The sequence below is a fragment of the Aulonocara sp. 'chitande type north' Nkhata Bay genome, linkage group LG19 (assembly GCF_057382095.1).
Source record: "Aulonocara sp. 'chitande type north' Nkhata Bay isolate Kocher_YH1m ecotype deep benthic linkage group LG19, A_spYH_male_GT1.1, whole genome shotgun sequence".
Lineage (NCBI taxonomy): Eukaryota > Metazoa > Chordata > Actinopteri > Cichliformes > Cichlidae > Aulonocara > Aulonocara sp. 'chitande type north' Nkhata Bay.
Window position 1 is genome coordinate 19,308,738 of NC_141362.1, and position 288,358 is coordinate 19,597,095.

At 39.3% G+C, this 288,358-nt stretch overlaps 16 protein-coding genes, 1 long non-coding RNA gene and 1 gene segment (V, D, J or C); 12 read left to right on the plus strand and 6 right to left on the minus strand.

The window, feature by feature from the left end:
* Positions 1 to 1,117: 1,117 nt before the first annotated feature.
* LOC147306836 (uncharacterized) lies at positions 1,118 to 10,822 on the minus strand. Its single transcript, XM_086275948.1, has 2 exons — positions 10,745 to 10,822; positions 1,118 to 5,155 (listed from the first exon to the last, which is right to left on the minus strand). Exons 1-2 carry the CDS (start codon positions 10,752 to 10,754, stop codon positions 3,690 to 3,692), a joined length of 1,476 nt encoding a protein of 491 aa, XP_086132074.1. The 5' UTR covers positions 10,755 to 10,822; the 3' UTR covers positions 1,118 to 3,689.
* A 1,972-nt stretch (positions 10,823 to 12,794) lies between these two features.
* plek2 (pleckstrin 2) lies at positions 12,795 to 16,199 on the plus strand. Its single transcript, XM_086275952.1, has 9 exons — positions 12,795 to 12,904; positions 12,987 to 13,151; positions 13,718 to 13,902; positions 13,995 to 14,086; positions 14,207 to 14,394; positions 14,543 to 14,644; positions 14,945 to 15,028; positions 15,253 to 15,331; positions 15,709 to 16,199. Exons 1-9 carry the CDS (start codon positions 12,851 to 12,853, stop codon positions 15,834 to 15,836), a joined length of 1,077 nt encoding a protein of 358 aa, XP_086132078.1. The 5' UTR covers positions 12,795 to 12,850; the 3' UTR covers positions 15,837 to 16,199.
* Positions 16,200 to 17,629: 1,430 nt separating this feature from the next.
* On the minus strand, positions 17,630 to 23,536 carry LOC147306838 (galectin-related protein B). The gene is made up of 4 exons (XM_086274807.1): positions 23,431 to 23,536; positions 22,984 to 23,069; positions 21,585 to 21,765; positions 17,630 to 19,027 (listed from the first exon to the last, which is right to left on the minus strand). The coding sequence occupies exons 1-4, from the start codon at positions 23,455 to 23,457 to the stop codon at positions 18,884 to 18,886; spliced, it is 438 nt and encodes a 145-aa protein (XP_086130933.1). The 5' UTR covers positions 23,458 to 23,536; the 3' UTR covers positions 17,630 to 18,883.
* Positions 23,537 to 24,693: 1,157 nt separating this feature from the next.
* zfyve26 (zinc finger, FYVE domain containing 26) lies at positions 24,694 to 46,996 on the plus strand. 2 transcript variants are annotated; one of them, XM_086274457.1, is made up of 43 exons: positions 24,694 to 24,843; positions 26,137 to 26,423; positions 26,522 to 26,597; positions 26,835 to 26,921; positions 27,019 to 27,168; positions 27,285 to 27,606; positions 28,933 to 29,057; positions 29,252 to 29,416; positions 29,539 to 29,627; positions 29,725 to 29,876; positions 29,990 to 30,196; positions 30,532 to 31,128; positions 31,293 to 31,457; positions 31,611 to 31,762; positions 32,278 to 32,521; positions 32,720 to 32,983; positions 33,083 to 33,202; positions 33,280 to 33,450; positions 33,584 to 33,817; positions 33,999 to 34,104; positions 34,273 to 35,117; positions 35,398 to 35,597; positions 35,873 to 35,977; positions 36,115 to 36,237; positions 36,653 to 36,829; positions 37,606 to 37,855; positions 38,138 to 38,233; positions 38,322 to 38,509; positions 38,771 to 38,907; positions 39,023 to 39,051; positions 39,225 to 39,367; positions 39,611 to 39,831; positions 40,558 to 40,705; positions 40,813 to 41,022; positions 41,962 to 42,177; positions 42,674 to 42,871; positions 43,266 to 43,346; positions 43,456 to 43,583; positions 43,735 to 43,894; positions 44,184 to 44,243; positions 44,522 to 44,704; positions 44,822 to 44,872; positions 45,129 to 46,996. In XM_086274457.1, the coding sequence occupies exons 2-43, from the start codon at positions 26,233 to 26,235 to the stop codon at positions 45,330 to 45,332; spliced, it is 7,770 nt and encodes a 2,589-aa protein (XP_086130583.1). In that variant the 5' UTR covers positions 24,694 to 24,843; positions 26,137 to 26,232; the 3' UTR covers positions 45,333 to 46,996. The 2 variants fall into 2 exon arrangements, with proteins under 2 accessions (XP_086130583.1, XP_086130584.1); XM_086274458.1 differs by having other exon boundaries at positions 33,283 to 33,450.
* Positions 46,997 to 48,654: 1,658 nt separating this feature from the next.
* Positions 48,655 to 59,445, minus strand: rdh12 (retinol dehydrogenase 12). The gene is made up of 7 exons (XM_086274133.1): positions 59,288 to 59,445; positions 58,565 to 58,683; positions 56,921 to 57,076; positions 56,719 to 56,823; positions 56,385 to 56,594; positions 55,901 to 56,090; positions 48,655 to 49,680 (listed from the first exon to the last, which is right to left on the minus strand). Exons 1-7 carry the CDS (start codon positions 59,362 to 59,364, stop codon positions 49,578 to 49,580), a joined length of 960 nt encoding a protein of 319 aa, XP_086130259.1. The 5' UTR covers positions 59,365 to 59,445; the 3' UTR covers positions 48,655 to 49,577.
* Positions 59,446 to 61,707: 2,262 nt separating this feature from the next.
* On the plus strand, positions 61,708 to 65,364 carry vti1b (vesicle transport through interaction with t-SNAREs 1B). Its single transcript, XM_086274571.1, has 6 exons — positions 61,708 to 61,950; positions 62,047 to 62,105; positions 62,958 to 63,152; positions 63,596 to 63,769; positions 64,352 to 64,413; positions 64,573 to 65,364. Exons 1-6 carry the CDS (start codon positions 61,842 to 61,844, stop codon positions 64,664 to 64,666), a joined length of 693 nt encoding a protein of 230 aa, XP_086130697.1. The 5' UTR covers positions 61,708 to 61,841; the 3' UTR covers positions 64,667 to 65,364.
* A 986-nt stretch (positions 65,365 to 66,350) lies between these two features.
* On the minus strand, positions 66,351 to 71,731 carry arg2 (arginase 2). Its single transcript, XM_086275102.1, has 8 exons — positions 71,335 to 71,731; positions 71,164 to 71,236; positions 68,477 to 68,651; positions 68,193 to 68,352; positions 67,962 to 68,056; positions 67,765 to 67,869; positions 67,484 to 67,620; positions 66,351 to 67,372 (listed from the first exon to the last, which is right to left on the minus strand). The coding sequence occupies exons 1-8, from the start codon at positions 71,452 to 71,454 to the stop codon at positions 67,185 to 67,187; spliced, it is 1,053 nt and encodes a 350-aa protein (XP_086131228.1). The 5' UTR covers positions 71,455 to 71,731; the 3' UTR covers positions 66,351 to 67,184.
* Positions 71,732 to 76,609: 4,878 nt separating this feature from the next.
* rbm25a (RNA binding motif protein 25a) lies at positions 76,610 to 86,569 on the plus strand. Of its 2 annotated transcripts, none has more exons than XM_086274011.1 (18): positions 76,610 to 76,800; positions 77,072 to 77,199; positions 77,624 to 77,673; positions 77,920 to 78,090; positions 78,501 to 78,558; positions 78,922 to 79,082; positions 79,339 to 79,533; positions 79,661 to 79,744; positions 82,839 to 83,101; positions 83,689 to 83,800; positions 83,926 to 84,015; positions 84,135 to 84,208; positions 84,307 to 84,457; positions 84,651 to 85,053; positions 85,160 to 85,464; positions 85,563 to 85,661; positions 85,764 to 85,811; positions 86,091 to 86,569. In XM_086274011.1, the coding sequence occupies exons 2-18, from the start codon at positions 77,094 to 77,096 to the stop codon at positions 86,181 to 86,183; spliced, it is 2,463 nt and encodes an 820-aa protein (XP_086130137.1). In that variant the 5' UTR covers positions 76,610 to 76,800; positions 77,072 to 77,093; the 3' UTR covers positions 86,184 to 86,569. The 2 variants fall into 2 exon arrangements, with proteins under 2 accessions (XP_086130137.1, XP_086130138.1); XM_086274012.1 differs by having other exon boundaries at positions 79,664 to 79,744.
* Positions 86,570 to 89,651: 3,082 nt separating this feature from the next.
* LOC147306844 (uncharacterized) lies at positions 89,652 to 91,524 on the plus strand. Its single transcript, XM_086274016.1, has one exon. It carries the CDS (start codon positions 89,869 to 89,871, stop codon positions 91,261 to 91,263), a length of 1,395 nt encoding a protein of 464 aa, XP_086130142.1. The 5' UTR covers positions 89,652 to 89,868; the 3' UTR covers positions 91,264 to 91,524.
* An 8-nt stretch (positions 91,525 to 91,532) lies between these two features.
* LOC147306845 (uncharacterized) lies at positions 91,533 to 95,287 on the minus strand. The gene is made up of 3 exons (XR_015126329.1): positions 95,046 to 95,287; positions 93,602 to 93,717; positions 91,533 to 92,593 (listed from the first exon to the last, which is right to left on the minus strand). It is a non-coding gene; the product is annotated as an uncharacterized LOC147306845 (long non-coding RNA).
* An 82-nt stretch (positions 95,288 to 95,369) lies between these two features.
* Positions 95,370 to 97,559, plus strand: LOC147306846 (uncharacterized). Its single transcript, XM_086274013.1, has one exon. The coding sequence runs from the start codon at positions 95,510 to 95,512 to the stop codon at positions 96,977 to 96,979; it is 1,470 nt and encodes a 489-aa protein (XP_086130139.1). The 5' UTR covers positions 95,370 to 95,509; the 3' UTR covers positions 96,980 to 97,559.
* Positions 97,560 to 101,082: 3,523 nt separating this feature from the next.
* LOC147306847 (uncharacterized) lies at positions 101,083 to 103,291 on the plus strand. The gene has a single exon (XM_086274015.1). The coding sequence runs from the start codon at positions 101,228 to 101,230 to the stop codon at positions 102,620 to 102,622; it is 1,395 nt and encodes a 464-aa protein (XP_086130141.1). The 5' UTR covers positions 101,083 to 101,227; the 3' UTR covers positions 102,623 to 103,291.
* Positions 103,292 to 106,689: 3,398 nt separating this feature from the next.
* Positions 106,690 to 114,251, plus strand: slc39a9 (solute carrier family 39 member 9). 2 transcript variants are annotated; one of them, XM_086274018.1, is made up of 7 exons: positions 106,690 to 107,267; positions 107,391 to 107,499; positions 108,887 to 109,090; positions 109,457 to 109,525; positions 109,921 to 110,006; positions 111,243 to 111,377; positions 111,620 to 114,251. In XM_086274018.1, the coding sequence occupies exons 1-7, from the start codon at positions 107,172 to 107,174 to the stop codon at positions 111,851 to 111,853; spliced, it is 933 nt and encodes a 310-aa protein (XP_086130144.1). In that variant the 5' UTR covers positions 106,690 to 107,171; the 3' UTR covers positions 111,854 to 114,251. The 2 variants fall into 2 exon arrangements, with proteins under 2 accessions (XP_086130144.1, XP_086130143.1); XM_086274017.1 differs by having other exon boundaries at positions 106,694 to 107,267; positions 108,884 to 109,090.
* A 555-nt stretch (positions 114,252 to 114,806) lies between these two features.
* Positions 114,807 to 126,959, plus strand: plekhd1 (pleckstrin homology and coiled-coil domain containing D1). 2 transcript variants are annotated; one of them, XM_086275072.1, is made up of 14 exons: positions 114,807 to 114,913; positions 115,038 to 115,212; positions 117,875 to 117,968; positions 118,111 to 118,200; positions 118,642 to 118,718; positions 118,885 to 118,976; positions 119,071 to 119,123; positions 119,291 to 119,385; positions 119,533 to 119,626; positions 120,262 to 120,452; positions 121,539 to 121,671; positions 122,904 to 123,048; positions 123,499 to 123,642; positions 124,072 to 126,959. In XM_086275072.1, exons 2-14 carry the CDS (start codon positions 115,058 to 115,060, stop codon positions 124,224 to 124,226), a joined length of 1,518 nt encoding a protein of 505 aa, XP_086131198.1. In that variant the 5' UTR covers positions 114,807 to 114,913; positions 115,038 to 115,057; the 3' UTR covers positions 124,227 to 126,959. The 2 variants fall into 2 exon arrangements, with proteins under 2 accessions (XP_086131198.1, XP_086131199.1); XM_086275073.1 differs by lacking the exon at positions 114,807 to 114,913 and having other exon boundaries at positions 114,928 to 115,212.
* ccdc177 (coiled-coil domain containing 177) lies at positions 126,001 to 133,436 on the minus strand. The gene is made up of 3 exons (XM_086275061.1): positions 132,751 to 133,436; positions 128,619 to 131,997; positions 126,001 to 126,565 (listed from the first exon to the last, which is right to left on the minus strand). The coding sequence occupies exon 2, from the start codon at positions 131,989 to 131,991 to the stop codon at positions 129,445 to 129,447; it is 2,547 nt and encodes an 848-aa protein (XP_086131187.1). The 5' UTR covers positions 131,992 to 131,997; positions 132,751 to 133,436; the 3' UTR covers positions 126,001 to 126,565; positions 128,619 to 129,444.
* An 8,343-nt stretch (positions 133,437 to 141,779) lies between these two features.
* smoc1 (SPARC related modular calcium binding 1) lies at positions 141,780 to 199,907 on the plus strand. Of its 9 annotated transcripts, none has more exons than XM_086275063.1 (15): positions 141,780 to 142,169; positions 162,542 to 162,704; positions 163,470 to 163,541; positions 165,433 to 165,551; positions 165,757 to 165,856; positions 168,717 to 168,767; positions 169,284 to 169,331; positions 172,084 to 172,176; positions 172,564 to 172,644; positions 183,299 to 183,491; positions 185,230 to 185,312; positions 187,808 to 187,913; positions 188,721 to 188,965; positions 189,681 to 189,734; positions 195,446 to 199,907. In XM_086275063.1, exons 1-15 carry the CDS (start codon positions 142,068 to 142,070, stop codon positions 195,460 to 195,462), a joined length of 1,527 nt encoding a protein of 508 aa, XP_086131189.1. In that variant the 5' UTR covers positions 141,780 to 142,067; the 3' UTR covers positions 195,463 to 199,907. The 9 variants fall into 9 exon arrangements, with proteins under 9 accessions (XP_086131189.1, XP_086131193.1, XP_086131188.1 ...); XM_086275067.1 differs by having other exon boundaries at positions 195,449 to 199,907; XM_086275062.1 differs by having other exon boundaries at positions 189,681 to 189,714.
* Positions 199,908 to 205,005: 5,098 nt separating this feature from the next.
* Positions 205,006 to 212,730, plus strand: slc2a1c (solute carrier family 2 member 1c). Its single transcript, XM_086275917.1, has 9 exons — positions 205,006 to 205,137; positions 205,849 to 206,009; positions 206,098 to 206,338; positions 208,386 to 208,548; positions 208,790 to 208,974; positions 209,498 to 209,599; positions 209,849 to 209,950; positions 210,231 to 210,434; positions 210,915 to 212,730. Exons 1-9 carry the CDS (start codon positions 205,006 to 205,008, stop codon positions 211,092 to 211,094), a joined length of 1,470 nt encoding a protein of 489 aa, XP_086132043.1. The 3' UTR covers positions 211,095 to 212,730.
* Positions 212,731 to 287,519: 74,789 nt separating this feature from the next.
* LOC147306853 (T-cell receptor beta-1 chain C region-like) overlaps positions 287,520 to 288,358 on the plus strand; it is a 17,352-nt gene continuing 16,513 nt past the window's right edge. Inside the window, 2 exon segments of the C gene segment in view lie at positions 287,520 to 287,629; positions 287,781 to 288,080. Of these exon segments, the coding sequence occupies positions 287,581 to 287,629; positions 287,781 to 288,080 (349 nt within the window).

The window sequence follows — 288,358 nt, forward strand, 5'->3', positions numbered from 1 at the left end:
ACTGTTGACCTCCCTCGGCTTTTATTACCGCTAATCATTTATTTAAGCTCAGTTTTTAAAACCTTAGGATGTAACTACAGCCCAGCCCATACAGCAGTATATGAATGACTAACCTCGTATTGTGGATGGATTATTTCAGTTGTTCTCCTGGCTGAAGTTTTGTCCTTTTACAGCATCCTGCCATGCGATTACATTTGTTCCTGACCACCGACAACACTCACGTTAACTTTTATCGAGTGGAAAAAAAGTTAGTTTGTTCATATTATGCTAACATAGCTGTGTCGCTAGTGGTCACGTAGCACATCATTATATACCAGCTAGCCAAACTTCAGTAACCCTACAAACGTCACTACTGTTTCGTTTTCTGTCTTCATTTATGTTGGAAGTGATAACAGAGATGTACGTTTTAATTTGTTTCCAAAACCCCGCAGTCAGGACATGCTATATTGTATTTAGATAGAAGCTAGCGAGCTAACTGCACTCCACACTGTATATAAATGCCACTTGTTTTGCACATATTCAACTCTGTATATTTTATATATTTTATTATTATTATTATTATTATTTTATTTTATTTTTTTACTATTTAATTTGTAAAAATGTGTATACACACACACACACACACACGTAGGAAAATATTTAGTATACACATCCAGAAATGCATACACTATTATATATTGTACATATATTTATTAGTTTCAGGTTGGCCATTCTTGTATTTTGCTCGTTTGTGTTGTTGTGTTTGCACATCTCTGTTGCTTGTGGGGCTCGCACACAAGAATTTCACTCGCATGTGCTGTGCCAGTGTGCCTGCACATGTGATGTGACAATAAAAAGTGATTTGTGATTTGATTTGATAACTTCCTGCTAACTTCTAACTCCGTTAAATGTCATAAATTCCGTTTTCATGGATGCCTGGATGTTAAACTCAATTGTTACACCTGGTAGAGCAGAACGCTGATCATTTTATTAAAGATGAAGACTTTAGACAGTTTTTCAACTCTCAGTAATGCCACAGTGATCGTTTGATATATGGACCTGCAGCGGAGTTTAGACCCAGACACGGCTAGTGACGTCAAACTGAACAACCGGATTAAATTATCTGTATTTTAAACAATCTGGATATATTATCCATTATCTGAAGATACAGGCTAGACCAAAAGGATTGAAGCTTTGTCTCTGCAGTTTCATGTTTGTACTTAAGCAGAAGTAATAGAGTACCAGACTGATTGTTTACCAAAGCAACACTCTCATGAAGAAGAAGTTTGTTAAAGCAATTTACAGATATTTCTGGGATTAAAAAATAATAACAAATATTCCTGTGAAAAAACTACAGATTTTTTTTACGTTGTGAACATCATCCAGCATGAGGTACAACAGAGCCATTTATTTATGTTTTGTTAAAAAAATGAAGAAAAAAATTCTATTATGAAAACTGTAATAAATATTAAGTTATATTTAATGACTTCCCACCTAAAATGATTTAAACTGAGAAATTATAATGAGCAGATTTCCTCAACATGTATTAAAGACATGTTGTCATTTTAATCAAAGATTTAACAAAACACATGTGCAAATGCACACCCACAGAACACTAAAGAAAGATTGCTGACGCAAACAAAAAGAACATACACCATATGTATTCATATAACTCTACCATATGAATAATTAATAAATATTATTTAATCATTCATACCTCATACGAATAATATTAACAGGTGTTAGGTATGAGAAATAAATGAGTAATAGTAATGTGCCATAACTTTTTCCTAATATCCCAGCTGTCGGGTAAGTGTAGTGAGGTAAAGAGCGCATTATTTCACTCCAAAATCTGGTGAGTAATATCTGTAAGTATCAACATCTCACAGTGAAATATAAATATTTTAATGGATTTGGAGCACTGACTATTTTTTACACTCGTCACCTCATTTGCCTCTGTCTTAATCTTAAACAGTGAGTTTTTTTTCAGATGGCTATGGACATGATAACCAATCAGAGAAGACCAGGTCTCCCAGGTGATGCACATGCAGTTTGCTGGTGTGCAATTTCCAGGTTGACTCTCAAAACATAATATACAAATATTAACTTTAAAAATACACATTTCAAATTCAGTAAAAAAAAATACTCTAAATATTACACAGGACACATTAAAATGGCAACACTGTGGTTTGAAACTAACACATTATTTACTGTTCAGTGTAACATCGCCACTGATCTCATTATTGACACTTCACCTACTACCACATCTCTCCTTTTATTATCAGCATTTAACTTTACTTCATGTAAAATGAATACAACCCAATTCAAGCAAAATGTCTCATAAATGTACAAAATAGTGACATGCTGTATATACATATGAACAACATATGAGTTATTTATGCGCTACAAACAACAAAATACCTACAAATTATGACTGAAAGATACTTGAAATCATTCCATTAAGATAAAAGGCTGTTACAAAAAGTATTGATACCCTCTAGACCCTCAATCCTATACAGATTGGAGAGAACTTTATCATCTGAAGTTGCTTTAATAATCTGGTGTCACACACTCATAAAAACATAAGGTTAAAAATGTTGAAGGAGTTTCTCAAAATATGCTACAGAACCAAATGGCTTCATATATATATTACTCTATATAATTTATGAATGTCTCCATAGTGTAGTGGTTTTCAGATTTGATCCTGGGAAGAGACACACAGAGCACCTGAAAAGCATTCAGTGGTTTTCTTGCTCCTTGTTGTTATGTTACAAATTCATTTTCACCTCTTAACTCGACAAACACTGCCGCATAATGACAAGGTGAAAAATGTTTGCTCAAAATTCTTGCAAATAAAAAATGAAAAACATAGGCTGTGAATACTTATGTACATTTTTTTCTTCAATACCTTGAAGCACTTCTGGCAACAATTAGAGCCTCAAGTCTTTTTGGATTGCTGTCCAGTTGGAAGATCAATCTTCACCTCATTTCAAGGTATCTCTAAACACTGCTGCATTCATATTTCCCTTGACCGTGACTAGTTTCAGTTCCTGCCGCTGAAAACATCCCCACATCATGATGTTGCCCCCACTAGCAGCTTTAATGTAGGGATGGTATGGGCCAGTTGATGATTGGTGGCTGGTTTCCTCCACACATGACCTTCAGGCTAAAGAGTTCAATCTTTGTTCCATCAGACCGGAGAATTTTGTTTCTCATGGTCTGAGAGTTCTTCAGGTCCCTTTTGACAAATTCCAGGTGGACAGTCACTTGCTTTTTACTAAGGAGTGGCTTCTGACTGGTCACTATATCATAAAGGCCTGATTGGTGGAGTACTGCAGAAATGGTTGTCCTTCTGGAAGGTTCTTCTCTCTCTACAGAATGATACTAGAGCTCTCTCAGAGTGACCATTGGGGTCTTGGTCACCTCCCTGACTAAAGCCTTTTTGCCATAATCTCTCAGCTGCCTGAGCTTCCTTTTGATTGTCACGGCACAGGGTGTGAGTATTTTTGTACATTTTATATTTTGCTTTTTGATTTTAAATTATTGTTTGTAGAATTTTGAGGTGAAAAATAAATGTAATACATTTTGAAGTAAAACTGTAACATGAATAAAATGTGGAACAACTGCGTAAGCAAGGGTATGTGTAAAAACTGTGGCAACCCCTAGCGAATAAAGGAACAGCTGAAATTCAATTTGTATCTATTACTAAACTATTCTGTGTGACCTTTCATGTGTATCTTTAGATTACACTGGTGTCTAAATCTTTTGCCACAAAACTCACAGTCAAAAGGTTTCTCACCTGTGTGAACTCTGATGTGCGTCTCAAGATGTATCTTTTGGTTAAACCTTTTACCACAAGTGTCACAGCCAAATGGTTTCTCTCCTGTGTGGACTCTCATGTGTATCTTTAAATTCCCCTCTCTGTTAAAGCTGTTACCACAAACCCCACAAGTAAAATGTTTCTCTCCTTTGTGAAGTGCCATGTGTCTCTTCAGATTACACTGATAACTAAATTTTTTACCACAATCGCCACAGACATACGGTTTCTCTTCTGTGTGAACTCTCATGTGTCTCCTAAGATCTCTGTTTTGGTTAAATTTTTGTCCACAATCGTCACAACTAAAAGGTTTCTCTCCTGTGTGCACTCTTATGTGCATGTTAAGATTTCTTTTATAGTTAAATCTTTGTCCACAAATGTGACAGCTAAACGGTTTCTCTTCAGTGTGGGATCTTAAGTGTCTGTTAAGATTTGTCTTGAGGTTAAACCTTTTACCGCATTTATTACAAGAAAATGGTTTCTCTCCACCATGGAGTCTCATGTGTACATACAAACTTCCTTGATATCTAAATCTTTTGCCACACTCACTGCAATCAAATGGTCTTTCTCCTGTGTGGACCCGTGTGTGTATTTTAAGATCTCTCATTTGATTAAATCTTTTACCACAATCGTCACAGCTAACTGATTTCTCTCCTGTGTGGACGGTCATATGAGAATCACAGTTTTGATCCACTCTACAATGTTTCTCATTAACCAAACTGTTGGAAGACCTTTTTTCTGAGTGACATGTCACATGCTTCCGAAGAGACTGCTTGCAGACAAACTGTTTACCACACTCAGAGCAACCTAAAGACTGTTTTGCAATCTTAAATCCCACATCCTTATTTACACTTGACCCTCTGCTGTTGTTTAACCCGCTGTCGTTGTCATCAGTTTCTGGTCCAAAATCTGACAAAGGTTCCTGCCAATCATCGTCCTCACTGACTTCCGTCTTAGAAGACTCTGAAGTCTCTCCATCAGTATTAGATTGTAAATGACAGTTTGCATGTGGTTCTGATTCTGGTGGTCCACTGTCTTCTTCATTGATTTCTGTTTTTATCTGTTCAGCTGAGCTGCTAGCTGGAGGCTCTCTGCTGTTTTCAGTTTGGCTTTGATGAAGCGTTGAGAACTGAGGTTTCTCATCATCATCTTCACTCTTCACATGAACAGCAGTGAATGGGAACCCAGAGATATTGTCCTCCAGCCCACTGAGCTGTTCTCCCTCTTGACTTTTCCAGAGTTCCTCCTGTTCCTCCTTTATGTGAAGAAGCTCTGAGTCATGATGGTCCAGATTAGGGCTGCATTCATAGGGAATCTCTTCTTTTATCACCAACAGCTGCTGGACATCTGCAGGAAACACTGAAACACACACACACTCATAATGAACAATGGCAACTTTGTAATCATGCTGGTATTATTACCTTATGTTATGGAGTTCAATGACTACTGCAAACACACAGTACTGTTTAATTTGATCAAATTAAATAAAACTGCTTGTAGAAACCAATAAAGCAAAAACTATTAAAATGCCAAAATGAAATCCACCAATAACGTAACAATGTTTCCTAAGTAACTATGATTTGAAGGCAACTTGACCACTTAAGGTTTTCCACCAGTGAATTATAAGATTAGCACAGGCCTTATAAATGTTGTGACACAGGTTAATTTTACTCTACTGATGGAGTTTTTATGCAATAGTAATCCTGCTCACTTACATGGTGGATTAAGGTGGATTTAGTGTTGGACTGAAGGAGGAAATTAAGTGTTACAGTTAATTCTGTGAGGTGCCAGAAGCTTTCTTAATAATATGATTACCCTAATATTCAAACTAAAATATTAGTAGTATTATTGCTAAAAATTAACTTGCTGTTTGGTAGCCTAAGAATGAACACAACATAGTTGTTGCCTTTCATTTGATGCCATCTAGCTCCCTTTGGCCTACACTCTCACCCACAGTAGAAAATATTTGGGCCGTACTGGCTGCCTTTTATATATTTCCTTAGTCAGGGCTCTAGAGTGCGACCAATTTGGTCGCAAATGCGACCAAATTTTTCAGTGGTGCGACTAAAAAAAAATATTTGGTTGCACCTGTGCGACCAAATGTTCGGGTAGCAAAAAAAAACAAAAAAAACAAACTGCAACCTTCCCTGTGGTCAACAACAGACACACATTTTGCCCCTATCGTGGACTAAACCAATCAGAGCTAGTAAGGGGCGGGACCTCTCTGATTGGCCGTGGTCCAGTTGAAAGTGTAGGTGGAAGTGGGAGGTGAGTAGCTTGAATAAAGCGATATCAATTCATTAAATCCTGAATCGACTTTTAAATATAACTGTGTTTTGCCAGAAACGTCAGATTCTAAGATTAACCCTTTACAGCCGATCGGAGCGGGCACACTCCATTTTTAAATCCCGGTAGCACTGCAACCACGTAAGCTAGCGCAATAATTTTTTTTGCATATGAAACCGGAGGAGTTGTACTTACATCTTATGCCATCAGCTTGTCCTAGGTCACAGTTTCCTTCCACATAAAGCTTTGCAAAAACTGCATAAAAATCACTTGCAGCAACAAAAACATGATATTCCAGAAACACGCTTCGCCGATCCGATCAGCTGTTTGTAACACTTCCTATGTCCATCAGCGCGAACTATCACATGACCTGCCCAAAACCGGAAGTGACGTCATTTTGCGGAAATGTAGTTTTTTTTACGATCGGGGCCTTATGAGCCTATACTTGTGTTTTAAAAAGTTATGTTTGACTTTATGCCTTTCTGTGTCGTTTCTGGGATGCTTAGGACTCATATTGCACTGCTGGAAATAGTTTATTTTGATGCATATACTGTTATTTTGCAAATTTGCACTATAATATTTATTTTCGTTTTTCCTGCAGTATATAAAAATTGGTGTATTTCAAAAATAAAACTATGAAGACACTCAAAAGAAATTTCCTGTGGTGGGAAACTAGTTTGTGCAACTTTTTTGTATTTACAGTTTTGAGGGATGAGCCTCTTAAATTTCTCTAACTAGAAATATATGTTAAAAAAACAAAAACGATTTTCAATTTTTTTGTAGTTTATTGCACTTTTTTGCAATTTATGTAATTACTATGCACCTAATGCAGACATATTATTAAAGTTTGGGCTATAATGGTTGTATTGATGTATAGCAACTTGAAATGCTCCCAAAAATGGCTCCACAGCATGTAAAAATATAATATAAGCTCTGGCGGACTTGGTTCTATGATAGGTCTTAAAGGGTTAAAGCTCACAAAACCATTTCAACAACAACCAAACAGCAAATGAGAGCAGGTACACGGATTCCACACAAAGACGTAAACATCTGCTGTGATGTTCACAATTCTGATGAAGTCAGTACTGATAAATGATCAGAATTATAATATTTCTGACTGTCTGAGGCTAAGTTGAATCGAATCGGGACTTTGAAAACCGGAATCGAATGGATTATAGAAATCAGTGATGATACCCAGCCCTAGTGAGCAGCCTAGGCACGACAAAAGTGGATGTAGCTGTAATAGGAAAAGAACTATTGCTAACTTTTCTGTTAAGTTAAGGCCTGATCCTTCTGAAATTCATAGCCAGTGCTCTGACACGGTGTCATCAATCTTTGAATGCTTTGAAACACATTATATTATATAAATTATTATAAAATTTGTGTGCGCCTAACTTTTGTGCCGGTACGCCTAACTTTTTAAAGTTAGGCGTACCGGTACGCCCATGGCAAAAAGTTAGTCTAGAGCCCTGTTAGTTCAAAATCGCTAAACAATTTAATTTCAAAAAATTGTATTTTCATCTCAACTAAAGAAAAGTGCACAAATACAGCTGGAATTGATCTCTAGAAATAAAAATTCACCCCTAGCCAATATGAAATAAAATGTTATGATGTACCTGATGTTTAATTTACTCAGCGATATATGCACTCTTCTTCTTCTTGCTAAATGATCAAAAAGTAACCTGAACTAACAGCAAACAATGCAGATTTCTGTTGAAGATACTGTTCTGAGCTAAAGAAGTTAATAAACATTCTAGTGGACACAGTTAAACTTTCATGAACACTGACTGTAGCTTGGTTACACTACAGTCAGATTAGGGAAAGCAGAGGTTGGAGACACCAAAATTATTGTGGCGTGTGCAGTGAACTTGTGATCTTGTTGTCTTTGAAATGGTTGCTTCAGGTCCACGACCACTCACAATCAGGTGCTGTGTTCACAGAGACTTTGGTGCAAAGTGCCGATGAAATGCGAGTCTGTAACCATTCGACTCATTCAAAAACTGCAAAAAAATCCTCAATGCAAATTCTTTGCTTCGATGCTTTTTTTTTAAATCTACGACTCTGCATCGCACAGCTGTCACCATGTAAGTATTTCACCCACATTTACAACTAAATATCAACCTGCTATAGAAACCGAGGTGTGTGTGTGTGTGTGTATAACACAATAGCAGTAGTAACCTGTCATAGTTTAACGTGGAGCCAGAGACCGTCTACAACGATGTGGTGCAGTGCAAAGAGAGGAGCCTTTAACGAGACTCTGAGCTCAGGTGGACTTGATGCTGTAATTTGCAACCTTAATTTAAACCACCTGTTCAACAAACTACAACAGCTGCTGTTTGTTTTACATGACAGAAATCAACAGTAATGCTGCAGAAGTGTAAATAAAAAGTTTGCAAATTGTTGTGTTTTTAAAAAGAGGATTTATTTAACTTTCTATCGCAGTGACACCTGAAGCAAGCAGGGGTGAGTTTAAAGTGGGGGCATCACGTTCTGCTAACATATTTATTTTAAGGCTTTCATAACATTATTTTGCAGATTAAGATTAATATAAAATATCCATCCATCTTCTTCCGCTTATCTGGGGCTGGGTAACGGGGACAGCAGCCCACGCAGAGAAGCCCAGACCTCCCTCTTCCCAGTCACCTCCTCCAGCTCATCCGGGGGAACACCAAGGCGTTCCCTTGTCACATGCCAAACTGGCGACTCTGAGCCCCTCCCGAATGGCCGAACTTATCACCCTATCTCTAAGGGAGAGGCCAGCCACCCTTCAGAGGAAGCCCTTTTCTGCCGCTTTTATCCGCGATCTCGTTCTTTCGGTCACTACCCGCAGCTCATGACCATAGGTGAGGGTAGGGACGTAGATCAACCGGTAAATTGAGAGCTTCGCTTTCACGCTCAACTCTCTCTTCACCACAACAGACCAGTACAGCATCCGAATCACTGCAGCCGCAGCACCAATCCGTCTGTTGTTCTCCCGCACCCTTCTCCAGTCACGCTTCCACTTGGGGCAAGAACTCATCCCTGACCCGGAGTGGGCACTCCACCCTTTTTCCAGCTGAGGACCATAGCACCGCAACATTGTAGAGGCGTGTCAACCAAGACAGCCCAACAAAATATAATATAATATGATATGAACATATAAAATATAAAAATAAAATATCAATAAATTATATTGATTAAAGCATATTTTTATTTCAAAATAGGACATCTCTGCTGCAGTAAAACTGTGAGCTACTGACCTGGGGCTGTGATGCTGGACTCTAAGTTATTATTAATATTAATTATTAACATGTACACCATCAGAACGTTGCACAGGGAAAACCTCAGTTCTGAGAAAGTTAATATGCTCACTTTTCTTTACTGCAGCCACTACATGACCCTTTAAAGGTTTACAGACACATACAGGCTCATTTATTAGCACATCTAAACAGAAAAACATATATTATAAGTTTCCCCCCCCTAATAATATAAGAAAGCCTTCCAACAAGACAGAGTAAAAACTACTTTAATTTATTAGTTAATTTAGGCTGTATGTATGTCTTACGTTTTTAAAATTTCTGATATACTGACATAACTATAACTGATATTATAAGTTATTTACTTTTGCAATTAAGAAAATGTTTTCTTGTTTTGATTTAAATATGTCACATTTATTTGATGCAATAATCTGCTTGATCACTCAAACAATCAATAACTGCAGCCCTGATAAAAAAGACAGTTTGATGGACTCAGTTTACTATCGAATGAGGTCAGTCTGTTTGTGAAAATATGAAAATTAGCTGTGATAAATAAGCATAAATTGCAAATCTGTAGCAGTCTATATACACAGAAATTAACGATAACTATCTGTATTCAGAGTAAAGCTAGATATCATAGATCTGACACAGAAATTCATAAAATTCCTCCACACACAGAGTCGTACTCTTCACTGTAGAGTGACTCAAACTGATTGCAACATGTTTCTAATGTTTCTGTGGTTACAGATTAGATGGCAATTCATGGGCAGACCTTCATTAATCTCTCTGGGAGGAATTGCAAAAAGTCTGAGACAATAAGCCAAACACTTTCCAATCGAAATTGGTCGACCACCATGAATGTAATTTAATAATAATAATAATAATAATAATAATAATAATAATAATAATAATGCAATCATCATTGTCCATTCTTACTGCAATGTGGCAGAGCCATTAATGATTCATGGTGAATTCCAAGAATTATACTGGAGGGAAATTTCAAGTTTTGTATATAAAACCCTGCAACACTTTCTGCACTAGAGTTTTTGGGGTTAGAGCCAAATTTGAAAATACTCATCAGCATTATGATAAATATGAAAGTCATTCCAAATGCTATGCACACTTATCTTAAACTTTGGATTCGTCCTTGTTGTTTTTTTCAATTTGTTCTAGGTAGAAACCTGATCTTTTTCACAATAAAATAATTATGCTTCAACCAAAGTTGTGCTTCTCCGAGCTGCATCTCTGCTAAAGTCGCCTCCCTTTGCAGCCAATTTCGTGTAGCTGATTATATATTAGCATAGCACAACCGGTCAATGCTGCCCGACGTAATTATTACGAAGCGTATGCTGTGATTTTTATTAACAACACACGCACCAACTAGGTAATTAGTAGTCAGCTATTTCAACATCTTTAAAAGACTCACCTGGAGCCATCACACAGCGTCAACAACACATCTGGAGGCTAGAGCCTGCATCTATACCGGAAACATGACGGTCCGTCGATAAGAGAACATGTTTCCTGCCCCTACCTTTCATAATAAAAGCCCTGGACACGCACTATGGATGTGATACGAATGTGCAAAATCTGTAGGCAAGGATCATGATTTCTGGTATCTGAAGTTTTCTTCTATTGACCAATTTAAGCAAGAAAGACAGTAGATTACGTAATTTACGTTGGGTGTTTTTTATTAGTTTTACAAAAACGTTGTAATAAATATTAGGAAGATACAAGGTAGTGAAAGTTGACTTAAAACCTCGGATCTAACTTTCAAAAGCAACAGACAGTGCATAAGAGAGGTACAGAACATAGTTAAAGCGTGACAGAGTGGGTGGAGATGGCTGCACTGACAAAAAGAAGGGAGGTAGCGTTGAAGATGTGAAAATTGGACAAACGAAATGGACAAGGTTAGACACGAGATCATCAGTGGGACAGCTCAGGTTGAGCATTTTGGTAACAAAGTTAGCGAGTCAACGCTGAGATGGTTAGTGGGTAGTGAATACATGGGACAAAGATGTTGACTATGTTGCTGCCAGGCAGAAGGAAAAGCACAGAGAAGATTCATTGGGGTGAAGGACGAGATGCAGAGAGTCAACGTGACAGAGGTGAATGGCAGGGATAGGAAAAGATGAAGGCAGATGATGATGAACCCTAAAGTGAGCAGCTGAAAGGGTTACAAAAAGCTTTATCCAAGCCACAAGAGATCTAGGGCAGTTTTCTATTAGTCCTTTTAGTTTATGTGGTGACATGGTGGCATGGTAGTTAGCACTGTTGGCTCGCAAGAAGAAGTTTGAGCTCAATTCCACTGCGCCAGGGTCTTTCTGTGTGGAGTTTGCATCTTCTCTCCAGGTACCCTGGCTTCCTCCCTCAGTCCAAAGGCATGGGGTCAGGTTAATTGGCCATTCTAAATTGGCCATTGGTGTGAATGGATGGCGATTATTTAACTTTTGATTCCTTTAAAATACTGTAAGTGTTATAAATATTTGCATTTTACAGGTTTCATACTGCTTGAGTTCAATAGTAAAATATAACAAAACATTTTCAAAGAATGATCAGAAGTTCAACTAAATGTTTAATATTGCACATCAATGCATCTAATACAAAATGCAAAATTACAACAAATACAATTCAAAACCAAATTTTCTGTTCATAAAGTCCCCACTTGTGTAGAACAAGCTTGAGTAGTCACAATGAAAAAAACCCCAGGTCTATATTTAGCTTAAATCTTTCCTAAAACATCTTCACCAGTTTAATGTGAAAAGGGCCCTTTGTTCACTTATTAATACAATATTAAATAAATCATTTTTGAAAAGTAATTTTCTGGAATTTCATGCCTATTATATTGTGTGTATATATAGCATTTTGATTCATTAGAGAACTACAACAGCCATAATACATCTAAGTCTAAATAAATAAACACAAACTATATTATCATTTTAATGTATGTATTCCAAAGCGCCACAAAGGTTATCAGTTTTGTTACAACCAGGAATCAGGAAAGGAAAATGAAGCAGACAGTGCCACAGATGGTTGTGAAAGCAGGGGTCTGAGTAAAATGCTTGTTTCTTGGAGTCTCATTAACTGGGCAGATGTGCTCTGTGCAGTAATAAACATCTGTAGGAGACTTGAATGAAACTCTATTCCTATCGGGCACAGCTGCTCCTAAGGGCTGTGGTGGACCACCAGCTGGTGTTTTTAAAATCATAATAGGATAAAATTTTCTGGTCTGTTAGGAGGATGTTCCCTACAGTCACATGTCTTAAATCTGAATTTTTCACATACTATAACTGATGGAAAACTAAATCTGTGGATACCATTAGAAAACATTGTCTCTCAGTTTCTAAGTGAGTCAGAGTACCCTCATGTGGTAATGCGTAGAAATTGCAGAATATATGATTATTCACACTGTTTAGCAAGCTCAGTGTGTGGGTGTGAATGTGGGTGTAGACCGGGTGACACATTTACCGTCTGCATTAAAAGCCTGAGCTTACATGTACAGGCAAGCTCAGTTGTTGAGATCCCACTGAAGAGCATGGATACAGACAAGCAAGTCAATATTCTTCGAGAAGGATTTCTGGTGAAAAGGGTAAGACAGATTTCATTGAGTTGCTCTCTGGCACATAAGACATGATTAATAACTTTAACTCCAACTTTGGATCTCTTCACAGGGTCATGTTGTACAAAACTGGAAGGCACGCTGGTTTGTGCTGACCCCAGACAAGTTGTTGTATTACAAATATGAAGGAAGTAAAAGGGACTCATGCCAGCGAGGGAAAATCCTGCTGAAGGACTGTGTGATTACATGTCCTTTCCTGGAGTATGAAAATCGGCCGGTAGGTTACTGTAAACTGCGTTCTGCAAATAAAATGAGAGAGTTGCAAAAAATTCAAAAGATTACAAAATAGATAAAATAAAAATTGATTTTAAGGGAACATTTCATTTAAAGATTGAAAAAATATGTTCTCTGACATAATATGTGTGTGGATTGATCAAATAAAGTTCCAAACTTTAACGTAATAATAAAATTGCCATAAGAATTATTAAAAACATAGGAGTTAACTAGTAAATGTAAGTCTGCTTTAAGTGCAGATAGAGGACTAATATGCAACAAAGAGTTTAATGTTCATTCATATAATATTGTACTTTTTAAATCATAGTTCCCAGTACTGTTTCTTTAATTTTCTAGTCAGTCCTTTGTTCATTTCCTTATAGCTAGAAGCCACTTTGAAGGTGTGTTTCTCCAGGTGAGGCTTATACCCTACTCAGAGAGATAATTTATTGCCCCAGGTTTCTTTTTTGCCTGGACTTGATTTCCATCCTCTGCTGAGAACAGTTTGTTTTCGTTTCTTTTTTGGCACCAATTAAAGCAAACATCTGTCTCTTTTTGTTGTTGTAATAGTTGGTGATGAAGCTCCAGACAAAGCATGGGGTGGATCACTATTTGGAGGCTTGTTCCAGGGAGGCGAGAGATGAGTGGGCAGCTGATATCAATGCTGCAGTCAACAATCTGCAAACAACTAATGGCAAGTCCAAGACAGACAAGCCAGACCCGGCTGAATCCCAGTTGAACAACATTAGCTTGAGGTAAAAAACAAGTTTTCACTGTCTCCTGATTGAATTTATTTAGTATATTTTGTTCCAAATGTCTCAATCTTGTTTTGTCTTCTTTCAAAAAGCAAGGTGTTGGACTCAATGTATGACGTGCACAGTGGCATCAAGCTGAGCAACCATGTGGAGCAGGGCAGCACTTATAGTAACTGCTTCTCAGGTGAGCATTTGAAACAAGGCACACCTTTGACCTTCTGCAATGTTTTTCAGCCTCATACTAATTGCAAAGCTCTTTTGATCTTATACTATGGATGTGCTATCATGTGTGATCCTCCCACAGGTTCAGCAGTGGTGGACTGGCTGGTGTTCATGCAGCTGGTTCTTACCCGTGTGGAGGCTGTGACGCTGGCCTCGGCCCTGTTGGAGGAGGGTTTCCTGCGAACTGTTGGTCAGAAGAGTGTGGAGGCACTTCGCACTGCCGGCCTCAGCGCGCAATTCATGGATGACTCCACTGCTCTGTACAGCTTTGTATGTAGCACTGGATAATGGCAAACTAGCAGGCTCTAAACACTGAGTGTGGCTTTTTAGTGTTAATTAATTAATCACATTGATCTGAGAGAGTAAATGAAAACTTGGCGTTTTCTTGGTTTAGAATATATTTTGTGATTTATTACAGTCTGACAGCTTAAAGAAGAGAGGCAGTGTGAAAGCAGAGACATCGTTGTCTGCAGTGGAGCTAAGTGGGAAGGTGATAAAAAGAGGATATCTGCTTAAACAGGTAAAACTACTGTATTGAAGATGTGTTAAGATGCTATAAATAATAATATTTATGAACTTTGAGTTGTCAGGTTGTGAAAACACCGCTGGGTGACTGGACCTTTTAATAATTCCTAAGAAAGAGGGCACAGAGTAGGCTGAAGAAACTAAATATATCAACCATTCACTAATATTATTAACACTGTCGTAGCAGCTCAAAAATTAGCATTGCACCATGTGCATGTACTTTGACTTAAAGGTGGTCATTTGTTTGCACTGTGTTTGAATGAATTAGTCAAACTTTATTCATCTTTAAACGCAGGGACACAGAAGAAAGAACTGGAAAGTGAGACTGTTTGTTTTGCGATCAGAACCTGCTTTCCTTCACTATTATGATCCAACCAAGGTGAGTGCAAAGTCAATGCTAATGAGAAAAATACCTGTTAGAAAATTAAAATCAGCTAAACAATGAAAGACATAAAATTCTAATATGTTTGATAAGAGAAACCGAACTGCCCAAACTGTTGTGTTTTCATGTGTTGGAAACTATGTAACTACTCATAATTAGCAATAATTCTTCTACATGAGTGACTCAGTCTGATCTACTTCCTGTCTTATGTCATTTGGCAGGATGACATCAGCCCTGTTGGTGGTTTCTCACTGCGAGGGTGCCTTGTGTCATCTTTAGAGGATAACGGCGTTCCCTCAGGTGAGTTACCCTCTAATATCTAGTTTCATTTTGTCAAACAATTACAAAATAGGACCAACAACTATCAGAAATGCAGTTTAAATAAGACTGTTTAAGTTTTTGTCATTTTTTGAGATGAAGACTAAAAAGGTGAGTGTGCTAACATGCTCCTACTCCTCCTGTGTATCAATGCTAAGTTTCTGTGTAATCCAATTACAGACCTGTTCTCCTAATAAAATTTATCTTATCTTTTATATTATTTAAGATCAAAAAGCTCAGCGAAATAAAAAAGCATTTTAAGCTTTTGTCTGTTTTATTTGCCAGTCTCTCCATCCAAATCAGGTTTGATATTTCCATGCAGATGCACTTCACCAACCTTATTTTCTCTTCCCATGCAGGTGTTAAAGGCAACGTTCAAGGCAACTTGTTTAAAATTATAACTCAGACAGACACACATTACTTCATCCAGGCGCCAACTCACCAGGAGAAAATGGACTGGTTAGATGCAATGAGATCACAGTGCTGATTCATGTTAAAAACATGTTTCAGCAGGTGAAGACGATTCAAGTTAAATATTCAGAGAATGTGTAGCAGTGTCAGAGCTACTGGTTCCATAACATTTCTGTACATTTGTGCCTATAATACAATTTTTGGTTTGATTGTTTTCTTTGTGAGTATACGAATGGATATGAATGTTTTGAAAGTTGTAGCAGTGTATCTTGTAAACAGTTTAAGTTAAACCTTTTTTTACGTGTTAATAAAATGCAAATGATTAAACATAAGCATATGAACATTGTGTCTCTTGCTGAATTTTATACAACATAGTAGTGAAAAGTACATTTACAAAAAATTTTACTGTACATTTCCTTTACTTTTTTTCTCAGTTCCATTTTCTGCCACATAAATAAAATCAGAATGCAATATTTTGCATTGTGTTTCTAATAAACCGCATTTTATTCACAATAAATGAAACCATATCAGATGTTGAAACTGAGGCATTCTACAATTTCATGACAAATATTAGCTTATTTTGTGTTAAATGGCAGCATTTGTGTCTCAAAAAAGTTTGGACAGGAGCGACAAAAGGCTGGAAAAGTAAGTGGTACTAAAAAGAAGCGGCAACTAATCAGCAAAAATCAAGTAAAGAAGAAACCGTATGTAAATATGATCCAGAAATCCCGTCGTCTTTTCCTTGCCAAAGCTCATTTAAAATGACTGAGGAAAAACTGGAAAACAACAACTGGTCTCCTCAGTTACCAGACATTTACGAAGTGTTGTTAACTGAAGAAGGGATACTACACGGATGTAAACATGGCCTTGTCCAAAGTTTTTTGAGACTTGTTCCTGCAATGAAATTGAAAATAAGCCAACATTTTTATTGAGTTGGTACATTTTGATTTGATTCGACTCGATTTGTTTTCTCCGTTCTATTGTGAATAAAATGGGTTTATGAGATTTGCTCATTTTTACATTTGTTTATTATTTACATTTTACACAGTGCCACTACTTTTTTTAAAAAAAACTGGGGTTGTATTTTGTCCTTTTACATTTGACTGGTTTTCAAGTGAAGATTATTTCTTAAAAACATATAAATAAAAGTTAAAATTAAAAAAATTAGTGGTTTTGAACATTTTGACATTTAATCAGTTGCAAAAGTGAAAGCCATGATCGACTTTGAGGTTGATAGAGGTCTTTGAGAGACATTTTGCTGTCACAAACATCTCAGATTATTTAATTTGAATAACAGCCAAGGCCTTAAGAGGAAAACAAACTGCTTGAACAGTTTCAAGTTTGCCTCGGCTTTACTTTGTGACTAAAGTAAATAAGGCCTAACCCCCACACTTTGTGAATCACTGGATTAAACTACCTGTGTAATAGATCATTACGCTTACTCCACCTGGAATAGCTTCAAAAGACCTGATGTAACAATGAAAAACAACCTATTCATGCATCACATGATAACATATCAGTCAAAAACAAACATATTTTTGCCCGAACAAGAAGTTTGGACGTTGATGCCTTCAAGAAATTCTTTAGACATTATTAAACAGTGTTTAATGAAATAAAATAAACTACATATAAAAAGCACATACTGTTGGAGAGAGTTATATACATACAAGAAACTAAAAGCACGTGCAAGTGCATGGTGCTTACAGAGCCTGTTTAATCATTTTCTATCAGCACCATAAGACCTGTATGAATCACAGTTACTGCCGGTGTAGTGGAGGTTTATTGTATCAAAGGTGTGTATTTTATCAAAAAGGTGACTAATCAGTCCTTTTCATTGGAAACGCTGTCCTTTATTCTTACAGTTTGTCCAGGTGCACAACTTAATAGTAACATACTGCTCGGAAAGAGTTATAGAGGACATCATTATAACTGGTTTTAGCTATAGCTTCATGCGAAGGCCCACATGAGCGTGTAATTGGCGTTAAATTACATTCTATGTTGTGCCAAATTTTCTTAAAAAGTCATAAATCTAATCTGGCAATCCCTAAATAGTGAGCCTGTTTTTCAATGGTGCTTTTTCTTAAGTAAAGGGTATGACATCAAGGGGAAGTTTAATACAAGTACAGACTAGAAAAGCCTCAAGAGGTGCATGCATGAGACACTCCCAGGAATCATAGACAGACACTCCCACTCAGCAAGCTGACTCGAGCCTTTATTTGAATGACTCAAGCTGAGGTGGCGGTGTTTTAATGCTTGTTTTCACAGCAATCATGATGCAGTTTCTACAGGAATATGAAGCTGTATAGATGATGATGTGTTTTGGAAAAAATCCAGACATCAAAAACATAACAACAAATTTGATTTATTGCAATGAATTAAAGTCATTATGAGACATTCACATAAAAAGTGCTAGTTGTAAATGAAGCACACAAACTGTCGGGTGATTTCAAAGCCAAAGTTGGTAAAAACTGAAGGTTTGACAGACTCACATCCATCCACCATTGTGTTTGATCAAGACACAAGCACACTGTCACACTAGCATGCAGTAATGGAGGGTAACTTTTTTTGTTTTACATTATTATTCCTGTTACAGTACTTCGTTGGCACAGAATGACAATCTTTGTTAGGTATTCAGTTTCAGAAACATTCACCTTGATGTGGGCGCTCGTAAACATAAGTGCTTTCAAAGGTTAACAACAGAGAAATCAAAGACAAAATGCCTGAAATCTCTTTTTTTTAGATCACAAAAACTTCATTTTTGATGTAACACATCATGTTTGTACAAATGTACGTTCAGGAAAAATAGTAGAGCTCAGATCGCATTTTTTATAACTTAATTCACTTTAGTTAAAATCACATTCCTCATTTGACTTGAGAGATCGATGACTGGTACATTCAGTCAAGAGCTTCAAGTCTCCAAACAGGTAATCTTAGTGAAGGCACTTTGTCTTAACATGTGATTACGAGGCAGGTGTAACTTTGTCTGAAATTGGAAACACAACATTCCCCTCATGGGGAAATTTATGCACTCAGAAAGTAGTAGTCTATTCTAATCTTATTTATTGTATAGTATACTGTCCCAGGGCATCCTCATGTTAGGTGTCTGCGTATGAGGCGCTGGAGTTAGGCCACCTTGGTAAGCTGTAGATCGCCAAAAACTCTTAAGGCTGTGAGGGAGGCGAGCTGGGAGAGGCGGTGAGTGAAGCCGCACAGAGGCTGCCCATCCACCAAAATACGAAACTGCTGGTGTTCACAAACGATCTCCATCTAAGAAAATATAGATTCAGTCAAAGTTAGTTTTTACATGTAGGTTTATGTGAAAAAACAAACTGCTAGAGCCTGAACCACAAACTAATGCTGCATCAGAGAAGATAATAAGAAAAATACCATTCACAGAAAATGACATCTGCTAATATGACTCTAAGATGATTAATACATTTAAATCTATTTATTATAACTTAAACTCACTAGCGCTATCAGCCTTTATCTGCAAGGCAGAGAATTCTTTTTGTTAGTAGGGCCTATTTTGCCTTGTACATCTTGTATGCACAAGCATGCAGCCACATGATGGTTACTTCTTTTTGTACTGACAGCTGGTAGCAGTAATGTGCCAAGAAACAGTAAGCAAAGGCAGGACTGAGGAAGACCCCTGGATGTAACAACCACTGATGGATTAGGAAGCTGGATCAGTTGTAGACATTTTTTTCCAGCTGCCATTCATTATATTACAGGGGGGAATCCCATTAGACACTGTGTGGAAAACTGTTGTTACAATACCTTCAACTGCTAACGTGTTTGGTTTTTAAGCTTTTACAGATATATAGCTTTTTACAAATATATAACACCTCTCCATGACCAGATTAGAGGCCATCCACAATCCAATTATTCTAAAAATATCCATCCTATTCAGCCTATATCCAATATCGCAATGGAAAAATGCCCTGTGGCCCACGGAGTATTTTTTTATAAGTCACCAACATGAGCAAACCTGGAAGCTAGAAATTTTTTTTATTATTATTATTCAAGTGAACAGTTGCCATTTTTGGCTTTAGCGTCCAGTTCCCATTCATTTTTACAACCATGCATTATGACTCAAAGTCTTGCACAAACATCTTTTGTAAATGTTTTATGATGCAGAAAATTCAGAGCAGAAGCATAACTGGCATTTCTTTCTATCAGTCATATCCCCTCTTGCACTCTCTCATGCTGGGGAAACAGTGGCAAACAGTAACTTGTTACTGAGGCAGCAAAACAAACAGCTATAATACAGCTTTAAATGCTGACTATGCAAAATGAAGGTAAAAGTAACTGCCAGATCATACACACTACTACAAGATTCAGTGTTGTTATGGCAACAAGTTAAAAAAAAAAGAAAGATAAAACTGTGTAAACATATGAACCATGTTTCACTCTCACCTTTGGGTGCAGCAGTATGAAATACATGGATGCTGTTTTACAGACTAAACTTAGACAACATTTAACATTGTAGCGTTGAAGCTTATTGAACTCTTGAAATCTTAATCCAGAGATTATAAAGGTACCTAGTAAGTAAAGTTAATTTATATAGCAGTTTTTAAGACAAGAAGCTCCCACGGAGTACTTTATAAGGGTATCAAAAACAAGGTCAAATAAAGACACCTGAATCAAGTGAAACAATACAAAACAAAGAAACATTACTCTGCTTGTCTGAATGGATGTATTTTCAGCTTTTCTTTTCTTTTTCTTTTTTCTTTTTTTTTTTTATAAAAAAAGGTGCCACAAGGTAGCGGGGGCAGAGAAAGATAGGCTTTTCCACAGTTTTGGTGCTAAGGTTTGGAATGCACAATCTCCCTTAGTTTTCAGATGACGGGAAGACCTCATCTGTGGGTCTCCAGTTTGGAGAATATGGATGGAGTAGATTGATGTGAGTGGGGGGTCTCACTTTGTAAAGTCAGAATAGTAAGAATCAAGATTTTAAACTGATATCTAAACCTAATCGGAAGTCATTGTAGACACCTTAGGAATAGGGAAATATTAGAGAATCTATGAGTGTGAGCGGCAGCATCTTGGACAGATTGGAGGTGATTAATAGATGCTTTAGACACACAAGAAAATAGAGCATTACAATAATCCAAGTGGGAGGAGGTGAGCTCATGAACAAGATTTTCCAGTTCACATTTTTAGCCAACGGTCCTGAGTTTAGCAATTTTTCAAAAATGAACCCAAGATTTTGTGGATTAGCTTTGCAGTGGATAGAACCCAGACATTCTCTAATTTGGGGAAAACGCTCTCCAAAGCAAGAATTAGACACTCTGTCTCTTTCCTGTGCTAACTCGCTAAAGATTACTTGCCATCAAACTATTCATAGCATTAGGTCGGTCAGTTAAAATGGATAGCTTATCCAAGCTTTAAAAGAGAGGTACAGTTGAATGTCATCTTCATACAGATGATGAAAAAAATGGGGTTAAAAGAACTAATAAAAATTGAAAATAACAAGGGACTTAAACAGGATCCTTGTGGAACGCCATATGAAAATGCAGCCACATCAGACCAAAATTTCCAGCTGTGACCCAAAGTGATGTGAGCCACTCCAAGACAGGGCTGGAGTTCCCCACCATGTGGCTTAACTGATGAATTAGTATCAGTTGTTTCAATGGCAATTGAGCTAAAGTCCAGCAAAACAACGACTGAGCAATCACTTCATCTGTAGCCATCAAAAGACTTTCAGGAAAGCTGTTTCCATTGAGTTTAACTTTCTAAAATCAGATTGAAAGTTATCAATAATATTGTGCTTGTCCAGCACCTTCCTTAATTTTGTCCCAACAATCTTTTCTTTGACCTTTACCTTGAAGGATTCTCCAGGTGCAAAGGGAAAGAAGGAGAGGGTATTTTCAGAAGAGCCCCATTTTCCGTCCAAGCGCGCATTTCTTTGGACGGCCTTATCTCTAAAGTTGACTTTTAACTGTAGACCCACATCACCCTCGGTTTCCTCTTCCTGTGGCTTAGTGGAAAGAGTCACCTCAATGCTGCAGAAAGCCAAATCAGACATAAACAAAGACAATGTTTAAAGATAGGAGTGACAGATTTTCTGTCATCTTTTCTTCTAAAGGAAGTAGTTCAGTCATCAGCAGAACAGTGACATCCTCTGGTCTCTGTTACAAGTAGTTGTATTAGTCAACAAGGTAAGAAGGAGATAACTGAATAGCAAATTACATCTGGAGTGGGCAATTCATTTTCCCAAGGGGCCACATAAGAAACTGAGATTGTTGCAGAGACTGGCACCACTAGCTCATAAACAGAAAAAATAGTATTAGCTAGTCACAATTTCATGTGATCCATTGGGAAAAACAAGTCCCCACTCCTGAATTACATAGTGTATTGATCAGTGTTAGACCATTTCAGAACATAGTGACTATCTAGAAAACAGGCAAAAGGCATGCTAGTTAATCCCTGCAGGAGACTGTATGTTTTCTAAATTATAGATTTGAGTCAAATCAGTTTTTTCGTGTGGAAAAAACAACAAAACTTTGCGTCAGTGACAATTTAAATTTTGCCTTCAGCATTTTAAATCTATTTCCATACTCTCTCGGAACCAGCATAATAAAGTAAGTGTGTGTGTGGCATCAGTATTTTTTTTTATGATGATGATGATGAAGTATTTATTATCAGGACGCAGTGTATTAGCACTTTGTTTGGATAAATCCACAAGGGAAGCTTAGAAAATCTATAGCCTTAAATGGACAACAAAGATGTAACTTAACAGCATTTGGCCTCAAGCTCTTTAAAGATACTTCGACCAAAAATAACTTTTAAAAAAAATCTTATTTAAAAAAGTCTGTCACAGTTTATTTTGTGCTTAATCTTACTGTAAAATCTGTCCTATTTATTTTAATTCTTATTGCACTCAGGCTATTAAATTACTAAGGAAAAATAGCTAGCCGATGTTATCAACCAAAAGAAATTCCAGTGACTCTTTAGATTTCATGGGATTTGCTCCTCTCCCACGCACATTTCACAGACTAACCCTAATTAGGAAATGCATTGGCACTGCCAAGACATTCCCAAAACAGGAACTAGCTGACTGGCATAAGCACTTGCAGACATCAGCTGCTTTAAATGAGCATCTTTCCCTCTAAAATTTCATTGGTAATTCTGAAATGTGCGCAACAGTAGCTTAATAGTAATGTAATCACTCCCCCCCCCCTACATTTAGACGCTTAAAATGAAAACAGGTGTGCACTAACCTCTTGGCTTTTTTGTCAACAATTCCCATCACAACCAGTTTCATTGAAGGCCGCAGCCCACCTTTTATCTCTCCGATATACTCCCCCTGTGAAACAATAGAGATGAGCCAGATGAGGCCTATAGCGATACAAAAGACAGCTCTTTTTTCTCCTGAGTCTCCTTGAGTTTATTATTCTGAGGATACATGTGTATAAAAGCTGTCTCCTAATCCCTGCTCCGTGCTGATGTCTTAATCTGCGGTCAGTTGCAGTCTGTTGCACCGGCCGGAACAATAGCTTTATTGATCCCGGATTTAAACAGTCAGTGACTCAGCTGCACAAACTATATTTGTATATCTACCGCGTGCCCTAATTCAAATAATACTGTTGCATGCAGATATGTCACAATGCACGAGCTGCTTAAAAGAACGGGGGAAAAAAACCGAAAGCAAAACGAAAGCTACGTACATTTTCTTTATTGTCCTTTTCTTCCATTCCACTCAGGGCGTGATGCAGTGTGGAGGTTTGGAGCGGCGATACACACTGAGGACGGACTGACTCTGCCTCCAGCTGGCAAACCCCGCCTGCACTACGTTGTCATAGAGACTGGCTCCCAGTGATGATAGTGGGAGAGGCAGACAGAGAGTAAGGGATGGGGCGGCCGAATGCACACTCATACATTCATTCTTTTTAATAATGAAGGAATCTGGTTAAAGGTCAGTCAGCTTTTCTTGTATCTGTTGACTGTTATCTCACAAATTTTCTTCCTCTTTGATGTCTGAGGTCCCTATCAACATTTTTAATGACAAAGTATTCAGCTTGATCAACCTCAGGTCGATGTGTTTACTGGCCATGGTTTACCACAGACCTTAGAATCAGAATCTGCTTTATTGAGCAAGTATGTGTACACATACATGTAGTTGGACTCCGGTTATTTCTTTCCTCTCAGTGTCAGTAGCAGACTAAACAACAGACAAAAGTGACAATCACAGCATATAGCCTGTTACTATATATACAGTATATACATGAGCAGCAGGTATGATGTTTAGATACAGACACTATGTGAATTTCAATCAGAGTGACGGTCTGTGGGAAGAACCTGTGCAGATGTTTTGATTTGCAGTGGTTGATACCAGAGAGAAGGCACTGAAACAGGTTTTGTCCAGGGTGTGAGGAAGTTTCTGTCATCATCTCTGCTGTGTCTTTTTGATAAGTAAATTTATATTGGATACAATAATCAAGCACTTCATTTAGAATAATAATCATACCATCCTGATTGTGAAATTTGAACGTTAGAAGGCTAATTAATAGAAATGGAGAAAAAAAATCATGGATTTTGGGTGGGAGGACATGGAGGGGGTTGGTGTGACAAAGGAGGATGCTGTGAATAAGAGTGAGATGAAGGCAGATGAGCTGCTGTGGTGACCACTAAAGGGATTAACTGAAAGAAGAAATAATCACAAAGTTTTTCCAGTCACTGAGGCTTTTTCTTGACTGCAGTGTTTTGTAGCCCAAATCACAGCATCATATTATTACAAAAAAAAAAAAAAGCTTAAATGCTGAGAACATGATTGGTTTAGAAATATTATTCCAAGTCAAATACCTCCCCTATGACAACCCCCGCCCTTTTTTAAGTAGCCTTTTTTTAAGTGCCAGTATTTCCGACTGCATTTTAAGGCATCAATTTAAAAAAAAAAACAAAACAATCCGTAACGCCCTCTTCGAACCAACCTTTGCCCAACCGGAGTAGGAGAGTCAGCTGATTTGATCACATGACTCTCGTTATGCAGCCTGTATGCAGCTAGCATAACAGGCCGAGAGAAAGTCGTAGGTAGGAGTAACTTGCACCCAGTTTGAACAAAAAACGGCTCAAAGAAATGAGTAAGTAACTTTTCTGAATTTATTTCTCAATAATTAATGTGAGTGCAACGATACGGCCCTGCCAACTGTTACGGAAGTTATCCGACATTTTTAAGCTACATCCAATCACATTGATTTCTAACAAAAGCTAATGCTAACTAGTGGGATAACTGTCAAAGAAGAAAACCGTTTTGTAAAGCGAAGTTATCGTTTTCACTTTGGACGGGAAGCATTTCACTCTCTACAGCGAATAAGATGTACAGCTTAATTAATTACAGTTTGTAGCTTTTCATACATTTGGTATAAATTCTGCTTTTGGGTTGAGTCAGTGAAGAACATATAAATTCACTTTAGGTAATAATGTGATAAGTAGACTACTATTGAAATTAAACGTGTAAGCGCCCCATAAATGTTTAAGACTTATTTCGAGACCCACAACAAACTTTCTTTTTATCTCTTGCTTGTGTTCTGCCATTCATGAGCTTCTATGTAAAAGGGTCGGTACAGTTTTAACTTCTTCTTTCATACCGTTTAAAATGTATGTAAAATGTATAAATTCCGGGCTTAAGGCAGGTCTTCCAAGGTCTGTTTTTTCTGGTGTGCTTTTTCTGCATTCGAGTGCGTTATCAGTGTGTTTGGGATCATTGTGATGCTGAAAAATGAAGCTGCTGCTTATCAGATGGTATGGTGGCTCAAAATCTAATGATACTTTTCTGCATTAATAATGGCTTTGCATTAACTGAATTAACCACTGGCTTTCTAGCAGCTGCAGCGTGTTTTACAGATGGCTGTAGCTACTCACTTTTGTAACTCCCCCCAGGCCTTTTCTGTAGTATTACACATTTTAAAACAGAAATATCACATTTGGATTCATCACTCCACCAGACCTGATGCCACTCACTTTCAGTCCAGTCCATGTGTAATTTGGCATACCTCAGCCTTTTCTCTCTGTTTCACTTCCTTAAGGCTTCTTGACCGCCACTTTTGTGAAGTGGCTTTATAACCAAACAAACACTGAAACATTCTTGTAAAAATATTCAGGTACAAAGACTGGACTGAAAAGGCAGCCAAAGAAAAAAACACTAGAAAACCTTCAAAAATGTGGTGAACTATTCCTCAAGACCACGTTAAAAATGACAAGAAATTCTGCCTCCTTGGGAGCAAAATATGAAGAAATACAGAAGTGTTGTCCCAATGCTTTTGCAGCTGTTTTAAAAGAGAACAGTCGATGTGGGTTTTTGGACTAATGTAACAAATAGTCTGTTACTATTAATATTCATGAAAAACCTAAATAAATATCATTGTGTGTTTCAGGTAAAGAAAGCTCAAGGGTGCTCCTTGGCTACCTGGTAGTGAGGTTGGGTCTTCAGGTGTGACTGCTGAGCAGAAAGCGTCACTGGGAAAGTGACCATGCATCCCTTTGGCTGTGAAGCCGAGACATCGCTTCAGGATCTGTTTGAGTACTTCAAGAGGTGCCTGCAGCATGGAGAGTGGGAGCTGGCAAGGGCATGTGTACCACAGCTGGTTAACTCTGAGGGAGGACTTTCCGAAAATTTACGGGACATGATCAAGGCTATTGTCAGCCATCCTTACAGCTTAAAGTGAGTCAGAAGTAAACTATAATAAGAAATAAAGGCTATGAAGACATTTTGTATTTGAGCTTCTTTAAATGATTGAGTGCCAATAATGTTTTTTGTAGATGGGAGTCAGTAGGGAGTCCACATAGACTGGCTTGGTTTTGGCTGCAGGTCTTGGAGAAATGGACAGAAGAACAGGTAACTGTCACAGATATAATAAAAGTGAAAAAAATTTAAATTTCTGTTGTGTTATTATTTTATTATTGACATATTTTTAAAACTAATATTGAACATTAAAAAATAAATTTTTTGCTCTTGCAAAAAAAGAGATAATATTTTGTTGTGTAAATAATGTGAAAAGGCATTTAAAACATCACAGCTGAACAGTATGAGAGCAGAAAAAACACCTATATAAAACTTTTTCTTTAACTTTAGGTTTCTCCTAATGTCAGAAGAGAGCTGGAGTTTTTGTTACTTCTGGAGGAACTGGGGTCAGAGGGCATACCCGAGACTGTTCTCAAGGTTAATTTGCTTTTTATTGCCAACTAGAGTCGAGCTTACATTTGACAATAAAGACTTTTTGCTATTCTGTAATTATATGACCACAATCTTTCTGTAGGAATTGCAACATGCTTTCTTGGATAAACAGTCTGAGCAAAAGGTGGTGGAGAGTTCAAGAACAACTGCTGCTACTGTTGAGTCTTGTTTGTTAACTCTGTTGGAAAAAAAAAAGCAAAGACTCGCTCAATCTTTAGCACATTTCTTACAGGTAAAGTCAAATATATTGTTACCATGTATGAGTAAAAGTACCTGAAAAATGTATCAGTGCAATTATCATATCTTTAAAAAAATATTTTGGTTTTCCTAATTTCATCCATTGACCAGGCATGCACAGAGGACCATACTCTGCAGAATGCATTCATCCAGCACTTGATAAGGAAACTGAGAAGGCCAGAGAATGTGGAGGAGTGGGTGGAGGAGATATACGCTGTGTTGGCTGTGATGCCATGGAGCTCCCGTAGAAGCGATGGGCAGTTGGAGGCACTTTGTGAAGCACTGTGGGCAGCCAGAGTGGGCCCCCTGAAAGAGGAGAGGATCCTCAGCTCCTTGCTTCGCCCTCAATGTGACGCACTTGTCTCGACATACTGCTCTACTGCTCTCAGGCTGCAGAGAGATCATCTGCTGAGGAGCTCACCTCACACACAAGGTAGTCCGTTTAAGGAAATTTACATTATTCTGCCAACCATTCCATGTCCTCCAGCTTTCCCCAATCTTACAAACAGTACATTTGCACAATAACTGAAACTAGCCCAGTGAAAGAACAATGGGCTGTGAGGTCAGTTTCTTAATCATTAGTATGCAAATTGCCATGACCATTAATCAACAACCACTGATGTAAGGCGAAATATGTATCCTTAGGCTTCCTCCTCGATTCAGAGGTGGCCTTTCCCTTTTCTTGTAAATGGCCTCCTTGACTCCCCGCTCTAACCAGCGTTCCTCCCTGTCCAGGATGTGAGCATCCTCATCATTGAAAAAGAAACCACTGGCCTCTAAGTGTAAATAGACCGTGGAGTCCTGGCCTGATGAGTTAGCTCTTCCGTGTTGTGCCATCTGCTTCGCCAGAGGTTGTTTGGTTTCCCCACTGTATAAATCATGGCAATCCTTCTGGCACTTAACAGCGGGCACTGTATTACTCTGTGTTGGGGGACCCGATCCTTGGGGTGGACCTTTTTTTTTTTTTTTTTTTTTTTTTTGGCGCAGCGTGTTTTGGGGCTTTAAAAGCCATGGAGACAGTGTTTAGAAAAAATGCGTCTCAACTGTTTCGATACTCCTGATACATAGAGGATCACTAAGGGTTTATATTGAGCATGCATTAAGACGTATTCTAGCTTGATCCTTAGGATCAGTATGATGGCCAATGCAATCCAAAAAAAACTACTGGTTTTAGCTAGAATATGTGATTACTTTAAGCAGTTTCCTTGTTGGTTAGTTTGACAAATTGCTTTGAAGTACAAGCACATGTTCCTGTAAGTCAGTTCCCCCATGAGCTGTTTTTGTGGTACTTTGACATTTATTTAATTTTTTTATAGTTTTGATACTGATGATATATTTATAGTTTAAAAACCAGACATCCTCTGCTTTATTGTGCTCAAAGAGAAATGCTAGCATCACCTCTTTCCTCTTTCAGTTACACTTCTGCATCTGTGGGTGTAAAGCTGTGGCAGATTTAACTGGCTCTGAAGAAGATTTCCTCTTTTCTTTTTCTTTTGTTTTTGTTGGTTTCTGTTTTGACTATTGTGATTTAGATTTTATTATTACTTAAAATAGGGTTGTTGTTTTGTTTTTAATTGTTTTTGTCTTGTGCATTAGCTGTATTTTAACCCACTAAATCTAATCAAAAACATTTTACTAAATTCTGTAAAAGTCAGGGTTGTGTGGATTTCTTTTATTTTTATTTTTTATGGTTTGCTTTAAAAAAATTCATTTTCATTCTGTTATGAATTCAATTGCTATTTTTATATTCCCCTGTTAGTTGAGCTGCCTGAAGCAGAGCAACTTACCATCAGTTTATGTTGCCACAAAGATCGTCCATCCATTTGGAAGACCATCTACTTTGAGTGCCTTAGTAGTGGAAAGCACTTCCTGGAGCAAGTCTTGGTACGTAAATAACTGGAAACTGGTAATACTAGTTTAGTAACCAGATATAAATTCCTCCAAGATGTAATAAAAAGTGCACAGAGTGTTGCTTCGGTGGTATTATTTTTATAATGCATACTGTATGTTGATGGTCTAGTAAACCAACAGCATGAGATAAAATCGAGTAATGTAATAAAGCTGGGTTCTTCCTGTAGGTTACTGCACTTGACCTGATTAAACACGAGGAATTCAGTCAGCTGAAAAACTTGCTGCAGCTGGAGTTCCAGCCCTTGTCCCGTCTGCTGCTGCTGCTGGGATGGACACAGTGTCGCAGTCTGAGCTCGGCTCAAAAGCTGCTCAGCATCCTTCACAAAGAACAGGTCACAGCCAGAATCATTTAGCTCTCCACACATCTACATGCACCTCAACCTCTAAAGACATTTTCCATCTTTTTAATATTTGGCGGTAGTGCTTTACTGATACTCTGTTTTCACCTTTTCAGGCAGCAGCCAATGATTCAGTTCTACAAGAGTTTTCTAATCTTTTGTCAACTCAGCTTGGAATACTTGAATGGTGTAAAAATAACAATCCGTAAGCACTGGCTTTCTCTAGATTGAAGTCTTGCTGTCATTTCATTTTTAACTAGTTACTCTTTAGCTTTTAATATATTTGTGTTTTGTGTCTCTAGAGGGATTTCCATGGAGGCATTGTTGGCAAAGCTTCACACTCTGGACAACCACTCATCCCTCTATATCCTGCATTCTCTGACTCCTTTGGCTCAGTTTGAAGAACGCAGGATATTAGATCTATTACAGCAACTGCCAAATTTACCAGAAGCAGGTTTGCGTTATGCATTTTGTTTGTTCAAATGAGTAAAAAATAATGAATTTGATGCTGCATAGTATTTACATTTAAAGGTGTCTGTGGTTCTTTTATTTGTGTGTTTCTTGCAGAGGGTGCTGGGGCAGTTGGCACTCTCAGCCCTGTTGTACAAAGAAACATAGTTTTGTTCCAGGGGTTCTGTGCCATGAAGTATGCCATCTATGCACTCTGTGTAAATGCACATAAATACTCAAACTGCACCAAGTGTGATCCCATGCAACAGTACCAGTCCTCTGATGCAGAAAAGGACCAAAATAAAACCTCAGCTTCCTCTGAAGGTAACAAGGCCGTCTTTCTTTTATAAAGTGAAGCTTTACTTTGATAATAGATGATAGAAAAGTCTTCTCTCTTGTTTTCTCATTACAGTCTTTTGGCAAAAACGTACACATTTTTTCTGCATCAGTCACATTACAGTTTACAAACCAAGTTTTAATGGCAAATTTCTTCTAGAAGTACAGAAATATAGACAGGAAGCACAGGGAAAGACCAGGAAATTGCATTAAAGGTCAAGCTGGGACCCAGAACAAGGACTTCCACTCCTACGTATTAAAGCCATCAAGGTTGTTTATCGTTTACTAATGTTTTCACTTTTTTTGGTTGTGTTGTTTTTCAGATTGCCATTTGGTGTTTCAACACTACCTGTCTGAGTGTCAGCTCTATCTGGAAGCAGTGCCGGCGATGTTCCGCTTGGAGCTCCTGGAAAATATCTTTTCTCTCCTCTTTCTGTCCACCAGTGACTTTGTTCAGCAGAGTCAAAAAGATGCAAACTCAAATCAGAATGTAGGGAATGACACTTGCTTTCCAAATACAGGAAACAAAAATACAGATTCAGAAAACAAAGGACAGATGGATAACACTGAGGAGAGAAAAAAGGGGAATCAAAAGCTATGTTCAAGTCCAACAGCAGACTCTAGTCACCTGGACCTCGGACACTTTATCCAGGGCTGCAAGGGGTTTCTGGTTGATGTGACTGGCATGGAGGGGTTTTTAAAGCTGTTGAAGGAAGGACTGGAGGGAATGTGTGTGGTGGGTCAGCAGGATGGACAGGAGGAAGGAAGAGCATTGCCTCGAGAAGCAGAGGCAGCAGCAACTTTGGGCTGCTCGGTGACTGCTGAGTCATTTGGGTCACGCTTGCAAAGGTTGACCAAACGCACTGCAGAGGCTCAGTGGAGGCTGCAGATTATTACCAGCAACCAGAGCACTGGAAATGGTGAGCTAGCAATTTATTTTCTTTATTCTTCTGTATGTTTAAATAACATGTTTGACTGGGAACTGACATATGTACTGTACCCAGTACATATGACTATGTTAATACTTAGGTAATTATTCATCATAAATTATTGGAGCTTTGATGTTACATTGTTTTAACCGCAGGTTCAGAAAGTCCTCTTACAACTTCAACAGTAGGCTGCACTGTCACTCCTCTGGGACCCCGCAAGAGCTCGAGCCTGAGGAGGCGAAGGAAACCAGGAAGGCATACCATAGAGAGACACTCCTCCACAGAAAAACACAATGGAGAGGTCAGCACAAGCACATCAGGTAAGGAAAAATATCTGGCTCTTCTTTACATATGTAAATAATCCTTAAAGTCTTAAAGCTGTAGGAGAAATGTATTTTTGTTTGTCTGCCTTTGTCTTCAAAGTCATTTTTCTGTTGTTGTTGATTTATTATCATTTATTAATATTTTGTGAGATGGTGGAGGAGGAATGACAACAGGCTCTGTGGAATTGGAGTTTTGTCCATGTGGAGGTCCCCACAGTTGGCTGGTTCCTGCCATGTTGTCCCCTCCAGAGTCTCTGCTGATGTCCTGCATCCGACGAGGAAACTTCATGGAAGCTCATCAGGTCTCTAATAAAATTTGAATGCAACTGTCTGCTTATTTGTTTTAACAAAGCTAAAAAAAAATCATTTTCCTCTTTACCCTGGGGCACCTCTGTCAGTGCGCCCCAGGGTGGCTGTGGCTACAATGTAGCTTGCCATCACCAGTGTGTGAATGTGTGTGTGAATGGGTGGATGACTGGATATGTAAAGCGCTTTGGGGTCCTTAGGGACTAGAAAAGGCGCTATATAAATACAGGCCATTTACCATTTTTTTTATTGTTAGAGCAGTTATCTCACTTCAAATTATTGACATTATACTATTATTAAATCCAACCTCCCTCATACTAATTATATGATTACAAGCATCATTTATAACACATTAGAAGTTTACTTTTGTGTTGGTCATTAGCCATGTTTACACTTTACCATAACTACAGTTAATAACTTTTTTGATTAACCTGATTTTTGATCACTGGCGACGTTTGTAAGTATTGTCAGAGTTTTTTCCATCCAGTTAACAACATTTGCTTCTTGACAGGTGTCTGTGGTTTTTGATCTGGAAGCGTCTGCCTGTTGTGGCGAGCTGGTGTTCATGGAGCGCTACAAAGAAGTCCTGGTGGAGTTGGCACAGGTGGAGCAAAAGATGGAGAGTCAATCCATGTCTTCATCCTCATCCTCATCAGAGGGCTTGGGGACAGCAGCTGGGTCAGGGACAGGGAGGAGTCGGCTGGGCAGTAGTGGCCGATCGACACTGCAGGCCATTGGAAGTGCTGCTGCTGCAGGTTTGACTTTTTGTTCTAAAGTTTTCTCCCCATTTTGCTTTTCAGTTCGAGTGTGCATTTTAACTTGGTATACCTGTTTGCAGTAGTCTGGCCTCTTTTTATATTGGTTTTAGAAGAGATTAGTATAGCAAAGCACAACAAAGACTTACAGGCATCTGTGCACCATGACAACTGACACATGCATATGTTTTTCTTCAGGAGTGGCTTTCTACTCCATCTCAGACATAGCAGACCGTCTCCTCAGCACCCATGCTCACAAACTGCCCTCACTGGAGGAAGGCTACTGGCTAAGTCAGTGCTCATCAGATGCCTCTGGCCTTCTTTACACATTGCTGGAGGAGCTCAGTCCAGCAGCCATGGCTGCTTTTGACCTGGCGTGTTGCCACTGTCAGTTCTGGAAGACGTCTCGACAGCTGCTGGACACAGCTGAACGCAGACTCAACAGCAGCCTGGAGGGTCGAGGTATGAAGCCCAAATTTCTATCTGGAAGAATTAATTTTGACATGGTGATGGGAACGAGAGCAAATGGTGTCTTGTGTTTATCCCTGTCTGCTTTCCCAGGAGTAATAGTTGACCTTAAAGTGCCTCATTCTGAGGGGATCTGTGGATTTCCCATGGTATTACAACAGATCAACAAAATCCTAAATCATTCAACCACCAGTAAAAGTTCTATAAAAACAGGTGAATACACTTGAGTTAACTGAATGAATTGAGTTTGCAGAATAGTGTCTTTGTTACTGATTCACTCTTCTTCGTAGAAGCTGTTGGGGAAGACCAGGTGTTTGCCAGCCCATTTGGTTGCTGCATCCAGGAAGTACTGCTCTGTTGCTATCCAACACTGAGTGAAGAATTTATTTCTGCTCGGCTTAGTCTGGTGCAGCATTTGGAAAACACTTTGCACAATCTGAGTGCTGCTACAGATGGCACAGGTTGGCACAGTTAACATATGCTACATTTGATCAAACAGTTTAATTTAAATATTTAACTTAAAACCCCCTCTATTTTTAAAAAGCTAAACGAGTATTCTCCTGTTTTTTGTTTTCTCATTTTAACTTATAATAGAGGGCAGTGTGGGGAGCGCTCTACTGGCACTTCTGGTGGAGCAGGCCAGTCTGAAGCAGTCAGAACTAGATGTTCATCCGGTGCGCTCCAGCATGAAGCAGCTACTTCGTTCTCTTGACAGCCTCTGTCCCTTTGAGCCAGATAGAGACCTTAGCAGACCAGATTATGTGCGCAGTTTCTTTGACTACATCAACACACTAGCATCTGTGTTAGTGCGTAGCCTCAGTTCAGAAGGTAAAATGAAGACTTTTACATTTCAGTCATAACTACTTGATACCTACTTCCACCACCTGTTATCTCTGATTCTTAGAGTGATGTTTACAGCTTTTAAGTCCTGTCTAAATTGTGAAAGTAGAGTGTTTCTCTTCAACTCCCTGGTCTTGCTCTGATTTGCATCTCTTGCTGTTTCTAATAGACCAGAACACTGAAGTGAAGCTTGGGAACCCACTGCTAGTGTTGCTTCAAGCCCCATTTCAACTTCTCTCTCACCTGCTCTTTGACCGACAAGTTTCTCCTGACAAGTATGTATAGTGGTTATTCCCCATCACTATATACACGTGTGTGTGTGTATATATATATATATATATATATATATATATATATACACACACACACACACACACACACATATATGTGTGTATGTGTATATATGTAACATGCTGACCTTTTATACCCTGTTATGTTTCCAGAGTACTGTCCTTGCTGGAACAGGAAGGGCTGCGACTGAGCATCCAAAAAGTGATTGTTCAGCGATGCTGTGAGGCTCTTCCTCTGTGGATCTCCTGTCCAGATGATGGAAAAGAGTCAGATGAGGGCAAGAAAGAAGATGGTGTGTTTGGTGTTGCTGCATTGTCTAACCTACTCCAATGCCATGCTCAGGATCACATGACAATCCTGGGACTTGCTGAGTCTCAGTCTGATGTGAGCTCCGAGTCTGACGCCTCAGTGGAGGATCATTCTTCTACACCCACACACCTCTCCACATCTCCACCCTCGTCTTCATCATCCTCTTCTTCTTCCTCCTTGAATTCTTTTCTCCTCACACAATCGGCTCTGTCTTTCCTTAAGTCTCGCTCCCCTTTACTGGCCACACTGACATGTTTAAGCGCCTGTAAAGGAGAAACTGCTAGGACACAATCTTCTGGATGGTCTGGATATTTCCGCAGCGGACGTAAAGAAGTTGTCTTAGATGGTGAGCAGATTTCTCATGAAGCTGATAACCTCCTGAGGGAGTTCCCTATTCTCCAGGCTTACCTTCACACCATGGCTGAACCAGTGCTGGGCATGTCATTAAGCGAGAATAAGGAAAGCTCCGTTGGATTTGGGGCAGTTGTCTGCGGGAAACCACTCATCAGTCTCCTGCTGTCTGGGCCGCAAGAACTTGCTGCTCAGGGTGTTGCTGCTGACGCCTTCCAGAAGGCTCTTGCCTCCAGAGACCTGAGCCGAGCCCTCAGTCTGCTGGAGCTCTATGGGCAGAGTTGCAGCCAGGAGGGGGCGCTAAGAGACCGCTTGCTTGCATGTGCTGCTTTAGAAGGTAAGGAACAAATTTTCTCATTTTTTTTTATATTTGTAGAGAAAGTTTGTGACTATTGCTCACACAAAACTAAACATTTTAAGTTACCAGTGATGCCTCTTGGAAAGTTAGATTTTTATGCATCAACAGAATACGAAGAGAATAAAACATTTTATTAAATACTTGAGGTCAAATTTAGTAATCGCAACCATGTAGCATAAAAATCTTAAAATTAAAAATATACTAATTTAATGTACCATTTGTTTCAACTTTAACTAAAATGCTTGTTGTTTTTGCTCAGATGGAGATGAAGGTATAGGTCATCTGTTCAGAGTACAGGATCCTAATCTGCGAGCCCGAGTTGCCCTGCAGGCTCTGGAGCGGTGGCCACTGTTTGCCTGCCTGGAGCTGCTCGAGTTTTGCCTTAATGACCCGAGCACAGAGACCTCATTGAAAACAGATCTAGAGCTCAAGAAGAAAGAACTGGACCTTTACCACCAGGTAGTGCAGAATTTAGTTACTTTTTTTGTTATTGGGGGAAAAAAAATCTATATTCTAACAAAGTAGTTGCAGAAATACAGTTTAGACATGTGCTTGTAGACTTTCTTATAGAAGGCTTCTGCAACTTTGAAAATCAGTATTTGGTAGTTTAGTGACTCCGATTCTTAATGGAGTTCAGCATGGTGTACATGTATTATATAATATATCACTCAGACACTTTATTTGACTTTCCATTCTATCCTGCCAACTGTTTGTGGTCCTCTTCCTTGTCACAGATGTTGAATCTACAGCCTTCGTTGCCCTGGGGCACTTGGCAGGAGCTGAGAAATGAATCCAAGGCAAACTCTGAGTCGGTGTTATCTATGATACTCGAGGCAAAGGTAGGTGCAGCTTAGTTATAACAATTTATTGTCAGGACATTAGAAAGGAAATTACTATCACCAAAACTTAACACAGACCTTATTGCAGTTGTTTATGTATATTCTTATCATTATAATTGGTTTTTATGGTTTTGCAGGAATTTCATCTTTGTGCACAGTGGACAGAGCTGTATCCTGTATCAGATCAGCTGAGACTGCAGCTGCAAACTGAGCATTTGCTTCATCTACTGGAAAAGGAACAGACAAATGAGGCTTTTCAGGTCCAGATTGTTCAACTTCTTGGAAATTTAGATTGAAGTCCATTTTGAGATGTATAAACATTTGTTAGAGTGTGGTCATGTATCATTAAATCTATCCTTGAACTGGTATAACTCAGCTCTGTTCAAACACAGAAAACTCTTTATGTAATACTAACTTAAAATCAGCATCATATGCTTGTGTCTCTTCTTTTGCAACTAATTAGCTTTGCATTTTTTTTTTCTACGTAACATAAAGTAGAGAAAGCATATGGTTTTTTTTTTTAAGGTCTTCTAAGATCTTGGAAGACTTTTTTTTTTTTTTTTTTTTTTTTTTTTTTAACATTTCAGAACATTTTCAGAACTCATTTACCCTCTCAAACCATTTTCCTCTATTACTATGTGTTAATATCCTTTGTCCCTCCCTTGGTTTGTTTAGTTACTCGACGGGCTCTCAGATTTTGCAGCTGGTCTAGATGTTTGTGAGCGTGCCCTCGATCGTCGCCCTGGACTGGATGCATGCCACTTCCTGGCAGACTACCTCACCCTTCATTTCCAGAAGCAGGTGTCTCCTGCACGTCGCCGATACATCCACGCACTTCATCTTGGCTCTAAGGTTTGTGATTGGGAAGTTTGCACTAGTATGTTAACATAAAGACGATAAATAAATGATAAACAGGATTAGTAATTAGTAGACTTGAGGTGCATAATGACCATTGAACAATCATAACTTGGGTAAAATCTTCTAAAAAACATCTTTTGGATGTGTTGTTTAATTTCAAAAATATCTTTTAAGTAATTCATAATCAGAAAACAATAATAATAATGATTGTAATACTGAACATTGTCTTTGTGTCAATTGCAATTTCCCCTCAGCTGTTTGTAAATTTCCCTTCTTACAATAGAGACTTCCACAAGTCTGCGTATTTCTGTAAACCTTCGTTTGTTGAAAATACTTTTGCAACTTTTCTAAAATTGTAATAGATTCACAGGAAACCATAAGCTCTTTCAATTAATGAGAAAAATATCTTAATATGTAGAGAATATTCCTCTAATACAAAGTAATCCAGTTAAAAACGTGATCCTGTTTTCCAAATCTGAATTTTTTTCTGTAAATGACCAGTTGGTGTGTGTGTGTGTGTGTGTGTGTGTGTGTGTGTGTGTGTGTGTGTGTGTGTGTGTGTTTTTTAAATAAATAAATAATAATTTTTTTTGCGTAACACTGAAAATGTTTTAAACCTGTTTATTAATAATCACAGTAATGTTACTATTGCCAGGTTTGAATGAATCTGGCCCCAAATTTTAGTTTTACACTTTTTAAGTTGTTCTGCACTGTTCTCCAATTGAGCTGCTTCCTATCTTTGGGTTTATTAAATGTACATCCTCCTCCAGGTGTTGCTGACTCTGCCTCCAGCTGCCAGGCAGGACTACTTCCCCTTGCTGTCAGATCCACTGCTCATGCTCGAGCAGCTGTTGATGAATCTGAAGGTAGACTGGGCTGATCTGGCGGTGCGGACCCTGCGGAGCTTGTTGGTTGGCCAGGAGGCTGGCTTCAGCGCTGAGGACATTGATACGCTTCTAGCAGACTACGCCGGCAAGGCTCTCGACTTCTCCTGCGCCCCCAGAGAGAGGGCTCGATCTGGTCAGTGCTAATCTTACAGCATACGGTTGCTAAGTAGACAAACATATCAGAGATGGGCAGCCACTTGAGTTAAATGTTTGTAATGCAAAGGTTTAATAAACTGCTGAAAACTAAACTGAATTGTTGTGAGACTCGGTGGAATTGATGGAGAAATACAGTTCTAGTTTATGTATTCTTGTCTTGGTTATGTACTCCTGTAATAAATATTTCACTTGTTAGATGGGTAAAGAACCATCCACCTTACCAACAGGTTGTGTCTAAACATAACACTTTATGTTCCAGATTCTGTAATCAGTCTTCAGGAAGCGCTAATACAGTGTCCTGCTCAAGACAGCTCGCTCTCTTCCAGTCGAGTTGAATCGCCAGCACCCTCCAGATGTGAGATATTTGGATATGTTTAATGATGATATTGCTGTAGTTTAGTTTTTTGTTTTTTAATCATTGTGAGTGTTTCTTTTAATTACAGGCAGTACCCCTACACACTCAGCCTCGGGAAGCAGCACAGACAGAGAGAAGGATCGTGGTTCAGCAGGGAAAAAACGTCACTCACCTGCAAAGTTCAGGCCTCCAGATCAACCCCCAGCCCGCAAAGATTGGGTCCCAGACACCCAGCAGCATGTGTGCATGGTTTGCAAGCGTGAGAGATTCACCATGGTGAGTGATGTAGTTACCAGTGAAAGAGAGTTACCTGCTCAAGTTCAAGTGTATTATTTTATTTATTCTTTTTTTTTTTTTTGGTCATCCTGCCTTTTCCATTTCACTCTCCATTTCTTTGATGTGAAGAATAATTGGCCTCTGTATGACATTTTTATGGAGAAAACATGACTGTTAATGTTGGATCTCCTCGACAGATTACAGAAATACAGTTTTCATGTGTGCTCAGCTGGGATTTTTCCTTTGCTTTTCTGGTTTTAGTTCAACAGACGTCATCATTGTCGGAGATGTGGCCGTCTTGTTTGTAATGCGTGTTCGGAAAAGAAGATGCCTGTTGACGGTTGTCCAGGAGAGGAAGTCAGAGTCTGTGATCAGTGTTACACCTACTTTCACCCAGAGTAAGACATTTATCAGAGCTACTAGTTCCAAATGCATATGAATTACGGAAACCGAGTAATAAGGGAAAAGAAGGGTTTGAATATAACTAAAAAATAAATTTGTCTCTATTTGCAGTACTGATGATGAGTGGGAACCTGCTGAAGGTAAATTAAATAATTTTATGTTGTGTTTTGGTGCTTTCTTTTGGGTTTTTGCAATATTAGAGTTTTACAACATTTTGAATTTGCTAAAACGGTGGAGAGCCACTTACATGCAGCCATTCTTAAATACGCAATTAATGTAGACTATAATGATGACGTATTCTCTTCTTTTTTAGCATTGGATGGTAGCCCTGTGGTCACGGAGCAGTTTCCCCTCGATGGGATGCTGCATCTGCCTGAAGTGGTCCATCGGCAGTTTCTCCTCAGCACAAACCCTGCACAGGACCAGCATCTGCGGAACGAGTTCTACTATGAACAGGTTTGGATTTGTGTAGTCACCATCCATCCCAGTGCGCAGGTTACCTTTACATGTTAGTCATTAGCAGCTTATTGAGGGTAACTTTGTTTTTAAAGAGCAAAAGCTTTATATTGAACTAGTGCCTAAATTTAGCTGACAATTTTGTGTGATTTCTGTCTCTGCCTACTTTAATAGCTTTCAGTTAGTGGAATTAACCAAGTCAGTATTTTAAAAGTAATAATGCTCTTTCCCTAAAACACGTAGGCTCCCAGTGCATACCTCTGCGTGGCCATTTTATCTCTACATAGTGACCAAACTGCCTGTGGTCATCAGCTCATCAGCCACTGCCGCTCCTTGTCTCGTAAACTGACCAATCCAGAGGTGGATGCCTGCCTGCTCACTGACATCATGCGGCGGCTGTTGTTCAGTGCCAAGTTGATGTTTGTTAAAGTAGGCCGCAGCCATGACCTCGCCTTATGTGACAGGTAAGATGAAACCCTGTGTAAGTTAGATTAACCAGCAGTTGAGAATTGCATGTTATTATGTACACTGTGCAATCATTAGGGTGATGAGAAAGAGCGTGAGATATTGTGCAAAATGTAGATGAGTATATGTATGTATGTAGGTTAGCTTTCACATTAATAAGAAACCGAAAATAGATGCAGCAAAGTCAGAAAACAAAGAACTCATGACTAGTGGTTAGAGAGTGTGTGGGCAGAATAACCACAGCTCAACCAGAGACATGCAGAGAAAATGATAAAACCTATGGAGCTGATACAGCTAACAAACCAACCAGCTAATGCAGAACAGCATATTAACACACAGATACATAACAGCATAGTAAGTGATTTATATATGTATACATGTGTCCATGTGCTCTGTGCATTTTTCTTTTTTTTTATACTTTTTATACTTTTAATCACCCATTTCAAAACAGTGAGATAAGTTGCCATAGCGCTATTGTTTGCATCATAAAAGACACCTGGCCAATGACTTGTGTTTGCTCTGAAAATATTGAGTAATACAGGCACATTTGTTTGGATTTAAGATGATTCGCTGTCATTAAATGAGGACAGATGAGGTCACAGGAAGTATGCTGAAGTAGTTTACGGTTACCAGCACTCAGTGGATAGCCCTTTATTTCACCAGACTAATACAAGATATTATGAAAGCAGGTGACTGACTGTGCTTCTTATTCTCTTTTTCAACAGTTACATCAGTAAAGTGGCTGTGCTTAAAATTCTGGTGACAGCCAATTACAAATATGTTCCCTCTCTGGATGACATTTTGGAGACCTCCGCTGTCACACGGCTCCGCAATCAGCTCCTAGAAGCAGAACACTACCAGCTAGCTGTGGAGGTTAGAGGCTGTTCTTCAAATTAAAGTTTAATTTCAAAGACATTACAGAGAAATTGCAGAGAATTAAATCACAAAGCATTTGTCATCTCTTCTTGTTTGGTTGCTAGGTGTCAACCAAGAGTGGTCTTGACCCTGGTGGTGTGTGGCAGGCATGGGGAATGGCATCTCTGAAGGCAGGAAATCTTTCAGGGGCACGGGAGAAATTTGCTCGCTGCCTGAAGCCTCCAGTGGACCGCAACCAGCTCAACTCGGGTCCCTTATTATTACAGGAGATTGTCCAGCACCTGGAAACCATGGTGCGACCCTCTCTGGCTATGGTAGGTAGCTACTTTCATGGTGGCACTAGCCTCCAGCCCACAACATATTAAAAACGGAAGAAATGGGCAGATGTGTAACATGCTTCCCGTCTGCAAATAGAGTAGGTCATCGCACAACACTTCCTTCTCAAAGTTTGATATATAACCATATTAACATTTTTAACATAAGTGCATTGCTTTGCATGCATCTAAAAGGTCAAACTGTACACGAATGCAAATGCTGAAGTTCAAGAAAAAATTTGTGCTGGCATTTTGTGAAGCTGTCATGGTTAAGAAAGTATACAGTAGCAGCTACATTCTTGCAATCAGTATTGCACACAAAGATAAACACTACTATGTGTGCCTGCCTGTTAAATGAATTTGAAAAGATCACTATCACATGCACAAATGTATTAGGATACACCAAATGCCTGTCTGACATAGCAATAGAATAATTGAAAACATTAAAAAAATATAGCCATAAACATTTTCTGATAATTTCCAGTTTTTTCACTTTTTAAAATAATGCAATAAACTATAATTTTACCAACATGTATTTTTAAGAGCATACAGCAGTGTCAGGCAGAGTTTATCCTCAGACAGAAAGACTAGACTAGCTGTGCTACCTAACACCTTAGGCATCTAGCACATTTCTTGCATGCTAGACGAACCTAGTAAGTTATGGCATGTGAAGCACTACACGTGTCGGATTCTAGTGCATCTAGAATCCAGACTAAAAGAAAGTAAAGACAGACCTATGTTAATGTTGAGTAATCCTAAGAAACTGTTTTCTCAGTTCAGGAACACCTTTCCTTTTCAGTCAAAAACACAACAAAAATCTTTGTTAAATCAGGACAAACTACAAATACACAGAAGTTTTTTGGGTTTTTTTTAACCTGCTTTTATACACAATAAATGCATAAACCTTTGTGTTGTTGTTTGTATTCTTCTATATATCAGTCTTATGGTGAAGACGTGTTGGCATCCCTGCGGGAGCTAGAGGACTCTCTGTGTGAGATCAGTCCTGTGGAGCGACCGGAGGGGCTGATGCAGAACAGTGTTCTCCACCAGGAATGTCTCTACTACCTGAATACATACGGCACTCACCTGGGACTGATCAGCTTCTATATGCGTCATGATTATGTAACAGAGGCTCTGGCATACCTTCTTAAAAGGGTGAGGCCTAAATTATTAAAGGTGTCCATATCCTTTGCATGTTTGGATCAATATTAAACTATTGTTACTTTCATTTAACTGGAGAAGTCAAAGGAGTGAACGGCACAAGGTACAAGCCAAAAACAGAAATCTCAGTCCTCTTTTGTGATGCAGCTTTTGTGTGGTCAGGAGATTATCTAACTGTCCTTCGGGTATTCTTTGATACCCATCTGTTGCCAAGATCTCAGATCCTGCAGGATGTTAGGTTACCTATAATGTGTGGGCAATGAGGTCTATGTGACACTGATTTATTAGCAATGGTTCATTTTCAATTTGGTCTACAGTCAACAAAGTACATTGAGTAATAGTACTTAGTATCATAAGACTGTTTCTTGAGTAAGCACCATCACATGTAGTACATGACTTCACTTGCCTGAAATTATTGCTGAATGTGTCATTGCATCAGTTTTATCCAAGCTTGTCTTTTTTTTTTTCTTTTTGCTGTATTGTGGATCAGGAGTGTCCAGAGGAAGTATTTCTAGAGGGTGTGTTGCAGCCCAGTCTGGAACGGGGCCATCTGAGCAAGCTCCAGGGAATACTGGAAAAGCAGGACCCCAGCCTGGAGACATGCAGCCGGTACCTCATTGCTTCCTGCCAGTTTCTTCAGCGACGGGGATACTATCACTCTCTCTACCAGTTTCAGCAGTTCATGACGGTTTGAGGACTTTTTTTCTTCATGCTCATTTTTAGGATTTTTTACAAACTACTAAAATAATAATTAGACTGAAATGATAGGTGGATGGTCTGAGACTTAACTGACTTATTATTCCAAGCGGGGGGGGGGAACCTTTATATTCCAATGTGAATGTTTCAAAATGTCATCCTAGCAGGTTAGTAATTAGGCTGAGTACTATATAATTGTCAAGTTTCCTGTTTTTTACTGATGGACCTGCAATTCCAGTAACAGTTTACGTGCCCATCTCTCTTTCGGCTTAATCAGGACCCTGATGAAGGTCACAAGCCGAAACGCATTTTATTCTTTAGGATTGCAAATTGAGGTCCTCATGATTCTTGGTGGGGAAGATTCAAAATTGTGTTTGTCTGCACAGGATCACGTGCGTGCAGCCATGACCTGTATTCGATTCTTCACACATCGAGCCAGTTCATACCTACAGCTGGGAGAAAAACAGGTATCTGTTATTTTTTCCTCTACAGTTATGCAATAAGAAAATATTTTTTTTAAAAATTGATTTCCTCTTCTTACACGGGAAAGATGAACTTGAACTTTATTTTGCACAGCGTTGGTTGGTCAGAGCCAAAGAGCACCTGAGGACGTACTTGCAGGAGCAGCAAGGTCGGGGTTCTGGGAGGAGACGGTCACACCCCAATTCTTTCAGGAAGATGATGTCATCCAGTGATGTGTCCAGGTTATTTAAGAGCTTTATGACAATTAATGAAATAGAAATCTACTTTTGACTACCAATGGTTTGGAAAAAAAACTTTATTTAAAATACCTGATTATTACTATGTTTACTTCAAGCTTTTGATCTTCGTCTTTTTTTTTTTTTTTTCTTTTAGGCACATGAATACGATTGAGCTCCAGCTGGAGGTAACCCGTTTTCTCCATCGCTGTGAGAATGCGGCATCCTCCAAGGCCCCGCAGACCAATCCCTCTTCACCCAGTTCATTGCCTACGCTTTTTGGAGGAAGCCCTATGAAAGTAGAAGTTGCCTGCAAGGTTAGGCTGCGGTTTTTTTGGTTTTTTTTGGAATTTTATAAAGTGATAATCTTCTGATATCGATAATCTAAAAAACACGATTTAGCATATTTAAGTTACTCATTAAGCACTATATATTTAATTAAAAAAAATGTGTACAACAGTTGCCACAGGGCGCTTAATGTGTGTGTATGAATATGTATGTAGCTAAAAATAATGCAAAATATTTTGTTAGAACTGGTTTTGTATGTTATGTATTTGTACATTGTTGTTACATAAAATCAGGACAGTGTTTTATGTGTTTTTGCAGGTGATGCTTGGAGGAAAAAACATAGAAGAAGGGTTCGGCATTGCTTACAGAGTCATACAGGTTTGTTCATGTCTGAGATCAGAACTGCTTTTGGCCAAAATTCAAGACTGCAAACACAGCAGTTTTTTTTGTGTGCAGAAGTCTTTGAAATATTTTGCCAACATAATTATTGGAAGTAAGCACCAGTCGAGCTGAGATAGCACAATAATTAATTTAATTATCTTGGTGTAGACAGCCAGCAGGAGCAAAAACTGAGCAAAATGAAGAATTAAGTTACTGATGTGATCTTTTTCTCAGTTAAAAGATGAAAATATAGATGTTGTCTCCCTCTCCTTCAGGACTTCCAGTTGGAGGCTCAGGCTGTCTATGTGCGAGCTGGACAGTGGCTCATCCGACGCAAGCAGTACGCGTCCGTCCGGCAGCTGCTCAAATGTGTGGGCGAATCAGGCACTGCCACTAAAAACGACTGTGACGCCCTCATCCTCAACTACATCTCCTGTGCAGAAAAGGGACCAGCTGATGTGAGTGACAGAATTGCTATGGGGATGCATGTGATAGGGATATTCATTATACTAACTATACTTCAGGCACAGTGTTGAACGCTCATCCTAAGGACTATTCTCTTTGATATGGTTTAGGCCAAGGAGCTGGAAAGTCTCATTCTGGAGATAAAAAGCTCAGAAAGCAAGGTAGAGTAATAATTGCCTTGTTTTACCCTTCTTTGCCTTCCACTGGAATTACTTTTCTTGCCAGAGGCTGCTTTAAAAAAAAAAAACACTACCCTCACTGTATTCCTCTGTATTTCCTTACAGTCGATATTGCTTTATTTTTTCCTCTGAAGTTTGTCGTTATTTGGCTTTTTTACCTTTATTAGCATCTTTGGACCTAAGTGAGTATAATTTTTGGGGAAGCTCCCTTTTAATTTCATCGCTGGTCTTTCTGCAGATCAAAGCCTTCCTGATGTGCAGTAAGCTAAGGCCGGCGTACCTGCTGGCAGTGAAGCTGGAGACAAGCCGGGCAGGCCCGTTGGTCCAGGATGTCCTTCAGGCCGCTGAAGAAGCACAGGACTCAGTAATGCAGAATATCTGCCGCCAGTGGCTGGCTGAACACAACAAGTCATCTCAACCGCGTCAGGGGCGCACCAGGTAAAGGCACAGTGGACATAACAAGGGATTGTACAGAGAGCGCACAGATAAGCCCCCATTAAGGACAAATGAGAGCATTCAACTTACAGAGCTTATCACATTTGCCATTTTACTAAAGAATCCTCTTATTAGATTTTTGGCTCCAGATTTGCCCTGCTAACACTTCAGCATACACTTTTAGATGATGCATTGCATTTTGTGTAAATGTACCAGTACTTCACACTAAAACTACATATTTAGTTGGACATTATTTATATTATCAATTAATTAATATTGTACTAGACCCTTACTATCACTCTAATGTGTGTTGCTATTGAGTTGGCATGGCACAGTGGAGTCTCAATGTGGAGGAAATGCAAGTTAAACCTGGAACAGATCTGAAAAATGTGTAAGAACTGGGTTCTTTTAAAACCCTGATATCAGCTTCACTCTTTGGTTGAGTGATCTTTATGCCACTGCAAAACAAACGGATCACCACTGTGCTTTATTTCCATTCTGGAAATATTTTTGCTGGCTTTTTTTGTTCATCTGCACAGTATTTGTGAGGGAAAAAGTTACTGCATTTGAGCTCAACCGGTATTACACAACAGAACTGCTAACTGTCGCTAATAGGTACAGTTACACCCTTGAAATATATAAACGTATTCATAGTAAATCTGTATATGTTTAATATTTGTTTCCTACCTCAGCCTAAAGGGGAAATATATTGACTAGAAGGCCACTGACAAATTTATTACCTGTAGGTATCTGTGTGTAGGTGAGCTTTTTACTTATGAGGTGTCGTCTGCCAAGAAGTTACATGTTTCAAAACTGTCTTGTTTTTGTAACCATAATGAAGATGTTTACGTGTTGTACATGTGAAGCACATTTTGTGGCCAGCTTTTAGTGTAAGTTTCTTTTTGATTAAAAAAATAATAATAATAACATTACTTTGAAATATTGGAGGGCATTTTGTTTGCTTTGTTTCCAAGAATTCAGGTCTCTTGTTTGTTAATGTGTGTTTTGGTAATAATTATCCCGAGGGCGGCAGATTGTAAAATATGCTTTTTGCTTCGTTCTCACGGTAGATGTGAACGACAGATGTCTCAACAATTTAAATTCCTAAAGACTGACATATACAGATGAGTTGAACAATGTTTGAAAAAGGGATTGTACTGTTGCCAGATTTCTTTTGATATGCATTTTTCCCTTTTGATTTCACAAATCTGCAACCTGGAGAAAGAAAAAGAGCAACTGTGATGTTCTTATAGCACCACAAACGCAATTTGTTGCATAATGTGACAATCACCCAAATTGCTCAAGCTGCCTTTCATGTGTTCTTTGAAACTGTTCTGATTACATGGTGATGTGGTGAAGTGTGTCTTCATTTAGATCTGACACTGTGGTGTCTGTTTGCCTTGCTTCGCTCTGCTGCACTAGTCAGAAGACTAAAACCAGTTTCCTGTTATTGTGAGTGTGTCAAGCCAATTTAGACTTGAGAGCCACTCTCATTCTCCCTAATTCTGACTGTTGTCTCATCACTGCCGCACTTTATAAATAATAATATCAAATATTTTGAAAAATTTGAAGGTATGTAATATGGTAACTGCTTTAATGATGCAGGGACTAATGGTTCAAAAATGTAAGTTGTTTTGCCATCCCTTATTAAATAAAATAAAATATGTAACACTGCACTGTACTGCTGTGCCTTTTTCTATTTTCATCATTTTAGAGTTTGGGTTATTCACTGAACAATCAATCTATTATTAAAGAAGAAGATTGTGAGATAAATAAATAATGAAAGCCACTGTTAGTTTTAGCCTTCCTGGAATTATGCACCGTTTCCTGAGGCAAACATCAAAATTTGTTAAAAATCATGTAAAAACAAACGTTTAACAAATATATTTAATAGATGATTTAGAACAACATTCAGTAATTTAAATGTAAAAGTTTTCCATTATTAGGATATGTAAATATAGAAAAAAAAACAAAGCAACTCTGTCTCAAAATACAAAAAATGGTAAATGGTAAATGGCCTGTATTTATATAGCGCTTTTACTAGTCCCTAAGGACCCCAAAGCGCTTTACATATCCAGTCATCCATCCACCCATTCACGCACACATTCACACACTAGCGCCTTGTGTAAGAAAATGGAGGAGATCATATGCTGTAGCTTTTTTAGTGTCCCATGGTTTGGTGCTTCCTTTGTATTTGTTTATTGACAGGGTTTGGCTGCAGGCATGCCAGTTTGCCACCCACGCTGACCCTCTCACTCCAGAGCGTTATACTTGTAATTTGGCATTATCTTGCAATACTTTGCGTTAAAACAACATCCAGCAACTGTTGCTCCAACTGTGGAGTGTGTGCATATAGCAAAATTAACAGTGCCTCCACAGATGTGCAACCTACCCATGTTTGTACAACATACTTCTTAAATAAAATTGTGAGATAAGTCACAATTCGTTTAAATTCTAGTGATATTATGCCTAATATATGATAAAATTGCTGTTTATTTATTCATAGTTTAATACTGAGAAACTTTATTCTAAATTTGTTAAACTGTGGTAAAAGTCTGAAGCTCTTAGATCCTCTAAACACAGTCGTGTTATGACATGAGGCAACAAATCACTTATGGGATGGTTTTTAAATGGTGTTTTTGTTTGAGCGTTACACAACTTTTCCACTTTCTTTAATTTTTTTATTTTATTTATGTTATTCTGACATCAAATTAAAAATGAGCATGCCTATTTTAAAAACAGAACGAGCATTTCTGTTTCAAAACTGGATGTGTTGCGTTTGCCGTTATTTTTAAATAGCTTTAAGATTTTGATGATTTGAATGTACTGACATGGGGAATGGAGTTTAGCAAAATTTCTGACCTTTGAGGCCCCCGGATAGTTACCTTGTTAACAAAAATGTGGCAGCTTTTTTTTTTTAAGTCCTGTAATATTTTCCCTTTTAGTTTATTTATTAACAGTAACAGTGTGATGAAACCTGACTCGCATGTGTTGTGTAAATCATCTTTGTCCACCTAATCTTAGGTACTCGTGCATTTCATTCTCTCAATTTTGGATCTAAAAGAGTTCAAGGAAGTGGCAAAGTTGAAGATTTTCATTGCGAGTGACCAGGAGACGCAGGATTAAAAATGAAAGACAAAGTTGGAGAGGCAAGGCTGCGGAGATTGGACAACAAATGTTGAACTCAGGCCTCCCAGTTTGGAAGAAAACCACAGAGATGGTTTCTGGATGGAAGGAAGAGAAGCTTGGTGCGACAGATGAGTGCTAGGGATAGGGTGAGATGGAGGCAGGTGACCCCTAAAGGGAGCAGCCTAAAGAAGATGACAAACTTTTTAGTAATATTTCAGTTTTATTTACATAAAATGTAAACATTCAACTGGTAACATGAATGTAAATGTAGTAAAAGGCATGTTTTGACTTGTATAAAACACAGAATGTAAACTCCTGGCAAACCTGCATGTGAATGCTGCAAAGGAAACATGATTAAAGAGATCCTTATAAATTTCAAACTAGTTCTTACAGGAATGTGCAGATCGCACTGAGTAGGGGGTAAAAAAACAAACTAAACAAAAACAATCTTTGGAAATATGAATGTAATCTCAACTATTCGTTGTCTATAATAGAAAAAAAATCGTATCTTGTACATCGACTATTAGAGTTATGACAAAATACATTTATGCTATTTAAGCAGTGATTTTGGCTCAGACTGTCGCACACGTTTAATACTTTAATAAATTTTAATCAACCTGGAAACGCTGTAAGAACCCCTGCAGTTGTTAAGAAATGCTGGCACTAAAGTCAAGCAATTTAACTGCGAATTCAGCAAAAATCATTTGGAAAAAACATAATACTTGATAAAGATGCTGGTCTTTTACCCTGTGTTGACTCCTTACTGTATCCTACAGCATTACAACACATCAAGTTGCTTTTTTGCCTACACTATTCACATTGTCTCACAAAAAATATAAAGTCGAAAAGGTATTTGTGTTTACATGATAATATGGTTGAGTGGTTTTGGTTTGAGAAGCTGTTGCAGAGCACCAAAATACTCAAGTTATTATAATGTAATTAATATATTATTACACAAAAAAGCAACTTCACATTGTAGTACCTCTTACTTAAATTACCTGACTGCTTATTAGGTAGGAAAGTACAGAACATCAAAACAATAATGGAATTAATTAAATCAATGAAAATTTTTAATGTTAAGGACTCCTTCGAGAGCTGAGATAGATGGCGGTCGAAAGCCTAATTAGTCCCACTCGATTCCAAGAAGCTCGCAGCTGACATCCCACAGTCTCCTCGTGGTCTCCGCACTTCTTCCCTGTGGGGCCACAAAGGCAGGGGTGCAGTCACTGAAATGAAAGGAGGAGGAGTGGTTATTACATAAGAACGTACTGTATGATGCTGTGAGTCATCACCCTGGATACAAGGATCTCTTTTAGCTTGTGTAATCGTATAAGCATTATCTTTTTTTTTCCCCAAGAAGCTTTTTTTTTTAAGTCATAAGAAGTATCAGTTACTAGGATCCAGTGCTCGGTCTGCCTACAAAGACACCGAACATCTTTATGTGCAAAGTTGTAAAAATAAAAGCAAAGAAGCACAACCAACGCAATGGTGCCTTACAGCAAGAAGGTAGTGGGTTCAAATCCACCAGACCGGGGCCTTCAGGGTTCAGTTAGGCTAATTGGTGACACTAAATTGCCTGTAGGTATGAATGTGAGTGGTTGTCTGGCTTCCTGTGTTAGCCCTGCAACAGCCTGGCAGGGGTATACCCCGACTCTTGCCTTATGACAGCCGGAATAGGCCCTCAACCCTGAAACGGGTAAGTGCAAGAGAAAGGAGGAATGGAAAGATGGAAATAAAAAAACACACAACTACACCCACTACACGGAGACCTGGTTACGCGCTGGTGAGACTGTGGCTTTCTCTGAGCTTCTTCCTCCAGGCTGTTGTTTTTTAAACACTCCCAGGTCCTCTGGCAAAGGCGGAGGCCTCGCCTGTGTTTTTAAATCTGTTTATGACTGCCATCAGATTTCTTTTTCCTCTTTTTCCAGCTTTGAACTACAGCTTTTTAAACTAAACTCATCCACTCCGTTACTGATTGCAGTGGTATATCGTCCTCCCAAATTTAACAAGGACTTTATCAGTGAGTTTGGGGAATTCCTTTCAGGGCTTTCAGTAGATTTCGATCATTTTCTTATTGTTGGTGACCTGAATATTCATGTGTGCTGTCCATCTAAACCCCTGGTTAGAGACTTTGTTTCACTGTTGGATTCCTTCAACCTTACTCAGTGTGTGTCTGGCTCCACACATGAGAAGGGTCACACTTTGGACCTTGTCATGTCTCACGGCTTGGGTATCCACATCTCTGAAATTTGTGAGAGTGCGTGTATCTCCGATCATTTTCCTGTTCTATTTTCTGCCACTGCACATTGTTCTGATGCTGCAGTTAAACCTCCTTCACGCCGTCACCGGATCATCAATACCCATGTACCATCTCAGTTTTCTGCTGCTTTTAGCAACTCTGAGCTCTCCACGGTGGAGTGGATTGATTCCTTGTGTGCAGAAGATTTAACTGCTCTTTTCAACTCAACATGTACTTCTATTTTGGACCTCATCGCTCCCCTAAAAACACTCCGTCCCAAAGCTCACGCTGAACCCTGGATTACAGACTCTGTTCGTGCTCTCAGGCGCACCTGTAGGTGTGCTGAGAGAAAATGGAAAAAGGACAAGCTGCACATTTCTTTTAATATCCTCAGAGACTCTCTTTCAACCTATCAGAAAGCCGTTAAAGAGGCCAAGTCCTCCTACATATCAAACCTGGTTAGCAGTAGTGTCCATAAACCTCAGACTCTGTTTCGTGTTTTAAATTCCATTGTAAATCCTTACACATCCACCAGCCTCACACCTTCTGCCACCCTCTGTAATGACTTTCTAAAGTTCTTTGTAAACAAGATTTCCTCCCTGCAGTCTGTCATTCCATCTTCACCTTCCAATCCCTGTGTTTTGTCTTTGTGCCATTCTGCCTTTAATCAGTTCGAACCAATCTCTCTCTCTCAGCTGCATGAAATAGTCTGCAAGGTTAAGACTACCAACTGTTCCACCGATGCTATCCCCTCTCGGCTTCTGAAGCAGGTTCTGGACTCAGTCGGACCTTTCCTTCTGGTCCTGATCAATGCCTGCCTCAGTTCTGGTTGTTTTCCAACACCCTTCAAGCACGCTGTTGTTCAACCTCTCCTTAAAAAGCCTAATCTAGATCCATCCCTACTCTCTAACTATAGGCCCATTTCCAACCTCCCTTTTCTGTCTAAAGTACTGGAACGAGCCGCCCTCACGCAGCTCCAGCTATTTCTTGACAATAACAATCTCTATGAGAAGTTCCAGTCTGGTTTTAGAGCTCGGCATAGCACAGAAACCGCCCTTCTGAGAGTTTTTAATGATTTGCTTTTAACTGTTGACTCTGGTTGTGCTGCTGTCTTAGTAACCCTGGACCTGACAGCAGCCTTCGACACTGTTGATCACAACATACTGCTATCCCGCCTTCAACATTGTGTCGGTTTAAAGGGCACTGTCTTAAAGTTTTTCCAGTCCTATTTGAATAATAGGAGTTTTTCTGTTCACCTTGGTGAACTGTCATCTCCCAGAGCTCCTTTAACCTGTGGCGTACCTCAGGGGTCCATACTAGGCCCCCTGTTGTTTATTCTGTACTTGCTCCCTCTGGGCGATGTGCTCCGTAAACATAATGTGTCCTTCCACATCTTTGCCGATGATATTCAGATCTACCTCCCTCTGAGGTTGAACTGCAATGTTTCTTTGCAGCCGCTACTCTCCTGCTTGTCTGACATTAAGACTTGGATGACTCTTAACTTCTTACACCTTAATGAAAGCAAAACTGAAGTCATTGTGTTTGGGCTTCCTAAAGATCCCAACTTCTCTCTTGACTTTTTGGGACCCCTAACCTCCGATTGCACTTCTTCCATTAAGAGTCTTGGTGTTATTTTTGACAATGCTTTTAAACTTGATAAACAAATTAGCTCTGTAGTTAAGGGATCTTTTTATCATTTGCGGATTTTAGCCAAAGTCAAGTCTTACCTTTGCAGGAACGATCTAGAAAGAGTGGTCCATGCTTTTATTACTTCACGGCTAGACTACTGCAATTCCCTCTATGCTGGCCTAGATCGTTCCTGTCTACATCGCCTTCAACTGGTGCAGAACGCTGCCGCTCGCCTGTTGACCGGTTCAAAAAAAAGAGACCACATCACTCCGGTTCTCTGCTCTCTCCACTGGCTCCCAGTTGCCTTTAGGATTGATTTTAAAATCTTATTGCTGGCTTTTAAGGTTTTAAATGGCACTGCACCTTCTTACCTGTCAGAACTCCTTAGTACTTATCGCCCCAGGAGATCTTTGAGGTCAGCCGACCTGATGCTTTTAGATGTTCCCAGGTATAAATTAAAGACAAAGGGAGAGAGGGCGTTTGCTGTGGCTGCACCCAGACTGTGGAACAGTTTACCTCCTCACGTCAGACTCTCCAAAAGCCTAGAAACTTTTAAAACCGCTCTTAAAACTCACCTGTTTTCATTGGCTTTTAGAAAGGTTTAATTTATTTGTTTTATATATTTTTATTTTATTTTTATCAGCGAGGTGTTATTACGAAATTGTGTTCTATTGTATTTTTATCTGTATTTACTGTACAGCACTTTGGTCAGCCTTGGTTGTTTTTAAATGTGCTCTATAAATAAACTTGACTTGACTTGACTTGACTAGAGCTGAAACTGTGCTTCTCCTACTTTTTCTGGATTTGATTCGACAGGTTACTTTCTCCATGTGCTGAAATTCTGTGTGACTTCTGAAGTATTATTTTTTCTTCAGGTGTCATCAGGTAGTGGACATTAGTGGTTAAGATTGCAAAGTCTCTACTACAAAACAAATATTAAATCCAATCGGTACATGTGTCCTTATTTTTGATCAAAATTCAAAAAGTAAAAAAAAAAAAAAGTCAAGCTGCAAAGGGAAAAAAGAAAACCTTTAGGTTCACTAGAGTTTTGGCATTAGTTTACATAAAAAACATTCAGCTGCTCATCAATGTTACAATTATAGCCAAAAACAAACTGACAAAACTAATAGCAGACAAGCATTTGTACTTCTCACGTGTTCAGTGAACTTGCAAAGCAGGCTGGCAAAACTAACAGACGAATCAAGTAATTCTGGAATGTTCTTATAGAGGTAACACTTTCCATCAGATGTTTTGTGTGGCTGCTAAAAGTGAAACTGTGAATATTACATTGGCAAAATTGTTTCAGTTCACTGTTTTTCTTCTTCATTTCATTCCACAGCACCCTTGTTGGTTTAAGGTACATGGTTTGACTTGACCATTTCTTCCCTTTTTAGCGTCCATGTATTGTTCTTTTATCTGCATGCTTGTTTTGTGTATCAGACAACGTCTTCTAAACTTCCCATCATAGACTACCCTGTAAAATTTGTTACAGTTTTGTAAAAATTGTTGCAAGACGTACAGGTTTCAAACCATTCTGCCGTGTTAACCAGTTTAACAGCGCGGACAAGGTTCTGGTGTTGCTGTCTTTTTTTTTACTCCGAACTTAACATTTTTGCATTTCTACATATTTTTTCTAAGGCAACAAAACAATTTATAACTGTTGTGGAATATCCGGGCGGACTTATGCAAACTTGAGTATCAGCTAATTTGTTAGGTACAGCTGTCCAATCACATAACAGCAACTCAATGCATTTAAGGATGCAGACATGAAATAAAATTTAAACTGAACATCAGAATGAGGAAGAAAGGTGATTTAAGTCACTCTGAAAGTTTCTGGTTGATATTTTAGAAACCACTGGTGTCTACTGGGATTTTCTATCTCTGTAGTTTAAAGAAAATGGTCCAAAAACGAAAGAATATCCAGTGAGAAGCAGTTCACCAAGTGAAAGTGTCACAAACTAAGCTCAGAGGAGAACTGCCAAATTGCTCCCAGCTGATAGGAAGACAACAGTAACTCAAATCACACTTGTTACACCCAAGGTATGCAGAAGAGCACCTCTGAGCACAGAACATGCTGAACCTACAGCAGCAGAATACCATACCTGATACCACGGCTATCGGCTAAGAACAGGAAACTGAGACTACAGTTTACACAGGCTGACCAAAATTGGACAATAGAAGATTGTTCCAATCTAATCTTGATTTCTGACGTGAGATTCAAAAGTTAGAGACAATATCTGGTATAAACAACATAAGACTATGGTTCCATTCTGCCTTATACCAACCAATAATGTGGCGTGGGGAATATTTTCTTGGCAGATTTTGGACTTCTTAGTACCAGCTGAGAGTTTAAATATCAAAGCCTACCTGAGTACTGCGGACCATGTCCATCCCTTTATGACTGACGGTATGTTCACTGCACTCTCACGTGAATATGGACCAAATGTTTCCAGCACCTTATTGAATCTATGCCATGAAAAATAAAGGCAGCTCTGAAGGCAAAAGGGGCTCCAACCTGGTATTACACACTGTCATCTTGGTGTATACAGAGCACCACACTAAGGATAAGTAGCAAAGGTTCTAAATATCCTCCACTTGTACACAGTGTTGGGTTTAAGTCAACCCTGCTGGTAAACAGAACCTGTTACTGAAAGCACACAGACACCAGTGTACATTTTACTTGCAAGGGGAGCGTTGGAGAGCAGTGCTGCGACTCGCCTGTCCAAGCAACTCCAACTGATTCCTTTGCTACAGCCCTTTTTATTGTCAGCAAGCAATCATTCATGGACATGCAATTACAAATACACGTGGCGTTCTTAAGCAGGCATATCTGAACAACATCAGTGTCTGTATTCTGTGTGTGTGGGTGTGTGTAGGTGCATGCGTGTGTGTTTCCAGCCATACTATACATAGACATACGGCCTTTCAATGAACTTAAACTGAGTGCAGAAAAGCAGATGTAAGCGTCTTGCTAAACTATAAAAACAGGGACTTGCAAAAGGCCATATCTCAAATGCACATTTAAAGGTGTGGCTCTTGCACTTTTGAGAAAACAACAGGACAGTCTGGTTTTTATGATGTCGAGACTGCTTCCTATCATCTCATGGTACACAAGTGCACACAGAATCTTATCAGACCCAATAAGGATATGATTTTTATCAGCATACAAATGATTATATGTTTCTAAGCACAAATGACAATATAAAAAACATTCACTCATACACACAGTGTGTGTCATTGTGGTGTGGACAAACTAGTTACCCAGAAATGCTACTGTAGCCTTTTCCAGCTTCCTGCCTACGTTTTAGGATTTTCTAAGGTCCTTTGACAAAAGTTGTGATATAATATTCATCTAAAAGGTCCCAGCAGTGAAAAATAAATTTCCTTTAAGTGTAAAACCAGGCTGATAAATTAATAACAATGACAAAGTCTTTAATGGCAAAACCATGTTGGAGTCACTCGTGTAGATTAAGGTGTCAAATGCTCTGTGGTCAGGATGGAAAGTTTGGTAGCACGAACAAATTATAGGTTGGTGCTTATACAGATTTTTCACTTCCTTTGTCTTTCTTTGGTCCTACCTGAAGTGTTTCCCAGAGATAGAGTGCAGTTCCTCTGCAATGGCACAGTAGATGCTAGTCTGTGCTCCTTCCCGTGGAGTTTTCAGGAACACGGAGAAGACTGTGAACAATATCGTCATCAGAGTTGAATGTCTGGTCAGGTCAGAGTTTACCGTCCCCGGATGAACAGAGTTCACTGTGACATTAGTTCCTGTGAAAGAAATGCACCAACTTTTTGTCACAATTTTATCAGCTTAAATTTTAGGTAAAAACATTTCTTCTGTAAATTTTCATGGTGGCTTTAGCGACATGCTTCCATTTCAAAAGCGTGTTTATGAAAGACTGTGTTGTCACATTTAATAGTTGAGTCTTCCATTTAAGAAGCCTCAGAACACCTTGTGATCACCCTTGGCACAAATGCTCGTCATTCCTTTCTCGGATATGAATATCACATAGTTTCTCCCACACTTTGTGTTGCTGGTTACAGTGTTTTGTATTTGTGTACCTTTGAGTCTGGAAGCCAGCTCTCTGGTGAACAGTACGTTTGCCAGTTTGCTCTGGCAGTATGCTAATCCGCTGTTGTAGCTGCCCTGGCTGTGAAGGTCATGGAAGCGGATCCAGCCAAAGTTGTGTGCCAGAGAGGAGACCACCACAATCCGAGCCGGAGCGCTGCGCTTTAAAAGCCCGATTAGAAGGGATGTCAACAGGAAGTGGCCTGCAACATGTAAGAATCATCCTTTCAGTGCATTTTATTTTGGAAATAACCTTCCCCACATTGGAGACGAATTGATTTAATTGCAACGATTCACTGATTCCAACAGGTTCCATAAAAGCCCTACCCAAATGATTGACTCCGATATGCATCTCAAAGCCATCGACAGTTTTCGTGTAGGGGCACATCATCACCCCAGCGTTGTTTATAAGGATATGTAGCTGGTTGACTTCTGAACAAGAAGAGAGCATCACACAAAAAAAACCTATTTAATAACCACACACTTGGGCTCTGTAGATGTGAGTATTAAAACGCTAACCTGTGCTCACCTCTTAGGAATTTCTGTGCGAAGGCTCGTATAGAGCACGTATCTGCCAAATCGAGCTCCCGGACCTCCACTCGTGCTTCGGGGTAACTGGCTCGTATACTGGCCGCAGCCTCCTCACCCTTTTCCACATCTCGACACGCCATGATCACCCGAGCTCCTACCAGGTGACAAAGAAGCAGCAACTAAACTATTAACAAAGAGATGAAGCCAAATAGAGGTTTGGTGTGTGGTTTGGTCAGGCAGCACGGTGGCACGGTGGTTAGCACTGTTGCCGCACAGCAAGAAGGTCCTGAGTTCAATTCCAACATCAGGCCGGGGTCTTTCTGTGTGGAGTTTGCATGTTCTCCCCGTGTTTGCGTGGGTTCCCTCCGGGTACTCCGGCTTCCTCCCACCGTCCAAAGACATGCAGCTTGTGGGGATAGGTTAATTGGATAATCCAAATTGTCACTAGGTGTGAATGTGCGAATGAATGTGAGTGCGAATGGTTGTCTGTCCCTGTGTGTTGGCCCTGCGACAGACTGGCGACCTGTACAGGGTGTACCCCGCCTCTTGCCCTATGACAGCTGGGATAGGCTCCAGCGCCCCCCGCGACCCTGAAAAAGGATAAGCGGAAGCGAATGGATGGATGGATGTGTGGTTTGGAAGAATCAGATTTAATCCTTAGGGAAATTATGTAGCTGACCTGTTAGTCAGTGATGTAGAAAAGCATTTTCACTGATGACTCAGAGAACTTTTTAGAGAATGCAATTTATTTTTAAAGGCCAAGTAATTACTAAGTCCCACACGCAGGAAATATTTGAGACTGTTGAAAGATTTAATCTGTTACTATGTCATCCACTAAAAAGCATTAAAGAGTGACTTAATGCTGTAAGGTATAAAGTGCCATGGAAAAAGCATTTTCCCCATCCTGATTCCTCAGATTTTTTTCTGCACATTTGTCATGCTTAAATATAATCAAAACAGCTTTTAAATGATTATTTAACTTATTAATGGGGGGGGGAAAGCAATCTAAACTGACCTGGCTGGAAGTGAAAAAAATAATTGTTCAATTCAGAACTAAAGAAGCCTCTTCACAAACTTTAAAGAAGTCCAGTTGCCTTCTATCTCAAATTCTTAAGATTTTAATGGCATGTGAGTCATCATCAGCGACAAACCCAGTCGCTAATCCTGTGCTTTCAGAATATTTAAGTGTTTTTTACATATTTCTTTAACATTTTGTTAACGCCCCTGAGTATTTGGACTGAGGTGAGAAAAAATGAATCATTCTAACTGACATGCATCAATCGCTTTCACTCGCACCTAATACATGAAGTTAGGGTTCAAGCTACGCTTGGAGGTCATGACCTCATAGGATTGAATTGTTTGTTTGTTTGTTTTTCTTAATTAAACCAAAATAAAACTTTATACCTGTTCCAAACCCAGACTGATGGTATATTGACCATATTATAATCAAACAACAAGTCAAGTATTTATGTGACTACATTTAAAGCGAGGTTTTCCTTGAGACCACAACAGCTAATTGTGTCACACCATGGTCCATTTTATTATGAATATTTTAAATGGGGCAAGGACGCTGATTTCAGTCTTACTGCTTTAAGAGACTGCTGATTTCTCTCAGCAGCAGGTTATGGGTTTAAAGAGGCACCTCGAATTGCCAGATCCAGGGCAGTCTCCTTCCCAATTCCTGTGTTGGCTCCAGTGATGAGGACCGTCTTCCCATCAAGACGAGTTGTGGACTTGCACACTCTTCCTGCTGCATATTTTCTGCACACACACACACACACACACACACACAAACAAGGCTGATTTATACCACACAAATTCTGCATCATCAAATGCAGCAGACAGCTCCATTTAAATGACTAGCAGCTCCTTCTGCAGTCTCTAAATGCTATGCCCCCGTTAAAGCTGGCATTGTGGTGAAACCGGGTTAATTATTCACACAAAAACTTGCATAGTGAAGTGTGCAAGTGGTGCGAAACACACGCCAGTGAGCAGGGCCGCCACATAACCAATAGCTCTCTCGGAGTGTTGTATGCATATATAACTCCTCCCACGCTCCGGCTGCTGATAGGCCCGAGCAGCTCAGACAGAAGACACCCGGTTCATCTGTGCAAGAAAAAAAAAACACCCTCCCACAGCTCAATTTTTCTATTTCATTGATCAGCAGCCTCGTGTGAAATCACCGTTAACGTAAAGCATTCACAATTAACGATCATGTGGCTTCATTAATCAAACTGATCCTCATCGTAATAACTACACCACACCACCTAAATGTCTTGTTAACCAAGTAATAACCTGCCCTGACATCCAGTGTTAAACTCTGCGTTTAAATTCTAATGACTGAGCGCGTGAAGTGGGCGCTTACCTTATTTGTGGCGCAAATAAAATCACCAGCAGCGTCACCACTCCGAGGCCCGCGATAATTAATAAAAGGAACATCATGCTATGGATCTGCGCTCCTCTGCCTCTTCCAGCAGGATGCTACCGAAGTGTAGGCGGAACAGCTGATGTCAAAGCAGGAATGGGGGTGCGAGCTGCAAACGGATGGGGTGAAGGTTGAACCACGCGCAGGATCATGGGATTGTAGTTCGATGCGTGACAAGATGGCTACTGCTTAACAGGGTCCACTGAGTTTGCAGCTAGGGGCAGTGATTTTAAAGTGAAATGTCATAAAAGTAAATTAAGCCCATTTAGTTAATAAATTATTAACAACAAAAAGACAAAGACGGAGTCACTTGTTTCAAATGTTTCTAATTTTTTTGTTAAATGTAATTCATCTGCCCCCTCTTAAGCACGCACAGAAAGTCAATTTAATGATTTTTTTTTAGCCATTTGATAGCAGTAAAAATCCCCTAAATGTCATTTTAAGCCAGAAACTTAATCCATTTTGCTAAAATAAAGAAAAATCGAGGCTGCTGTGGGTCAAATTAATAATAATGGATTGGGTTTATATAGCGCTTTTCAAGGCACCCAAAGCGCTTTACAATACCATTCATTCTCACATTCACACACTGGTGGAGGCCACAGATACTGGGGCAGACTGACAGAAGCGAGGCTGCCATATCGCGCCATCGGCCCAACACCAGTAGGCGGTAGGGTAAAGTACCTTACCCAAGGACACAACGACCAGGACAGAAAGCCCGGGGAGCGACCTTCCGGTTACAGATGCGGTTGCCAATCCCCTGAGCCACGGTAGCCCGATTAGACCCTCATCTATTCAAATTGGTTTTAGATGCACCACTCTGGTCAAATCAAGGAAAATTGCGGTTTTATGTAACTGTAGATGCCATCTTTGTGTATTTTTTTTTGTGGGAAAGTGGTGATGGACTTCAAAGGGGACAGTTCTCGCACATTGTTACAAGAACTGTCTATTTTTCTGCAGAGACAGCGATCTGCTGGTCTGTTAAACAATTAAATAGTAAAAGTGAAAGTGATCAAAGCGAATGCACCAAGGTAATATAAGATAAGTTAGGATAAGAGATAAAATAACTCTTTATTGTCATTGCACAGTCCTAGTGCAATAGTACAAGGAATTTGGAAACGGTCCCCCCTCGATACTAAACACAACAAAACACAGGTCAAGGTCAAGTTTATTTATATAATGAACCTCTGAAGTGCCTTTTTGTGTGCCATGGTGCAGTTGGAGAACCATACAGAGATACAGTATGTCAGCACACTTTCAATGTAGCAACAGTAGAAGACAATCAGCAGTTCCCCCTTCAGGTCCAATTTTCTGAGGATTCTTAGAAAATGGACACACGGTTGGGCTTTCTTTTCAACCGCCGAGGTTTTTGAGCTTCATTGGGAGTCTGTGTCTATGTGCACACCTAGGAACTTGAAACTGTGTGTTTTAAAGGTATCCTGGCCTCCTCCTAAAGAATTTGGTTTCAGGTTAACAAGTGATTCTAAACTGCTTATGTGAGATACCACTTGAAGTGTGTAGTGTTATTCTTACCTAACTGAGATTAAAACGCAAATCAACACAAGGGTTGGTGGGGTCATAAGACTGTAAAGGCACCTAGGCTGCCATTTCAGCAAATGTGGGGAACACCTGTTCTGTGGTCATTCTTTTTTCCTCCTGCCTCGCAGACCTCGCAGGACTGTCTCCAAACCATTCCCCTCTACCATCTTGTAAACCTTTATGAGGATGTTTTTATGACATAGTAGTGAGGGCAGTGTTAAACAGTTGTATTTGTTATACACGAATATATATATAATAAATCCCGAGGTTCATAATGTGCCATTTTAACTTTCAATAAGATACATTTTAATTATTTTGACAGTGATGTTTTGATGGCTTAGGTAAGAACAAAACAAAACAATAAACCCGAAATAATACTCCCCCTGCTCTCTGAAACATTAATCAATGATTAATCACCCATTTATTTAGCTAGACAGGCTATTTATACATTCAAAATAGATCTGTACTTTAAAATTTGTTATAGACGCTTACTATGAGGAAATTTCTCCATCTTCAACAAGGGGAACTCTGAATCCATGTAGTTTCATTAACAGAATAAACACAAACATTTCCCAAGTAGCTCGGTTTAAAAACTACATTTCCCAGAAAGCCCTATTAACGTCGTCTCTGTAGCGCCGGAATGAAATAATCATTAAATAATTATCCAGGTTATTTTAAAACACGCTTTTCACAACATTTCACTATTTTGTTTTAAATTCCTACATAATTGTGTTTTTAAAAATATTTTTTCAATTTCATATCTAGTAAAAATAATGACATTTTAGTACGTTTGCGTTTTGTTCCGGAGTTACGACGGTCAGTCGAAAGCCATCCGGAAGAAGAATCCCGAGAATCTGATTATCGTCATAGCAAAACTAGATACCTAAACTTGTGATCATAAAAAGTGTTGTATTTTACAATAAAAGACAAAAATAATTTCACAAGAAAGGACATTTAAATGACACGCAAAATGTCGTCGGAGGAATTCGAGAAGTTGCACGAAATGTACCGATCGTTGTACGAGGAGCTGAAGCTGATGCCAGATAAGGCTCAGAAATCTCACGGAGGTAAGTGCTTGCTCATAAAGCCCAGATCAAAATAACTACGCCTTAGAATGTAAGTTATGTGCTTTTTAAGTAACACTTGTACTGTCACTCCTGCAGAGGAGAGGAAGAGGCTGGTGAGGACCTTCGATGAGAGACATGGGGAGGCTGAAGAAGTGGTGAGCTGTTTATCTTTTTCCCCATTACAGCTAGCTAAAGTTCACTTGACTACTAGCTATGACATTTTCATGTGAATACACTTAAATTGAGCTTGAAATGAACTTTTTAAGAAAATTTCCACCAGGGAAATAGTGAATTATCAAAATAATACACGCGTTTGTTGTGCAAAAAACACTTGTTCAATACAAAATGGAAACATAGTGTACGTTTTACCCCCCAAAAGGAATTTTTCGCTTGTCCAGTCTTTCTGGTAACCACAGTGCATTTCAAGTCAAACAGTGAAGTTAAAAAAACCAACTTTTATTCTTTTCATTTTGTTGACACAAACCTTTTATAATTGTTATTCCATCTTTTAACATCAACATATTTTAAGTAGTCATTTAAGAATTATGCACTGCAAATTATGTCCCACAACATATGTGCAAACCTATTACCAATACCTGTTTAACCTGGAAAAGGACGGGACAATGAGTGACATGGCAATGATGATGTTTCATGATTGAGTCTTGTGCTAGCACCAGCGTTGGATATTTACTTATACATATTTTGTTTTTTTCCTCCAAGATTCTGACCTTGTTACCTATATTATTAAAATCTGAGTGGTGTTTCTAATATGTTGGCCATCACGTGTATAAGAATAAAATCGAAATAGAAGAACCTCTAATTAAATTTAGTATTCTAAGTATGCCCCATTTTTAACTGTGCATGAATTCAAATGTCACTCAAATGTTCTGGCTTACGAAGGTTAAGCCTAAACTAGTAAATAAATTGATAATATATGCTTGTTTCTATAGAGTAAGATCCTTTTCTGTCTTTTTCTCAAACAATAACATTTTCTTGTCTTTCTCCAGTTACAAGGAATGGAAGAGGAGCTGCGCGTTGCCCCTCCGTCCTATCGAAATTCAATGAGCACAAAACTGCGTATGTACCGGCGAGACCTCGGCAAGCTTCAGAGGGACATGAAAAACTCAGCACCTGGCTTTGGCTCCTCGTACAACACAGTGCCAGGAAATCATGGCATCTACTCTTCACAAAATCAGCACAGTGTGAGTTAGGGGCTTTGGGGTGCTTGGGTTTGCTGTTGCAGACGTGTGACAGGCCCCGTCACGCGTCTGTTTCGATGCACAAAACATTATTTTATGTTGCTGCTGTTATGTCAAACTGCATTTCTAGGGTAAGATTTTTTCTGGGTGTGTGGTTTTTTTTTTTCTTCCTCTTTTTGCTGAAGAATATCAGTGCGCTGTAACATAAGAAAAAATGTAAATAGGAGACACACAAATCAAGAAAACATCTTCATCAATTTGAAACCAAATCCTCTGAACTTATTAAGGCTTATTTTTCAGCAGCACTTACAGATCCAGACTGTATTAGACTGAGAAAAATGTCAACCCTGTTTCCTAGTGATCGTTGTGGATGTCTATGTAACTGTATTTCCAGAATAAATCTGCTTAAACTTGGTTTCATTTGTCCCTTTTCCCCATCTTTGCAGACACACCTGCAGTCCCAGAGAGCATTGCTTCTTCAAGGTACGGATGCTCTAAATAACGCCAGCCAGAGTATTGAGCGCAGCCAGCGCATCGCTGCTGAGACGGAGCAAATTGGCACAGATATCATCGAGGAGTTGGGAGAACAAAGGGAACAGCTGGATCGAAGCAGAAACAGAGTGAGCTGAGAATCATTATTACGCTTGTATTCTTGTACTGTGCTGTGCAAAAGTCTTTAACCACCTGTGATGTCTATTTGTCACTGACCTATGAATCATTTAAGCTTAAAAAGGCACCTAAATCAAATGATGAACCAGTGTTGATGTGTCTACACGTGACAACTTATCACAAAAACACATTATTAGTTTCTAATTTTTTAGTTAAATATGGAAAAATGCCAAATATAACACAGTTCAACAGGCATAAAATAGTATTTTTGCACTAAAAATGTGATTTCCAAAGAGCTACTAGCTGTCAGCTTGACATATCTCACTATCCTGTGCAGTCCTTAAAAATTTTAATGTAACTAAAACTTTAAATATTAACTTCCAAGCTCATTAGCATTTTAAAAACTCTGTTTTTACCTTATGTTCTGTATTTTCATGCATGTTTGCACGTTTTAATAAATCGATGCATATATTTCTTTCCTTCCTACAAAACTATAAAGAAACGAATAGTGGCTCAAGACTTTGGCACAGGACTGTATGATGACCTGAGATTAGTAGGTTTGTTAAAACTCTTCTGTTTTGTTGTTTTTGTAGCTTGCGAATACTGGAGAGAACCTGAGTCGTAGTAGAAAAATTCTTCGTGCCATGTCAAGGCGGTAAGTGCACCCTACAAAGACGTCTTACACCACAGCAGTTCCTTATTTTTTTGTGTGCGTCTCATGATCCTGATGATTGGGGTCTCTTTTAAATGTTCTTGGAACATTTGAGCACATTGAGTGTAAGCATCTTATTGTTGCTTCTTTTCTGTCTTACAGGCTGGTGACAAACAAGTTGCTACTGGGCATCATCATTTTAATGGAACTGGCCATTCTGGGTGCTGTGATTTACCTGAAGTTTTTCCGAAAATGAGCAGACTTACGTTTAAGTTGTGGATCCAGGGCAAACTCAGACTCTGTCTCTACTGACTATCCAGTAGCAATAATAACACTGTCCTGCTGTTTTCAGCTATCTGTGTCTGTGATGGCAATGAAGGCCTGAACTCTGACAGGGCATTCTGTCCATTATTTGATGTGAATGGCAATTTGCCAACTTGCTAATGGACCAAACCTACAGAAGCTCTTTGAACTTAGATTTGCACTGTCACTTGATGCCATTGATGTCCTGCAGGATGATGATCTGGACTTGTCTGCTGGCTGTTACAGATCCCATGGATGATTCTTTGTAGCATCTTAGCTGAGTCAGAAAACAAGCTAATTGAGCCCACATGTCTCTCTGGGTGAAAGCACTTATGAAATGTGACTGAAAGTTCTAGAAAGCTATGAGTCTCAGATTAGGTTACAAAACTGCTCAAATTCAACTGCTGATGTATGAATATCTTTTACAATATGATGAAAAAGCACCTAACAAAATACTTTCTTTTCTGTGTTTAAGTGGTTGTGTGCTTAAAAAAAAGACTTAAGTTTTAAATGAGATATATCAGTGAAATAAATTAATGCAATGTCTTAATACAGTTCATGCAAAATTACTGTACGATTCAAAAATCACTGTTATAAATAGGTTTTTGGTTTCCGATTTGATGTCTTTTGCAACATTAAAGTTGATCTTTAACCTCAGTTTGCATCTGATATTTTTAAGGAAGGAAGCCAAACAGTTAAGAAAAATACTCTGTGGAAGCCCTGATCAGGTAATAAAGGGTAAACAGCACCTGTTACCATAGAGTTGATTCTCAAATAACTGACCATATGGTGATTTCCAGTGGTGTTAAGGGAAACGGTACACCTGCTGCAATGTTTTTCTATTCCATCATGCCCGCCTGGTGTGTTCTAGAGTATACAAACAAGTTTGGTGACCTGGTTATGTATGACAGGGACATTGTAGAAAGAAGGAAATATAATTTTAATGTGTTAAAATATTACCTTCGAATTTCTTTAAATCCTTTCCATCTTCTTAAGCACAAAGGGAACATTCTAGGGTTTTATAACCTAATTTAAAATAAATCTCTTTCAATAAAAAGCCAGGATGCTGTATAAAATACAAATGCGAACAGAATGCAGTGATTTAGTTAAAAAATAATACTCAGATAACTTTTCCATTTTTTTCCGTCCTCACATGTGTCCAACAACGAAATATGGCAAATATTTTCAGTGTGACATGTTTGGATTGCAGGCTGGCTGGTTTAGCACTTTCGAGTAGGTACGGATACATATGCTACTGTCATACATACAGGGTGTGTTTGGGTAAGGTCTTTCTGAAATACGAAAGATCTTACCCGAAAAATACTATGTTCCTGTGCTATTTTTTTTTAAAGAATTAATATGACTAATATCTTTGGTAAATCCCCAGCTTGGTGGGGAAATGTAATGATTTCTATTTAATCATTCTATTTCACAGTGGGGCGTGTTGACTACTCTTCCAGTCCAATGTACACCATAGAAGAGTAACCATGAGGTTCAGGTTTAGGTTAATTAACGTGACATGTGGTAGGCATTCATGTTCATCCTCAAGGTGATTCTTTGGTTCTTCATTTATTGCATTCATCAATTAAAGCAATATATTACTTTGATCACAAAATAATGAGGAGATAAGACACACGTAGAAACAAACAAAAAATTTTAATCATATTAAAGGAAGACCAAAATAGAAGCTCTTTGTTACAAGGACAATAGTCATTCAGTAGCCAAATTAAACTAAACATAGATAACAAGCCATACTTTAGTTCACGCATAATGATTCAAATAGTTATTACTTTTTCCAGGGATGCTGAAATAGTGGTGCACAAATCACTATAGTCCATGTATTGATTCACAGTAAAAATACAAAAGTAAACTCTAAAGAAAATACAGTAACTACAACTATCACAGAAGTGATAGCATACTTCTAGTTTTAACTAACTGGCACAGCCACAAAACAGTCATAAGTAGACTGTGAACTTCAATCGTCCATACTCAATACTTTTTGTACCGCTGATGCACGCTAATTCTCTCATAAACCAAACATGATAGATACTTGGCAGCTGTGGCAACGCACACCTAAGATTAACCACCCACCCATCATTTCTTAGCCACTTATTGGAGGTTTGCAGTGTGCTATCAGAGATAGCCAGACAAGTTATTACACATAATAATAATAATAATAAAATAAGTTAGTATTGCTGTATCCCCAATAGCTGTATTGGTGTCTAAATTCTGTCAAAGACGTTTCTCAGCATTATCAATATGAAGAAAGATTATGCAAAGCCCTTTCGTAGTTTCATGAATCCCGACATAATTTAGCTTTCAAAGTGAAAGACCAAGCAGCAGAAAAATAGAAAAAAAAAAAGCTTTAAACTGTCACCTTTCAAATAGATATAGTCTTTGCAGTATTGTATTTAAATCTGTGGAATGGTCAGGGATGACAGTGTTGAAGTCCATAGCTTTGCTTCATGCCCTTAGAGGCGAAGCTCTGTGTCGTTTTTCCCAGGGGGAATTTCGTCCATGGATGTGTGAGCGCCTTCTCTCGTCTGTCCCAGTGATGATGCAATGACATCAACTGCTAACGTGGCAGTAGCCTCCACAGCTTCAGGACTCGCCCCAAGGTCAGGATTTACTTCTACCATGTCCATGACTGACAGCAGACCTGCACACCAAGATGATGACAAGTTAGATTCAAAAGCCAGACAGTCAAAGACCTTTAAGAAATCTAGAAAAGACCAAAGGAAATGAAAGCCATAACTGTAGTGATCTGTACCTGTGTTATGAATTTCCTCTGCGATGTAGATTCCCTCTCTGTAGGTCAGACCTCCATTTACCGGTGTTCCTGTGGCGGGAGCCAGAGACGGGTCGAATGCATCGATGTCAAAGCTCAAGTGTATTGGTCGTTGTTTTCTGTCAGGATGGTAATAAAATTCAACATCTCAGTTCAAACATCTATAACTGTTTTTTGTATAAATTAAAAATTGAAAAATTAAGAACATTTTTAGTGTTATCATTTTAAAATCTATTATAATCACAATCTATTAATAATAATACCTTGCCAGAAGATGGTCGAAAGTGACTTCCATGACCCTTTGGATGCCTAGTCTGTCGATATCTCTCATGGTGAAATACTGGATACCGAAGCTCTTGAGGAATTGGCTGCAATGCACAATTTTAAAACACATCAAGACCTATGTTTCAGAGTGCACCCCAGTTTCGTTTACTAAAACGTTTTAAATCTAAGTACTTACTACTCTCCAGGGTCAACATCCCGCAGTCCAATGTACACCAGGTCTCTTGAGCTGAGAAATGGCTTAGTCCAGGAGAACCCAGGGATATCTGGCATCTGGTGAGTGAAAAGAGGTTGTTTAATATGTCATACAGGATACTAAAAAAGCAATAATACTTTTTTAAATTAACAGAATCCCTTTTGTAAGTAGTGTTTTAATATATCTTTAGTGAAGCTGAATGTTTTTCCTCACCTTGTCTTGCAGCTCTTTGAGCATGAATGCCACAGGTTGGCCATGGAGGTTTCCTGAAGGGGAGGTCATAGGGGTATTGATATCTGCATGAGCATCAACCCAGATAAGGCACAGGTCAGGACTATGCTGGGCATGGCCGCTCACTGATCCAACAGCAAGGCTATAACAGATGTAGAGCAGCTTTAAAGATATCTGTGCAATGGATTCATAATATTAATACAAACACTGGACTTGTTGTACAGAGTAGGCTATCTTGTAGTATTGCCAATATTTTCTGTTCCTACCTGTGATCACCTCCCAGCATAAGAAGAGTGTGGCCAGCACTGACAGCATTCCTCACTGCTGCAGACAGCTTTTTATTTGCTGCACCCACAGTCCGCGGGAACTTTACATCCATGTAGGGCTCATCCTCCTCCAGGTGTTGGAAGTTCAGATCCCCAAAGTCATGGACAGAAAAGTCTAAAAACACAACAACAAACATCCATACATTTAAACTACTTTGCACTGTGTCACATTTGCTGCAGTTTAAAATGACTCATTGAACGGGAGTGCACTATTTTCTCAGGAAATCTGAACAAAGGAACTGGTAACCTGACGGCTTCAAACAGCCTGAGGATTTGTAATTAGCAGACGTGGTATGTGCAGGTGTCAGTTAGGCAGCCTACATAATCCGTAGCTCCCGTGACTTAACATGCGTTTGTCTGACCTTGCACTCTCATGGGTTTGAGTCATTCAATGCCAGTGGAACTAGTGACGGAGCACTTTCCATTAGTCTTGTTTCCCACATCGGGTCAGGTTTCAGTGACTGTAGTTTGCCTTATACTACGTGGTTGCAGAAGATTTAAAAGTTTAGATATAGACAGCGAAGTAAACAAGTGAAGTGTTTCACCATATTAGGGTTCATCCAGCTATATGAGCCTTGATGGTAGTGTAGTATTACTCTGCTGATCCAAGGGTGACCAATGCGGTTCATGACTATTCGTAGACAGGACAGGAATAGCCCTTGTTTGATGCAACAGTGAGCATCTCTTGCAAGACAATTCATAAGTTTGTCAAAGGGATGAGCTTTTAAATTTTAAATGCAAGATTACAAGCGCTATTATTCATATGTAAAGGCATGTTAAATGTTTATAAATGCCAGTGATTATTGGTTTGATTATATCTATATATTTTTAATTTAAACAATTTGTACAAATTGACAGGAAACCTAGAGAGTGTGAAGATGTAAGAGTACATGGCAGCTACTTCTCTTAGTGTTTGGTTTCATGTGTCCTCCTCTGTTAGTGACATAGCAGCTAGATCTTATTTCATTGCTGCCAATTTGGCCACCAGGGAATTGATTCCTGGTCAACATTTTACATTAGATTACATATATTCAGGTTTTATTTTACTTTTTATAAACCACCTTGTGATAAACATCAAGGTTGTTACTATAAAACTTACAACAGTATCTTTGAGATTCAGCAACGTAAGAACAAACTGATGAGTGTGTGTATATATATACACTCATTTGATACAGTTCAAGGTATTTTGGACAATATAGTCATATGTAATTGTGCAGATCCACTTAGTGGCCATACAGAAACTGAAAGTAAGCCAGTGACGCACTGTATAGTGTATGTGTAACACAAAGGGAGCGCTCTTCCCTTTGCACAACATGTTTACACCTCATGAGCTGATGTGTGGAACAGAACAAACTGGATTACCTGGGTAGTTAGGTAAGGGAAATTAGGAAGTTACAACCTAAAGGCCTGCATTAAGCTGCCATTGTCACACACCTTCATTGGTTTTTCTGTTATATTTATAGAGGCAGGAGCAGTTTGTGGTGCAAATGGGGATTCTGGTGAGCTAGGAAGTATCACGACAGCAGATTTCCATTTCATGTTACTTTTTGGGCAAAATTTCAAGACATTACTTTGGACATTTTGAGTATATTTATTAAGCATAAAACAGATTAATTTGAACTACCTTTACTACAATAATTAATGGAGGCCATCATGATTTACATTGTGTTTGTTCCATGCACAATATTAATCTACATTAACCTGATCACTCCAAAGGTAATTAACTATGTCTGGATCACAGATAGAATTTAAGTACCCTGGGATAGCTGTGACCTTATCATGGCCTGTTAAGAACTGGCAGGCCCTCCTCTCTTTATTCATGAATCCTTAGTGGAATTTCAATAACAATGGCACTTCGCTGACATGCGCACAGAGGGGGTTCTTTTCACCTGCTGTGCCTTTCACGTTAAAGGTACCACTTCTTTTCACACCGGACTGCGTGGGAGTTTTCATTTGGACCACATAAAAAGTAAAAGTGTCTGTCACTGCAGTGACGAGATAATGGAAATAACACCGTCATCTTCATTCTGGGCTCTTACGAGCATGTGCCAGAACGGCGGTGGGGGGTTGGGGGCAAGAATGAATGAGCAATAGGTGTAATTTCTCACGAGAAGAGCGAGACGCCGGCGTGCCATGTTGACAGTTATCACAATGTCCGCCTGTATTGTCTCGTCTTTCCGTCCTATGCATGAGTTTGTAGCCATTATACAATAACATTTCGACGAGGATTAACATCAAACATCGGAGAGGATGTTCGAGGTTTCTCTCTTTGACTGGCTTTAATATGGCATTAAACATGCACAAATATACATTCGGGAGCCTATAAATAAGTCTAGTTTTACATCCTATTTTATTACACGACGTTTTATCCTGTAAAACTAATGACGAAAGCCTCAAACTGGACTCGCGCGTAAATCACTTTGTTCTCCGAAACATGTGCACCAAATCTCTCTCATTGGTTACATATCATTTGTTTATATTTACTTTCTCCCGATTATGTAACAGACTGACTGACGACCGAGCGCTGAAGATATGTCTGTCTAAAAGTCTGCCGGGTTAAGCTGCAGGTTACACCCACAAGTTACATAACCCAGCACCACCGGCAGCTCCAAGATTACGACACTTACCAAAATTTGAAAGCCTCTCCATGAGCCCCGCATCCCTGATGACTTTAGGGCCATGCTCCACACCTCTCTTTTTCTGTAGGGAAGAAAACATGGGAGTTGTTAAACTGTTAAAGATGATAGGCTCTTTAAAAGTAATGATAATATTTAAAAAAAAACAACTCAATATCTTACTTGTCCTTTTGAAAACGGAGCGCCAAGCACGGCCACCGAATGAGCTCTGCTTTGCTGGTAAGTATGGTTGAAATGACGGGAAGAGTGGGAAAGACGGGAAAGTGCTCCTCTCAAAGCCATTCTCGGAAATTAAAAGTCGCCCCGGTCACAATGAAACCGACTCGGAGTCTGACGAAAGCTCAGTGAGATGTTGCGCCCGAGGATGCTGAATGTGTCGTTGGTGCAGGAGAGGCGGTCTTTTTGACTCGTCAATCTACTGAATATTTATGAGACTGTGACTCCGACAACGAATACGAAGAGATCTCCTCTTAATTCAGTCATAAAATTAAAAAAAAAAAACTCTGCCACCTACCATAAAAAGCGTAATTTCTTTTAAGCGTTTGCAATGTGTTATGAGCTTTTATTACCGAGGCAAATCTTGATATATATACAGCGTCTGACGTCAGGTTGAATGACACACCTTCGTAGTAGCCAATAGCAACTATGGAAGGAAGTGGGTTCGCTTTTAGGCGTGTCCTGGAAACTGATGTGGGCCAAGGGTGTTTTGTGAAATGTTGGGACGCACTGCTGCAGTGTCATCAAAGTGGAAATTTCCACAGACGCAGCGTAGTGTAATGATCCGCTTGTTTACATTAAACGCTCTTGACCGAGGTGTTTGTCCACGCGTGTTCTAAAGCTCCTGCCAAAACATATCCCACTTGATTTCTGGCCAACATAAAAACATGTTATTATCTGGGTTAGTGTATTATTACGGGGTTTATCTTTCACCACCGCAAGAAATTTCACACTGTAAAGCAATAACAGAATCTCAAGTGCAAGTTATCATAGGCAATTAACTGAAAGTAAAATGGACTTAAACAGCAAAGATTTCTAATAAATATAACGAGCGATTGTTTTATTATTTATGTGTATTTACTTGATGAATTGCAGTTAGTTTATAATTATAATTTTATTTTACAAGTAAAGGAACACAGTGCTTCGCGGACTTACTCTGTTTCCTGTCGTTAACGTGAAACTGCGGTTTATTACTGTTAATTCGTTGTTGTAGTCTTGTCAAGCTATGATGAATCCACTATATTTTATCTTTATGTACTCGGATTTTCTTCCAAGCACGATGCACGGCGTTCAGCTGAAATTATTTACATCACAGGCAACACAAAGATAGCTCGGAATCATTAACATGGGCTATTGTGGGTACAAAGTAGTGCATTTCTAAACTTCAAGCCTAATTGCAAATCCTAACCCTAATCCTCACCTTAACCCACTGAGCGGTTCTAGGCGAATCAAGTGCAAGTTTTTCTTCTGACGTCATTAGCCCACCTCAGATGCATGACTGTGGCATGACTCAGCGAACAAAAATGAACATACTGTACTACGAAACAGAGGTTAATATTAAGGTAACTTCGTGATTAACCCTGTGGTGTCTGTACTATGAAGGAGGTTCACGTCTTAACAGGGTATATCACTATGGTAACTAATGAGCAAGTATGAAATCCCTGCCTACTTCCCAGTCAAGTTTGCAGAAAATTGCCTCACCATTCTTGGTCCCTTTTACTTTCCACACACAGATGTGTGTGGAAAGTAATAAATTTTCACTAGCGTCTAATTTTTTTGCGTCCAAGATAACTTGATCCTATGATCCTAAAGCATATATTTGTACTTGCAGACCGTAGGGTACATAAAATTTGGACGCAGACACCCAGGCTAGAGCTGGGGTAATATAAACTAAACTGTCATTTAATAAAATACTCGATTGTGAACCATTAGATTCTCTTGTTGTAATATCGCTGTCTGTTAACTCGAATAGATGGACAGCTTTCTTAACGGGCTTTAAACAAGCTTAATTTTATTAATACGGTAGCTCCGCATTCAGATAGTACAGGGTGGGCCATTTATACACCGTAATAAAATGGGAATGGTTGGTGATATTAAAGTCCTGTTTGTGGCACATTAGCATATGTGAGGGGGCAAACTCCTCAAGATGGGTGGTGACCATGGTGGCCATTTAGAAGTCGGCCATCTTTGATACAAGAGGGCCATGTGACACATCAAAATTATTGGTAATGTCACAAGAAAAACAATGGTGTACTTGGTTTCAAAGTAACTTTATTCTTTCATGAGTTATTTACAAGTTTCTCTTTGTTCACAGCCATTGACATGTCGAAGAGGTTAACACGTGAGGAGCGGACCGAACTTGGGTTGATATCTGGTGAACGCAGTAACCGGGTCATTGCAGCAGATTTCAATGCAAGACACCCTACAAGACCACCTATCTCCCATGCTACAGTTAGCAAACTGCTTGCTAAGTTTCGTGAAACTGGTTCAGTGTTGGATTTGCCAAAATGTGGACGCAAGAAAACTGTCACTAATGAAGAAACATCAGTGGCTGTCCTAGCTTCATTCAGCAAGAGCCCACAGCGTAGCACTCGCCGCATGTCACTGGAAAGTGGCATTAGTCAAACATCCTTTCGGTGGATATTAGCTACTCACAAATGGCACCCTCACAAACTCTAGCTACTGCAGCATCTCAACGAGGATGACCCAGATCGGCGCACAGAATTTGCAGAATGGGCAAAACAAAAATTGGAACAGGACCCTCAGTTCACGCAAAAGATTTTGTTCAGTGATGAGGCAAACTTTTATGTGAATGGTGAAGTTAACAAACAAAACCACCGCTATTGGCCTGACACTGACCCACATTGGATGGATCCCTCCAAGACTGTTGGAACAACAAAAGTGATGGTTTGGTGTGGTATATGGGGTACAACGATGGTGGGTCCATTCTTCATCAATGGAAACCTCAAGGCCACTGGATATTTGAAATTGCTACATGATGATGTGTTTCCCTCTTTATGCACTGAAGCTGGCACATTCCCTGAGTTTTTCCAGCAAGATGGTGCACCACCACATTATGGGTGCCAGGTCCGAGCATTCCTAGATGAACAGTTTCCTGGAAAGTGGATTGGTCGTCGTGGGCCAGTTAAATGGCCCCCAATGTCTCCTGATCTGACCCCCTTAGACTTTTATCTTTGGGGTCATCTGAAGGCAATTGTCTATGGTGTGAAGCCTGGCTGGGGGGCTTCTTTGCCTCCCTACTGCTGTGTGCCCAGCCTGGAGGCTGCGGTCTATGTCACATTGATTACTGATTACTGATTGATTACTATATAATCTTCTTCTATTGCACTTACTGCTCTTGCACGTCCGATTAGATGTAAACTGTATTTCTACATGTGTAATGGCAATAAAGATGAATCCTAAATATTTTTCTTATCCTCAGTAAAATGTAAAATTGGAAGTGAAAATAAAAAAAGTCCAAGGCCTCTCTGTCGTTTCACAAACAAATTAAAAGGAACTTTCACGTGATCGAAATGAACACTTGGGTGGCACCGAAACATGTTTGTTTTCTCTCAGCAAATAGTCTACGGTCACGATTTTGCTCTTGAAAGAAAATAAAGGAAACGAAAGGGAAAGTACGATTGTAACATCACATGAAGACATGCTATTTCATGTCAGTCATGCCACTGAGATACTCATCTTATCATCTTCCTAGTTCTGGTAAGGCTGACCGTAAGCGACTGGTTCTTGTAAAACAGGGTCCTGTAGTTACAAATTTACGAAAGTAAGACTTTAGCGCCACCAAGCGTCTAAAAGTAGAGATACAAAAGTTATATTGTTCTTTTTTTAGCCCTCAGTAAGGCTTGCCAGGAAAAACCTTGGATTGGATTGGATTTCATCCTGATGTTCTGGGTCCTATTTGGACAATTATTGGAGACTAGGGACAAACCCAAGCTGGGACTTGAAAATTCTTTGTACTTTGAGTACTGTGCAAAAGTCTAATTTCTTCATATTTTACTAGGAAAATGAGAAGTAAGTACAGCAATGACTGTATCATTAGTTACAGACCATTAGGAACAAATTTTAGGTGGGCCCTTGCCGATTTATTTTCATGGGCAGGCTTTTTTCTACTTCTGTGTCTTCTGTACAGGAACCTGTTGTTTTCAGCAGCACTTGTGAGTTCCTGTACTCTTCATCTGTTGCACTTGTTGTGCTTGTATACAAAACTAAAGCTCAGAAACTCAGACAGGGCATCCTAAAAGCACACATTCATGATGTGTCCACTTAAAAAAGAAATAAATGCTTGTACAATTCTAATGTGCTTACGTGTTTGTGGGGTTGTATGACCACCTTTATTCTTAAACACAGGCTGAACATTCTCAGGTAAGATTTCTTGTAATTTCTTTAGGTAGCCTTCAGGAATAGTTCTCCAGGTTTCTTGAAAGACATTCAAAGTTCTTCTTTAGATGTCGGCTACTTTTGTTCTGTTCTCTGTCAAAATGATCCCACACGGCTTCCACTTCCATTCCACTGAGATATTTTCTGATGAGGCTTCAGTGAACAGCAGCTGGATCAACTGAAGGGCTTGATGCGTCTCTCAGGTCCTGTATCTGGTCTTTGCTGGAATTATTTATCTGTTTCTTAAGGACATGATATTCAGATACTGTTCATTTGCTTTAGATAGATTTTCTGCAAAACATGCAGAGATATGCCAAGTTTTCAGCTAATATATATATCTTTTTGTAAATCATTGCTGTTTAAGTTTGTCAAACTGTGTTATCTTTGGGATTTTTTTCTTTCTTTTTTCTTTCTTTTATTTTTTATTAAAAATTACAATAAAATCTGCCTCCTTAGATGCAAAATACAGAGGAATGTAGGATGGCTCAAGGCTTTTGCACTGTATATAACTAGACACATAGTGTATAGTAATTTGCAACAAATTATAAATGTTATTCTGATTGTATCAGTCTTAATTTTCATTAACTAACAATGTAATCCACATTTCTCATAGAAAACATTTACAAAGTGCGTAGCTGTGGCTACAATGTAGCTTGCCATCACCAGTGTGTGAACAGGTGGATGACTGAATGTAGTGTAAAGCGCTTTGGGGTCCTTGGGGACTAAGTAAAGTGCTATACAAATACAGGCCATTTACCATTTACTACACAAATAAATATGTATATTTAATTTGTTCTATAAGCTAATGTCTCTAATTCTATGATCAACCCCTTTTTATATTTTAGAATCCTTTGTCATATTTTTCCCTCTCTATTTTTTTCCACATTGAAAGCAAAGTTCAGATAACTGTTCTGTTTTTTTTATTTTTTATTTATTTAGCACATTTGTAAAGTCCCGTTATTTTTTATTTAGGACACGCGGGTGTGTTTCCTGCCTGCCAGACTAAAAACAGGGCAACAAAGAAAACGTGTGACGATGTTTTCCCATGATTCATTTCGGAAAAGAATCGGTCCCAGTTATTTGTATCCGTAGAGGTTCTCGTTGCTCACCGATGAAAATTACAACGCTAATCATTAGCGTTGGGCTTTTCTGTCAGTTGACTTTAACTGGGCTTTATTTGGACAATTAACTCCGTAATTAGGCTCCAGTTTTATTTTACTCTTGGTGTACCGGGTAGGTAAATCCGTGCTTGACCGCTGCAGCTAATATTTAGCAGCAAGGCCACAGAGTAGCGTTAGCCAGTCTCAGCTAATTTAGCTAGTTAATGTAGCTGCTTTTACGTGGGTGAGCAGATATCCTACCTGCTCAGTTGGTCATACTAACGATCATTTTGTCTATCCTTGTGAAAAATACTACTGTCATGATCTTAACAAAAGCCCGAGGACATAAAGAAATGTTCCTCTGATGTTTTGCTAATTTGCTAAATATCTTTTCTCCTCTGTAGGTAGGTTTCTGGAGTCTTCAGGATGTCGTATCCTCCTCCGATAAACCGCCAGCAGATTGGTATCCCACAGTTACCACCTAGGATCCCCCCTCCACAGTATGCAGGCTTTGCTCCTGCAGTCCCACCAGGTATTGAAAAGTTTTTTTAAACTTGCTCTGTAGCCTTTTTAAGGAACACACTGTGAAGTGGCAGCTCTGTGACATTCAAGGAAAAGCAGCAGGGTGATCTAAATCTACAACCACATAATGTGGGTGAAGCATCAGTTGACGGTAGAATTTCTTTGAAAATGAGTGCACATAGATAACTGTTGAGAAGTAAGATACCTAAAGGCCCAATAAACTGACATAACTTAATACCCCAGAGAGAGAGAGAGAGATTGAGGAATGTTACAGGAAAATTACCTTAACATTTAATATTCAGAAAATTAAATGTTAAAATTGCAGATCACTTTTTTTGTTATTGGCTTTGGGAATTTTACATGCAGTTATGTATATTATCTGTTATAATATACATAACACCTGACTGAGTGCTGTATTTTGTTTCTGTTTTCAGGGACTCCTATGATACCGGTTCATATGGGTGTAGTGACCCCCACACCCACAGTGAGTTCGAAGCAGGAGCATTCTGAATAACCTACCTACTATTAAAAACATACTTGCACATATTAACAATGATGCCTGGTGGAATTCTTTTTTTATTATTATTAATATTATTATTATATTATATTGTTAAAGAATAAAACCCCTATGCTCGCCATCGGTTGCTTGTTGTATTTGCATTTTTTTTGGTTTGCTTTGGTGTTACTCTGAATAAGAGTGACATTTGCATACATCAAATTTATTTTGCAGGTGCTCGTTCCAGCCACAGTTGCTGTAGCACAGAAGCCGATGACTCCGAAGAAAGAGCCTGGCACGATCAGAGCCAAGGATACGGAGGATGGTGGCGGCCCCACCACCACTGTATTTGTGGGCAACATTTCTGAAAAGGCATCTGACATGTTGGTCAGGCAGCTTCTGGCTGTAAGTTTACTGTTACTCAACTGGAATAATCCGGTTAATGTACGTTAGTGATCTTTTCATGTGAAACAATTATCAATTTGGAATAAAATCTGTCTGCAGCTAGACAAATCTTTATTTTTTTTATGAGAGCACTTTAAATATTTAGAGGTTGCAGTCATAATAATATTTAAAAGATGACAGTGGTTCAGGAGTTGCAGGTGACAGACATTTATTCTTGTTTTAGTCAAATGCAAATCTCCAACGTATAATAAAAGTAAAAAGGAGTGAGGTTTTCATCATATTTGATCACAAGTATTGTTATAGGGATACAACAATAGTGTTTTATATGTGATCATTTACTTGTTAATTATTGTAATTATCTGGACTACTAAACACAAAAAATCCTTGTTTTCTGTTCTCTTTGAATATAGAAATGTGGTATTGTTCTAAGCTGGAAAAGGGTCCAGGGTGCCTCTGGGAAACTTCAAGGTAACAGCACAAAAACAAAAGCACATTTTAAACCTTTTTTGGTGTTTGTGCATGGGATGGTGCACAGGGATGACACTCCTAGAATTTTAAATCCTGTTAAACATACTTACCCTCTTATTTATCATGCTTAAAGACCTATTTTCACATGTTAATTTTATGTATGTGGTTTTTGGTCATTTCTCTGGTATAGTCAGTCAATCAGTGATTTGGAGAATTAGGACATTTGAAATTGAATGTCAGATTCTTGTTTTTCCCCATATGTTTACTCCATTTTTTCTAACAAAAAAAAGTTATCAAATATCTTCGTGGGCTGAATTTGAAAACCTTGTGAACTAACTTTGTTTTCGTCTTAACTCCTGCAAGCTTTTGGTTTCTGTGAGTATAAGGAGCCTGAATCCACACTGCGAGCCCTCAGACTCCTGCATGAGTTGCTCTTGGGTGATAAGAAGCTGTTGGTGAAGGTCGATGCCAAGACTAAGGCTCAGCTAGATGAGTGGAAGGCCAAGAAGAGGAGTGCAAATGGGGTATGCTGCTCATCTGTCTTTTATTTTGACTCTTCCTTTTCTTTTGGAAGCTACATTTAGAGGTCACCACAGTGGCTCATCTGCCTCCATCTCATCGTATTCCTAGCGTCCTCCTCTTTCACACCAACCCACTCCATTTCCTCTTTTATTAAATCCACAAACCTCTTCTGAGGTCTTCCTCTTTTATTCCTTCCAACTTAGCAAGCTGGCAGCCTTACCTCTCTTGTCTCCAAATCTTTCTCGATCTAATCAATAGGGAGTCGGTGGCAGCGGGAAAAACGGGGATGAAGACGAAGAGGAGGTTCTTGATGAAGAAACCCTGCGTAGAGACCAGGCTGTGAAGGGGGCAATAGATGTCCTCATCCGAGAGTATGCAAGTGAGCTTAATGCTCCCTCACAGGATCCTGACAGTCAGCCTCGCATCAAGAAGCGGAAAGAGAAGAAAGAGGAGGTAGTCTTTGCATGATGCACACGGGGAGGAGAAGGGGCTGGAGCATGGCTCTGGCTGTTGTAGTATTAAATTTTTTTTTTGGAGTGCTTAGTGTGTTTGTTTCCTTTCTCTCTTCACTTTGTGTAAGGAGGATATCAATGCCATGGAGATGGAGGATGACAAGAGAGACTTGATTTCCAGAGAGATCAGTAAATTCCGGGACACACACAAGGTAATGTATCAGACTGCTCTTGTTACTGTGTAATTTAGGTTTTGAAGAAGAAATCCTCCACATTTGTTAGTAGAAATTCCTCTAACGCAAAATGGATCTGCAGTTTAAGACTATTCTGTTTCTGTCAAACAAAGTCTTTTGGTAGTCAGTAAGTTCTTAGAGTAGCTAGTGGAATTCAAAGGGTACAGAACGTAGTTGATGTTGATTTATGATCCATTAATACTTCAGCCACCGATTGATTACTTTATAGTACATGTCAGTATTTCCAAACTGGCCACGAGTTGTCACTGTTCACAGTACTGATTGAGACTAAAATATTTCGCTCTTCACAAGCTAAATTCATCACACAGAGTGCATGGACACAATGTGAAATTCCAACCAAAGCTAATCTATTGATTAAACCCCACCAATATGGTAGAGTTCATTTGGTGACTAGAGCAAGATGAATCTCAGAATCTCAGCTTTGGGAAAAAGTTGCGAGGATAGGATGTAAGTATGATCTTTTATTTCTTCTCTACTCATTTTGGGCGCTCCCTTCTGGAGGGTTTGCAGAGGGGCAGCTGGCTCTCAGTCGACTTGCACTAAGGTTGTCAAAAAAAGTGATGCTGGACAAATTCCTAGCAGGTTGTGATTACAGTGAATCATGTTTAAGAAGGTCGGGCAGCTCAGTGAACCTCTGCATGTCCTCATATGATAAATAGCGTGTTTAAAAAACACACAGAGCCTGAAAGAGCCTAACCACTGCAGCAGTTTGAACTGCAGCCTGTAGTATTACTGAAGCAGGGAGCGCCCCTTCACAGCACTCTGCGGTCTGAAGACTTGCAAGGTAAGTAATTGCTTTGCTGTTTCTGTTTTGGTTTTTTTTGTTTGTTTGTTTTTTTTGTTTGTTTGTTAACCCTTAGAAATTTACACCACAATGAGACAATGCATAAATAAAGTATGCAAACATAAATAAGGAGGAATAAGCTGCAGGGATATTTTAGTATGAATACCATTCAACTGTTTTCTTTGTCGCTTTTTAAAACAAGGTTCTCTTATCAGTATTTTTAAAAGAAGTTATAGGGCTACTAACGAAACCCAAAACGTTGTGACTTTGTACTGGAACTGAGGACAATTGATGTTATATACTAAAAAAAACTTCCATCAACAAAGGGGAACAAGCCTCACACCACATCAAACACACAGTATGTTAGGAACCTGCTCATGGCAATGTTTTAAAATTGTTTTCCAATTAGTATGTTTCAAACTCACTACTAACTAGTTTAATACAGGAGGTAAGTTGTAGGTAGGTTAGGGAAAAACTGTTTCAAAACAAATAATGTGTATCTGTCAAAGCCCTCCCTTCGGAGCGAAGGTAGAAATGCTAAAATGGTGTGCAGACTTTAGCAGACTTGAGTTAAATTACAGTTTTGTAGTTTCCTCCTCTGTGGTCCTTTTTTTTTTTTTCTTTTTTTTTAGTTAATAGCTGTCAGACCCACATTTAACATGTGGTAGTTTATGTTGTTAACCAGTCCAGATCCACAAAGCTACCAGCTGGTATATATATTTTTTTTAAATCAGCCACAGGTCTGTTTGAACTGTGGGTCTGACTCTGAAGGGTTTATTTTTTTTCCTTTTTTATTTTTTATTTTTAAATTGGGTTGGTGAGACCAGACAGACACCACAACCTGGCGGTAAGACTGCTTCACTAATTTCTTTGTGGCAAAATGAAATGCAGTATCTGATTTGCATTGACTTTAAAAACAAACAGATGTGGATGCTATTTATGTGGATGAGTTGTAATAAGATGAAACTGCTTCGCAGGAATCGTTTGGACTTCTTTTTTTTTTCCTGATTATATTGACTTTGCTCTTGACCTGCTTTTCCTTCTACATGTAGCCTGTAGGATGTGTAGGGGCAGAGAAGTGCTGAAACCCTAGTTCATCATCTGTAAGTTTTGCACCAGTAGCTCCAGAACAGACTGTGGAACATGATTTAAATGTTATCTAGTGAGAATGTAGAAAAATGGGTCAAACTTTGTTTACTGAGATTGTCAATGGACGGCTGTGAGAACCAGTGAGCTGTGATTGCCTTTACAGATAAATAAAATGGTGTTCAAATTATTATTTAGTAGTTTGGCTTCATACTGAAGTCCCACACTGCTCTAGGGGATCACTTGCACTGCAGTCAGGCATTGCTTTCCTCCTTCTCAAATGACCATGTAGAAAACACGTGGGGGCCGATTATGTAATTTACTTAGTTACGCCATTTGCCGTGTTAAGCTTAGGCTTGTTTTAATCCACTTGGCACCTATAGGTACAACCAGTGCATTATATAGTGGAGATCTCAAGTTTATAGTTAGATCTTCATGACCTTAAGTTAAAAAAGGTTCAAAGCTGGCTTCAGTTTGTTGTTTTTGTTTTTTTTTTACTTACCACAAGCCATATGAAACCCCCATTTCCAGTAAAATCCTATGCATATGCATTTCAGGCCAAATCTGTCCCTTATCCGCAGTCACGAGTACACTTTGAATTGGAAAACATTCAGATGTTGGTTTGACCAGTACTTATTTGCCTTTTGATATCGGATAATAATCCCAGATCACCATAGAGCCCATCGTAACAGCAGAGGTTGAGTTGGCCTGTTATTTATTCTGTACAAATCTGATAAAGAAGGGAGGTCAAATACTGGAGCCAGAACAAGAAATTATCTCTTTGCACAGGAAAAGAAGACTGTAAGTGTTTACAATAACACTGGAAATGTTTCTTTGGTGAAACCCCTCATATGAGCTGTGACATCCCCAGTTTGTTAGGTATTTCAAGAATATACTGTCATTTATGGTTTTATATAAGTGTGTCCTGAAATTGAGCAGTATATACATTAAACCTGCTCAAGCTGCAGACCACTCTTCCTGGAGGAAACCACTTCCTGACTTGGAGCAGCCAACCTCCCCCCAAACAATGAGTCATGGTAGAACGTGAGCATTTCTGAAACCGGCAGTGTAAACCATTTTTTGCCGATAACTTGTTTATTTAATTTAGTATGATGATCTTTTTTTCACCTTTTGCATCTTCTAATGCAGTTTCATTTTCTTTTCCCATGTGGGCTCCTGCAGAAATTGGAGGAGGAAAAAGGCAAAAAAGAAAAGGAACGCCTGGAGCTGGAGAGAGAAAGGAGGGAGAGAGACAAAGAGCGGGAGCGGGAGAGGGAGCGCCGCGATCGCGAGAAAGAGAAGGAAAGGGAGAGAGAGAGGGACAAGGAGCGGGAAAGAGACCGGGACCGCGACCGTGAGCGAGAGAGGGATCGTGAACGCGAGAGGACGAAGGAGCGGGAGAGGGAGAGGAGTCGAGATGTCAGTGAAGCTCGCAGCAGATCGAGGTCAGTTCTAATGCAAGATGGTTTGTTCTGGCTCACACACAAACGGTTGTGACTCATCTAAAGGGCCGTCTCTTAATTCTAACGGTTTGGACTTTGAGAAATCAAAAGGTCGTTGGCTCCAGCTGTTTCTAACAACAGACCTCAAGATCCACTCATAAGTTTCTCCACATTGTGTTATGACTTATCAATGCATGTGGCATAATACTGGTAACATAATTCATTATCTGTGATTTAAAGATATGCTAGATATGAATTCTTGTTCCCCACTTTAGGGCTTTGCAAGTTGTTTTTTTTTTTTTTTTTTTTTTTAACGCTACAATGAAAGACTCATTTGGTAGCTGTAAATGAAACCAATGAGGATTTGTTGGAGGCTGTTAAGGAACTTTTTATTTTTGGGGAGTGTTGTGTTCAGTTGATCATTTGTAGAAACTATCCATATCACAAAATAACTAATGAAAACACCGTAGTGAAATGTATTCAGCAGTTGGCACTGGCTATGGGCAAATACCCTTGAAATGATTGCGTTTCAACTTCATTTGATATAAAGATGAACTTCACAGATCAGTAACCCATTATTATTTTAACAGAGAGAGGTCTAGAGACGATAAAAAACGAGACCGCGAAGAAGATGAGGAGGACATGTATGAGCGGCGGAGACTTGAGAGGAGGCTTAGAGATAAGGAAGCAGCTTATCAAGAAGTATGTTTATCATCTCTCCCATTTTGATTTGATGAAATGTTCATTTAAATAACTGCACATAAGCAAATTACTGTTAATGTTTGACAGATTACTGATTGGAATTTCTTTTCTGTGCCTTCTTAAAGCGCCTGAAAAATTGGGAGGTCAGAGAGAGGAAGAAGGCCCGTGACTATAGCAAAGATGCTGAGCGAGAAGAAGAGAGGCGTCGTGAAATGGTATACAAGAATGCATGCCACGCTGCATAATACGAGTTTTAGACTATTTATTATTTCAGATATGTGGAAACAGAAGGCTTGATTTACTGTTTACTGTTTCATTTTGTGCATAAAATCAGATGAAAGAAGCCAAAAGGCTCAAAGAGTTCCTTGAAGACTATGATGATGACAGGGATGACCCGAAATATTACAGGTGATTATGTTAATTTGCATTTTAAAATGTTTTAATGCTTTTAATGCCTTTTGTCATTACTTTACGTTAATGCTAATTTTTTTTTTTTTTTTTTTTAGGGGCAGCGCATTGCAGAAGCGTCTTCGTGACAGAGAAAAGGAGATCGAGTTGGATGAACGTGACCGGAAGAGGGAGAAGGAGGAGCTGGAGGAAATTAGACAAAGACTTCTCGCTGAGGGTCACCCTGATCCTGATGCTGAATTACAGAGAGTAAATCCACCTGGAACTTTCCCTAACCTCTGACAAAGACATTTGATAGACTCAGAGATCTTTAGTTTGTTTTGCAGAATTACAGCTTTTTTGCTTGTTCTGTAATGATGTTTGTGCATTTAATATTAATATGCCAGTCCACCAGTCAACAACAATATCCTGAGGTTGCTTAATGTGTTACATATTTGTGTAGATGGAGGAGGAAGCAGAGCGCAGACGACAGCCACCTCTGAAACTTGAACCGGAGGAGGATGTGAACCAGGAGAAAACTCACAAGGAGCGGGAGAAGAGGGGGTCCGGAAGGCCTGTGGAGCCGGAGCCTCAAGTTCCCCCGCAGCATTCAGATGACGATGTGGAAGAGGCAGATGAAGATGATTACCGCGATGGCGAGGACTCACAAGAAGCCAAGCCGCAACTCAAACCCGCCATGCGACCAATCACCACTGCTCCTTCTGTGTCTTCTGCCAGTGGAAACGTTACTCCAAACACCCCCGGAAATGAGTCTCTTTGTGGCATCATAATTCCAGGCGAGAACACTCCAGAGGTCCAACCTCCAGAGGAACACCGGCCCAAGATTGGCCTCAGCCTCAAGCTGGGTGAGTACAGCAACGAAGCAAAACACACATACAGATCTGTTGTTTAATGGCACTGCTTTTTCCCAGAGTAAATAGTATTTCCTGATGATTTTTTTTTCTCCTACAGGTGCCACCAACAGTCCGAGTCAGCTCAGCGCAGGAAAGCGAAAGAAATTAGCAACTGTGGACAGTGTTTTCAACAAGTTTGACGAAGAGGAGGCAGATGAGCAGCCTCGCAAAAGGAAACTGGTTCCACTGGACTATGGTGATGATGAAAAGAGTCTGGGGCTCGATGGAGCAGAAATTTCAGGGGCCAAAGGCAGCATTAACACAGAGGAGAAACGGAAACACATAAAAAGCCTTATAGAGAAGATCCCCACTGCCAGGCCAGAGCTCTTCTCCTATCCTTTGGACTGGGCAATGGTTGATTCGGTAAAAGGCTTGGCATATTTTGAAATTGCACTTATTTTCATAGCTTGATATTTTAGTTATTAGTTATGTTATGTTTTGTTTTGATTTGCTTTCCATAGACTCTGATGGATCGCCGCATTAGACCGTGGATTAATAAGAAGATTATAGAGTACATTGGAGAGGAGGAAGCTACATTGGTTGATTTTGTCTGCTCCAAGGTCAGTTATTATCCTTTGAAGTTTATCTGTATCTTTAAGCTTGTGGTGTTGAATTGTTGGGCTTGTTGCTCACTCTAGTTAATATTTTTCTTTTCTGATCAGGTAATGGCACATAGCACTCCTCAGGGTATTCTTGATGATGTTGCTATGGTAAGTTGAACTTTGCCTGGATCCTAAGTCTTTAAACATCTTACATATGTAATCCATCTTTTGGGACTGAAACCCAGTTGAATGGTCCTTGAATGGTCTGTACCACACATTGTCGATTAAGTGGATGACTAACCAAAAAAAGGAAAAACTGTCAGTTTAAAACCAGACTGGTCTGTCTTAAAATGGTTGGTGACAGTCACATTGTATACATGTGCTGACTCATTGAATACATTCAGCTTTGTAATATATAGTATGTTTAACTGAACTTTTTGTCTTTAGGTTCTTGATGAAGAAGCAGAAGTCTTCATAGTAAAAATGTGGAGGTTACTGATATATGAAACAGAAGCAAAGAAGATTGGACTGGTCAAATAAGTAAACGCGACTCTGACTGACTTCCTGAGCTTTCAGTTCTACTGTCTGCAGTTTTCTGGTCCAGCAGACTGTGAACATGCCCACACGGCGCTCCATTCCATCGGCAAAGAGCTGCTGCCTTGTGTGTGAGAGAGTGTGTGAGAGAGTGTGCGTGAGAAAGTCAAAATTGTGAACTGAAAGGGTTTGGAAACTAATGTGCTGCATGGAAAAAAAAACTTTGGTTGTAATTCTTTTATTTGTTAATGCCGTTCAGGAGGAATTTCATCCATCTGTTCTACAATGTGTTGGACACATTCTGCTTTAATTTGGTGGTGTTGTTTGGAGGCACTACTCCATTGTGTGAACTAATAAACATGCTTTTTTTAAAAAAACAAAACAAAACAAAAAAACTGTGTTTTTTTTGATTGTGTTGTTAATAATTATTAGCTGTTTTTGAATTATGACATTATTTTCAAACACCAAAAACTTAATTGGGGTCACTTCCATATACAGATGTGATTACTGCAGTAAATGTATGTACCTGGTTTACGCCTTCTGACCCCTATTCTTCTCAATCACCTCTCTCAAAGGAAACATCTATAGTGCTCTTTGTTGGCATGAAGCCATACTTATATTTTCTGGTCACCACCTTTTTTACTTTATTTCGATGCAAATAGGTTATCTTTTATTATCATCTTATTATCTAGACAAAGCATATGCTAGGATGCCTGGAGAGGAACTGTAATATTGCATGTGGAAGACTGGAGTGGCGACGAAGTACCTGATGGTGGTGTAGGACATGTATGAGAAAGGGTGAGTGGGGTGCCACAGGGTTCAGCACTGAGACCTGTCCTTTTTGCAATAGTGATAGGCAGGTGGAAAAATAAGGTCAAGCAGCAGTGTCTGTGGACTATGATGTTCGCAGATTATGTTCCCTATTCTCCCTACTCTGTAGTGTAAAGTAGGAAGCAGGTGGAAGCGAGTTTTGAAGAGAAGAGCAATGATAGAAGTAAGGGACTGTCAGTTAGTTGGACATGTACAGAGAAGGGATAGTAGGTATACTGTAAAAACGATGATGAATATGGAGTAGCCTAGCAGGAGAAGAGCAAGACCACAGAGGAGTCGAGGATGCAGTGAAGAAAGACATGCAGATGGGGTGATGTGATAGAGGAGGATGCTAGGCAGAGGGTAATATGAAGTGAGACCATTAGAGCCAGTAGACCGAAGAAGATTCAAGAACCTTTATTTGTCACATGCATAGTTATAGGAGTACAACACGCAGTGAAATCTGTCTTGACACGCTCCTCGACTGCAAAAAGAGAACATTATATACATCCATCCATCCATCTTCATCCGCTTTATTCGAGGCCGGGTCGCGGGGGCAGCAGCCTAAGCAAAGAGGCCCAGACCTCCCTCTCCCCAGCCACCTCCTCCAGCTTGTCCGGGGGAACACCAAGGCGTTCCCAGGCCAGCCGAGAGATATAATCTCTCCAGCGTGTCCTGGGTCTGCCCCGGGGCCTCCTCCCGGTGGGACATGCCTGGAACACCTCACCCAGGAGGCGCCCAGGGGGCATCCTTGTCAGATGCCCGAACCACCTCAGCTGGCTCCTTTCGATGTGGAGCAGCAACTGCTCTACTCTGAGCCCCTCCCGGATGGCCGAACTTCTCACCCTATCTCTAAGGGAGAGGCCAGCCACCCTTCGGAGGAAGTTCATTTCTGCCGCTTGTATCCGCGATCTCATTCTTTCGGTCACTACCCACAGCTCGTGGCCATAGGTGAGGGTAGGGACGTAGATCGACCGGTAAATTGAGAGCTTCGCTTTTACACTCAGCTCCCTCTTCACCACGACGGACCGGTGCAGCGTCCGCATTACTGCAGCTGCAGCCCCAATCCGTCTGTCGATCTCTGGCTCCCTTCTCCCATCACTCGCGAACAAGACCCCGAGATACTTGAACTCCTCCACTTGGGGCAGGAACTCATCCCCGACCCGGAGTGGGCACTCCACCCTTTTCCGGCTGAGAACCATGGCCTCAGATTTGGAGGTGCTGATCCTCATTCCCGCTGCTTCACACTCGGCTGTGAACCGTTCCAGTGCGAGCTGGAGGCCCTCACCCGATGAAGCCAACAGAACCACATCATCCGCAAAAATCAGAGATGAGATTCTGAGGCTACCAAAGCGAAAGCCCTCCGCCACTTGGCTGCGCCTAGAAATCCTGTCCATAAAAATTATGAACAGAACCGGAGACAAAGGGCATCCCTGGCGGAGCCCATCACCCACCGGGAACGAGTCCGACTTATTGCCGGTGTTGTGCCAAAGTAGTTACCCCCGTCAAAAATTGTTTCCCCATTCACGGGAGCGCGCAAAGTAGGAGGAGCCACTTGCCCAGCTCCGTTCTGTACGCTACTTGTCACTGATCTGCAGTCGACGCGATAAAGAGTAAAAGCTGGAAAACAGCAGACTTGATGAATTTAATATTAGTTTCGTGACATTGTAATGTGCCGTGTGGAAGACAGTTTACCTTAAACTGTACACTGAAATAACCTGCTGGGAATACTTTGTCTAGAAAAAGACTTTGATACTATAATACTGTAAAACCAGATGCGATCATGGAAACACGTCGCTCTCCAGTGAATTTACACTCGGTTTACACTTTGTAGCGAAGCTATCACGAATGAGTTTATTTGCAAAATCAATCTCAGTATAACCAATAAGTACAGTAACTTTGGAGACCATGTCTTATTCACAGCAAAAGTTATGGAGGGATACAGATTTTATCAGGCTGTGTGGCATCGGCTGCCTAAATGTGTGCCCCCCCCTATCTGTAATCCATATTACGGGGGTAACTACTTTGGCACAACACCGGCACCAAAAGTGAAGGGCTGACAGTTGTGTTTATATACGAACCGTAAGCGCTAATGTTGGTTAGCATCAGCTAAAGCGAGGAAGTTTGACACTTGCAGAGGCAGTGAACGCAGAGAGAGCTTAAAAACGCATTGTGGGGTTTTTTAGTCTTTGCTTCGTTGCTTCGGGATTATTTTTTTTTGCATTAAGACGTTGCACACAAAATTACAGATATAACGGTGACTTAGCTGCTCGTTGGATAAACCCATGGACCTTAGAAAAGATCAACACTACTCGGATGTAAGCACCCGTGTATAACACAATAGGCAAAATTACGCTTGCTAACCTTTCCACATCACAGGTTTCACATTAAATAAACATTTTTTCAAATACTCACCATGATCTGAGACCGTTTAAATATTTTGTTACTCTGAAAATATGGCAGTATGAAGCTAAACCTTTAGCTTGACGGCTAAAGCAGTGCTAAGATTTACACGGAAACGATCAGCGGACATCGTCAAAGTACTATTGGTCTACATTCTTCTTCTATGGTAGCAGCCTGGGCAGAGTAACAGCCAACTTTAAACTGCGCCATCTGTTGGCACAAATTACATTAGAAAACATTATTACGACAACACGTTTTTTGGGGAAAATAACAGAGATTGAAACTTTATTGATAATTTGTCCAAATTGAAAAATGCCCTCCTCCAAAAATATCATGTGACAACCTCATTGCCTTACAGAATTATGACGTCACACACATATAGAATCTTACCACCATTCTGATCCTTTGATCCTTTGATCCAAAAACCTATAAATAGCGGTGAAGAGCAACGACTTTTAGTCCGTTTCTCGCAGCCTTGATGTGTGCAGCATTGAACCGTTCGCCAGAAAAGCCTTTTGAAATATTTGGATCCTTTGCAATTCTAACTGTATCCAGACCCAAGATGTCTCAAACAAATCCAAAGGGACAAGAAGTTGACCCCTACACTCTTCCCTGGGATGAGCCACTAGACTCTTCCCTTTCCTCTCTTCCTTGGTGTGACCAAGTGGAACTAGAGGAAAAGCGTTTGGAAGAAATGGAGGATGAAGCGCTCAGAAACACCGAGAAGATTAAGTTCTTGATGGAGGAAAATGAGCAAAAGAGCGCTGAACTAAAAAAGTTGTCATACCAGCTTCAAGAAAAGGAAGCTATTATTGAGGCGAAACAACAAGATCTCCATGACATGGACAAAAAGAACCAGGAGCTCCAAGGAAAGCTTGATGAAGCCCTGCAACAAAATAAAAAACTTGTCCAAGAGAAGAAACAAGATGGCACGAAGAAGAGAGGGCTGCACAGCAATCTCCAAGAAATGGAGCTAATGTACAGTGTATACAAAAAAAAGCTTGATCGCACACTGCTAGAAAATGAAAAGCTTCTCCAAGAGAAAAGGCAACAGGAGTTAAAAGAGAAAGAAATGCATTCCAAGCTTCAGAGCATCAAGCAACACAATGAAAGCTTGCAAGGAAAGCTTGATGAAGCTCTTCGACAAAATAGAAAACTCCTCCAAGAGAAGAAAGAAGATGGCATGAAGAAGAGAGGGCTGCACAGCAACCTCCGAGACATGGAGCTAATATACAATGTTGAGAAAAAAAGGCTTGATCGCACAGAGCAAGCAAATGAGAAGCTCCTCCAAGAGAAAAGGGAACAAGGAATCAAACAAAAAGAAATGGATTCCAATCTTCAGAGCATCAAGCAACAAAATGAAAGCTTGCAAGGAAAGCTTGATGAAGCTCTGCGACAGAATAAAGGAATCCTTCAAGAGAAAGAGCAGCTGGACAGAAAGCAGGGAGACATGGAGTGCCAACTCCAGCTCATGGAGGGAAACAACAGGATGCTGCAGGTAAAGTTCAATGAGACACTGCACAAATATCAAGACCTGCTTCAAGAAAGAGAACAGCTGGTCAGTAAGCAGAGAGAAGAAAAACTTCTTCTCCAGGAGTTTGAGAAACAGGAGGCAACATCTAAAGTGCTGAAAGAAAAGTTGGAAGAAAAACAAGCTGAAATAGAAGAAGTGGAGAAAAAATGCAACAAGCTGCAGAAGCAAAACACCGAAACAATCGAGGAGCTGAAAATCCTCATCCTCGAGAAAAAGGTGCTCGTGGAAAAGCAGCTGAAGAAACAGAAAAAACGCTTCTGCTTCTTCTGGAGGAAGAACACTCCTTCTTTCACTACTGCCAATGTCACCTCTTCTTCCCCCACCTCTGCTCCAGCTTAATCCCCCCCCCCTTAACTACTAACACCTCTCCCATCTCCCTCCCCTCTTTTCACAGTCACCCCCCAACCAGTCCCGACAGTTGACTGCCCCCTCTAGAGCCTGGTTCTGTCATAGGTTTCTTCCTTTAATTTTAAAGGGAGTTTTTCCTATCCACTGTCGCCTAGTGCTTGCTCAGAGGGGATTGTTGGGGTTTTCTCTCCTCACATCCCACCCACCCCCACCTTTTCTTTTTTCTTAATAATTGAACAATAAAAACAATTGGCTGCTAATTAAATGTGTCAAATCAATGTCTTTATTCAAGAATACAAGAAATGGGTAATAGCTGCATGTGTGTTTGTGTGTGTGCATAATATGCATACTTTACGTGTTGGATCCAAATCCCACAAGGAATTAAATAAAACAAGAAGACAAACAAAAACAAATATTTCTCTCCCTTCCCAGGTCAGGAATCAGGATGAGGAAGAAATGAGGTCAGATCAGTGCAGGTTTTTGCACTACTGACATAAAGTTTCTGCTGATTAAAAAAAGTATGTCGATATTTCTGAAATACATTTGCAAACAAATAACTTTGACAACTTGTGTTTTTTCATAAAAGAAAAATCAGAGAGCAGAGCTGGTAAAACAGCTTAGCTCCGCAGGTTACAGGAGATCAGATGCCAAATACTTTTCATGACAGTCTTCGTTATTGCATAAATCTCCCCTTTTATCATTGATCAGTAAATCACTGCATATACATTCATCTAACCGTTATAATTTCATGAGTAAAGATTCTCAGATGACTGAATGGCGGTTTTAGTAAATGTTGAACTTTATTGTGATTTCTATTTTTAGAATCAATTGCACACATTTTGATTTAGTTTTGCAAGCTGGTGATTTCACACAGATCCACTGCCCAAACGTGCCTTTGAGTTTTTCATCATTTAACAAGAATAGGCTCAGGCAATCATTGTGTAATTAGGCTTTGGGAAGGTCTGGGGACAGGTATGATGGTGGTGGTTTTAAAGCACTGTGGCACAACAGCTTGACTCAGGGAGATGTTAAAGATGCCCGCTAGGACATCAGTCAGCTGGTCAGCACGGGCTCCGAGCACGCGTCCAGGTATATTGTCTGGTCCAGCAGCTTTGTGTGGGTTGACTTTAGTGAGAGTCCTTCTCACACTGGCCGTGGACAGGGACAGCACTTGGTTGTCTGGCAAGCGGGTGGCCCTCTATAGTCCATCTTGCGTCCCACTTAAGCAAGTGCGTGTTCACACTGCCCCTGGATGTCCTGGCCTCTGAGGTTAAGGTGTACGGCTCCTGGTTGTCAACTGACCAATTTATCATGGCAAAGTCTGTGGTGGACAAAAGATAAGAGGCTGATTATAAAAATGATCCATGCACGCCTTATGACCTACAGCATGTACAGTTAACACAGCTAAATGGCTGTGAAATTGTAAAATTACTTTTGAAATAAAGCTATTCAAAGTCAATTAACTGTGACTATAATAATAGCAATGTTAGCCAGCAAACAAAACGTTAGCACTAATTAAAATAAGCTGCTAGGTGATGTTACTGTTTCAAGTTCTCTCATTGTTTGACATGTAGGGCAGATATTTTGGTGACACTGAGATCAGCCAGACACTAAACAGCAGTGTAATATCAACGCTAGATTAGATGTTTTCTAATCCGATAAAATGACATTATTCCTGTTTATAGAAGATGTTTGTCGTCTGTTTGTTTGACTGACAGGAACAGGAAATAGTGGTTGGAAATTACTGTTGGTGTTACATGAGGGTAAAGAAGGGCTTTAAGCACCTGGGTAAAAACTGGACCCATGATGAAACACTACAACAAGTACAACATATTCTTCAGTTTTAATATGTGACCATACTGTGCAGACTGCTGATGAGTTACACGGTTACATTTCATTAATCATTGTTAAACTAAAGTGGTAAGCAGTTACTTTATACTTTATCCTTTCACTTAAAACTTCCAGGAAAAACACTACCTTGGCTACTTTTGTGCTTACATTTGATCTATGCTGGGTCACTACTTTTGCACTATAATGCTGCTGCTGACACCTTGGTTCACACTGACAATTAGAAAAAAGCTGATATGAAAAGAAGGATGGAAAATGCCTGGAATTTAGTTACACTTGCAAATACTGCTGCCTCCAAACTGCAAGCATCAATAAAATGTTACAGTATTGTTTTCTAGATCTGTGCATATATCCTTATTGGTAGTTTTCTCGAAATAGAAGCTCTTCATTAAAAAAAAAAAAACAAACTCTGATAACATTGCTGAAGCTAGCGCCCACCCCTACTGCGCGTACTGCAAATATAAAACTGATATATACTTACATCATGAAGCAGTTGATGTTTGGTTTCCGACAAATACAGTAAAGAGGTGCGTTCTCCCCCTCCATACCAGTGTTCTCAGGCACTGGTACATGGTCAGTGTCAGACACTTCACTGTCCTACAACATACCACATAGGACCACATTAGAAATGACATGTATGTAGACATGCTAATTATACCTGGCTAAATGGATGCAGTAACAAAATGTTACTTAACTACTCTAGTTATTAGTTTCCAGATGTGTGCAGTTGCTCCAGTCTTACTGACAGTATACTGTTTCAAACACCAGTGCCAACATTTTATTTTTTAAATCTTAGTATGATTCTGCACCAAGACTTGTGGCCTGTTGCTCGGTAACTTATTGTCTGACTACATTAACTACAGTTCATAAACATCATTCATTTTCTCCTACTTATTTTATTCAGGTTGTATTCCAGCTGTCATAGGGCAAAAGTACACCCTGGACAGGTCGCCAGTCTGTTGGAGGGTTATTAGAGAGACTCAGACAACCACTCACACCAACAGCCAACTAACCTAACCCCGCGCATGTCTTTGGAGTTCAACACCAGTCTGGCCGAATCACAGATAAGCAGGGTGTCTGTGCTGCAGAGCACAGCTGTGTCAGAGACTCTCGACATCAATGTAGCGTTAAGGATGCGGAGCGATGGGTGCACTAACGTAATGAAATTATGAGAGTGATCGTCATTGTCTCTATGTTGTTGCGCTCTTATTCGTATTACTGAAACCATATATCTATTCTAGCTCACCCTAAAACTGTGGAGAAAATTGATCTGTTAATAAACGTGGTCAATTATTTGGGAATGTTCTGGCAAGAATGTCGCATTCCCACGTGTGGGACTAATAAAGGTTATCTTATCTTATCTTATCTTCTTCCGGTGGGGAAACTAATCATAATACATAATAATTATAATAATAATAACAATAATAAATATAATCACCGGTAAAGTCAGTTAGCGAACACTACTGGCATGTAATGCCAATGACGACCATTTCACAAACTGTCGAAAATGCTCAAAATGTTGTCGGCACCAAAAGTGAAGGGCTGACAGTTGTGTTTATATACGAACCGTAAGCGCTAATGTTGGTTAGCATCAGCTAAAGCGAGGAAGTTTGACACTTGCAGAGACAGTGAACGCAGAGAGAGCTTAAAAACGCATTGTGGGGTTTTTTTTGTTTAGTCTTTGCCTCGTTGCGTTGATTTGGGATTTGATTTTTTTTTTTTTTTTTTTTGCATTAAGACGTTGCACACAAAATTACAGATATAACGGTGACTTAGCTGCTCGTTGGATAAACCCATGGACCTTAGAAAAGATCAAAATTACTCGGATGTAAGCACCCGTGTATAACACAATAGGCAAAATTACGCTTGCTAACCTTTCCACATCACAGGTTTCACATTAAATAAACATTTTTTCAAATACTCACCATGATCTGAGACCGTTTAAATATTTTGTTACTCTGCAAATATGGCAGTATGAAGCTAAACCTTTAGCTTGACGGCTAAAGCAATGCTAAGATTTACACGGAAACGATCAGCGGACATCGTCAAAGTACTATTGGTCTACATTCTTCTTCTATGGTAGCAGACTGGGCAGAGTAACAGCCAACTTTAAACTGCGCCATCTGTTGGCACATATTACAGTAGAAAACATTATTGCGACAACACGTTTTTTGGGGAAAATAACAGAGATTGAAACTTTATTGATAATTTGTCCAGGTTGAAAAATGCCCTCCTCCAAAAATATCACGTGACAACCTCATTGCCTTACAGAATTATGACGTCACACACGTAGAATCTTACCACCATTCTTTCCTTTGATCCGTTGACCCTTAAAACCTATAAATAGGGGTGAAGAGCAACGACTTTTAGTCCGTTTCTCGCAGCCTTGATGTGTGCAGCATTGAACCGTTCGCCAGAAAAGCCTTTTGAAATATTTGGATCCTTTGCAGTTGTAACTGTATCCAGACCCAAGATGTCTCAAACAAATCCAAAGGGACAAGAAGTTGACCCATACGCTCTTCCCTGGGATGAGCCACTAGACTCTTCCCTTTCCTCTCTTCCTTGGTGTGACCAAGTGGAACTAGAGGAAAAGCGTTTGGAAGAAATGGAGGATGAAGCGCTCAGAAACACCGAGAAGATTAAGTTCTTGATGGAGGAAAATGAGCGAAAGAGCGCTGAACTAAAAAAGTTGTCATACCAGCTTCAAGAAAAGGAAGCTATTATTGAGGAGAAACAACAAGATCTCCATGACATGGACAAAAAGAACCAGGAGCTCCAAGGAAAGCTTGATGAAGCCCTGCAACAAAATAAAAAACTTGTCCAAGAGAAGAAACAAGACGGCACGAAGAAGAGAGGGCTGCACAGCAATCTCCAAGAAATGGAGCTAATGTACAGTGTATACAAAAAAAAGCTTGATCGCACACTGCTAGAAAATGAAAAGCTTCTCCAAGAGAAAAGGCAACAGGAGTTAAAAGAGAAAGAAATGCATTCCAAGCTTCAGAGCATCAAGCAACACAATGAAAGCTTGCAAGGAAAGCTTGATGAAGCTCTTCGACAAAATAGAAAACTCCTCCAAGAGAAGAAAGAAGATGGCATGAAGAAGAGAGGGCTGCACAGCAACCTCCGAGACATGGAGCTAATATACAATGTTGAGAAAAAAAGGCTTGATCGCACAGAGCAAGCAAATGAGAAGCTCCTCCAAGAGAAAAGGGAACAAGGAATCAAACAAAAAGAAATGGATTCCAATCTTCAGAGCATCAAGCAACAAAATGAAAGCTTGCAAGGAAAGCTTGATGAAGCTCTGCGACAAAATAAAGAAATCCTTCAAGAGAAAGAGCAGCTGGACAGAAAGCAGGGAGACATGGAGTGCCAACTCCAGCTCATGGAGGGAAACAACAGGATGCTGCAGGTAAAGTTCAATGAGACACTGCACAAATATCAAGACCTGCTTCAAGAAAGAGAACAGCTGGTCAGTAAGCAGAGAGAAGAAAAACTTCTTCTCCAGGAGTTTGAGAAGAACAACCAAAACCTGCAAGAACTTTACAACAAAATGAAGTTCAAAGTATCTGAGCTGGAAGGAGAAAATGAAAATCTACAAAAACAGGAGGCAACATCTAAAGTGCTGACAGAAAGGTTGGAAGCTGAAAAAGAAGAAGTGGAGAAAAAATGCAACAAGCTGCAGAAGCAAAACACCGAAACAATCGAGGAGCTGAAAATCCTCATCCTCGAGAAAAAGGTGCTCGTGGAAAAGCAGCTGAAGAAACAGAAAAAACGCTTCTGCTTCTTCTGGAGGAAGAACACTCCTTCTTTCACTACTGCCAATGTCACCTCTTCTTCCCCCACCTCTATTCCAGCTTAATTCCCCCCCCCCCTTAACTACTAACACCTCTCCCATCTCCCTCCCCTCTCTTCACAGTCACCCCCCAACCAGTCCCGACAGTTGACTGCCCCCTCTAGAGCCTGGTTCTGTCATAGGTTTCTTCCTTTAATTTTAAAGGGAGTTTTTCCTATCCACTGTCGCCTAGTGCTTGCTCAGAGGGGATTGTTGGGGTTTTCTCTCCTCTCTCCCTTTACATCCCACCCACCCCCACCTTTTCTTTTTTCTTAATAATTGAACAATAAAAACAATTGGCTGCTAATTAAATGTGTCAAATCAATGTCTTTATTCAAGAATACAAGAAATGGGTAATAGCTGCATGTGTGTTTGTGTGTGTGCATAATATGCATACTTTACGTGTTGGATCCAAATCCCACAAGGAATTAAATAAAACAAGAAGACAAACAAAAACAAATATTTCTCTCCCTTCCCAGGTCAGGAATCAGGATGAGGAAGAAATGAGGTCAGATCAGTGCAGGTTTTTGCACTACTGACATAAAGTTTCTGCTGATTAAAAAAAGTATGTCGATATTTCTGAAATACATTTGCAAACAAATAACTTTGACAACTTGTGTTTTTTCATAAAAGAAAAATCAGAGAGCAGAGCTGATAAAACAGCTTAGCTCCGCAGGTTACAGGAGATCAGATGCCAAATACTTTTCATGACAGTCTTCGTTATTGCATAAATCTCCCCTTTTATCATTGATCAGTAAATCACTGCATATACATTCATCTAACCGTTATAATTTCATGAGTAAAGATTCTCAGATGACTGAATGGCGGTTTTAGTAAATGTTGAACTTTATTGTGATTTCTATTTTTAGAATCAATAGCACACATTTTGATTTAGTTTTGCAAGCTGGTGATTTCACACAGATCCACTGCCCAAACGTGCCTTTGAGTTTTTCATCATTTAACAAGAATAGGCTCAGGCAATCATTGTGTAATTAGGCTTTGGGAAGGTCTGGGGACAGGTATGATGGTGGTGGTTTTAAAGCACTGTGGCACAACAGCTTGACTCAGGGAGATGTTAAAGATGCCCGCTAGGACATCAGTCAGCTGGTCAGCACGGGCTCCGAGCACGCGTCCAGGTATATTGTCTGGTCCAGCAGCTTTGTGTGGGTTGACTTTAGTGAGAGTCCTTCTCACACTGGCCGTGGACAGGGACAGCACTTGGTTGTCTGGCAAGGGGGTGGCCCTCTATAGTCCATCTTGCGTCCCACTTAAACAAGTGCGTGTTCACACTGCCCCTGGATGTCCTGGCCTCTGAGGTTAAGGTGTACGGCTCCTGGTTGTCAACTGACCAATTTATCATGGCAAAGCCTGTGGTGGACAAAAGATAAGAGGCTGATTATAAAAATGATCCATGCACGCCTTATGACCTACAGCATGTACAGTTAACACAGCTAAATGGCTGTGAAATTGTAAAATTACTTTTGAAATAAAGCTATTCAAAGTCAATTAACTGTGACTATAATAATAGCAATGTTAGCCAGCAAACAAAACGTTAGCACTAATTAAAATAAGCTGCTAGGTGATGTTACTGTTTCAAGTTCTCTCATTGTTTGACATGTAGGGCAGATATTTTGGTGACACTGAGATCAGCCAGACACTAAACAGCAGTGTAATATCAACGCTAGATTAGATGTTTTCTAATCCGATAAAATGACATTATTCCTGTTTATAGAAGATGTTTGTCGTCTGTTTGTTTGACTGACAGGAACAGGAAATAGTGGTTGGAAATTACTGTTGGTGTTACATGAGGGTAAAGAAGGGCTTTAAGCACCTGGGTAAAAACTGGACCCATGATGAAACACTACAACAAGTACAACATATTCTTCAGTTTTAATATGTGACCATACTGTGCAGACTGCTGATGAGTTACACGGTTACATTTCATTAATCATTGTTAAACTAAAGTGGTAAGCAGTTACTTTATCCTTTCACTTAAAACTTCCAGGAAAAACACTACCTTGGCTACTTTTGTGCTTACATTTGATCTATGCTGGGTCACTACTTTTGCACTATAATGGTGCTGCTGACACCTTGGTTCACACTGACAATTAGAAAAAAGCTGATATGAAAAGAAGGATGGAAAATGCCTGGAATTTAGTTACACTTGCAAATACTGCTGCCTCCAAACTGCAAGCATCAATAAAATGTTACAGTATTGTTTTCTATATCTGTGCATATATCCTTATTGGTAGTTTTCTCGAAATAGAAGCTCTTCATTAAAAAAACAAAAACAAACTCTGATAACATTGCTGAAGCTAGCGCCCACCCCTACTGCGCGTACTGCAAATATAAAACTGATATATACTTACATCATGAAGCAGTTGATGTCTGGTTTCTGACAAATACAGTAAAGAGGTGCGTTCTCCCCCTCCATACCAGTGTTCTCAGGCACTGGTACATGGTCAGTGTCAGACACTTCACTGTCCTACAACATACCACATAGGACCACATTAGAAATGACATGTATGTAGACATGCTAATTATACCTGGCTAAATGGATGCAGTAACAAAATGTTACTTAACTACTCTAGTTATTAGTTTCCAGATGTGTGCAGTTGCTCCAGTCTTACTGACAGTATACTGTTTCAAACACCAGTGCCAACATTTTATTTTTTAAATCTTAGTATGATTCTGCACCAAGACTTGTGGCCTGTTGCTCGGTAACTTATTGTCTGACTACATTAACTACAGTTCATAAACATCATTCATTTTCTCCTACTTATTTTATTCAGGTTGTATTCCAGCTGTCATAGGGCAAAAGTACACCCTGGACAGGTCGCCAGTCTGTTGGAGGGTTATTAGAGAGACTCAGACAACCACTCACACCAACAGCCAACTAACCTAACCCCGCGCATGTCTTTGGAGTTCAACACCAGTCTGGCCGAATCACAGATAAGCAGGGTGTCTGTGCTGCAGAGCACAGCTGTGTCAGAGACTCTCGACATCAATGTAGCGTTAAGGATGCGGAGCGATGGGTGCACTAACGTAATGAAATTATGAGAGTGATCGTCATTGTCTCTATGTTGTTGCGCTCTTATTCGTATTACTGAAACCATATATCTATTCTAGCTCACCCTAAAACTGTGGAGAAAATTGATCTGTTAATAAACGTGGTCAATTATTTGGGAATGTTCTGGCAAGAATGTCGCATTCCCACGTGTGGGACTAATAAAGGTTATCTTATCTTATCTTATCTTCTTCTGGTGGGGAAACTAATCATAATACATAATAATTATAATAATAATAACAATAATAAATATAATCACCGGTAAAGTCAGTTAGCGAACACTACTGGCATGTAATGCCAATGACGACCATTTCACAAACTGTCGAAAATGCTCAAAATGTTGTCGGCACCAAAAGTGAAGGGCTGACAGTTGTGTTTATATACGAACCGTAAGCGCTAATGTTGGTTAGCATCAGCTAAAGCGAGGAAGTTTGACACTTGCAGAGACAGTGAACGCAGAGAGAGCTTAAAAACGCATTGTGGGGTTTTTTTTGTTTAGTCTTTGCCTCGTTGCGTTGATTTGGGATTTGATTTTTTTTTTTTTTTTTTGCATTAAGACGTTGCACACAAAATTACAGATATAACGGTGACTTAGCTGCTCGTTGGATAAACCCATGGACCTTAGAAAAGATCAAAATTACTCGGATGTAAGCACCCGTGTATAACACAATAGGCAAAATTACGCTTGCTAACCTTTCCACATCACAGGCTTCACATTAAATAAACATTTTTTCAAATACTCACCATGATCTGAGACCGTTTAAATATTTTGTTACTCTGCAAATATGGCAGTATGAAGCTAAACCTTTAGCTTGACGGCTAAAGCAATGCTAAGATTTACACGGAAACGATCAGCGGACATCGTCAAAGTACTATTGGTCTACATTCTTCTTCTATGGTAGCAGACTGGGCAGAGTAACAGCCAACTTTAAACTGCGCCATCTGTTGGCACATATTACAGTAGAAAACATTATTGCGACAACACGTTTTTTGGGGAAAATAACAGAGATTGAAACTTTATTGATAATTTGTCCAAGTTGAAAAATGCCCTCCTCCAAAAATATCACGTGACAACCTCATTGCCTTACAGAATTATGACGTCACACACGTAGAATCTTACCACCATTCTTTCCTTTGATCCGTTGACCCTTAAAACCTATAAATAGGGGTGAAGAGCAACGACTTTTAGTCCGTTTCTCGCAGCCTTGATGTGTGCAGCATTGAACCGTTCGCCAGAAAAGCCTTTTGAAATATTTGGATCCTTTGCAGTTGTAACTGTATCCAGACCCAAGATGTCTCAAACAAATCCAAAGGGACAAGAAGTTGACCCATACGCTCTTCCCTGGGATGAGCCACTAGACTCTTCCCTTTCCTCTCTTCCTTGGTGTGACCAAGTGGAACTAGAGGAAAAGCGTTTGGAAGAAATGGAGGATGAAGCGCTCAGAAACACAGAGAAGATTAAGTTCTTGATGGAGGAAAATGAGCGAAAGAGCGCTGAACTAAAAAAGTTGTCATACCAGCTTCAAGAAAAGGAAGCTATTATTGAGGAGAAACAACAAGATCTCCATGACATGGACAAAAAGAACCAGGAGCTCCAAGGAAAGCTTGATGAAGCCCTGCAACAAAATAAAAAACTTGTCCAAGAGAAGACACAAGATGGCATGAAGAAGAGAGGGCTGCACAGCAATCTCCAAGAAATGGAGCTAATGTACAGTGTAGACAAAAAAAGGCTTGATCGCACACTGCAAGAAAATGAAAAGCTTCTCAAAGAGAAAAGGCAAAAGGAGTTAAAAGAGAAAGAAATGCATTCCAAGCTTCAGAGCATCAAGCAACACATTGAAAGCTTGCAAGGAAAGCTTGATCAAGCTCTGCGACAAAATAGAAAACTCCTCCAAGAGAAGATGCAAGACAGCACGAAGAAGAGAGGGCTGCACTCCAAGCTCCGAGACATGGAGCTAATGTACAGTGTAGACAAAAAAAGGCTTGATCGCACAGAGCAAGCAAATGAGAAGCTTCTCTTGGAGAAAAGGGAACAAGGAATCAAACAAAAAGAAATGGATTCCAATCTGCAGAGCATCAAGCAACAAAATGAAAGCTTGCAAGGAAAGCTTGATGAAGCTCTGCGACAGAATAAAGAAATCCTTCAAGAGAAAGAGCAGCTGGACAGAAAGCAGGGAGACATGGAGTGCCAACTCCAGCTCATGGAGGGAAACGACAGGATGCTGCAGGTAAAGTTCGAAGAGACACTGCACAAATATCAAGACCTGCTTCAAGAGAGAGAACAGCTGGTCAGTAAGCAGAGAGAAGAAAAACTTCTTCTCCAGGAGTTTGAGAAACAGGAGGCAACATCTAAAGTGCTGAAAGAAAGGTTGGAAGAAAAACAAGCCGTAATAGAAGAAGTGGAGAAAAAATGCAACAAGCTGCAGAAGCAAAACACCGAAACAATCGAGGAGCTGAAAATCCTCATCCTCGAGAAAAAGGTGCTCGTGGAAGAGCAGCTGAAGAAAAAGAAAAAACGCTTCTGCTTCTTCTGGAGGAAGAACACTCCTTCTTTCACTACTGCCAATGTCACCTCTTCTTCCCCCACCTCTGCTCCAGCTTAATTCTCCCCCCCCCCCTCCCCTTAACTACTAACACCTCTCCCATCTCCCTCCCCTCTCTTCACAGTCACCCCCCAACCAGTCCCGACAGTTGACTGCCCCCTCTAGAGCCTGGTTCTGTCATAGGTTTCTTCCTTTAAAGGGAGTTTTTCCTATCCACTGTCGCCTAGTGCTTGCTCAGAGGGGATTGTTGGGGTTTTCTCTCCTCTCTCCCTTTACTTTCCATCCCACCCACCCCCACCTTTTCTTTTTTCTTAATAATTGAACAATAAAAACAATTGGCCGCTAATTAAATGTGTCAAATCAATGTCTTTATTCAAGAATACAAGAAATGGGTAATAGCTGCATGTGTGTTTGTGTGTGTGCATAATATGCATACTTTACGTGTTGGATCCAAATCCCACAAGGAATTAAATAAAACAAGAAGACAAACAAAAACAAATATTTCTCTCCCTTCCCAGGTCAGGAATCAGGATGAGGAAGAAATGAGGTCAGATCAGTGCAGGTTTTTGCACTACTGACATAAAGTTTCTGCTGATTAAAAAAAGTATGTCGATATTTCTGAAATACATTTGCAAACAAATAACTTTGACAACTTGTGTTTTTTCATAAAAGAAAAATCAGAGAGCAGAGCTGGTAAAACAGCTTAGCTCCGCAGGTTACAGGAGATCAGATGCCAAATACTTTTCATGACAGTCTTCATTATTGCATAAATCTCCCCTTTTATCATTGATCAGTAAATCACTGCATATACATTCATCTAACCGTTATAATTTCATGAGTAAAGATTCTCAGATGACTGAATGGCGGTTTTAGTAAATGTTGAACTTTATTGTGATTTCTATTTTTAGAATCAATAGCACACATTTTGATTTAGTTTTGCAAGCTGGTGATTTCACACAGATCCACTGCCCAAACGTGCCTTTGAGTTTTTCATCATTTAACAAGAATAGGCTCAGGCAATCATTGTGTAATTAGGCTTTGGGAAGGTCTGGGGACAGGTATGATGGTGGTGGTTTTAAAGCACTGTGGCACAACAGCTTGACTCAGGGAGATGTTAAAGATGCCCGCTAGGACATCAGTCAGCTGGTCAGCACGGGCTCCGAGCACGCGTCCAGGTATATTGTCTGGTCCAGCAGCTTTGTGTGGGTTGACTTTAGTGAGAGTCCTTCTCACACTGGCCGTGGACAGGGACAGCACTTGGTTGTCTGGCAAGGGGGTGGCCCTCTATAGTCCATCTTGCGTCCCACTTAAACAAGTGCGTGTTCACACTGCCCCTGGATGTCCTGGCCTCTGAGGTTAAGGTGTACGGCTCCTGGTTGTCAACTGACCAATTTATCATGGCAAAGTCTGTGGTGGACAAAAGATAAGAGGCTGATTATAAAAATGATCCATGCACGCCTTATGACCTACAGCATGTACAGTTAACACAGCTAAATGGCTGTGAAATTGTAAAATTACTTTTGAAATAAAGCTATTCAAAGTCAATTAACTGTGACTATAATAATAGCAATGTTAGCCAGCAAACAAAACGTTAGCACTAATTAAAATAAGCTGCTAGGTGATGTTACTGTTTCAAGTTCTCTCATTGTTTGACATGTAGGGCAGATATTTTGGTGACACTGAGATCAGCCAGACACTAAACAGCAGTGTAATATCAACGCTAGATTAGATGTTTTCTAATCCGATAAAATGACATTATTCCTGTTTATAGAAGATGTTTGTCGTCTGTTTGTTTGACTGACAGGAACAGGAAATAGTGGTTGGAAATTACTGTTGGTGTTACATGAGGGTAAAGAAGGGCTTTAAGCACCTGGGTAAAAACTGGACCCATGATGAAACACTACAACAAGTACAACATATTCTTCAGTTTTAATATGTGACCATACTGTGCAGACTGCTGATGAGTTACACGGTTACATTTCATTAATCATTGTTAAACTAAAGTGGTAAGCAGTTACTTTATCCTTTCACTTAAAACTTCCAGGAAAAACACTACCTTGGCTACTTTTGTGCTTACATTTGATCTATGCTGGGTCACTACTTTTGCACTATAATGGTGCTGCTGACACCTTGGTTCACACTGACAATTAGAAAAAAGCTGATATGAAAAGAAGGATGGAAAATGCCTGGAATTTAGTTACACTTGCAAATACTGCTTCCTCCAAACTGCAAGCATCAATAAAATGTTACAGTATTGTTTTCTATATCTGTGCATATATCCTTATTGGTAGTTTTCTCGAAATAGAAGCTCTTCATTTAAAAAAAAAAAAATCTCTGATAACATTGCTGAAGCTAGCGCCCACCCCTACTGCGCGTACTGCAAATATAAAACTGATATATACTTACATCATGAAGCAGTTGATGTTTGGTTTCTGACAAATACAGTAAAGAGGTGCGTTCTCCCCCTCCATACCAGTGTTCTCAGGCACTGGTACATGGTCAGTGTCAGACACTTCACTGTCCTACAACATACCACATAGGACCACATTAGAAATGACATGTATGTAGACATGCTAATTATACCTGGCTAAATGGATGCAGTAACAAAATGTTACTTAACTACTCTAGTTATTAGTTTTCCAGACAGTATACTGTTTCAAACACCAGTGCCAACATTTTATTTTTTAAATCTTAGTATGATTCTGCACCAAGACTTGTGGCCTGTTGCTCGGTAACTTATTGTCTGACTACATTAACTACAGTTCATAAACATCATTCATTTTCTCCTACTTATTTTATTCAGGTTGTATTCCAGCTGTCATAGGGCAAAAGTACACCCTGGACAGGTCGCCAGTCTGTTGGAGGGTTATTAGAGAGACTCAGACAACCACTCACACCAACAGCCAACTAACCTAACCCCGCGCATGTCTTTGGAGTTCAACACCAGTCTGGCCGAATCACAGATAAGCAGGGTGTCTGTGCTGCAGAGCACAGCTGTGTCAGAGACTCTCGACATCAATGTAGCGTTAAGGATGCGGAGCGATGGGTGCACTAACGTAATGAAATTATGAGAGTGATCGTCATTGTCTCTATGTTGTTGCGCTCTTATTCGTATTACTGAAACCATATATCTATTCTAGCTCACCCTAAAACTGTGGAGAAAATTGATCTGTTAATAAACGTGGTCAATTATTTGGGAATGTTCTGGCAAGAACGTCGCATTCTTCCGGTGGGGAAACTAATCATAATACATAATAATTATAATAATAATAACAATAATAAATATAATCACCGGTAAAGTCAGTTAGCGAACACTACTGGCATGTAATGCCAATGACGACCATTTCACAAACTGTCGAAAATGCTCAAAATGTTGTCGGTGTTGTGCCAAAGTAGTTACCCCCGTCAACCAAGCTCTTGCAACGGTTGTATAGGGATCGAATGGCCCGTAGCAATGGGCCAGACACCCCATACTCCCGCAACACCTCCCACAGGACACCCCGAGGGACACGGTCGAATGCCTTCTCCAAGTCCACAAAACACATGTAGACTGGTTGGGCAAACTCCCATGCACCCTCAAGTATCCTCGAGAGGATAAAGAGCTGGTCCAGTGTTCCGCGACCAGGACGAAAACCGCATTGTTCCTCCTGTATCCGAGGTTCGACTAGCGGACGAACTCTCCTTTCCAGCACCCTGGCATAGACTTTCCCCGGGAGGCTGAGGAGTGTGATCCCCCTGTAGTTGGAACACACCCTCCGGTCCCCCTTCTTAAAGATGGGGACCACCAACATTATATACATTAAGTGAATATTATGTACATTAAGCAAATTAAATATAACAATCTGGAAATTTTACATTGAAAATCTAAAAAAGTATTAACAATTTTCCTCCAGTGTATTATTTATTTATAGTCATATTTTACGTTTAAGTGTATTATTATTTGCAATAAATAACTAAATAAACAAATAGCCAAACAAATAAATAAAACTTTAAAAACCGCACAAAAATAAAAACTGCAAATTCTCTTACAGAATCTACTGTTGGTGTTTATTCTTGTTTTTTCCCCATGTTTATGACTTGTTGCTAAAATTGTCACATTACTTCCTTATCTTTTCCAGCGAGTCTCGCGGATACGTGGCAGGTCGCCTAAACTCTGACCCGGAAGCACTTTGATCAGCTCCAAACAAGAAGATGTTCAGTTAGCCGGTGTGTTGACGCTAACCGAATCGGGAAGTTGCAATATTATTCTGACAACTGGACTTGACAGAAAATATGCGAAGTATCAGTTGTTTGCACTGGACGGTTACTGTTTCCGGGTTTCTTTTTCATTAATATCGAAAGGCATATACATACTGACGCTAGTTAGCTTAGCTTTGACTGCGTTACCGAGGCCAGTGAGCGACACACTGACCAGTTATAAAGTGGATGTTTAGCACCAGACCGGGTTGGTACCGAAAGTGGGTCGTGACGTGTATTGAATTAACCACCAAAAAAACTAATGTTCTTGAACTTTACCGTCACGAGCAAAGGTCCGTGCTAAAAGCGCAGGTGGAGGTTGGATTTGATGGTATAGCTTAGCAGTAGGTTAGCCGAAGAGAAAAGTGCAGTCATGGACGATTTTAGCTCGATCAGCCTGCTGTCCCTTGCGATGCTGGTGGGATGTTATGTGGCCGGGACGATACCTTTAGCGGTTAACTTCTCAGAGGTAGGTTTGTGACATACATATGCATGTAGCTAACTTTAGCTACCAAGCTATCATAAAATGGACTGAACTTTCAAACAATAAGAAGCTACTGTGCTTAAGGTCTGGGTCTCTGACTTTGTTTAGGAGAAGTTGAAGCTGATCACTGTGCTGGGAGCAGGGCTGCTCTGTGGGACTGCACTTGCCGTGATCATCCCAGAAGGGGTCCATGCACTTTACGAAGAAATCCTTGAAGGTAGGGTTCCTTGGGGGAGATGGAAGGTTTGCTCAGATCATGAATGGACAGACAATTAAGAATTAACTACTGTATCAATAACTGTAAGACTATGTAATAGTCGTGATTTTTTTACGGACTGCAATATCTTTGGATTGTGCACGTTTGAAGATAAGCTCATTCGGTTATTTTAGTCTATGGCTCAGAAAACTAGTAATAATGCCTTTCACAATCAGCCGGGATGTGCTACAGCTCTTAAAAATACGTGTTCCTTAAGCTAAGAAATACATGGATGAGTTGCAAAGCTCAGGGCATCCACTGTCATATTGGTTTATTTCTAATGTACAGTGTGTTTCAGAGGCTGCCATGGTGAAATAGTCAAATAAACATAAATAAGTGATAAACGTCTCTCCTAATTGTAGATAGATTAAATTAGTTAGCCGGTTAATTATCAAGAAAGGACACCAAGTTTTCCCTTTGTGTTGTTTTGCTGCTTTTCTCTTTGATGTGTAATGTAAATGTAATCTTTCTTGGGTTGGTAGTCAGACAAAACAAGTTGTTTAAATACTTCCAAAAGTGATCACAATTTCAAATGAGAAGCAAATTGTTTTGCCCCCGCCACACACAATTTTGGCTGCTTCCTGTAAGTTAAGAAAAAAAAAATCTTGTTAGAAGACCTTGAGCTAATAATTGTTTTGTGTTGCTGATGAAATGTATTTATTTATTTTATCTGTTACTTGAATAAACTGTACAAGGTGACATACTCGTACTGTTTGTTTTGTTTGACTGACAATACAAAACCCAAAGATATTCAGGTTTTCCATCATGTTGAATCAACTTGTTAATTTCTTTTATGTACATTTAACAGCAATGTAGATTAAACAGTTGATTGAACCTTTTTACAGATAATTATATGTTACACAATTGATTAGTCATTCTACTGAAAGTACTGAGTAATTGTAACTTTCAGGGGTGCATCTTTCCTGAGTGTCTGTTCTTTCCTCATTTCCTGTCTGCTTCTTATTTTATGCACTTTATAATGCAAAATCTAAAATAGTCTTTAGATGTTTGTGACAGCGCTGGATTCCTTCATGCTTGCAACAGGCTTAAACTGAAATATACCAGAGGAAAATTAAGTAGAGAGCATGTAGACCAATGATATGTGCTTGTGTACATTGTAACAGTATGAATTTTATTTAAACAGAGGAAAGTAAAGTGCAACATCATGAAATCAGTTTCTGCCAATTTCTGACTTATTGTCATTTCCATATCAGTATTTATAGCAGTATTTATGATGGTCTCTGTGCTGTGTGATGGAATTTTAATTTTACATTTCTTTGGTTCTGATGCATTAACGTATTTGTGTCTTTATCAGACCATTTTTCTGCTGATTTTTCTCTTTCAGCAGGTGGACACCACAGTCACGGCCAGTCTGCAGTTGCAGAAGCTTCCGAGGGAAAGGGTGAAGCAGAAGCAGCTCTTAGTGCTAGTGGGAAGCATGAGCACAATCAAGAGCAGCTCCATGCCTACATTGGAGTGTCTCTGGTTCTAGGCTTTGTCTTTATGCTACTGGTGGACCAGATAGGTAGTTCTCATGTTCACAACACTGAAGGTAAGCATTCAAATAGCCTTAGCCAGAGTTGGTTAGGGAAAAGCAGCAAAAGCAGCTTCGTCATTAGTCTCTTCTCATCTTATTCTCCTCGAAAAATAAGATTGAATTAAACCCAAAACACATCCAAATGGCTCAACTGCTAATTCTGTTTTCCCAGATGCACCCACACTCTGCACTGAACAATTTTAGAGATCTTTATTTAAGCTGATAATACTCTTCAAAGTCTGCCAATGTTGTGGTGCTGTTTAACTCGGTGTGGACATAGTGGTCCATCAAGATTATTGATTTGTTTCCTTGCCACAAACTGTTTGAGTTGTGTATGTGTGTTTATTTATTTATTTATTTATTTTTGGTTGGTTGGTTTAGATCCAGAGGCAGCAAGAGTTGCTTCCTCCAAAATCACCACCACCCTGGGGCTTGTGGTCCATGCTGCAGGTAGGTCTGATTTAATATCGTCTGATAATGCTACTGTACACAAAATAAATATTAAATAATATTTAATATTAAATTATATTATATTAATTAATTATATTAATATTTAATCATAAATATTAAATATGTATTTACATTTGGTGGAACTCATGAAAAAGATGTAATTTTATTCTGTACCTGAGTTTGTGTTACTTCAGAATACTATGAATTTAATTAAGCTTTAAATTGTTTTAATTTGGAAAATGTATACACAAATGTTACTTTTCAGTTCAAACAGTATTAGTTTCTTTTTATTACAGTAGTTTAATCCAGATTTTATTGCTGTTTTAATGACGAATCATTGCTTTTAAGTGTTCCAGTAGTTACTGTACCTTTCTGGTTTTTTTTTTTGCCTGCAGCTGATGGTGTTGCATTGGGTGCTGCTGCCTCAACCTCTCAGACCAGCGTTCAGCTCATTGTCTTTGTAGCTATCATGCTGCATAAGGTAAATATACATCATATATAATGCAGTCAGTGGTTGATTTTTTTTTTGTTTGTTTGTGTGTATACGTATACTGGCATCTTAAAAATAAAGTTTGATCAGGCCTGTGAAAAACTAACAAGCCCAGTGATTCAGTAGCTTGTAGAACTATCTTTAGATGTGATAACTTCAGTAATTATTTTCTGTGTGACTTTATTAGTCTCTCATAGATTTGCCGGATATTTTCCATGTTGAGGTCTGGACTTTGCAACACTTTGATTCTTTTTTTTCAGTCATTCTGTTGCATTTTCCAGTGTCTTCCAAGCTTTAGTTGTCAGACAGATGGCCTTACATTTGACTCTTGAATACTTCGATTTGTTTACCAATGACTGCAAGGTGTCCAGGTCCTGTGGCTCCAAAACAAGTCCAAATCATAACTTCTCCACCACCCTTCTTCATTGTTTGTATGATCTGTTTTTTTCTTGATATGCTGTGTTTGATTTTCTCCAAAACAATGTGGCGCTGTGCATTATGGCCAGACATCTCTACTTTAGTCTTGTCTATCTAAAGGACATTGTTCCAGAAGTCTTGTGGGTTGATCGGATCGAATTTTGGTAACTTAAGCAAGGCTGCCATGTTCTTTTTAAAGAGAAGATTCCTTCTGTTAGCAACCCTTCCACAGAACCTATACTCATTCAGTATAGGTTCTGTGTTTAACATTTAAAATTGTGACTGAGGGCTGTAGAGTCTGAGATGTAGCTCTTGGTTTGTTTGTTTTTTGCAATCTATCTGGGCACTGTACAGTCTGACCCTGAGATGAATTTGCTGTGTTGTCTATGTCTAGGAAGATTGTCTGATATCTTGAATGTTTTCCTCTTGTGCATAATCATTGTCACTCAAGGATGATGGATATGTTTGCTTGTTGTTGTATAAAAATGGACCTACAACCCTTCCTAGACAAACAGTTGCTTCTGCTGCTGATCGCTGCAGAGGAGCAAACTGACAAAACAGCTGCATTTATAGAGGTGCTTACACTTAATGATGATCAATTACTACTCCTCCATAAATCCTAAGGAAGCAGTAAGGGTGTCTTTAATTTTTGCAGGCCTGCAAATGAATTAAATTTAAGTACAGCTACTGAGTTTATAATACACAGAGGGTTTTTTTTCAGCATTAATTTACAAATTAACTGGTAAAAGAATTGATTGTTGTTTGCTGCAGTAAATTGCTATATAAACTCTTCTGTTTTGTTGATTGTAGGCGCCAGCAGCATTTGGTCTTGTATCCTTCCTAATGCATGCCGGTCTCGAGAGAAATCGTATCCGCAAACATCTCTTGGTCTTTGCCCTGGCAGCGCCAGTCCTCGCCATGCTCACATTTTTAGGTCTCAGTCAGGTAATTATTATATTTTTGCACTGATCTGTTTTCATTTTGCTAGATGTTTAGTTTTCAGTGTTAACTGTTTGGTACAATACAGTACTTTGAGGATCTAGATATCCAGCTGTCATCTTACTAGTCTGTATTGTGATTTTTACACTACTGCCCAAATACTACAAAGACATTATTTCATCAACACTGGAGTCACTAGAAAAGGAGAACTTTAAGCTTTACACTGTTCTTGTCTCTTCCCCTCTTAGAGCAGCAAAGAAGCACTGTCAGACGTCAACGCCACAGGTGTCGCCATGCTTTTCTCTGCTGGCACATTCCTCTACGTGGCAACTGTCCACGTTCTGCCTGAGGTGGGGGGCGGCGGTCACAGCCACGCTCCTGCGGGAGGAAACGGAGGGAAGGGACTGAGCAAGGTGGAGGTGGTAGCTCTGGTGCTGGGCTGCCTCATTCCGCTGGTGCTGTCCATCGGTCACCATCATTAGACCCACAGCTCATGATGGATTTTAGATGGGTGTACAGGAGGAAGAAGCTGAAACAAAGACTTCAATCACGGTGGATTCAGATGTCTTATTGCTTGGTGTCTGTTAATGGATCTTGTGCAGGGACTTCTTATGACTTGAAAATGAACTCGAAGCAGGGAACGAGTGAAAATCAGAGTTGCTCCAGTGACAACCAGTGCACATGATGACATTTTATCTAATGACACTGACAACAAAGTATAATGCATCTACTGTATGTATGCATTAATTCCACCAGAAATCATTTTTTTCCAAGATGCCAGAGGTGGATCTTTTAGATGAGTTCATTTAGGTCACTGTGGATTTTTCAGTGTTGCGTTATAGTGCTCGTCCAAGTCGAAAAATAGCCCTGATTTCATTAGAGACCTTTTACTAGATGGCAGTTGCACAGTGAGATTTAGTCTTGATTAAACTTGTGATATCTCAAAAGCAGTGAAACTCACTTTTTTAAAAATAATTGTATAGAGTGTAGATAAATTAGCAACAATACTGATGGATTGGATCTGATTAAGTGCCATATTAGCAAGCCTGAAACAGATCTCTGAAGAGGATGGCCCCCAAGCAACACTGGCTTGTACAAGATGTTTTCTTCTTGCCAGAGGTCATGTTTTCACAGTAGGTCAGACAGATTAACCAGCAAGATGCTTGTAACAGTTTTTCCGTGGCTAGTGAGTTTGTCTAGCAAGTGGAGTGTCCGGCACCGCTAGAGAAATCATTTGTAACAAGCTCTTTGTTTATGCGACACAGTTTCCTTTAAATCCTGCATAACGACAAACACAACTAGCCTCCCATCTGAACATCAACTGTCACTTTTCTTTAAAATGTCTTTAGTTTATATTTAAACTTGGGATAAGTCTGTGTTGTAGAGTGTTTTCAGGTGGTGGAGGGATTTGTCTTGCTCGAGGGCATTCATTGGGTAAAACTTTTTTGGGCACAGGAGAACAGACCTGTTAAAGATTGTTTGAGGAGAATTTTATTTGGGTTAACTCTCTATTAAGTAATTATACTTACAACAATAATCACCAAAAAGGTGAAATTGAGGCCAGGTCACTTCTTTGCCAGCAGTGCAACCAAGTCTGAAATGTGTACAGAGGGTTTGTCTTGATCATAAAGGTGCTCGTTATGTTATTCACGCACCAAGATCTGAAAGTTAGAGGGTCCCAAATGCTGCTCTGCCTCAGTTACTTCTCTGCTCCAGCACCATTAAAATGTAAGTAGGCTGATTTTGGATATCCTCTGTATCACTGTGCCTGCTCACAGCAGAGCTCGCGTGTTTGTATATGTATGTATACTGTACAAAGCAACTTCTTCCCTCCACAATCATGGGGATTTCCTGTGTGAGACAGAACTGCTTACTCTCAATTACAGTTTCTTTTTTTTCTATGTTGAACTTTTGGACATCGACGAACTCGTCTTCGCAGTACCAACTCAACAAGCTACAGACTGACTTGAGGGGTCTTTGATTTATGTATAAATTTAAGGCTTTTACACACGACCTGTGAATTAATTCTAACTTGTATGAGAAGAAGCACGGCGTGTTGTTTTAGGCTTTATTTTGTTTGTTTTGTTTTTTGAGTGACTGTGACAGAAGGTGGGGTGAAATTGCATGCAGACCAGAAGCTGCATGACTCTTTTGTTTTTTTTCTGAGAAACTGTTTGTGCGTACTAAAGGGAACTGGGAACCGTCCCCCTCCACTGTGATGCTTGACAACTTGGCACACTAGTAGGCAGCCTCATTATGTACCATTATATCTCTGTAACTTGAGTTACTACGGCAATCTACAGCTTTTTTTCATCCCTTACAGAAAACCTTAAAACTTAATGTGGGGTCTGGTTTGTGGCTTGATTAAATTTAATTAACATTGCAGGGAAAAAAGCTTTATGATGGTTAAATAGCCTCTTTAAAGTTTGGAGACTAGAGTTGGCTGCAAGATATCTCTTTATAACTTCTTATTCAGAATGTAGTTTGTTCACACATGATCCCATCAGTTTCAAAAGTATAAATTTAAAAAAAAATTTTTTTAAATTAATATTTCAACTCGAGGCTTCATCATCTTTTCCAGCCAAAATACTGGGGTTTAATTGGCTGAAGGCACATCCCCTTCAGATTTAAAATGATCTAAATGCATTTCATGATTAAAGATAAAGGCTCATATTGGGGCTGATTATCTCAATCAAGGGGGGTGGGGATATCAGGCTGATAGTTGTATAGTTAATTTCGGTGGAGGTCGGTGTGAATCAGTTTTCTCTTCTTTTCCTATCATTCCTAAAGGGGTCTGCCTTATTTCCATACTTTGATTGTAAAAATCAGTTGTAAAGGAGCGTGTTTTATGATGACTAAATTAAAGTTTTTTTAATTGGTGATGATGTCTGATCATTTAACTTACAAACATAATGGGTCAGTAACATGTTTTGACTTTGACTTTAGAGTCTGAATAAAATCACAGAGGTTCAGACTGCAACTGTTGCCTTACAGTTACACAGCATTTATCTGTCCTGGATTTCAAGGCTGAACTATCGGTATCTTTATAATCTTCCGTCCATCCACTCGGACACATGTTCTGTAAATGAATCTGATACCCGTGACACTAAAGCTATACAACAACTGTTCTGACTCTTCATCCTCTTTAATAGAAAGTTGTGGAACCATGGCTTTCCTCCTAACTCACTGCTAGGGTGCAGGATGGACTGATGGAGAGACTGGAGAGTTCATACCTGCCAATAACTGGAAACTGCTCCTCTCTGCAAATACTGTAATCTGAATAACAGCTTTTACTGGCTGGAATATATCGACTGGCTTCAGATTTAGCAACTCATTCCTAAAGCTTCTCTCCCTCCCCCATTGCCTTCCAGTATCCCCCCCCCCCCCCCCCCCCCCATCCTGTTTTCATCATCGCTGTGCAGTCAGTCTGCCTCCAGCTGATGAGCGTATTGGCAGCTGCATCGTTCCGCCCTGCTGAGTTATTGGGATTTGTTTTCTGCTTTTCCTGCTTTGTATTGAAGCTGTGCCTGCAGCACCTCTATGTGTGTATGCGTGCGTGTATGTGTGTGTTTATCGGGTGTTGCTGGACTAATTGTTATTGAGTGATTGCATTGTGCTTTGTTTATTTATTTTTATTTTATTGATCGTTTTTGTCCCACCTCCCAGGGCGAGGGAAGCCACAGAGGATGTTCTCGTCTTCATCCAGGAACTCTCGGTTTTCGCCCTGGTCATCAATGGAGCAGTCAGACTCTGAATTGCTGGACATCAGCACCAAAGTGCAGCTGCATGGCGTGCTCTGGAAGAGGCCGTTCGGTCGGCCATCAGCCAAGTGGTCGCGCAGGTAAGGGTGAGGTGTGACTAAGTTGTTGTTTTGTTTTGATCCTACAGCTAAATGTGATCAATTCTCTTGATGCCTCAGCTTTTTCTTTAGTTTGCAGGCTGCCCCTTGACAGCGACAAAACAATCATGTTTAGGAAGTGGTTAGAATTTTCTCTCCTGTATCAAAGTCTGAACTAAAAGTTTGAATTAGCTGTGTTGTATTTAGAACTCATTTATTGGCTGTTACAGCTGCAAAATAAAAATTCTTGCATACTGAGAGAAAATGAAACCTTTTAATTTGCATTACAAATTGTAGGTAAAACATCTGGAGTAATTTTTTCCTATAAATTGACAATAATTGTTTTATTTATTATCTTTTATGAATGCTTATTGATTAAACTTCTTTATTTTTAATCCCAGAAGAGAGCAATAGGATTTTGTAAACTGTACTTTGACATGTTTTGTATTAGAGGATTGCTTTATATAATAACAGGAAATATTTATCCACACCCGCATTTTCAGTATATCCTGAGAGCAGTTTAAATTTGGTCAAAATGCCTGGATTGATATCTTGAGTCATGGTAATGCTCTTAGTTTACATAACAGTTAAAACGACAATATACGGTGGATCCAGAGAGTCCATTTGCAGCACACCATTTGTAACCTATCCCAGCTGCTTGTGTCATAAAGGTCGCTAAAATTTTCAGTAAGTGCTTCTTTGGATTTCTGTGCTAAATTTGGTTTAGTAGGTTTTATTGTCGTTACCAGCTGTTTAATATAAATCTCCCAACCAGTGGGATGAAATGTATGTAAAAGACTTATCAGCCTTAAGTGTTAATAGTCCAGCATATTCCACAGCTGCTTTTAGGGTGAAAATTAAATAGTTTAATGAAAGTCAGGACGAGTATTACACATTTGGATGTGTTGTAGGAGATTTTTCTAAAGACAGGAACATCTTCTAGTGTTGGAAAAGTAGGATGTATTCATACTAGAAACTAAATGTTAACAATTTATTCACTAGTTTTGATTAATTTGTAAAATAAATATATCTCTTAGTCAGTCATTTCCGTTATGAGTCCCACCCAAACTCACAAAGCCACTCCCTAAACTAGTGCAGTATTGTGCAAAAGCCTTGAGTTATTATTCATTTCTTTATATTTTGTTTCCAAGGAATGAGACTACAAGGCTTTCTGAAGGTCTTTCAGTGTTTTTCTGTATTGTGATGAAATGCTGTGTGTTCACACTGACCTATGAATCATTCAAACATTGAATGATGAACTAATGCTGAGTTTACACATGACAAACAATCTGGCAAAGAACTATTTTTACAACAACAAAGTGCCGCTACCTGAAAAGTTGTTTAGATGGTGTGCAGTATGTCCTGTGAGGAAACTGGACAAATTGAGGACAAAAGAGGACGTGGTAGGCCTAAAGCTTTATCTGTACTGTCTGACAGTCACATCCTTAATAGGGAAGAAAATCCAGCAAAGACCTGACATGGTACCTGAGAGATGCTTCTAGCCGTGCAGTTGATCCATCTACTGTTTACTGAAATGGTCTCAGTGGTAGAGCGGTTGTCAAGAAGCCATTTTTAAGGAAGGAAAACAAAGAGAAAATGCTGGTGCGTGCCAAATTAAATAAAAACTAGACTGAAAATAAGTCGAAACAGGTCTTTTGGAGTGATAAATCATACCAAATATTTTTCATGTTAATTTCAAACTTGTTAGAATTGCACAAACTCTGTTTTTGTTCTATAGACTCTATTTACATGTGTGTTTGCACATTTTTCAATAAATAATTGTACCTATTTCCCATTTTCCTAACAAAATATAAAGGCAGGCTCAAGACTTTTGCACAGAACTGTAAATGAACTAATTTTCTTGTGTCTCTTTTTATATGTGTCAGATTTAATTTAATGTAATGACTCTTTGAAACAAACATCCTTATTTTAAGAAGGCTTTATCATTCCAGTGTGTAGACCTGTTTGCAGTACTCTGATTAACAGATCGATAAATGGGATTATGTTATATAACAAAAACTGGTTTAAAATGGTTTATTATATATTATATTCATCCAGATTATACTTATAGTATGTCTGTAATAATAAAACATGTGCTCTCACAACACTCTAAACTTAATTTTACATTTTAATACATAAAAAAAATGATTCCACTCTTGCCACACATTTCTCTGTGTTATGATTGGTGTGATGAACAGACTGATGATTGGACCGGTGGACTTAGGAAAAATATGAATATTCTTCTTAATGCTCCAAAAAATAAAATGGACAGAAAACAGCAGCTCATACACAAAATAACTGTACTCGTCACTGCTATTTAACCCAAAGCAACTCAACAGTTGTTTAAACAGAAACTTTTTCAAAACCACAAAATTATTTAGTGCAGCAGCAGTAAAAGAAAATTGAGTCCCTAGGCTGAGTGTGTTAACATAGCATGGATTCAGTAATGAGAAAGTAAAGATATTACAAAAGACGTGTGTGCAATAAGACTGAAAAACTTGCATAAAGAGAAACGAGCAGAGAAAAGTGTTAATGGGTTATCAGCAAAAACATTTTTATATTCAGTCAATCGAGTGACTAAAACTTAGAGCGATGCCAGACGTTGGTTCCTTTTAGCCCCACAGGACTCACTCAGTCTTGCTTTCATTGTTTCCTTGGTACAAAGATTCTTCATCATCAAAGACAGCTTCTTGCTCTACTATGCAGAAAGTGAGAAGAGAAACTTTGAGACCAACAGGTACTTCAACATTCACCCCAAGGTGAGCAGCTGCAGTATCTCTGGTAACAATAACAAAATTGAGCAAAAGTTAGAGATGTGCTTGTTTTCTGATATTTTAGTTTAGTTTTGAAAGATCAAATGAACTCAAATGACCAAAAAAACAAAACCTTTTCCTGTCTTAGGGAGTCATTCCTCTGGGAGGATGTGTGGTGTCAGCAAATGAAGACTTGGGGATGCCCTTTGCCATCATCATCAACCTTGAAGATTTCTCTGTAAGAACAAAAATCTTTTCCCATTACATTATAAATGATTGCAAGTTTAAATCAAATTTAAAATAAGCTGGTGGACACCAAAAACTAAGCTAGAAATCCGTATGCCAGGATGAAGTACTCTAAAATAAGGTAGATGTTAATTATTAATGTTGTGGTTACAGTTTTTTTTTCTACTGCCCCCAAGTGGTTAACAAACTAATGTCACGTAAGTCTAAAACTTGTCATCTGTGAAGCTGCGTGTGGAGAAAAAGCTGCACACAGACAACACGCAACAACAAATTTCTACAAAAATAAACATGTCAAACAACTTGCACATAGTTAACTGACTGGAGCTGTAGAGAGACACACTACCAGCACCGCCCCAGCCAAAATTCATTTTACAGCATGAAACGATCATTTATTAGCTGCTAACATGTAAAACACAGTGTGTCTGGCCCCCAGGGCACCATAGTGCTGGCTGCTGAGTCTCAGGAGGAGCAGGTCCAGTGGATGGAGATGCTCCATGAGTCAGGGAAAGTGTGAGTAATTCATTTACTTCATTCAGAATGATTATTTTTGAGACACATTTCTTCTGCTGTTAAAAACATGCTTCCTTTGTCTGCTGCAGCTTTTTAAAAGCATTTGAATGTTTTAATTTTGCTAATAGTGCTTTGATTTTCTCAAATCACTGCATCTTCCCAACAGCACATGGAAAAATGCACAGCTGGGGGAAGCGATGATTGAAAGTCTGGAGGCTCAGGGCTTGCAGCTGGCCAAAGAGAAGCAAGAATACCTGGGTAAGCAGGAGAAAGGTCATCTGAATAAATTTACCTTTCAAAGGTCTTACAAGTGAAGGCAGGGTATTAGCAATATATTTATTTCTTCTTCCAGATAAACTGATGGAAGAGACTGAGGAGCTTAGTCATCAACGAGCTCAGAGAGAGGTGAACTTTCAAGGATTAAGAGATTAGTATTGATTTGTAAATAAACAAATCATTTAAGTTTTATATGGAGATGATAAAATGAAAGATGCAGCTGTAGTAGTCACCTTCATCATGAGATCATTGATGTGTTATGTTTTAATAGTTATGCAGTTTGTTTGTTCATGCAGGAGCTGGAGCGTCTGAACCAGATCCTGGAGGAGGAGAAACAGAAGTTTGAAGAAGTGGTCGTGGAGCTAAAGGCGGAGCAGGAGCAGATCAAACTGTACACACTCAGCCTTGATACGTTCAACTTAATTCTCCATGCTCAATCATTGTAGTGGTGCTGATTTAACGCAGGTTAAATACGGTTTTATCCCCATCTCTTTGTCTGTTTTGTTTTACTTCCACGTTTGTTCGTGCTGAACTGCAGCGACCTGGATGGCACAGCTCAGTCCCTGAAAGGTGTCGAGCGTGAAAAAGAAGAGCTGAGCAGCTTGACGGTCACACTGCAAAAATCCCTTGAGGTATTTAATTGAAAACCTATTCCTGTATCATACAGGAATCGACGACACACTACATGATTTCAGACCACCTAATCCACCTTCTAGCTTATCTGGGGGTCAGGTCACAGGGGCCACTCCCCAGCTCCAGAGGTCTACACATCACCTCTACTACTAGCTACTTTACTCTGAACTGAACTAACTACTTTAAAACCACAACCTCCTCAAGTGTTGGTCAGGCGGGGATGATGATGATACCCCCCTGATGTCCTGGCCGTAGCATGTGTGTTGTACCTCATGTAACTGGGAGAGCAGGCCATGAGACCCTTCTCCCGAATGGACCCTAACTGGATACAGTTATCCTCAGCCAGGACTCGAACTTGCGACTACCGCTCCAAAGGCGTGTAGTCTCACTACCACGCTATCCAGCTGCTTGTTATGTTTTTGTTGTTGTTGTACTTAGTGCTAAAATAACTTCAGGCAGGTTTAAAACAGTATGTTGGACACAATAAACAAAGTTGATTTCAATGAAAAGATTCTCACTTGGCTTATATGAAGTATTAAATAGGGGATTTTAAAAAATGTATATGTGACAAATCAACTTTTTTTTTTTTAAGTAAGCAAAATCTGTATCTCTCCTGTTTTTCATTTTTCATCAGGAGCTGTCCCAGGAGAAACAGCGAACGCTGCAGCTGCTGGGAGTAAAGGAGCAGGAGGAGAAGGAGGCGGAGGTGGAGAGCTCAGAAAAAAGCTGCATGGAGTCTGAGGACGGTGACCTGCTGCAGGACCTGCATCACATTGAGGAGCAAATGAAGATCCTGCTGAAGGAGAAAGATCAGGCTGAGGATAAGTGGGTGTAACCTCAAGAGCAAACGATTACTGGCAGAGCATTGTTGGAGTCAGCAAGGAATATTTTAGGATTTTTATTTCTCTGATTCTTTTTAGAGGGTACATCAAATAAGACCATGTTCTGTTTTGATATTCTTTGACTGATGAATCATACATCATACCAGGATATCACAAAAAACAGTCTGACAGGGAACTTCTATAATAATGTATTACAGGATGTAACTCTTAGTGGAAATGTGTATTGATCCTAAAAGAACCAGCAGATTGATTGGCGGCCGTAAGTGAAGTTTTACAGGCAGCTGTTATTGACTGTGTAGCACTAATGTTCAGTTACAAAATGCTAAAACCTATAACATTGCATTTTCCGTATGCTTGACCTTTACTCAGCCATTTTTCCTACGTAACATTTGGACTGACAGCAGTATTTTTGTCACATGAACACTATGTAACATAATCAGACTGAAAACATTCTCATACATTGCTTCGCTTGTTGTATCACGCTAGATATGTTGGATCACATTAAATGTAGTATAAAGGATGCTGCTGATGAGATTTTAAACCCTGCATGCTCATGAATGGATCTCACAACAATGTCTACTAACTGTAGATGCATTTTTGCTTTTTTATACTCGTCTACTTATACAGTGTTTGCCCCTTTTCATACTCGTATCACGATGAAAGTATATATTTTCTCAGTTTTATTTGACATTCAGGAATTCATTTAATTCCACAGATAGAAAACAGAAATAAACCATGGAACATAATTATTCTGTAAGGAATACTTTGAACCTTTGGGATCCAAAACCTCAAAAACTAGTTCAGTAAATACATTTTAAGCAGATACTAAATACTCATGGATAAATTATCTTTAAACAAAAAATCCAGATCTTCCCAGAAATGACCTGAGGTGTACATTCATGTGTCTCCTGTAGAGCTCAGTGAGCAGCATGACCGTAAGAAAACTGACAGATGCATCCACCATACAGGCAGTGTTGTTTAAAAACCCACAGACCAAACCCTTCCTTTAAGTTGGTCGGGTTTTGTGTGTGCTTCCTTTTTAATGTTGAGTGTGGTTTCTTTTATTCAGGATAAGGGAGAATGAGGAGCTGGCTGTAGTCCTGCAGCAGGAGAGGGAGTACTACTCGTCTCAGGCCCGGACGCTGCAGCATTCGCTCTCTCAGCTCAGTGTGGACAAGCAGCAGACTGAGGCTGAGCTCAAGGTAACACGGTGTGACTCAGCAGCTCTCAGCCTGCATGTTAATGAAACACCTTTTCAAAGATCACTGCGTTAATCCGCCAGCAGACTTTAGTCTTTAAATGTAGTTTGAGTGGAACTTTTTTTTCTCTCACAACTTCCAAAGAATTTAGATATTTAGATGAGTCTGTGTATGTATTGATGTGTGACACTTCAGACCCTACAGCATAGCTTGCTGGAAACATAATATCATATTTTAACACCTATAACAACAGTGTAGCATCTCGTAACAACTGCATCACAACTGCTACAGACTCTGTAAAAGTTACTCAAATGCTTTTTTTTTTTTTTTTACATTGCATCCAAATGCAAGACAAAAGTGCAAATGTAAATTTATATTCACATAAAAAAAGATAAGAAAAATAAGCTAACTTTTTCAATAACTGTTGCTAAAAGAAATGACACAATATAAGGCATCTGTCTCACAAATTATACATTACTGAGTGGCTGTATAGCAGCAAAATCACAGCAGGAAGTCAATTACACTGGTACAGCTAGCATGTATTAGTGTTGTGGAATTAAATGGAATAAATCATAATTTTTTTTTTAACAGTCATGACATCTCAAAATATTTCAGTCTTCTAATAATTACATTCCTTTATTTATGTTGGCCAATTAAAACATTCTGAATGTAAAATCCTCATAAAAACACCCTTAACGCCACTAAAGACTTAGAAAGAGTGATGATGACATCCTGTCAGTTGTTTCTATTGCATCCTGCCTATAATCAGCTGGCTCGCCCATCACACTCAGTCTGATCTCCCTGACTTTAAAGTATGCATTGCATTGACGGGGTTTCTCACTCTCATTTGTTGTCTAATTTCTCTGTTTGAAATTACATTTGTTTTCTGCCTGCTTTGCTTAATCACCTTAGTCTACCTGCTCAGACGGCTCCTTCTGCATCCCTGTTTCTCAGGCCTCAGCTTAAGTTGATTATTTGTAAAGTGCAGATGAGCAGTTTCAGATGCAGAATACCTACATGTGGAATAGCCTAACACTATAGATGTCTACATAATTGAGTTTTACAGAGATGTTTTTGGACAAAAGCTAACATCAATCAATATTTATTCTGTTTAAGTTCAATTTTCAAACTCGCATCAAAAACACATCAGCAACTGATCAGGATACTATGGACTAAAAATCCTCTACAGTATAGGTCTTAAATAAACTTGGCTTTCTATTCCCCCTTTTGCCCAGGCAGAGATAGAGTCTCGGATGGAGCTGGAGAGGAGGCTAAAAGAGGCTGAAGAGGCTCTGCAGAACTTGGAGAAAGGCCTGAACTCACTGGAGCATAGCAAAGAGAGAGATGAGAAGATGAAGGGCGACGTCACGCAGCTGAGGAGTGAGTGCATGCACTGTTATCCGTTTGGGTGTAGTTATCTGGTCAATATATGATGCATTAAGTGCACTGAAAAATTCAAAGAGCTTAAGTCGGTTGTTGGAGAAATCTGACTGTGGCGGTGGATCATGCACACGCAGAACAAGGGATAGTCGTTTTATTGCCATGGAAACTGATTTAATTTGGCACTTCTCACACCTCTGTGACTTTGTATGTTCACTAGAAAATATGACTCAATCATTTCTTATTAAATATTCCAGTAGACAAAAAATTTACTAGATAAATGTACTAGAACTGATTCTGTAATTTTTTTACCACAATGCCATATTTTAACCTGTCATTGTAAGTTTCCAAGCTACCACTAAGGCATGAAATCAGGACCCTGCCTGAGGGTACATGTTTGAAGGCAGAGCATCCTCTTTATAACGAATGCATCTGATTGTGTGTATCCAGGGTTCTTTGAGGAGTGTATCTGTGCAGCAGAAATTGAGGCAAAGCTCCCAGCCATAATGAAGAATGCAGTATACCTTCACAAAGCTGCTGCGCGCAGAATTAAGAGCTGCCGAATCCAGAGGCGAGCTTCGAAGCGTCACTGGTGTAAGTAATATCATGAAATAATCATCATAGCATAATAAAGCACCAAAGAATCATGCTTCTCAAGTCCCTACTCTCAGGTACATTTGGCTCTCTCTGTGGAGTGTTTAAGTTTTCTTTCTAAAGTGTTCAAAAATCCAATGCCATTTTATTGAGTTTCTACTTGTATTACGGTTACAGACTGTTAAATAATAGTAATTATTTTAGGTTTTGCCATAGAGTCTGAGAAATTGTTTAGTTAATCTTTTTTCAGAGCCCCAGTTACCAGTCCAAAAACCCCAGATCTCTGCCTAATACTATTTATTAAAAAAATCAAGAAAAGCAACACATTGTCTTCGTGACAAATGATTAAAGCAATACATTTCTGAAATGTCGTTGTCCCAAATGGAGCACTCCATTGACTGAGCTCCACATTTCATTGTCTCGCTACAGTGAAACACTCCAAGTCGTTCGCTGTAGCCAACACTGACGGCAGCATCGAGGAGCTGAGGGAGACCGCCCGACGCCTGACCTCGGACAGCAGCTTCAGAGAGAGCGTGTACAAGATCATGGCTCGCAAGGACGCCACAAACATAACAGACGTCTGAGAGGAGATAGAGCGAGGTAAAAGAAGAGAAACGGTCCTTAGCTTCACCTCAGTCTCAGAGTCACCCAGAGATGCTGTTACCAAACCCATCATTAAGATGCTGTAAATGAATGTGCACAGAAAGCTGTGTTATTTGAAACCATGACAAAGTTTTAGTTGATCAGTCAAAATTTAAAAGATTAAATATAAGACCACTTTTTCTGTTCTCTCATGGTCTGATGGGTTTGTTGTCTTTTAGACTCAACAGATCTAGGAATGTTAGTGGAGTTAAATTGGGAACTAAATTCCTACAGCAGGGAAAACTGAAGATTAGGCAAATAAGAGCGACTGTGGAGCCTAAAGCGCCTAGGTGAAAAACAAGACTCCAAAGCAGCTCTTGAGTTTTGCTGTTTAGAGCTGTGGGGATTTATTTTAGAGTAGAACTTTAAATTTTTTCATTAACATAAATTATGTCTTTTGTTGACCAGAAGGAACTAATCACATAAGCTAAACTAGGAATGCCACGTTACCTACTCCTTTTTGGGTTTACTGTTATTTATTTTTAGCATAACCTTCAAGAAAGCATTAGTAATAACCCTATTTAATTATTGTCTGAAATTTCTATTTAATAGGTGCTGATTGTATCCGTTTATTTACTATATAGTGCTGTCAGAAAAGAGTCATAGTCACTCATGGTCACTAGTTTCTTTAAACAGTACGTAGAGAATGTGTGAATATCCATATTTTCTGAATTCTTGCAGTGGAAACATCCTAATAGCTGCTGAGTTTTAGTTCCTTATGGTCAACAGTTTCTGGAACCGTTTGACTGAAAATGACCACGTGAAGCTTTCAGATCTGATAAAGCCACATGTGAGTATCCTTAAGCTAAACTTAAACCAATATATTAACTAGTTACTTTTCATGCTTGAAAACTAACAACACAAGAGTTTTTAAAACGATTTACTGCCAATCAGTGGTTCCCTGTCTTTGGTTTGTGGCCTCTTATAGAAAACCTGTTGTTTAATTTTAGTTGTAGGTCAAATAGGTAAATTTTCACAAATGCACTATAGAGCTCTGAATCTTTCTTCAGTCACTTCCCCTAAGAGGTGGATGTGAGAACAAAGACATTTAATGAACAACATACATTAAAAGGTCTTTACCCCGCCAGCTCCTTAGTACAAAGTCTGGGTCATTGCTGATCATGGCAGTTTGCACCAATCTGGGAGCAGCTGTGGGTGATACTCAGGGGAATCCACATGGAGTGTGTTGTTGTCCTGTGTTCTGCTTCTTGCACCCTATAGTAAGGTAGCATCCTTGTTAATCCACACGTGTTCTTCGTCTGTATGGCACATGTGAGGGGAAAAAAGGTAGGACAATGACCTAACCTGATTTCAACTGAGTCTTAAACCGAGAAAGTTCAAAGCTCAGAATTAGAAAAAAAAAAAACAAAAAACGTAGGAACTTGTTTCTTAGACTTTCCACGCCATTAGTTTTCTCAGGACCTGTCAGATTGATTTTTTCCAACCCCTGCAGGGACCTGACCACTAGTTTTGGAACCACCTGTAATTAAAAAACCTTACCGTATTAAAAAGGTTTTTTAAAAATAAAAAGACAAGAAAAAGGATGCAAAATATAAATTACACTTACTGTTAATATTTGAAGTACATTTTTCTGATTCTTCTACCAATGACTATCTGTGTTAAAGATGTATCTGTGTAACTGCTAGTACTTTTACCATTTTGTATTCCTGAAAAAAGCTCTTTACTAAATGAAGCAGATGGCACAGACAATGCAAATCCAACTTGAAAAATGTTTGTTTTTATTTTTCCACTTTTGATTGTATGCACAGACCTTCAGTTTAGGGGACTGACGGAAACGATGAACTGACAGATGCGTTCGATATCATCCACGACCATTTCATTATTGCTACATCTGAAAAAATCCTTTCTTGATAATGCAACTCAATGTAATTCATCAAAGGAAGCATTTTATGATAATGTACAAATGTTAAATAACTCAACACCAGAAGTGATACAGAAACAAAGCCCACATGTAAGGGGAAGATGAGAAGGAAACATACGGGACTAAACACGACTTGATGCTAATAAAGCTGTTTTTGAACCTTGCACACGTTGTTTCACTGATACAGGTAAAAGGCGGAAGATTCTTCTTCTCTGCAGAACAATAGTTGGCACTGTTAACGGGTACAAACTGAATAAAAACCTAAAAAATTAGATCTGATAAGACTGTATTTCCACCAGGAGAGGCTTTTTTTACACTTTGATAAAGCTCAGTGTGGGAGGAACAGTTTTGTCGGGAGGCTTGTGGGTTACATCACCAGCTCACGCTCATCACCAGGACCTGAAACACAAAAAAATAAGACGGCGATGAATGTGGGTATCGGCAGTGCAGTTTGGTCTTCAGTAAAACAGAAGTTTAATGAAGGCTAGTGTTAAAAATAAGTATAAGGAAGAAATCTAAAGCCAGAGTACAATGAAAGATTTGGGCATTTTAGTTCAGACTGCATTCACTTTGCAGACTTACATGAGTTCAAAGACACAGCCATAAAGAACCATCTTCAGCAACAAGCAACTGGTTGATTATTTGTCCTTTTCTGTTGTTATTGCACTTTATTTGAATATAATTGATGGTGAAATACTATTTCCTGCTTTATTTAGGAAGGCTCATTACTTGTACTAAAACAAGAATGTCTACCCAAGCATTGTACTACAAAGTCCAAGTAATAAATACCTTTTTAAAAGACATTTTGTTTGCGTTTTCAGTATCACGAAGTAAATCTGGTTGGTAACATGCATGTGCATTTCAGACAGTTCATTGTGTTACCTTAACAAAAAAACATGTATTTTTATCTTTTGCACACCAGATACTGATTATTTAATTGTCTATAGAAAAAGATGGTATCTTCACTTGTTACATTAAATATATTTGATATATATATGTTCAAGTGTTGCTTCAAAGCAACACAAAAAGCAATTAGCTACTTAAAACTGCACTGGCTCTGCAGCACTAACTAAAAAAAGTGTGCATATAGTTGATCAGCTGAGGTGGGAGTCAGCTATGTTTGCATTCTTTGAACCTCTCATTAGCGTGAACGTCTCTTCGCTGTTAGAGGCAAACTACAATTTGGGTAATGACAGGGTTGGTGAATGTAGTTCGGCAAACATAAAATAGTGCCTACTTGAAACTGGTTACAACAAGGGTTGTGGAAATGTCGGAATAACTGTATTGTGATTTTGGAAAGAGACACTGATTCAAATGGCTTTTTATGGTGCTTTCAGCACAAGGCAAATGCCGTCTGGTTCCATTATATTCAAGAAAAGGGCAAACCATTTAAAATATGATAGCACATAAACGCCATCCAGACAGATAAATGGTGTTACAGGAATGAACCATCTCCATAACATGAATATCCTCTTTAACAGCTACTTCTAGCCAAAAGGGGTCATCACAGCAGGGCCTGCTGCATGTTTGAATTGGCAGATGTCATTTTATACCAGATGCACCACATGGCACGACCCCTAAGGGATTTATGGGATCAAACTGGGGATCTTTGGCTTGTTAGGCAAATATGTAAACCAAGTTCCTATATTTCCAGGGCGAGTTATTATTTATTTCTGTTGTTAATAATTACTAGATTTGCAGCACCCTCTGTGTTTGACAGTAACTATACTTTAGATTGCCGACTTTACCTTCTGGATCGCATCATGAGCACATACAGATATGCTGTCTCATCCTCCGACCTTACATCACCTCCCTATGATTATATGCTTGGAACACTGCGGATCAGTCAGCCATAAGCCCGTTAGTCCTCTGCTGGCCATATTTATTCTGGCTTTAGATATCCAACATGTGACTGCCCGAATTGCTCAGTTCAGTCTACTTCCTGGCTGCAGTTGCGTGCAGGGAGAGCAGCTGACTCTCCAGGTGAAGGTCGACTTCTGAATAAGTAAAGAGAGGGAACGCTGCAGCAATTTCCCACTGCCTCACATAGATTTTACACATAACAAAGTGAACTGAGTAGTTTTCCTGTAACACCCCACAAATAATGAGCTGCCAAAAGATCCAGTTTCCCACAGACAGCCCCCTCAAATTCCCCACGCACTCTCCCTTCTCAGTAATTCACCTCCTGCTGCTTCATCCTGACTTATGTCACTATGGCAACAGCTACATCTGAGGGCAAAGACTATGCACATCCTCCTTTTTTTTAATCTGAGATTGTAGGATTAGTGCAGCCAGAGGCCTTTAAAACCTGCTCTTGGCTTGCATGCGAGTCGGTGTGTCTTTCTTTCCCTCTGTGCTGTTGAGTCAGTGTCAGTGTGACCAAGTGTTGTTTTTTTTTTTGCAACAAAACAGAAGGTATTATATAAGCTGCAGAAGCAATAAAAACTCGTACCTGTTGACCTTGACGTGGTCACCAGGTGGCTGTGGGAGCAGATCAGTGGCCAGATAGGGCATTTTCAGAGTGCATCACTATTTTACTGTAATCGGCATGACCAGGAGAGTCCTGACACTGATGCACTGCACACTGCTTCTCCTCCCTCTTGTTACCTTGAGAGGGCGGTGAAACGGGCCCTGCTGCGGAAGTCAGTGTCCTCCGATGCTTTCATCAGCACGGGTATCGTGCACATGACCCTCCACTGCTGCATTGTCAGCGGTTAAGTGTTCAGCCCAGGGCTTTATTTTCATGCTGTGTCACAGTGCATGTACAAAAGGATCTCTCATTTGCTCTGAGGGTCCAGGATCATCTGCGATCTGCCTTTTCTTTTTCTTATGCTTATTCTTCTCTTCCATGAGTGCTCCCTTAAAAGCCTATGCAGTTGTCATGGAGTTGTGCTTCCTGGTAAACAATGACTCTTTTCATTCCAGCAGAGCTTTCAGTCCAGTAGCTGAGATCGATGGAGCAGAAGGCAAAGAGAAGGGGTTTGCTGCTGTCCTAAAACTCTCATGTCTATCATGAAGTCCACTGCATGTGTTTCACAGGCGTTGCTGTTAGTTTGTAGTCTCATTACATCCACGATACAAAATTATTTTGTTTGTGTTGATAATAAAAATTATGAAAAATGTAGTAAAATCAGCTGATGGGTAAAGATATGTGAGGGAAAAAATAACATTGCAGGTGCTTATGGGTAGAAAGGTAAAGCTGTTGAGTGACTGAGGCCATAATGAAGGCAGGACCCAAGCACATGACCAGAAGTAAGGAGTCCACAACAAAGCTATGATTATTTCTCATCGAGACTGGCTTTGAGCTGAGCTTCCAAGGCCATTTTATCAAAGGTACGCATGTTGGTCTCCTCCCGCACTTTGTCTCGCACGTGAAAAGAGGCTCTAGCCACAGATCGGGCGCTCTCTAACACTGCCTTCTTCTCCTTGAAGATCTGCTCACTCTTCTCCAGCTTCCTCTCGATGGACTGCAGCAGCTCCAGACGCCTCTGCTTCTCCTCCTCCTCCACGCGCTGCCTGTTGAGCTTCTGGAGTTTCTCCTTCTCCTGTCGGCTCTGGACTGCCCGCTGCGCTTTCTCTTTGGCCCTCTCCTCAGCCACCAAAGCTGCCTGCTGGGCTCGTTTCTCTGCTTCCTTTACGCGAGCCTCCAGCAGCTGCTGCTGTTGCCTCTCGCGCTTCTCTGCTGCCTTGCGTGCTTTCTGGATCTGCTTCTCCTCGCGCTTGGCCTTCTCTTTCAGCTCCTTCCCTCGACGTTCGACTATCTGTTCGTAGTTTTCAAGGGAACGGCTGAGCTTGTCCTCTGCTGACCTCCTGGCCTCATCCCTCTCCTCTTTCTCTCTACGGGCGATTTCCTGTATCAGGGCGATGTGACGTCTCTTCTCTGCTTTGTTCAGACCTCGCCTCTCCTCCTGGGACTGGTGCTCTTTCTCTTGCCTCTTCAGCTCAGCCATGGTGAGCTTTTCATTCAGCAGCAGCCTCTCTTGCTCCAGCATGGCAGCCCTCTCTTCCTCCAGGCTCTTCAGGTTCTGCTCCTGAAGAGCCTTCTTGTGCTTTTCCTCTCGCGCTGCCTGCTGTAACTTTAGCAGGCGGTTACGCTCCTGCTGTTCTGCAAGCTCCCTCCATCGCTCCTCGCTCTCCTCGACCTGTCGCATTTTGGCTGCTGCTGATTGTCGCTCTTGCTGGCTGAGTCTTCGCTGACGCAGCGACACCTGTGTCTGCCACACTCTCTGACACTGAAGCACGGCACGCTGTTTCTCTCGCTCCTCCTGCTCGCGACGCAGCTCCTCCATCCTGCGCTCACTATCCCACTGAAGGTGAGCCACATAGCGGGTTTGGCTCATGATGTCTTCCTCTTGATATCGGGCAAGCATCAAAGCTGCTATCTTGCGGTCTCTCTCAGACACAGCTTTCAGCCCTCTGCGCTTCACCTCCTTTACTATGCGCTCCACCTTCTGTGTCGTCTGAGGAGAGTGGCTCAGATCGCCGAGGCTGAGGCTGCGGCCCATTAGGGAGTTGAAAGTGGCCAGAGTGCGAGCTCGAGGACTGGAGACTCTAGCCCAGTGTTCTCGTGCACCATCCCAACTGTAAGAAGAAGAAGCGCCCGACTCTGACGAGGTGCATGTAGTCGTAGTCGTAGTAGTGGAGGTTGAAGAGCAGACGGGATCCATCCTTCGCTGTAAAGATTCCAGTGAATGGCTTTTTCCTCGTACCTTGGAATGAAATCCAAGATGTCCGTTGTGCTGTGTAAATGGTCCTCCTGTTACACCGTTCAGAGGTATCCCAGAGCTCTGAACTGCAGGTTTTGACGCTGATGAAGTCAAAGTGGAGTTGGCTCTGGGGAAGGAAGGGGGTTTCGGTGTTGGTCTAGGAAAAGTGTTTGAAGATTTACCACCAGAGGACTTCCGAACTACTGGTGGGGGGCCAGATGAAAGTGGTCGTGTGGGCTTTACTAATTCAGGGGATGAGGACAGAGGATGTTTTCCAGATCCTAGAAATCCACTCTTGGAAACTGGTGTAGAGGGTGTAGAGCCAGATTTTGAGGATGTGGTTGGTCCCGCATGAAAAGATTTAGGGGAGGTACTAAGAGTGGAGGCAGGTGCTTTGGATAAAAGAGCTGCACCCGTTTTGGAGGCTTGACCTGATGCTGTGGCTCTAGAAGATGTTCCAGCGTTGAGGGTGGAGCTGGAGGTCACTGGCCCAGACTTAGAAGACTGGGTGAGGCCAGAGGACATTTTATCCACAGAAGATGCATTGCTGCTATTGACCGTTGCCTGAAGAATCCTTCGTTTTTCCTCCCTAACAATCCTTTCCCTCTCTTCCCTGCACTGCCTAAGTTTGGCATGCCTGTCCCTCTCAAAGACTTCAAACAAGCCTGTGGCGACACGCATTGAGCGGCCAGGAGCCTCACGGGCAAAGTCAGAGAGCGGGCGAGGCAGCAGCTCCACAGGCTTGACCCCGCATCGAGCACACGCCTCCAGAGAGCGGGGACTCGTTAAAACGTATCGGCTGCCCTCTGCGGCCGGCGAGTCAAAGTTGTACAGATCCAGGTGCAGCTTTGGAGACACATTGCTGTCAGTCTGAGTCTGTGGTTGCTGAGGTGCTGAGTCCTGAGAGGTGACCTCTGGAGCCGCTGGAGATGCAGTGTGGCAGGGGCTTGGCTCTGAACTGCCGGTTGGTGGCGTCTCAAAACCAGCATCCCCATCTTCCTCTGTTGTCGTGCTATCTGTGTTTTCTGGCAGTCGAGAGTCTTCGGTGGCCACAGCTGGTGTGTCGAATTGCGGGCCTTTACACTTATTCTGCTCCTCAGCCTCCGAGGGGTCAACCATAGTTGGCTGCGGGTAAAGAGAGGGCAGGGTGAGCAGGGGAGAATAAAACAGGAGAGAAAATAGATGAAAAAGTGGGGAGAGGTTTCAATTAGAGGATCATAGCACTGAGACAAGAGCTTAAGAGATGCAGTCTGTGGGGGGAGGGTCATTACACAGGTCCAGAGATGCATGCATGCACGCATGAACACATATTCGTGCACTCACTGATTTTACACCAGATGAGACATTTTCCCCCTTCAGGGAAGAGACACAACACAGAAAAACACCACAGTCCTTTAGGGGGGGGGGATCTATTTTCGGCAGAGTTACTGGGCTGAGAGAATCTGATTACTCATAGCAATATTTTTTCACTCTACATCACACAATCAACCTACAAATGCTTAACGCACAGACGTCTGGGGTATGAATTATTAAGCACCTGATCCTAAAAGCTTACTTGGAAAAAGAATGTGATATCATGGAGTGTGAAAGTAGTAAACAACCACTGGACACTATTATGCTCACTAACATGGACTCATCACACCTGGTAACAAACAGTGAAGGCCTAGACCTTTCTCCTGCATATCAGCAGGATGCTGGCATAAAACCCTCTCCGCACTGTCAACACCAACAGCTCAGGTTCAAGGTTAAAACTCCAAAAATGACAAAAGAGATATTGCTGATTGCTTTGGTGCACAACAACAGTCATTACAGCTGCTTAAATCCGGTGGATTTGGCTGTAATTTAATGCGGTATTGCGTCGCGCAAGCATGCACTGACCTGCCAGGTCGCAAAACGTTTTCTAAACCGGTGCTTTGTTCCCCTTTAATCCGTCCAGAAAGCCTCGTCTCCTGCATAATATCAGGTTTCAGGCAAAAGGCTTCGGCCGTCGCCCCGAAGATGGGTGCATCACATCGTTGCAATCTCCGGCGACACGACAGACACAGACGGAGCCTTTCCCAGCCGGTCAGCCTCTGAGCGGAAAATGTGCACTCTCCGCGATCACAAACACCGATAAAAACCGTCCTCGCGGTGAAATCTGCTCACTACGACGACTCTCCTATCCAGCTTCCTCCCTTCCTCATCCTCCCTCCCTAAAGTTCATCCTGTAAACATCAGCGGTCGCCACCTGCTTTTCAGCATCCCTCCATCTCACCCTCCTTGGCTCCGCCCGCTTGTGGCAAATATGCTAAAAATACTGAGTGCGCTCTGCAATTATCCGAGCGCCTGTCCACTCCACTTACAAGCTCTTAAACTGGCGTAATGGTGCTGAATGTTACCCCCGAGCAAAGATCCTCCTGCAGGCCTGCTTTTGTACCACGCACGCAGTTTATCCATTGAAGATGAATATTAGCCAGTTTCCAAAACGTGTCTATTTTCCATTTCCAGAAGTGATTTTGTAGGAGATGTTTCCAAAATACTGATGGAATAAAAAAGGCGTGGAATTTTAAAATTGGTCTTTGTTAATCTGTGGCTGGCTCATCACCAGTCACAGCACTTTCTCTTAAAGCTGACATCTGCCACCACTCCTGGGCGTGAAATCAAAATGCATGTAATTACTCGAAATTGACACCAGAGGGCGAAAGAGCATTGCAGATCTATGCTAAGGGTGTCTCAGGGAGGTCATCTGACCTCAAGCAGTCGTAATACTGAGTTATCGAGGATTTTATTTTAGTATGATAGAATAAACACCCCATTAGGCCATTTACACTTGAAAACTGACACACTGGATCAAATTACAGTCACCCTAGTTTACAGCATGATCACAGTTAATTTAGGCCTGAATGTTTTGTTTTTCTTTTTACAGAAGACATATAGGAAAAGCACAACTGAAAATAAAACCTGACTCATGAAACTAATGTGCCAGCTAGAGGTATGATTGAATTGGTTCAGTGTCACAGTGTCATAGGATAATTATTTAGAACCATCACTGATGTTCTGATCAGAGAAGCCATCATGTCTGATGTGAAAAGGTTTACTCTCAGACATTAATGTCAGTTGGATAAACATTACTGTACTTGAAATGTATGTAATCATTTTTCTATTTTACACCTTAAAGTGTCCATGATATCAGTGATAAGGTGTAGTAAAAGTTTTACAACATTTCTTGAGAATATTCCCAACATGTAGTTAATTCAGGCCTAAATTAAGCATTTAGAAATAGACTTTTAACACTCTGTTACATAAGTAAAAGGACTGATACTTATACACATTCACTTACATTCACCCATTCGCACTCACATTAATGAGTTGGGGAATTCTTACAAATACAGCTCTCGAGCCACCCCTCATTGCCTTCTTGTTTTTCTAGGACAATGAGAAATGGGTGCAAAGATTAATTGAAACATGTGCAAAAATGCTGAAAATACTGCATTTAAGGCAAAAGCAGAATTTGTGCCAAACTAATGAGCTTGAAAGTCAACACACGGCCTTCAACACAGCCTGAACTCTTTTAGGCTTTTAGTTGAATAGGATACTAATGCATCAGGTAACCCCCCCTGCTTGACACTACCACTACAGTTACATTTTGCTATTGCTTGTACCTTTTGTACTACTACTTTCACTTCCTATGAAAGTCATTTTTATACTAATACTGATGATATAACATTAACATTATTTCTTACTGTACTACAACTGGCATCAGTAGTAACACAACTATTGTTCTCACAGATCTAGTACAAATAGTCGAAGTTGAAAAAGATTAGTATTTCTCTCTGTGAGTCTGATGGATTTGATCACCACATGCAACCCCACTAATAAATGCAGTTGATTAATTGAAAGCCCTCTTCTGCATATAGACTGGTCTGGTTTGGTCCAGAGCTTCAGGATTAGATAACTCTGGGTGAAAAAAGCTCTGATGATGACCCACTAAACTCCTGACCCATTGTGGGGAACAGTGCGAGTTTAATTGGCCCCACCCGCAAGCTGTATCGGGAGGACAGCGGGTAACAAGTGACAACAAGGAACGTGCTGGCTGGCTTGTTAACTGGGGGCATGGGGTCTGCGAGGGGAGCCAAAGGAGAGCGGTGCATGGTGTGCTTGCTGCACAGTTCACTGGTGCAGGGTTATGCTCTGCAGAAATTTTGTGTTTGTGTTTTTGTTTTTGGTAGGGCATGCTCCCAACCACCAAAGCTGAACTGGGGGGTTCATCGAGAGGTGAGCTGCTTGGTGCAGTCATGGAGACCAGTACACAGCCCATGTAGTGGTGAGAACCCAGCATTCCACCACATCATGTAGGATCCGACCTGGAGATGCCAAAATCCTTATTCTAGATACATTTTTAAGTATTTTGCAACCAATAAAGTTATAGACCACCAGATCTTTAATGTGGTATACCATAAATACTATGAAACAACCAACATATTGAATATTTCAAAGATTTTCCTTAATATATCCTGATTGGGAAAGTGATTCTGTATCAGCTCTTCTGCTTTTGAGGATCTATTGAAAGACAGATCCTCAAAAGCATCTGTTCGATTTAGGAACTCAGTTATAAAAACACAGGTGAGCCAGTATCTGTGCCGTTACGAGGATCTACGTCCCGTTCAAGCCACTTAAGGAAGGCTATTTTTACACAGAGCCAATAGATAAATCCAGCCAGGAAATTATAGCGAAAGAGGAACTGAGAGATTACGCACTTTTGGCTACATGACTCTGACAGTCAGCAGCCTCAGCTGAAATGAATTCACCCATTTCATTTCCCTTCAAAGGCAGATCAGATTTTCAGCTGGACATGTGTGCAGAACTTTGACAAGTATGGATAGAGACATGGCAAACTCTTTTACCGACCTGGAAATAAAAAGGCCTCGGTACATTTCCATCTCTCCAGAGAGCTTCTGATTTTCCACATTATTATATTTTACTACTATTGTAGTGCATCGAGCCAGGAGCTTACTGTACCCGTGTTTGCTAAGGGTTGAACACAAGGAGTGAGTGTGTACAGCTGTCTAGACAAGTGCAGTGAACCAAACTTAAGCTTTCTTGGATGCATTTTATATTTTAATATGTTTCCTATTCAAAAACAGCAAACATAATTAATAAGAAACATATTAGATCTGACAAACTTGCAGTATTTTTCTTAAACTCGTTAGAAAAAAATCTTATTTTTTAATTGTTACTTCACGCATAAGCTTCCTCTAATATTTAAAAGGCTTTAGAGAATTTTAGAATTCAAATCCTAAACGAAACATTTTTTATTGCTTGATGCCAACAAAGTAACATGTGGACATAATTTTTTAATTTTTAGGATACATATTATTACACTGATTACTGTAGTGGTTTCCAACCTAGCAGCATGGGAGCTCATATTAGGTTTTCAGAAGATGAACAGGAAGGGTCACAATGACGACCACAATAATGAAGCACAGTGAATGCTGGTTATTCTGTCATGATTGCCTATTTTCCAGTTTTCCTGTAAAACACCAGATAGTTTTCCAGTTAGAAATGATTCATATTAGAGCATGACTGATATATTCATCTGCCAATACTGGTCATCCACCCACCTCTACTTTTCTGGGTCAGCAGTCTAAGCAGAGATGCCCTGACCTCCCTCTCTCCTGCAACCTTCTCTAGCTCTGGGGTTCACCAAGGTGTTCCCAAGAGACATAATCATTCCAGAGTGTTCAGAGTCTGCCGTGAAGGAGCTCATTCCCAACCAAGAGTGGGCACTGCTTTTTTCTGACTGAGAGACAGAGAGACAGGGTCTCAGATTTGGAATCGCTAATTCTGATAGATGCAAAGAGCTCCAGTCCAAGCTGGAGATCATAGCTTGATGAAGCCAGAATCACATCATTGAATAAATATATACTTATTCTAACACTTATACATATTTTTTCCTTTTCTTCTTCTTCTTTAAAAAAATCACTTCACATAGTTTTGCAGCAGAGCAGTTCAGACTGAGCTGTTTCACTATCAATAAAAGCACAAGATAAAAATAAAAAATCCCTCTTAAAGTGATTACAACCAGACTGTTGCAGTCGGTGATCAAACACTACAGGTTGCTGTGTTGATGTTCATTTTGAGAACTATGTTAATTTTGAGTAGACGATTATAAAGGATCATTATTAAATAACACAATCAAAGAGTAGATTAGGTTGCTGCTTATGCAATAATAGATCAGTAACAAAACCATATACATCAATCGCATAGCTTTTTTTCAGTATTCCTCTGCCTTCTCGTCTCTGCTCAACATATCAACCAAGGCCACACAATACCACAGCACCCTGTCTGACTGAGCAGCATTTGCACCAGCATTTAAATTCCAATTTTCCTTTGGAGGGCTTTACCTCTCCACTAACTTGCATGAAACTTGCTCTTGTAAATTTTTGTGTCTCACTGACAGACAAACAAAGAAAATACAAGGAACAAGAAATATCATAACAGCAAAATAAAATGCAAGATTGATTACTTGGATTTTGGGAAACTTAGTGCTGCGCAAGCACTCAAATATGTGTGCGTGCATGTGTGCGTGCGTGTACAGTACTACATGCCTGCTGGAACTCACTGGCCCTGCGAATATTGAGACCTTTCATTGCCCCCAGTTCACATTTCCAGCCTTGGTTTGCCAACAGAAAGGGCCACATTTTCTAGACCGCTTTAACTCCCGCTTCTAGCCCTTTGCTATATTCAGCCACCAACCCCCTCTCTCCCTGTTGTCTATTCTGTGGGATGGTACAGGGGTCTCATGCGGGTGTGGAACAGTCCCCCTCCTTAGTGGAAGGGGAAAAGGTCCCAGAGACATAGCTGTTAATTCAATCAGGAGAGTGGTATGCTCAATTAGGCATCCATAAGGGCCTGGATGGGTCCGGGGGCCCTGCAGAGGGCAAGCAGCCCAGTCCCCAGGAGGTATTAATTGTGGATGACAGTGTGTAAACAGTGGGGTGAATAGACAGCGCAGGTGCGGGACACCCCATTCCAGACTCAATAGGCCTTTTCACACCCGTGGCTCTCTGTTGCCACTTTCTCTTTCACTCTCTCACTGCATAAAAATCCCTCACATCTCTGATTAATGTCATAGATAATTTGGCTTTGTGGGCTTATTTATTTGTTGCTATGCTTTTCCATCACCAGACATGCTTCTACATCACTGTCAGTGTGTGTATGTTTGTGTGCAAGTGTGTACTTGAAGAGGGTAATAAGAAATGCTGGCCAGCCAAGGGCTATACCCTCCTCCTTGTTTTCAGGAGCTAGTGAAAATTGCGGCCAGTACATGTAAAATATATGGAATTTATGAAATGAAATCCAGATGACACTTTAAAAAGAGAAGGCTTTGTATCTGACCTTCGATTTTCCCCTTCAGCACACAAGCCGCCCGCTCCTCTCTGTCTTTCATTCAGTGCTTCAACTGTATTCTGCCTTTTGAAGTGCAATCACACACTCATCAAACAGATGCACTGCCTGAAAAAGTATTCAGACACTACATGTGGGTGTAAAAGTAGCAGAAATAAAAGTAATAGAACTACAACTGCAAGCACAGAATACTAATCTTGAAGTATGCCTCCTTTTTTTAACATTTTAATAAATCTGAAATAACTGGTTTATTTTTACTGATACAGTGAAATACAAGCAAAGCTTTTCTAAAGCTGATTGCAGTGGAGGTACTATTAAAGCAATTGCTTTAATAGTACAAATAATAAACAAAGTCAAATAATATTCTCCAATGTAAAAAAAAACAACTGTATCGGTATGGAGGTGTGTGGGAAGTGAAGTAAACCTTCTGAGACCCCATGTCCTCACAGAGGAACGTAGGAGATACTAAAAATGAATGCCAAACAAGTAGTGAAGCAACATGGGAGTTGCAAATACTTTAATAATTTGAATAAGTTCAGCACTTGAAGAACCTCAGGGATGAAAAAAATCCTAAACCCAGAGACAGATTCGGTATATGGTTGCTGTATTGTTGGGTGACTGGTCGATAATTACAGTAGGCCTTTTTGGATTATCCTAAATTACTGGTAAATCAACTAATAATCAGCTTTTTATTGTTGTACAGGTGAGGGTGAAATATCGCTACAATAAACAAAAGGAGGAACTTTTTAAACACTGGAATAAAAGTCACAAATAGGTTTTCATGGATTTCGTTATTAGAAGAACAATGAGAATCTACTGAAACACACGACAAATGCAAATGCTGATTTTATTTAGACAAAAATGTAGTTATTTAGCATTAAACTGGAAAAATGAACGACAAGTAGCAGTTTTTGCCTCTCTTCAACTTGTTTTCCTCTCAGCATTTATCATACTACATCTGAACTGCATGTGCACCTAAACTGTACTTTTAGGCAACGTGACATCATTGCGGTACATCTGTGCTAAACCTGCTCCTCTCCCGAGGCCGTCAGATCTCTGGGTGGCCTCAGTGATGCTCTGTCTGTTTCTGTGTCTGCACACACCCGCTAATTTTTGGCCGTATGTAGTTGGTGTAAGCCGGTGGGGGGACCGGCGGCTGGGGCGTCTTTGGAAGGGCCACTGCAGTAATTGGGATGTACATTTTCTTTCAGCATGCCCATTCATTCCTGCTTTTGTTTTTGTTGTCAGAGGTTTTCTTTTATGTTCGGCCAAATGACAACAGAATTAAAGTGTCAAGCCATGCTTTCACTACAACGGCTTTGCAGCCCTGAAAACTTTGTCTTCATTGTTCAGGGTGGCGGGTTGAAGTGAGAGGGAAGAGCAGATATAAACTGATCTCGTTAACATTCCAAGAGACACTCCCGTTGACCCTCTCTGCTCCTCATCCTCACCTCCCACAGCATTACTCCACTCACACAAGGACATGAGTGGACCGGCTGGCACAGAGCGGGAGGGGTAGTTGGGTTAAGTCTCTGTGGTGGGAAACAACTTGGAATGAGGCGCATCCCTTCTCTCACAGCTCTGATAATGATACTACACGGACGCTTTGCTGAGTTTCTATGGTGGTCCGATAAGCAAGAATTCAGATAATTCACTATCTTGAGACCACTTAGGCCTCGGTTTTTCTCCCTTTTGTACAACTGCCCCATCCATTTTTATCTCTCCCATTTGGAGTGACCCTCCTCTGGCATCTTTTCTGCAAACAGTGCTTTACAGAAACTGGCCAGAGCACAGAGGAATAATTAATGCTGACCCTAATTGTGCCAATTCCAGAAGCTCAATAGCTCTAATTACAAGGCTCTTCTCTGAGGCACTCAAAAAGCCGCTGAACTGTCAAAACCAACAATTAAAAAATATCTATAGGGACAAAGAGCGAGAGAAGGGGATTTGGGGTGGGGGTGGGGTTACCCGTTCCAGTAAAGGGTGACGGGACACCTGCACTAAACACTGCTTCTCTCTTCTTAATGGGCCTCACAATTTATTGAAAGGAAAAGATGGAGAAATGGACAGCACGGAGGCGAGGAAGATGTGAGAGCCAGAAATTGAGAGGTTGCAGGCCGATTACAGTGTGGAAGCATGTTTTGTGAATGCACTAAGTGTGCTTTCCTGCTCAGGTTGGTGGAAAAGTACTGAGAATATTTATGGTTGTCAAAGCAACAATACTGCGATATTAAAGTGCTTCATAACAACCTTAAACCTTCCACTTAAGTGTTAAATGTGAAAAACCCAAACGTATATATAAGTGACAAAAGGGTTGCAACAATGCAGAAATGTTGTCCCCACATTCATGTTGTGGTGCACAGCAAACCACTAATACAATATTAGAATTAATACATTCATTTCTGATTGTGGTAGAAGGTTGAAGCAGAGCTAGGTTAAACCTATACAGCATCACATATTATATGCATTATATCAGTCTGGAAAGTAGTAGTAGTAAATCTTTTCTATAGAGCAGAAAATAAAAAGGATCAAAAGGCACTTAGTTTTTAAGAAGTAAGAAGTTATTTTCTTTTGCACTGCAGTTTAACACACATTGATTACTTCTTTGTTTTCATAGATTATTGTTTGTTATTTATCAAAATACTGATAACCCTATATTTTCTTCTGAATTTGAGTCTTACTGTAAATTAGTAAATTGCATTTTTAACATTGTGAGTATTTGCAAATACATATGGTGTTAATATACATTAACTACTGAGGTTTTTGCAGATTATCATATAAGATGAAGAAATTCCAATGCTAGCCAAACGGCTCTAAGGTCAGCCAGTTTATTTTGAAAAAAAATCCCCCAAACCAAATAGGTTCTCTACCAGAAAAAAACCCCCATTTATTCTATGAAATGTGTTACATTATGACCATGTAATTGGGGATAAAGTGACACAAACAGTTGTTTTTTGCTCTATCAAACAACGAATCGTCTGCCAACTAAAACCCACAACGACTCACACACACACACACACACACACACACACACACACACACACACACACACACACACACACACACACACACACACACACAAATCTACAAACACAGACTGCCCCCCTGCAGTGCTTGTGACAGCTATTGACTTTACTCAATAGATGTTTTCCATTGTAACCCAAGTACGCAGGCTAAATGTCACGGCAGCAGGATACTAGGCTATTATAGAGCATTATATGTCTCAGAATGGGGATGAGAACCTAAAATTTGACCTCACAATTGCTCGGCCATTGTCTCTGCTCTCAAAGACTCATGATAATACACTGAGTGTTCCTGCAGCTGCTGCCTCTCCTGGTCCTATCTCCTAACTGACCGGAGCAGGTCTTTCTCCTCCGCGAACAGTTAATCTTGGGGTGAGGTGGGCGTGGCTTTCCCGCCACCGGCCGCTGCTATTGGGTCCTCCGAGTGCCAGCTAGAAACGACTGCTCCCTCCTTTGCTTTTAAATGAAGGTGCAATGGATACAGGCGCGACTCAACCTGTGGAAGCCGCGATGAACAGCTGATCCTCCCGCAGTGGATAAAACCAATCACAATGGTGACGGCCAAGTCCTGATTCCCGATCATACGCGTGGCACTATGTGAATAGTTATTGGAGGAGTAGACACAGGAGAATTATTAACCGGAAATTAGGGTTAAGGAGTCTTTTTGGGGCGTACTAATATATATTTTTTTCGGTTTGGACCTGTCGATCATCAGTATTACAGACGGACACGCTGTGCGCTCAGACTACCTGCCGCTCTTCGCTCTGCGCTCACCGACGCTCAATTATGTTATTATCAAGTTTCCTCATTTTTACCGTCTCCTACTTTATGGCGCCTCTGTTCCTCTGTTACCTGCCTCAAGTGTCGGCACAGAAGCCTGGGTCACGGGTGAGTACATCCCTGTGGGTCTGGTGCCTCACACTTTCATGGAAGTAGCAGTTTGAAACACGATACTTGCATTAATTACGAAAGTAAAAGTGTGTCAAACTGATTAGATTCTACTTAAAATAGAACGAATGGGATAAGTTACAGACTGCTGGTAAACCTGAAATATGCCGAGATATTTCTTTAATGCGCCTTTAGTAGATAAGATGTAACAGTTGATTCAAGATTTTTTTTTTTAAACTTATGCTGAGTGGGTAAATTAGATGACTTTAAATCAAATGAGAAATTTGGCTTTTGGTGTTAAAGTTTCATCTGATTCACTGTTTAGAGAAGAACACTCCAAACCCAATCTCCATCTGGGCTTGTAAAGCTTAATCCCACCAATTTGCTGGTTTTACACTTTGAGTTTGGCCAAACCTAACTTGTAAAACATGAAATCGATGATAACTTACTGAGCTTACTCAACTTTTCCTTGGGCACAGCATCCCGGCTCCTGGACCTCTCCTTTTGCAGGAACAGATTTTTGTCACTGCCATGTCTCTCCATCGCTCTTTTTTTTTCTTTTTTCTATCTTCAGTCTCTCACACACACTGCTTTGCTTGTTCAAGGTTCTTATTTCGCCCTGTCCAGGCACAGGGGGAAATAAGTGATGCGAAGTGAAGGGGAACACCATTGTTTCAGTGCACAGATGCACTGTAATATTTGTGGTCAGAGGCGAGGGGCTGACTCACAGGGGGTGAATATGTAATACTCTCACATACTGGAACTATTTCACAATATCTTTGAACCCCCCCACCCACCCCACCCATCCTCCATACACAGTGTGCTGTGGTCAAGATTGTTCTCTGGAAAGAGCCACAGTGAATTTTGCTTAATCACTTCTTTGTTGCTCCTTTTATAACTGTTTTCCTACTGTTCAAATAATGAGAGGATCAAGGTGGAGTGTGTGGCTTTCCTACAGTATAACTGGACGCAGTACTTGTTACTTTGCATATTTTGGGGCCTGATTCAGGTGGCACCTCCTTATATAGCTACATCACTTACACGTGCTAGGGTGTTTAGAAAATCAAAACAAAGATGAGTTTTGAAATTACGATGGCTGATACTCTGAGCTGCCCTTTTATCATGAAGTTCTTCCTATTGTAACTTTAGCTGAAAGATTTTGTGTACCTTGCCAGGCTGTGAAAGTCTATCAGTCTCAACTTTGGTAAACAGTTTCAAAACCACATTGAATAAACTCCAAAATACAGGGTGGCCAGTGTGAAAATGTGGTTTCTTGGTCCTCTGAAATTTGATTCTTTAGAGACAAAAGCTTTTCATAAAAACAGGGATAACACTGAAAATCTGAGCATCTCCATCAGCTTTATCCCATCAAATTAAACTCCCTCTGCATCCCACTTCATCCTCCTTCTGGCATGGATTAGGCCCCAAGGAGCAACAGTCAGCCTGCTGAAACCCCCACTCACTCCACAGTGATTACTTCTAACATTTCTCACAGCTGCTGTAATACTATAATTCACACCACCCACTTTCCACATTGATATCAGAAGTGAACGGCTGAGCTAATTTCCCTGCATAGACCTGCTCCTTTCTCATTTCTCTTGAGGTTCCATGATGCAATAGCACAACAATCCTCAAGACTGAGGAACACGAGTAATTGAGAGACTAAAAAGCCTTTTTTCAATTTTGCAGTTCCTGCTGTCTGTGCAATTTGGAAGACCAACAGCTTCTTTATTCTTGTATGAGTCCTTCAATAGTTTAACAGTGAGTTGGTGGATAAACCGTTGGATGCTAAGGATGTGTGATGATCAGTTGTAATTAATTAGTGCAACATTGTTTATTCTACCAAATTTAAGCACAAACTATCTGAATTATTTAGATGAAAAAAAAACTGATAATGGACTTAAAAACAGCTTCTTATGAACGATGCTGCCTTTATAGAGAGACAGGATTAAGGTTCATAATAAGTTAGCCTTTTTTATGAGTGCAACAAGATATTTCATGTTTTTTAAAACCGTAAAACCAGGAATGATGAGTCTCGTGGTCTGCAGGGATCATTTCCTAAAACGTTTAAACTAAGAAATCAGTTTTCCCAGTGGGAGGAAATGCTTAGCTTTTATAGAAGCTTAGCTATGCAGCTTTAATCCATCTTATCAAATCAACCTGTTAGTCTCAGATTGCCCATAGGGTTGGGATGCTATGGGCAGTCTGCTTGCATAATTCGGTGACAGCATCAGTGAAGACTCTTAAAACTAAAACAAACACACAGGCCTAAGCAGCAAAGCTGCATACCTTCAGCTTGGGAAAGCAGAGCTCTGGTTCAAAAGCAGGAAAGTCTTTTTATTAGTGTGAGGTAGATCACAGCAAACATGCAGGTGTGAGTGTGGTGATGCGTGCAGCGTATGGGTGCAGGTGCCTGTGTGGTGAGCCGTGGAGTCTTAATTATGCTTACAGTGTACAAAGGAATGGAGGTCAAGAACGGGCCTGTTTTAAGTGAAAGAAAAATTAAACATGAAAATAGAAGTGACTATACTTAAGTGCAGTATTTACTTAAAAATTGGCCAGTGTTTATGCTATATTTAATTTTTTTCCAATTCAGTTGAATTAAGTTTGGAAAAAAATGAAGTTCACATCTGTTATCTGGAGGACATTAAAAAGAATATGGGGAAATTGAAGAGATTGGAAACTCCATCTGAGGCAGATTTAGCAAAAGCTGGTCCATGAGAGACGTTATTACTGAATGGTTCATATTTATAAATATAAGTTTTTATCAGTTAACAGCAGTTTAACTTTTTCTTTAACTATCTGGCTTTAAATCTTATAATCTTTTTTTTTTTTTATAAATTTTATTTTCAGTCACAGCAGCATGTTAACAACAAAACATTGAACATACAGTAGTTTGCTGTTCAGTATTTACAATACCCCAAAAGATAACAGAAATAGAGAAGGAAAAAACAAACAAACAAACCAAAGAAACCCCTACAAAACAACAAAAAATAAATGTGTCTTGAGGTATCACCCCAAAGATAGCCGTTAGAGCAGAAGGATCATATTTAACGTTATACATCTCTGACAGAGTGTTAAATATAGACACCCAATAGGTATGAAGATTGGGGCATGTCCAAAAGGTATGAAGGAGCAAACCTGTTTCTGCTTTACATCTGTTACACAGAGGGTCAGCTTAAACTGCTTCAGGAGCTGCGTGAATGAGGCAAAAATCCCATCTACAAAAAGGTCTTTGATATTTCTAAGGCCATTACTTTCCCATATTTTAAAGGCAGAGTCCATCATGGAGGGTGGGAACATATGATTTGAGCAGATAGGTGCTTTAATTGACATTAAGTGTAACCCCAACCTTTTCCTACATTGCACCCAGATTCTGAGCGAGTCATACAACAAAGGGTTACGTTTATAGGTGTATAGTTCTAATGGGAGAGCTGAACTCAACAAAGCTCTCTGTAGTAACATTACTCATCCAGTACAGCATATTACGAATATTTGCTGCCCAATAATAAGACTGAAAGTTTGGCAAGGCTAATCCACCCATTGGCCTAGTCCTCTGCATGAAATCTTTACGAATTCGTGGACTTTTGCCATTCCAAATTAAATCTTATAATCTTAATCATAAAGAGAATATAGTCACGCATTTGGACCTTTTTTCATCTACAAGAACCAACCTAATGAAATAAAAATCTAAACACATTAAGACAATAAGTGAAGCTCACAAGAGACCATTTTACAAAAACAGATTCAAAATTGGATCCTATATTTCCTATAATGCAATTGCTAATATGATTACTCTCCCTTCTTGGGGAAAATTCACTTAGTTTTCAGCATTTTTGAGTTTGTAGTTCAAATCCAGATATTTAGTCAGATGAAGTCCCTGGGATAAAACGAGACAAGAACTTTGTGGTTAGGCTGAGCAGCCCATACCAAGTAAACTGGTCGAGAGCCCATTTTTTGTTTCACTACTTTAACAAACAAGATATTTTGTTATATATACACGACAAAGTTGTCAGCAAGAAGTTTGATACCAGCAGAATCAGACAAAGATGAAGAAAGGCAACAAATGCAATTCTGTCATTATTCAGGACAGCTGAGAAGTCACTCGCTTTATCAAACCCGGCAGGTCTGATAAAGAGGTAAAAATGAGGTGAATGCAGAATAGCCAATATGATAAGACCCGAGGCAAACAAACCATGTAAGCCTTATTAAGAAAGTACTTTTATGGGTCAAGCAATGAGGGAAATGTTGTCAAAAAGCAAACTTAACTATCCAACTGTATTATGGCCCATTTGTAATCTTTATGCCTTTTCATCAGTAAAATGCATTCACACCATTCTCAAAGTGAAAGTGAAAACAGAATTGTGGATTCATTGAATTTAATATATACACAACTTAAATATTTACAGGATTAAAAGAAGTTTATTTAGTTCTGCTTTTATTCTCTTAGAGTATAATAAATCTGTGCATAGTAACAATGAAAATTTGAATTTAATTGTCCCAAAATGTCAAAGGGAATAACAGAAAATTGCCTGAAGAAGTTGTCAATAGTAAATAAACATTGTGATAATTAGAACTGAAGAGACAACATCTGCATAACAAAGGCTATGAGTGGCAGATGGAGAAGCGAGAGAGATCAAGGCCAGAGTGTGAGGACTGTTCCTTAACCATAATGAACCACTGAGATGCATATGAAGAAGAGCTGTTGACCATAATCATGCAGATGTGCAGTGCACATTTCCTCATTTAGTCTTTATGAGGGGAAAAAAAGATTCCTGGCAAAGTGATAAGGTCATAGTTTGGTTTCACCGTCGTCTGTGAGGAGAAGTCATGAAGTACAAACCTTTTAGATTAACTTTGTACTGACTGTTCAACAGCAGTTTCTGATTAGGCAGCTAAAGGAAGAATCCCAGCACACAGTCATTGATGACGAAGCTTGTGGTTTGAGGTTCTTTTGTCGTATCGTAAAGTACATTTGCATGGTTATGCTAGTGTTAATCAAGGGTTAGAGGGGATCTAGGAGGTGGGGGAACCCTAGTGGTGGAAGAAAAATAACTCACCTTAAAATAAATGATTGCGTATTCTTTGTTGGCTCTGAGGTTTAAGGCTTGTGTGGATTTACTTAATCTGCAGTCTATTAACAAATGCTACAAGGGGTATCATACCATCAAAGTTACTCTCCAGCCTGGAGCAATAAAAGTGGAATTTGGCAAATGATACTTAAGAGCATCATCTTAAATTCAAATTGATGCCTGCTACCCTTTACCTAACCTACCAGTGAGTATGGAGACGTCAATCTACCTTGCACCAGGCCAAATCAGTCCCTTTTCTGTAAACTGTAGTTGTTTGAACTCTTCAGTATTCTTGCACAGCAGCCATGCTACACTACAAGGACAACAGTACTTGAACAGATTTCTTATTCTTTAAAGTCAGGAGTTTTCAGTCCCATTGTCACAGGAGTATAAAATCAAGCACCTAACCATCTCTAACAAATCAGTTTATGACTTTCAACCAACTTTAAGTGATATTTTTACAAATATCTCTTAACCACAGCAACTCAGTCATGAACAGTGTTGGTCAAGTTACTTGAAAAAAGTAATCAGTAATTAATTACTGATTACTTCCCCCAAAAAGTAATCCTGTTACTTTACTGATTAAAAGTAATTAATCACGTAGTTACTTAGTTACTTTTTAAAAACACGATTTACAACCTGAATATGTGATAAAGCGATAGATCTTTCAGCCCAATTCTACTTGCATAATCCATCATACAAAATGTAATCAAATGGAAAAGTCTTAAAAATATAAAATAAAAAAATAAAATAAAACTTGTTTTATTAGTTTTAATCTTTTAACTTTATGCATCAAACAAAAATTTTATTATATGCAACATTCTCTGACTGGAAGAAATTTGTTTAACATTTAAACCTATTTTCTGCACATTCCAGCACATAAAATAAAATATTTTTTGTGTTTACACTCAGTCTTTCAAATAGATGCAAGTAAAACACAGTAGAAAATAAATGGAATCAAAGACTCAGCGGTCCTGTTGCTCTATTTTCACCTGTAAAGCAGGAGGAGGGTAGGCGGAGGTTTTCCCTGTTGCAGGTGTGCCGCAGCGGTCAGTTGAAGAATCCGCGAGCTTCTCTGTGAATTTCCCATTACGTCATTGCGCACTCGGTACTTGCTTGGAAGTTTAGGGGTTTTTTTGCTGTAAAAATTAGTTTTCTTCCCACACACAACGGACACTAATGTTTTTGTCACTTTTTATGGAATCAAACTCAAAGGTCAGTACTTCCAGGCTTTAAACGCTGCACGCTCATACTCTCTCCCCACTCGATATATTATCCATTGTTGATCTGCACACAGTTGTTGTCACGAATGTCGCACTCGCTTACGTCACTGTCATGAGACATTCTCGCAAAAAAAAAAAATCACGGTTTTAGTAACGCAGTAACGCAGCGTTTCTACGGGAAAATAACGGTAATCTAATTACCGTTTTTGCAATTGTAATCCCTTACTTTACTCGTTACTTGAAAAAAGTAATCGGATTACAGTACAAGTAAACAACTTACAAGTAAACAACTTACAAGTAACGCGTTACTGCCCATCTCTGGTCATGAAGAGTCAGATCATGTGAAGTTACAGATGGCAGTCACCGAGTGCTGAGGTGCATAGCAAGTAAAAGTCGCCAGCCTTCTACTGACTCAACCTCCAAACCTCCTCAATTAATTAATTAACATCAGCACACAGACTGTGTGCTGGCAGGTTCATGGCATGAGTAGCTCCTATTGGTGTAAGGTGTAGGTGGCCAGGTACTTTTGTTCACATATGATATTTTAGTGAAACAACAAACAACACCATCCATCCATCCATTCACTTCCGCTTATCCTTTTCAGGGTCGCGGGGGGCGCTGGAGCCTATCCCAGCTGTCATAGGGCCAGGTACACCCTGGACAGGTCGCCAGTCTGTCGTAGGGCCAAACAAACAACACCATAAAGACATATATGAATACTCCAAATTGCTGTATATATGTATACCATACTTTATTAATGACAGATATTTTAAAATATTGTTGTAGTTAAGGTTCAATTATTTTTATGCAAGAATGACTTAGCCATAGTTCGCTGCAAAACATTACAATGTAGCGATTAGAGGTGGAAAATTATGGTAGAATCATTTTCTCTAATATTAAAAAATAAATAAATAAATGGCCTTATCTAACTGTCATGAAAAAAATATTTCAGGAAAATAAAAAATAAAACAGCAGGGAAACGGTGGTGCAGTGGTTAGCCTCACAACAAGAAGGTCCTGCATTCAATTCCACCATCAGTTCAGGGTTTTTCTGTGTGGAGTTTGCATGATCTCACCATGTCTGCACAGTACTCCGACTTCCTCCCACTGTCCAAAGACATACAGTTAGTGGGATTGAGTTAATTGGTAATTCTAAATTGCCCATAGGTGTGAGTGTGAATACCTGTTCTTCTCTATGTGTTAGCTCTGCGACAGATTGGCGACCCGTCCAGGGTGTACCCTGCCTCTTGCCCAAAGACAGCTGGGATGGCTGTCTTAGCAGAAGAGAATGAATGGATGGATATTGCGGCAGAATATAATTATTTTTCTGGTGACATCAATGATCTTATCTAGTCACTTGAAGATTAAGCAAAAAAAATATATTTAATTTATGTTAGAAACATACGTACATAAGAATGACCTTGGGTAACACCATTCACGAATCCCACATGATTAAAATGATCCATTACAAATGGTTTAACAAACTTTTATGGAAACCTCTGATTCTGACACTCATAAGCCAAGATCTCATGTGACTGCACACCTAGGCTCCATCTGACGCTAATAGATTGCTTTAATAGTGACTCAACAAGTGACCAATAAAATTGCTTTCATATGTCAATTCCCTCTCATGCCTGCATGATCATCAGATACATTTCATGCTCAATTTCATGGCGTTCTAATCAGTATAATGAAAAGCAGCCTTAAGTCTGTTCCAAGAATCAGGCCAGTGTGCTCCACTCACGGATCGCTGCTACTTAATTCAACCTTGCTTTTCTTTTGCAGATCCTTGTGATCATTTTGGTTTGCATTTATGCAATCTATCCCACTATGGGAACTTACTCTATGTAAATTTGGCCTTATAGTGACACAAACAGACTCTTGTTTGAGAGGACTACTGCTTGTTGAAAGAGTTATGGCTCTCTGTAATCCTTTTGATTATCAGGATGGCAGAAACACTTCCTCTTCCCTATCAAACTGGTTCAGCAGATTAGCTTCTGCTCTGCCTCATATTTAAGTTTCCTTTGATTTAAGTGAGTGTGTGGTCTCAGCGTTAGTGTGCAATGGCGACATGGAACCTATTGTAATGGGTGACGGGCACACACACACATACACACGCTTCCTGGGAACAGCAGAGACAGCTGACTGTTCTTTAGCCAGGATGTAGCATTAGTGACAAACAAGGAATGTTGTTAATCAGATTTAGAGCCATTTCCGAAAAGGAAGAACATGTTCCCCCTCCTCCTCCTTACTTATACTTTGATTTAGATTTCTTCATACCACTTCAAAAGAAAAAATAAGGATGTTTTCAACATTCATTAATCACGTGTTTATGTCCTGGCCATCATCAAGGGGAAATCTGATTTCAGGATGGTGTGGTCGTTAACTCTTTATTTACTGGATAAACTAGATTTTCATATTAATAGATTAACAACAGTAATCAGAACGCAGTTGCTCATGATGAATGAATCAGGACTATTTTTCCATTTATAACACATGTTAACAGTAAAGTCGCAGGTTTTCTTTGTTTTGGTTCTTAGGCGGAGGCAGAAACTTCATCTGCCTGCAAAGGTTATTGGATTCAGTGTTTGTATTTAAGTTGCTTTCAGTCTTTACCTCATTGCTCTGCAGCTTTTCTACAAGAAAATTTTCCAAAACTAAAGGAAACAAAGGGGGAGGTGCTACAGTTTAAAGGGGAACAATTATGATTAATTTGAACTCCATATTTTTTTATTCTTGGACTCTCCAGAATAACTTTTGTTTTAGTTCTTTTCCAGTTGGGTTTCATTTAGGAAACCAGTTGGTGATTCTTGGCAACTATGTGTATGTAACCAGCAGCAATTACTTTGAAAAAGTAATTAATTATAGTTACTAGTTACTTCTTCAAAAAAGTAACTGAGTTAGTAACTGAGTTACAAGATTCTAAAAGTAAGTAATTACTTGAAAAGTAACTATTGCGTTACTTTAAAAAAAAAAGTTTAACCATGGGGTCCAGGGTATAATTGGCCATTTTTAACTACTTTTGATTTATTTGACCTCTACATTTCACATTTAAAAACTATTTATTTGCCTTGTTTGGTATCATCCTTTTCAGCACAACCTCACGTGTCAGAATTTACAGTCATGTTTTCATTTTGACATACTGTATTAACACAATTGATCTAAAATCAGACAAAAAACATAAAATCCGAGTAGAAAAAGTTATATTTTTTACTGTAACAACCACAAACATGTTTATTGAATCATATTTCATAACTTTAAATGCAAATAAAAATTGTCAATTTTAAAATCATACGCACAAGTTTTGCAAACAACAAAGTTATTTGCAGCCATTTACCTTTTACCCTTTTTTTTTTTAACCATTTCAAACTATTTACAGAACAATCAGCTGTTCTGCATTCAATAAGATGCCACACAAATTATTTGTGCCACTCCAGAAAAGGTGTATCACTCCTTTTTCTACCTGGAGACAGCAGTCACATCATTGTTCTGACACACAACACAAAACTATCCACAACACTACACAATAATTACACAAGACAACACATTAACTACACACTCCAAACACACTAAACGTGACAAATCTCTCACATGTCAAAACTCCCTCTCTCTCTTTTTCTGCTCTCTTTCTCTCACCGTCACTCCTCAAACTTCCCCCTCTTCCTAAACAGCCAAAAGTCATATTGCCATATCATTTTTGATTGGTCAACATGGTGCACTTTTACACCAACACGAAAGGGCTGTTTCTTGTTTTTTGGGTTTTTTTGGTCATAAGCAGAGAGTGCTTGCTAGCTCTGTCCTTAGACAGTAAACGTGACGAAACTATTGAGGAAAAACGCCGCATATATATTGTTTATCATGACTCTGGTTTTACATGGCCTATCAGGACAATTTAAAAACTGGTATATATCACCTTGTTGCTTTGTCATCTTAAAGTGGTCATGTCATTGGCTTACCACGACTATTTTATTCTTCCTCAGTCAAACAGCAGCAGTCATGCGATTGTTTTGCCCCCTTAGCTCCAGGTGTTGTGCCAAAAAGTGATCGTCGGGCAGAAAGTGATTGCTGTCCGCGGGAGCGCGCGCAGCTGCTTAAAGCTGTAGCGCCCAGATTACTTACAGCTACTTCCATGCAACTGATATAAGATGTGGTAAGCTAAAGACAGCTTCAACCGTCTGTTTGTTGAAAAATAGTAAAGCAACCGCACCGAATTTTCTTGTCACTAACAGTAATGGCATTGTAACGATAGAAATAGTAATTAGTTAGATTACTTGCTACTGAAAAAAGTAACGCCGTTACTTGTAACGCCATTATTCCCATCACTGGTAACCGGTTGGCGAGTGGTTGCTGAAGGTCGCAAAGAAGGTGCAAAACCCACTTTGTGATTACTTTGGTCACCACAGTAGCCTTTTATTTGAATGGAAGATGCCCACCTGTATGCAAACACTTGCAAAGGAATAGTCAAGCAGTAATAAAACTTAAAGTTAAGTGTATCAAACTTAAGTGTGATAGAAAACCAGGAACTGAGCACGTTCACCTTCAGTCATCAATGTCTGCTAACAACCAAATATAAGGAGGTTTTCTGTGCTACTACGTTCACTTTGCAACTTCTAGCAACTGTTGCCAGCTCGTCAAGGAATACACATTTTTCACTAGTGACAGGTGGTTGCCAGATTGTCGCTGTAGGCCTGTGTGAAGGGTGGCTTTACCTTTAAGGAAACTTGCTTCAGATTGACTACTCTGGATGTATGTGGGTTATGTCCACTCTTATTGACATCATACAGTTTTATCAGCAGAAAAAATAAATTCAGGTGTTTTAACCTCCTAGGACCTGGTGTCCACGTATGGGGACATCACATTTTGTGTTGGCTAGACCACAATACTAAATTTTGCTCTTTTAAATGGCTTTCAAATGAGCCATATTGATCAAAGTGGCACAATTGTTGTTTCTCATTTTGTTTTTGTACCCAGGAAAAATGCTGCTGTGTTCAGACACCAAATAAAGAGTTATGTACATCATTACTCAATTGTAAATACCAAATAAAATAGCAAAGAGAAATTAAAAATGCATGCCATGAAAGAGTTCGGGTCTTAGGAGGTTAACCACAAGGAAACGTTACTGACCCCATTGTATGAAACTCTGGCCTTGCTGAATATGAAGATCCACTACAATAACAGGGCATATAATAGTTCATGCCCAGTCATTTCTTCCTGCTGTGGATGGCTCACAACCTTATGCCTCCTGTGTGAAAATTGTCCACCTTCTTTAAAAGCTTCCACACCAAAAAAGTGGGAAAGAAAATTTAAAATGCTAAAATTGTGTCTCGAGCCTTTTTATTTAGTCAGCTGGTTCTCCTTTCTCAATACAGAGTTAAGTTAAAAAGAATGATGTAGCTTTTAATACATTCCTTTTTTTTCTACACTTTTTTTTTAAACACTGTGTGTTAATTCAAACAGCATGACAGATGGCATTCACTTTATAGATTTCCTGAAAACTAAATGCTAATTATCGGACAAAAGTGATTACCTCTGCCCGTTAAAAGCCCACAACCGTACACAATTAGCTCTGTCTTTGGTGGACAACTTTCATTGGCTTGTTACCTCTGTGGTTGGCTCACTTTCATCCTCCTTTTCCTCCATTTGACTAATCCACTTATTTCCCAGTGAGGGAATGCCAAAACACCTGATGATTAATGACACAGGGATGCATTAGATAGCCATGCATGTATGTCTTTATATATGCGTTGGTGTTGTATTGTTTGTTGTTGTTGTTGTTATGCCCGGAGGCTATAATGAGCCCATCACACGTTAGCGTGAAGCTGGCACACAGATCTCCCTCTCGCTGTTTTGCGCTCACACACGTGCACCGAAGCGGACCAGGCTGTAATGAATCCATCTGTGCACGCAAAAGCCTTTTCTGTAGAAGCAGTGATGTCATTCATGTTAAGGTGCATGGTGCTGTTAGTTAATCTGATTTAAACATCTCTTATGCTATCAGGGTAAGAGCTGAGGTCATCCCTTGTTTAAAAAAAGAGGCCGTGGGCTTTTCCAAGTAAAGAGTTTGGATTATTGACTACTGTGTGTTTCAATCAGAGAAAAAGAATCAGTGAAGCTGGCGAAATTTGGACCACTGTGCTGTATAATTGCAACCATATTGGAGCCTGTATTTGTATTATGCTGGCTCAAGTTCTACACAGACTAAACAGCCAAACATCCAAAATATGCTTTCTGTGCATGATTGCAACATATTTATGTTCGCAAGTATTAATAACCAAGGCAGCTTTGACAGCGACATAACCAGCGTATCACCTTCTGTTCTGTGATGGAGTAAATGGCTCTCCAAAAACAGCTCTGGAAAATATCATCTCTAATTAACATCAGGAAATTTTCTGGAAAACACATAAGAAAGCTTATGTCAATGATGCCTAATCACAGTGAAATGTCTTTAAAAATGTCAGCACTACAAATTTTCTGCAGACCGTTGGCAGTAAAAATTTCAAAGCACGCACGAGTATTAAATGTCTTCAATGGACCGGTATGCTATATTTCTCAGTTTGAACAGTAACACCATTACAGGCAGTGACTTCCAAGTGTAACATCGGGCTCAAGTACAACGTCTTGCTTACTGGAACGCCTGGCTGCAGGTTTGAAACTTTATCTCTCTTGGCAGCTCATGAAGGGTGTTAAACAAATACAAAAAAGCTGAATTTTTATGCAATCTTCCACATAAACACCACAAGTCATTGTTTCAGTAGGTATTAAAAATATACCACAGCTGATAATGATGAACCAAGCAGCCATACCAGTAAGTTCGCTAGTTAAACATTAGCTCCTCAAGTCATGCAGAAGTCGGTTTTCAAAGATAAACTATTTCGTTTAGATTTTTAACCTCTTTTCCTTTAAAAACAAGCACTCAGCTTTTTGTTGTTGTTTGTTGAACTTGAATAGTTTAATTTTTTTTTTAAAATAATGTGAACATATTCTGCTTTGACTGCCTTCATATCTTATCTTACTAGATGTTGTCTATTGTTTTTTTTTCCTTTTACTGAAGTGGAACCACATGATAAGCACATATTTAGAAAGATAATGACCCTGCAAAAATAAATTATTCTGTCACCGAATAAAATCCCAAAAACTGGACTGAAAAATAATCTCTCTAATTAATATCAGGAAATATATAAAGACATATAAACATGTATTTATGAATGAAAATCTGTGCAAATTAACACATATTTAGGAAATAGTGTATTTAAAAACAACTTTGTCATGCAAGAAATAATTCTCTTAATGTAAGTAATTAGATGGGAAGTTTCATGGTGCTATCTATGAGTTAATATTTTCCTCTGAGAGGGTTTGCAATACTTGGGAGATAGTACTGTGAAAAACAACAAAAACAAAAAAGTCTTGTCCTCAGGTCACTAATCAGTGCAGCTTGGTCTGATAAGTTACAAAAAGATGAAACAATACGAGAAACAATATGTAGAGAAAGAAGTGAAGTTTAAGATCTGTGAAACTTCCTGTCCAGCTGCTTCCAGCCATAACACCACAAATTTCTGGATGCAACTGTTGAAAGCTGGGTTATATTTGGGTAATGCAGGCGCCAGTTTATGACAAGGAAGACAAACCCAAGGAATTAAAAAGACAACATCTCTGTTTCTTTTTAGATCTTTTGTTTTTTAAACTGTTCACTTTGAGTCCAAAGATTTTGGTGGTGCACTCACTAAGGCACATACCATAACTGAGAATAAAAGCTATAAATAAAATACAGTAAGCACGCAGCTCATGTTGTGCTGTGCAGCTTTTACTTCATTTACGTCATCCCAGCTCTGATAAATCTGGGAAATAAATCAGCTAAGTTGCTGTTCAACAAAACTTCAGCAAGTCTGTTCCCCATTAAAGTATTACCTGATAAAGGTGAAAACGGGATCAACCGTTTATTTTGTGTTAACGCTTTTTTAATACTCCTAATCTGTCCAAAGAAATTAGTTCTACTAAATTAAAAACACTTATTGTCGATGTGATCTGCATATTAACTACCACCTTGGTTCTGTCTCACATAGCCAACTTTTTACTCTTTATAAAAATGATCATTTTCTAATCATATTTTTCTTCTTTTTCCATTGCGGCGGGTTGGAGTGGAACAGACTAGCTGCCAGTGATGGTAAAAAAGACCATTTTGCTAATGCTGTAATGGTTGCACAATGGGGGTTGCATTTCACTTATTTTACGAGTGGTGGAGAGAGCACTCGGGGATCTGTGTTATTCTGACTTCGATGCGTGTGTGAGCTTGTGTACTTCTGTGTGTTGGCGGAATGTGGCTTGTTAAATGTGAGAATGTCAATGCTCATTGTTTCCCGGTCAAGATATCAGTACCAAACCATCGTGTAACTCCCCTGGTGTTTTACCTCCAGCTAATCTTTCACCTCATCTCTTTGGTGGTCCATCAGGAAAAGCAGGATCTCGCATCTTCATAGTGTAACGAGATTTATAAAATATGCATTTCTTTTAGTTCTACTGTTTGGACATTAAAGAAAGTGCCTCTGAGTGGTTGTTAAAGTTACGTTATTTCACTCCATTATGTTGTTTGGGAATGTGGCTCTATAAATCCTTTAGTGTTGCCTGTTACACTATAATGTTTAGGTAATTAAGATTTATGTAATTAATGTTACTTTGACTTATGCTTGTTCCTTAACAGCTCCAGTTATATGTTAGCCTGTTTAATGTAGATGTGTTTGTTTGGCTGTGATTATGGAGTGTCAGCCATTACGGGCCTAACAGTTGGGGCTGTTTCTCCTCAGGAGATAATGCCAGGTCCTGTCAGCCTGGTTTATACTGTATCAGCTGATCACTGTCACATAGTCCTGGGTCAGGGAGTGACTGAAAATAACTCTAAATGTTTGTTTTTTAACTTCTTCAGGCTGTGTGATGGGTGGGGTTTATCACTTCAGGTCAGCTCAGATAATAGTCAGTAAGCCAGAGAGTAAAGGAAAGATTAAGAAGGCAGAAATTTTGTCTAGTGCTAAAGTAAAGAAGTAAGTAACATTAACTGCTTTTTTCGCAGTATTTAAATGTGGAGCACATTCACATTGTTTATAGTGAGACAAATGTGGAGGAATCAAAATCAGAGCCGCTGCAGAGTGTCCTTAAGACGCAGTTTGAGATGTTACTGTGAAAGAAAGCAGAGTATTCAGATTAGATTGGAAAGAGTTTAGCATGCTACAGACTACTTGATCTTCTTTTCAAAGGGTTTGACTCATCATTCTCTGTTAAGCTAGATATTTTTCAGGTGGTTGTTTTAATTTGCAGTAGTGCAGAAATGAGCTGAACCTCATTTCTTTATATTTTGTTTCCAAGGAGCCAGACACTTTTGGACATTGGCTGCTTTTTCAGCCAGTCCAGTCCATTTTCAGAGGAATGTATTTTGAGTTTGTTAAGCCACTTACAAACTGACCTGTGAATCATTCAAGCATAAAAAAGGCACAGATTTTATGGTGTGAACCAGTGTCAGCGTGACTATGATCCCAAACACACTGACAGTGCAGTAAAAGTATACCTTGGAACAGTTGAAGTGAAGGATTGACTTTTCCAGGGCCCAGAACTCAACTTCTTGACAGAATGTAAGAAAAGGTAGCCAGCATTCAAAGAAGAGTTTTGAAATGTCCTTCAAAAAGCCTGAAGAACTATTCCTGAACACTGTGTAAAAGGAAATGAGGCTTGTTAGAGTTGTTCAATGTCTGTTTTTATACACATTTATTGAAACAGTTTGCACGTTTCAGTAAACCTTTGCACCTATTTCTGATTTTCCTAGCAAAAAAAATAAATAAATAAATATATATATATATATAAAAATAAGGGTTGGGTCAAGATTTTGTTTTGCACAGCCCTCTTGAACATTTCTTTACCAAATATAGTTATGCGTTTCAGGGTTCTGTGAAACAGTAATTAATATTAATTACTTATCAAAAGGATTTCATCAGTAACGAGTCAGCTGCTGGCTGAGGCTTCGTGGCGCAGAGACAAGAGAGTGGTATCAATCATTTCAAGTCACTCTGACAAGTTAACTGATGATGTTTCCTTTGAGTCCCAGTGTTTGCAGGCCTGTTCTGGTGCATCCAGTAGATGCTTGATCAGATCGGTATGCGGGGAGTTTTTAAAGTTAGTGAATGTCTGGACTAATGGTTTCCGAGCAGGACTTTACACTGCATCGGGACCATTACCTGTCAGCTATTTAAATGTTTGGCCTGATCGGTGCTGTTACATACCTTATGTTAACTTTCCAGGAATATATTTCACAAACTACTTAACAGGTTACTGTGAAGACACCGCTGTGATGCAGATAAAGCTCTAAGAGAGAAAGAACACATCACAACATTGCTCTCTGTGATGTGCTTTTAGTTTATCTTAGAATTTCAAGAGTACTACTTGAAACATACAGAACAATAACTCACACTTGATAAATTTATATGCTGTCACATTGAAAGCTAAACAATGGGTAAAATGTTCCAGTGACTGCTTGAGTAATGCTTTCCTACCCTTTTAAAGTACTTTATTAAAAAAAATCTTCCATTTATTAAAAGTACTCTCAACTATAAATTGGGAAACTTTTCATGATCTCCTTGAGTGTCTGTTTCACCTTTACCAGAGGCGAGTGTTTGGGTGGGACGGTATGAGTAAGAACTGTGGGAGACATGGTAGAAGTGTTTATTTCCACCTACCAGACAATGCTGTCCCAATGCTTTATTATGACAGTGGAGGTAGAGTAAGTTTGTGAGTCAGTGAAGCGGAGGACAGGTCAGTCTGTGGGCAGAGGCCGGACTCTTTGGCTCATAACCTGGAGAAGAAGTCGGATAGAGCTAAATCACTTTTTTAAAATGGTTTGTTTTGGATGGTGATGTACCAGTTTAACAGTTCACCACACAGACAAACTGCTTTCCATCCACAGTCGTTTGGCTCAGGCTAGTTGACTATTTTTAATCATTTCTCCTGTGGAAGAAACAAGTAACTGCTCTCTCCTCTGCTAATGCTTAAAAAGAAAGTTGACATGGTTGCTCTCTACCTGGATAATGAATAATAGTCATATGTCTGGTTAGCCTGGAAATAAAACGTGATATAATGCAGATACATGCTTTTTTCCAATTACTGAATAATTGCTGTCCTTGACCAAAGCCAAGAGGAAGACACGCAAGTTAAAACTTGGAATGATGTGCCATGTTTTTCTCCCTGTCTGCACGCTCTCCTAAAGAGGTACGTCATGATTTAGTTTCACTCTGCACTATCTGACAAGAGCTTCTCTGTGACGGTTCAGTGCCAAGCCTGGAATCAGGTTAAACTCTCTGCCTTGTTTTAGGGGTATTTTTACAGCATGGCAATCTGTATTTGTGTCTCGCCGAAGTAGTAATCCCTTTGTTTAAATTTTACTTTACCTTGTTGTATTAAGGTTCTTCTATATGGGAAGAATCAACATTAAACTTAACATTTCTGCCTTTGTTCAGACGTTCAATACAAGACAATGTTTTTGAGGGGTTAAATCTGTTACCTTCCAGTTTCAGGACATTTACTTTGGCTTCTGATTTATCTAGCTAATAATGTCGAGTATCTTTTTATATTTCAAGAAAAATCCAATTATCTTTGCAGATAATGAAGTATCTAAATGTAGGATTATTTCCATGATAGTAAGTCTAAAAAATGTCCAAACAATCTAATTAATGTCACATTTAGTAATAAAAGGTGATTTTTTTTGTGCACCGTTACATATTTTGCAGTGAAGTAAAATGATTGTAAAAGAAAAAAAAAGCCAGAAAAACTCAATAGTCGTCACTATTATAAATAAAAAAAAGAGCCATGTAGTCTTGAAACTAGTTCATTTGCATTGGATACTGGTGATATTAAATCACCACTTGGCAGATAATTTGCTTTTTGAATTTGGGACTCAGTTTTGGATTCAAATGTTGAGATTTAAAAAATTAATGTTTTTGACTGTCACAGCTGTCAGCGCTGGCAACGATCGTTTGGTATTTGTAAAGTAAAAAACCCACAGAGACTGCAAATGGATGATTTTCTGACCTGCGTCTCATTTTACTCACCGCGTTTTGGCTTTGTGCTGCAGGTTATAACAAGTTAAAATCCCGTTTTCTCTCCAGGTCACTAAAAAGAATGAAATATCAGCCAGAATATGACAAAGAATATAAAATTCAAGTAGCAAGAGTATTTTGCCACTGTGGCTGAAGTGATGCTTCAGGTTTTACCAGCATGTGTCAAGGGATGCCTATTTTTTGGTTCGAGCCCCGGCTTGGACAGTCTCGGTCGTTGTGTCTGTGGGCAAGACACTTCACCCGTTGCCTACTGGTGGTGGTCAGAGGGCACGGTGGCGCCAGTGTCCGGCAGCCTCGCCTCTGTCAGTGCGCCCCAGGGTGGCTGTGGCTACAATGTAGCTTGCCATCACCAGTGTGTGAATGTGTGTGTGAATGGGTGGATGACTGGTTGTGTAAAACGCTTTGGGGTCCTTTGGGACTAGTAAAGCGCTATATAAATACAGGTCATCTAGAATAGATTAAGGTTAAGGTATACATAAGTCAAAATTCCTAGGAAGCTGTTGTCAATAGAAAATATTTCAAGTCTGATTGTACTGGCAGTTTCTTGTTTTTTTAAAGGCAGAATAAACAGAAAGTTACAGACTTCAGAGATGATGATTGTGTTGGGTTCTCACTCCTTGATAACAAGAGTAACACTAATTCAAAGCCACAGAGGAGTTTAGAGTATGTTTGATGAAAACGTCTGGTGTGTATATGAGATCCAGTTGTCTACCAGCTCATTCATGACATCAGAAATTTGGCCTAGTTACAATGTACCCTTTGCTCATGTCTTTCTGATTAGACGTTCAGAGAAAATCTGTCTCCAAGCAACATTTTTTAATGTTTTTCAAAATAATAAAAAAAAAAAAACGTTTTGAAGTTGGAGGCTGGGGCCAGGAGGGGGTGGGGGGGAGGTTACAATGAGAGAAGCATGAAAGCTCAATGTAGATCACTTCGCAAATGGCCTCAGATTGTCTGATATGAGTTGGCAAGTGAAGGTTGGAAAACTGTGTCCTTTTTTTGGTAAAGTACCTGCTCTTGATGCTCTGTTGGATTCAACTAGATCTCTTCTAGTCACTTTTGAGACCTTGGGTATGAAACACATTTGATAAAAGTTTTAATCTGCAGGATATTTTTATTTTCTTTTTGTTTTTTTTTACCTTTTATAAAACATGTTTAGAATAAAAAAAGCATAATCATCACTAGCGAGATGACACAGTTGCTTCTTGTGTTTTCATGTTGGAATACTGAAAATAATTTCAACAAGAGTTGGCTCAGGTACACAACTGGGACACTTCTCATAGCAGAGGACTCTGTTGCTGCTCAGTACACACCTACTCTCTCCACTCACTAACACAAAACTCCATCTTTCTGGCAAAGTTTGTACTCCCTGAAATCCTTTAGAGCTTAAATATATCTGAGGCAGCTGTAATGCCAAGGACCATTACTGCTGTCAGAAAGAAGGCCGTGTTCCAACAGTACAGTATAATTGACTCACTAATAGATCATGAGTGATCTTGGGAGAGGGGAAGAAAGATTCCTATTGGAGAGTGTGGTTTGGCTACTTTGAAACTTAATCAAGGTTGAACCTGTCTTCAGCCAAAGATCAATTACATAAATTAGCCTCTAGGTCAAGCTTCAGTGCAAAACAATCTTGTCACGTCGGCTTAAAAAAAAAAGAAAAAAAAAAAGCAAGGCAGCAGCTGACAAGTGTTTGAGAAAACAGAAATGTTTTGAGCAAAATAGGCAAGTGACCCGTGAGTCCAATTTGTACGTTAGTTTGGCATAACCTCAGATTCAGCTGAATGCTGCCTTTGTTCAGACATAGGGGAGCTAGAAAGAGAAGACGCCAAAAAGTAAGAACAAACCAATTTTTCAAGGGATGACAAAAAAGTTCCAAAGTCCCTAATCTCAAAATGTGTCTGTCCCATTATATAAAATCTGAAGTGAGTTAAATGTGTATTGCACCAGTGTTATGTTAACATGTTGCTGTATTTGTTGTTGCAGTGGCTGATTGGAGACAGAGACAGGGACTGTGGGATCACCTGCTCACGGACGGGGAAGCCGGTGTGTGGTTCAGACGGGCGGAGCTATGACAGCAACTGTGAATTGCAGAAGGCGCGCTGCAAAGATAAGACACTCACATTAGCACACAGAGGCCGGTGTCGAGGTGAGAGCTAAACTCTGGTCAACTCTGTGCAGATACACGGAGCTATTTTCAGGGTGCATTCAAGAAAATTGAGATGTAGGATTTATCTGTTTTTTTTATAAATGTAAAAAGTGATGATGTTTACATGAATGTTTTCCTGATGTCTGTGTTTACACAATCCATTTCTCACACATAACAGTCCACAGCTATCAGTAAAAGTCATACATGCATTTACATACATCAACGGGCACACAACAGGTACAATAATAAGTCAGACACAGCACTAATGAGAGGTGTTGGGATGAAGGTTGGTTGCAAAGCAGCTTGCAGGTGCATAGCAACTTTAGGTTGGATAAAAAAACTGACTCTGTACTAAGATTAGCTGACCTGTGGGATTGCAGTTGAGGTTAACTTGGCCTACCTATACTGATGCTTTGCTCATTTTCTGAATCTGTATCTAGGGCTGGAGAGGAAATGGATCAAAAAGAAAATCACCCTAAAAACACATGGTGTACTATAGCATTGCCATGGTAGATAGTTTGCATTGGTCTGAAATGTCAAAACAATACAGCTGGATTTGTACTTTTAGATTTTTGATACTTTGAAATATTCTAATAGATTTTAATTTAGTTTAAGTTTATTTAAGTTTTCCTTGTCACACCTGTTGCTCATTAAGGTGTACAGAGATTTTGTATTGTACTCGACTCTAAATAGTACCTGAAAGAGTACAAAAAAGAGCATCAACAGCCAAAACCACACAGACTCTGTGACCTTTTTGTCATTCAGGTAAAAACTGGGTGTTGCCAGTGGCTCTAACACCAACTGCTATATCTGAAGGGAGAGACGTGGAGCTCAAAGGTAAGAACTGTGACACCTTAAACACCGCACACAACCTAAAATGCAGTTTTAGAATTCATCATAACCTAATATGGCCACTGAAAAAGCAATAAAATAAAAATGAAAAAAGCAATAAAATTAATTGATTAGAATCTTAAATAGCATATTTAAGTAACTGCAGCCTGTGGCCACAACTCAAAGTCTGGGAAAAGTGGAACTAAATGGAGAAGATGTCTTTAATTTTCTGCCTCTGTGTAGCTATGTAAGTTTTTACAGACCAGGCTCACACACTTCCTCAGTTTCTGGATGCCAGCCACCCAGCAACGGCAGAGATTGATAGGTCTAAAGTCAAGATTGGAACCGGGCATCGTAGCCCCCTTTTTTCCAGACCCCCTTCTATCCATTAGAAAAACAGCAGTATGACTAAATCCACTTTTGGAGTGAATCTGACTCCCTTTGTGTGGTAATATGTGGCTTTGTTTCATAATACCAGTGTTGTGCCAAGGGAAGGAAAGCTGGGCAAAGCTCACGCAGTCTTTGCAGATGCAGCAGGCCTGTTCTGTTGTAATGAAAATGCTGCTTTATTTAGGCAGGCAGTTTGTGAACCAATCCTTGTTTACAACGACAAAGCCAGGCAAAGTCTCGTTGAAATGTGCGTGAGATTCAGATTAAACACAACAGATTAATTTGAATACGAGGCTTATAAATTGCTAACAAGTATAACAAACAACCGCAAACAACAACAAGCACAAAGCTGTGGCTGATTCAACCGGCAGACCTGCTTATTCATTATTTAGCTTTAAAATCAACACATTATGCATCATTCAAAGTCTCTCAAAGGGAGATTTGTCTGTGTCCATACACTGTGTTTCGGCTTTGTTACAGCTAACAAGCACGAGACGACAACCTGCAAACGACTGCTGGGCTCGACTTTCTTTTTACATTTACATAAATCAGACGTATTCAGGTTGGATTTTGGGGTTGCTTTTATGTCTCACTACAATATTCTATCTGCATTTTCTCTACAATACAAGTCTCATTTATAAATTCATGCATTGCTGTCCTCCTCAGTGACATCACCACCCTATTTTGGCCCTGTCAGTCTTTTATGCTTAAAGGAGACATCATGTCTGTCTCTACTCAGGTCCAGAGATGACTTTTTCAAACTTTTATTTATCCAGGAAAAATATTTGTTAAAAGTGGAGGACCGTGGTCGACTGGTCAGCTCCCTGGTGTGACTGTGTATACATGAACGGTTGAACATGAACTCATGTCCACAGGATTTTTGAGTGCAATAAAAACAGTAGTCACTGACGGGAGTTTGAACCAGTGAACAGCTGGTGTGAAGCCCACTTCATTCTCTGACCTTTAAAGCCACCTCCATCTCTGTGCCTCGAGAGCAGGACAAGCTCATCGGTGCTGCACGAACAGTTTCCACTGACATTTCCAAATATCCATGTAGAGTACATGACGCACTCCTCAGCACTAACAATGAAGTATCCATAGCCTACATCTGGCACTAGCAGTGGTCAGTGTTGAGGAATGTGTTGTTTTAGTATTTTTGAAGACTGTTAAAAAGTCTCTGCCTCCTCTAGAGTTGAGCTACCTGCAGGTTTATTATGGTTGGAGCTTTTTTTTTCAGATTTGTGAAAAACCACACGCTGAAAGTTTGATTAAGTGTTTTAAGGGTCAGATTAAAAATCAAAACTGAGAAGAAAGTAATAAAATTATGTTTGTTTTCCCATCCTGTCAAAACATGCCCTTGAGCAAGGCACAGCAGTAAACTGTGTCTGTATTTACAGGTGTGAGCAGAGTGTTACTGGCACAGAACATGTGTCTTCACTACATAAAAACAGTGCTGGAGGTTTGTATGCAGTGTTTGAGAACAGAAGGTCCTTTCAATACGTTTCAGATGCAGGACAGTCCAAGTGTCGTGTTGAGAGGAACCAGGCTCTGGAGCAAGCCAGAAGACCTCAGTCTTCAGAGTCCATGTTCATCCCAGAATGCAATGAAGATGGAACATTTGCCCAGGTCCGTATCCAATCATCCGCGGCTTTTTCCTTCCCTTTTAAATCTTTCACGCTTCATCTTTCTCTTTCCATTAGTCTCATGTGTACCCCCCCTCTTCAGATCACCCCAAAATTGAGCTTTTTCTTCACTGACAGAAAAGTCCACCCCCTGTTCTTTATTTACACTCTCATGTGTTTTACCTCTTCCATGTGTCTTGCCTCTGCAGGTCCAGTGCCATACTCTGACCGGTTACTGCTGGTGTGTTACCAGTGATGGCAAGCCAGTGAGTGGCTCCTCTGTGCACAACAGGACCCCAGTGTGTTCAGGTACTAAATAGGGGGGAATCAAGTTGGTAACCTGTTGATGAGGAGCTTTTCCAAATCATCTTAAAACATCTGTTGTATTACCGCACATACGAGTGATGGTTAATTATTTGTGTTACCTGAACAGCTCTACTTCGGAGTATTTTTAACAGTCTGCATGACCAAAGCATCCGAGTTGGTTGGATGTTTCCTGACAATTCCTTGTCGGTATGAAAAACAGAAAAATAAGCTTTTAGACATGATAGTGGTGGCTATGTTTGCTGGATCTTGCAGGCAAGCGTGCTTGGAAGCCAAGTCACTGGGTTTTGGGGCCAGTCAATCATTTTAGGAAGTGAACTAGTTTTCATAATTCAAAAAACATCTGGCAATAATTCTTTTTCAAAGGCTTTATATAATTTTAGGATACTACTGGACACAGAGTTAAACTTATAAATGATGTTCAGGAAGCCTGCCAGTCCTGATGGAGGATAAAGAGTGAACACAGCATTTGGATGACAGTTACAAAAGCTCTGTCTGTAAATGTCGAGCCATTCTATGGGCACATGTGTATTAAATGTCATGTGGCTTACAGCAGGTGCAAGGTCAACGAGAATGCTAATGGCCATACATGCAGGGGCCTCTCGGCACTCAAACTCTCCCCCCACCTCTAAGTGCTCTCAGCAGGCTGGAGGAGAGAGAGCAAACGGGGCTCTGCACACTCATCCTGGATGGGAACACTTTATGATAATCACCATCATTTTCTCTCAGAAGATAATACACAGCGATCTTTGCCAGAGCTGGATTGCAAAGCCACTAGAGCATATGGTGCAAATTTTGTGTGGAAAGTGCGGTGAAAGTGGTCGCATGCCCCTCTGAAACTGCTCAGCAGACAAAGCACCCCCAACCAAACCTCCCCTTTTCTTTTTCTCTTCAGTTCCTTGATCGATCTCTATCTGCCTAATCTGCTGTGCCTTCTCTTTTCTGTCTCTCTAACTTGTGCCACATTTTTCTGTTTGATGCTTTGAAGAAAACTTCACAAATTGATCATACTTCCATCCACCCGTTACAACAATAAAACCTCACCTTACTGATTTTTCCAATTTATGAAGGTATGCTATGACAAAGTAGCTCTAATTATAATTTTTTTGCTCTATTGTTCTCTGCACCAGATGTGTTTTTTAATGGCGCATATACTTCATTTTTCAGTTCACCCTTCACAACAGAAAGTGACAGCAAATTAATTTGTGCAGCCACACAAAACGTGGTCCTGAAAGCTTTGTGACTTTTCTGTGTTTAACGCTGCAGAAAATTCTTGGTGCTTTTTTCCGTGAGGCTCTGTTTCCTCAAACATCATCACTTTGCAATGTTTGCAAAACATTTTTTACTTCACCCCTGTAAGCCAACTCAGGGAGAGACATTAGACTGAAATGAATTTATTTTGGTGCAAAAAATGAATTTGCTCCAAAACAGAGCTGCACCAAATCATATTTGCTTGTTCTGTTCCTTAACTTACAGGATTTGGAGCTTTACTGTTCATATATGACATAAATCTGTTCTGGATGATTGGTTTGACAAAATAAGCAATGTGAAGATGTCAGTTTGGATGATATCTTTAACTACGACATTCTGACAATCCAAAAATACAAAATACACTGATTGGCCATTTTGTTAGATATACAGTATACTCACATGGTAGCAATTCAGTGAATATAGGCGTGTAGTCATGGTCAAAATGACTGGCTGATGTTAAAAAGGAGCATCAGAATTAAGCAGAAAGGTGATTTTGTTTGTGCCAGATGGGCTAGTCTGAGGATTTCTGAAACTTCTGGCACAACCATCTCTTGGCTTTACAGGTAATAGTCTGAAAAAGAACAAATATCCACTTAGTGGCAATTCTCTAGGCCTTGTTGATGCCAGAGGTCAGAAGAGAATGACCAGACCGCTTCAAGCTGATAAGAAAGCAGTAATTCAGATAACCTGCTGTTACAGCAAAGGTATGCAGAAGAACATCTCTGAATGTACAACACCTTTAACCTTGAAGCAAATGTGCCACAGCAGCAGAAGCCCACACTCGGTGCAATTCCTGTCAGCCTGGAAAGATAGGAAACAGACTGTAATTCATACAGAAGATTGGAAAAGTGTTGCTTGATTTCTGCTTCGACATTTAGATAATAGGGTCAGAATTTGGTCTAAACAACATAAAAGAGTCCTTCTTCCCTATTTGTGTAAGTGCTGGGGATATTTTGTTGGCTCACTTTAGGCCCCTTGGTACTAACTGGTACTTGGTACCATAGTTTAAATGCCACACCCTCTCTTAATTATTTTTGCTGACCATATAAATCCCCTTATGGCCACAGTCTAACCATCTCCTGATGGCTGCTTCCAAAGCATTAATGTGCCATGTCACAGAGCTCAGATCATCTTGAACTGGTTTCTTGAACATGACAATGCACTCAAATGGCTTCACAGTCTGTAGATACCAGCGAGTTGCACTAATAAAGTTGACACTTGAGTCTAGATAACAGATTAATTAAAAGCAGTTACACTTAGCAAAGGTTGGAAAGTGCATTCTCGTGTAATCGTGTTTAAATACACTCTTTTTAAAATCCTGAAATGTAGTTTATTGCACAACACAATTTCTACCTGTCTCCTTTCTGTCCTGGATAAGATCCGATATCTTCATTGTTTCTTGCAAAGGTATGTATGACACTGGTGCCTGAATCTGGGCACAATAAACCCACTGGTGTCTCCGGATACTAAAGTTTAACAGTACATGCCCAGCTCATCTGCCCCTTACTATACCTTCCCAATCAAATAACCTTTGACATGCTCAGATGCACCTGTCTACTGTGACCCAAATCAATCATCTCGCATACATTTGCAGGAAACTTCCGTGAATTTATGGGAACTCATGCTGGGACAAGTGGATTGTCAGGTAGTAAATTTCCTTCTAGTTGCTTTAACTTAAAATAGAATCTCCCATTTTTCTCTTCTATTGTAATTGGTTGCACCATTTAATTTTGCCCTGCCCTCCGTGCATCCACGCATGACACCAAATACCTGCATGCACCAAACAAGAATGACATTTAGAACTTGGAATCTTTCATGTTTAATTTCCACAGATGGAGCAGATCATACAGTTTTGCGTTGGTCTGTATTAAAATTATGCATAGTACTAACAATATGTACTCGTCCACCTAACCAAAAGAAGAGACACCAGTGGATTGGGTAATCAGTAGGAGTGCTGGTTTTTCTGATGTTTCCTGTGTCGACTGTTTTAAAAGAAATAAAAACATATTTACTTGCTGTAAGTTGGTAATTTTTTTATTTATTTTACCAGCTCAAAAAACAACAAAAAAAAAAAACAGTTTTGAAGACAAATCCTTTAAATTTAACTTTACTGGATGTTACTGTCTAGTCTTTGGTTTACACTGTTTCTTCCTCTTCCCAGGGTCAGTAACTGATAAGCCACCAGGGCCACCAAACACAGATAGAAAAGGTGAGTTGTGATCTGCTGTTATGTGTGCATGTACCCTAAAAGTGTTTTGACCTGATTTTACTCCATGTGATCCATGCAAAGTCAACATTTGTGAAGAACACAAACTTACACGTACTGGCCTTCACTGTTAAAGGGAATCTAAAAACAACACCAAGAGATGTTTCCCCCCTTTTATAAGATGCAAATGATGCTGAATTTATTATAAAGATCTCAAATATATGCACCACTGTCTAATGCATCCCTCAAGTGACAGTTCATCTTTAACCATAGCAGTTTTAACAAATCTGTCCAAAATCTTGACTGGTTTTGCTCAAGTTATGCTTTTTTCCCCACCCTCCAGGAATGGTAAAATATGGAACATTATAGAATTAATTCAAGAAATTAAAGAAACACTGAGGAGACTTTCTACTGAGCCTCTAAAAATCGGTCTTTGCTTCAGAAATCTCACAGAAAACAGATCTTAAGGAATTTCTTTAAACTGAAAAAAAGTGGGCAGTCTCTCGAAGCTTCTCTGCCGATGCCGTTTCACACCACTTGACAATTGCAGTAAGTTACAGGTTATTTTGACATGCTTATCACACTCTAGCAGGGTTTACACATAGACTTCTCATGTATGGTAAATTAAGAGAGATATTTAATAAACAAAACAAAAACGCTGCTGCTCATTCTTTGTTTCACCTGGGTTTACACCAAGACCGACCCAGTGACTACTGCATTTTATTTACAGTTCAACCTGAATAGGTCAGTTTGACCTCAGGTTCTTTAACATTACTGACATGTCATCTGATTTAAGAACTTAACATTAGTGTTTATCTCCAATCAAAGTTTCTCTGTTGTTTGCTTTTGATTGAATTATTTCCCAAGGAATTTTCCAGATGCTACAATACCGCATGTGGGTGAGTATTCTAGGCAGTTCAATTCACAGCATTACATGAGATCCTTTAAAGTTTTGCAACTCTACCTAAAAGCTTAGCTACTTTAAATTTTACCAGTTTTCCCTACAAGGTCACCCTCTTTGGTGCCCCTGGGTTACTTTCAATGCAGCTGCAGTTTTTAGAAATCAGTTCTACTCTAACTGCAAGGGGTATATAAACATGGACTTTAGACTTTTGTAGGGAGCAAACTATCAACTTCTACGTCACTGCAGAGTATAGTGGAGAATGAGAGCTGGGGCTCTGGCTCCTGAGACCAAACAGCAGTTTTTGACAGAAATTTCCATCCAAAGGCAGCAAATGACAGTCACGACCATGCTCATCATTCACAGGGTTTGAATTTGCCTTGATAGGATCTGACTGACAGCATGGAGGTCTACTATATTGCACAGAGGGAAAAGATTAGGTGTGCACTGTGCACATGGTCACAGTGAATTGAAATGCAGGAGTATTTTCACCTCGCCAATAAAAGCTTTGCTCACCTGCCACTTTGAAACAGTGTGCGATTGAGGGCTACATAGCAAACTCAAAAGTCTTCATGTGATAACAGAGGGCGACTTCCAGAAAGCATTCTTGAATCTTTAATTGGCAGAGTTGCAAAACTTTATAATCACATCTATAAATGTAAAAAAACGGACTTGAAATGTTTTTAGTTTTTGCTTAACAGTTAAATTGTTGTATTTTTGTTATACCCATATGAACTTTAGCATTGCCAGAATTTAATGTGTTTAAGGGAGGAAAGTCAAATATTTAGTTAATAATTTACCAAGAAAACTGAAGACAGCAGTTTATTTGGCCCTCAGTGTGGGAGCAGAGACACAAATATTTTACCAGTGTTTAACTGTAATGAATAAGAATAAACGTTTATACTGTGATCTTCAATTTTATTACTTGTAGTTTTGGTTAGTAGTTAAAGTGAACTGCATATTTGCATCTGCCAAAAACAAGGGAGTCACGACAACTTCTAAGTCTCCTTCTACACTGGCATATTTTACGAAAGGAAAAAAGAGGAAAATATTGCTTAATTAGATTCTTCTGTGGCTTATTAGTGTTTTTTATTTTAGTGTCCGAGACAGTTAATTATCTAGTACTTCATGTGTTTTGAAGACTTTGCCCCGAGGATGATGCTTGAGTGATGCGTATCCGCTTGGGAGAATAAATGACCTCGTATTATTTTTGTAAAAACTCGTGTGATTCCATTTTAAACTGGTTTTGTTATATATCCTTCTACTTAACCAAGGTGTGAAGGAGTAATTTTCCAGCGTGACGTGATTGTAAACTAACGATGAGACCATCACCGAATTCACTTTGGTAAATTCCCTGGACATCCATGAGTATATTATTTCCAAATTTTAATGCATTCAAGGAACTTGAGATCTCACCAAAAACAAACATTTTTGGGCAGACTAACCAGTTGACCTACTTCCTAGCGATACATTACAACATAATTTGACAATTAAGAATGACGACACAGACAGTTTCACCTCTTTGCATTAACTGTGGATGCAGCTTTCTGATGCTACATCTGCACTGCATTTGTCCTGAGGAGCGGTGTCCTCCTCGTGTGAGTGTCTGGGTGTGTGGTTTACACTGCGAGTGTGAGTGAGTGTGCTAAATGTGCAGCTGATCATGTTGGTGTGAGGATGATTTATTGATGCATGTGTGCAGGACCACATGTGGGTGTTTGTCTCTCTCTCTCTCCTTTCTATATTATTCAGTCTGTCTGTCTGTCTGTCTGTCTGTCTGTCTTGGCCGGGCCATGTGCAAATCCCAACCATTCAACAGTTCTGGAGAGTAGATTGTATTAACCTCAATAATAGTAGTCTCTTTCCGTTTCTTTCTCACCCTTAACCCAGATGATGGCTCCAAGCCCACACCCACCATGGAGACTCATGTCCCCCCTGAGGGTGATGGTAAGCCTCCTCAATAACTCCTACACAGTCGCTTAGATAATTAGTGTGCATATGGTATATTTATAATGACTCATAGGTTTAAAGGCAGCTGACAGCATTGCTCCTTTGTGTGCTTACATCCCATGTCTTAAGAATGCACCATTACATCAAATGGAAAAGGCCAGATGTTAAAATACCAAATGATACATTTGATATTTTTGGAAAAACTGGGATCTTGGATGCAATTTTAGCTTTGGTTTTGTGGGCAAAGCTTGGCTGTGCATGTTGCTTTTCAAATAAGTAGCTACTGGTGAGGTTAAATAAAGCACGGCTGTGTGTAAAATTTTCTCGAGATCACCTAAATGTGTGAAAGCTATTTGTCTAGAACTTGTCATTCTGTCGCTGCAGAGATAACTGCTCCAACACTATGGATAAAACAGCTGGTTTACAAGGAGAACAAAAAGAACAGCTCCTCTTCCAGGAAACCAGGTGAGTGAAAGAAAAATTTTCTGCTTATTCTACACATATTCTCTAAAATAAAGGCATTAGGGGTATGCATTAATTTGCAAGTTTGTGTGCGTGAAGCCCTTAAAATATAGCATTGTTGGATGCTGATAAACTCAGCTCTTCTCTGCCACACTTTTTACATACTCAGGCTAAATAATTAGCCATACTGACCTTTGGAAGATATGAAAGCTATCAGAGAAGTTGCTAGAACCCTAAACAAAGTATATATAAACGTGGCTCCGGTGTAACCAGTTTCAAAACCACCAGCTTGCCATGAAATGTAATCTGTTTTAACTTGAAGACAGACCTACACTGCCAGGGTTATGTTTTGTGGTTTCATTCCTTTGGTGTAATTTGTTTAGCTTTCTCTGTCTCCTTTTTAATTACGCCTTGACGTGTCCACTAAACTCTGGGAGGTTTGATGGCTGTACCAAGTCGAGGAGTGAATGAAGTGTGGCCTGTGTGAGCATATGTGTATTAGGAGTAGATGGATATATTGGTTAGCTGATATATATGGGTTGATGTAAATCTTCAAAAGTCTAAAAACAGTCTATTTTCTTCAATAATAAATCTTTCATTCAGACTGTATCTCCTAAAGATGGAAAAAATGGGGGGGGGGAAAAGTGCAAATCAGGCACTTACTGTGTTGGTGTTGAGCTATAATGTTTCCACGAGTGTTTAAAAAAGCATTTATGATTTAATCAGACTTTCAGGAAATCAAATACCCATGAAAACTGATGTGGAAGCTTGCAGACTTGTAAGCCCCGTAGTTTTTGCCGTTAAAATACTGAAAGGAAAAAAGAAAAAAATTCACCACATCTCACCAGTAGTTTGTCTGCCCGTCTTCTTGCACACCTCAGTATTTTGCATCTAAATATTGTTGAGGCATCTATGTAATCTCACAACTCTTCTTTCATCCTAAACCTTTTTGTCTGCCATTTACCACAAAATCTGATTTTACATGCTACGCTGCAAACAATGAGGCATACAAATACTTGATTGTACCTTGGGGTTTCCTGGGATTATGAATGATGGTGATGTGGCAGGGGAAACTGTGGTCAGCATTGAGGGGTGTATTTTATCTAAGAGGTATTTGCTGTGACAGCTCTTTGAAACTTCTGTGGAAACACCAGCTTCCCGTTTCAAATTAGCATCCGGTGTCCTCAAAGGACAAGCGACAAGGCCGAGTGAGGGGGAGATGTCATCACATTTGAGGCATGAGCGATGTGTGTGTCTACATCTGCATGTGATTGCAAACCGCGTGTGTGTTTGTGTGTGTTGTCAAAGGAGATTGTGTGCCTGTGCCTAATTTAAAGTTGGAAAGCAAATAACAGTTACTGGAGGAAGTGTACTTAAACCTCTTCTTCTTTTGGCTGCTCCCTTTAGGGGTCACCACAGCTGATCGTCTGATTCCATCTCATTCTATCCCAACCATCCTCCTCTGCCACACCAGCCCTTTTCATATCCTCCTTCACTTCATCCATGAATCTCTTCTCTGTGGTCTTCCTGGTTTCCTCCTGCCTGGCAGTTCCATATTAAACATCCTTTGTCCAATATATCCACCATCCCTCCTGTTTGCACATATCCAAACAATCACAACCGTTCCTCGCTAAGTTTGTCTGTCTTCTCTAATCTTGTCCATCCCGTATATTTAGCGCTGCCCTCTCCAGCTCTGCCTGTCTTTTTGTCAGTGCCGCCATCTCCAAAAAATACATCATAACAGGTCTCACTACCATCTTGTAAACCTTCCCTTCTACACTTCATGCTATCCTTCTATCACAAATCACCCCCTCCACTCTTCTCCACCCACCCCACCTGCACTCTCTTCTTCACCTCTCTTGTGCAGTGTCCGTTGCTTTGGATGGTTGACCCCGGGTATTTAAAATTGTCTCCTTCACTTTTTCACCCGTTTCCCTCTCAGTCACACACATGTATCCTGTCGTTCTTTCATTCCTCTTCTCTCCAGAGAATACCTCCACCTCTCCAGGCTCTCTTCCATCTGCTCCCTACTCTCACCACAGATCATAACATCATAGTCAAGGAAATTCCTGCCTGACCTCATCTGTCAGGCAGTGTCATCCCCAGTGTAATCCCATCCCCACTCTGAACCCATCTGTCATTCCCACCCCACACCTCACCGCTGTCTTACTGTCCAGCAATACATATCCAGCACCATCCTCTCTGCCATTCTCTTGGCATCATATGCTTTCTCTAGATCAGCAAGAACACTGTGTAACTCCTTTTGACCTTCTTTATACTTTTTCACCAATCCTCATGAATTCTGATCTTAACCTAGCTTCAGCGTTATCCCTCTATAGCTACAACAGTTTTGCACATCATCCTTGTTCTTGAAAACTTGTATCAGTACACTTCTTCTGCTTACATTCTTAAGTGCACTGGCTCTTTTGTAATTCTTTAATTTAATGAGCTAGTTACTAGTGCTGGGTAATGTTACTTTTAAGAGTACTTGTTACGTTACAAAATATCCACAATATAAATAATTTCTTATGTTACAATGTTACCTATTTAAAAAAATTATTTTTTATTGTACTTTGAGATACCAGCATTCACAATTCTTTGCACATGTTGATTATACTGTCCATGTAGCTTACTGTACATTTCAGATAAAGAAAAGAAGAGGTAAGATATATTTTGTTTTGGTGGGAAAACTCCTTTGTTATAGCAGTTCAAAGTTCACAACAAACATATATGAAATATGTAGAAGGGCATATAACTTACATATAATACAGTATGAAAAATTAATTAGGTAAAAACTAATCTGAAATAAATACAATAAAGTAAAATAAGTATATTTTACTTTAAGTATTAGTAATATTACAATAAGTGAAAAAGCTACTCTCAGTTTAGGGGTGAAATAAACTTAACATGAGAGGGCAGGACTTCTAAATGTAGTGACTTTACCTCATTGCAAAGCAGGTTGGTACTGATAGCATCTCTTCCATTAACAGTGGCAGCTGTAGCATTGTTTGCTGGTACTTTTTAAGGCAGAGGTCACATTTTGCATGTGCATTTTATCTGCCAAAAAAACCCCAAAAAACAGGAAAAAATACCTCAACAATGTAAAGATTAGGGATGGGTATCGTTTAGGTTTTATCCGATACCGGTGCCAAATCGGTACTTTTGAAACTGTGCCGGTGCTTAAACGGTGCTCGAACCGGTGCTTAAAGAATGGAGAACACAAACTTTGTCCAAAAACCTCTCATGTTCAGCTGTTTTTTTTGTAAAAAGATAACAATGTTAGCCTTTTCTGCAGCTATGGGGCATATATGGTATCACTCTTGGCTGGAAGAAGTGCTTAATCAATGGAAAAAACACAAACTTTGTCCAAAAACCTCTCATGTTTAACTGTTTTCCACTTTTTCTTTGGTCATTTTAGCCTTTTTGGCCAGGGTGAAGGGAATATCTGCCATCAAACAAGAAGACAGCCACGTAACTACGACGGTGTTTGCTAGTTCACCTTACATGCATTAATGTAATAACGTGGTTAGCCTACTCAACGTAAATTACACACGAACAACATTAAGCTACTCACGCAGAGAAGAACAGCTGCTGCTGCATCATCATCCTCATCATTTCTGCTACACTGGCAGGGCTAGGGGCCAGGACTCTATTCTTCGGGTTTTTGGGGGATGTTGCTCCGGGTCCGATAACTGGCAACCCACCCGACATGCACGGTGTGAGGTCTAGCAGCAAACTATCAAATACAGCGCATTTCTCGGCTTTTAAAAAAAACGCTATGCGTCGCCAGCTGTTTAATCGGATTCTTGGTGTTACCTCCTTTGACAGTATCACAGTATCAGCTTAAAGCACTTGTTGCAGGCTGCTGAGTTTGCATATTTTGCTGTGAAGTACAGCCAGACTTTTGACCGCTTCGCCTTGGGCATTTTTAATCTGTAGCTCTGCTCTAACAGAACGTACGTACCTGGCCCCGCCTACTATCCTCGGAAACGTAAAATGATTGGCTAGAAGTGTATCACAGCTCAGGAAAAAAAAAAGCACCGAAATAAAGCACCGAAATGTGCGCTGCTTTTCGGTCTGGTTACTACCGTTTATGTCAGAACCGGTGCCATCATGGCACCGGACACCGGTACCCATCCCTAGTAAAGATCAGTCACAAATTCTTTTAGCTACAAGACTTTGTGGCAACAAAGGAACAAAAACACATCTATCAATTTTACCCATCAGCCGTAAAAGGCTCTCGGACCGTTGTCATTAGCTGGAGGTGTGGGTGCCGTTGACGCCCATGTTTGTCAATGCTGTAACTGGAGAACGAGGCGATATAAGAGTTTCAAATTGATGCCAAAGGTGTATCTACTAAAAATCTCAGCTGGATTTGAATTGCAGTAGCATCAACCTGAAGGTTAAGGTCAGAGGTCAAGTCTTCTGAAAATCTTGTGAATGCGATAACTCAAGAAGGAAATCAATAAATTAAATAACTAATTTGTAATTTGTTAGCTCCAGCATACACAATTACAGCGTGTCTTCTGATTGGTTAGTAAAAAAAAAGTCCATTGTTTGTCTTTTGTTAATATCCTTAATGCTTTGCCTTCTTCCTTTTTAACATGTTTTGAAAACATTAAAACCCTAAAAAGATTTAAAACCCCATTCTTCTTCACTGCAAAAACTGCCCTTTCTCATACTTCATTCATGGATCCATTCTGTCTTTAGAATTTTCTAGCAATTTTGTAATTTTTATAATCATTTAACCAAGAAAAAAAGTACAAGCTGATCATTTAAATGCCACAGCCTAACTTTATGACCACAGTTTATTAATCTTCAAAAGCTTCCACCAGCAGGATAACACACCATGTCACAAACATCAAATAATCTCAGACTGGTCTCTTGAACATGACAGTGAGTCCATTGTACTCAAAATGGCCTCCACGGTCACCAGATGTCATTCTAATAGAGTAACTCCATATGGTGGAACAGGAGATACACATCATGGATGTGCAGGTCACAAATCTGGAGCAACTTTGTGACGCTGTCCAGTCAGCACAGATCAAAAATAAATTAAAAATAATCAAGGCAGTTCTAAAGGCAAAAGCTGTCCAAATGGGTACTAGCAAGGTGATATATTGTTGTATTATATTCATACACATACACTCACTCACTCGGGCAATTCGGCACGCGAAAGGGAAGAGACAGCGAATAAATCTCTCTACCCACCAGGCAATTTCTCCACTTGACTCTAGAACAAGGGCAGAGACTGGCAGGGCTCCTTATACTGACAAACTGCTTTATTAACTTCTGGATAAAATCATTTCTAAGCAGAGAAGATTTGGCATAACAGTCCTTATTTAAACCTTCCTGTCTTTAAATACAAAGTGAAATAACCTGAGTCCTAATGGAGCAGACATCCCGCACGCACATAAACTGCGTTATTCATTTACAGGCTTTGTCTCTGGACACTCAATAATTCTGATTTAGAGCGATGTGGAGATTGTGCTAGTGAAATGTGTTTGCTTAGGCAAAGCAAAGCAAGGTCCATTTTTCAAACAGATGCTGTGTTGCCAGACTTTGACGTGCTGTTGATCAAATGTTGCAAGCAGGGGGAAGCGCTCTGTCATGCAGCTCATTTTTAAAAGTGTACAGAGAAGCAGAAACTTAAAAACCACCACTCCTCTCTTGTGGTGAAGCAAACAAAAGAAAAACAAAAATGCTGAAGGGATATAATGCGATCATGTCATTAATGCGCATGATTTTGTTTAAACATTTGCAGTCTTAAAAAGACTTTTGTTTCTTGTAATCCCATTTACATGTCATGCAAGAGGGCAGGATGCACTTGTTTAACTTTAAAGGGCAATAAGTGTGCACAGCAACAGGTTTCGGCTGTTCGGTTGATGTGTTCAAAAGTTACACCATCTTTTTAATGAGTCTCTATCATCTCAATGCTTTTGTTGTGTTGTAAAGACAAACACATGCACCTATATACATCCTCACAGAGTTCCTCTATTACTAACATTTCTGCCATCTTAACTGCAGAGAAGGCAGACAATGTTGCAGTGATTACCAAACAGCTGAAAGCCATTGAAGTGAAGTGAAAAAGAGAGCAATCGGAGGGGGGAGAGCAGGTTTAAAGACAGAGGAATTAGGACGGAGGGAAGCAGGGTAAAAGAAAAAGAAAGAAAAAGATGTAGAGGAGTGGAGGAAAGGACTGAGAAAGTGAGAGTGGTCACAACAAGCATAGGAATAAAGAAAAAAAGGAGATTAAAAATTATTTTGCTAAGGCTGGAGCCTCAGTAACAATGGCCAAAGTGAGACGTATAAAATGGGGCAAGTGTGTTATCAAAGATACTGCAGACAGCCATCTTTTGTTCATTATCAATTTGCCCTGAAGAAAATCACAACAACAATGATCACATTGTTACAACTGTTCCTGACTTCCACTTGTGTGGGTTTCATTTTTTTACCCAAACTACAATATTTGTTTTCTGAGGGTTTTGTGTTTCTTGTCTTTCAGTTCCTGTCAAAGGAAGGGAAATAAAATTGAAAAAGAAACAAAAACAAAAAATAAATAGAGCAGAAATGCAGATATCCAAGGCAGGCCTGGACGACGTTGATTGAATTTCATGTCCACACAAAACTGAAAGGATTACATTGCAAGCATCCAGCCTTTTTCCATTTATATGTACAAAAACAATTTTCTTTTGGGAATCCTAGTGCCTGGCGCCAGCATAACCTCTGTATAATAAACAGTGCTAAATAATTTGGATGTGAAGGAACCTTGGCGAGGACAGCACTAAGAACACTTGAGTATGAGTCCTTACAGGACAAAAAATGTTCTTTAGTGCAAGGACACGTTTAGCTCTGTGCTGGCAGCCACGCTCAGGAAATCTGACCTCCCCACCTCCCACTCTCCTCCGCTAGGTCTCAGGCCTTCTGCTGAACCTGCCACCACCGTCATCTCCACCTTTATTAACTTCACCATGGATCGTGATAAGAGAGTATTTTGTTTTGCACACAGTCACTGCCAAAACAAAAAGAAACAGAAGTAATGACATGCTAGGTTTTTCATGACCCAGTGTTCTCAAAACGCCACCTATAAAGTTTTGCGCTCATGATATCAGCTTGATTATTGCGTGATGCGGACAAAGCAGGGCACTTGTTTAAGCTGGGGATGAAAGCGAGGATCGTGTACAGCAGTCAGTCAGTCAGTGTCACAGAAAGACTTGCATCTTGGAAAAATTGTGGAAGACTCAAAACAATTCTGTCACTTCTGTAAAGTTGACTGACGTGAGTACAGAGTGCTCCTCCAGCTGTTTAGACTTTTTCCCCTGCTCAGCTTTGCAAAACTGGAAACAAAGCAAAGCAAAAGATGAATAATGTTGCTGGAGTAGCTAGGTGGAACTATTAAACACAAGACAGCCAGTATCGTAATACTATCTGGTTACCATTGGCCGTTTACACTCTTTTCCTGAACTTCCATCCAGTGACATCAGGCATCTCATGAAAGATGGCAGCCGTGATTGATCAGGGACCAGTGTAGATCTGTCATGTGTCTCAGTCATAAAAAGACAAGTTTTTATGACTAAATGGATACGGCAGCCATTGTAACAGACAATAATATTCTGTACTCTAAGCACAGCATTATGATTTAAATGTCAGCCTTTAAATCAGCACTGTGATTTTTATTATTATTTCCTGCTAAGGCACCAGAACACTGCTTTCTGTGTTATTGTGAATTTGTAAAAAGACCATGATAGTATCATTATATTTGCTTTTGAAATACAGGTGTAGGAAAGAGGAGAGGGAGTCTATAACCATGTAGAAAAGAGTTACACAAGGTATTATGTGTGTAATTTAAAAACTTCAAAGCTATTGTCAATACTGTCAGGTACAACTTCTTAGTAATGGGTTGGACCTTTTAAAGCCTTCAGTACTGCTTTCATTGTTTTTAATGTTGATTGTATATGTTGCTGGGGACATTACTCAGAGATTCTGGTCCATATTGGCATGATTCGTACCACATCCTGATCCACTAAAACCCCAAGGTTGTTCTATTGGAATGAGCTCTGGTGACTGTGGAGGCCATTTAGGTACAAGAAACCAAGAAATGATTGGAGTGTTCACAAAGGTATGGTCATGGTTAACTGCAATAATCAGGAAGTCTGTGGATTTTAGATGACGGTCAGCAGAAAGCAATACTCATCAGACCAGGCAATTTTCTTTCAATCTTCTTTTTTTTTTTATTTTTGGGTAGCCTGTGTAGCATCCAGTCTACTAAAAGGTTCAATGTGTTGCGTGTTCAGAGATGTTCGTCTCCATACTTTTGTTGTGAGAAGTCATTATTTGAGTTACTGTTTCCGTCCCATCATTTTGAACCAGGTTGGGCATTCTCCTTTAACCTCTAATATTAACAAGGCATTTTCTCCCAGAGGACTGCAGCTCATTGGATATTTTCTCTTTTTCTCACCATTCTCTCCAAACCCTAGAGATGGTTGTGTGGGAAAATCCCAGTAGATCTGAAATGCTGAGAGCAGCCTGTCTGGCACCAACAATCATGCTACATTCACATAACCTTTCTTCTCTATTCTGATGCTTGGTTTGGACTTAAGCAGGTCAACTTCACCATGTCTACATGTTTAAATCAACAGCAACATATTCTGAAATGCCCAGAGCAGTGCTCACAACTACTGATTTGCTATTGTGCTTGCTAACGTAAAGGGGTTGAATACAACCCGCTTTTTATTGGATGGTCTTAAATTATGTAAAGACCAGAAATCTAATTTCTGTTTTCACTGCTCAACTTCTCTGATGCTGATCTGAAATAGGCAGGGGCTGTGTGATACAGCTGTTATTCTTTGGTAGCAAAAGCCGAGACTGCAGGCACTGTCTTGGCACTAGTCAGCCCCTTAATGTGAAAACACCACCACATGTCACCACCTTGAAGAAAAGTCACTGTGGCTCTGTTATTGTTGCTTAAGGCTTCATCATAGCGTACTTGAATGTAAAATGAAGAATGGATTTGCAGCAACCAAAGCACACTTAATCACCTTGGTAACTATCTCAGCAGTTAGCTCTGTTGGACATGGCTTAAGAGTGAGCAATGGATTAAATGGATGTGAATATAAATACATTCTTCATCCACTGAGACAAGGTGCTGCAGGAGCATCTCTCAAGGGTTGAGGCCTGTTTTTGAGCAGAAACATGTAAGACTGCGGTGGGTAAAGCCATAATTTAACTTTGCTGCTAATGGCATTACTCTTGGGGTGGTCAAAAATTGGTGATTTAACAAAAGACCTATTTGATTTTTAAAAAAAATCTGCAGTTAAGAATGTGACTATCTCTCCGTAACCCAATGTTGTTACTAAACAGTGACAATTGCCTCCCTGGAACATGCTTGGAGGGAGTATGCCTGGCATCCACATGCTTGCTGTGCAGTATTTTAACATGGGCTCACACAGACTTTGCACAAAGGTGCTGGGAGAACAAATGACTGAATGGAACATTTACTTTCTTACATAAACCTCTGTCCGGTAATATCTACTGCTATGACCCCCAGATAAACTCTCAGTCACAGCTCAGACAAGACACCACTATAGCTCAATACTCTCAAGGCTGGTCCTAACGCATATTGACCAAGCAGCTCTTCCCTAGCTTTTATACTGTCAGGTGGCTGATTCTCAGGAGAACCGGATGGCAGCTGAATTCAAGAAAGGGGCAGGGCGCATTCACCCAACATATGTCACCACACATGTGAAAATGGCATTAATTCAGGTCTGAGTCTCAGAGGGAACCTGTCAGTGACACCCTGATAACCACAGGTTGCGAAAAAAAGTGTGTCTGCGACTGGTAGGTAAGTTATTGCTTGAGGTTGCTGGCTTTACAATTGTTGTGGTTGCTTATAGTTTGCATGGACGATGTTTACTTCTCTTGAAACACATGTCATTTATTCTTGAAGGTGTAGTGAAACTTGGAAAAAGTGCAATGCAAACCTGAAACACACTTCAAAGTAAAAGTTGAATATTTGCAGACAAGTCAGCATTTTCCATCCAAACTACAAATGACCACAGCAACCTGTTAGTGACCTCCAGCAGCCTCTAGCAACCCCCTTGCCAACTGCTCATGGAGTACACACTTTTCCTTAGTGACTGATGATTACCGTGGGAATCACCGACTCGTTTCTAGACCTGAGTTAACAGAACAGCAATCAATTTCATAGTAACTCTCAGCAACCATTTGCAACCTGTTGGAGAATACAAATTTTCCTCATGACCGGTAGTTACGAGATGGTTACAGGTCTCTGGGAACTGTGTGACTGATTCTTTGTACAGCCAGTACATGACTGAGTCTCACTGGAAAATGCCCATATTAAAACTTTTGGTTTGTATTTATAAATTGCCTGGTCAGGACATAAGGCTTTATGTTGTTAATTGTCATTCATGTCCTGAATAAAATGCACATTAATGGATTTTTTCCCTTTTTGTGCTCACAGGCCACATAAAATGTTACCAGAGGCCAACATCTGGTTTGCAGTGAACACTTCCAGAACCCTGTTCCACATATTTCACATTTTAATTTAGTAGTAGTAATTTTTTGTATATGTGCTGTCTGTATTTGGTTTCCCAAATCTGTTATTTTCCTGTACTGAGTGTGTTTCTAATACTTTTAGAGAAAGTTCCCTCTTGTGACCAGGAGAGACAGAGTGCTCTGGAAGAGGCTCTGCAGAATCCTCGTGAGGCCATTTTCATCCCCGACTGTGGACCTGGAGGCCTTTACAAGGCCGTCCAGTGCCACCAGTCCACAGGCTACTGTTGGTGTGTTCTGGTGGACACGGGACGCCCCATTCCTGGAACCTCTACCAGGTAAGATTATCAGAAAAATCACGTAAAGAAACAATATCATTTATTATAGTAGTTACAGATGTTTTTAATTGATTTGATATGCATGTCTGTCTGCCATCATATGAATAACTGACATGCTAATAACAGGACTACTGAAATGTGTTAAAAACAATAATCTGTCTAATTTTAAACAAGAGTGCTCTACGGTAGTTAATTTGAGGGCATCTGAGAATGAATGATTATGGAGTCATAATCACCAATCTAGGAATCCATTCCTGAAAAGCACATATTGGTTCCAAAATTTGAGGCAATCAATCCCCCAAAATAATTCACTTGGATCAACAAAGGAGAAGCTCAAGAATAACACACCTTTTTGCTGTAAGTCAGACTAAAGTGGTGGACCCACTGACAGACTGGTCAGTTATATTATCCAGAAAGTTTTGGATCCAAGCTCTCTTGCCAGTTCACTTGCCAAAGCAATTAGTTCCAAGATTATGTGAATTTCGGTTAGCTAGCTATAAACACTCTGTTTCTGGAATGACTTTGTTTTTAGTGCAGTTGCTACTGTTTACATTGCTTTGAGGAAAGCACAGTATTTTTTGTGCACGAGCTTCATGTTGGGGGATCTCTGAATTAAAAACACGTTCGAAAAAAATGAGTGTTCACTGCTCATGTTTTGTTTCTGTAAAATGTTTTCGTGATTTGTAATCAGAAGATGAATATTACAACTTCAAACAAGTGGCGAGACAAAGACAAAGCGTGGACTATAAGCATGCACTGGTGAAGAAATGAACTGATTTTGTTCCTGAAAAGGAATCATCATTCTCTCTCTCCAAAAGGCTTAATGCTTTACAAGCTGAAGTAAAGACATTTTTCAAATTTGAAGATATGGTCTTCTGTTTGAATAGACAATAGCTCAAGTTTAGTTTCAAATCAATAAGATACCAGAAGGCATATTTATTTATTTTTTGACACCCTAGGATAAATCACTTGCACAACAGGAAACTTTAGACAGAGCAAATTCTGATCTGCATTTCAGAGCTCTTTTATGAAAACCCTGAGGTGATTATTCCTTCACATAAAAATACACTTGGACTAGAACTCATGTCATACATCCCAGTTTCTCTTCTCCAAACAGCAATGTGCAGAGTCATCCATCAGATATCCCCATCTTGGATCAGTGGCTGTGCAGACTGTGTGAAAAAATATAGAGTTGATAACTTGCTTTTGCTTAAAAAAAAAAAAAAAAAAGACAAATCAAACACATGTGCTCCATTTTCCATCGTATTCACGAACCACTGATATAATAGCCAGGAGAAAACGAGTCATGCCACGCGTAATGCTGAACAGTTTGTTATGGCTTTGAGAAAAAAAAAAAAGCTCTGTGCACTTCAAATCCAATTTATTTATCAAGCTATAAAGAAAGGTTAATCACGGTCAACTGAGATGAAGGGAGAGCATACAGATCAAAGACAAGAGAGCAAGAGGTTGTAATTTGAAGAAGTCAGAATTTGAATCATTTGTTACATGTTGCAAATGAGATCATGGAAGACTAATTGGATTGTGGTGGTTTTTTTGTTTAGTTCGGTTCGGTTTTAGTTTCAGGTGATGATTTTTTTTTTTCCTTCTCTAGCTGTTCAGATCTTTCGAAATCAACTCCTTTGATGTCTCCAATTTTTCACACTTTGCTAAGACAGATTTACGCTTTTCCTCTTCGGCTTCTATCTCATGCAGCCATGTGCTTGCCTCTTTGTAACAGGTACCAGACGCCTGAGTGCGATGGAGCTGCACGATCTCGAGTCTCGGACACAGAAGAAGCATTCCAAGGCAGAGAACTGCAAGGTCACTTCACTTTTTCACTGCAGTTCAATCCAATTTGGTTGTGGGAGTACAGAAACTTTCCATTTATTATCTGGTAGAATTTTTATAGCTGCTTTAGAGATTAAACTTGCTTTCCAAATAATAACTGTCAGTGGACTTTAATATCAAAACAGTAGCTTCTAGCCAACAACACAGCTTAGCTGAGGGGGAAAGCATCAATGTTTACTCCCTCTCACCGGGACTGGCTGCTTGTCATGGGTAAATGGAAGCTTCTGTAGCATGAAGGGATTGGCAAGTGTGGTTTGGTAGAAAGAAAATGATTTTTACATGAATCTGTTCACAACAATGTCTCTTTGCTGGAAAGAGAGATTGCTGCTTAAGTTTTTTAAATTTATTTTTTGGCACTTTGAGCACCACAAGGAAGGTGCATCATATTCAAGAGAACTTTTAAAGTCAATACTGCCAAAACAGAGAAACCTATACCAAAATATAATGTAAAAAAACTCTTTGTAGCTATTTAAGATGAATGATATAAGCAAATAACTGAAAAATAGTATATATACACAGAGATGTGGTTTGTCAATGTATACCTGTTTGTGGCTATTGCAAAAAAAAAAAAAAAAAAAAAAAAAAGCCCAGGTCCTACATAATAATCCACATGAATTCTGCTTTTAAATCCATGTTAAAGAATGTAACCTGGAAAGTTTTAAGTATGCACGACTCAGATTGCCCCCTGAGCCAGAGGTCGTAACATAGGCTCATACTCCTTTGCCCTTGTTACTGCTCACTTACTTTTGTTGCCCCTCTGTTTCCCCATCATTTAAGGCTGCATTGTAACTCTTGTTTAATTCCCCATCTGGTGAGTTTACAGAGTCAAGCATACTCCTGACTGTGCAGCAGATGTGTGGTATGTTTTATGGAAGGTGTTAGTGTTGTGGGGTGTGGTGGCAAGGCATGTGGGGGGGCTGCTGGTGGTGTTGGATACTGCAGGGAGCTGAGTGTAGATATTTTTATGTACTGTAGAGGGATGTTCTGAACCGCCACAACAAAGCATGATATTTCATGGCTGTCACATCAAGGCAATGGTGAAAAAAGAATGTTTAAGAGGTGAGGCTTAACAGCATTTGGCTACAGGTTCAGCCTCACCAACTACACATAATGACAATATTGCTTCTGTCCTTTTGAGCATATAACAGCTCGTCCTCTGAGACCAAAGGATGAGATCCATTAAGTTCAACTGTAGTAAAGTAAAGCCTTAGTTGCCTGTGGCTATACTTTGAATAGAATTGTTTAGGACAATGCAATTTGTAATGTGATAATGGTAAAGTCCACCAAACAGTAAAGCAAAATTACACTTTTCATGAATCAGCAAATGCCTTCAAATTGAAAGGTTGAACACATCCACATACATATGCCGCCAATGCAGTATTTACAGTGTCTGCTCTGTAGGTAAAGCCTGACTTTATCAGCTGGCCTGTCACAGATATACCAGTATTGCTGCATATATTGTTCAACACCCACCAGTATTTAACTTCATTTTAGGTGTTGAGAGGGGGGAGTGGGGGGGGGGGGGGGGTCTCATTTGGAGTCTCTCAAGGGTAAATACCCTTCTTTATGTTTATACCTGCAACAATCATGTTTGTAGCAGCTTTCATGTGCCCGCAGCTTCTTTTATGCTGGCAGACATCCTGAACCACCTTGCCTCATAAGCTACATACAACATAACAGTTTGCGCTTCATAACACCCCAATTTAACACTTGGATTAAAGCACAGCGAGGTAGAGATTCTTCAAGCTTGTCATGCTGTAGGAAATGCTAATTGGATTCACCTGGCGGGGCATCAACCCGCCTCCCACAGACCGTCCTGAGCTAACACAAAAGGAAAGAAAAGACGTGAATGGTGCAGAGGATGAGGAGGCCACAAATCCTCAGAGAAAGGGGGAGGAGGGGGATCTACAGAGAGAGCTCGAGAGAAAAAAGAAGAGACTGAAAAAAAAAGGCAGAATAGGAAGATTAGTTTACAGTGCAGCTGCGTTTGAAGTTTCCCTTTAAGAGACACAATTAGGAGGGAAAATTTTGCACTGGTTTTGTGTGCTTTTAAAATACATCTGGGCAATTAAAAAAAGCTACCCAAGGTGTTCAAAATTGTGCCATAAAAGTTAACAGGTCTGCTCTGCTCAAGAAAGCTCTCTCATCACAGCACACTTCTGCCCCACCTCACCCATGTGCCTCAGCTCTGTGTTTTTGAAGTCTAACAAAACAGCCAAACAATGTATTTCACCTCTGTTAAAGCATACATTCATATGTTCATGTTTTTCACCTGGTCACTTTTAACAGATTTACTTGGTCACTAAGCTCTATATAAGGTTTTGACGGTCTAACAGACGTTTTCTATTTGACATCTGTCACAGTGGTTCACTGGTGTTGAAGGTTTAGAGGCTCTTCATTGCGGCCTAATGGCTCAAATTAGTTGTGGTAGGTAATTTTGGTGTATTTTTGTCTTTTATTTGCACCAGGCTGCCCTGAGGGCAAGAAAGTGGAATTCATTACAAGCTTGTTAGATGCCCTCACCACAGACATGGTGCAAGCCATAAACTCACCAGCCCCCTCTGGTGGTGGGAGGTAAGTAGCGTCACATACCACAGACTGACATATTGGCTGATTGTTCGTGGAAAACATTGTTTCCTTTTGGTTTAATGAATTGCAAACACAGAGTATTTCTATGACACACAATGTGAAGATCTGGACACTAGACTTCAGGAGTTACTATGCATTGGTGCTAAAGATGTGTGTATGATGGAGCTGAATGATATTTTGGAATAACAGTGTCCATATAGTTAAATACTGTAAATGCCTTTAAGGAAATATCAACTGTAATCTACTTTACATTTTTCTGGCATAACACATTATATTTTTCTTTGGTGATAAGTGTTCTGTGTTTTTCTGCCAGCTTTTATCTTCAGGGTGGTTGTTAAAATGCTGAATACAGAAGCATTTCTTTTAATGGACTTTTGAGAAGTAAAAAGTAGAGAAAGTGCATCAAAGTTGTTATCTTCCATAATTCAAAGACCAGAAATTAAATTCAGGGTACATGGATGAGGACATCCTGTTATATTTTGTACTAATAAACCTTTTATAGAATGTACAATAGAAACATTAAAATAATTATAACTGTAAAACAGCAACCAGACAGTACATCATTTTTGTTAATAGTAAGAAGCTGTGGATTACTGTAGACACTGCAAAATGTGAGCCCAGTCCTGGAAACTTCTCTGCTAGTACTTTACTGTAATTTAACAGTAAATTTGACCAAGTTGTGGCTATTGATGTGGTGAATGTCCCAAAAGTAATTCTGCCCTCACATTACTTTTTGAAGAGTTTCCATCAGATTTTCTTTTTCAGTTTCTGTTGCCTGTTGTATCTACTCAGGTTTGTGGAGCCTGACCCCAGTCACACTTTAGAAGAGAGGGTGGTGCACTGGTACTTTGCCCAGTTGGATAACAATGGTAGTCAAGACATCAACAAGAAGGAACTAAAGCCTTTCAAGAAGTACTTGAAGAAGAAAGCCAAACCCAAGAAATGTGCCCGAAAGTTCACCGACTACTGTGATCTGAATAAGGACAAAGCCATTTCCCTGCAGGAGCTGAAAGGCTGCCTGGGCGTCAGCAAGGAGGGTAAGAGAGGAAGAAGGAAGCTGAGGAGAAAACTAGGAAATCAAAATGACTGAGAGTGCTGTGCCAGCACAACCATGCAGTAAGACCATGGCTGGCCTCCTTCAGCAACTGGACAGAGATGCCAGTTGGCATTAGGAGCTCATCTGCAACTCTTTTATGGCTTTAGTCTGTTGTTAATATTTCATTATTGTTACATAGTTTAATAAACATAATTATGGTTTCATAGCTTAAAAATGTGAAGTCAGTCACAGTAAGACAGTAATTTTAAGTAAAAGATGAAGTAACTGTACTGCAAGTGACAAACAGTTGAATCAGTTCGCAGTCCAAAGAAGGCTAATGCACTCAGCACCCACTAATGAATATTTAGACAAGACTGATGCATTAACCAATCCTAGACACATACAGTCTGGGCAGAAAAACTGAAGTACTAATAATAAGTTTGCTCCTAATAGAGACTATTAGCATTTGTCAAACAAGCCTAACAACAACGACGATTCTCAGAGCAGCTGCAGTTCAAATATTTGTGGAGAGTAGAATTTTACTTGGTGCTGAATATTAAGAAATTATATTTTAAGCATTAATATCCATTAATAGCCAAATTACCTTAAGCACTTAAAATATAACATTTGCTGTGTGACCAAAAAAAAGTCCCAACAAACCCAAAAAGAAGACATCCACTCCCATTAGGTTTAATCACAGTTTCTCTTTTTTGCAGGTAGCTCAACAACAAGTGGCAACCAAGGGACAAGGCAAGGGACAAATTTGTTCAGTAAGGCAAACTAATACGCTTTCACTAACTCTGCTTCTTGCTTCAGGAGCTGTAGTTGGCTTGTTGTATAATCCATTAACACATATTCGTACATGTGCAATGTGACAGTCTGGCGTATTTAAAACTAGTACTAGTGCATGCTATTCCCTGTGTGATTTGTTATCAACACACAATTACTTTGGCCCACTAGTTAATTACATTTTTTTGTAAGTCACAGCAACAACAAATAAATTATGACCAACTCATCAATCGACCTTTAAGTCCGTCCCGCTGCTCTTTTCCATCTTCCTGTCTTCTTCTCCTCTTGATCACTCTAACGGGATTCCCCTCAGTGAGTGGTGATTGATCCCACTGGTGCTGCTGAGTCTAACCGCCAGCCCTATTCAACGCCACATAACACTGAGGTCATGTGTTTACCCTGGCTCTGCCCTCCGGTGTCTGCAGAACAGTGGCTCTGAGCGGGCATAACGTCAGGGTTCTTGGACCCCGGGCATGGCTGCCAGGATAAACAGCCTCCTCTGCTGGAGCAGAGGAGGCTCGTCTAGCTGTTTCACTACAGTCACTGAATCTATCACCTTCATGCTTAAGAGCTGGAGGTAAATGGCCTGACAGCTTTATATGGCTCCTAATGCTGCCACTCAGGCACTATAAGCTGCTGATGATTGTGGAGAAAGTGAAGTATGAAATAAAGACAAGAAGAGGGAGAGAGCCTGCAGAAAGAAGCTAGAGCCTGTAAGAACATATGGCATTGTTCACTGTCTTGACTAAGAGACAGCCATTGTGTTCAGGTATGCCTAGCTGTTCCTTAATGGCCTAAGTGGTTTAAGTGAAGCTGCCTTTGTCAGCCCTTAAATCTTATCAGGCACTGTCCTCCGGATCGTCATCGGGTTCTTGCTTGATATATTTACCGTTTACAGTGTGTGCTTTTTGCTGAAGGATTTCAAGCATTTGAGGAAGAGTAGAGCTCATCTGTATGAGGTTTCTCCCTCCTGACATGTTGGCAAAAGCAAAGGAAAAATATCTAAATACCTTGGGAGATATTTCCTGAAAAGAGTGGCATCCATCCTCTGAAGACAGTGGAAACGTCATTACAGATGAAGCCAAGGCCAATGATTGTATTCTCTGTAATCTCTTTTTACAGTCAGTCAACTGGTAAGCCACAGGTCTGGAAGCTCAGATAACTCCTGAACAAAACACAAGAATGTTTCACTGTTAAACAAGTTGAGCAAGGTTAACAAAGTTCTTTTTTCCCCCCGAAAGGCTTAATTCCATTTAGAAATACGTAAACACATTTTACAGTAAGTGCAAACACATGGCCTTGTGCATGTATGAGTGCTCACAAACACCTCACAGGGTCATACACAGTTAAAGGATGTTGAGGATCTAGTGAGAGTGACTACAGAGGCCTTAGTTTACAGTATGCATCACCTGCTGTCAAGAATAGCACGAGCTTTGTGAATGAGGATTTGCTCATTTTTGCTATAACACTTAAAACAAACAGGCTAATCAACAAGTTCTAAATGTGATGGTTTGTACATCATGCAGAACGTCATGTATTGTCAGATTGACAGCAAACTGAAGTCACTCCAGTGTGAATCACATGATGGGAATGTGATGGAAGGTGGTTTCAAAACCTGAAGGATTTATTTTCATTTTGTTTACAGAAGTAAAACCAATAGGATTTCTTTTTTTATGCCATCTACGTTAATTATAATCCTTTAATTAAAAATAAGTCTGTGGTCATATAAATATGTTTTTTTTAGTCTTTAAGCAGAGATTAGGAAGGAAACTAATGAGCTCATCACTGGAGGTATTCATAAACTTATTTCACCTGGCAGAGGCAAATAAATAATTCAGTGCTGTTATGTAGACGAGACGAGTAACAAAAACAGATGAGACAGTCTAGCACACAGAATTATGCTTTTTCTGTTTTCTGTCAAACTCCTCTCTTCCTCTTGTCTCCCTTAGTGCTTTCCTGTCTTCTTCTCCTGTTTGTTCTGGCTACGTCTGGCAGGAATGAAAAGAGGGCATTATTGAGCAGCCTTGGCACTGGGGATGCAGGGCCATTAGAGAACTCCTGCCCCCTCAGAGCCAACACCACTTGTGTTTTAATTACAGTGACATCAGCTTGACTTTCTGGATTCTGGGCTGATGTGAAAGAGGTCATCAGAGAGGATACTGACAGGAAAGCATTACTTCTTTATATCATTAGCTTCAGGAATTTGCTACAAAAGTCATTCAATGGGCTGTTTTTACCTAACTGAAAGTAAACTCAAGCCAGTGTATCTCTCGTCTTAGCAAAGTGATTTCCCCCCTGCTGCCATTATGCACAGGTATACCATGATTCCCAGCTCTTGAGCCAAGTGGCTTTATTGGTCAGTCCCAGGTGAGGCCAGGCGATTCACTGCTAGACAGGATCTGCTTTCAGCTCTTTATCAGAAGTGGGGCCAAGGTGTCCAGGGAGAGGCTGGAGAGCTTTGTGTTGTTAATGGCACAGACAGTGTCCTTAGTGACTGGGAAGAGAGGAGGGAGAGGACCATTCGCTCCTCTGGAGCCTCGTAATTGCAAAGCCAATTCATCAGCACAACTGTCGCTCAGCTTCTCACAACAGAGACATTTATCTGAGCTAAAGAGAGGAACAGCATGACTTCAGTGGAAAAAGCTCTTAGGAAATATTGTGGACCTGCCTCAACAGGTAGAACATGCCACTAGTGTTGCCAAGGTAAAGGATTTATGACAACGAATACTACCACTTAAAAATCCATTAATGTGAGAAAGGACAAACTTTAGCCAAATACTTCATTTTATGTCTGAAAAACCATCCATTCATTCATCCATCCTCACTTATCCAGGTTTGGGTCATGGCGATAGTTACACCTAGACCTCCCTCTCCCAGGCCACCTTGTCTTACTCAACATCCAGGAAACATCCAGGAGGCTTTACTTGGCTTCTTTTTCAATGTGGAGATGTAGCAGCACCGCTGTGAGCCAACCTGAATCACAGAGGTCCCTTATGGAGAGACCAACAACTCATGAGGAAGCTCATTGTTGTTGCTTGCACCTGCAATCTCATTCTTTTGGTTACTAGCCAGAGCTCATGGCCATGGCCGTAAAGGTAGGAACATAGACTAACCAGTAAACTGACAGCTTCACCCTCAGCTCCGTCTTCAAGCCAATAGTGTTCGCCTCACTACAGATACCACACCAATCTGCCATCATTCTCCCACTTCACTCTCCCCACACTCGTGAACTCAAGACCCCAAGATACTTAAACTCCTCGACTTAAGGAATAGCTTGTCGATGACCTGGAGTTAACACTCCACCCTTTTCTGAATAAGAACAATACTCTGAAACTTTGACACCCTGATTCATATCCTACCACTACATAATTAGCGGCAAGTTGAAGGTCGCTGGTTGATGAGACCAGGAGAACCACATCATCTGCAAAGAAGTGGTTTGCAGATGGCTACCAGAGCAGAGATCCTCCAACACTTGGCTCCACCTACAAATTCCATCCATTAAAGTTATAAGGAATCGGTGATAAAGCTCTCGCTACCACTGTACAGGGACTGAATGAACTGCAGCTACTGGCCAGTCAACCTGCACTCCTGGAACACCACCCAAAGGATGTTCCAACAGATGCAGTCGAATGCCTTGTCCAAGTTCACAAACAACATGCAGACTCATTGGGCAAACTTCCATTCTCTCTGAGAGAGTAAAGAGCTGGTCCAGTATTGCAAACCACCATGTTTCCTCCTGAATATGCGCTTTTACTAACAGATGGATTTTCCTCTCCAGAACATTGTCATAGACCTTGCTGGGGTGGGTGAGAAGTGGGAACCCTCTGAAATTAGAGAACATGTTCTGGTCCCCCCTCTTAAAAAGGGTTACCGCCACTCTGGTCTGCCAGTCCAGAGGCATTGTCCTCAAGTTTCAGGTGATGTTGCTGAGATGTGTCAACCAAACCAATATCCAGAACCTTTAATTAAGAACTCAGTCTCTTGAAGGCTTGGCAAAAAGGCCAAGCTGAACTTCAATCCCAGAAGATCATCTGATCTTGTTACCAGCCAACAATAGCTGATTTCTTAGCTGGACATGCAACTGTCCACAGTTGTTGCACATCTGCAAGCACCTTTGAAACCCCCTATACCCTAACACTTCTTTTACATGGTGTGCCTGACTTAATCAGTCATATCTGTTGTCACTGGTATATGCCCTGTTCTGTGCTGGGGTATTGCTGTTCTCTCCAACTGGCTGAAGGGTGGGGGAGTCCCAGAACAGAGACATGGTGCCAAATATAAAATACTAAAAATGGAAATCAAAATTATCTTATGACAAGGGATCACGTTAACCTCATTGCTTCCATGCAAAGAGGCAGTAGAGATTTTTGGTATTTCTGTTTCAAGCACAGAAACTATTTTTTACGACCTGGGTAAGATGATTCATTCTGTTTTGGTCACATACAGGACCTAAAGCAATATTTATTTACATAAAAGCGTCAAAGCTAAAACTGCAAACGGTAGTCACTTAGATTAAACAGACTCGTGGAAAGATTAGTTGGCTATAATATTTTATTTTGTACAGTTACAGTAAAGTATAGATGAAAACATCCACCGCTGGATCGCTCATGTGGAATGTAACTGCTGATTTATAGGACAGTGGAAGGATTGTGATGCATTAAAGTCTGAACTGAGTTATTGCTTGTAAATGTATCATCTGAGACTACAGAAGCCTCTAGAGTGAAATCAGCTGGGCTTCTTTTTCGTAGAAATGAAATCCAGCTTATTGACAGATATTGCACCTGCAGCTCCCTACCCCCAGGCTGCTCTTTTGAACACCTCATGCAGGCCAGTAAAGTCTACACATACAAGCAAACACTGCACAGAAAATATGCAGAAAGAAAGAATTTACCTATATACAGAAATACAATTTCATTATTAATGCACTAAATTTAAACCAAACTTAACTCAGCATAGAAATGCTTGCATATAAAAGTGAACACCCAGGCACATGGCTTGAAACACAGCCTGAGCTCTAACAGGAGGACCTCGGCTCTATTCTGACAGCCATCTGCAAGCAATCTAAGCTCTTGACCCATCTGCTTTCTCCCAGGCCTGTTCTTCTTTCTTTCCTTCTTTATCTTTCTCTTCTACTCCCTTTTTGCCCCTGACCATATACACCCACACATCTGATTGATGAGTTAGCAGCATGCGCAGTTCAGTTCACTGTCCCATGCAACTGCAAAACAGTACAACTTTACAGATTTTGCTTGGCTTTAACATAATTGCAGGAAATTTGATGTTACCGTTCTAGATAACATTTTGAGTCAGTACATATTACTCGTGTAGTTTAATTACCTTAAAAAACAAAATGATGGAGAGCAGACAGTATGCTGGTGATGTCTGTAATATAGAGATATAATTAAAGTTTGACAAATTAAAATAAAATGAATTCTGTAACAGATTAAATTAAACTAAAAATCTGCTTTGTTTGAAAAATCTGAGGACAAATCTGCTTTCCACATGGTCATTCAGAGACTTTCACATGTTCAAAAAAAAGCACAAAGAGCATTGTTACGTGTTTGCGCACTGAAGGGTTTGCATTAATTGTACTCAGAAACACAGCCCACATCAGTAGTAACAAATCTCTACTTCCTACACTTTCATTATTAAATGATTTCTTTTGTCTTCTTCTTCCTGCACATGTTTCCAGTAGGACGTCTGGTGTGAGAAGAGAAGGATCAAGAAGCTGAGATGAGAGCAGAGGGCACAGAGGGAAGGCATCTGCGCGCTTGCTGACAGGACAGAGACAGATGGAGCAGAAAAATTAAGAAGTTCCTGAGTTTTGTAAATGAACAGAAAAAAAATGGAAAAGAAAAACAAAGTGGCACCAAAATATTTGCACTTTCTTCTCCCTATGTTTGACATTTTATTTGTTTTTATGTTTTTTTCCTGTCTTGAAGTGACTGAAAAATATCTAGGTAAGAATGAGAATATATTTGCAAAGATGACAGGCTCACCACTGGAAGAGCAAGTATGTGTATATTACCACAATTCTCTGTGTGTTAAGTCTGATGTTTTGATTCCTTCTGTGTGTCCTCACGCGGTACTAATACACATTTTTTTGCCATGTGAATTAAAATTACAGGCCCTTTGTTACAAAAAGCAGCACACAGGTCAGTGGAAACCTATAAAAGAGGATCTTGCTGTGAGTCACATACAAAAAAAAAGAATGGTGCTTATTTAAAACGCACTCTACAAGTCAGTCTAGAACAACTAAAACAAATGTGTAATGTTCTATGTGAAGAAGCAACAATTATGTGAGTGGCATGTATCGGAATTAAACTGTGAGTTGAGTCTATGGATCATCAGCACAGAATTAGCTGCGTGAATCCTGCACAAAACCTTCTCGATACATTAACATTTTGGATATCTGGTTTTTGTCAAGTGTCATGCACGCACCGGTGTCGGACAGTGGTAGCTAAGTGGATGTCACTTTTTTTTTTACCCAATTACTTTTTCTACAACCCCAAAACATTGCAAAAACACTCTTCTTCACTATTCATAATTTATTTTCACATTCTGTAGTATCAAAAAAAGAGAATTTACAACAACAAATCCCAAAAAGTTGGGATGCTGTGTAAAATGTAAATACAAACAGCATGCAAAGATTTGCAAATCTCATAATCCCATATTTTATTTACAAATGAAAATGTACCATTTTCTGGGAAAAAGCTCATTTGAAATTTATTGGTAGCAACGTATCTCACATTAATTGAGACAAAGCCATATTTACCACTGTGTAGAATCCTCTGTTCCAATCCAGTTGTCTGACTTTTGGGAGATGAATTCTGTTCCATTAACTAAATGTTTTCAGTTAGTGGAAGGTCTGGACTGCAGGCAGGCCAGTTCAGCACCCAGACTCTTATACTATGAAGCCATGCTGTTATAAAAGATTCATCATGCAGTTAAGCATCGTTTTGCCAAAATGTGCACGATTTTCCCTGAACAAGATATCATCTACCTTTGAACACTAATGATGCCTTTCCAGAGGTGCAAGCTGCCAGTTCCATGGGTACTAATGTACCCCTATACCATCAGAGATGCAGGCTTTTGAACTGAGCACTATTAAGGCGGATGCTCTCTTCCCTCTTTAGTTAGGAGAATGTTAAGCGCTTGCTCTCCAAACAGAATTTGAAATTTGGACTCATCTGACCATAGAACAGCTTTCCACTTTGCCTTAGTCCAATTTAAATAACCTTTGGCCCAGAGAAGATTATGGTGTTTCTGCATCATGTTCACATATAACTACTTCTTTGCATGATAGAGCTTTAACATGCATTTAAGAAAATAATGCCTGTTTTTAATGCAGTGCCAGTTGAGGTCCCAGCTATCACGGACATACAATAGTGATTTCAGTCTTATTCTTTGCACACAGAGATTTCTCCAGATTTTGTGAAACTTGTGATATTATCACAAGATCATATTATCTACTGTAGATGATATGACATTTAAACTCTTTACACTCAATCGCTTTTAAAAGGAACATTATTCTAATATTGTTCCACAATTTGGAGATGCGCATTTTTGCAGGTTGGTGGATCTCTGTCTATCTTTACTTCTGAGAAACTCCAAGAATACCTGATTAGTTGTGAAATTTTCCACAAGCTGGCTTTTTGGTACCACTTACTTTTGAAAGAATATTTTCATGAGATGTCTCAGTTTAAACATGTGATATGTTTTCAGTGTTCTATTTTAAATAAAATATGGGTTTATGATATTTGCAAATCAGTGGAATCATTTTTTTTAATTTACATTTTACACAGTGTTCTGAATTTTTTTTGGAAATGGGTTTGTAAAAAACAAATATAATAATAGAACAAATAGTAAAAGATTCTGACAAATTAAACATGCAAAACAGCTGCTAGTAAAAGATTTCACACAGGATGTTCATGGAACTTTACACTGTTGCACCCAGTGGAAGACATTTCAACATGTTTACACAAAGGTTGGAATACGAACAAACAGTATTAAATATGAAGTAATGAAAGAATTCAGGAATGCAACCACACGCATGTAACCACACAGAGACAAACAACTCTAAAATACAGCCGTATAAAGTTGTGGGTTGCATTTTAGCATAAATGTCCACACAGGTGTTTTTAGAGCTGGGTTATTGAGAAGCTTTATGTTAGATGGGCGAGCTACTAGACCTTGTAATGACAGATAATTTGATAGATGCTCTTCTGAAACCAAGTAGAATTGTACAAATGATTTCATACCAAAACAAACACACTGTTTGCAAAAAGAGCCGCAAAATATTTTCCCGGAAAAAAAACAAAGTTTGAGCTCTGAAACAAAATCTGTCTTCATGTGTTACCGATTTGGTTAAAATTTCCCAAGCCTCCAGAGTTGCTATTGCACCAGGCACCTCTGATTTGTATAAAGTAACATAGATCTCAAGTTTACACTAATGAGGAGCTGGCAAATTGTTGTTTAAGTTCCAAGTCTGACACTATGTGATCAGAATCCATTGCATTGGTGCTTACATAAACAAATGGGACGCATTCACTAATGCATCTTCAATTTAAATGTGTCCTTACCACAGTGGAGGCCACTCATTTATAATACATGCATCCCATTCTTTTGTGTATAAGTTTATATAGTGTTAAAAGTAATTGTGCAGGTTTTGTTAAACTACACTATTATAATGTTAGTATCCGTTCTTTACAAAATCAATCATGTAATGATCTTTCTTTAATTCTGCCTTCTAGTGTTTACTGATCCAAACTGAACAAATCTTTGACTCTCTTGTGGAGATTTTAGTTTTCTAAATAGATTACATTCCAATAAAGATGTTTTAAATATTATTAGTATCAGAGAAAAACGACTCCACAGTTGACTAATCTAACCAGTAAATAGAGTAAGAAGTTCACATGGTTCAATATCTTGTTAATCTCAGCCCATTTCATCGATCATATTCACGTTTACCTCGCAAGATATGGCGTGGCAGTTCATACAGTAAATACTGGAGCCTTCCCAGTAATGTCAGACTATGTATTGTGTATGTAAACACAATTACTGTCTGACCTCAAACAGCTGATGTCAGTCTTGTTGTCTCAAACACTTAAAACTACTCATAGTGGAGCTTTTCCACTTTATGTAAGACACTGAAGTAAGTCTTTTGAAAAATACTGCCCCGGGTGTCTGATAAATGCTAACATTTTATGAGCAGTGAAGGGGGGAAAAAATCCTTTTAGTTTTGCAGTGTAAAAAATAAAAATGTGATCCTCACATTTGGGAACAATCGGAGAATCGTGCCTTTGCTGTTGTGGTTTAAATACTTTGTATGAGTTGTATTCCCCAATAGTCCCTGCAATGGCTCACAATTATGAGACAAAAAAAAGCTCCTTTTGTAAATATGTACAATAAGCTTTGTTTTACTAAATGTCACTGTGGGGGTGTATGATTGTTCACTTACTTCACTGTCATTCTGGCTTCTTGTAAAAAAAGATATACTTTTCTCTCTGTTTATATCATGTCAAACATTAGGCTGTTACAGTAGCTAATTCACAACATGGAAATGCTTAGGCGAGACTGCACGTTGTCAGCTCTGAGGACTGTTTATTTTAACTATGGTGAGGTTAGTTTACTATTTCAGTTTGTGTTTTAAGATTCCCGTCGTCATCACTACGCACAGTCAGGACCATACTTATGCAGTATCTGGTGCTTAATATACTACAATCACAAGTCCAGTTGCATCTAATTTGAATTGGATAGTTATGCCAAGAAACCAGAAAAGAAACCAGCCTTTCTTTGAGGGCTGTGCAGTCTCTCCTGAGTGCCTGTTTCAATCCAGGTTTGAACACAGTGAGCTTATGTGTGTCTGCTGAAGTGCTTCCAGACGCTGCAGAGCTGCAAATCACATGCAAGATCTAAAACAGCCCAAAAGGCTAGTAATCACTACAAATCATGATGGGAAAAATGTAGTGAAGGAGTCTTGTAGCATGTCAGTTTGGTAGAGAAAAGACAGCTTTTTTTTGTTTCACTTGTTTTTGCACTTCACCATTCAAATGTGTTTTGATAATGTTTCTTATTCATAGCAAAGGAAATTAGATCCATGGAAAAGAAAACACTGAAATGTGTTATTTTTGAATAAAAATGATTCATGTGGATTTGGGTGCTGCTCAGAATCATTGACATTTTCAAACTTGTGTCAAAGTAGACACAAGCAAAACAAAAGAGGCTAAAGGCTTTTTTCTTTTAATCTCAAAATGAATCAGTCAAGTGCAAAGCTCAGAAAATGTTCATAAAGTTTATGAGCTACAACGCAGTAGTAGCTTCCACCTGGGTTGTATCACTCTTTGGGATACTTCATGCTGTTTCCTACCTTAAGTGTGTCATAAATTTAAAGCAGCTATCTAGTTGCCCAACATATGGAAGAATTTAACATCTCACTGTTGTATGGACAGAGAGGACTGAATTCAGCAACAAGACACTTGAAAACTTGAACCACGTTATATCTCTTACAGAATCATGTTGAGGAAACTGTAGAGGTACTGTGTGACACTCTAAGTATCCAACTGATTAGACTCACTTTAATATTACTACAATATAAACAGTGGTATTTTAAAAAGCTTGATAATGATTCTAAAGAAATATGGAAACTCTCCATATTACATCTCCTTAAACTATACTTTTCTGGGCAGTTGAAAGCATTTAGAGCTGTTAACAGAAGACAAATTTTCTGAAAGGAGGGCGAAGGAGTTCAATATTGACCCCAAATGGTGAAGATTGTTCACTGCAGGTTGGAGTTTGACAAATTGAATCCAGTGTCTGCACAACAAGTTTTTACTTATGATACGGCATCAAGCAAGCCAACTGAATTTCATGAACTGAAATATTTTAATAAAGATAATGTTTTTACTGAATTTCTCTGCAGACTTGTGTAGTTTTTGTGTTTTTAATGGTTGAAATAAATAAAAGATCCCACGGGAAATTTGTAGCGGAATTTCCTGTCCATGTTAAAAAAGGACTATAATTAATTGTCCCCATGTTTGAATGTGGAAACCTATTATGCACAATTATTTGTGTGCGCTGTGAGATGCCCTGATTTAGTGATGATACTTCAAAGGTGCTGGTGATTTTATCAGTGCATGATGGGAGGAAGAGGGCTTGTGGTGAGGTTGCTGGTGAAGGAAGGGGTGGTAGTGGTTTGGAAATGGGTAAGGGGGAGACAGGCGGTGGAGAGGGCTGGTATCACAGATGAAATTGGAGCCAAGAGGCAGCTGCAGTACATCTGTCTTGTACTGACACATGTGGCATTTGACTTCCAGTGTGAAGTTCAAAAGAGTTTTATAATGACGCAGCTGCTTAGGGATGTATGTGCGTGTGTGTGTTAGTGTGTGTGTTCTTTCTCCTTTGTTGAAAGTGGGGTGAAGGGTAGGCAGGTTGCCGGAGGGGTTTCATAGGTGAAAGCTGGAATTTGGATTTTTGAAAGTGACGTGGGCAGAATAGGAGCGGAATAATGTTTAGGAGTTTTACAACTTTGTGTTATCTAACTTTCTTAAAGGAGTGAGTATTTTTTTAAATTCTTTAAACACTAATTGAGTGACAATCTTTTTTTTTTTTTTAAATCACTTATCTAATTCAGGATAAGCAGTTCAGAAAGTGCATAGATAGAATCTTTTGATTCTGGACTTGGAGTTAAAGACATCAACTTGAATTACCGACATTTCTCAAGTGATGGTTTTACAGCAAAGCTGATAATTCAGTCGATAGGAATGCATTCTAAAACAATTTCAGTAATCATCTAATGACTCAACCTTTTTCCTCGCTGTCTATTTACAAGCATCATGTGTGGAAGAAATCAGTCCAAGAAGTAGTTGTCCAATACAATTAGCCACCGTCTAATATTTCCCACATGTTTTAGTAGTGATGAGTAAATTTGCGCATTTTTATCCTCCTTTGTGCGCACTGAAACGCTTAGAAACAGACCAAAACCACCATTACTGGTAATTTAGAGAGCGAGCCATTAGCTTCGGTGATAGCGAAACATTAACGGTGGGGGGATGACGGCGCACACCGCTCACCATTTGTGCCCTTGTGTGCCTGTGCAGAACCTCCCCAGCTGCTTGACTGCAAGGTCAAGGGGTTGCCTGTCAGGAGGCCAGGGCTCAGGGGTCAAAGGTCATATTCCAGACGGGCGTATCCACACGCTGATTAAGAACTCAGCTGCACAGAACAGAACAGAGCTTGCAGGTGGATGATGCATTTGACCCCTCTCTAAAATGCCCCAAAACACTTCTCTTTCTTGTTTGTGCTCAGAAACTTCTAAATATAAGTATCACTGATAAATATAGTCTTGTGATATTGTGATTGGCTTTCTTTAAAAATAGAGCACCCTTAAGGAACTGTTCCAATCATTGTAAGTTTCAGTTTGGAAGGATTATATTTCTTATTCATGCTGAAGAAAGCACATATTTCATTTTGTTGTATGAAATGAGCAATCTCATGTTATTTAACATCAAAAACGTTAACATCAAAGCTATGATGTCAGTCAGCAGTTTAGGGCTTACAAGAACTAGTTTTTAAATATGAAGCTAGATCTGTTTTTGTGTATAACGTTTAATTGTGCTCCGTCTGTAATATAAAGCATTTCACATATGACTCAGTGTAGCTGAGATGATCTGCTTTTCATCACCTCTACGCTCCAGGGGCCATTTAATATTTATGCGAACGTATTCAACTTAAAATTAATGATAAAAATTTTTTTCAAATGATGTGGTTTGCACTGAGTGTGGGAAATGTTTACAGCATTTATATTCATTTGGCTTATGAGTCTCGGCAATGAAATACAGTTAGGGGGCTTGTGGAATTTCTTACGAGACAGGTGTGTGCTTAGCTTACATGATTTCATCATAAAGACACACTTAACCCACATTTTGAGCAAACATATAGCATATTCAAACATCTGTCTTTAGTGAATTCTAGCGCAGAGCACAGATATAAGCACATACTCGATTGTGCAATAGTTTTTCAATAAAACTGGATTGGATTAAACATTAACGAGCCATGTAAAGAAACAGGATGTAGCAAAAAGAATTGAGCATTCACTGACTGAAAATAAAGCAATGGAATAATGAAATTAAGCTTTTCGGAATAGTATATCTGGGTGAACACTGGAGATGAGTTCATATCACCTATAACAATCACTCAATCATAAGGTTTATTTGGATGACTATTAGAAATCAGAGAGACACAATTATGCCAAAATCAGATAGAAACTTATTATTGTTTTACGTGTTCCCCCTTTGCATAGTTTCTGTATTTGACTGCCATCATTAAAGTTTTGGGTAACGCTGTAATGTGCGCAGTAGATGAATAGGGACCATTTTAGAGCAGTTCCTTTGTAAATACACACAAAAAACGCAGGAAGAGTTTATCACGTCAGCAAACATACTGACATTTTGAGACTAAACTTGCATTTCCGTGCTAGTATTCTTCTGATGGAAGCAGGAGGAAGAGGAGTGAAAGTACACATACATGCTTATACTTCATCACAGTATTATCAATAAAAGCCCTGAGGCCCTAAATTGTGACAGCATTGTGTGATGGGTGTTGTCGTTTCCATCCACATGCCACCTCTGCAGCAGCAGTTCTTTACCCTAAATTTCCAATTAGTTAACCTCCCATTGTAGTTAATCTTTGTTGTTTCAATTAAATTCTCTAAAGCAATTTGTTTTAAAAGGGCAAACCATACAAGAATACAGATTTATACTTCCAAAAGACTCCGGCCTGAAAAAACAAACAAACTACCATGCACAGATGTGTGTCACTTGAGGGATTCCAAGACAGAAAATGCTACCAGGTGCCCAAAGAACATATCAGCCAAAGCATGGGAAACCCTGCAAAGAATGCAGTACGACCTCGTGATAACACGGACATTTAGGCTTTGATAAACTTTAGCATGCCACACTATAACAAAAGTACCTGACTTTTTCCATCTTTGATAAATGCGATTATAAACCGTGGCCTACTCAAAGCACCAAACGGTTCCTCTTAAAACCTTAACTGGGGGCAGTTTTGCGGTTTTCAAAGCAATTTGAGGTTTGAGTGCTGCAGACCCAGAGTCAGTGGGAACTCAGGATGTTGATCAGCTGATTCACGAGAACCAGAGGAGGCCCACTGCTGCCATTTTATCAGATATACCTCAAATTCACCAGCTAGGTGTGACTTCGTCACTGTGGTCACTGGTACAATGTGTGTGTGTGTGTGTGAAGTTTCAGCTGGTAGTTGGTTTAGATACACAGTCATATCTAAAACTCAGGGATGAAGAAGCGATCAACGTAGGACACTCAGGAACAGTGGTGAGGACAATCTTATATAGATGATATGGTCTTCCAACTTTGTTTCGGGACAAATCAAGCAGTCTGGTTGATGCAGTAACACAGGTAAGCATGCAAAAAGACAAGCAAAAATATTTGTATGCAGTAAGTATATAGTTTCATATAGTTGCTTGATTTTTATTTGATGAAACATGTTTTGTGATGCTGTAGGGGAACCGCACTGTGGTTCAAAAACATTTAGTCATATACACTGTATTTGATATATATATGTATATGAAATTTGCACTGCAGAAAAAAATCTCAGTGTCTCTGGTTGTTAGCCGAGTCTTTTTCTTATCATTTTGCGGCAAACTCCTATACTACCACTAATGCTTCCTAAACTACAACTGCTAGACTCCCCCTCCCCCCACTATCTGGTTTTTACAGATAACACAACCAGGAGAAAAATAAATGCACATACATCCCGAGGGAGTGATACACCATCTCAGACAATCAAATGGCATCTCAGGAGGTTTGTTTGAATCAATGCTTTTCTGTGAACGAGTGAATGAGGCAGAATGAACATAGCGAGGCAGTATCACTTACTCGACTAAAACTCTGGACATGTTGCCAGTGCGCCAAACCCTTGTTGTTCTTGCCAAGCTGGACTTTTACAAGTACTCATATGATTGGCCTGGTTGCTGGAATCATGGGAGGGATCAGGAATGTTAATCAATGAACTGAGGTCATAAGGTTAGAAATCAGTAATGGATTGAGTATTTGTCTTCTATCTGCTTAATCATAACCATAACTACTTTGGATTTTTATGATGATTGTAGTCAATCCAAAATAAGAAAGAAAAAACAAGAATGTAAAGGGTTAAAATGACCTAATTAAGAGGTAGCGTTCTCTTATTAGTTATGAATTAAAAGATATAAAACAAGAAATGGTGCTAACCTCAATTCTGTTTCTGCGGCAGAGCCATCTGACAGCCACGCTTGTGACGTCCATCCTGGGAGCGGTGATCGGCTCCCTGCAGATTGGTTACCACACTGGCAACATCAACGCTCCGGCCAAGGTGAACAGAGCTAGCAGCATCTGAGGGACAGCACACAGATTTATGTTTCAAATTGTATTATAAGTGTGATGTGTAAATTAAAATCTATACAAAGCAATCTGCATTGATCAATAGAATTACTTTTGGAAGTATAAAACTGCAACAAAACATAACTCCAGACATCAAAAAGTAGACATTCTCGTCTGGCTGATATTCCATAAAAGGCCTACATTGTCCAGATATAACAGTTATGCAGAGGGGAATGCTGGAAAGCATGCTGCCTGTCAAACATATTACAGAGCCTCAATAAAGCACTAAATAAGGTAACTCTCCGTCTCAGCTTTGGATTTGGCTCCCTTTTTTGGAATGGTTTTCCATTTTCACAGGTATACTGTTCTAACTTTACAAAATGAAGCAGTTGTTCTACCCACTCAAAAATCCCAAGACAATAATTCCTGAAATTGTTCTTGTGGAGGAAGTGTTTCTGTTACAAAAGAAGCAACACATGAATGATTTTGAACACTGTATTAGTCACCTATGGAAAAAGAGGAATAAAAACATCTTTGTAAACTCTTTTTGTGTGTGTGTGTGTGTGTGTGTGTGTTTTACGTGTGTGTGTGTGTGTGTGTGTGTGTGTGTGTGTGTGTGTGTGTGTGTGTGAGTGAAAAAACATGTCATTGCATCTAATTGAGTTACCAGTGCAAACTGATTCACTTTGGCATTGTTGTTTAGATTATCGAAGAGTTTTTCAACAATACCTGGAGAGCCAGACACAACCGATCAATCTCAGATCACAGTCTTACTTTCTTGTGGTCACTCTCTGTCAGCATTAAAGATTTTGGAGCCTTACTGGGCTCGCTGGGAGTCAAATATTTGGCAGATTCTTACGGCAGGTAAGAAAACCAAGCTAACTTTTGTAAAGTTTCCAACAGTGCTTGCTTCCCCCCACCCCTCCTTATAAATTTGCTTGTTCCCCTCCAGGCGTAACTCCATCCTGATAGTTAACGGTTTGTCTGTGGTCGGAGCATGTTTGATGTTTGCCTCCAAAGCCAGCGAGTCATTTGAGGTCCTCATCCTAGGGCGACTGGTTTTTGGTCTGTTCTGTGGCCTGGTGATGAGCCTTAACCCCCTCTATATCCAGGAAGTTTCCCCCACCAACCTCAGAGGAGCATTTGCTACACTGAACCAGGTGTCTTTCGCTGCAGGCATCCTGGTGGGTGTGGTGAGTTGAGCTTACATTTAACTTACTTCTTACTGCTCTTGGTAAGGAGACACATTAAATTCTGTTCTTTTCATTCAAATTCTATTGTTTGTTCTCAAATTCTGTTCTTTTCATTCTTTTTTTTTTTTTTTTTTTGCCTGTCCCATTTGGTTCTTTAGCCGTCAGAATTGTTGTCTGAAGACCAACAAGGATACCCAATGGATTTATTTTGCCAAATGGATCATCGTGGCATTGCCGTATTGGTCCATTTGATCGACCTTTGTTTTTATTATTTATTTTATTTTATTTTCAGTTGTTACAGACGGGACAGACATGAGTGAGGGATAGGAAAGGGAGAAAGAAAGAGGAAGGAAAAGAAAAACAGAAGGGGAGAGGGACAGTGAGAAGGGGGGGGGGGGGGGGGGGAATCTCCTGGATCACCTGTTGAGAGAAAAAGAATGTTCTTTTCATTCAAATTCCGTTGTTTTCATTCAAATTCGATTCTTCTCATTCTAATTCTTTTCTTTTCATTTTAATTCCGTTGTTTTCATTGAAATTCCTGTGCTTTCATTCTAATGCTTTTGTTTTCATTCAAATTGCGTTCTTTTGATTCTAATTCTTTTGTTTTCATCCAAATTCTGTTCTTTTCATTCAAATTCCATTCTTTTCCTTTAAATTATGTTGCTTTCATTCAAATTCTGTTCTTTTCATTCAAATTCTGTTCTTTTCATTCAAATTCCGTTGTTTTCATTCTAATTCTGTTGTTTTTATTCAAATGCTGTTCTTGTCATTCTAATTCTACTCTTTTCATTCAAATGCTGTTCTTTTCATTCTAATTCCGTTGTTTTCATTTCAATTCTGTTGTTTTCATTCAAATTCCCGTGCTTTCATTCTAATGCTTTTGTTTTCATTCAAATTCCGTTGTTTTCATTCAAGTTCTCTTCTTTTCATTCTAATTCCGTTGTTTTCATTCAAATTCTTTTGTTTTTATTCCAATGCTGTTCTTCTCATTCTAATTCTACTCTTTTAAAATTCAAATTCTGTTCTTTTCATTCAAATTCCCATGCTTTCATTCTAATGCTTTTGTTTTCATTCAAATTGCGTTCTTTTCATTCAAATTCCATTATTTTGATTCTAATTCTTTTGTTTTCATTCAAAATCTGTCCTTTTCATTCACATTCCGTTGTTTTCATTCAAATTCGATTCTTCTCATTCTAATTCTGTTCTTTTCATTTTAATTCGGTTGTTTTCATTCAAATTCCGTTGTTTTCATTCAAATTCTGGTGCTTTCATTCAAATTCTGGTGCTTTCATTCTAATTCTGGTGCTTTCATTCTATTTTTTTTGTTTTCATTCAGATTACATTCAAATTCCGTTGTTTTCATTCTAATTCTGTTGTTTTTATTCAAATGCTGTTCTTGTCATTCTAATTCTCTTCTTTTCATTCTAATTCCGTTGTTTTCATTTCAATTCTGTTGTTTTCATTCAAATTCCCGTGCTTTCATTCTAATGCTTTTGTTTTCATTCAAATTCTGTTCTTTTCATTCTAATTCCGTTGTTTTCATTCAAATTCTTTTGTTTTTATTCCAATACTGTTATTCTCATTCTAATTCTTTTCTTTTCATTCAAATTCCCGTGCTTTCATTCTAATGCTTTTGTTTTCATTCAAATTGCTTTCTTTTCATTCAAATTCCATTATTTTGATTCTAATTCTTTTGTTTTCATTCAAAATCTGTCCTTTTCATTCACATTCCGTTGTTTTCATTCAAATTCGATTCTTCTCATTCTAATTCTGTTCTTTTCATTTTAATTCGGTTGTTTTCATTCAAATTCTGTTGTTTTCATTCTAATTCCGTTGTTTTCATTCAAATGTTGTTGTTTTCATTCAAATGTTGTTTTCATTCAAATTCTTTTGCTTTTATTCAAATTATGTTCATTTCATTCAAATTCCATTGTTTTCATTCAAAATCTGTTGTTTTTATTTAAGTTCATCAAAATCCCATAATACACAAATAAGGATTTATACGATACATGGATATGACATGAAACTAGCTGCTCGTGTGCTGCAGGTGGCTGGTCTCGAGATAGTGTTGGGCACAGAGCATGACTGGGCCATGATGCTGTCCCTGTCTCTCATCCCGGCCCTCACACAGTATGTGATCCTACCCTTCTGTCCTGAGAGTCCCCGCTATCTGCTCATCAACCGGCAAGAAGAAATCAAGGCCAAAAGTGGTAGGTTCCACTCACTGGACTTACTGTTCATATCGTTTAATAAATCATCCTCTCTCTAAAGAGATTACTCTTTTGTATTATGATATATTAAAAGAGATGAATTCATTTGTATGACATTCTCAAGTTGGTTCCAGAAGTTAAAATGCAGAAATGGTTTACTACGGTTTACTATCCCAGCTTTGTGGATTTCACCTAAACATCCCCTTAGAATATGTTGAAAGTTGTTTCTTTAATCCTGCAGCCCTGCTGAGGCTGAGAGGCAGAGCAGAAAATGTATTTGCTGAGCTGGAAGAAATGAAAGAGGAAGCTGCTCACACACAGAGTCGTGTCACCATCCAGGATTTCTTCAAGAAACGCAGCTACAGGCAACCGATCATTATTGTCCTGATTGTTAGCCTGGGAAGCCAGCTCTCTGGATTCAATGCGGTTAGTGATAAAATCCTCTTAATCTGAAAAATATTTCTCTGACATATATTTCTCATTTTCTATGTGTTGAAATAGATGAAGTAAAAGCTCCTGGCCTCAACTTTAGCTTTACCTTTTTCCTTGGTGTCATGCTATGGTAACCTAACTCTGAAAGACACCAACAAACTGATGCAAAATTTGAACTGATCAGGCAAACTGATCAGGTTAAGCTGCTATTTACCAGTCTCTCTGTACCTGACAGCTGCAGAGACTGGCCAGTTCCATCTTACATGAAGACACCCATCCCTTTTGTGGGGATTTTTAGCTTCTTTCCTCTGGATGGAAAGGTGGCTTACTCACTTTTGGAGGGTGCCTCAAGGAGTACTTGGCATTTCTACATTGGCTTCTTTTCTTTTTCAGTTTTGCACACTTGCTGTAACCCTGAGAAGAGCTTGAGGCAATATCTCAACCCTAAAAAAACCCCCATTGAAATATTTCTCAGTTACTCACTAAACTAAACTAAATTCCTGTGCTTTTCTTCCAGATAATCAACTATTCCACCAAAATGTTTCAGGCCAAGTTTGACCAGGCCAAATATCTCACACTGGGTGTTGGGGCCGTCAATCTGACGTTCACTTTGGTAGCAGTAAGTACAAACCAAGTGCTGATCCTTTATATTGCAGTTCAGTGCGTTTTTGAATGCGAAACAATATTATTTATTATATTTAATAGGTTGCTCAATATAATCATTAAATCAGCTGTGCCCTATTTTGTTGATTTTGTCACAGAAAGCATGAAGTTTTGTCATTATTTCTTCATGAATGGTTTAACAGCATGAACCACAAAAGGGATAGTGTTGCATTTTAATACCAGTGTGTTGTTTTTTCCTCTCCAGTTCTTCCTGATGGAGAGGGCAGGGAGGAGGCGGTTGCTCCTGACTGGTTTCATCTCCATAGCAGTGTGCAACTTAATCATGACCGTAGTCGATTCTGTCCTGGTAAAATCATCTATGTGTGGTTGTTTCCATTTGTGCAGAAAAAAGTTATGTGCTGGTTTTGAATGTATATCCAACTTCTGCAAACCCGATCTTATGACATGATTAAATGGATAATATGAAAAATAAACCATGGCATAGCTTGGAGGATGTTTGAAAAGGAAGCTTCAAGTTTAAACAATAGAGAGAAAGACACCATCTACATGTTAACCTAACAGAATTTTCTACATGTCTACATGACTAACCTACAACCATCCTTCCAATTTATTATTTTACTGTGTAGCATCTGGTCCCAGAACTCAGAAGCCTACAAGTGCTGCTGGTTTTCTGCCTGACTTCAGCCTATGAGCTGGGCCCAGGTCCGATCTCCTGGTTCATTGCTGCCGAGCTGTTCGACCAGTCTGGCAGACCTATAGCCATGGCCTTCAGTAGCCTACTCAACTGGGGAGGGAAGTTTGTTCTGGCACTTCTCTTTCCTCCATTACTGGTGCGTAACATTTATACCGTTGGCCTGCATGCTGTATGACCAAGCAAGACTTCAGGGGAAACTTTAAAGGTGGATTTCTTGTTTGCTTTTGTGAGTTTGCTTACACCTCAGAGAAATAGCTGTTAAATACAGGCCATAAATCTGCTCCATCTGTTATACTGCACATCTGTATCTATAGCAAAACATATAAATCTATTGCTAAATCCTTTAAATCCAGCTTGAAATAATGTAATAAGTAATTAAATTACAGTTAACAAAAGAAGCATCTGTTCCCTATAGTGCAGCAGAAACGGCAGCCAACATGAAATTAAGACCAGTGAACCAAATCAATACCTTTTGTATTTGCTTTCTTTCCTTCTCTTTTTAACATTGTTTTGCTCTTGTGGTATGAGATTCCCACCTCCAGTGACCATTCCTAGGTAAGCAGAGGTCAAATAAAAAACATTAAAAAAAGGATTCTTGTCTGTCTGTCTCACACAGAAAATCTGTGGTGCTTATGTCTACCTCCTTTTTATGATCGTGGCTCTGCTCGCCTTCACCTTCACCTGGATTCGCCTCCCGGAAACAAAGGGTCGTACATTTGATGACATCGCAGAGGAGTTCAGAGGAGCAGAGGGCATCCCGTTGCACAATAAGACTGTATTCAACACTTTCACCTGAGCAACGTGTCAGTTTTGATTGATGGTGGTCAATAATCAGTGTGTAACGAGTCAATTCAATTTAAAGCAACAAAAAATATGCTACAAAACTGTTTTGAATATAAATCTGGTGCTCACAGCATTGAAAATTTACTTTTAAATAACAAATCTTTAACACAAAACAAGAAAACCACAAACGCCAAACCATCTTATCAATGCAATTGCTGTTACTCAAAGCACGCACAGATATTATTTATGCAAAGACATTTTAATACTCAGAGCTCAAAAATGATAATTATTCAAACTCAGAGCACCAAAATTTAACTCCATTAGGTACAGGTTCTGACTCTTACTTTTACCTTACTTCTTTAGGCTCTCCAGCAAAATGACACTAAAAAAATGATATTAAAAGTAGATTATAGTTTATATTTATCCTGCATGTATGAGGCATTTTGTGGTCATTGTGTTGTTATTTTGTAAAAGCACTAGGGGGAGATTGTGGGAATAGTGGAAAAAGTTTGCAACACATTCTTTGCATAGTTTATAGCTTGTAAAAACGCTGGATTTATTTCCACACCATCAACCAAGCCTCTTTTTTTAATTTTAACACACAAGTGTACCGTGACACACTGCCTGGCAAACAAGAAAGTTAGAACACTTCCAGCATGTCCAAAATGTTTAGTAGAGTTCCTGTAACTTCTTTCCCTCTTGTTATTTCCATAAATCTGCTAGTTATATCTTAACTTAATATCAGGTAGCAAATGAGATTATTGTAATTCTTAAAAATGGTTTTGTAGTGATCCAATTAGATGTTTTTGCTTATCTAAAAATTGTACTTTTAAATGTTCAGCCTAGTTTAAGGCACCATCTGTACCTGATCTCCTATGGAGCCTTTCTTAGTTGGATTCTCAGCGGTGCAGCCTTACAATTCATTATTTGTGTGCAAAATCTCACATGTCTCTGAATTGTGTATATTTGTAATATGCCTGAAAACCAACCACAGCTCTGAGGATAAATATGTGATCCAACACGATCCACTTTGACTCGCAGGAACCGCAGAGGGAGTGAGACCAGGAGATTAGAGGACAAGTTTGGCTTTTAAAACAGCAGGGGGTCAGAATAAAATGGAAATGAATAATGCTGTACTTGTCTATTCAAAGTCAGTTTCTAATAACTCAAAAACAGAGCCAGAACTCAGTCAGCTTGTAAAGGATATGTTCTCATTTGTCTATGGACAGCTTGTTTTTTCTTTTTAGACACACAAGCAAAGTCCACAGAGACTATGATTTAAAAGGCAGATCGACCGAGCAGGGTGTTTAGAAAACAACATTCAGGATTTCATTCCATTTTCCAACACTTTGTGTAAAAATATGTAAACAGCGCCATCTACTGGACCAAACCGTCTCTTTTAGTTATTAATCCATAAACTACATGCAGATATATGTTGGTAAATGACTTAAGTGGCTTTAGTTAGTGGTGCAGCAAAGAGGAGACAACTGATCAAGTGGACAGCACGGTGAAAGGGAGACAGGAAACAGTTTTCACACTGCTATGTGTAGCCTTTGTAAATAAAAAAACAACAACAATACTGTATTGTTATAATAAATGAGTGTATTAAAAAAAACTGCAATATCAAGTAATTTTCTCTGATAACCCATCCTGACAAAAACAAAAAAGGAAGATTGAATCCATGAAGCCATGCATTTGTTTTGCTTGAGGATATTATTAAAAATACCTTCACCACCCTTTCAACTGATCCTATTTAGTCACTGTGATTTGAGTAAAACACAGAAGGACTGCTGTGTAAACTTTTATTTCACAGCTAGAAAACCCATAGCAACATAAAAGTAACAGCAGACAGTATTTATTTATTTTTTAATTACAAGATATTAGTTTATTTTTTATGAATTTCGAATGATAACATAAGTAAAATGGCTTTGATGGACTGTAGGGGGAACCAGAGTACCAATTATATTACATCTGCAGTTGGACTGAAAGTCTTGCTACATATAGAGCAGTTCCTCAGAATCTGGGGACAATATAATCTAGAGGGACAGTCTCACCAGCAGCTTTACATATCTCTGTACCTACAGTATATACGATGCTGACACCTTTTGTCCAACAGAACATGAATACAGTTCTCAACAAAGTCATCCTCGGATTATTCTTCATTTTAAAGTGGGATTCAGGTAATCTGCAGTCTGATCAACATTTTTAATGTTTTTGCAGTTGTTGTGAATGTTTTGTTTTGACAGTGTTTGAGTGAAACACTATGCTACATATAAAAGGTTGTGTGTGGTAACATCTTCTGTTAAACTCGTAGGTGATGGGAGTGATGTCACCCAAAACTCCACGATTTGGAAAAAACAGGGCGAAGATGGAACCATAAACTGCAGACATACCAAGAGTGTAGACTATTCTCAGATGTATTGGTACAGACAGCTGCCTGGAGAAACTATGAAACTCGTTGTGTTCACAAGTACAGCAAAACCTGATCATGATTTTGGAAATTTCAGCAGGGAGAAATTCGCAGCCACCAAGCCTGACGCTTACACTGGGACATTCACAATAAAGAATCTGGAGCCTACAGATAAAGGCTTGTATTTCTGTGCTGTGAGCAAACACAGTGATACAGATGCACCAAGTAGCTGAACAAAAACCCCAGCACACTGTCAAAGTCTTACCTACTAATCTCCTCTACTGTGGTACCCACCACACAATACATGCACCTGCAGCTTTTTATCTGTGACAGTTATTCTTTATATTCTGACTTTATAAATCAAAAACATGTCTCTATAGCTTTTAATTGTACAAGGCAAAAAGACAAATGTATGATATTTGTGCCTTAAATGTATGAAAGAGAAATAATTAGCAAGTGTTTAAAATTGTAAATGCTTTACTATATGATAGTTAAAGTGTCCACTTCTGGTCATGTTAACTTTTTTTTTCAGATCCAGTCAAACTAAAATAAAATAAAAGGAGATCCACTGAGCTGAATAATCAGCCACACTGCGAGTTAGTTTCTAAAGAAAGAGGAATCTACTTCATTTGCAGTGCCCTTACCACAGTAGGTGGAGACAGACCTCAATAAATGAAATAATCACTTGCACAGACTGTCGTATGATGACAGCACTTTTCTCTTCTAGTGAAAGCAATGACGTAGACAACTCCTCACACCTCCTATGGTCATCATCTGGTAACAGCGATCTATTCTCATCTACAGCTGGTGAACCAACTATACTGAAAGGATCGCTAGCTTGAATTGTTTAAGATGATCGTTGTGGTTTCTATACTTTGTTTTCTTAACTTTCCAGGAATTACAGGTAGGAAAATAACAATGATAACAATACAATTCAAATTTAATGATTTCTGTGTTTAAACTCTTGTGTACTTTTACACAGGTGATGCGAAAAAGTGTCTACCAAACACCTCCTTCCATCATTAGGAGAATTGGTGAATCTGTTCAAAGTGAAATCAAATGTTGACATAGCATACCAAATTATCAGGTCATTCTCTGGTACAAACAAGACCAACATCAAACTTTGGAGATTCTGGGAAATCTCAACATCCAGGTGGCAAAAAAAGAAAACAATCTGAGTGGAAATATCAGCTTTGATGGAGATGGCCGTGAAAATTCAGCACTCACCATTTATAATGTAAAGTTAAATGACAGTGCAGTGTATTTCTGTGCTGCCAGTCAGCACAGTGCTGCAGTTCACTGTAAAGTCAGTACAAAAACCCTTTCTCTTATCTGCCCAACACACCAAAAAAAGCCTTAAGGCTCCTGAGCACCTCACAGCTAACTTCTTTCAGGATCTACAGTATCTAGGATACCTTCAGTCTGGATTATTCAAACACTGAGGACAATGTGCAAAGGGAAAATCAGCTTTAATGGAAATTGCAAAAACATTCAGCTGCAGATTCAAGATGCAAATTTCCTTTTCCACTCCATCCCAAATGTTCTCTATGTGACTGAAATCTGGTGACTGTGGAGGTCATTTTAGTACAGTCAGCTCTTTGTGATATTCAAGAAACCAGTTTAAGATCATCTGTTCAAAGTCACTTTTCTTCCCCATTCTGATGCTGATTGATTTGAACTTCAGCAGTTTGTCACAACCTGGTCAACATGCTTAATCCAACTGAGCTTCTGCCATGTGATTGAATTTTATTGAGTAACACTCCCACATTTTGAAACAACTTATTTAAATCGACAGTTATTTTGTTCTAAGAAATTTTGGATAACAAAACAGTTTTTTAATGCTAAAAATAGTAGAAAGGAAAATAAAAAACCTATAATAATGTGCATCATTACAGGTCAAACATATGGAAGTTATATCAACCAGGCCTCCATGCTTTGGAAAAACCAGGGTGAAGATGCAACTCTAAACTGCAGCCATGTCATGACAATAGAGTTTTACCAGATGTACTGGTACAGACAGCTGCCTGGAGAACCAATGAAACAAATGGTTTACACTATCCCAAACGCCGAACCTGACTTTGAGCCAGACTTCAGGGATGAAAAATTCTCAGTAACAAAGCCTGACGCTCGCAGTGGGACACTGACAGTGAAGAATTTGGTGCCAGGAGATCAAGGCTTGTATTTCTGTGCTGTCAGTATTCACAGTGATACAGTCACACTCAACACCCGTACAAAAACCTCAGATCATGAACTGTAGGGGGATGTCAAGGACCACAAATACTCACAACTGAACGTGGATTCATCATGTGAATAGTGACACCACAGATAACAGGATGACAGAGCTCCACACAGAGCAGTGACACTCCCACCTGCAACTCTGTATGTCAACATAAATTCATAGTTTCATTTACTCATTCATGCCTTACATCAAGCAGACCTGTGAATTAGGGCTGCCACGATTAGTCGACTAGTCACGATTACGTCGACTATTAAAATCGTCGACGACTAATTTAATAGTCGACGCTTCGTTTGAAGCTTTGTAAGATCACAAAAGCCGCAGGAATAAGTAGTAGGATTTAAGAGTGTAATAACGGACTGAAACAGAAGATGGCAGCACAGCATGTACAAGGATGCCAGCTGCCGTTAAACCCCGAAGAAGAAGAAGAAGAAGAAGCTGCGTCCCAGAATTCATAGCGTCGCCCTGCTCAGTTTCCAACAATGGCGGCAGCTAGTTAGTTTTAATGTTACTCTTATTATTCTTTCTGGGTCACAAAATAAACGTTTAACATATTTTCAGGCGAGAATGTAGCTGTGTAAACCTCAAATATCTGCTCAGTTTATCAGGACACCACATATTTTCAAAAGCGCTCCGACGTTTTCGGAGACATCTGTTACCCACTAGCTCGATAGCTATCCGGGGGCAAGGTCACTAGCGCCGTGAGAACACCGGACTCCCGGCTAATCGTTTTCAAACCCACCGCTGTCTTTCGCTACTCAGGTTAAACATTTAATATAAGTCACTTAGATAACTTAAAAATGTTATTGTTTGGCTTTTTTTTAGTATTTTACTTGTTCCGGAGTAAATCGGTTTGGCTGAGATTAAAGTTATAGTTTTTACACAGCAGAATAAACGTCAAGCAGACAGCTGATTATCAGAAGTGTGAGATGCTCGAGAATTTACTCCGGTGTCTTGTTATATTTTAGATAGCAAGGAGTTTATTAAACTTCACCGAAACAATCTGCAGATTTCATTAAAATTTAATAAACTATCATCTTGTCTTTATTTTTAGTTAGCACCTTAAACACTTAAAGCTGTAAGCTAATGATAGTTATATAAGAGCAGATGCTGCTGGTGCAATAAGCTGTAGTTTTACGTCCAATGGATTTGATTAGTCGACTAATCGCAAAAATAATCGGTGACTAGTCGACTATCAAAATAATCGTTTGTGGCAGCCCTACTGTGAATATAAATTGATCTATGCCATCTGACAAAGAAGGTTCAAGTTTCTTCTACTGAAGCTTTACAGTTCCCACTCAGTGGGTAAAATCTCAGACATGTCTCAACTCTAAATTTGAAAGATGTCTGAAAAGCAACCACAGCTCTGAACATTAAGTCCAACATGTTGGAGGACACCACACAGGGTGTGGAACCAGAATTTGTATGTTCAGAAGAAAAAATAAACGCCATTTTTTTTCCCTATCTGAATACAGAGACAGCTATCATCTTGTATTCAGCACCGACAAGCTGACAAACATCTTATCAGTCTTAAAGTTTGAAATCACAACTAAAACTCATGGCACTGATGGACTGTAGGGGGACACCGAGTGCCACGTGTTTCCCACCTGCAGCTAGACTGAAAGTGATGATATGTATAGAGCAGCTCATGGGATCACATCACACACTGTAGTGACAGTCTCACCTGCAGCTCTTCACATGCTGACACCTTCTCTCAAGTAGAACATGGATATTGTTTTTATTAAACAGCTTGTCTTCGGATTATGCTTCATCTTAAAGAGGACTTCAGGTGATTTACAGGTTTAGCAATATTTCCATGTTTTAGCCATCACCGAGAGTTATTCAGGTGTTTTCAGAGTGTTTCAATGTAAAACTGTGCTACATATAAAAGGTTGCGTGCGGTAATATCTTCTGTTAAACTCGCAGGTGATGGGAGTGATGTCACCCAAAACTCCATGATTTGGAAAAAACAGGACGAGTATGCAACAATAAACTGCAACCACACAAAGGATTATACTTATTCTCAGATGTATTGGTACAGACAGCTGCCTGGAGAAACTATGAAACTCGTTGTGTTCACAAGTACAGCAAAACCTGATCATGATTTTGGAAATTTCAGCAGGGAGAAATTCGCAGCCACCAAGCCTGACGCTTACACTGGGACGTTCACAGTGAAGGATCTGGAGCCTAAAGACAAAGGCTTGTATTTCTGTGCTGTGAGCAAACACAGTGATACAGATGCACCCAGTATCTGAACAAAAACCCCAGCACACTGTCAGTGCAAAGTTTTACCAACTAATCTCCTCTACTGTGGTACCCACCACACAATATATGCACCTGCAGCTTTTTATCTGTGACAGTTATTCTTTATATTCTGACTTTATAGAGATGATCAAAAATATTCTTGGCAGCACATGATATTTGTGACTGAAATGTATGATAGAGAAAATAAGAAGTACTCAGAATTACTGTAAATGTTCTACCGTGTAATAATTAAAGTGCTCACTTCCAGTCATGTTTACCGTTTTAGATCCAGCTAACTGAAACTGAATAAAAGGAATCGATTTAGCTAAATTAATAATCAGCCACACTGTGAGCTGTTCCTCTATAAAGTCTGAGCCACAGCATCTAACTCCACATAGCCATAACTCCATTTACTCCACTAGGTGGAGACAGAGTTCAATAAATGAAACCATCACTTTCACAGACTGTCTTATGAAGATTCTGCTGCTCAGCTATGACGTGCAATGACACAAACAACTGCAGACACCTCCTCAGGTTATCTGTTACCAGCGATTTATTGTCATCCACAGCTGATGAACTGACAATACGCAAAAGGACAGTTAGCTTAAATTGTTTGACATGATTGCTGTGGTCTCTATATTTTGTTTTCTTCACTTGCCAGAAATGACAGGTAGGGAAAACAACAACACTAATGATAAAACACATAATGTATTGTTAAAGATTTCTGTATTTAATGTCATTTTTTTGCTTTTCCACAGGGGCATCTGACACAAAACGTGCCAACCAAACACCTCCATCCATCATTAAGAGAATTGGTGAATCTGTTGAAAGTGAAATCAAATGTTCACACAGCATACCAGGTTATCAGGTCATTCTCTGGTACAAGCAAGATGAAAAAGGAGTCCTACAATTTCTGGGCCACCTAAATCTGGAATTTCCAAACATTGAGGATGATGTCAAAGGGAAAATCAGCTTTGATGGAGATGGCCAAAAATATTCAAACCTGGCCATTTCTAATGTTTCAGTGACTGACAGTGCCGTGTATTTCTGTGCTGCTAGTCAGCACAGTACTACAGATTCCACTGAAGTCAGTACAAAAACCTCTCCTAATGCCTCTGACAGATTCATATCTGAACACCTGCTGCCAGTCTGCAACCAAATCCAGACATTGAAAAAAATGACAGACTAACCGATGAAATTTGATCCCCTTTGAAGTCACATTTGAAGCTCAATTAAATCCTTAAGATTTCCTTTAATTGGTGAAAACAGCAACAAATTAATTATGTTCACTGACAGAACACTGACATGCAATTCCTATAATCAAGCTGGACCAGTTTCCTTGTCAAGAATTTCAGTCAGCCAGAGAAAATTTCAAAAAAACAATCAAAAAAATACAACATGTTCTAAAATCCAGCTTCCTCAGTCATCATATGTTGTTGTTAATGGAAATCATGACCTGTAGGCAGACCAGCAGCGGATGTATGCTTGCATCTACATCCGGAGTGACAATTTCATTGAGCAACACTCCCGCCTCCAACTCTTCATACAACTGTCTCAAACAGGTCATGCCAAACAGAATGTGGACATCTTCATCATGAGCAAACGACGTCGCCTCATATTTTTATTCTTATTGCTGTGGGTATCAGGTAATTCCCAATAAACTTTATAATACAAATTCAACTTAAACCATTTCATGTTTTTAAACAATTTATTTTAATTGTCTGTCATTTTGTTTTAAGAGATTTAGGATAACAAAAAATATGTAATGCTTAGTAGAAATGAACAACTGATCATGATCGCTTCTATTGTTACACACAGGTCTAACTGATGGGGGGGAAGTCAAGCAGACCTCCATACTGTGGAAAAACCAGGGTGATAATGTATCTATAGAATGCAGTCATACCTATGCCAGTGGCTATTTCCAAATGTACTGGTACAGACAGCTGCCTGGAGAACTAATGAAACAAATGGTTTTTACTACTCCAAACTCCCAACCTGACTTTGAACCAGACTTCAGGGATGAAAAATTCTCAACCATCAAGCGTGATGCTCACAGTGGGACACTGATAGTGAAGAATTTGGTGCCAGGAGATCAAGGCTTGTATTTCTGTGCTGTCAGTGAGCACAGTGATACAGCCACACTCAACACTCGTACAAAAACTCCAGATCATGAACTGTAGGGGGATGTCAAGGACCACAAATACTCACAACTGAACGTTGATTCATCGTGTGAAAGGTGACACCACAGATAACAAGATGACAGAGCTCCACACAGAGCAGTGACACAACCACCTGCAACTCTTCATAGCAATATAAATTCATACTGTCATTTATTCGTGTTTCAAAGACTACTACAACACAGACATTATCAAACACATTCACCTCTATTGTTTGATGCTTCTGCTATGGATGAGAGGTGACTTTGACTAAGGTCCCATCTAGAGCGTTCAGTATTTCAGGACCTTTTGCATTACTTGTTTTTTCTGCAAAAAACGAAAACAGTATAGGATAACAGCTCTTTGAGATTCATGCACTTCCACAACTTTGTGACAGCAGAAACCTGGCCATTTCTAATGTTTCTGTGACTGACAGTGCTGTGTATTTCTGTGCTGCTAGTCAGCACATGAATACAGATTCCACTGAAGTCAATACAAAAACCTCTTCTAATCTCTCTGACAGATTCATATCTGAACACCTGCTGCCAGTCTGCAACTAAATCTAGACTTTGAAAAAAAGAGACTGACTAATTGAACAAGTTTGATCCCCTTTGAAGTCACATTTCAGGCTCAATTAAATCCTTAAGATTTGCTGTAAATGGTGAAAGCAGCAACAAATTAATTATGTTCACTGACAGAACACTGACATGCAATTCCTATAATCAAGCTGGACCAGTTCCCTTGTCAAGAATTTCAGTCAGCCAGAGACAATTTCAAAAAACAATCAAAAAAAATGCACCATGTACATCTTCCTCAGTCATCATATGTTGTTGTTAATGGAAATCATGACCTGTAGGCGGACCAGCAGCGTCACATATACTTACAATTTCATTGAGCAACACTCCCGCCTCCAACTCTTCATACAACTGTCTCAAACAGGTCATGCCAAACAGAATGTGGACATCTTCATCATGAGCAAACGACGTCGCCTCATATTTTTATTCTTATTGCTGTGGGTATCAGGTAATTCCCAATAAACTTTATAATACAAATTCAACTTAAACCATTTCATGTTTTTAAACAATTTATTTTAATTGTCTGTCATTTTGTTTTAAGAGATTTAGGATAACAAAAAATATGTAATGCTTAGTAGAAATGAACAACTGATCATGATCGCTTCTATTGTTACACACAGGTCTAACTGATGGGGGGGAAGTCAAGCAGACCTCCATACTCTGGAAAAACCAGGGTGATAATGTATCTATAGAATGCAGTCATACCTATGGCAGTAGCTATTTCTATATGTACTGGTACAGACAGCTGCCTGGAGAACTAATGAAACAAATGGTGTTTACTACTGAAAACTCCCAACCCGACTTTGAACCAGACTTCAGGGATGACAAATTCTCAGCCACCAAGACTGACGCTCACAGTGGGACACTGATAGTGAAGAATTTGGTGCCAGGAGATCAAGGCTTGTATTTCTGTGCTGCTAGTATGCACAGTGATACAGCCACACTCAACACCCGTACAAAAACTCCAGATCATGAACTGTAGGGGGATGTCAAGAACCACAAATACTCACAACTGAACGTGGATTCATCATACCAATTCAACTCAAACTTCTTAATGTTTTGAAACAATTTATTTCAACTTACAGTTATTTTGTTCCAGGAAATTCTGGATTACTAAAAATCTTTAATGCTGTACAAGTAGAAATGAACAAAATTTGAGATGATAACTTTTATCGTTACACACAGGTCAAACCTATGGAAGTGATGCCAACCAGATTTCCATGTTATGGAAAAAAGAGAATGAAGATGCAACTATACACCGCAGCCATACCAAGGGCAGTAGCTATTACCAGATGTACTGGTACAGACAGCTGCCTGGAGAACTAATGAAACAAATGATGTTTCTGTGCTGTGAGTGAGCACAGTGATACAGCCACACTCAACACCTTTACAAAAACTCCAGATCATGAACTGTAGGGGGATGTCAAGGACCACAAATACTCACAACTGAACGTTGATTCATCGTGTGAATGGTGACACCACAGACAACAGGATCGCAGAGCTCTCTCTTCACCACAACAGATCAGTACAGTGTCCACATCACTGCAGTCGGCGCTTCAACCTGTCTGTCAGCCTCATGCTCCTCCCTCCCCTCACTTGTGAACAAGACTCTCCACCTGGGGTAGTGACTCTGACCCTCTGTGGGTACATCACCATTTTGCAGGTCTTGCACTTGGAGGCGCTGATTCTCATTTCCGGTGTTTCACACTTGGCCTTGAACATCTGCAGTTGCAACAGTTGAAGTCTTGGCTAAGCCATTTACAGACTTAAGGGGGATCCTAAATGACATTTACAATCCCATCTACAATTAGAAAGTATGTATATAAACACACATGTGCACATACAGTGGGATGCAAAAGTTTGAGCAACCTTGTTAATAGTCATTATTTTCGTTGGTTGTTACAATAAAAAAATGTCAGTTAAATATATCATATAGGAGACACACACAGTGATATTTGAGAAGTGAAATGAAGTTGATTGGATTTACAGAAAGCGTGCAAAAATTGTTTAAACAAAATCAGGCAGGTGCATAAATTTGGGCACTGTTGTCATTTTATTGATTCCAAAAGCTTTACAACTAATTATTGGAACTCAAGTTGGCTTGGTAAGCTCAGCGACCCCTGACCTACATACACAGGTGAATCCAATAATGAGAAAGAGTATTTAGGGGGGTCAATTGTAAGTTTCCCTCCTCTTTTAATTTTCTCTGAAGAGTAGCAACATGGGGGTCTCAAAACAACTCTGAAATGACCTGAAGACAAAGATCGTTATAAAATTAATTGTGTTCACCAGTTATAATGTTTACCGTTTTAGATAGAGTCCCACTGAAAAGAAACAAAAGGAATACATGTGTTGAATTAATAATCAGCGGCACACCAAGTCAGTTTCTATAGAAGGCTGAGGGCCAGAATCTAACGCCACATGGCTTGTGCTCCATTTACAGTACCCTCACTCCAGTAGGTGGAGACAGACCTCAATAAATTAAATCTTCACGCCCATAGATTGTCGAATGACAACAGTGTTTTCCACTGCTAGTTTAAGAAATGAAGTAGAAACCTGCTGACACCTCCCATGTGCATCATCTGGTAACCGCGATCTATTCTCATCCAAAGCTGATGAACCGACTATACTGAAAGGAAAGCAGAGATAAATCGTTTAAAATGATCATTGTGGTCACTATATTTTGTTTTCTGCACTTCCCAGAAATTACAGGTAGGGAAAACAACAATAATTATAACAATACAATGATTATAACATAATGATTCCTGTATTTAAACACTGTTTTTCCACAGGTGCATCTGACACAAAAAGTCTCTCCCAAACACCTCCTTCCATCATTAGGAGAATTGGTGAATCTGTTCAAAGTGAAATCAAATGTTCACACAGCATTAAAGATTATGAGGTCATTCTTTGGTACAAGCAAGACCAACACCAAACTTTGGAGATCCTGGGATATGTCAACCTGCAGTTCGTGAATAAAGAAAGCAATCCGAGTGGAAATATCAGCTTTGACGGAGATGGCCGTAAAAAGTCAGCCCTCACCATCTATAATCTAAAGTTCAGTGACAGTGCAGTGTATTTCTGTGCTGCCAAACGCCACAGTGCTGCAGTTCACTGTAAAGTCAGTACAAAAACCTATTCCCTTATTTGCCTGACAGAACAACAAAGTGCTGGGGATCCTGAGCACCTGCAGCTTTCAAGTTTGAGTTTGTTAAATTCATGTTCAATTAATATGATATTTTAAATACACAGTAATTTGCTTTAGCAATGCTCTCTATGCACTTCAAACAAGTTGAAAAAAACTTCCTTTCTGAAGCTGGAAACATTTCTGTCAGGTAATCCGCGTTTTGAATGTTATCAAATCTGTCTTGATCTAGAGAACTGGTAGTCCATGAGGAATTCTGTATGCACTGTGGTGGGACCTCTTATCAGCTGATACTGCAGCGACACTCCCACCTGAACTCTTCATTTCATGTGACTTGTAGTACTTCACAATCAGAAGATGGAGATTATCATTAAAATGAAACACAGGCTCCTCAGGCTATTAATCGTTCTGTTGTACACCCAAAAGCACCTATGTACTTTGAACATACAACAGCTACATTTGTAATAACCTTAAATTTCAGATATATCCAAGGTTTGAACTGAGGCCACCAAGCCTGATGCTCACCTTGAGGAATTTGGAGCCATAAGATAAAGGCTTGTATTTCTGTTCTGCGTTTCAGGGACCAATGTGCAACATCTGTATAAGACAGACATTCATTTTCATCACAAAGTGGCATCTATGATCCCTCTGCACGTATGAATCGTGCATCAAGAATAGTTTACACAAACTCATTTTTACTAGTTGATAAATGCAAGTCAGTCAGTGGATACAAAACTAAATGATTCAGTAAAATATAGAAAGATAACTTTAGATACAGATTTAAATGATTGTGGTCTGATCTCACATGAGTAAAAGGAATATCGATGCTGAAGTGACTACCAACCAAGGGGACACAGGGGAAAGATAATGATTTTTACACCCCCAGGGGGAGACAAATGTCAGCAAATGAAATAAGGTAGCAAACATATTGCACATGCCCAAAACCACAATATCTACACATAGCCTGCAGATAAAGTCAAAGCGTTGGTTTCATATCTGTCATCCATTAACTGTGATGTGCTTCACAGGAGAGGAATGTTCAACATGATCTCCACAGTCTTCATTCTCTTTTTCTTTCAGCTGATGGGGGATAACGGTGAGTATTCTAAGATCAGGAAATCATCACAGAGCTGGTAATTTCATTTCTAAAATAATCATGTGTTATTTTATTCCCAACAGGAGTTTCTAGCACCTACAATGTCCTGCAAACACCTCCTTCCATCATTAAGAAAGTTGGTCAATCTGTTTCCAGTGAGATCCACTGTTCACACAACGTGTCAATTTTTGAACGGATTCTCTGGTATAAACAAGACAAACGCAGAGCTCCACAGTTCCTTGGATACCTAAATCTGAACTTTCCCTACCCCGAGGAGGATGTCAAAGGAAAAATCATCTTTAACGGAAATGGCAAAAAATATTCAAACCTGACCATTTCTAATGTTTCAGTGACTGACAGTGCTGTGTATTTCTGTGCTGCTAGTCAGCACAGTACTACAGATCCAACTGAAGTCAATACAAAAACCTCTCCCAATGTCTATGACACAGATTAATATCTAAACACCTGCTGCCAGTCTGCAACTAAACCTAGCCTCAGAAAAAAGTCACTGACAGCTGCCTGGAGAACTAATGAAACAAAAGGCGTTTACTACTGCAAGCTCTTAACCTGACTTTGAAACAGACTTCATGAGTAAAAGGTTCTCAGCCATCAAGCGTGATGCTCACAGTGGGACACTGATAGTGAAGAATTTGGTGCCAGGAGATCAAGGCTTGCATTTCAGTGCTGTCTGTGAACACAGCGATACAGCCACACTCAACGCCTGTACAAAAATCTCACATAATGAACTGTAGGGGGATGTCAAGGACCACAAATACTCACAACTGACGATGGAGATACCACAGATCAAAGAGCTCCCCACAAAGCAGTGACACTCCCACCTGCAACTCTTTATATCAACATAAATTCAAACTGTCGTTTATTCACGTGCTCCCATCTTCTACAACATGGACATTTTCATATATGGTCACCTCACCTTTTTGATATTTCTGCTTTGGATCAAAGGTGAGATGTACTGAGATCTCATTTATTCTGTTACTTATTTTAAGGGATGGCAGAAACAAGTGATCATAATTAAAGGCTTTATACTTAAACATCTGCATTATTAACTGAACTGTTCTACACACACAGGTTCAATTGATGCCAAGGATGTCACACAAACTCCCATGCTGTGGGAACAACAGGGTAATAATGCAACAATGGACTGCAGCCATACCAAGGATGCTTCCTATATCCAGATGTACTGGTACAGACAGCTGCCAGGAGAAAATATGGAACTGATTGTGTTCACAACAACAGCCAAAAAATACGATCACGACTTTGGAAAATTCAGCAAAGAGAAATACTCAGCCACAAAGACTGAGGTTCATGATGGGACATTTACAGTGAAGGACCTGGAGCCAAAGGACAGCGGCTGGTATTTCTGTGCCGTCAGTGAGCACAGTGATACAGACTCATGTGAAAGCTGAACAAAAACCCCACTGAATGGTTGGCACAAGTGTTGCAATTATTCCCTGTACTGTAGGGGGACCTCAAGTACAACTACACATCAGAATCGTATGAAGCTTTTCAACCTCCCACCACACACACATTTCAGTTTAGGTTCCTCTGAACAGGATGATGATCACAGCTGGTCTGATCAAACTCTCTTCAGCTCTAGCTTCATTGGAGGTACTGTCCACTATGATAGTGATCTGTACTTTTCACTCTGCTCACCCCACAGGAGTTTCTAGCACCTACCATGTCCTGCAAACACCTCCTTCCATCATTAAGAAAGTCGGTCAATCAGTTTCCAGTGAGATCCACTGTTCACACGATGTGTCAACTGTTGATTGCATTCTCTGGTACAAACAAGATGAACACAAAGCTCTAAAAGTTCATGGGATACCTAAACGTGGAATATCCAAACCACGCAGATAATGTGAAAGTGAAAATCAGCTCTGATGGAAATGTCAAACAACATTCAAACCTGACCATTTCTAATGTTTCAGTGACTGACAGAAACATGTGCATTGGGCTCAGTATAGTATTACAGCTCCACTAAAGTCAATACAAAACCTTACCTAATGTCTCTGAGGCAGATTAATATCTGAACACCTGCAGCCAGTATGCAACTAAATTTAGCCTTAAGGTTTTGAGAGTTTCAAGACAGATTTGATCCCATTTGAAGACATGTTGCTGGCTTAGATTAAACCTTAAGCGTTGTTATAATCGTTGGAAGAAGCAGGGAATTAATTTTGATCAATTGTTAAAGTCACACACATAATTGTGTTTCCTGCCACTATGCTAGATGTCTTGTCCTCTGAAGAATTTAACAGTCAGGAATATAAACACAAGCTCGTGAACTGTAGGGGGATGTCAAGCACCACAAATGCTCACAACTTCTCTTTGATTCAGGATCACACAGCATGGCACAAAGCAGCGACACGCCCACCTGAAACTCTATATGTCAATGTAAATTCATACTGCCATTAATTCATGCATCTCCAACAACATGGACCTCATCAAGCATGGTCAGCTCAGCTGTTTGACTTTTCTTCTTTGGATGAAAGGTGGATTAGACTAAGATTTCATTCACATAAGGTGTATATGGTTTAACATTGTACTTTTAAAAAATGTCATTATTAACCAAACATTTATAAACACACAGGTCTAACTGATGCCAAGGATGTCACACAAACTCCCATGCTGTGGGAACAACGGGGTAATAATGCAACAATGGACTGCAGCCATACCAAGGGTGCTTTCTATGTCCAGATGTACTGGTACAGACAGCTGCCAGGAGAAAATATGGAACTGATTGTTTTCACGACAACAGCCAAAAAATACGATCACGACTTTGGAAAATTCAGCAAAGAGAAATACTCAGCCACAAAGACTGAGGTTCATGATGGGACATTTACAGTGAAGGACCTGGAGCCAAAAGACAGCGGCTGGTATTTCTGTGCCGTCAGTGAGCACAGTGATACAGACTCATGTGAAAGCTGAACAAAAACCCCACTGAATGGTTGGCACAAGTGTTGCAATTATTTCCTGTACTGTAGGGGGACCTCAAGTACAACTACAGAGCGGGAAATCGTATGAAGCTCTTTAGCTTCCCACCACACACACATTCAAGTTTAGGTTCTGAGCAGGATGATGATCGCAGCTGGTCTGATCAAACTCTTTTCAGTGCTTTGTCTGCATATACGAGCCTTCCACATACATGACCGCATGAAAAACCATTCACAGAAAATTATAAACTCATATTCACAGGCTGATTAACTCATTCAGTGGATACAAACATAATTAATCAATAAAATAAAGAAAGATACATTTAGTTACAGGTTTAAATGACCGGTTAATGATATGACATACAGAACGATATACAGTCATGTGAGAAAATTAGGACACCCTATGAAAGCCTGTATATTTTAAAATATATTTGGCCATATGGATATTTAATACCAATTTTAATGATACTGAGGGATTCAAATAATATAACTAAACAATTAAAAACAATAAGAAAAGCCTTTTTAAACTTCATGTGAAATGTAATTTAAAAAGAATGCAATCTTTGGTGAGGAATAAATTAGGACACCCCCACATATTATCCCACTTAAAATGGTTAAATTCACACACAGGTGTATCACATCAGGTGCACATGATCAGTACATCGTTAACCAGCATTTTAAAGGAGCCTTGCCTTATTTAAACCTCAGATTTAGTTTAGTGTGCTCCTGACTGTTGAAGTGTTGAAGTGAGCGCCATGATGAGATCTAAAGAGCTGTGTGATACCCTCAGAAAGAAGATTCTGGCTGCTTGTGAGTCTGGTAAGGGACTTAAAAAGCTCTCAAAAGAATTTGACATCAGCCATTCCATCCATCCGGAAAATTGTTTACAAGTGGAGGACATTCAAAACAACTGCTACCACGCCCAGGTCTGGCCGTCCAAGCAAATTCACCCCCAGAGCAGACGGCAAGATCCTCAAAGAAGTCATCAAAAATCCTAAAACGTCATCACGGGAACTACAGCAGGCTCTGGCTACCATTGATGTGAAAGTGCATGACTCTACTATCATAAAGAGACTACACAAGTTTGACTTTCACGGGAGGTGTGCAAGGAGGAAATATTTTTCTTAGAGAGCAAAGGTTAAGGCCAGACTGAAGTTTGCCAGAGCGAACACAGACAAAGACCATGACTTCTGGAATAATGTTCTTTGGACAGATGAGTCTAAAATTGAATTATTTGGACACCAGAACAGTAGACATGTTTGGCGTAAACCAAATACAGCCTTCCAAGAAAAGAACCTCATAACAACTGTGAAGCATGGAGGTGACAGTATCCTAGTTTGGGGATGCTTTGCTGCAGCAGTACCTGGCCAGCTCACCATCATAGAATCCATCATGAATTCTGCTGTGTATCAGAGGGTGCTTGAAGAACATGTGAAACCATCTGTTAAAAAATTAAAGCCGAAGCAGAACTGGACACTGCAACATGACAATGAACCAAAGCATTCCAGCAAATCCACCAAGGACTGGCTAAAAACTAAGAAGTGGAGAGTCCTGGAATGGCCAAGTCAAAGCCCTGATCTTAACCCCCATTGAGATTCAGTGGGGTGACTTGAAACTGGCTGTACATGGCAGAAAACCCTCAAACATCTCACAGCTGAAGGAATTCTGCATTGAGGAGTGGGGCAATCCTTCTTCTGATCGATGTCAGAGACTGGTAAAAGGCTACAAAAGGCGTCTCGCTGAAGTTAAGTCAGCCACAGGAAGCAACACTAGTTATTAGGGGGGTAGGGTGTTCTAACTTTTTCCTCCATTGAAATAAACATTTTTGATTATATCTTTTTTTTTTTCATGTTTCACAAAATGTTCATTTTTGTTGTTTAATTGCAATTACGCCACTTTCTTTTCCAGTAATACCTAAAATCAGGATTGCTTCATAATAAAGAGCTGATTATTTAATGGGGTGTCCTAATTTTCTCACATGACTGTACACACACTGAAATTACCACCAACCATTATGTTAAAAACAAAACAAACAAAAAAAAACCCCCAAAACATATTTTACTCAAAGAGAGCCCAACTTCGTAAAAATCTGTATTTGCTGATAACAAAGATGATATATATCACACCAACAGGGGGAGACAAATGTCAGCAAATGAATAATGTCACAAACATTTTGCATACGCCCAAATGCCACAATATCTATATAGCATGCTGATAAAGTGAAAGCTTTGGTTTCTTAACTGTGATGAACTCCACAGAACAGAAAAGGAAGGGTCTATATTCAACATGATGTACACAGTTTTCTTGATCCATTTCTTTCAGCTCATAGGGAAGTATGGTGAGTATACTAACTTCAGGAAATTTCCACACAGCTGGTAATTTCTTTTTGAAAAAAAAAAAAAAAAATCACATGTTTTTGTTTTTTCCCCCACAGGAGTTTCTAGCACCTACAATGTCCTGCAAACACCTTCCATCATTAAGAAAGTTGGTCAATCAGTTTCCAGTGAGATCCACTGTTCACACAGTGTGTCGTCTTTTAATCAGATTCTCTGGTACAAACAAGACAAACACAGAGCTCTAAAGTTCCTCGGATACCTAAATGTAAACTCCCCAAACCCTGAGGATGATGTGAAAGGGAAAATCAGCTTTAATGGAGATGGCAGAAAACATTCAAACCTGACCATTTCTAATGTGTCAGTGACTGACAGTGCTGTGTATTTCTGTGCTGCCAGCACGGTACTACAGATTCCACTAAAGTCAATACAAAAACCTCTCTTAATGTCTCTGCAGAGAGATTAATATCTGAACACCTGCAGCCAGTATGCAACTGAATCTAGCCTTGGAAAAAAGTTACTAAAGGTTTCAAGCTAATTTTCATCCCCTTTGAAGTCACATTGGTGGCTCATTTCAAATATTAGTTGCAAGAATAACTGGAAGAATTAGAGCATTAATTTTGATCTATGATTAAAGCCAAACACATAATTCTATTTCCTGAAATCAAGCCGTAATCATTTTTCTAACATGTTGAAACAACCATCATCTTCCATTAATCCGTTCTGTTGTACTTATCCTATTCCGGGTCACAGGATGAGAGGTGGGGCACACACTGGACAGGTTGTTATGCTTTGGAAGGGCTAACATAGAGACACAGAAACATCATGGACTGCAGGGGGATGTCAAGTACCACAAATACAACTGTCAGTGGTGAAACCGAAGATAACAGGATCACAGAGCTCCCCACAAAGCAGTGACACGCCCACCTGAAACTCTTGATATCAACATAAATTCAAACTGTCATTTATTCATGTGTTCCTATCGTCTACAACATGGACATTTTCATATATGGTCACCTCACTTTTTTGATATTTCTGCTTTGGATCAAAGGTGAGTTGAGTAAAATCTCATTTATGGCGTTTCTTATTTTAGAGATGGCAGAAACAAGCGATTATGGTTTAAAGTTTTATACTTAAAAATGTTCATTATTAACCGAATTGTTCTACACACACAGGTCTAACTGATGCCAAGGATGTCAAACAAACTCCCATGCTGTGGGAACAACAGGGTAATAATGCAACAATGGACTGCAGCCATACCAAGGATGCTAACCATTTCCAGATGTACTGGTACAGACAGCTGCCAGGAGAAAATATGGAACTGATTGTGTTCACAACAACAGCCAAAAAATACGATCACGACTTTGGAAAATTCAGCAAAGAGAAATACTCAGCCACAAAGACTGAGGTTCATGATGGGACATTTACAGTGAAGGACCTGGAGCCAAAGGACAGCGGCTGGTATTTCTGTGCCGTCAGTAAGCACAGTGATACAGACTCATGTGAAAGCTGAACAAAAACCTCACTGAATGGTTGGCACAAGTGTTGCAATTATTCCCTGTACTGTAGGGGGACCTCAAGTACAACTACAGATCAGAGGATCATATGAAGGTCTTCAACTTCCCAACTACCATCTCACACACACTAACAGAGACTCTGGTCTCTTAAGTTTAAGATCCCCAGAACACAATAAAATAAAAATGTTCTTCACTGGAAGTTTTGATCTTTACTACTCACTTACAGTCAAACTACTGAATGCATGCTTATTATTCCATCTTCATTCAAAGGAAGCTTGATAGTTTTTAACCTGCTCAGATTTAAAAAACTGCCATGTGAGGGAATGAGGTATGTTCTTTTCACGTCTCTAAATCTCCTGCAAAAATATGAAGGAGGCCTCATGAGGACAAATGTTCAGCAACAAAGAGTGACATTCAAACTGGATCTCTGACAGTGGAGAAGGTGCTGGACGAAGAGAACAGTGCAATTCTGTGCTGTAAGTCAACACAGTCAAACAAGTGATTTAGACACTTGAAATAATCCTGCACTGCTGGTGTCAGGAAGCAGAAGATAATCTCACACACAGGGAACTTTAGACTCATTATTTTTAATGCCACTTAGAGACTGTGGCTGCTTTTCAGCTTTACTATTACGGTATAGTTGTTAAGATAGACTACTACTAGTGTTGCAACTGTAACTGAAAAGACTGTCTCTTAAAGCAGGCTTGTATTTCTCTGCGGTGCGTCATGGGCTGCAGTGCCATGACTAACTGCAATAATGTTCAAAGAAATCTCTGTAAATCAAAAAACAAATCCATGGACTAAACCATTATTTTTTTTTTATCATAAAGCTGCATATATGAACCTTCCACATACATGACCACATGAAAAACCATTCATAGAAGATTATAAACTCACATTCGCAGGGTGATTAAGTCATTCAGTAGATACAAACAAAATGAATCAGTGAAATAAAGAAAGATAGATTTAGTTAGTTTTAAATGGCTGGTTACTGATATGACACACACACACACACACACACACACACACACACTGAAATTACTACCAACCATTATGTTAAAAAAAGCAAAGTAAAACAAGCAAAACATATTTCACTCAAAGAGAGTCCCACTTCATAAAAATCTGTATTTGCTGATGACAAAGATGATATATTTCACACCCACAGGGGGAGACAAATGTCAGCAAATAAACTAATGTAACAAACATTTTGCATACGCCCAAATGCCACAGTATCTACATAGCATACTGATAAAGTGAAAGCTTTGGTTTCACATCTGTCATATTTTAACTGTGATGAACTCCACAGGACAGCAAAGGAGGGTCTATATTCAACATGATGTCCACAGTCTTCTTTATCTATTTCTTTCAGCTCATAGGGAAGTATGGTGAGTATTCTAACATGAGAAAAATTCCCCTCATCTGGTAATTTCACCTTTTAAAAATCACATGTTTTTCTTTCCCCCCCCCCCAACAGGAGTTTCTAGCACCTACACGGTCCAGCAAACACCTCCTTCCATCATTAAGAAAGTTGGTCAATCTGTATCCAGTGAGATCCACTGTTCACACAGTGTGTCGTCTTTTAATAGGATTCTCTGGTATAAACAAGACAAACACAGAGCTCTAAAGTTCCTCGGATACCTAAATGTAAACTCCCCAATCCCCGAGGATGATGTGAAAGGGAAAATCAGCTTTAATGGAGATGGCAGAAAACATTCAAACCTGACCATTTCTAATGTGTCAGTGACTGACAGTGCTGTGTATTTCTGTGCTGCCAGCACGGTACTACAGATTCCACTAAAGGCAATACAAAAACCTCTCTTAATGTCTCTGCAGAGAGATTAATATCTGAACACCTGCTGCCAGTATGCAACTAAATCTAGCCTTGGAAAAAAAAAAATACTGAAAGCTTCAAGCTAATTTTCATCCCCTTTGAAATCACATTGGTGGCTCTTTTCAAATATTAATAGTTGCTTCAATCGCTGGAAGAATTAGAGCATTAATGTTAATCTATGAATAAAGCCAGACACATAATTTTTCTTCCTGCAATCAAGCCGTACCCATTTTTCTGTCAAGATTTTCATAGTCAGCCATATAAATGTTGAAACAACGATCATAAAAATGCAAAGCCTCTTGTAATCTGTCTTCTTTAGCCTTTATCTAGCATCATTAAAAGTGGTAATCAACAGTTGTACTTCATGAAACCACCTGAAACAGCATCAACATAATGGTTAAACGATCCCTCCTCATATTGTTTCATCCATTTGCTGTGTGTATCAGGTGTTTCCCAATGAACTTTTTCCATTAATCCATTCTGTTGTACTTATCCTATTCCGGGTCACAGGATGAGAGGTGGGGTACTGACTGGACAGGTTGTCATGCTGTGGCAGGGCTAACATAGAGACACAGAGACATCATGGACTGCAGGGGATGTCACATACCACAAATACAACTGTCAGTGGTGAAACCGAAGATAACAGGATCACAGAGCTCCCCACAAAGCAGTGACACGCCCACCTGAAACTCTTGATATCAACATAAATTCAAACTGTCATTTATTCATGTGTTCCTATCGTCTACAACATGGACATTTTCACATATGGTCACCTCAGCTTTTTGATATTTCTGCTTTGGATCAAAGGTGAGTTGAGTAAAATCTCATTTATGGCGTTTCTTATTTTAGAGATGGCAGAAACAAGTGATTATGGTTTAAAGTTTTATACTTAAAAATGTTCATTATTAACCGAATTGTTCTACACACACAGGTCTAACTGATGCCAAGGATGTCAAACAAACTCCCATGCTGTGGGAACAACGGGGTAATAATGCAACAATGGACTGCAGCCATACCAAGGATGCTAACTATATCCAGATGTACTGGTACAGACAGCTGCCAGGAGAAAATATGGAACTGATTGTGTTCACAACAACAGCTAAAAAATACGATCACGACTTTGGAAAATTCAGCAAAGAGAAATACTCAGCCACAAAGACTGAGGTTCATGATGGGACATTTACAGTGAAGGACCTGGAGCCAAAAGACAGCGGCTGGTATTTCTGTGCCGTCAGTAAGCACAGTGATACAGACTCATGTGAAAGCTGAACAAAAACCTCACTGAATGGTTGGCACAAGTGTTGCAATTATTCCCTGTACTGTAGGGGGACCTCAAGTACAACTACAGATCAGAGGATCATATGAAGGTCTTCAGCTTCTCAACTACCAGCTCTCTCTCTCTCTCACACACACACACACACACACACACACACACACACACACGCTTGTTTCTTAAATTTAGGTTTGTCAGAGCACAATTATTGATCACAATTGGTCTGATCAAGCCCTCTTTAGCTCTGTTCTTAATTAGAGGTACTGTCCATTAAAATGGTCATCTGTACTCGTCACTCTGCTCACTTAAATTAACTTATGCCAACACATGGGGAAAACATGAAAAGTCCACATTCCCCCCAGGTACTCGTGCTTTCTCCCACAGTCCAAAGACATGCAATTAGCAGGGCTATGTTAACTGGGGGTTCTAAATTGCCCATAGGTGCGAATGTGACTATGAACGGTTATCTGTTTCTCTGTGTTAGTCCTGTGACAGACTGGTGACCTGTCCAGGGCATTTCTCTGAATCCAGACAGAATGATTGGCATCCACACACCCACCCATTCTTTTCCACTTATCCTACAACAAGATGTTGGATACCCCGTCTCTTAACATACTATCCGACCTTCTAACTTCATTTAAACAGCTAATCAGAGTGCTTAGGAACATAGATGAAAAATATAAATATTCTACTGGATAACCAAGGTTTTGGAGTGTAGTTCAGGTCAAGTATTACGGTACTTTGACTACTTCTACAGGTAGCAGCAGAACTTTAGTATAGTGACAGTTCAGGAAGAGAAGAGTGCATTATGGCACCACGTAATGAACTAACCCGTACAAGAATGATTTTTCTTTAGGCCAAACATTTCAAAAGTTAATATGGTGTGTTTTTATACCGTACATCACAGTTATTAAAATGACACAAATCTTTGTGGATACTAAAAAAAAAAAGTATTTTTTCAAAACAAAACTGTATATGGTGAAAAATGCAATACGGTGGAAAATGATATATGGCAACTACTTTGATGCATGTTTAAAATGTATGCATATGGCTCAAAGATGTATAACTTTGACCCACTGGTGTTACTTGAGGTTTATGCATGAAACTTGGTGAAAAGAGTCAAACACTGTCGCAAATTTCAGAACCTTTTGCCATATTGTTCTACTGTTCAGGCCTCCACTGACAAAGAAAGAAGAGAAAATTGTAATAGAAAATTTAGAAACACTATTGGAGAGCTTACAAAGCTTTGCCATCAGCTTTCCAGCAGGTGCTGAAAAATAGCAATCTACTACACCAGGTGTTTCTGGGTTGTTGTTATTTTGAGTCCTGTCATTAGGTGGCAGTATGTCAACAGGTTGTGGCTGTTAAGAATACATTGCCCACCTAAAAGAAGTTGATTTCCAAAAGGGAGGGGTTAATTCAGATATGAGATATCAGTATTACAGAAGCTACAGCTACAAAAGTAAAGAAGCAATAACGCAGGCAACATAAATCCATGAATCTGTGTGCAACCAAAAATGATCATCTTTTTGTTCTGTATGAGCTTTAAAATGATCCTGGTGTCAGGTAATGAGCTCTTTTTACTTTTCCATTTTTTGAAGATTCTCTCTCATGTTACTATGTTTTACATTTTCTGTTAACATTTTTTGTTTCACAGGTTCCTCACTCAGTGACCAGGTTTACCAGAATCCAGCTGATATGTATAAAGAACAAGGACAAAGAGCAGACTGGGGCAAATGTGACAATAATTGGAAATGCAAATAAAGACCAGACCTGCACGTTGACTATTAAAGATCTCACCCTGAACAGCAGTGCTGTGTACTTCTGTGCTGCTAGATTCCACAGTGCTACATATCACTGATCCACAATACAAAAACCTCTCAATCATATTTTATTTGATCTCTATGTCACAGCTCACAAGCCCATGCACCTGTTTTGCAATATCTGGAATATATTCATTTGTATTGCGAATGTAAAGCATATGTTTAGGTGGAGGAGGATGCATATTGACACCACCCACAAAATTGCTGGGGAATGCTTACTCAGACAGGAGGTTATAAATATTGCAACTGCTACAATTTGCTGTATCTGATTGCCTCTAATTCAAGCCAGGAGTCAAAATGATCATCTTATTTCTTTCCATTATTTTAAAATGTTTTCTGGTTTCAGGTATTAAACAGTGTTTACTACAATCTTGTAAATGTGCAGTTTAAGTATTACTTCATTCAATTTTTTAAAATGTTTTTTTAAATTTGGCTTTGCATCTTGGCAGCCTCAATGCTCCTTTTTTGGTCTAATTCTTTCTTGTTTCTTTCCCCACAGGCTCCTCTCTCAGTGACAAAGTCCACCAGAGACCAGCTGATATTTATATAAATTCCACAGATACAGCCGAAATCTACTGTTCACACAGAATAGACAGCTATGATCAAATCCTTTGGTACAAGCAGTTAAAGAACAAGCAGCTACAGTTCCTGGGACGCTTGTACACAAGCATGGCAAATGTAGAGACCGGAGTGAACGTGTCAATAACTGGGAGTGCAGATAAAGACAAAACCTGCACATTAACTGTTAAACATGTCACCCTGAACAGTGGTGCTGTGTACTTCTGTGCTGCTAGATACCACAGTGCTACATATCACGGATCCTCAATACAAAAACCTTATAGTGGTTTCCATGTCTGCATGAAACTCCATGACAGGCAAGCTTAAAGCCAGTTATATCGTTTCCTTTCATAAGGTGGCAGTACAGCCCCACAGTAGCTGACTTGATTGTAACATTAAGAGGAGATTTATCCGGGCCCACCCATTTCATGAGTTCATGTCTGTGTGCTGATAGGCAGCTTGACTTGAAAGGAGGCTGGAAATTACCAGTATAAATGTTTATGAACTAAAGGATAAAAAGACTATAAGAACAACACTGTAGTCTCTTATTTTTCAACTAACATTTAGAAAACACAAAATGTTTTTCTTATTGCTAAGCACTACTTTTAACACCATACTGGTTTCAGGTAATGACATTTTTGAAATTTATAAAATATATTAATATTTTTGACTAATAAAGCAATTCTCTAAACATGCTAAAAACACAGTATTTTAACTTATTGCATTGAATTAAGTCTTGTGTATTTTCTTTTCCGATTTTTTTTTAACAGGTCTCTCTCCTAGCGACCGCGTCCACCAGGAACCAGCTGACATGTACAAAACATCTGAAGATATAGCCAAAATTCAATGTTTGCAGAGTATCGATGACAACCACAACCGAATCCTCTGGTACAAGCAATCAAATAGCCAGCTGCAGCTCCTGGGGTACATGGTAGCAAACAGAGGACTTCCAGAGACCGGATTTAACGTGTCAATAGATGGGAGTGCAAATAAAGACCAGACCTGCACATTAACAATTAAAAGACTCGACTTCAATAGCAGTGCAGTGTATTTCTGTGCAGCTAGTTACCACAGTGCTACATATCACTGAGTCACAATACAAAAACCTTGCAATTGGCAGTTTCTCCCTTACAGCCCACAGCCCCTTGCACCTGTATCCTAACCAACATTGGTCTTCTGGTTAGAACGAAACATTTAAATGGGAGGTCCTTAATGTGAAGTAAAGCTTTTAATTGCTACCTATCATTATACAGGCTTCTTACTGACAGTGTTACCTGTATCTCACTGTAGAATATAACAATGATTGCTATAGTAGTCACCATATTTTTAGTCTAATCCCTGTGGTTTCAGGTACATGAACATTTTAAGATATGTGATAAAAAGAGGGCCTTCTTTCTTTTAATCAGAAAATTATTATTATCAAATTGTATTTTATTCTTACAGGTCAATCCCAAGATGTGTTTCAACAACCTGAAATCAGATGGAGTTATGTTAACAAAGCTGCACACATGAACTGCAGCCACAACAAAGATAAGGGCCACCTCCAGATGTACTGGTATATTCAACGACCAGGAGAGACCATGAGGCTCATTGTCTACACGGTGTTTGGTGGGAAGCCGGACTATGGTGGAGCCCTTGAGATTAAATATTCAGCCAGTAGAAAAACCATTGAGAACGGCGCTCTAACTGTGAATCATTTGCAGCAGAATGACACTGGTGTGTATTTTTGCACTGTCACCAAACACAGTGATGTGAGAAGTAAAAGAAGCTGTACAGAAACTGCCTGACAATTAATCTGATATTAGAGATGACTTGATATTCATGTCCTCCAGTAGGTGGCGATGAAGCTCAAGAAATACTGACATCAAAACCTTAAGCAGCTGGTTTCAAGAGGAGGGCGTCAGTAAAAGTGTGCATGGTAAAGTGTTCAAGTCACTCTGTGACAAAAGCTCATCATGCCGATTGTTTTGGCTCACTTGTAATCACATTCACCATTCCCACTTTATATTATTTATGGTATCCATGTAGATTATTCATTTTCTCTGTTTCTAGGTGTTTGTCTGGGTGCTGAAGTTTCCCAAACACCTTTGGAAGTTTTCAGAAGACCTGGAGAAAAAGTGCAGCTGGTCTGCAGCCATGAAAAGACCGACTACATGCTCATGCAGTGGTACCAGAAATCCCCTGGAGACCAGGCTCTGAAGCGCATTGGACATTTATATTACAACAACAAAGAGCACGAGGAATCGTTTAAGACACATTTTAATATTAGTGGAGATTTGAGTGGAGAGAAACCAAAGAAAGCTTCTCTGTTTATAGTGGACCTAAAGGTCTCCTGAGCACAGTGCAGTGTATTACTGTGCAGCAAGCTTTGCACACTGAGAGGAAAACCCCTCCCTGTAATACCAAAACTCAAACCCAATAAAGCGAATGGTTTTAAACTGAATGCACTCGCCCCACCTTGTTGTTAAATGCTGCCAGTATAATTTTCACTTCACTTTCCTCTTAAACCTCAGTCAGTCGAATCCCAGTAATTAAAAAGTAAACTCTAAAACAAATCAAAGGAATAGAAAGATGATTCCCTTTCTTGTCTTCTGGTGTCTGACAGGTAATAACTTGTTTGCATAACATAAAATTATCTAAAAGTGTCAATGTTTATGATTTAAACAAAATGTTTTTGTTTTTTTCCCCCCCTGTATTCAGGTGTCTGTCTGGGTATTGAGGTTCGTCAGTTTCCCTCTGGGGTCATCACTGATGTCGGATCCAAAGTGCAGATTTTTTGCAGTCATGAAAAGACTGACTACAGGGTGATGCTCTGGTACCAGCAGCCACCCGGAGAGACAGCTATGAAACTCATTGGGTATTTAAACTTCAAAGCAGTCACATTTGAAGACCAAAATAACGATAATTTCAGTATCACAGGAGATCTGGGTGGGAATACAGCAAAAAATGGCTCACTGACAGTCAAAGTTGTACAAAAAGAGCACAGTGCAGTGTACTACTGTGCAGCTAGAGAAGCACAGTGACAAAAAGCTCCTCTGAACACTACAAAAACTCCACAGCCCGAAATCATCAGTGGTTTGACATAAGAAAGGGAATAAACTGATCTAGAACACCTGCTTTTGTGGTTTTGGTTTTTGATTTTTATATAATTTTGTTCTAATGATGCCACACTGATAACATATTTAATACATAATAATATGTCAAAAACAAGATATTGTGTGGATGATTCATGTAAAGAATAATGGTATACAAAGAGCTAAACTGAATATTTATATATAAAAAATTTTTTAGTTGCAGCTGAAATCTACATGTCCATACGTATTTGGACAATGACTGGATTTTTGTAATTGTGTCTCTGTAAACCAACACAGTGGATTTTAATACAAACAAGATGTCTGACCGATTCAGTGGGTAACACTGCATTCACCTTTTTAGACTTATAAAAAGCTCCCAATTTTCAGAGGTTAAAAAGTATTTGAACAATTGACCAGCAAACATTTTTATGACCATGTGAGCCTGTTGCCTAATTATTCCATGAAAGATTAAGCAGTGTTAAGAGTTTAACACTTAGTGTTGAACTTGTATTTGGTAGCTTCTCAATGAAACATTTCAATATGAGGACGAATGACATACAGATGAAAGTGAGGAAGGCAAAAAACATATTGCAAAACATAAGAATCTTTTTCTTTAAGACAAATAAATTTCACTCACTTCCCTGAGCTCATGGCCATAAGTGTGGCTAGAGAAAAAATTAAAAGTGAATATAGCCAAAACAGTTAGAAATACCTTATACTGTCCCTATACAGTATGTTTACTTGAAAGTTCATAGAAAGGTTCTGGCAAAGATTGAAAATGTGTAACTCAAAGTAAAAGATACTATTTTAAGTCCTTTGATAAGCTGACAGTATGCCTGTAGTGTAGTGGCTCTTCAGAATCCACTGCAACACCACCCAATTTCCTGGTGGGAGGGTTTTAAAGAAATGGTGTATGAATAATCAGCAGAACTGAATATACAGTTATGAAAGCAAGGAAGACATACCAGCTCTGTTCCTGAGTTTAATTATGCAACACAACATGATGATCACTTTCTTCTGCATAAGCTTTAACATTATCCTGGTGTCAGGTAATGCACTCTTGTTAACTTTTCAATTTTTCAGGATTTACTCTGATTCTATATTTTATATTTATGTGAGGTTGCTGATTATTCATTTTTACAGGTTCCACACTCAGTGACCAAGTCCACCAGAATCCAGCTGATATGTATAAAAATCTAGAAGAAACAGCTGAGATCACTTGTTCACACAGTATAGACACCTATAATCAAATCCTCTGGTACAAGCAAACAAAAACCGGCCAACTGCAGTTCCTGGGATACATGTTTGCAACAAGCCCATCTGTAGAGCCTGGAGTGACTGTGACAATTTCTGGGAATGCAAATAAAGACAAGACCTGCACACTGACAATTAAAGATGTCTTCATGAACAGCAGTGCAGTGTACTTCTGTGCTGCTAGATACCACAGTGCTACATATCACTGATACTCAATACAAAAACCTTCCAATTGCCAGTTTTTATCTCTTACAGCTCACAGACACTTGCACCTGTATTCTAACCAACATAGGTCTTGTGATTATAATCCGGTAGTGGAATGGGAGGTCCTTAGAGAGAATTAAAACCTATAACCTCCACCTACCATTACAAATAACAGCAGGCTTTAATATTTACAGTGTCAGCTTCATCTCATTGTAGAGCATCACTATGATTGCTCAAGTCCTCATTGTATTTTTTGTCTCATCTCTCTGGCTCCAAGGTACATAGACCGCTCAAGAGATACCTGGACTTTAAAGATTTCTTGTCACCATCTAACGCCTAAACATTTTGTTTATTGAATTAAATTATATTTTTTTCTTACAGGTCAATCCCAGGATGTGTTTCAACAACCTGAAATCAGATGGAGTTATGTTAACAAAGCTGCACACATGAACTGCAGCCACAACAAAGATAAGGGCCACAACCAGATGTACTGGTATATTCAACGACCAGGAGAGACCATGAGGCTCATTGTCTACACAGTGTTTGGTGGGAAGCCGGACTATGGTGGAGCCCCTGAGAATAAATATTCAGCCAGCAAAGAAGCCATTGAGAATGGGGCTCTAACTGTGAATGATTTGCAGCAGAATGACACTGGTGTGTATTTTTGTGCTGTGAGTAAACACAGTGATGTGAGAAGTAGGAGAAGCTGTACAAAAACTGCTCAACAATTAATCTGATATTAGAAATTACTTTCATCTCCTCCTGTAGGTGGCGTTGGAGCTCAAGAAATACCGATCAACACCTGCAGTAGTTGGTAAATGTCAGAGATGTTCAGACAGGAGCTCATCATGCCAACAATATTCAGTTTCATTTAATTCAATTATTTGATATAGCGCCAAATCACAACAACAGTTCCCCAGAGGTGTTTTATATTGTAAAAATAAGAATCAAAATAACAAAATAAGACTAATAAAAACAAAACAAAAACATAAACTGAGAAAAACCCCAACAGCGCTTCGGTGACAATGGTAAGGACAAACCTCCAAACTATATGCTTTATGAAAAAGAAAAGTTTTGAGCCAAATCTTAAAAGTGGAGATAGTGTCTGTCGCCTAAATTCAAACTGGAAGCTGGAAGTTCAGTGCAGCTCATCTGCAACTACAGAAAGGCAGAAATTCCCTGGAGACCAAGCTATTAAGTGCACTGGACATTTGCATTACACCAACGCAACGAGGGGAAAACCGAAGTCCTCATATGCGCCCCTGATAGGTTTCTATCGCAGATAGTGAAAGCCCTTGGCCCTCTCACACTTTATGTTAAATCCTCTATCAGGAATTTAGGTGTCACCTTTGACTCGAGTCTCACATTGGACGGGCATGTGAAATCTCTAGTTCGGTCTTGTTTTTATCATTTAAGAAATGTGGCTAGGCTTTTATCTCGCTCTGAACTCGAGATTGCTATACATGCATTTATTTCATCATGCTTGGATTATTGTAATTCGCTGTTTATGTGTCTAAGCAAAGGTTCTCTGGATCGTCTGCAGCTTGTGCAAAACGCTGCAGCTAGGCTTTTGACAAAATCCTCCAAGTACTCACATGTGACACCGTTATTATCTCAGTTACACTGGCTTCCTGTTAAATTTAGAGTCGATTTTAAGATCCTGGTCTTGACCTACAGAGCTGTGCACGGACTGGCACCTGCCTACATCTTTGATCTGCTACAGCCTTATGTCCCTAGCAGGTCTTTGAGGTCATCTGATCAGGGCTTACTTGCTATAAAAAATACTAAGAGGAGGACTAAGGGTGACAGAGCTTTTGCCACTGTGGCCCCTAGACTGTGGAACTCTCTCCCCCAAGCATTAAGAACTGCGGACTCAGTAGCAGTTTTTAAAAAACAACTCAAAACTCACCTTTTTAAAACTGCTTTTGGTTAATTTTTGCCTGTTTTATTCTCTCTTTTTAAGTCTTTTTATGACTTGCAGCACTTTGTGATTCTGTCTTGAAAGGTGCTATATAAATAAAAAATTATTTATTTATTTAACAAAGATTTTCATAATAAACAATGATGTGATGTTTGCTTCTACCATAAGAGAGTGTGTGGGGGTATGTTAAGCTTTCTCTCCTCTGTGTGAGTTTAACATGAGTATGAAGATTTATTTTAATATTAATGGTGATTTGAGGAAAGCAAAGAATTCTTCTGTGTTTATAGCCGACCTACAGGCACCTGAGCACACTGCCTTGTACTACAGTGCAACAAACTATGGACACAGAGGAAAACCCCTCCCCTTAATACAAAAACTGAAAAAAACCAAAACATTTATTTTGATGGGTTTGAACTGTTTATACTCCTCCTACCAGCCAGCATAGTGTTCGCTTCACTTTCCTTTTAGGTCTTAGTTCAATGTGGTCACACAGTTGATCTGAAGTCATATCCCAGCAATTTAAAATCCTACAACTCTTAGGCTCATATAGTTTGACGTTAATCAAAGGAATGTGAACATGATTAATTTTCTCTTTTTCTGTTGCCTAACAGGTAATAACTTCTTTACTTACTACAAGGTTATCTGAACATGGACGGTTTCATTAAATGCGGCATTATGTTATGATTTCAATTGAATTTGTTTTCATTCTCTATTCAGGTGTCTGTCTGGGTATTGAGGTCCGTCAGTCTCCCTCTGAGTTCATCACAAAAGTTGGATCCAAAGTGGAGATTTTCTGTAGCCATGAAAAGACTGACTACAGGGTGATTCTCTGGTACCAGCAGCAGCCTGGAGACACAGCTATGAAACTCATTGGGCATTTGTACTTCAAAGATGACAAATATGAAGAACAATATAAAGATCATTTCAATATCACAGGAGATTTAAGTGGGAATACAGCAAAGAACGTCTCTCTGATAGTCGAAGTTGCACAAAAAGAGCACAGTGCGGTGTACTACTGTGCAGCTAGACAAGCACAGTGACAAAAAGCTCCTCTGAACACTACAAAAACTACACAGCCTTGAATCAGTGGTTTACACAAGTATAGGGAATAAACTGATCTAGAACACCTGCTTTTGTGGTTTCTGTTTTCAACTGTGATGTTATTGTTGGTTCATTCTAATTATCCATCCCACTAATAACACATTTAATATACAATAAAAGTTAAAAGCAACAGCTCTTTTGTCGGTGATTCGGATGAAAATATGAGCATATCAGGAATTAAAACACAAGGATTACATCACGCAGAAAGGAAATAACTAGGAAATCTCCCAAGTTTAAGTTTCTTTTAGTGGTACAGGGAAATTAATCTTTGCATCTCACTAATCAAAATAAATGGTCTTATCCCTACGGGCTTTACAAAGTGGTGATTAGCATTTTCTATTAAATATTCATTAAAGAGGTTGCATGATTTACCAAAAAGCCGTGGCACTGACTAATGATATTCTTATGTGCTTAGATATGGGTGAATATTCCATTTTAGTTCAACTCGATTTATCTACACACCACTGATCATGGCGTTCTTATTAACAGCACAGGCACTGCTTGCAGATGGTTCTCAACAGGTCCCATCTCAACACAGATTTTTGACAAACTATAGAAAAAAAGTGGTTCATATTTGCCAGCTTTGCCACTGATTTTACTGGCTTTGATGGATTTACTTCTGATAAAATTAAAAATCAAAAAACGTTGATGCAGCTTGTGCAAACTTTGGTGGTCTTTTGTGGTCTTTGGATGTTTTTAAATCTTCCAATAAAAATGTGGCAGTTGCTGGAACTTTGTTGGCATTACAATATTAAAGGTTTACTTGGTGACCTGCATTATGCAGAAAAACAAAATTGCAAAAGTTTTCTTTAAGGTAAATACCGTTCAATCACTACCCACAGCTCATGACCTTAAGTGTGGTTTGAGAAAAATGTAAATTTTCAAGAAATTGAATATAACTGAAAAACTTAGTGGGTTAGAAAATGACATTATAGGGTTCATAGGAACCCAGCAGTATCACATAAAATGCCCAGAGATTATACTTGAAAATATAGGTCATAAAGAAAACTTCAATTTAGAACCAAGTCCTTTCATAATCTGGCAGTAAGTCTGTAGGGTAGTGGTTCCTCAGAACACACAGTAACACCACTGTATTTCCTCATGGGAGGGGTTTACCAAGAAATGGTGTATGAATAATCAGCAGAACTGAATATACAGTTATGAAAGCATAGACAACTTAACAGCTCTGTTCTTGAGTTTAGTTATGCAACACAACATGATAATATCTTTCTTCTGCATAAGCTTTAACATTATCCTGGTGTCAGGTAATGCACTCTTGTTAACTTTTTTTTATTTTTCAAGATTTACTCTCGTTCTATATTTTATATTGATGTGAGGTTTCTGATTATTCATTTTTACAGGTTCCTCACTCAGTGACCGAGTCCACCAGGATCCAGCTGATATGTATAAAGAACAAGGACAAACAGCACAAATCACCTGTTCACACAGTATAGACAGCTATAATGTAATCCTCTGGTACAAGCAAACAAACAGCCAACTGCAGCTCCTGGGATACATGTTGGGAACAACCCAATTTCCAGAGCCTGGAGTGACTGTGACAATGGATGGGAGTGCAGATAAAGACAAGACCTGCACACTGACAATTAAAGATTTCGTCATGAACAACAGTGCAGTGTACTTCTGTGCTGCTAGATACCACAGTGCTACATATCACTGACACTCAATACAAAAACCTCCTCACTGTCTTGTCATCTCATTGCACAGAGTTTCTTGCACCTGTATTCTAACCAACACTGTTTTGTGATTATGATCCAGTACAGGAATGGGAGGTTCTTAGAGTGACTTAAAGCCTTTTGTAAATAGCAGCAGGCTGTAATATTTACAATATCGGCCGTATCTCATTGTATAGTATCACTATGAGTGCTCGTAGAATTTGTTGTCTCGTCTCGCTGTCTCCAAGGTAAATGAAGCCTGCAAGAGATACCTCGACTTTAAAGATTGTCTCATCTCTCTGTTTGACAACCAATCTGATACAAGAAAAGACTTTTGTCTTCCAGTAGGTGGCACTAGAGCTCAAGAAATACTGATATCAAAACTTGTGCTAGCTGGTAAGAGTCATTTAATGTTCTGTTTTCAGACAGGTGCTCGTCATGCTGACAAATTTCCATGTATTTTGATTTATTAGTAATTGCATTAATCATTCAGGAGGACCCCTTCATATCATCTATATTCCATTTGTTTCTTTCTAGGTGTTTTTCTGGGTTGCAATTTACCAAACACCTGTGGAAGCAGCTCATCTACAAGCACAGGAAGACAGAAATCCCCAAGCTATGAAGTGCATTGGACATTTGTATTACAACATGATCGGTGATTATGCGATGTTTGTTTCTACCATACGAGTTTGTGTGTTCTGCTGAGACAGGTGGAGATTCCTTGTTAGCTGGTTTGCAGAAAATACTGCATGCAAATTGGATATTTGGATAGAGAGAAGCATCTTAATTTCCAGGTGACAGCCACCTCACCCCGCTGTTTGCTTCCCCTGCAAATAACGAGCCAGCAGTTAGACTGCTAGTAGCATTGAGTGTTTGTGTGAGAAGTCTGAGTATAAGCAAATTATTGAAATGTGAAAGCTGAAAAATGCATTCTGAAATCTTTGTGTTTTATATTACTGCCAATATGAGTGGTGAGTAAGCAAAGAATACTTCTCTATTTATAGTTCAGGTAAAGGCATCTGAGCACTCTGCAGTGCAGTAGTGTGCACACTGAAAGGAAAACCCCTCCCATTAATACAAAAACTCAAAAACATCAAAGTGGATTGTGATCTCTTAAATAGATGCCAGCCAGAATAGTGCTCACTTCACTTTCCTTTTAGATCTTCGTTCAGTAGGGTCACGCAGTTAATCTGAAGTCAGATCACAGTAATTTAAATCCTAAAGCCTTAGGCACACAGTTTGACATGTTATCAAAGGAAGGTCAACATGATTAATTTTCTCTTTTTCTGCTGCCTAACAGGTAATAACGTGTTTACCTAGAATAAGATCTTCTAAACATGGAAACTGATCAAATTATTTAAATGCATCATATGTTTTGGTTTAAACTGAATGTGTGTTTTTTTTTTTTTAATATTTTTATCCAGGTGTCTGTCTAGGTGTTGAGGTCCGTCAGACTCCCTCTGAGTTCATCACAAATGTTGGATCCAAAGTGGAGATTTTCTGCAGTCATGAAAAGACTGACTACAGGATGATGCTCTGGTACCAGCAGCCACCCGGAGAGACAGCTATGAAACTCATTGGGTATTTGTACTACAAAGATGACAAATATGAAGAACAATATAAAGATCATTTTAATATCACTGGAGATTTGAGTGTGAATACAGTAAAAAAAGGTTATCTGATTGTTCAAGTCGCACAACAAGAGCACAGTGCGGCATACTACTGTGCAGCTAGCAAAGCACAATGATAAAAAGTCCCTCTGAACTGTACAAAAACTCTTTTGATAAAACACGCTCTGAAGCACCTGCTTTAGTGGTTGTCTAGTGGCTTAATCCATCCATAGAACATGCTAACACACTCATGTTTTATTCTTATCTATCTAGGCATGTTGTTCAGATATGTACTCTTTATATAACAAGGAATGAAGTCCAAATAATAAGTACAACTTTAAATCATAAAAGTAGTAAAAGCAGACATGCCTCTACAAGCCTCATGAAAATCTTCTGCTAAGATTTGAAAAGACCTCTTCATCTCAGCACACATGTACATGCATTAATGCCATGAAGTACTTAAGGATCCTTAAAGGTGGTGCAGTATAAATACCAACAGTTTGAGGTTATTACTATTCAGGTAAAGAAGAATTTGATCTAGTTTTATCTATTTTTATTTATCAGCCAGCAAAAAAAACATTAAGAAAGGGGCTCTAACTGTGAATGATTTGCAGCAGAATGACAGTGGTGTGTATTTTTGTGCTGTCAGCAAACACAGTGATGTGAGAAGTAGGAGAAGCTGTACAGAAACTGCTCAACAATTAATCTGATATTAGAGATGACTTGACTTTTATGTCCTCCAGTAGGTGGCGATGAAGCTCAAGAAATACTGACATCAAAACCTTTAGCAGCTGGTTTCAAGAGGAGGGCGTCAATAAAAGTGTGCATGGGGAAAATGTTCATATCACTCACTGTTCTGTTTTCAGACAGAAGCTCATCATGCTGACATTATTCAGTTTGTTTTGGCTCACTGGTAATCACATTTATCATTCAAGGATCCCAATTTATATTATCTTTTGTTTATATGCTGATTATTCATTTTCTCTGTTTCTAGGTGTTTGTCTGGGTGTTAAAGTTTCCCAAACACCTTTGGAAGTTTTCAGAAGACCTGGAGAAAAAGTCCAGCTGGTCTGCAGCCATGAAAAGACCGACTACATGCTCATGCAGTGGTACCAGAAATCCCCTGGAGACCAGGCTCTGAAGCGCATTGGACATTTATATTACAACAACAAAGAGCACGAGGAATCGTTTAAGACACATTTTAATATTAGTGGAGATTTGAGTGGAGATGACGCAAAGAATGCTTCTCTGTTTATAGTGGACCTAAAGGCACCTGAGCACAGTGCAGTGTATTACTGTGCAGCAAGCTTTGCACACTGAGAGGAAAACCCCTCCCTGTAATACAAAAACTCAAAACCATTAAAGTGGATGGTTTTAAACTAACATACTCCTCACCACATCTTGGTTAGATCCCAGCCAGTATAAGTTTCACTTCACTTTTCTCCTCAACCTCAATCAGTCAAAGCCCAATATTTAGCTCCCTAAAAAACATAAATTGGAGGAAAATATGATCCATATTCTCTTTCTCTGTCTGACAGATAATATGCTGTTTGCGTAACATAAGATTATCTAAAAGTGTAAATGTTATGATTTAAGCAAAATTGTTTTTTTTAGCGTTTCTATTCAGGTGTCAGAGTCTTGAGGTCCGTCAGTCTCCCTTTGAGTTCATCACAAATGTTGGTTCAGAGTGATGCTCTGGTACCAGCAGCAGCCTGGAGAGAAAGCTATGAAACACCTTTTCTTTAAACTTCAAAGTTGTCACATTTGAAGACCAATTCATGATCATTTCAATATCACTGGAGATTTGGGTGGGAATAGAGCAAAAAAGGACTCTGTCCCTAAACAGCATGCCAAATTTCAGAGCCTATGAAGCTTTCACAGATAAAGAAAGAAATAACAGTGTGTACCACAAACACAGAAACACTATTTATTTTCATGAGGTGGCAGTATGTCTGTAGTATAATGGCTCTTCAGAATCCACTGCATCACTGCCCATTTTCCTGGTGGGAGGGTTTAACAGGAAAATGAGATATGAACGATCAGCAGAACTGAATACACAGTTATGAAAGCACAGCCAACATAACAGCTCTGTTCCTGAGTTTAGTTATGCAACACAACATGATCATCACATACTTCTGCATAAGCCTTAACATTATCCTCGTGTCAGGTAATGAACTCTTAACTTTTCAAGTCTTCAGGATTTACTCTTATATTGGAAATTTATTTCTGATGAGGTTTCTGATGTTTTTTGTTTGTTTGTTTTAAACACAGGTTCTTCATTCAGTGACCGAGTCCACCAGGATCCAGCTGATATGTATGAAATTCAAGGACAAACAGCAGAAATCACCTGTTCGCACAGTATAGACAGCTATAATGTAATCCTCTGGTATAAGCAAACAGAAAACAACCAACTGCAGCTCCTGGGACACGTGTATTCAACAAACCCATCTGTAGAGCCTGGAGTGACTGTGACAATTGCTGGGAATGCAAATAAAGACAAGACCTGCACACTGACAATTAAAGATCTCTTCATGAACAGCAGTGCAGTGTACTTCTGTGCTGCTAGATACCACAGTGCTACATATCACTGATCCACAATACAAAAACCTTCCAATTGCCAGTTTTTATCTCTTACAGTTCACAGACACTTGCACCTGTATTCTAACCAACATTGATCTTGTGATTATAATCCAGTACTAAAATGGGAGGTCATTAGATTTAAAACCTTTAACCTCCACCCACCATAACAAATAATGACAGGCATTAATATGTACAATGCCAGCTATCACACTGTAGAGTATCACTATGATTCCTCAGGTGCTTTTCACATTTGTTGTACCATCTCTGAGGCTTCAGGATACATGATTGATGCAAGAAATTGAAAAGAAAAAAAAAAAGTCATAGTCATTTGTACTGGTACATTCAAAGACCAGGAGAGACTGAGGCCTCATCTACACATTCTTTGGTGGGAAACATGAAAACAAATAGTCAGGCAGCAGAAAAGACATTGAGAACTCTTAATGTGAATAATTGTCAGTTTTGGCCGGGCAGTTATTTCGTATTTAGCAAGAATGGCATCTTTTACTTTATCATAGACTTCCGAATCAGCAATGTCCATATGCACATAAGCACTACGTGCTTTACCTGTGAGCAGAGGTATGAGTCAAACAGCCCATTCTTCTCTCGGCCAACGGCAGACTTGAGCCATTCTCTCAAAAGTAGTGAGAAAATGCTCAATATCATCATCTGGAGTGAGTGGCAACAACTTGGGATCTCTCTGGTGAAATGGTTCCTGTCTTGGCAGAGACCACATCTGCTGACCAGTCAGACTAGGCCCCTCATCAGGTTCACCTCCCTCCTCGATTTGGTTGTTCTCTTGTTCCTGCTGCTGTTCTGTCATTTCTTTCACTTGAACTTGAATTTGCTGAAACTGATGTTGCATACTTTTCCATCTTTGTTCTTGTCGGGCTGATTCTCTGTCCATTCTCTGGTCTCTTGTTGCTTGAGACTGCATCAATGATTTCACCAGAGCTGTCAGTTCATCCAGTCTATCGCCAGGTTTAGCTCCTGCTTTAGCCACTGGATCAGCTAGCACCTTCCCCCCTTCATCTGCCACGTCATTACAGTTATTCTTCTTTCCACTTCTCGTCATCATATTTACCTCATTCATTAGAGGCAGCACTCCTGACACCACTTGCCAGTTTTGGCCGGCAGTCATAGGTTCTGTCCAATAATATGACGCGAGACTGGAGTAAAACACATCCATGGATTGACACTTTATTAAAGAAGGAGCATGATAACAGCACAAAACACTCACTACAACTAAACAAAATGGCTTCCTTTTATACTCTACCTTTTCAGGTGAGCATCCGGAATAGCCCAAGTATAGGGGTTAACTAATCAAAATGAAAACATAACCCTCCACACAAACAAACATACAATAACATTAAAGCACATCACAAACATATACATATTTCCAACACATACTATAAACAAACCAATAAATGGTAAATGGCCTGTATTTGTATAGCGCTTTTCTAGTCCCTAAGGACCCCAAAGCGCTTTACACAACCTGTCATCCACCCATTCACACACTGGTGACTAAGCTTCACCCATTACTATCTAAATTAAAACCCTCTTTAACCATACTCCCTAACCTGGCACACTGGTCTGCTCCAAGAGCTCTTAAGCAGGTGATTGCTTTCACTCTTTTGATCCACATCCTGCAAGAAGCAACCAGGACAGGTGAGTACCTTTATAAGTTCTCATTTCACATATATTTAGGTTATTGACAAATGATTAACTGCAAGCAGTTTTAACTTTGGCTCTTCTCTGACACAGGTAGGATGGTCAGTCCCCCTGTCTCTTCACCTTCACAAGCTGTCAATTTAATCGTATGTCAAAATAAACCTAATAAAAGACTCCATAAGAACTAATGTGTTTTCTTTATTACCCTATTTTAAATTCCCAATCCAACAATTTATCATTAACAATGCCAACAAGGTAATGGAACCCCTGGTCTCCATTACAATAATATGCAGCAGAATGACAGTGGCATGTATTTTTGTCCTATCAGCAAACAGTGACATGAGAAGCAGGAGAAGCTGTACAACATCCGCTCGGCAACTAATCTAACATTGGAAATGACTTGACTTTCATGTCCTCCCAGTAGGTGGCACAGGAGCTCAAGAAATACAGATATCAAAACCTGCAGCAACTGGCAAAGTGTAAGAGTTACTCAGGGTTCAAACAGGAGCTCATCATGTTTATCAGACAACCGGAGACAAAGTCCAACAGGTCTTAACCACAGAAAGACAGAAATCCCATGGAGCCCAAGCCATGAAGTGCACTGGACATGTGCATTAAAACAGCAAAGAATGACATGATCCATGAAGATGTGATGTTTTTTCTACCATTACAATGGGTGTGTTCAGCTTTCTCGCCTGTCTGTGAGAGATCAGCATTACAATCTGAAGTCTTTGTGGTTACAGTAGCTGAAAGCATTTTGTAAATAATCCTTGTAAATAGTAAACTTTAAATTTGTATTCACGAGCACTTTGTAGCTTGCCTTATAAGGAGGGAGAGGCCCTTTTTTATTCAAATACTTCATTTTTTGTTTCTTGGTTTTTGAGAGTTAGAGAATAGTCTTTAGTTTACTTATTACTTTGTAAGGGAAGAAAAAAGATGATTAGATGTTTTTATTTGTTTTGGATTGCATATCTTCAAAGTGACAAACTGCTGCTCATAAACTTGGATTTTTCTGTGCTGTTGACTCTATAGGAGTAGTATGTGGGCAGCAGTTACACTTGATGTAGGCCCAGGAACGAAACGTCAAAATAAAAAAAATATTTTAAGGTGATTTGAGTGGAGAGGAAGAAAAGAATGGTTCTCTGTCTATAGTCGACCTCAAGTCACTTGAGCACAGTGCAGTGTACTACTGTGCACACAGAGGAAAAACCCTCCCCTTAATACACAAACTCAAAACCATCAAAGTGGATGGTTTTGAACTGATCATACTTCCCCGACCTCTTACATACCAGCCAGCATAGTGTTCGCTTTTCTTTTAGGTCTTAGATAGATCAGTAAGGTCACACAGTTGATCTGAAGTCAGAACACAGTGATTTAAATCCCTATAAGTCTTAGGCACATAGTTTAACGTGTTATCAAAGGAAGGTCAACATGTTTAATTTTCTCTTTTTCTGTTGAGGTAATAACTTCTTTACTTAAAATGAGTTGATCTTGACATGGAGGTGGTTTCTTCAAATGTGATTATCAAAGTTGCACAAATAGAGCACAGTGCAGTGTACTATTGTGCAGCAAGGTATGCACAATGACAAAAAGCCCCACTGAACACTACAAAAACTGCACAGTTTTTTGTTTTGTTTACATTTGGTGGTCTTGATAAGACAAGCTCTTAAGCACCTGCTTTAGTGGTTTGTGGCCTAATCCAGTCATGTAAAAATGTATTAAATATACCCTTGTTCTATTATCATTTATCTAAGCGTGTTATTTAGAGTATGCATTGTTTATAAAACCAGGAAGAAAGAAAAAAATAGAAAAAAATAAGTACAGCTTTAATTCACATAAGTAGAAAAAGCAGACATGACAGACCTCCAGACCGTATAAATGTTTGCATTCTCTTTTGTTCCTACCAGGTGGGGCTGACCTACATCTCAACACATACACTATATTGCCAAAAGTATTCACTCACATCCAAATCATTGAATCACTGGTTTTAGGAGATGGTGATGAGCATTTTCCATAGTGTCTGATATTCTGCAAGTTAAACAGTAAAGGATCAAAAGCAAACATATTTTTAGCTGCAGTTTCATTTTACTTATGTAATATCTGCTCTGTTGATATCACATTGGTTTATTCCTTAAATGATATGATGCTGAGTGAGAAGGCACTTACAGAAGACACTAAACTTGACTTAAATACTGCAGTACAGCCAATATTTTACAGTAACACATCTTATATTGCTGCTTGACTATTACATTTCTCGTTTTATCTTTAATTTGTCCATCACTGCTCATAGCAGGTGTAGTCAGGTCCACCATAAGCATTTGGACAGTGACAGTTAAATACTGCATGCCACGGTCTGCTAATTATACATGGAAACGTCAGATCATTGTCAGGGCAAAACCATACACATAAAAAACCCACATGCATTTCTGCAGCTCCCCTTTCAGATAAAAATATTCTTCTCTTTTTTTTAAATATCCTCTGGAAGGCCTTTTGATTTATTACACCACATCTGCTGTCAAACTACTGAAATGGTTTCTCAGGAAACAGCTTTAGCTATGAGAAAATCATTTGTTTTAAAGGAATAGGAAATAATAGGAATAATAAAAATCTTTCTTAACACATTGTAAAATAACACTATGATTGCTCAACCAGTCATCACTTTCATATTCTCATCTCTGTGGCTTCAAGGTACATAAACATTAATTATTGTTGTTCGTTTAAGACCTGAACACGTTTGCTCAGAGCATTTTTAGTATTCAAATATATTTTCTTCTTTCAGTTTTTTCCTAGGATGTGTTTCAATCCCGTACAATTAACTGGTGTTATGTTAACGAAGCTTTCACAGACAAAGAAAGAAATAACAGTGTGGAACTCAAACACAGAAACACTATTTATTTTCATGAGGTGGCAGTATGTCTGTAGTATAATGGCTCTTCAGAATCCACTGCATCACTGCCCATTTTCCTGGTGGGAGGGTTTAACGAGAAATGAGATATGAACGATCAGCAGAACTGAATACACAGCACAGGCAACATAACAGCTCTGTTCCTGAGTTTAGTTATGCAACACAACATGATGATCACTTTCTTCTGCATAAGCCTTAACATTATCCTCGTGTCAGGTAATGAACGCTTAACTTTTCAAGTCTTCAGGATTTACTCTTATATTGGAAATTTATTTCTGATGAGGTTTCTGATGTTTTTTTGTTTGTTTTTTTAAACATAGGTTCATCACTCAGTGACCGAGTCCACCAGGATCCAGCTGATATGTATAAAAATCAAGGACGAGCAGCTGAAATCACCTGTTCACACAGTATAGACAGCTACGATGTAATCCTCTGGTACAAGCAAACAGAAAACAGTCAACTGCAGCTCCTGGGATACATGTACATAACAAACCCATTTGTAGAGCCTGGAGTGACTGTGACAATTGCTGGGAATGCAAATAAAGACAAGACCTGCACACTGAAAATTAAAGATCTCTTCATGAACAGCAGTGCAGTGTACTTCTGTGCTGCTAGATACCACAGTGCTACATATCACTGATCCACAATACAAAAACCTTCCAATTGCCAGTTTTTTATCTCTTACAGCTCACAGACACTTGCACCTGTATTCTAACCAACATTGATCTTGTGATTATAATCCGGTACTAAAATGGGAGGTCCTTAGATTTATTTATAATAAGAGGTGGAGGTTAAAGGTTTTAATTAACAACAGGTGCTTTTCACATTAGTCGTTTCATCTCTGTGGCTTCCAGGTACATGTTTAATGCAAGAGATTTTTTTTATTTTTTTTATTTTTTTAAACAGGAGCTCCCATTTCAGATAAAAATATGCTTCTCTTTTTATTAATATCCTCTGGAAGGCCTTTTGAGTTATTACACCACATCTACTGTCAAACTACTGAAACAGTTGGTCAGGAAACATCTTCTGCATCGAGTTAGCTATGACAACAATCATTTTAAAAGGAAATAAAAAGCAACTTCTGAGCTGTCAGCAACTTTGGGACTCACTGGTGTGGTCTGAGAATATTAATGCACCATCAATTTTGACCCAATGGTGCTGCTTGAAGCCTGGATGCACAGTTTCCTGAGCAGATAGCAGATAGTTCTGCATAGATGAAGGAAAAGATGATGAAGATGTTCAAGGAGATATAGAATAACATGGTGAGGTGCTGAAAAAGGACAATCCGTTACAGGTTTTTGTCACTTTAAGCCATTTCATAACGTGGCAGTATGTCTGTGGCGTAGAGGCTGCTCAGAATTCACTGCATCACTGCCCATTGTTTGATGGGAGGGTTTAACCAGAAATGACAAATGAATGATCAGTGTAGCTGAATACACAGTTATGAAAGCACGGAAGACTTAACATGCAACTTCTTGAATATAATCATGCCACAAAATATGATAATCACTTTCTTCTGCATAATCTTAAACATTATCCTGGTTTCAGGTAATGCACCTTTTTTACTTTTTAATTTTTTATCCTTTACTCACATATTTGTTGTTTTATATTGTTGTGAGATTTTTTGTTGACATTTTTCACAGGTTCCTCACTCAGTGACCAAGTCTTCCAGACTCCAGCTGATATGTATAAAAATCAAGGACAAAGAGCTGAAATCAACTGTGTACACAAGATAACTAACTATGATCGAATCTTCTGGTACAAGCAAACAGAAAACAGTCAACTACAGCTCCTGGGATACATGCTAGTAACCCGAGACGTATTAGAGCCTGGATGGATGGTTGAAATCAAAGGGAGTGCAAATAAAGACCAGACCTGCACATTAATAATAAAAGATCTCACCCTGAACAGCAGTGCAGTGTACTTCTGTGCTGCTAGTTACACAGTGCTACATAACAATAATACTCAATACAAAAACTTCTTCACTGTTAGTCTTCTTACAGCTCATAGCTGCTTGCACCTGTATTCTAACCAACATTGGTTTTGTGATTATAACCCAGTAAGGGAATGGGAGGTCCTTACTGTGAGGGAAAGCCTTTAACCTCCACCTACCATTATAAAAAGCAGGAGACTTAAATAATGAAAGTCTCTCTCATCGCATTGTACAATAACACTATGATTGCTCAACCGGTCATCGCTTTCATATTCTCATCTCTGTGGCTTCAAGGTACATAAACATTAATCATTTTTGTTCGTGTAAGACCTGAACACGTTTGCTCAGAGTATTTTTAATATTCATTTATATTTTCTTCTTTCAGGTTTTTCCCAGGATGTGACTCAATACCCTGAAATGAACTGGACTTATGTTAACGAAGGTTTCACAGACAAAGAAAGAAATAACAGTGTGGAACTCAAACACAGAAACACTATTTATTTTCATGAGGTGGCAGTATGTCTGTAGTATAATGGCTGTTCAGAATCCACTGCATCACTGCCCATTTTCCTGGTGGGAGGGTTTAACGATAAATGAGATATGAACGATCAGCAGAACTGAATACACAGCACAGGCAACATAACAGCTCTGTTCCTGAGTTTAGTTATGCAACACAACATGATGATCACTTTCTTCTGCATAAGCCTTAACATTATCCTCGTGTCAGGTAATGCACTCTTAACTTTTCAAGTCTTCAGTATTTACTGTTATATTGGAAATTTATTTCTGATGAGGTTTCTGATGTTTTTTGTTTGCTTTTTAAAACACAGGTTCCTCACTCAGTGACCGAGTCCACCAGGATCCAGCTGATATGTATAAAATTCAAGGACAAATAGCAGAAATCACCTGTTCACACAGTATAGACAGCTACGATGTAATCCTCTGGTACAAGCAAACAAAAAACAGTCAACTACAGCTCCTGGGATACATGTTAAAAACCCGAGACGTAATAGAGCCTGGATGGATGGTTGAAATCAAAGGGAGTGCAGATAAAGACAAGACGTGCACATTAACAATAAAAGATCTCACCCTGAACAGCAGTGCAGTGTACTTCTGTGCTGCTAGATACCACAGTGCTACATATCACTGATCCACAATACAAAAACCTTCCAATTGCCAGTTTTCTCTTACAGACACTTGCACCTGTATTCTAACCAACATTCGTTTTGTGATTATAATCCGGTACTAAAATGGGAGGTCCTTAGATTTATTTATAATAATAGGAGGAGGTTAAAGGTTTTAATTAACAACAGGCATTAATATTTACAATGTCAGCTGCTTCTCATTGTAGAGTTACGTTCACTATTGTTACGTTCACACTGCAGGTCTTAATGCTCAATTCCGATTTTTTGATCAAATCCGATTTTTTTGTCTGCTTGTTCACACTACAAATAAAATGCGACAGCAAACGCGCTCTAGTGTGAACCCTCAAAGCGGCCCGCATGCGCAAAAGAAGATGTCACACACAACGCGCTCTGTTTAGACCCAGAGCAAACAATATTGTTTGACTGATGGCCCTTAATATAAAGACTTCAGACTTTACGTTTACCAATTTTTGCTTTAAGTTATTTTGTTATTTACATAATAATGTAGATAACTAATAATTATCCTAATTATTGCTGTTTTAGAGAGGAGCGGTGCTTCAAAGGATAGTTGCAGATTTCTGTCAGAATCTGCAGTTTATACAGTACAAATAAAATGTTTACGTTGTCTTCCCAACAGTTTCACTGACATCTACACTGGATGGCCAGGAAGCGTTCGCGATGTCTTATCGGGCGCTGATAATTGCTGTCTGTCTTGTGTCAGTGACGTAAAAGACGGATTTAATGCGACATGACCATTAAAACAGCAGTCGCTTTCTAAAACATCGGATATGTATCAGATTCAGTACCACATACGAAAGTGACCCAGATCGGATTTGAAAATATCGGATTTGTGCCGTTCACACTGTCATAGCATGATCGGATATGGGTCGCATAGGGTCAAAAAAAAATCCGATTTGATGCGCTTCCGCCTGCAGTGTGAACGTAGCCTTAGACTCCTCAAGTGCTTTTCACATTTGTTGTCTCATCTCTGTGGCTTCCAGGTACATGATTCATGCAAGAGATTTAAAAAAAGGAGCTCCCATTTCAGATAAAAATATGCTTCTCTTTTTATTAATATCCTCTGGAAGGCCTTTTGAGTTATTACACCACATCTACTGTCAAACTACTGAAACAGTTGGTCAGGAAACATCTTCTGCATCGAGTTAGCTATGACAACAATCATTTTAAAAGGAAATAAAAAGCAACTTCTGAGCTGTCAGCAACTTTGGGACTCACTGGTGTGGTCTGAGAATATTAATGCACCATCAATTTTGACCCAATGGTGCTGCTTGAAGCCTGGATGCACAGTTTCCTGAGCAGATAGCAGATAGTTCTGCATAGATGAAGGAAAAGATGATGAAGATGTTCAAGGAGATATAGAATAACATGGTGAGGTGCTGAAAAAGGACAATCCGTTACAGGTTTTTGTCACTTTAAGCCATTTCATAACGTGGCAGTATGTCTGTGGCGTAGAGGCTGCTCAGAATTCACTGCATCACTGCCCATTGTTTGATGGGAGGGTTTAACCAGAAATGACAAATGAATGATCAGTGTAGCTGAATACACAGTTATGAAAGCACGGAAGACTTAACATGCAACTTCTTGAATATAATCATGCCACAAAATATGATAATCACTTTCTTCTGCATAATCTTAAACATTATCCTGGTTTCAGGTAATGCACCTTTTTTACTTTTTAATTTTTTATCCTTTACTCACATATTTGTTGTTTTATATTGTTGTGAGATTTTTTGTTGACATTTTTCACAGGTTCCTCACTCAGTGACCAAGTCTTCCAGACTCCAGCTGATATGTATAAAAATCAAGGACAAAGAGCTGAAATCAACTGTGTACACAAGATAACTAACTATGATCGAATCTTCTGGTACAAGCAAACAGAAAACAGTCAACTACAGCTCCTGGGATACATGCTAGTAACCCGAGACGTATTAGAGCCTGGATGGATGGTTGAAATCAAAGGGAGTGCAAATAAAGACCAGACCTGCACATTAATAATAAAAGATCTCACCCTGAACAGCAGTGCAGTGTACTTCTGTGCTGCTAGTTACACAGTGCTACATAACAATAATACTCAATACAAAAACTTCTTCACTGTTAGTCTTCTTACAGCTCATAGCTGCTTGCACCTGTATTCTAACCAACATTGGTTTTGTGATTATAACCCAGTAAGGGAATGGGAGGTCCTTACTGTGAGGGAAAGCCTTTAACCTCCACCTACCATTATAAAAAGCAGGAGACTTAAATAATGAAAGTCTCTCTCATCGCATTGTACAATAACACTATGATTGCTCAACCGGTCATCGCTTTCATATTCTCATCTCTGTGGCTTCAAGGTACATAAACATTAATCATTTTTGTTCGTGTAAGACCTGAACACGTTTGCTCAGAGTATTTTTAATATTCATTTATATTTTCTTCTTTCAGGTTTTTCCCAGGATGTGACTCAATACCCTGAAATGAACTGGACTTATGTTAACGAAGGTTTCACAGACAAAGAAAGAAATAACAGTGTGGAACTCAAACACAGAAACACTATTTATTTTCATGAGGTGGCAGTATGTCTGTAGTATAATGGCTGTTCAGAATCCACTGCATCACTGCCCATTTTCCTGGTGGGAGGGTTTAACGATAAATGAGATATGAACGATCAGCAGAACTGAATACACAGCACAGGCAACATAACAGCTCTGTTCCTGAGTTTAGTTATGCAACACAACATGATGATCACTTTCTTCTGCATAAGCCTTAACATTATCCTCGTGTCAGGTAATGCACTCTTAACTTTTCAAGTCTTCAGTATTTACTGTTATATTGGAAATTTATTTCTGATGAGGTTTCTGATGTTTTTTGTTTGCTTTTTAAAACACAGGTTCCTCACTCAGTGACCGAGTCCACCAGGATCCAGCTGATATGTATAAAATTCAAGGACAAATAGCAGAAATCACCTGTTCACACAGTATAGACAGCTACGATGTAATCCTCTGGTACAAGCAAACAAAAAACAGTCAACTACAGCTCCTGGGATACATGTTAAAAACCCGAGACGTAATAGAGCCTGGATGGATGGTTGAAATCAAAGGGAGTGCAGATAAAGACAAGACGTGCACATTAACAATAAAAGATCTCACCCTGAACAGCAGTGCAGTGTACTTCTGTGCTGCTAGATACCACAGTGCTACATATCACTGATCCACAATACAAAAACCTTCCAATTGCCAGTTTTCTCTTACAGACACTTGCACCTGTATTCTAACCAACATTCGTTTTGTGATTATAATCCGGTACTAAAATGGGAGGTCCTTAGATTTATTTATAATAATAGGAGGAGGTTAAAGGTTTTAATTAACAACAGGCATTAATATTTACAATGTCAGCTGCTTCTCATTGTAGAGTTACGTTCACTATTGTTACGTTCACACTGCAGGTCTTAATGCTCAATTCCGATTTTTTGATCAAATCCGATTTTTTTGTCTGCTTGTTCACACTACAAATAAAATGCGACAGCAAACGCGCTCTAGTGTGAACCCTCAAAGCGGCCCGCATGCGCAAAAGAAGATGTCACACACAACGCGCTCTGTTTAGACCCAGAGCAAACAATATTGTTTGACTGATGGCCCTTAATATAAAGACTTCAGACTTTACGTTTACCAATTTTTGCTTTAAGTTATTTTGTTATTTACATAATAATGTAGATAACTAATAATTATCCTAATTATTGCTGTTTTAGAGAGGAGCGGTGCTTCAAAGGATAGTTGCAGATTTCTGTCAGAATCTGCAGTTTATACAGTACAAATAAAATGTTTACGTTGTCTTCCCAACAGTTTCACTGACATCTACACTGGATGGCCAGGAAGCGTTCGCGATGTCTTATCGGGCGCTGATAATTGCTGTCTGTCTTGTGTCAGTGACGTAAAAGACGGATTTAATGCGACATGACCATTAAAACAGCAGTCGCTTTCTAAAACATCGGATATGTATCAGATTCAGTACCACATACGAAAGTGACCCAGATCGGATTTGAAAATATCGGATTTGTGCCGTTCACACTGTCATAGCATGATCGGATATGGGTCGCATAGGGTCAAAAAAAAATCCGATTTGATGCGCTTCCGCCTGCAGTGTGAACGTAGCCTTAGACTCCTCAAGTGCTTTTCACATTTGTTGTCTCATCTCTGTGGCTTCCAGGTACATGATTCATGCAAGAGATTTAAAAAAAGGAGCTCCCATTTCAGATAAAAATATGCTTCTCTTTTTATTAATATCCTCTGGAAGGCCTTTTGAGTTATTACACCACATCTACTGTCAAACTACTGAAACAGTTGGTCAGGAAACATCTTCTGCATCGAGTTAGCTATGACAACAATCATTTTAAAAGGAAATAAAAAGCAACTTCTGAGCTGTCAGCAACTTTGGGACTCACTGGTGTGGTCTGAGAATATTAATGCACCATCAATTTTGACCCAATGGTGCTGCTTGAAGCCTGGATGCACAGTTTCCTGAGCAGATAGCAGATAGTTCTGCATAGATGAAGGAAAAGATGATGAAGATGTTCAAGGAGATATAGAATAACATGGTGAGGTGCTGAAAAAGGACAATCCGTTACAGGTTTTTGTCACTTTAAGCCATTTCATAACGTGGCAGTATGTCTGTGGCGTAGAGGCTGCTCAGAATTCACTGCATCACTGCCCATTGTTTGATGGGAGGGTTTAACCAGAAATGACAAATGAATGATCAGTGTAGCTGAATACACAGTTATGAAAGCACGGAAGACTTAACATGCAACTTCTTGAATATAATCATGCCACAAAATATGATAATCACTTTCTTCTGCATAATCTTAAACATTATCCTGGTTTCAGGTAATGCACCTTTTTTACTTTTTAATTTTTTATCCTTTACTCACATATTTGTTGTTTTATATTGTTGTGAGATTTTTTGTTGACATTTTTCACAGGATCCTCACTCAGTGACCAAGTCATCCAGACTCCAGCTGATATGTATAAAAATCAAGGACAAAGAGCTGAAATCAACTGTGTACACAAGATAACTAACTATGATCGAATCTTCTGGTACAAGCAAACAGAAAACAGTCAACTGCAGCTCCTGGGATACATGGTAGGAACAAGCCCATTTCTAGAGCCTGGAGTGACTGTGACAATTCATGGGAATGCAAATAAAGACCAGACCTGCACACTGACAATTAAAGATCTCAACCTGAACAGCAGTGCAGTGTACTTCTGTGCTGCTAGTTACACAGTGCTACATAACAATAATACTCAATACAAAAACTTCTTCACTGTTAGTCTTCTTACAGCTCATAGCTGCTTGCACCTGTATTCTAACCAACATTGGTTTTGTGATTATAACCCAGTAAGGGAATGGGAGGTCCTTACTGTGAGGGAAAGCCTTTAACCTCCACCTACCATTATAAAAAGCAGGAGACTTAAATAATGAAAGTCTCTCTCATCGCATTGTACAATAACACTATGATTGCTCAACCGGTCATCACTTTCATATTCTCATCTCTGTGGCTTCAAGGTACATAAACATTAATCATTTTTGTTCGTGTAAGACCTGAACACGTTTGCTCAGAGTATTTTTAATATTCATTTATATTTTCTTCTTTCAGGTTTTTCCCAGGATGTGACTCAACAACCTGAAATCAGATGGAGTTATGTAACGAAGCTGCAGAGATGAACTGCAGCCACAAAAAAGATATATCTCATAACCAGATGTACTGGTACATTCAAAGACCGGGCGAGACCATGAGACTCATCGTCTACACAGCTTTGGGTGGGGTGCCCGACTATGGAGGGGCGCCTAAAAACAAATATTCAGCTCTAAAAGCAAAAGCTGAGAACGGCGCTCTAACTGTGAATGATTTGCAGCAGAATGACAGTGGTGTGTATTTCTGTGCTGTCAGCAAACACAGTGATGTGATAAGTAGGAGAAGCTGTACAAAAACTGCTCAACAATTAATCTGATATTAGAGATGACTTGACTTTTATGTCCTCCAGTAGGTGGCGATGAAGCTCAAGAAATACTGACATCAAAACCTTTAGCAGCTGGTTTCAAGAGGAGGGCGTCAATAAAAGTGTGCATGGGGAAAATGTTCATATCACTCACTGTTCTGTTTTCAGACAGAAGCTCATCATGCTGACATTATTCAGTTTGTTTTGGCTCACTGGTAATCACATTTATCATCCAAGGATCCCTAATTATATTTAGTTTATATGCTGATTATTCATTTTCTCTGTTTCTAGGTGTTTGTCTGGGTGTTGAAGTTTCCCAAACACCTTTGGAAGTTTTCAGAAGACCTGGAGAAAAAGTCCAGCTGGTCTGCAGCCATGAAAAGACCGACTACATGCTCATGCAGTGGTACCAGAAATCCCCTGGAGACCAGGCTCTGAAGCGCATTGGACATTTATATTACAACAACAAAGAGCACGAGGAATCGTTTAAGACACATTTTAATATTAGTGGAGATTTGAGTGGAGATGACGCAAAGAATGCTTCTCTGTTTATAGTGGACCTAAAGGCACCTGAGCACAGTGCAGTGTATTACTGTGCAGCAAGCTATGCACACTGAGAGGAAAACCCCTCCCTGTAATACAAAAACTCAAAACCACCCACTTTAATGGTCTGATGGATCTAAACTGAACATACTCCTCCCACCTCTTGGTTAGATCCCAGCCAGTATAGTGTTCACTTCAATTACATCTTAAAGTTTAAGACAGATCAGTAAAGTCCGACATCAAAACACAGCAAGTTCAATTTAAGGACACATTATCAAAGGAAGGTCACAATGACTGTTTTTCTCTTTTTCTGGTGCCTGACAGGTAATACCTTGTTTACACACCATAAGATCCTGTTTACATTTATATTGTGTCATTAAGTGTATCATCTGTTGTAATTTAACCAGAATTTTTTATGTTTGTCTATTCAGGCGATGTTAACATGGAAATGGTTTCATTAAATGTGTCGGATTATTGTCTAAATTGAATTTTCTTCATTCTCTATCCAGGTGTCTGTCTGGGTGTAAAGGTCCGTCAGACTCCCTCCGAGTTCATCACAAATGTTGGATCCAGAGTTGAGATTTTCTGCAGCCATGAAAAGACTGACTACAGGGTGATGCTCTGGTACCAGCAGCCACCCGGAGAGACAGCTATGAAACTCATTGGGTTTTTAAACTTCCAAGCTGTCACATTTGACCAAGACCAATATAAAGATCATTTTGATTTTACAGGAGATTTGAGTGGGGATACAGCAAAAAATGGCTCTCTGATAGTCAAAGTGACACAACATGAGCACAGTGCAGTGTACTACTGTGCAGCTAGATATGCACAATGACAAAAAGATTGTCTGAACTTTACAAAAACCCCACAGCCTGGAATCATCAGTGGTTTGAAAAAAAGAAAAACTGATTTGAGACACCTGCTTTTGTGGCTTTTGGTTTTTACTTTTGATACAGTTTTACTGGCTTATTACAATTTTACCAGACTAATGAGATTTCTAGTGTGTAATAAAAACTTAAAAGCAACCCAAGTTTTTTGGATAATTCAGGTGAAATAAGAGAATAGAGATTCATGCTGGAACTTAAGCTTACAGTAATTCATCACTAGAAAAACAGATGGTAAGTTTGCTAGTTTTAGTTTTACAATGAAACAAATCTTTGCATCTTGACATGACCAACAGTGAAACAGTGAAGATTAGCAGAACAGAAAATATGGATAAAGTTAAATAGTAAAGAATAAACAAAATATTCAGTTGTCGCTTGAATATACAGACTCAGAATTATTTCGCACAATTTTTGTAATTTTGTCTCTGTAAATCACCACAGTGGACTTTAAATTAAACACACACAAAAAAGATGTGATCAAAGTGCTGACTTTCAACTTTAATTAAATGGATTTAACGCAAGCACTGCTTTAAATGTTTATGAACTACAGCTTTGAACAGTCTCCCATTTTCAATACTTCACTGAGTAGTTGACTGAGAAGTAGTTTCATGGCCATGCCAGCCTGTTTAGTCAAAGTGTTGAACTGTATTTAGTAGCTTCAAACTCACAATTCAGTATAAAATCTAAAGCGATATCAGTGCAAATGAAAGAGGACATAATAAGGCTGCACCTCCGCCCCCACAGACCACCTTCATGTTGGATATGAATGAACATGTTGTTTGACATCAAACATGAAGCCTTTAAACTTGTTGTTTCCATCATCATTTCTGTTCTCTTGAATTAAATGTTTCAATGAACTGATGATGAGACAAACTGTCTGCAAAATTAACAAGCTGATTAAAGCTGTAGCATGTCAAACATTATATTATATAAAAAATTATATTTCAAAATAATCTGAGAAATTTTAAAACAATTATGACTGTGTACTTGTTCATCATGTTAACCAGTAGGAAAAATGACTGTGTTTTGCAGAACATCTGCCTGAAGTGGTGCTGCATCAAAATGCTGTTTGTTGCCAAACGGAAGAAATAGTTGCTAGTTCTCTTTAAGCTTGATTTGGTGTTTGTACCAATGTGATAGTTTTATTACACTGGGACATGATCTTATTATTATTGTAGAGTCTTTACCTTCTAACATGGTCACAAGTGTATAACCACAGATTAGAACCACTACAGGGAGCTTGCACAGTCCTGAGGAAATAACCATCCACATTATGATTTCTGTTACACATCTCTGTTCAGTTTAGGTCTTTGCCATTTGAAGTCCTGTCATAAGGTGGCAGCATGTCTGTAGTGCAGTGGCTCTTCAGAATCCACTGCATCACTGCCGATTTCCTGATGGGAGGGTTTACCCAAAAATTACACGTGAATGATCAGCAGACTGAATGTACAGAAGACATAATGTTCATGAATGTAGACGTGCAACACAACATGATGATCACTTTCTTCTGCATAAGCTTTAACATCATCCTCGTGTCAGGTAATGCACTTTAACTTTTCCATTTTCCAACATTCACTCTCATATTCCTTGTTGTCATTTTTTGTGATGTTTTCATTGATATTTTTCACAGGTTCATCACTCAGTGACCAAGTCCACCAGAATCCAGCTGATATGTATAAAAATCTAGAAGAAACAGCTGAGATCACCTGTTCACACAGTATAGACACCTATAATCAAATCCTCTGGTACAAGCAAACAAAAACCGGCCAAATGCAGTTCCTGGGATACATGTTGGGAACAAGCTCATCTGTAGAGCCTGGAGTGACTGTGACAATTGGTGGGAATGCAAATAAAGACCAGACCTGCACACTGATAATTAAAGATCTCTTCATGAACAGCAGTGCTGTGTACTTCTGTGCTGCTAGATTCCACAGTGCTACATATCACTGATCCACAATACAAAAACCTCCTCACTACCAATTTTTATCACTTACCACCTGCACCTGTATTCTAACCAACATTGATCTTGTGATTACAATCATGAATAGGAGATCCTTGCTGTGAAGCAAAGCCTTTAACTTTCACCTACCATTATAAACAGTAGCAGGCTTAAAAATTTGAAATAGGTGCTATATCTCATTGTAGTCTCACTATGATTGCTCAAGTCCTCATTACATCACATTAATAATTCCTTACTGTGAAGTAACTGAAGTAATACCTGTAGCCTCTGTATAGGAATTTCTTTTATTTATGTATTAATCACATTATTTTACTGTATAGGGCTTTGGAGCGTGATGTCACGGGGGGTGGGCGTGGAAAGGATTTTGGCCCGATCCGCCATTTTGGGGGTCTAGTGAGTGATTTTGCAGAACTACCTTCTATCTATACAGATGCTAATTATTTGGCATTATTGCAGCAAACCAGCCGATGAAATGGATGAAACATCGTGACTGGGTTCCAGTGCTACACAAGGGACCTGCTGCAAACATACCACCATGCCAATCAGATTACTTCTTCCATGTGAGGGTGAAGAGGGGACCCTTCTGGATAAGATGGTGAAGGTTTGCTGCCGTTTTGATGAACAGTGTGATAATAAAACCAGGGAAGAATGAAACCTGCTCCTGTTAAATATTCTCAAGTATTGTGCTGTTAAAATTTCTGTATTTTTTCAAAAGATACAGTAAATAATGTTAGTAGTGGGTGATGTCATGTAAACACTCATGATTTTGTGTAAACATTTTGTCATTTGTAAACTATAAATGACATGGATTCTACATTGTAACTGATGTGATGTTCTATAAGGTGGTTTCAATAAAAAAAAAAAAAAAAGAGGCAAAAATTAGTTTGTTTCTTTATTCAACTTTTGAACAGTGGGACTCAGTCAGTATATATTCAGTAAATGCAAATTATTTACATGACAGTGCACTACAGGCATAAATCTAGACCCCTAGATAAAACATTATGGGTCATTCCCACAACCCACAGCTTTACTGTGTTCCAGCAAAGTATCCAATAGCAGTGACAACTCCTCCAAAGTAGCAGGTGGGATTTTTCTGTTTTGAGGACCCCTCCTTTTACCTGTCACTACAGATGGTCTGTTTAGGTTTTGATCAAGAGCCTTTTTTTGGGCAGCTGAAGAGGAGAAGTCTATCTTATGGCCAACCTCTGGCTGTATCTTGGTCATATTACCCAGCAAAACCCAGTATGCAGGTTCATCTGTAACAGTCCTTGTGCCACGGATCAACACGGTTGCTTCTACATTAAACAGAAGAGCAGCGACATGGCTGCAGGTCTCTGCGACTCCGGCCATACAGGTGCAGTGGGCGGCTTCAACCTTCCCTGTGATGCTCACAGTGACCCATGGCTGCAATGCTGGTTCATTCAGTCTTTGAGAGTGCAGGACGTGAAACACACACAGACAAAGTTCATTTAAAGACAAGAACTATGAGCCAAGGCCGACGTAAATGTTCAAATTCAAATTTTATTTGTCACGTACACAGTCATACACAGTACGATATGTAGTGAAATGCTTGGTGAAATGTGTTTTATCTACTTTATCATAAATGTAACAAAGTGTTTAGAAAGTTAGCACATACATGTAATTTTTCATTTTTTTATGTGTCCATCTATAGAACGCTGCATGTTATATTCTAAATCTGCCTGTTCTCTGTCAGAAACCTGCCTGCAGAAAATGAACCTAAAGTATGTACCAGTAATGCAAGGATGTCATCACTTTAGAGATGGAGAAAGCATAAAGTGACAATTATGAATCCCTTAATATGATAAGGAGATTCTGCAGGTCATTGATCAATATATAAAATTAAAATAAATTGTATTTTTAGTGACACAAGATACAAACATGGAAGCAAGATGTATAATAAGGATTATTTATAATAAACATTAATAAATTAGTGCAATTTCTTTAACCATAAAGAATAACAATCCTTCAGGACAGTGTCACATCAGTGCACTGAACTCATTATGTTATCCACCTAACAGCCTCCACATGTTCTCACTGTCATTTCCCCTCATGAATGAATTTATGCTGCACTAATCTGAATGTTTGCAGGGAAATCAAACGCATTTCACTCGCAGTACTCGAGCTGACTTACCTTTGATTGAATGACGACTTGTACGCGCTGACTCCACAGACAAGGTACGAGAATATGTCAGGCTACGTCAATAGCGGTTGGTCTTCAGGGTTTCTACTCTACTTGATCTAAAGGCACCTGAGCACAATGCAGTATAGTACTGTGCAGCTAGCTATGCACAATGAAAGGAAAACCCCTCCCCTTGAAACAAAACAGAACCATTAATAAAAGTGGATGTTTTAAACTGAAGCTACTCCTCCCACCTCTTGGTTAGATCCCAGCCAGTATAGTGTTTTACTTCACTTTACTTTTAAACTTTAAGAAAGATCAGTGGGGGTTTGACATCAAATTGTAGTAATTTAAATCCCTAAAAATCTTAAACATCTTTATCAGCAAAGTGTCAGCATGATTCATCATCTCTTCTTCTGGTGCCTGACAGGTAATAATGCCTTGTTTGCACACAATAAGCCCTTCAGAAAGTGGAATTTCTTTCCTTAAATGTCTAATCTCCTTTTATTTAAATGCAATCTTTTGTCATTCTCTATTCAGGTGTCTGTCTGGGTATTGAGGTTCGTCAGTTTCCCTCTGGGGTCATCACTGATGTCGGATCCAAAGTGGAGATTCTCTGCAGCCATGAAAAGACTGACTACAGGGTGATGCTCTGGTACCAGCAGCCACCCGGAGAGACAGCTATGAAACTCATTGGGTTTTTACAGTACCAAGTTGTCACATTTGATGAAGACCAATATAAAGATCATTTCGATATAAATGGAAATCTGGGTGGCAACACAGCAAAAAATGGCTCTCTGATAGTCAAAGTGACACAAAAAGAGCACAGTGCAGTGTACTACTGTGCAGCTAGAGAAGCACAGTGGCAAAAAGTCCCTCTGAACTCTACAAAAACTCCACATTCATTCTCAAACACCTGCATTAGCTGTTGTTTTGTGGTTCGATTGATTTGTACAAAACTGTACTGATATACCCCTGTTTCTAATATCTTTTAAGAATGCATGTTATTTAGAGTAAGTACTGCTTACATTAACAGGAAGAAACCTGCAAATAGCAACGAATTTGAGAAGCTTTGCTTTATTTGACTCAAAACAGCACACATGCTCTTCCTGACCTTTTTTTATTTTATTTACTATTAACGCTTGCAGTCCCTTTTGAACTCACCACCAGACCTCCCTCTCCCCCTCACCACACACACTCACACAATCTGTTAACTGACTCTTTTGCACTTTACACACCACTACCTCTGGTGTGTAAACCACTGCTGCTCTATGGACAATCTTTTTTGCTCTGGGTTTACAAGCTGCTACACTGGTCACTTTAAACCACTCCAAATTATAAATTGTAAACTGTAAATTCTAATTGTAACTCTTAAGCGTATATTTATTTATTTTCTTCTCCCTCCTTTTATCTATTTATTAGCTCGTTTTTACACTGATGTAACCGGAGACTCGTCGTCTCGTCTCTCTGTATGCTGCATTGGATACAGCAGAGATGACAAAGTTTACTTTGACTTTTGTGGTACTAAGAGTTGCAAAGACCTCTTTATGCAGTGACCTTAGTACGTAAAATACTACAATTCACAAATCTTAAAGGCTGCGCAATGTATCTAATCATAAATTCTAGATATTATTCAGGCAAAGATGAATTTGATTTTTTAACACCAAGTATAGTAAAGACAACCAGTACATCTTTCAGCGCGCCACTTTTACTCGAGTGGCTCAGAAACACTCACAGAACACAAATATGACACTTTCTCCAAGATAAAACTCCTCCCACTTGATATGATCAAATTCCAGTTACTTACACATACAGCCACTAATTATCAGTTTCTAATAATTTCTAAAACAATTAAGTTAATACGGACAAAATGATGCCTTCTTTCAATAATTTGAAATGGCATTCTGTATTCTGGATTAAATGCATCACTGAACAGTCTTTAAAAATATATTTTTGTTGGAGAGACGTGTTCCATAAGGTTCTGACTTAATATTCTCTTACAAATTTCTTTTCAGCTCAGGTCTTTGCTATTTTAAGTCCTTTAGTAAGTACGTCTACAATACAGTAGCTGCTAAATTCACTGCATCGCTGCCCATTTTCCTGATGGGAGGGATTACCAGGAAATGACAGAAATGATCAACAGCTGAATGTACAGTTATGAGAGCACAGTAGACTTAAGAGGACTGTTCCTTAATCATGCAAAGCAACATAATGATCACTTTCTTCTGCATAACCTTTAACATTATCCTCGTGTCAGGTAATGCACTCTTAACTTTTCAGTTTTTCCACGATTTACTCTTATACAGCTTGTTTTACATTGTTGTGGGGTTTTCGTTGATATTTTTCACAGGTTCCTCACTCAGTGACCAAGTCTTCCAGACTCCAGCTAATATGTATAAAAATCAAGAACAAACAGCTGAAATCAACTGTTCGCACAGTATAGATGGCTATGATCGGATCCTCTGGTACAAGCAAACAAAAAGCAAACAGCTTCATTTCCTGGGATACATGGTAGTAAGCCAAGGAGCACCAGAGCCTGGATGGAGGGTCGACATCAAAGGGAGTGCAAATCCACACCAAACCTGCACATTAATAATAAAAGATCTCACCCTGAACAGCAGTGCAGTTTACTTCTGTGCTGCTAGATACCACAGTACTATATATCACTGCTCCTCAATACAAAAACCACTTCACTCTTAGTTTTTATCTCTTACAGCTCACAGCTGCTTGCACCTTCATTCTAACCAACATTGGTCCTGTGATTATAATCCAAAAGTGGAATGGGAGGTCCTTACTGTGAAGAAAAGCCTTTTTTTTTTTTTTTTTCTTACAGGTCTCCTTCCAGCCTCATCCTTGACACAATTTGGCTGAAGTCAGATTATGGTGGGACCCCTGACAAAACAAAAACTAAGTGGTTTGTGAAGGAGAGACCATGACCCTTATCGTCTACGTACACTTTAAAAACAAAAACTGAGCCAGCAACGAAATAGTTGGAAGTGGGGCTGTTACTGTGAATCATTCACAGCTAAATGACAGTGGTCTGTAGTTTTGTGCTGTTAGGATCCACAGTGACGTGAGAAGTAGGAGAAGCTGTACAAAAACTGACCATTAAACTAATACTAGAAATGACTTGACTTTTATGTCCTTCCAGTAGGTGGCGCTGGACTGCAGTAACTGGCAAATATTCGCGTCACCCAGTGTTCTGCTTTCATACAGAAGCTCCTCATGATGACATCCAGTTTGTTTTAGCATCACATTTATGATTTAGGAGTCACACTTCATATCATGTATAGTTTTTCTCTCTTTCTAAGGGTTTTTCTTGGTGTTAAGGTCTACCAAACATTTTTTTTAAATGTTTTCCAAAAACCTGAAGACATAATCTAGCTTGGTTTGTGTCCATGGAAAGTTAACTACACACTCATGCAGTGTGTAATCACAAAACTTAACAGCGTACCATACCTAAAGTGGTCCATCTAAAGGCACCTGAGCACAGTGCAGTGTAGTACTGTGCAGCTAGCGATGCACACTGATGATGAAATTAGCGATAAAAAACCCTCCCCTTAATACAAAAACTTAGACCCATCAAGTGATCAAAGAGGATTGTTTTAAACTAAATATACCCGTAATGTAAGTCTATTTAAAAACCTGCATGTCATGTATAACTAGTCCCAAACATTACATTTGCTAATAAGGACATTTTAAATTAGCACATTCTCAGGGCAAATGCATATACAGTAGCTTAAAAAAAATACAAATAAACCTCTTTTTGCAGTCTTGAGGACTTACCCTTCCCTTTCCCTTTCATAAGGTAGCAGTATGTTTGTGATGCAGTTCAGAATTCATTCTAGAGCCTGCACTCAATGTGAAAACAGATGGGAGTGCAAATAAAGGCCAGAACTGCACATTAGCAATTAAAGATCTCACTGTGAACATCAGTGCAGTGTACTTCTGTGCTGCCAGTTACCACGGTGCTGCATATCACAGCTCCTTAATACAAAAAATCTCCTCATCGTTTTTAGAGCTCACATGTGTTTGCACCTATATTCTAACCAATAATCTAATCCTATATTGGAATGGGAGGTCCTTACTGTGAGGTCCTTACTGTGAGGTAACTGAAGTAATGCCTGAAGCCTCCAACTATAATTATAAATAGCAGCAGGTTTTAATTTTTACAGCACCAGCTGCATCTCCTTGTAGATTATCCCGATGATTGCTCAAGTGCTCATAACGATTGTTGTCTCATCTCTGTGGCTGCAAGGTACATGGACATATTAACAACACAAACGATTCCTAAGCTTTCTTTTTTTTAATGTATTGCCTGAAGAACATTTCTCAAAGAATGATCAGAATTACTTTGTTTTTTTCCACAGGTCATTCCCAGGATGTGATTCAATACCCCGAAATCAGCTGGCGTTTCCTCAACAAAGCTGCAGAGATGAACTGCAGCCACAGCAAAGATATACGTTATACTCAGATGTACTGGTACATTCAAAGACCAGGAGAGACCATGAGGCTCATTGTCTACACAGCATTTCGTGGGAACCCGGACTATGGCGGGGCGCCTGAAAACAAATATTCAGCCATTAAAGAAGCCATTGAGAACGGAGCTCTTACTGTGAATAACTTGCAGCAGAATGACAGCGGTGTGTATTTTTATGCTGTCAGCATGCACTGTGCTGTGAGAAGTAGGAGAAGCTGTACAAAAACTGCCTGACAATTAATCTGATATTAGAGATGACTTTTATGTCCTCCAGTAGGTGGCGCTGGAGTTCAAGAAATACTGACATCTAAGCATAGTTGCCTAAAAGAAGGGGGTGTTAGTAAGAGTCAACTGGTGTTTTGTTCACAGACAGGAGCTCATCATGCTGACATTAAAATGCCAAACATGCTCCTCCCACTTCACTTCCTCATAAACCTCTGTGGGGTCAGTCATATGATCTGATGTCAAATCCCAGCAGTTTAAATCCATAAATAAATGTTTCTTGCCAAAGAAACAACATAATGATTCATTTTCTCTTTTTCTGGTGTCTGACAGGTAATAACGTATTTGCATACAATAAAATCCTCTGACAACAGAAATGGTTTCATTAAATGTATCATCTGTTGCGATTTAAAAAAGAATCTTTTTATTCTCTATCCAGGTGTTTGTCTGGCATTCGAGGTCCGTCAGTCTCCCTCTGAGTTCATCACAGACGTTGGATCCAAAGTGCAGATTTTCTGCAACCATGAAAAGACCGACTACACAGTGATGCTTTGGTACCAGCAGTCACCCGGAGAGACAGCTATGAAACTCATTGGGTTTTTAAATGTCAACACTCCAAAATTTGAAGATGAAAATAACGATAATTTTGAAATCACTGGCGACCTGAGTGCGATTACAGCAAAAAACGGTTCTCTGATAGTCAAGAAAGCTAAAGGACAAGAGCACAGTGCAACGTACTATTGTGCAGCAAGTAAAGCACAATGACACAAAGTCCCTCTGAACTTTACAAAAACTCAATATTTTTTATCCTTGTGGTTTGGATGAGACAAGTTCTCTAACACCTGCTTGAGTGGTTGTTTTGTGGCTTAATCCAGTCACATTTACTAATACGTGTACTAATACACCGTTTATACAACTAAGAAGGAATCCCAAATAAGCAACACCAAAAAAAAAACAACGTTATTTGACATAACCATCAACATTAAGGGTCAGAAGTCTGTTTCAAAATAGTTGCCAAATCCCTTTATGAGCTCCCAGAGGTGAAAAAACTGAGATTATGATCTATAAGAAAAGAAGATATAAAATAGAAGGACTATGTGGGCTTGCACAGCCCAAAGGCTCGGCTGTCTTAAATTTGCTGACAAATAACATTCTTATACAGATTTTTGGGTTTCAATTCAGGTCTTTTTTTCTTTCCTTGCTTTATATTCTTTAAGGATTCTGATGGTATTTTCCACAGGTTCCTCACTCATTGACAAAGTCTACTAAAATCCAGCTGGTGTGTATAAAAAAAAAAAAAAAAAAAAAAAAAAAAAAATCAAGAAAAAAACAAACAAAGGAAAAACAGCTCAAATCAACTGTTAGAGTCTAGAAAATGCAACCAAAACCTCTGATAGAAGCAAGCATACATTTTAATAGGATATCAGAAAAGACTTTATGTCATTCCGCTAGGTGGCGATGGAGCTCAATGAATACTAATATCTAAACATGCAGTAGCTACTTCAAAGAGGAGGGTGTCGATAAAAGTGTTGAATGCTAAAGTTACTCAGTGTTCCGTTCGTAGTAGAGCTAAAGGCACCTGAGCATAGTGCAGTCTACTATACACACGAAGAAAGAAAAACCCTTTTAAAATGAAAGACACTCCTCCCACATCTTGGTAAGATCCAAGCAAGCATAGTGTTCACAGCACTTTCCTCTTAAACCTCTGTGGGATCAGTCATATGATCTGATGTCAAATCGCAGCAATTTAAATGTTTAAACTCTTAGAAACTTTATCAAAGGAGGGTCAACATGATTATTTTTTTCTTTTTCTGTTGCCTGACAGGTAATGTTTGTTTACCATTTATCTTCTGAACATGGAAATCATTTCATTAAATATATATCATTTGTTGTGATTTAAAAATAATCTTTTCTTCATTCTCTATCCAGGTGCCTGTCTGGGATTTGAGGTCCGTCAGTTTCCCTCAGAGTTCATCACAGACGTTGGATCCAAAATGAAGATTTTCTGCAGCCATGAAAAGACCGACTACAGGGTGATGCTCTGGTACCAGCAGTCACCTGGAGAGACAGCTATGAAACTCATTGGGTTTTTAAACGTCAACACTCCAAAATTTGAAGATGAAAATAACGATAATTTTGAAATCGGTGGCGATCTGAGTGGGAGTACAGCAAAAAACGGTTCTCTGACAGTCAAGAAAGCTAAAGGACAAGAGCACAGTGCAACGTACTATTGTGCAGCAAGTAAAGCACAATGACACAAAGTCCCTCTGAACTTTACAAAAACTCCAGATGATTTTTTTTTTTAATCATTGTGGTTTTGATAAGACATGTTCTCAAGCACCTGCTTGAGTGGTTTTCTTGTGGATTGATCCATTCATGCAAAATTGCACTAATATAATAAGCAGTTTGCAAAAGCAGCAAGGATGCACAAATGAGCAAATATGTGCAACTTTATTTGACATAACCATCATGATTAACCGCTGACTTACTCCTGCAAGCTTTATGAATGTTTGTATTCCCTTTACTACCCCTAGGAACTGCAACAAGAGATCAGATTTTTGTCAACACCAACAAAATGATCCGTCTTCTAATTTTCTGTCAGCATAGGGTTCACGGTACAGGGAATTCCATGGTAATTCATATTTACAAATTCTGCATAATTTGGTACAGAATATGCTAATGCTTCTGTGACACTTAATGTTTAGACACAAAGCATCTCTACAGGTTTTGAAAATATTCAGAGAAATTTCTGAACCATTCTTTAGGCTTTAGGTTTTGAAAAATAACCTTTTGGTACACCAGCTGTTTTGGGGTTCAATTTCCATCTTTGTTATTTTCAGTCCTTAATAAATTGGCCGTACATCTGTAGCGTAGTGGTTATTCAGTGTCCACTGCATCAAGGCCCATTTTCCAGATAACAGGACTGAGATATGATTACAAGGATTCAACGTACAGTTGTTCTTGAATATAGTCATGCAACATGATAATCACTGTCCTCTGCACAAGATTTAACATTACCCCAGTAACATGGTGTTTGACTTTTTCCAAGATATCCTCTCATATTTATTTGTTTATATTCTGGAGGGATTCAATGACTTGACTGTTATGTACTTCCAGTAGGTGGCGATGGAGCTCAAGAAATACTGATATCTAAACATGCAGTAGCTACTTCAAAGAGGGGGTGTCAATAAAAGTGTGCATGGGGAAAATGTTAGAGTCACTTACTGTGCTGCTTTCAGACAGAAGCTCATCATGCTGACATTATTTAGTTTGTTTTGGCTCACTGGTAATCACATTCACCATTTAAGAATCCCACTTTATATTCTCTATAGGTTACCTATCTATAGGTTTATTGTTCATTTTCTCTCCTTCTAGGTCTTTGTCTGGGTGTTGAAGTCCACCAAACACCTGTGGAAGTTTTCAGAACTCGTGGAGACGAAGTCCAGCTGGTCTGCAGCCATGGAAAGACCGACTACACATTCATGCAGTGGTACCAGAAATCCCCTGGAGACCAAGCTCTGAAACGCATTGGACATTTAAACTACAACAACAAAGAGCACGAGAAATCATTTGAGAAACATTTTAATATTACAGGAGACTTGAGTGGAAGTAAACCAAAGAATGCTTCTATGTTTATAGTGGACTTAAAGCCTGAGCACAGTGCAGTGTATTACTGTGCAGCAAGCTATGCACACTGAGTAGAAAACACCTTTCTTTAATACAAAAACTCAGAACCATGAAATCATCAAAGTGGATGGTTTTAAGCTGAACAGACTCCTCCCACATCTTGGTTAGATCCCAGCTGACTACAGGGTGATGCTCTGATCCCAACAGCTGCAGGGAGACAGCTATAAAACTCACTGGGTAATTAAACTATCCAGCTGTCACATTTGCAGAACAACATAGAGATCATTTCAATATCACTGGAACTGTGGGTGGAGATGCTGCAAAGAATGGCTCAAGTCAAAGGACACGAGCACTTCCTGCCACTGTGCAGCAACACACAATGACAAAAAGGTTTTTTGAGCTTTACAAAAGCTTCACATATTTGATCATTGCTTGTTTTGATAAGACAAGCTCCCACCACCTGCGTTAGTGGTTGTATTGTAGCTTGACTATTTCATTTAACTAAGCATGTAATTTAAGTACAGTTTACATAACCAGGAAGGAAGCACATATTAGAGCACTCTTTCACATACTTAAACAAAGCATCTCCATATGAAAGATTACTTTTTACCTGTAGGAAACACACAGATCCATCTTTAGACTTGTAAAACTCTAATTCACACATCCTGAAATACTGTATAATTAATCACAATTTAGATTTTTTTGTAACACTGTTAATAGTAATGCCGACAATTAAATCTATTTTTAAATACAACTAAAAGGCACATTTACACAAAAACCACAGAAAAGCACAAACATGACAGTTTACTTAGAGAAAGCTCCGCCCAGCAATCTGCAGTTTCATCTGCAATAAAGTGATGATTCTTCATCTCCTCCCTTCTTAAACCTCAGTCATGTCAGATAGGCAGATGATTCTCAGTATAAACAATTGCGTGGTCCAATTTCATTAACTCATAGCCACTAAAATCTTATATAAAGTTTCTAAACACATCTAAAGTCAAGCTTTGAATACAGAAAAGATTATCTCCCTTTTAATTTTCTGCTACTTGTCAGGTAATAATTTGAAAAGGTGCTAATTTCTTTAAGTATTTAAGGAAACACTTGCACTCTGTTTTTTGGCTTGTTTCTCTAAAATGTATCAACCTTCATAAGCTAAAATTCTCTTTTATCTTTGTTCTAGGTGTTAGTGTGGGGATTGAGGTTCGTCAGTCTTCCTCTGATATCGTCGCAAAGGCTAGTGACAAAGTTCAGATTTTCTGCAGTCATGATAAAACTGACTACAGGATGATGTTCTGGTACCAGCAGTCGCCTGGAGACACGGCTATGAAACTCATTGGGTTTTTAAACTATGTAGCTGTCACACTTGAAGAACAATATAGAGATCTTTTCAGTATCACTGGAAATCTTGGGGGCGATTCTGCAAAGAATGGCTCACTAACTATCCAAGTCAAAGGACGAGAGCACAGTGCAGTGTACTACTGCGCAGCAAGCAAAGCACAATGACAGAAAGCTCCTCTGAACTTTACAAAAACTCCACATAATTTTTATCATTGGTGGTTTTGACAAGACAAGCTCCCAAGCACCTGCTGTAGTGGTCGTCGTTTGACTTGATCCATGTTGGATGTTTTTAAAGCACGTACTGTTTACAAAACCAAGGAGCAGACACTCCTCCAAGCCTTATAAAGGTTCACATTTCCTTTTCTGCCACTAGTAGTTGCAAAGACATCATCACTAAACATATTCATGCAGTAAGACACTACTATGCAGTGCTCGTGAAATACTCTAATGCAGATATCCTTAAAGACTGCACAGCCTAAGTAATGACAATTTATGGTTGTTATAGTCAGTCAAATAGGATTTAAATCAGTTTTTCAATCTGTAAACAAGAATGTTGTTCTATTCCAGTACACAGAAATCTTCAGGGAAACATCAGTTGAAGAGAAAACTCCTCCCAGCAATGACGTATCATCATCACATCCTTTCCTTCTTAAACCTCAGTTATGTCAGCTGGGCTGTTAATTCTTAGTATAAACACTTGGTGTGATCTAATTCTAGTCTTTTAAATCCACTAAACTCTGTTATCAAGCTTCTAAATGCTTAGAAAGTCTAAAGGCTTTATGTTGTTAAAGATAAAATGATCTGCTTTCTAATTTTCTGCTGCCTACCAGGTAAAAATTTTAAAAGATGTCAATTTCTTTAAAGCCTGGAAATAACAGATTTTTGTATTTGTTTTAATTTATCGGCTATCAAAAGCTTCTCTTTTCTTTTTTTGATCTAGGGGTTTTTCTCGGGCTTGAGGTCCGTCAGTCTTCTTCTGATATCATCGCGAATGTTAGTTCAAAAGTGCAGATTTTCTGCATCCATGATAAAAGTGACTACTATGTGATGCTCTGGTACCAGCGTCCACCCGGGGAAACAGCCATGAAACTCATCGGGTATTTGTACCACAAACAAGTCACAATGGAAGATCAGTACAAAAGCAATTTCATTATTTCTGGAGATTTGACTGGGAGTACAGCAAAGAACAGCTCTCTGATAGCCAACGCTGCACAACAAAGGGACAGTGCCGTCTACTACTGCGCAGCAAGCAAAGCACAATGACAGAAATCCTCTGTGAACATTACAAAAACTCCATAATCTGGAACCATCAGTGGTTTGAAACCAGAATGGAAACAAACTGACATCAGACACCTGGTTTTGTACTTTTGGTTTTTAATTGACATATTATTTTGTTGATTTTTTCCAATTACTCATAATAAAAGGTAATTATTTCTAATAAATAAAAATCTTTTAAAGCAGCATACCTTATATGGATGATTAAAATAAGAGCATATATTCTGTATAACCTGCAGGACTGCAATGATACACCATCTAAAAAACTGGTAACATTCCCAAGTTTGAGGTTTGTTTTATATTTACAATGCAGTAAATCTTTGCTCATCAAAACATTTATCATTGGCGGGACTTTTAGAAAATGATAATGAGCATTTTCCATATTTTCTGATATTTAAAATTCAAATTCAAATTCTATTTGTCATATACACAGTCATACACAGTATGATATGTAGTGAAATGCTTGAACAACTGCTCGTGACCTAAAGAAAACAAAAAAGGAAAAGGCTATGAATAAGATAGGAAATAAATATGAAAAATTAAAAAGGGTAAATTTAACTAGGAAGGAATAAAATATAAATTAAGGTTAAAAATGAAACAACTGTACAACACAAATTAGAATGAAGGGTAAATTTAACTGGGAAAGAATAAGATAAAATATATAAATTAAAGTTGAAAATAAAATAACTGTACAACAAAATAATATAGAACTATATAAGAATGTATGAAGAAATATAAATATAAATAAATATATACACAATAACAGCAGCTGTACAAGTATTAACCGGAAATGAAGAATGTAGGGACCAGTGTTGTGCAATCCACATTATGTCTTGTCTATTTAACAAGCTAAACAATAAAAGAATTAAAAACTAAAATATCTTCATCTGCAGCTGAAGCCACTCCCCTTCTGCCTACATCTTACTAGCTTCTTCCTGAAATGGCAATCAGCTCAGTGACATGGTGCTTTCAGCAGAGACTGTTTTAATTTAAACGCTTCAGCACATTCATGACTTTATCGCCACACCTCTACATTATGATTCGATTTCTTTTTTTCTTTTTCCTCACAGGTAACTGCTTCATGGTGACGTGACACACTGCATTCGCTTATTTTAAAATCATTAATTTTTCTATCTCTGCTTACAGCAGGCATCTCTCTGGGGATAGAGGTCCGTCAGTCTCCGTCTGCTGTAATCAAAAAGGTCAATGATGATGTACAGCTAATCTGCACCCATGATAAAAGTGACTACAGAGTGATGCTTTGGTACCAGCGATTACCCGGAGAGACAGCTCTGAAACTTGTTGGATATGGATATACACAGTTCAAAGATGACAGCGCGGAGGAACCGTTTAGAGAAAATTTCAAATTAGAGGGGGATTTGAATTCGAATAAAAAGAACGGCTCACTTTTCATCAACAAACTAAAAGCACCTGAACATACAGCAACGTATTTCTGTGCTGCCAGTCAACCACAGTACATCAAACACCCATCTGCTCTAAACAAAAACCTCTTCCCATGTCTCCTGTTACAGAAGAACCTATTAGTCATCATATTCAGCAGCACTAAGACTCACGGCTATAGGAAGTATTTGTCAAGGAGGCTTTCTGGATAACAAGAAATCTTACAGATTATTCACTAAAAGAAAAAAGGTATTTATAATTTTTCAGTTAATAATTAACTTGAGGGAAGTAATGATGACATCATGAAACGCAGTGTCAACACTTTGAGCTGACCGACTTTGAGGAACAGCATTATTTTTATATTCTTAAATTAAGCACCAATAGCAAGGATTTCTGCTCAAAAAACATTTTTTATTTTAAAAACCAGTCCATTTGTCATTGAGTACACCCCCCCCCCCAAAAAAAAAAAAAAAACCCAAAAACACAAGCTGTTGATGAACAACTCTGATTTCACTACATCACTTCCTGTCTCTCCTTCTGACTCTCAAAGCACTGAAGACACTATTTGTGTGCTGACATCCAACATGAAGCCATCTAGTTTCATCGTTGCCGTCCTAATCGTGTTCTGGATTAAAGGTAAAACCAAACTCTTACAAAATCAGTTTATGTGAAGAAAAAAAGAGAAAAAAAAAGGTAAATATTCATGTCTTTCTCCTTTCCCCCCCCGTCTCTTCTTCTCCAGGAGCTTGTCTCAGCAAAGACAAACAGCTGTCTCAGTCTCCAACTCAACTGTTAGTGGAACCAAACAGACAAGTGAACCTGACCTTCACTCATAACATCACTAATTACGATACCATTCTCTGGTATCAGCGCTCACAAGGCGACACCTCTCTGAAGCTGATTGCCTACGTCTATTTTACAAATCTAAATGTTGAGAAGCCATTTGAAGGCAACTTTCAGGTGAGTGGAGATGGGAGAAAAACAGTTTATCTCCATATCCTGAACCCACGACACCCGGAAGACAGTGGAGAATATTTTGGAGCAGCACGAATACACAGTTATAAAGATGGTGATGCTCTCATACAAAAACCCTCATCCTGATCTGGTAGATAACAGTACCCCAACAGGAAACCACACAGACTTTGTGAAACTGTACCAAGTTAAAATAGTGAAACTGCAAAAAATGCTGGGCTGTTTTCAGACTATAATTTTTGATCCAAACTGCATGTTGCCTTGATAAAATGTACTAAATGCTTCAAGGATGCATTATTTGCAAAACTTTGCTTGCACAGAGTTTATATTTACAGATTACTACTAACACTTCTGACACGCCCACTAAGCATTGCAAAGAAATAAGTTGTTCAGTCTGGAAGCCATAGCATTGCACGTGTCATTTTCATGCTTAATATATATCTATATCCATACATCTATGCCCAAGCAACAAAATAATTAAGCAGCCACCACCACACACCTGTAGAGCATGTGCAGAAGAACAGAAGTTTCACACTGAGGTTTTCATTACAGATAAAAACCCCAAAATTAAATTTGTTGCCATTACCAATTTCCAAAGAAAGTGATGAATTTCACTTTGGAAGAAACCTGGCTTTCAGTTATAAATGCTGCTCTCCATTTTCACCCATAAAGTTCAAATAACGTTTTTCCTTCAGTCTCTTTAAAATGTTTTATGTCTAAACAAAAGACTGAACAGCAGAGAGCAGTGGTGACACATGAACATAGTAAAAAGAAAGCTCCTCCCTCCTCATCACTAATGTACAATAAAGGAAGATGTAGTGTCAGGGTGCTTTCATTGATAGCTTTGTATATCTATATCTAAATCATAGTTATATGAAACGCTACAGCGACAGTGAAGATTAAGCATCGCTATAAGGATTTTAAAATGTTTGTTGTATTGTCTTTGTCTTTGTTTGCAGGTAGGTAGAAAATAAACAGATGTGTGTACTTTCTCATGACAATATCAAACCAGTTTTTCTTTTTGTCCTAGACACTGTGCTGTCAGCACTTGTGATTCAGCAATCACCTTTAAATCTTCTGATAAAACCACAACAGCAAGAAGCCAAGCTCGATTGCTACCATGGAGACAACAGCTATCCCTACATGTTCTGGTACCAGCACAAGTCAGCAGCAGGAGGTCAGCAGACAATGGACCTGATTGGACAGCTTCATTATGAAAACCCAACTCTTGAAAAGACCTTTAAGAGCAAATTTAACATAACAGGCCATTCAAAGGGCAAAGCTCAGCTTGAAATCTCCAATGTTAATCCAGCAGACACAGCACAATACTTCTGTGCTGCGAGTCAGCACGGTGTTTCAACTCCTCTGCCTGCTTTACAAAAAGCTGGTGGCACACAGCATCAAAACCACACCTGCATGGAGAAGTGACAGTTCCAGAGTCTACTTTCACACAGTTTCTCTCACTTTGGTCCCTTTATCGCTGATCACATTCTGTTGTCATTTCCTGTATTGCTGGCTCTGTCTATTTCTACCCATTTAATTTCCTATTCTAAAGGAAAAGAGACTCCTGTTTCTTTCTGCAGATCAGGTGAGCACTGTGGTGTTTCACAAATCTCCCCAAGATAGTACAACTGCAAGCATAATGGTGCCTCCCTTGTAATGATGCTCTGGTATCAGCAAAGACAGGAGAATGTGTTTATAACTGCTATGGATGTGAACAGTCCCCAAATCATGAGGGTCAGTTTGAAGAATAAGCCTAACTTTTACATTTGTTGCTTTTTAAAACCAGAGATCAGGCTAAGAGTCAGACAGCCAATAAGAATGAAATAGAATGAGGATGATTTTATTTGCAATCCAATTATAATTTTAGAGTAATGTCCCATTCCTATCAAACAGATAGGAATAGGACAGATAGGAATACTCTGGCTGCTGTCCGTGTGTCACAAAACACTTTATGTCTAAATAAAATGACTGAACAGCAGAGAGCAGTGACAACACATGAAACTGCTAAGATAGCTCCTCCCTCTTCTTAACACACGTGTACAATAAAGAAACATGTAATGTCAGAGTGTCTTCATTGACACCTCTGTATATCTATCTCCAAGTCAGTTACATAGATCATTGCTATTTAAGGATTTTCTCCAGTAAAGTTTTAAAATGTTTGGAATTTTGGTTTTGTCTTTGCTCACAGGTAGGTAGAAAAAAAAAGATATGTGCACTTTCTCATAACAATATTTATCCTTCCTGTGAACCTTCAGTTTGTTTTTTGTCCTCTAGACTGTGCGCTGTCATCACTTGTGATTCAGCAAACACCTTTAAATCTTCTGATAAAACCAGAACAACAACAAGCCCAGATCGAATGCTACCATGGAGAGAGTGACTATACCTACATGTACTGGTACCAGCATAAGTCAGCAGCAGGAGGCCAGCGAACAATGGCCCTGATTGGACGGCTTCAATATGGTGCCCCAACTCTTGAAAAGACCTTTGAGAGCAAATTTAACATAACAGGCCATGCAACGGCCAAAGCTCAGCTTGAAATCTCCAATGTTAATCCAGCAGACACAGCACAATACTTCTGTGCTGCGAGTCGACACAGTGTTTCAACTCCTCTGCCTGCTTTACAAAAAGCTGGTGGCTCACAGCATCAAAGCCACACCTGCATGATTGATAAAGGAGGCGTGACAGTTCTAAAGTCTGCCTTCACACAGTTTCTCTCACTTTGGTCCTTTTATCACTGCTCAGATTAGGATGTCATTTCCTGCATTGTTGGCTCTGTTTATATTTCTACCCATTTAATTTCCTCTTTTAAAGGAAAAGAGACTCCAGGTTCTTTCTGCAGGTCAGGTGAGCACTGTTATGTTTCACAAATGTCCCCAAGATAGTGAATGAAAAAAAGTTTCATCTCCAAATAAACTGCAAGCATAATGATGCATCCCTTGTAATGATGCTCTGGTATCAGCAAAGAAAGGAGAATGTGTTTATAACTGCTATGGATGTGAACAGTCCCCAAAATATGAGGGTCAATTTGAAGAATAAGCCTAACTTTTACATTTGTTGCTTTTTAAAACCAGAGATCAGGCTAAGAGTCAGACAGCCAATAAAAACGAAACAGAATGAGGATGATTTTATTTGCAATCACAATTATAATTCTAGAGTAATGTCCTATTCCTATCAAACAGAAAGAGCTTCTAGCTCTTCAGTGGAACCCCCTCTGACTATTCAGGCAACCTTTTCAGTTAGCCTTGATAAAATGTAGTCTTCTCTAGCATTCTCTTCTGTCACACAACTCTCTGCCTCCTTCACTACATCCATAAATATTCTCTGTGATCTTCTTGCTGCGTGATAGCTCCAATATTAAACATCAACATTAAAAATCCCCCAATCACTCAACCTGAGCTATCCCTCTGATGTACTCGTATCTGATTTTGTCCATTCTGGTCACTCCCAATGAAAACCTTAACATTTTCAACTCTGTCACCTCCAGCTCAGCCTCCTGTCTTTGCGTTAGTACTACTCACTCCAAACTATGTTGTAAACCTTCCCTTTTCCTCTCGCTGCTGTCCGTGTGTCACACAAGACTTTGTCTAAATAAAATGACTGAACAGCAGAGAGCAGTGACAACACATGAAAATGCTAAGATAGCTCCTCCCTCTTCTTAACACATGTGTACAATAAAGAAACATGTAATGTCAGAGTGTCTTCATTGACACTTCTGTATATCTATCTCCAAGTCAGTTACATAGATCATTGCTATTTAAGGATTTTCTCCAGTAAAGTTTTGAAATGTTTGGAATTTTGGTTTTGTCTTTGCTCACAGGTAGGTAGAAAAAAAAAAGATATGTGTACTTTCTCATAACAATATTAATCCTTCCTGTGATCCTTCAGTTTGTTTTTTGTCCTCTAGACTGTGCGCTGTCATCACTTGTGATTCAGCAAACACCTTTAAATCTTCTGATAAAACCAGAACAACAACAAGCCCAGATCGAATGCTACCATGGAGAGAGTGGCTATCCCTACATGTACTGGTACCAGCATAAGTCAGCAGCAGGAGGCCAGCGAACAATGGCCCTGATTGGGCGGCTTGAATATGGTGCCCCAACTCTTGAAAAGACCTTTAAGAGCAAATTTAACATAACAGGCCATGCAACGGCCAAAGCTCAGCTTGAAATCTCCAATGTTAATCCAGCAGACACAGCACAATACTTCTGTGCTGCGAGTCGGCACAGTGTTTCAACTCCTCTGCCTGCTTTACAAAAACTGGTGGCTCACAGCATCAAAACCACACCTGCATGATTGATAAAGGAGGCGTGACAGTTCTAAAGTCTGCCTTCACACAATCTTTCTGTCTTTGCTCAGATTCTGATGTCATTTCCTCCACAGAGATCTACCTACAGTGTTGGCTCTGCTGAATTTCCACCCATTCAATTTCCTGTTCTAAAGACAAAATGACTCCTTGCATCACCACCCTGACTTTCTTGATTATCTCAGCAGCAGGTAAAGTTTATCAACACAAAGACAAAAACATACTCTAAATGTTCACACTTTCCTTGCCTTTTCTTTTTACCTGTATTAAGTCCATTCAATGAATGTAAATATTATTACCATATAGATGATAAAAGATATATTTCTGCTTGCTGTGTTTCAGGTGTTTCTGAATCTGTTCTGATCACTCAGTGGCCCCATTACATCTCTAACCCTTCCAATGGCTTGGCAAAGATGCACTGCTACCAGAATGACACAGACTATCAATATCTGTACTGGTATAAACAGCCTAGAGGAAAAAGTTTCCAGCTAATTGTGGCTACTGTAGCTGGAATTTCACAATTCGAAGAGGGATTCAAATCTGGTTTTCAGGCAGAGAAAAATGACAAGCAGTGGTCTCTGACAATAACCAGTATTCAGGAAAAAGATGAGGCTGTTTATCTCTGCGCTGCAAGGCTACACGGTACTGTGGCAGACCTCAGAAGCATGACAAAAACATCTGACTCAAGCATAAGTAATCGACTTGAGGGGGTGGGGGGAAACCACACTGTGGAGAAGATAATAACAGCAATTTTTACCATCAAGTTTGTTAAGTAAATAAAAAGGTAAGAAAATGTTTTCTAAAATATTAAAACACTATCTGCATTTTTTCCCCAAAATAATGTTCTTACACATGGATATTTTCCTCAGACTAAGCCGCTTGTGATGATGCAAGGTGTTTTAAATAAATCCTGCCAATAG

Excerpts from the sequence above, each read along its gene's own strand:
- plek2 (XM_086275952.1), top strand. The coding sequence starts at position 12,851 with ATGGATACAGACAAGCAAGTCAATATTCTTCGAGAAGGATTTCTGGTG. Across the intron at positions 14,395-14,542 it reads CCACTGCTCTGTACAGCTTT|TCTGACAGCTTAAAGAAGAG; the intron begins GTATGTAGCACT and ends GATTTATTACAG. Across the intron at positions 15,332-15,708 it reads GGATAACGGCGTTCCCTCAG|GTGTTAAAGGCAACGTTCAA; the intron begins GTGAGTTACCCT and ends CTTCCCATGCAG.
- LOC147306838 (XM_086274807.1), bottom strand. The coding sequence starts at position 23,457 with ATGGAAGAAAAGGACAATAAAGAAAAT. Across the intron at positions 23,070-23,430 it reads AAAAGGACAATAAAGAAAAT|GGGGAGTATATCGGAGAGAT; the intron begins GTACGTAGCTTT and ends ATTGTTTCACAG. Across the intron at positions 21,766-22,983 it reads GTTGACAAAAAAGCCAAGAG|CATTGAGGTGACTCTTTCCA; the intron begins GTTAGTGCACAC and ends GGCTTTCTGCAG.
- zfyve26 (XM_086274457.1), top strand. The coding sequence starts at position 26,233 with ATGCATCCCTTTGGCTGTGAAGCCGAGACATCGCTTCAGGATCTGTTT. Across the intron at positions 31,763-32,277 it reads ACTTCATGGAAGCTCATCAG|GTGTCTGTGGTTTTTGATCT; the intron begins GTCTCTAATAAA and ends GCTTCTTGACAG. Across the intron at positions 44,705-44,821 it reads CAGAAAAGGGACCAGCTGAT|GCCAAGGAGCTGGAAAGTCT; the intron begins GTGAGTGACAGA and ends GATATGGTTTAG.
- rdh12 (XM_086274133.1), bottom strand. The coding sequence starts at position 59,364 with ATGATGTTCCTTTTATTAATTATCGCGGGCCTCGGAGTGGTGACGCTG. Across the intron at positions 56,824-56,920 it reads CGCACAGAAATTCCTAAGAG|AAGTCAACCAGCTACATATC; the intron begins GTGAGCACAGGT and ends CTTCTTGTTCAG. Across the intron at positions 49,681-55,900 it reads ATCTCTGGGAAACACTTCAG|TGACTGCACCCCTGCCTTTG; the intron begins GTAGGACCAAAG and ends CTTTCATTTCAG.
- vti1b (XM_086274571.1), top strand. The coding sequence starts at position 61,842 with ATGACACGCAAAATGTCGTCGGAGGAATTCGAGAAGTTGCACGAAATG. Across the intron at positions 61,951-62,046 it reads GGCTCAGAAATCTCACGGAG|AGGAGAGGAAGAGGCTGGTG; the intron begins GTAAGTGCTTGC and ends TCACTCCTGCAG. Across the intron at positions 62,106-62,957 it reads ATGGGGAGGCTGAAGAAGTG|TTACAAGGAATGGAAGAGGA; the intron begins GTGAGCTGTTTA and ends GTCTTTCTCCAG.
- arg2 (XM_086275102.1), bottom strand. The coding sequence starts at position 71,454 with ATGGCTTTGAGAGGAGCACTTTCCCGTCTTTCCCACTCTTCCCGTCAT. Across the intron at positions 68,057-68,192 it reads TCAAAGAGCTGCAAGACAAG|ATGCCAGATATCCCTGGGTT; the intron begins GTGAGGAAAAAC and ends TTCACTCACCAG. Across the intron at positions 67,373-67,483 it reads AGAGGAAATTCATAACACAG|GTCTGCTGTCAGTCATGGAC; the intron begins GTACAGATCACT and ends CTTGGTGTGCAG.
- rbm25a (XM_086274011.1), top strand. The coding sequence starts at position 77,094 with ATGTCGTATCCTCCTCCGATAAACCGCCAGCAGATTGGTATCCCACAG. Across the intron at positions 78,091-78,500 it reads TGGTCAGGCAGCTTCTGGCT|AAATGTGGTATTGTTCTAAG; the intron begins GTAAGTTTACTG and ends CTTTGAATATAG. Across the intron at positions 84,209-84,306 it reads GATGACCCGAAATATTACAG|GGGCAGCGCATTGCAGAAGC; the intron begins GTGATTATGTTA and ends TTTTTTTTTTAG.
- LOC147306844 (XM_086274016.1), top strand. The coding sequence starts at position 89,869 with ATGTGTGCAGCATTGAACCGTTCGCCAGAAAAGCCTTTTGAAATATTT.
- LOC147306846 (XM_086274013.1), top strand. The coding sequence starts at position 95,510 with ATGTGTGCAGCATTGAACCGTTCGCCAGAAAAGCCTTTTGAAATATTT.
- LOC147306847 (XM_086274015.1), top strand. The coding sequence starts at position 101,228 with ATGTGTGCAGCATTGAACCGTTCGCCAGAAAAGCCTTTTGAAATATTT.
- slc39a9 (XM_086274017.1), top strand. The coding sequence starts at position 107,172 with ATGGACGATTTTAGCTCGATCAGCCTGCTGTCCCTTGCGATGCTGGTG. Across the intron at positions 110,007-111,242 it reads TAGCTATCATGCTGCATAAG|GCGCCAGCAGCATTTGGTCT; the intron begins GTAAATATACAT and ends TGTTGATTGTAG. Across the intron at positions 111,378-111,619 it reads CATTTTTAGGTCTCAGTCAG|AGCAGCAAAGAAGCACTGTC; the intron begins GTAATTATTATA and ends TTCCCCTCTTAG.
- plekhd1 (XM_086275072.1), top strand. The coding sequence starts at position 115,058 with ATGTTCTCGTCTTCATCCAGGAACTCTCGGTTTTCGCCCTGGTCATCA. Across the intron at positions 117,969-118,110 it reads ACTTCAACATTCACCCCAAG|GGAGTCATTCCTCTGGGAGG; the intron begins GTGAGCAGCTGC and ends TTCCTGTCTTAG. Across the intron at positions 120,453-121,538 it reads AAAGATCAGGCTGAGGATAA|GATAAGGGAGAATGAGGAGC; the intron begins GTGGGTGTAACC and ends TCTTTTATTCAG.
- ccdc177 (XM_086275061.1), bottom strand. The coding sequence starts at position 131,991 with ATGGTTGACCCCTCGGAGGCTGAGGAGCAGAATAAGTGTAAAGGCCCG.
- smoc1 (XM_086275062.1), top strand. The coding sequence starts at position 142,068 with ATGTTATTATCAAGTTTCCTCATTTTTACCGTCTCCTACTTTATGGCG. Across the intron at positions 185,313-187,807 it reads CCAAGGCAGAGAACTGCAAG|GCTGCCCTGAGGGCAAGAAA; the intron begins GTCACTTCACTT and ends TATTTGCACCAG. Across the intron at positions 189,715-195,445 it reads AGTGGCAACCAAGGGACAAG|TAGGACGTCTGGTGTGAGAA; the intron begins GCAAGGGACAAA and ends ACATGTTTCCAG.
- slc2a1c (XM_086275917.1), top strand. The coding sequence starts at position 205,006 with ATGGTGCTAACCTCAATTCTGTTTCTGCGGCAGAGCCATCTGACAGCC. Across the intron at positions 208,975-209,497 it reads AGCTCTCTGGATTCAATGCG|ATAATCAACTATTCCACCAA; the intron begins GTTAGTGATAAA and ends CTTTTCTTCCAG. Across the intron at positions 209,600-209,848 it reads TGACGTTCACTTTGGTAGCA|TTCTTCCTGATGGAGAGGGC; the intron begins GTAAGTACAAAC and ends TTTCCTCTCCAG.